At 38.3% G+C, this 250,000-nt stretch overlaps 2 protein-coding genes and 3 long non-coding RNA genes across 7 annotated transcripts in view; all 5 read right to left on the bottom strand.

The window, feature by feature from the left end:
- Positions 1-22,579: 22,579 nt before the first annotated feature.
- LOC139125701 (somatostatin receptor type 5-like) lies at positions 22,580-23,035 on the bottom strand. Its single transcript, XM_070691803.1, has one exon. It carries the CDS (start codon positions 23,033-23,035, stop codon positions 22,580-22,582), a length of 456 nt encoding a protein of 151 aa, XP_070547904.1.
- Positions 23,036-23,570: 535 nt separating this feature from the next.
- On the bottom strand, positions 23,571-141,869 carry LOC139126024 (uncharacterized). Its single transcript, XR_011550436.1, has 4 exons — positions 141,648-141,869; positions 140,804-141,033; positions 62,952-63,014; positions 23,571-23,766 (listed from the first exon to the last, which is right to left on the bottom strand). It is a non-coding gene; the product is annotated as an uncharacterized lncRNA (long non-coding RNA).
- Positions 141,870-212,184: 70,315 nt separating this feature from the next.
- Positions 212,185-231,108, bottom strand: LOC139125829 (protein white-like). 3 transcript variants are annotated; one of them, XR_011550369.1, is made up of 19 exons: positions 230,631-231,108; positions 229,194-229,242; positions 226,574-226,760; positions 225,599-225,670; positions 224,533-224,634; positions 223,744-223,910; positions 222,911-223,085; positions 220,356-220,460; positions 219,995-220,023; positions 219,562-219,667; positions 218,791-218,922; positions 218,161-218,253; positions 217,718-217,775; positions 216,497-216,574; positions 215,651-215,756; positions 215,167-215,267; positions 214,691-214,767; positions 212,566-213,563; positions 212,188-212,352 (listed from the first exon to the last, which is right to left on the bottom strand). XR_011550369.1 is itself a non-coding variant. In XM_070691930.1 (18 exons), exons 1-18 carry the CDS (start codon positions 231,010-231,012, stop codon positions 213,465-213,467), a joined length of 2,118 nt encoding a protein of 705 aa, XP_070548031.1. In that variant the 5' UTR covers positions 231,013-231,108; the 3' UTR covers positions 212,185-213,464. The 3 variants fall into 3 exon arrangements, 1 of the variants encoding a protein (XP_070548031.1); XR_011550370.1 differs by having other exon boundaries at positions 212,189-212,352; positions 212,579-213,563; XM_070691930.1 differs by having other exon boundaries at positions 212,185-213,563.
- Positions 231,109-240,820: 9,712 nt separating this feature from the next.
- LOC139125992 (uncharacterized) lies at positions 240,821-244,305 on the bottom strand. Its single transcript, XR_011550424.1, has 3 exons — positions 243,906-244,305; positions 242,924-243,006; positions 240,821-241,882 (listed from the first exon to the last, which is right to left on the bottom strand). It is a non-coding gene; the product is annotated as an uncharacterized lncRNA (long non-coding RNA).
- Positions 244,306-245,968: 1,663 nt separating this feature from the next.
- Positions 245,969-250,000, bottom strand: part of LOC139125995 (uncharacterized) — a 6,001-nt gene continuing 1,969 nt past the window's right edge. The window contains exons 2-4 of the long non-coding RNA XR_011550426.1: positions 247,278-247,370; positions 246,630-246,687; positions 245,969-246,048 (exon numbers count right to left, since the gene is read on the bottom strand). This is a non-coding gene — a long non-coding RNA (uncharacterized lncRNA). The remainder of the gene's footprint in view (positions 246,049-246,629; positions 246,688-247,277; positions 247,371-250,000) is intronic.

Genomic DNA, 250,000 nt, shown 5'->3' on the forward strand with positions numbered 1-250,000 from the left:
GTCTCACTCAGTCTCACCGCAGCTCGGGTCGCGCAGTCAACGCGACAGACTCAGCAATAAACCCCCTTCCTTGATAACTCCTCCAAAAATTCAATTACGTCAGTTAAATCCTTTGGCGAAGATTAAAATTCAAACAGTTGCTTGGCAGCATTATTTGTGGATTTTAGTATATTCGATTCTTACGGTTCTATGATAAATTCGTCAATTTCGGCAGGTGACTCTGCGATTTACGGCTCGGTTGACGAGCGGGCACTTGACGACAGTGAAGGCCATGGTTTTTAACAGATTGAAAAACAGGGAAACTACCACGACCATCGTTGTCAAAATAAGCGATTGTCATCATATGCTTATTTTATGCTTATCAGATTTTGCGAGTATTTTTCAGAAACTATTCAACCTAATTATTTTCATCTCCGCGACAAAACCATGTAACCCACCGTTAGAAAAAAGTGCCGACCGTACTACGTCTGACGTTATGAGTAGGGAATACGGAAACCGTGTAAAATCGTATTACCATTGTGTCACACTTGGGAAACAACATAGTCTGTGTGTGCCATCAGTATATATACTATTTCCGCAACTGTAAGGGCTACATTTGAGCATATACCCTGAGAAAGTTTCCTCAAGCGTCTATGTTTCGAGGTACAATGCCCCTTTTTGCAACTTTTTGTTACTTATTCTTCAATTGTCTAATTATCTAAACAAATTGACAAACCAAACTGAACAATCAGCTAAATTACTATCTAGATATGATGCATGAGTAGATAAACAACTAAAAAAACAATAGACATTATCAAACTCATCGTAAGTAACCTAAATTTAGCTATAGTCAGCACTAATGTCATTAGTAAATCATTTGGTATATAGTAGAAATTCAAAGATAAGCAAGTGAAACAGAGAAGAATCTCAAGGTTTTCTCTTTCTACAGTAAGATACTAAAATCACGAGAATTTAGATGACAATGCACGATAGAGAAGAACAGAATAAATGCATGAAGACCCACAGTTTGCTAGTATTTAAATCCAGCTGTATGCATAATTAAATCGTTGTAGCCATGATGGGGTTGTCAGGAGCCCCGATTTCCCTTTCCCATTATATATAGAGTTCCTTTTCTGTTGCCTTTCTGTACACAGTGTCAGCTCCATGAAAACAGCTCTTCTGAAAAGAGATGAAAAGCGGAGGCATTCACGCCTACAGATACCCTGCATATTGTAAAAGTGTAGTGTACAATTTTGCTCTACAGAACTACGTTAAAGGGCCAGTACAATGCAAACTTTTGATGATTTTCCACTGGTTAGCTCACGTGTGTAAACACGTGGGCTAATGTCATAGCGATGTCTGTCTGTCTGTCCGTGTGTGTGTGTGTGTGTGTGTGTGTGTGTGTGTGTGTCTGTCTGTCTGTCTGTCTGTCTGTTTACACGATAACTCAAAAACGCCTGAACGGATTCAAGTCAGATTTGGTACACAGGTACCATATGCTACTTGCAAGAACTGATTAGATTTTGGTTAGTGTGGCTTTCATATTAATGAAGTTATGCAATATCGTTTTTTTCCGTATAATGGTTTCCCTATGGAGACGGTAATGACAGTGTGGACATATATCAAGAAATACTGCACAAAATTTCATGAAACTTTTCACAGATGACAATCTAAGAACATTATGATGATACTGTGAGTGTCATGTCAATTATCTTCTCATTTGCATATTTAATGAACTTTTGTTATTAGTGTCATAACTCTGAAATTCCTGCACCAAAATTGATGATACTTGCAACAAATATTGATCTGATATATATCTTATTGTACTTAGAAGCATTAGGTAGTGTCAAGTTTATATATAGCTCATTCGCATATTTTATGAAGGTTTGTAATTAGGTACATAACTCCAAAATAACTGCACCAAATGTGATGAAATCTGCTGCAGATACTGATCCGACAGATATCTAATCGTGCTGTACAGCATTTAGTAGTGTGAAATTAACTAAGGGTTCATTTGCATATTTAATGAACTTTGTAATTAGGTATATAACTCTAAAATTACAGCACCCAAGTTAGTGAAATTAGGTACAGATATTGTTTTGATAAATATCTAATTGTACTGAGAAGAAATTGGCAGTGTCAAGTTAACAAATAGCTCATTTGCATATTTTATTAAGTTTAATAATTAGTGATATAACTCCAAAATAACTGCACCAAATGTGATGAAATCTGCTGCAGATACTGATCCGACAGTTATCTAATTGTGGTGTAGAGCATTTAGTTGTGTGAAGTTAATTAAGGGTTCATTTGCATATTTAATGAACTTTGTAATTAGTGATATTACTCCAAAATTACAGCGTTAAATTTGATGAAACTTGCTACAGATGTTGATCTGATAAATATCCAATTGTACTGAGAAGCATTGAGCAGTGTCAAGTTAATAATTAGCTCATTTGCATATTTCATGAAGTCTTATAATTAGTCATATAACTCCAAAATAACTGCATCAAATGTGACGAAAACTGCTGCACATACTGATACGACAGATATCTAACTGTGTTGTAAAGCATTTAGTAGTGTAAAGTTAATTAAGGGTTCATTTGCATATTTAATAAACTTTGTAATTAGGCATATAACTCTGAAATTTCGGCACCAAAATTTTGTGAAACGTGCTACAGATATTGATTTGATAAATATTTAATTGTGGTATGAATCATTGAACAATGTCAAGTTAATTTAGGGTTTATTTGCATATTTAATGAACTTTGTAATTAGTGACATTACTCTAAAATTACAACATTAAATTAAATAGAACGGGCTACAAATGCTGATCTGATGGATATCTAATTGTCCCATAAAGCATTGAGCAGTGTCAAGTTAATTAACAGCTAATTTACATATTATATAAAGTTTTGTAATTAGTGATTAAACTCTGAGAGTACTGTGCCAAGTTAAAAAAAAAACTGCTACATATAGTGATGACATATATCTCATTGTTCTGTGAAGCGTTCTACTATTAATGAACCTGTTGTAAAACACGTGAGCATATTCAGTTCATATCTGGTTTTTTAGTTTACTGTCAATCATAATGTATTGTTCTACTCGCCAAAGCATGTTGATATACACAGTATTCAGCTCGTCAACTCAGCCTATTCATGTGGAAACTGCATTGTTATTGTTGACAAATGAATTCTGGTCTGGACTAGAATTCAAACGTAAACAATAACAGTTAGTGCATTTTACACTGACTAACATTATGTTGAGAACCCGGCTAAATAGTGCGTGTCTCAACATTCTTTTGGGAGTAGAATAAGAATTTGCAATCGATATACAAAATAAAAAACAATGAAAATATCATCAAAAGTGAGAATTACTTGCCCTTTAACATTCATAGAATTGTGTTTATTTTGCTATTAAGGATGGCTTTGGCGATGCGCAACGGTTCTTTTGGTGGGTAGGCCGAAATGGTGCTTTAAACGGAAAAGTGTTATTTTTACTCTCTATGGCAGCTGTATTCCAGATTTCGTGCAAATATGTCTCAAAGGTATTTTTACAGAGAAACTTACTTTCCTTTCCAAGTTTACCGAAGCGTTGGTAAAAATTATTTATATGAAGTATTCGCAACAAAAGGGTACATTAATTCAGTGTGGAATTCTTGGAAAAGTTTGGGAGGCCTTTATATGTGGGAAAACATAATCTTTGTATCCACCAGCACTTTCTTTTCTGGTGACTTGGCATCAGATGAGATGACTTCAGCTCTTATGCAGCAATTCAACGACATCATTTCTCTTGAAATGAATGATAAATTCTCCGTAGCTATTACCATAACAACCGTAATTGTCACAGTTGAATGCGCCTTCAAGTGTATCTTATTGTTACAGGTCACCGCCAATGTATGATTTACCAATAAATAGCACTACATTAAAACTGAGCACAGTCGGACTGGAACAGTCTGACATGATTCACCGTAACCATGGTAACGATGCATCGGTGACGTCATTTTAAATGAAAAAAACCCAAACCATACATTATATGTTATTGTGGCAACATTTTGCCTTAAAACCTATATAAGACTTAATGCATTTTTTGCTATTTTGAAGCGAACTGAAAAAGCTAGGGCATGTAGGGTTTTTTTATCTCCATGCGTGTTTTTGAGTACGTAACGCCAAACTCTACAAAGAGGAAGATGTATGATGAAATATCGACCGCCATGAACACGGTAACTTTGGAAACAAAAGTAACGCGCAGTTTGCTCTTTTTTCTCTGACAATTGAAAATTGAAAATTGAAATTCAGTGGATGATGTGAAGTTAGATGAGCTTAATAAATGACCATTCATCTGACAATGTCCTACCTCCTAATCCTTCCTAATATTTAAGCTTCCATTTCCTTATTGAGATGCTCGATTATATCCCCAAGATTTGATTGCATGGTAGCTACAGTAATGACATTTCTAAAAGTAACCAGCAACGTTGATCACAATATATCTTCAAAAATTATATCGGGGATCCATTAAGATCGAGACACTACAGCAAAACCATAAACAATTTCTAATTTGAATAAAGTGAAAACGCTAACTGCAAGAAGAGACAAATGTCTCTATATGGCATTTGATTACGACCACAAACCCAATATATACTCTAGATTATTGTGTCATCCATCGGTTCTTGATCGCGCTAAATGTTGACAACTTAACAGAAAAAATTAATTAAAAAACTAAAAAGTTGCATATTTAAATATACAAAGTTGAGTCAATTTCGAGTTTCGTCGTTAAATTCTCTACTTTATAGAAGAACAACATTAACCAGGCCTAAACAAAAACATTCAGCAGGAAGTAAGCAACTCTTAGCAGAGAAATTTGAGTGCCCGTTTTGTATTTCATAAACAGATTTGAAGCTTGATTGGAAAACAATTGCTTTTGCACCGCGTTATATTGAAAATAAAACAACGCGAACTCGAGCCTTGTTCAAGTCCAATTACGATTATTACGTAGATGTTGACACTAATAATCAGACAGTTGCTAAATATAACTGAGGACAGGTTTTTACATTAACGTAACCCTTCAGTCCCGTAAAAATATAACTCCTCATCGTCACTTACAATTTTTATCTTGTTCTCTGTGCATGAAGATAACTCATGTTGACCTTTACAAACACCATGCGCTAACTGTATACTGTATTTGCCCAGTATACAATGTAGCAGACTACGTGTTTCAGCCGAAACGTCTGCCTCGTGTAACAGATGTGTAACAGTCCTGTAGTTTATGCGGTCGCGCAACTCAGTCATCGGCCTATCTTGTTTTTTAATTGCTTTTTTCTTAATTGTTACTTAATTGCATCACTTGATGAACTGCATGTCCTGGTTTTTCATTTGCCTTCATTGGCGTGCTCGGATCCCTGAAACCTTATATTTTCACAGTGGGTTTCCCAAACACAAAACCAACACTTAATGAAAAAAATGATTTACGTTATCGTCAAATAAAAAATTGATTTTCCATGCATCTCCGTGGCCTTGCCTCAATTTCATATCCCTCGATGCGTATGTATGTATTTATGTATGCATGTATGTATGTATGTATGTATGTATGTATGTATGTATGTATGTATGTATGTATGTATGTATGTATGTATGTATGTATGTATGTATGTATGTATGTATGTATGTATGTATGTATGTATGTATGTATGTATGTATGTATGTATGTATGTATGTATGTATGTATGTATGTATCTATCTATCTATCTATCTATCTATCTATCTATCTGTGTATCTATATATCTATGTGGGTATAAAATGTTTGCAATGTGTACATCTCTCTATGCATGCCAACTTATACGTTTATAATACGTCGTGTATGCTGGTTGTAAGATTACGTACGATGCAATATTTATGACTTGACTAAACCTCTAAGCCAGTATTCTTGCAAAACTGTGATCATTAAATGTTCTCAATTCAGCGGATACAACTGGAATAATTGGTTGAGTATTCGAGGACGGTCCGATCACCTTATTATCATGTTATTACACAAAGTACTGAATTGGCCATCGCTAGATTTTAAGTTTAGTTGATACTGATTAAAGATTGATCCATCATGATGCAAAAGTAAAATAACCAGACCTACTCTCTATCTATTTTACTCCTTACCCTGAACTTTCCAACAGAGCGAGCGAATTTTCAATTTCTTATTTTCTGGCAGTAACATTGGGCGAAATGAATGGAAACACAGATGAAAAGAAATGCTGTGTTTATAACGACAAGTGTTCAAATTTGTTGCCTTAAATCATAAGGACTCTGCGATCGAGAAAATCAAGATCGACATAGCTTTCCCTTAAGATTACACAATCCATTCTCTCGACGATGTCATTAGCTTGGAAGGCTACGCAAGAACCAGGCTCTCGTAGTCCTCGAACAACTGTTTTTCGGAAACTCTATAAAATGGACAACTCCGTGATGAATCGCTGATTGGGCGGGGTGATGTCTCAAGAAGAGACGATTATGACGTTGACGTGATCATATATCCCTCCGCCGCGATGAAATAGATACCATGCTCTGGTTCGATAATAGAGAGGTACAGTCACACGTATTTTCGCTTACGTCTGACCGCAGCATACGGGGGTGGCGTACGCGTATCCGTGCTACCGTGTGGATTTTCGGTTTGATATTGCGTTCCTATACTTTTTCTCGGAAACGTGCGAAAAACGTGCGTGTAATTTGTACGAAGAAGTACCTTTTTTACCTTGTGACTATTCTTAAACCTGATATCACCCTTGAATTAAATTGCACATTTTTTCTTTTTATACACCTACGACATGAAGTTTCTAGAAAAGGTCGTTGTGAAGGTGTCAGATAAAAAGTACGATGAGACTACAACATTTTGTTGAACTTCATGACGGCCCATCCTGCCGAGTACTTCTTGTACCCGTGCAAGGGTTACAAAATATCCGAACATCAAAGACGTTTGCTAAATTACAATTACACTTTACGAGATTGCGTGCATGAAATATCGGAAAACGTCAGGAAAATCCAAACAAACTATTACATGTAATTATGACTACGCAAGAAATGTCGCTTGCCGTTCCAAACATCTTTGCCACACGTAAGCGACGTCCGGTTATCACGTGACAAAGACGTTACGCGTACTGATGGAATGTAATTACCTGTAACTAAACCTCCAAGGTTTTTACTTCATCCCATGAAGCTAAAAAACCAACAGAGTCAATGACCATTTGAGAACTTGACATCAAAACTGGTCCTGTTATTAACCAGATCCCAGAAACGAACAGAAAATGACAACAACAACAGGGTCGTCGTGACTCAGAACCACTGCCTAGTGGTTGTATATGTAAGTTTGCAGCGAGCGTGTATTGCCTGTATTGTCCTCCTCAGAAAAGAATACTTCCTCGGGTTGTTTAATAATTTAAGCTCAATGGGAACACGCGGGATAACTCGTATGATAAACCATCCACTACACCATGTGCAGCGTTGTGTGACTTTGGAAACCGACCTCTGACTTCATAATGTAAAGGTCAGTGCTTTAGAGCTTGCAAGATGCGAAATGCCACAGTCCATCACTTGTTCGATATTTTGCAATTGTCCGTGGCAAGACAGTCTGGCATTTAAAGTATGAGAATGTCTCACAACGTAACACGCTCCGTCTATTTCATCCATGAACTATTTCGTTCCCTCTACCTTCACGAGGAATTAAAACACGAACATGTTTCATAAATTTCCACGCTGAAGTGAAGATGCCACTCTTAATGAAAACACTGAGAGTGTGAAATCCTTAAGATTTTCGAATTATTTGTTTCACCACAGTCGGTATTGATTTAGCATAGAAACTGATGTAGACTGCTCGCATGATGGTTCGGCAAGTCGTATGAAGTTAACAGCATTACATGAACATCCATCTGTAATAAAAAAAACTCATTCGTCAAAAGTCGATAAGGTGTTATTTTATGGATCTGATCTTTGGAAGTCTTACAGTTTTACAACCAACAATGTCAATAGTGTCGATTGAAGCCGTGTACAGGATAGAATTTGGACGTCCTTTCAGATCAATGTGTTGCCATTCATGTTATATAAAAGAGTAACCATACTTGCTAGAGATTTGTAGAAAAAGAATCGTGGACAATTTCAAATGATTTTGAGTTATATAATGTAAAGTAAATCTTATATTATATTATATCGTACTACCATGCGCCATTCTGATTTGACGAGAGTTTATTCCACCGACTCTAAAATAAAGTTTTAGGGGTGTTGAAATGGGCCCCAAACCAGTATAAAAAGTTCAAACGGAAACCAATATGGGGCAAATTTAGCTTGAAGGGAAATTTTGGGGGTAATAAATAAACAAAATAAATAAATAAATGGTTAATTTAATGATTAGTATTTTGCAAATACAGGTGTAGACTTTATCATTTTCGTTTCAGCAATGTCTCACTGTACTTTTTGGCACTTTGCCATACTTGCACCGTCACTTTTTGTCGTCTGCTTCACTGGACATCAACATTGGCCGAATACAAAAAATTGTTACTTTTTTTTTGCTTTGAACTCTGGATCCATTTTCTGTGTCTGAAGCTGGTGGTTTTTAACAAGTTAGTGTTCGCGTTGAAATGGGAATGAAATGCAATGTTAGTGAACATAATGCGTGCCTTGTCGTTGGATACTGTGTGCGTGTGTTGTCACCATAATCCAAACCTATAAAAATGCTCAGTCTAGAGATTGCTAGAATGAAAATCGTACACAATTTCGCATGATTTCCGACATACGATCTCTCAGACGTCCGCTTTCTGCATTTGGGGGATCCCTTAAAGTGACGAGAATACCCCAATAAGACGACAGAGTCAGAAAAGTGGATGTAATATTGGCTTGTGCTCTATGTCGCAAAGTGCGCAAAAATCCCATGTATACCCGCCTGCTGCGGGGGTTATTGCTTAAGTACAGTACAAGTTAGTCACTGTAAATTCCTAAACGCAAATGAGGGATATTACAACAATTACAAAAATAGGCAAAGAGGGCACACCATAAGATTAACGGTCTTCATCCTTACATCTGCGGGCATATAGTGTTATAATTTACGTATAAATTGCAATTTCACTTTCTCTGGATATCACATCAGTCCGATAAACAATTACATGACTGTTCAGTAATGCAATAATATTGTTATAATTCATTCATGCATGTTTCACTCTTTCGAAAAAGAGGAGATGACATTTCTAGATGCAGACGACAGGGAGTCGCAACCTGTATGGTCGTAAAAGATTTCACCTAAAACAGCAAATGGAAGGTTTTGTAACCTCTATTTTCAATGTGGATTACGCGATTTTTGCCATTCCCTCGTTTAATATAAATTGTAGTTTTTTTATTACACAACCTTAAATGAAGACTTAAGGGAAGCTTCCTGATACATGCAATTTTCACTGTAATACAACGATGTAGTATTCCAGGCCTTGATGGTAAGTTGTCAACGTTTAATGCATCCCGTGTGTAATCCATGCAGCAGTATTTCTGATGTTTTATGTGATTGAGTTATATGTGCCAAACGTGTGTTGTATCCCAGCCTTGTACAGTGCTCATGACAAATCGCAAATTCACATTTAGTCACTGTGCCACCCATCTTTTAAAAGATTTGGATTTGGCTGGTTGGTTTCGTACAGTGTTTCATTTAGCAAACGATAAATGCTGAAGGTTTGGGCTTAATAATTTACGACCAATTTTCAAAAAGACTCGGCAGATTTAATCTAAAAAGACTCTTATGACTTTAACATTCTCTCTCTCTCTCTCTCTCTCTCTCTCTCTCTTCTCTCTCTCTCTCTCTCTCTCTCTCTCTCTCTCTCTCTCTCTCTCTCTCTGCATCTTCTTTTCATTCTGGCATGATAATGAACTATCAAACCTTCTATTTATCATGCTGACAATAAATAATGCAAAAATCTTAAATTATAAAATATCTTTATCCCATATTTTCAGTTTCATGGCAAAGGCTTATCTGTACCCTGAATAATAGAGCACGCGGAGATGAGGAAAAATGCGAAGCCATCATTGTTGTTGATGAAACGGAAACGGTTGTTGAGTTCAATTACCTGCACAAAAACCGTTTATCGCTCACTGAATATCTGTCCGTTGCCCAAACAATACGACAATACACCATATTAATGTTTTGAAGGATAGAAAGTATCTATGAATGTGTCCCATGAAAGGTCAGTTTTTAAGTGTTAAAGTATTAAACGAAATCAGCAAAGCTTGTCACTCTCCATGTACGTTCACATTCAATTTGCTTCTTTTTATTGCCTTTAGGTAATACATTTATGTATTAGATATCACATTGTACAGACGATTGCACTAAGATAGTTTTATTTGGAATTCTTTGAGCAGTATTTGAAGATTTAGGTGAAGGACAGTCATGGGTGTGGTCTGTACTTGAGATCGAGAGATTCCTCTTTCAAGTAATATATATATATATATATATATATATATATATATATATATATATATATATATATATATATATATATATATATATATATATATATATATATATATAACAGAATACTTCAAGTAATGAAATCTATTACTTAAGTTTCATGCATCTTGCAATCCTCAGATATCGGATCGCGTGTATGCGTGAAACTCGAGTAATAGGTACCAAACATACTTGATGTGTCCTCATATTTATTGTGATATTGCTCTGCATCCCTGCATCGAGCGCTTTACCCCTCTGAGAAGATACAAACAATGTTTGGTATATATATATATATATATATATATATATATATATATATATATATATATATATATATATATATATATATATATATATATATATATATATATATATATATATATATATATATATATATATATATATATATATATATATATATATATATATATCCGCATAAAACATCGAACGACCTTTTAAGGTATCTTGTGACGACAATCAGAGAATATATAAGCTGAATCTTCATCCCTTAGCTTCCAAACGCACCGACTCGTGATTGACGTCTTCGTCGACAAAGACAGGAGACGCTGCGATTGCATCTGAAGAAGGATTCTGATTTACGAGATGTATTGTTGAAGGGGACTAGAAAGTGCTCGAAAGTCTTATCTCATATCTTCTGTAAATATTTTAGAGGTAACTTTGAATTATTAATAAGGAAAAAGCAGAGGTGATCTCCCTAGTTTTCATTCACATAAGGATATTTCATTCATAAATAATTACTCAAAATTGCTTCCTGTGAAGACAAAAAAGTATCAACACCGTAGTCCATGCGTAAAAAACAACCTAAATTACTTTTTACAACGTTTAAACAAAGCATAGTCAGCAAATGTCTCGGTCCCTCATGAAACATCACTTGCAAGACAGATGCACACCTTGTTATCCTGAAGTAAGCACACACACGTAGGGATATGAATTATAGGTAATGTAGGGATTTAAACATATTTGTTTGTCGGCAAATAATTACTCCCATAGTAGAGTAGAGAAATAGTGTAACCATGCGCTGTCCCCAAATAGGCCGTTTGCTTCTCATTTATTTATTCTATACGAAGGTACGTCGATTGAAGAATGAAATGGTTAGATTCTACTCTGACACTATGGGCAGTCTGGCTAACGACTGAGCTGAGTAACTCGCCCGATGTAAAAGTCGGAGACTGTGACGCATGCTGGAATAACAATAGACGTTTGGCTGGAAATGGGGAAACAGGAATGCTCTAATGCAATGTAAATGCATCAAAAGATGGTTCTGTCATTGGATTTGCGTTCGGTCGCAGAATAAGAACTTCTGCCCAACAATTACACTTGTTTTCTTCAGCAGGTTTTATTAAAGGTCGAATCTTCAGGTGATGAACAACAGCGAAATAATTTTTCCTTCCTCGACCTTCAGACCCATATAATTTAAAATATTACCTCTTAGGCACGCATTCGTTTTAAAGATTACTTTTTTCTTAGAGCATAAGTAAAGAAGCCCCATCAGTTTTATCTTTATATGCTTTTGTTTTCGATGAGGATTGTTTTAATACAAATGCCACTTATGTAGAAATGCTCACTAAAGAGTGACCACAGAATGTTGGTGACATCGGTGACATCGGTTCTAAACGCACCACTTAGATTTTGACCACTAAATAATTTCGAGTTGCAGCTCAAATATGGCCGCTGTAACTATTATCAGTGTAAGCGCCTGAATTTAATCGACCAATCCATCGCCGAGGACTGATATAATGACATTTTCAAAGACAATATGGCTTAATAAAAGAAATCCAAACTATCTCTCCGAAGATTTGATGGTATTGGTTAGGCAAGTAAAATGAAAAAAAGATACAGCTAACGGGCCTTTAAAGAAGACAGAAATCCCCTCCGCAATCGATTACTGAATTCACATTTTCACCCTGCCTAGTAATACGTTCTCGGTGCGAAATTAAATAATCAGTAGTTTGCTGAAAGGGATTCCGTGTTTATTCAACAAGAACTGTCAGTTGAGAGGAATTCGTTTTTCAGACCTGCGATATTTGTTACACTTTCCGATGAAATAAGCACATTTCCACTTCTTTGTCATCCATCGGTTTTATAAGGCGATCCTTACAATGTCTTGGTTGACTGTCCTCATTACGATAAAACTACTTCCCCTCTTCGTACAGTTTCGTACTTTCATCTCTCCCTATCCCACGCACGAAGTTAATTCAAAGTTTAAGTGACACAATCAGGTAATAAATTTAAAGTTCATGAAAATACACAGAATCAATGTAAGTCTTGTGCAATTTGCAATTCTTCTTGCTTTCTTGCCGAATTCTGACTAGATGTGTCGAAACTAATGACAATTTCCATAGACAAGTAACCTATAAGGCCTGGAATAGCTGAACACGAACCACGAAATTTTCAGTCATTTACGACATCCATATTCCTAGAACGATATATTATCTTGTACATTTTTTATTATTGATTTATGATTAACGATTTACGTATCAATTCTTTATGTTGTTGCCTAGGAAACTAAGGTAATGCAGACATAAAATGTAAATAATGACAGGTTCGTTCAAATTCATTGACGAATTAAACGTTTGCTACGTTTGCTTTTAGATGTTTTATCGATTGAAGTTTATTACCATGTCCAAAATCGTTTCTCTTCATGAAATATGCCGGTCACGAGAATTTTCCTTGACAAACAGAACACCATCGTGTGTCCATGCCGACAATACGTTAACTTGTTGAGATTATTGATGGCCACTTCAAGAATTGATTTCAAATCATGAATCTCGACTTTTGGACATAACTCACCAAACCTCGTATAATTCAGACATATCATTGATAAAGTCTAGAATGTTGGTATCACTTGTAAAAACATCATATCGGTAACAGAGTTTCTTGCGCCTCAAGCACAGCGACATATTCTGTTTTCCATTTTTAATAACAAGCTTTTTGAAACACTTCGGGTCTGCCTTATCGATGTTATCGTTTACTTGCTGATTGTCTAAATGATGATGATGATGACGATGACGATGATGATGATGATGATGATGATGATGATGATGATGATGACGATGACGATGATGATGATGATGATGATGATGATGATGATGATGATGATGATGATAAGTGATGCTGGCGACGATGTTGGAGTTGATGACGATTATTTCTAAACGATGTAAATGAGCACAAATGGAAACACTTAAATTAAATTTAGAAGTTTGCGAGGTCGAGTCTTGTAGGTGGTTTTAATATGACATGTTTTAACATTATCGTATTCTTTCCTTCTTTCTTTCTTTCAGAGTGCAAAATTGCGAAAGTATGATGCAAGCAGATGGAGCAGTTGGATGGACACCTCACTTCAAGCCACACACCTGTCTATCCAATCCATCTATAATGCACCAAAGCAATCAAACCAGTTCGAACAGCTGGAAATGCAACACAATGATAGTGACGTGTAACAAAAGGGCGCTTTGCATTGAAATACACGTGTAGATCATAAACGTTTAATTTGCTCACATAAATATAGGAACTCTACAAATATCGTACACGACTATTGATGTCAGGTCAGCATGTACATACTTAGCCAGCACATTCGTTTTTCAAGATGAGAATTTACAACCGAACAATAATTCATCAGGACAAATTATGTCTCCGTATTTGCCTCCTATCTGTCCGTGCTCAATTATTTAGGTTACAGATAAGCCTTTGCCTAGACACTGAACATGGTATAAAGATATTTCATAATTTATGAATTCGCTATAATTAATTGTCGACATACTGAGTGGCAGGACAACACATATATATTGACAGTTAAATATATATCAAGTAACAGAATGAAAAGAAGGGAGAGACACACAGAGGGACAGAGACAGAGACAGAGACAGACAGACAAATACACAGACTAACTGACAAAGATAGAGGCACAGTCAGACTGACAGATAGACAAAGACAGAGGCAAAGACACTGACGGACAGACTGACAGAGACAGATAGAGAGACAGAGAGGGGGGAAATGCATAGCACACTTTAAAACAAAACCGCCTACTTAATGTAGACAGGGTTTACGTCAAGTATACAAACCCTTATGTTACTGCTCGATTTTTAGGGATTGACAATCAAGTTTTGCTACGATGTACCGAGTTAGAGAAAGAAAGTTCAATCCCTCTTGTGTGCAACCTTTATTTGTCTTATCAGAATAATAAAGCTATCCTCGAAGGAAGAACTTCACGACATTGTGAAGAGGCACTGCCCAAGGTTAACAATTTGTTGAATACTTTATACATTTTTTATAAGGCAAAGGTCACTATATCTAAGACATTTATGAGCACTGAATACATCTTGCTGCAAATTTAATATGACCGAATGGGTGGCAACCAAACTGTTGAGCGTGCATCCTATCTTGCGGCACTGAAAGTGCGAGTCGCCTATCCCTAAAAAAATTCAAACCTTGGAAAATTTGTTATGTTTCGTGATACAAGGAAACGTCGTGCAAACGGAGATTGTGTAACGGGGGACAGCTATGGTTTAAACTCCACTAGAAGGAATAATTACGCATATCGCGTATATTATAAGATGTGGCAACCTGGCTTATTCTTTTCTCACCGCCAATTGCTGCTATGTATTTGCTCTGTGTGATTCTGGTATTGATTCAGAATATCTTTTAGAGAGGAAAGTCTTCAAAGAGGAAATATCTAGGTCGATTTTAGGGCAGAGCAACGTTTGTCTCTCTCGATGATTTATTACTGCCAAGCCTGACATATAACTTAAAACATTAGAAATGAGCGATGTACCGGATTGCATTAGCGTCAACATGAATCTGCAATGTTGATGGCCCGACTGAGTTTCACGACGATGCAACCTAACACCGTGTGTCTATGTCGGGGTCATTCGCTCGGTGGGTGGCACAAATTAGAAACGGAAGACGTTACAGCATGTCATTCGAAGACCTCACTTCAACCTCGTTGGAGCAAATTAACAAGTTTGTTTAATGGCTGACTTCGGTGGATCTGACTTGGCTACAGCCACCGGTGTAATTGATTACTCGACCTCTATCTGTGTGAAGTATTCATATTTAATGTTTATTTCATCGAAGCCGTCATTTAGGATGATAAATGGCGCACTCTTGCCCACTGTGTCGTACGATGCCAACCGTTCCATCACAACCAGGAGCATTACTTGCTAATTACCCCAGACTCTGACAATGACAGACAGAAAACGTTGGTTTGTTTTGTTGGTAATATTCCCCTTTCGATAAAATTCTATGCTTCAGTTATTTTTCGGCAATGGCAGCAAGTGTCTGTCTTTCTGGAGAACCTATCAACAGATCGGTCGTATCAGGTATTTGATTATTTTGACCAGTGTTTGATGCATAGTCAGCCTCGCTGATGTATACTGTAAACTGTTACTGCAGAAAACTTGAATTATTTGAGAACAAAACCACATGAATGCCAATTTGCTGGTGAAGATTAACATAAATCACCACAGAGCGTTTCATTTTTGCAAGTTGTTTCTCAAGTCGCTGATTTTTTGACTCTGTGCGCTCGGTTTGCAAGCGAAGGTGTGGGCTGCGATTCATCCATCGTCGACCGTCTATTCTCCGTTCCATTCTTATAGGCTGATATTTAATGACCGTATTAAACACGATTGGAACTAACTCGGGAGAATAAGATCTTTTAATTATTCAAAATCATTAAAAGTGTTGGTTATCCTATTGCTGAAAGTTGCAATATTACAAATAAACAATAAAAACAAGTCAGTTGCAAAAAAAGAAAAATAGAATGATTAGCCTAAATTTGCTGATTAATAAACAAACATTTTACACCATCTTATTCTCCAAAATTAGTTCCAGTCATGTAAAATTTTTGAAATCAATACCTCACTGTGAACAAAAAGCTGTCCGTTTGCCCGGAAACTTGTGCGGTTTATATCCCATGGCTTCTCCAATCAACGGCAAGATAAAGACGTTGCTATAGCTCTCATCCATAAAAAAGACTTATCACCATAGCGACAGATTGGGAGAGACTGGAACACCTGTGGATTTTCAGAAATGTCATGTAACGTGTTGAAACGAGAACTAAATTGCACTTGATGCATTCAACTCGATAAACAACAAGTGATTTGTGTCACGATTATAATTATGCTGCTAAATTGAATTCAAGTGAGTTGTGAACATGGTAGACAAAACTGGCCTTCGTATCACAGCGTCGAACAAAAAAACCCGATGCTATAAATATCCCCTCATTCGCAAAATGTAGTTATTTTCCACTAATGGCTGAAAACGCAAGATGGGGGTACTTTTTATTCAGCGCTGATCGGCGTTAAATTACGCCAGAGGTTTTGTAACCATTACAGGACGGTTGTTAACGAGAAACACGGCACAGGGAAATAGGCTTATATTCATCGGGCTAATGATGGCTTGCATCATTTTCCGAGGAACGTTGTGAAATTCTCTTTTCGCGCCCCCAGGCAGCCTTTATGCACCTCTTTAAGTTACACTGTAAAGTTTTAAAACAATATTTGTACATAAGCGACCACGAGGGCTCAGCTTTAGCGCCGCACGTGAACACGCTCAGGGCCCAGACATGCCGCTTTTTTTAACTTCTCATATTTTCTATGGAATTGATGGTTTTTGTATGCATTACGTTTCACCGACACTAGAAGCAATCATTCTTCAATTCTTCGAGTCTAAGAAGACATCTACTCTGACAGTCACAGAAAGCTTTCATTTTTTTCGGTATATAGTGGGTTATTCAGTTCTACTACCCGGCAAAGAATGTGTCTTTGATAGTCTTTGGCGTCTAAATGCTGTGAACACACACGAATCGCAATAACCTCATACGGTCCAATCACATTTACACAAATACTTTTGGACGTAATGTTAGAAATACGTTGCTGCAGGCAAAATAGAAGTCCGGGTGTCCAAGCAAAAGGTCATGCAACCTTTCAACGTAACATGTTCACGGGAACGCAGAGATTACACGTTTTGATTCGTATGGAAGAAGTTAATCCATCGTTCAATGTTCATCTTTTCCTCCATTTCCTTTCTTGCTTGCCTTTACGCATGCGCACTAAATCGTCTTGAAAATTGGCGGTGACGAAAAGAAATTAAACTACAATTGCGATAATAGCACAAAACTTGTCGCAGTTTACCTATTAGACGGCTGGGACGTTTTAAAATGTTCTTGAAATTGATGAGAGTTTAACATTGTGATAATAGTTAAGTGACGTCCAGCTTATCTGAGGCTGGCACAGCCTGTTAGAACAACCGTCACAGCATGCGCTTACACGCACTGTACATCAATGATGGCCTACATCTGTTACCGTACATTTCGAACGTGCGCCAGATCTGATCTCTTTATGCGCATGTGCAAGTGTGTGTACAATTGATTAAAAAAACGCAATTTAGAGAATTTTTGTGACGGCTTCCACTTCGTACAAGTTCGAGTCCCTTTAACCAGACGTACTGTTGCAATTTACAGAATTTGAGTTTTCAGCGATTTGAGGTAAATGTCCATGCCATCTAAGTTGTGTGCTGTTTGACAGTCTTCCAGTCGAATCAACCTATCGTTAAATGGCATATTTTTGGAATCCGGTGACTCATTTAAAGTTCAGACTTTGAATAATGCAACTCCTTCGTGACATTGAGTCTACAAATTTGAATAGCTGCTCGAATCGCTTCGGTGTGAACTAACATTTCCGATGTAAAAATTGCAAGGTAGGTAGGTAGGTAGATAGATAGATAGATAGAAAGAAAGATATATATATATATATATATATATATATATATATATATATATATATATATATAATAATATATATATATAGGTAGAGATAGATAGATAGATAGATAGATAGATAGAGAGAGAGAGATAGATAGATAGATAGATAGATAGATAGATAGATAGATAGATAGATAGATGAGATAGATAGATAGATAGATAGATAGATAGATAGATAGATAGATAGATAGATAGATAGATAGATAGATAGATGGAGAGATAGATAGATAGATAGATAGAGAGAGAGAAAGAGATAGATAGATAGATAGATAGATAGATAGATAGATAGATAGATAGATAGATAGATAGAGAGAGAGATAGATAGATAGATAGATGGAGAGAGAGATAGAGAGAGAGAGAGAGAGAGAGAGAGAGAGAGAGAGAGAGAGAGAGAGAGAGAGAGAGAGAGAGAGAGAGAGAGAGAGAGAGAGAATCGAGCAGCCACCGTCAAATCTCTTACACTTATTCTCAATACCAGCGTTCTCCACCTGGCGTCAGGTAAACACAAGTACTATCAACATTCAATATCATACAAGAGTACCTAAGAAAGAACATTACATATGCTCATTCACATGTCGATGTCTTGTCGACTCTATAAACAGGAAGTATGGTTAGTGGTTAAGAGGCAAAATCAATCAGACTAAAGTTGTAAACGTGATCTGACTCAGAGAGACAGAGATAGAGAGAGGACTGTGGGAGCTAGTAAATTAACTTCTGTAGTAGGAAACATCAACATTTATACCTAGATACTCTTCAGTGATAAATCGAGCCCTGAGTCGAGTAAAACACTTAAAATCCTTTTTATTGAAACATTAATACACGTCAGCGAAGGGGCCACATTTCACTATTCCACATGGATGAGCAAAGTTGGCGAAGTAATTCCAGGCCAGGCATTTTCTCTAATGAACGTCTTCCTGGACTTGACGTGTTGGACGTGGAATGAAGCTCGCTTCAGCGGCATGGCGCATAAATCACAGTGTACAGCTCCATCAACCTGGCGTTCGCGATTGATAAAGCCCGCGGGTGACAGCTTCATCTGGTGTAGGGTCGAGCGTTCGAAAAATATCTGCGGGGCATAGCGAAGGTCCCGGTAAGACCTCCCTTTACCACAAGAGAGGGAGCGACGAGTGGTATGACGTAATCACTGACATTTTAGTCGGCGTGCACACACAGTCGTACAAAAAAGAATCTATAACGACGGCTTGGTGAAAGTTGGCAATTGTTTGGCTCGGTTCTATTCTGACACTTGTCATAACCAGAAATGTTAAATTGTTTGGAGTTCAAATATCAGAGTGCATTATCAAGGTGTTCAGTACATGCAGTTAAGAATACAATAAGCTTAAGAACTCCGTTGAATTTTAACGAAACAAAAGCTGCTCATGTTTGGATGTGTGTTTGAACGTTTACATCGAGATTGCGCTTTTGTTACAAGACTACTTAGTGAACGGTATTAAAAAAACGTAGCAATGAGCCAAGTTCAAATAGGACTACCACATAAGCCGACCAGCATCATCTTGAAAGCTGCAAGTTGACGCAGTGAACTTCGCCTTGCATTGTGAGGCATATCACCTTCATGGATAGCATGGTCATAGATTTACATATATAAGCGCAATGTTAATCCGTAATGTGAAAAAAGAGTTCAGTGTGACCAATGTATTTATATGTACGAACGTCAATAACAATAATAGCTACAAGCGTAAAATGATTAAAAACTTGATCATTGTGTTCCCAATTAATTATCAGTATTTTCGATTGACGCCCGGTTTAATTTCACAGCGTATTCACACTTTATATATATATATATATATATATATATATATATATATATATATATATATATATATATATATATATATATATATATATATATATATATATATATATATAGAAGTATACAGATGTCCTCGAGGGATATATATATATATATATATATATATATATATATATATCGTATACATACTACATTCATGTATATTATGTGCATATATACATATACATTATAGCGCGTGTATATGTATATTATGTATATATATATTATATATATATATATATATATATATTATAATATATATATATATATATATATATATATATATATAAACCAATTCCTTCCCATTATACGAAAGAAGAATGTCGCAGACAAATACTTATACTACTCACAACAGCGAGGCAAGAGCTATCAAAAGTCACAGAGCATTACAGATTACTGGACGTCGGGCATTTTGGTATCCTAAATGTCATCACATTACGTATATACAGCTGATAACACAGTGAAAGAAGCAGATACACTGTAAAAACTCTCTTAAGTTATTATCGTTAAAGCTTTAACCAAATTGTACTCTAGGTTGGCCAGAGGAGGAAAGTAACCCGTGTATTTTAAACACGGTTCTGTTTTTTTTTCACACAAAAACTTTCTCTTCAAGAAAAAACGACTGTCAGAAAAATATATATCCTTGGTGTGTTAAAAATACTATACACTTGGTATGTCAGCTACGTCAGACTTTATAAAGTGGAAAACAAATTACTATGAAGATATCTTCTCATCATGTGAATTATGTACAAGATTGTGCATTGTAACGACCTTGTTCATTGGTTGGCATGTAACGACCTTGTTCATTGGTTGGCAACGATGAAAAATGTATAAAATCTACGTTAGTTTATTTCTAAAAAGTTTAGCCTCGCAGAACCTTTGACATGTTACTGCTACAGGCATGCGCATAAGCAATGACTGTGCCTCTATATTGCAGTGGTATTTCACAAACACAGAATGTGCGCCAAATGTGACATAAAGGTGTTAGTTTCTTCTCATTCGGATCGTTTCCCCTAATTCTTTTTCGACCAAATGATTTCGCATTCTGTGACTTTGCTTATTTGAGAATGAACTTCAAGACTTTGTGGTTTCGAACATGCTCTGGTGAGACCTATGCTGCATCTTAAGCTACAAACGTGCAAAGAATATTTACATTTGTGACCCAAATACTTTACAAGTTCAATTTTCGCATTTATGAAATATTAATGAAGCTATTTGAATCGCAATCATGAAGAAGTATAAGCACCTCTCAATAAATAAATGTGAACAGCATATATATATATATATATATATATAATTTGAAAAAAATTATATAATATATATTATATACATAATTTGAAAAAAATTACACAACTACATCTCATTGTCTATACACTGCAATTGGTGGGCCGACTCGCATTGATTTCGAAGCTGTTATCCAATTGGGTGGCTGAATCTTACCAATATGATGAAAACAATACAAATAGACTTCCTAAGTGGCTGTGAATAGTGACAATCGACCAATCAGATATAACCTTGCAAACACGCTGCGAGTCAGCCGCAATTCGTTGGGGCTTGAAATAATAACCTTAATAGGATTCGAACCCGCGTCCCATAATATATATATATATATATATATAAATATATATATATATATATATATATATATATATATATATATATATATATATATATATATATATATATATATATATTAACAATACTTAGTTCAACAACCAAACATCAATACTCAAGTCAGCCTAATGTGGCGGGAAATGTGGTCGATGCGGGCGTCCTGCTTGTCATAGTATCACATCGTCACGGGGTCCGGCTTGGATTTCCTTGAAAGAGTTGTAACTTAAAGGTTCTTGCGTAGTTTCACGGTAAACATTATGTCTGCACCGCCCGCCTGACGTCGTCTTGGTCACTCCTGCATTCCTTGATTGACGTCTTGCCTGCACGCCGGGATGTTCGTACAACGCAGAGTTAATTAATAAAGGTAATATCCGTGCGTGGCAGGCCACGGCGCGCTTTCGTGCTCCAAGCGAACATTATATGGGCGTCTTGAACAGAGGCCCAATCTGATTCTTGTAGACTTTTAGGTCCTAGGGAGCAAAGGGCGTCCTTCATCAATTGAAGACTGCAAGAAAGCACGCCTTGTTACTGTAAAACTGTGTATAGTCATAGAAAAAAGAGCTGATACTGGCTATCGTAGAATCTATTTGAAACTTCATTAAAAAGGTATAGTCTAAGCGGTTACAGCGTCTATATTTTATTGATTTTATGACATGACACAAGTTTGTCAACGTCTTCCGCACAGGTCGTCCGTACTACAGGTATCAGTTTGATATTTGCCAGAATTTTAGTCTTTATTTTCTGTTCTCCTGTCAAGCCGATAAATTCTGCCCACCGATTTTTGTTGCGTTGATATTCACAAAACTACACACGGCCGGAAAATACTGCGACATGGTGATAATGTGATCGAGTTGGTGTGTGTTTTTTTCGTCTGCTAGTTTGCGTGAAAGTTACATTCTCTGTCTCCGCTCTTTGGTTTTTCCATTCCTCGCCGAACATTATGCATCCGCTTTCTTGCACCGGCTTATTCGGCGAGTGGACAGCGTCGTCATGGTGACCCCGTTGACGTCGTTCGTATTGTGATCGGCTGGGTTGTAGAGTCTCTTCGGAAGACAGGCGAGCAGGGTGTCTTTGAACGCCTGCCGGTACCTGTCGCACAGCGCCGTGTATATGATGGGGTTAGCCGCTGAGTTGATGTACGTCAGAGTCCGAGAAATGTTCAACAGGTAGTACTGCACGCCGCGCGAGATTCTAACCTTGTAGAATATACAGAACGCTAGAATCCTGTAAGGGGCGATGCAGACGATGAACACGGCCGTGGTCGCCACCAGCATTCGGATTAGCTGTTTCTTGGCCCGGTAAGACGCCTTGGCCGTCAGGGTCTTACTCGAGCGCTCGGTCTTTAATAGCCTCATCAGTATGCAAAGATAGATGCAAAGCAGAGCGGGAATCATTCCGAGAAAGAAACCTGTCCGACCGGATAGTAAATCGTGTAAAACTTCGAGTCTTCGACTTCTGCGCTACACACCATAAAGGACGGCGGCATTGCCGTAAGGTTCGTGTAAGACTCCGGCCAGGGTAGGGCCACCTCGTACGTGAACATAAATATGGTATCCGGTATCATATAGATCAGACAAAACAGCCACACCACCACACACACTATTAAAACATTTGTCGTCGTTCGATAGACTCGGAATTTCACGTACCAACGGATGGCGAGGTACTTCTCCACGGCGAGAATGAGTATTGTCACGCAAGAGACAGCGACCGTAACGCCTGAAAGGTAGGTCAACCCCTTGCAGCCCACCTCTCCGAGCAGTATGTAATCGTTGACCAAGGGCACCGGGACGCTGATATAACTGTAGAACTTGGGCGCCACGGACACAAGGAGAAAGAGTATGTCGGCAATCGCCAGGTTGACCAGAAGCATATTGGTGACGCTTTGCATCCCCCGTCCACGGATGAACACGTATGGTGAGTGAGTGCCCAGAACGCCAATGATGAACACTATGGGCATCAAAACGCAGATGAGCATCGTTTCCGTGCTGGAGTACAACAGCCCGGCGATATCAGCCGCAGTCAGAATGAAAGTGTCGTTGTACGTTACGTCGTCCACATCCACCTGTCCAGTATCGGCCACCGCGCTGGGAGACACCAGCGTGTAGTCCGTCGTCACCATGGCCACCTGTGTGTGGGAGAGAAGGCAAAGCCGGTGTTAGATCGAATGCATCTAGATTGAGAGCATACTTAGGGGTTGGCGCATCTTTGTCGTCGGTATCCAGGCTATTGGCGGTAAAACCGCCGCAGCTGGACCTATAAATCCTACGTGCGCAGACCGGAGGAGAGAAACAATCAACGAACAAACCCGGCGCGAACGTATATCAGAAAAATGAGTGGCCGAGTTTTCGCGTGCGAGTGAATTCGATGAATTTCCAAATAAGGGAACGGAATATCTTATGCAAAACCTTGTACATTTCCCAGGAAACCCTTCGCTTTGTAACCTACATTATATTACACATTAAATTATGTAAACTTCGAAAACAGTCCCGTACTCCGCAGCTCTAGGCCTACTTTTATCTTCTGTCCTACCTCAACTGCCAATGTCTTCAAAACATGAACCCGATGGTCTTTTTGTAAACACAAATCTACATATCAGCAATATATATGACAAGTTCAGTAATAATAATACTCAAATTCGAAACTTAATTTTACATACCAAACAATATCGGAAGGCGGGCGAGAATTAGGTGAGGAGATAGGTAAGTAGGCATATAAACAGAACGACAGACATTCAGTACAACCTCGTATGTACATATAGACAGAGATAGCTAGCTAGGGAGATAGACAGAAAGAGACATTGATAGAACGATACTTTAGACAGATAGATAGATAGATCAATACACGCATACCTTCATAGATATCCCTAACCTCTTGCCTATGATGTATTGCACACTTATACGTTCATAGGTATATTGTGTTACATTTTTTATATTATATTATAGTATCATATCATATCATATCATATCATATCATAGTATATCATATCATATCATGTTTATTGTTTATCTAATGCATTCATAATTTCATTTTGTGACGAAAATATTTTTACGTTTCGTCACCTGAAAAGTAGACATACGAGATCTTCAGTGTCATCTTGTACTTTCCATTAAATTTTTACTTGGGTACCCCGCAACGCATGGGTCGTTTCTTATAAAGGGAGACAATGTAAGAAAAACTAGAACCGTGGATGTCCAAGGGCTTATTATGAACATTAGTGGCACGTTTGTATTATGCATAACGGATTGTGGGCGTTGTTTTGTTAAAGTTTTCATTGAAAATAGGCCAAGAAAAAGGAACGAAAACTGTGGCTAAAGAGAGCAAAATCCCTACATATCTCTCAGCTCTCATGATAGTGTAAATAGATCTCTAAAGTAAATTTGGTTAAATTTCACTTTTTAAAGACAGACATGAAAATACTCAGACAAAAGCAGGCACTATAGCGACAGAAAAGACAAGGTCATCATCATACCACTTAAAAAACTTAAAAATAACAGAATATGTGTCAGGTGCAGTGTTTAATGTAAGGAACAATCTATAGCAAAGTCTCGACATAGTGCCTTTTCTTTCAGAAATTGTCAATTTTGACTTTTGTATACATTTAATATCAGTCTATCTTTAAAAGCTGAGTGCTAGGACGTTCTTTCTTAGGTTTACACTTATATCTGTATTTCCTTAACACTATGATTTAACAGTATTGACCATTCTCTGTCTCCAAGAATTATTTCTTTGTGAGAGTATTAATTTTCGAGACAGGTTAGAACTTTGTTTCAGAACTTACGCAGTTCATTCCGTATGTTTTTGGAAATATGCCCCAATGAACAAAACGATGGGTATGGGCGTTGTTCAGAATGGCAGTACATGTCCATTTACGACTGGCATTGCAAAATGCAAATATTCCCGTTGGCAGAAGCTGGTACCCGCCACGTTCAGTTATAAATACTTAATATGCCTTAGGTGGCAAGCTGTCCTATATCACAGGAAACATATCAAGAACGATATCATGTTTAAATCAATATTCATGCCGATGATAAATGTCAGATATCGAAGGAATGTTTCTGTATATATATATATATATATATATATATATATATATATATATATATATATATATATACATAACACAAATTACTTCAAGTACAAAGTAATAATTTTTGTTAAGTTAAGTTTCATGCATGCTGTAACAGATATGTTTACTTTGTACTCGGAGTTTTTTGTGTTATAAGTTATAACGCTCTGCTTTCCGCATCAAGCACTAATTTCCCACGATGAAATCTGTATACAGCGATATATATATATATATATATATATATATATATATATATATATATATATATATATATATATATATATATATATTACAGATGTCTCAACAGCTAATGAACATTTGCACATCTGCTATAGATAGGTCTCTCAGATTGACAAGTTGCATAAGGGTACTAAATCTCATTACTGCTATGTCTGTTTTAGGATTTCACGACTATACGACCAGTGCATAGAAGGGGGTCTTACAGGAGCACCTTTGAGCTGTTACCAAGGACTTTTGTCTGCCGTTCTTCGATCATCTGAAATGAATCTCTCAGCCTACACATTGAGGTTATTAAGTTATTTCTAAGCCTCGCTTTATCTCCGTGTTTAAAAACGCCCCCCCCCCCGGACGTGTATGATAAATCTTCGATGTTACGTTAACACACACGAGGTTTTTAAAATTTGAAAAAACTTATGTTGGCACTGACACCAGACAGTAAATCTAGAGTCAATTTGAGGACATGCTTATATCACGCACTGTTTTGTTTGTCTATGTTGATTGCCTTTCCAATCAATCTTTGATATCGTATTTTTCTTGGCTTCCGTTATTGGCACGTCAGAGCTGTGATTGGAATACGTTCGGTTTTCTCTAATGGGGCCATTAGGACAAATAAATCTCAAATTTCGTGTTGTTAGTTCGACGTCGTTCGACATTGTGTAGATATTTGGTAATTGTGCATTTGGATGATTAATGCTCGCTCTTTTTATAGCGTTTCATAAATTGTGTCGATATTATTTGTTATCGTAATATGATTTGGATTGCGCCCGTATCTCGTTTCATGCTACACGCCATCGAAATTTAATTTACCAAGTTGTCCGTATTAAAATCAGCAGCAAAGTTGATGAATGGAAAGGAGAAAACCAGAGGTTTCAAGGGGGAGTGTGATAGCCGGGAATTTTCGTATGAGCATCAGTGTTTTGGCATACCACGGCCATAAAATCTCTTCATTCTGTTCACCTGCCTTGTGCTTTGATGTATTCGTCACATGTCCGAAAGAAGATTGGAGTAATATCATGTACACCAGCGACTCGTCCAAGCTACTCAGAGGTCTGGACAAACTCACATCCAATGCTCTTGGGTGTAGAACAAGAAGCCGTGGCTAAGAATTTGAGTGGATACCTCCCATGAAAAAAGGACATAAATATCGGTTACATCCCAGTGTGACTGGGCAAAACAAATCGTGTCGTATTACTTTTGACTAGACTTTGATCAGATAACAGATTTGCGACCATTTAAGTGTTTCTGGTTGATGTTAACGTTTGACTAGGAGAACTTTGAGTAGACCTCTGGGAAAACGACTCCTTCTCACATTATTTTTTATTGCCTCGGTGGTCTCGACATCGCCGAATCGCGGACTTTTATGGTAACAATAAAACAATCTCGGAGGAGACCCATGGTTTAGTTAGAGAAATTTACAAAACCGGGATTCGTTCTGAGATCAGCAAAACAATGTGTCAAATCGCATTACCTGGGAATGATACAGACCTCGCCGGCTGTGTGACTTTGCTCTAGATCGAGTGTCGACACTTTATTCCCCCCCTCTCTCTCTCTCTCTCTCTCTCTCTCTCTCTCTCTCTCTCTCTCTCTCTCTCTCTCTCTCTCTCTCCCTCTCTCTTAACATACATACATACATATTACATACATACATACATACATACATACATATATATATACATATATATACATACATATATATACATATATATATATATATATATATATATATATATATATATATATATATATATATATATATATATATATATATATATATATATATATATATATATACGTACCAACACACACACACACCCCTTCGTGGGAAAATATTACTTTCATATATCGTTGCTTGTAGCCAGTTTGACGGTCGTTGACTGTCAATGTCCAACTTTAACTTACTTATTGCTTTCGTAATTGTGCTGCGACTCGTATCTCGTTGCAGCTTAAGGTAATTTAATATGAGCTGTGCTTTGACCAGATTAGTATACCAAATGCTTTATTCTGCTCACTGTAACTTTCAGTAGAAATTTATTTAGACTTTAACCTTTTCATTGTTATTTTTGTATAGTTTCTTCCCAAGAAAATTGCTTACCTATATATATATATATATATATATATATATATATATATATATATATATATATATATATATATATATATATATATATATATATATATATATATATATATATATATATATATATATATATATATATATATGTATGTATGTATGTATGTATGTACGTACGTACGTACGTATGTCTTTATGTATCTCTCTGTATGTATGTATGTATGTATGTATGTATGTATGTATGTATGTATGTATGTATGTATGTACGTATGTATGTATATAATATTTATATATATATATATATAGTCATATGTATGTATGTATGTATGTATGTATGTATGTATGTATGTATGTATGTATGTATGTATGTATGTATGTATGTATGTATGTATGTATGTATGTATGTATGTATATATGTATGTATGTATGTATGTATGTATGTATGTATGTATGTATGTATGTATGTATGTTGTATTTGTATGTATTTATGTATGTCTATATATATTTTTGTGTATGTTTGTTTCTTTGTATTTTTCTTTACTTGCAGAAAGCATTACAAGCTTTGATTTGCACATACTATAGCTGATTATTTGTTAAACGTGTTAACTTTAGTGTTTCACTCCTTGTGGCGTTTAAGGGAAAGAAACTTTTGATTTGGAAATAAGCCACTGGAAATTTTGGAATCCTCAAGGTATATTCATAAGATAATTTGTTTAACGTTGACGGACCAGAAAGTGTCTGTCTTTACAGGCTAAGTACAAGTTTAATGACCATAAAGATACTATTTTGACCATTTTTATAGTTCATCGGTGTCTTTTTTATTCTTGATAGTTACCTTAGCGATTGCAAGCTAAGGCTAAGCCTCATAAAATAACACCTAGAAGGGTTCTGGCTTCGAGCTGAGTTCTCATATATGTATTAGATCTCTCCTTGTGTCTTTGTCTGTCTGTCTGTCTGTCTGTCTGTCTGTCTGTAACACGATTGGAACTAATTTGGGAAATTGGATGGGAGTAATTATTAGGGAAATGTAACGAAATCGAAATTTTTACAGCTGAAATTTTACAAAATCATTGAATAGTGTAAAATTTGAAATATTGTTCTCATCGAACAAAACAACGAAAACACAACGATTATTGCATAACTCTTTCATCGGATTCATTTTCATGAAAAAAGTTCATTTTTCTGTAAATGTACTAAAGAACTGAGACAAAATGCGTAAATTTTACTACTTGACGGCTTTTAAGTCAGGGCACTATTGAAATGCCCCTGACTTTTTCCTGAATTTAAGGCTTCATAAACATTAAATTGAGTCAGGGCACATTTTAAATGACCTCGACTGACTTAACTGTAAATCAATCGAAAAGCTTCATTTTGGTCGAGGAAAAGTGACAAACTGAGATTATTACTATTGTTTCAGTAATGAAGAAACTACAGACAAACTCTCATATTTTCATTCAAATATGAATATTGTTCATATGTTTTGAACAATATTGCATTAGATACTATCATGCACTGATTCTTACTCATAACATTTCAACAGCATCGTAAATTTTGATTAAAATCTTAAAGATGGTAAGCAAATATGGTGTAATATTAGACAATTTTCTAAAATTTTTGAGAAATTTTGCCAATCCAATTATCCCAAATTAGTTCCAATCGTGTTCTGTGTATTCTCTTCCTCTCTCACACCGAATGAATCTAGGAAAATCAAGTATCCATGGCCGGCACGATGTCCAGAGAACATTTAGCCATTGGCATTTTCTTATGTACAACTCAACTCCGCTTGGAGCTGCGGCGGCGTTGTCGTAGTGTACAATGTGGTTGAATTAACATTATCGCCGTGGATTTTCATGGGAACACTGCTGGCCAGGGGTCGAAACACAAGGGCTTGTATGGCAACACTGCACACTGTGTTGAAAGACATTGAAGACAGTTTTCTGTCAATTATGTCATTCCAGGCCAGAAGACAAATAAAGGAACGAAACAGGCCTAGAATGTTACTGGTTAAGTCGTCGCCAGAGAATTACAGCAATCGTTCGTATCTGAACACCTGTCTTGATATGACAATCGCTAGGCTCCAGCTCAATGTATCTTTCTTTTCCAGATTTGCCCAGGTGGTTGTAATACGACCACCCATTGTCCTTGAACGACACAGCGCTCGCGCCAACGGTCGAATCTGTCGTGTCTCCACGTGTACAAAAGCTCATTCTGAGGGATTGTGGAGAACAAATAAATAATCACCGTTTGCAACTGTAACGTGGAGATTCGAAGTGCATGTAGACCAGCAGAAAAAAAACCCGCATTTATGATTTTAATTTGATAGCGGATGTTCAGTGTATTCTGCCATACTTCATTGTATGAATTTATGCTGGTTGAGCAATAAGTTAATAAAACGGAGTCGTTAAAAATAGAGCACTGTTTTATTTCGCTCGGAGTTACAAAGAAGAAAAAAGATGGATGAAAAATTAATCATACACACTCCATCGCCTTTTTATAGAGTCCATTCAGTAATCATCAATTTCCAAATTTATCGATGCATGCTACTACAAACATGTAAAGTAGCTGAATTCTGTGACCAGTCTTTTCGACCGTATAATTAAGTTTGTCGGCGTTTGCCGTGGAAATGTATTCTGTATCAGTTGAGCACGATAATGATCTTGATCTCCCGATATACATTGTGGAGGCAAGTCCTCGAAGAAACCACAAACCGTCTACAGTCTTCCAGTGTGCAATTAAAATTGATGGGATGAGACTGAAAACGTTAGAAGAGATTTGCAGAATGTCTCGCTCCGAACCAACGTTTTAATGAAGACATAAATTTTGTATGCTCTCTAATAGCCTTTCTTATCAAGATTTTAATCAAAATGTCAAAACGAGGCATAAATCAAACGCTCGCGAACTTCGGCGCTCTGTTCTTTTATAAACCATTTGACATGCCAATATTGGTGATAAGTAAGTTATATCTGTTCGTCGGTCACCCTGATATCATTTCACGCACGCTGACCAGGAGACAACGAGTCGGTGCTTTTTTGAACGCATCGCGCCGTCGCCTGGCTTTTATAAATGATTGTGGTTGCGTGAACAAGACGAAGCATTCAATATAGGTTTCTAATCCAGTAAGCTGAGAACCTGAGAGAATATACATACGCTCGATTGGACCTTGAAATCATCCAGCAAGGTTCTCGTCATGTGAATAAAGAAAGCTCGCGCGCGCGCGTCATCCGCACAGCATCGGTACTCCCTTTCTTTGAATGGTAGCGCTGAATTTTCCCCTAATTTGCATATTGGGGAACATATATAATCACTGGGCAGAAGTTTGGACGAGAAGTCTAAAATTCTCTCTCCTGGAAGAAACTAAATACCTTGTCACTCCAAACACTTGCGTGTTTGTCGACAAAATTTACATGATCATAAATAATGTCTGGCTTGGAAACAGCATGAGTGGTAGTTTTTAAATATTAAAGTCAGTGAAGTGAATTGTGTAAATCGTCTGCTATACAAAGTACGGCACATGAAGTCCTGGGTAGAAACACTACCTAGAAACAATACGTGATGTAGTGATTTAAAATTGGACCAATAAATTGTACCACAATCTAATTGTACACCCTTGAATAAAACAGTTTTATCGACACATTTTCCTCAGCGACTAAACCCACGAACATTTACACAGGCGCTCTTTAAATTTCTATCCTTCAGCAATAAGAATAAAGATGAGAAACAAGCCCCCCGGGAGAGATTCGTAGACACGTAAATTTGTCAGTCACGTCGGCAATATTTGTTAAAACCGTTTCACTATTTTTCCTAGCGAATTGAATTGATTTAATGTTGGTTTTAATGGTTTCTGTCAGACTGTGCGTTAGAAACCGGTGTCTGGGACGGTGTGACTCATAGTACGGCTCGCTAGGACTTTGCCTTGCTTTCTGTTCCGTGTGTGACTGTTGAAGATGTAGCTACGCCAAATAGGAGCATTATTAATATTCATATGAAAGCATGTGTGATGAACAGGTTGTAGTAGTATACCTGAAACGACGCTGTCTTTTCTCTGTTACATAGATGTTCGTTGTACCTTGCACGGTGCGTCGTTTGTATGTCACAAATAGCACATGTAGCCTAAGAGATTATATATATATATATATATATATATATATATATATATATATATATATATATATATATATATATATATATATATATAATCTCTTAGGCTACATGTGCTATTTGTGACATACAAATACAAATATATATATATATATATATATATATATATATATATATATAATCTCTTAGGCTACATGTGCTATTTGTGACATACAAATACAAATATATATATATATATATATATATATATATATATATATATATACATATATATATATATATATACATAATCTTCATTATCATCACCATCTTCCTCCTTATCCTTCTCTCCATCGTTACACCAATATCATCGCCTTAGGGCCAATTATCGTAAACTGAGATCGCTGTCGTGACAACTTCACATGTCGACATCGCAAACAGCGTCAAAGCTTCGTTTTGTTGAACATTTTTCTTCCAGAAAATCGTCAAAAACATCAAAAAGTGATCGTCTTACTCAGAACAGTGATGGAATTGGAAAATAAAATAACTTCCTTCATTTGCAACCTGATAATTCCTATTTTGGGAACTCTGATGAGAACAGACCCCTATTGATGGATCGTTAGTCGCTCACGATGTTTCCATTACATGCCAGGCAATGAGACCTAATGAACTATGACAAGAGGTCACGGTCAGAATGGAACTAAGAATAATAAGTGAGTAAACTGTTATTGGCATCTTCACCATATTGCTTGCCAGAAACCATCAATCATTTTGTTGCTGCTTATCTCAGCACGCAGTAGTTGGTGAAATAGCTATTTTCGACGCGCAATATTAGCAGACGATATTAAGTCGAAAAAACTGCTCAGCTGTTGTTCATCTCAAGCTATGTACTTTCCCGCCCCAAAATAAGAAAACTATCAGTTCGTCAGAATTAGAAATCTGAATGTAATAAATTCTCAGGACCAATTTACTTGAAAATGATGTTGTTAGGCCTGCGCCACAGGGGAGACGAGCCCGTCCATTGCAGTAAAAGTGCTCACTCACGATAACAAAGGTATCGGTGTACGTACAATGTGGACGACATAAATAGCTTGGATCCATTTGACCTTTCTTTTATCAGTCTACTGAATCTGCTTGTTTTCATTGCCACAAATGATGGGTCTTCATCTGGTTGACATACCTTTTTACCAACTATATCTGTATAGCCACAGACTACTTATTCCACGTGATATTACATGTATAGACCAGACACATAATATACTACCTGCATTGAGGTAATATACCACTCTAGGGTGGATCCCAGTTCAATTGACAGCACTTATTTGGTTGATAAAAAACAAACACTGAATTTTCGATTATAGTCTAACTGGCTCAACTCACTTCCCAGTAAACAAGTCTCCAATTACCTTTGTAACAGTTTGTTTTGGGTAAACCATAGTGGTAGAAGCGTGGAGCATGTTTGATGTCAATATGTATGCTATATAGACATGATGGGAAAATATCGACTGTTTTCAGGTCCTACCAAGAAAAGCCAAACGTGTTATTGAAATGGCTGTTCTTGTAAAAAATCAATAGGACAAGAGTCACCAGCCTTACCTATAATGGATGTTAATGTGATTTGTGTGTTTTGAGGGAAACAAGATTACATTTACGTAGTCTTTGTGTGCTACGTATTCTGCTGTAGTCTGCGTTGAAAACCGTTTGCAATACTGAAACTCGACATACCGTACATATTTCATCACACGCAACCATACTGCGTTTTATTTGGCCTTATTGTAAGATCTTCCAAGGACATCACTTCTCAGACCTGTACAATTCTGTTATCTTATTATGCTCTAAATAAATTTATTGATAATATTACTATTTATGACTCTTACGCCCTTGAAAATGATAAAGCGCCTGGTTTTCGCAAAAGTGCGGGTTTTTCGTTGTTTGAAAATGTAGATGAACTTAATTTTTTAAGACTTTCTCTTTACAATATCCCTGGCCTCATTTTTCTGGATGTACAAATTGTAGTTATTAATAAATAAGCATCACATATCGACGATTGTTATGGCGTTAATTTACATACAATAACTTTTCATCGATTCAAAATGTTTAGGAAATATGATATGTATTTAAGGCCAACACAGCGTATTTTGCTCAAAAATCGCTTTTTTGCAAATATTCATTCAATTTTAATTAATTTGTTAACCGAAGATTAAAATATTGGTTGGGTTCACCTTTTAGCTTGTCAAGCAGTCGTAGGTGCGTGATAAAGAAGTGGTAATTTATGCAAATGTATGCAAATCACCCGATTTCCTGGCTTCTTCTTCCTCCAAATTTGAAAATTTCCACAAAATTTAACTCCACTCTGGCTTGGTCAAATTTTCTAAAATTTTCACATTATCCTCTCTAACTGCTATTAACGACCATTTTGTTTGGCAATAAAGTTCTTACATCTTAAATAAGAGTTATTTAATTTTGCTAATCATGATTTTAATCACTATGACTGTCACTTTTTCAGCCTTTGCCATCTCAGAATGAGTATGGATAATGCAAAATAAATAATAGTCCTTTTTGTACATATACTCTTCTTTCAGGTGAAATATTACATTTCAGAAAAAAGCATCAATTTTTTTACTTAAATTAATTTCTATCATAAATCCCAAAATTGTTTTTTTTTACCCGAAATACACACCGGCTTCATCCTTCGAGTAAACCACTGCTACCATGCTAAACTTTAGCGTCTCTGCTTTTAGAATATATATAATACGAGGGGGTTTACTTGTCATCTTTGATGAGAAATATTGTTTTGAAAAGTCTGTCGTGGCAACATGCAGCTCCACCTTAATTTTTTACGAATGTAAGGCGTTGGCTCTTTCAAATAATACTTCACTCTACAATTGCGATGTTGTCGCTTAAAGTGTTCACGGCGGTCATGGTAAGTGGTATTATTTTGAGTCTTTGACGTTTTCCCGGAATATCTGCAGCAAAGATATGCTGGTTGGGGCAACGTGGAAAGTCAAAATAGTATGTCGTTCGGACGGCCGGCCGACGTACCCTATACATGCCTTTAGATGGACAATAAAAATCCGGTGACATGTTGCGTTTTATTTTTGTCCAAGTTTTAACGCCCGACATTCTGAGAGTAAAATAAGTAGTAAAACGGCCGGCAGATAAAAATTCAGTGTACGATTATCCTCTAGACTACGTCGTTCCATGTGCAATTAGGATAGAACACGTGACTATTGCTATCATCCTGAACGCCCTTGCTAGTCAACAATGTCACCTTGAAGTGCGGTTAGCAATTAAAATCATAACACCTGTTTAGAGATGTGAAAATAGTTCATTAAAGGGTGATCGCTTTCGAAGTACGTAATCATCGATCACCCACCAGATGCAGTCCTTTGAACTGACATATTCTGACGTTTAATGACGTGAATGTTGATGAAAAACGTAATTGACAAGATGTTCGTGATCACATATACGACAAAAATTAAATATTTGTGAAATTGAACGGAGAAAACTGGTCTCAATAAACCGTTATACAAGATAGGAATGTGTCATTGAGTGCCACGCTGTATGTGTATGTATGTATGTATGTATTGTATGTATGTATGTATGTATGTATGTATGTATGTATGTATGTATGTATGTATGTATGTATGTATGTATGTATGTATGTATGTATGTATGTATGTATGTATGTATGTATGTATGTATGTATGATGTATGTATGTATGTATGTGTGTATGTGTGTAAGTATGTATGTATGTATGTATGTATGTATGTATGTATGTATGTATGTATGTATGTATGTATGTATGTATGTATGTATGTATGTATGTATGTATGTATGTATGCATGCATGCATGCATGCATGCATGCATGCATGCATGCATGTATGTATGTATGTATGTATGTATGTATGTATGTATGTATGTATGTATGTGTGTGTGTATGTGTATGTATGCATGCATGCATGCATGCATGCATGCATGCATGCATGCATGCATGCATGTATGTATGTATGTATGTATGTATGTATGTATGTATGTATGTATGTATGTATGTATGTATATATGTATGTATGTATGTATGTATGTATGAAATAATTGGCGGCGCTTGTCTGTTTGAGTATGTTTTGACTCAACAAAGTCTAAAATGTTAAATATTGTTAAATGACCTTGTCCGTTGATATGTAAAATATTTTGAGGTTCATTCGGGATTGGAATGTCCTCTAGTTCAGGCACAGCAATAAACTTTTGCATAATCTACCAATTTTATCATAAGGCTGCATGTTGTCCTCCATTGGAAGCACAGAAAACGGGTCCTCAAATTTAGTAAACATATTCTATATTTTGATAAAGAGACCAGCGGGGAAAAAACCCTGATGTGAGTGATTACTAGAAATTATCTCTGTGCATTGCATTGCACCAAGGGCAGACGGTGAGCAGGGAAGATAAGTAAAATTGTAGTGTATTTCGATAAAGAGACAATTGGGGAAAGCACAAGAAATTTTCTCCATGGACGGTCAATCCGATACACCGCTGGCGACACGTTTTCCCGGGTGGGGATTAGGGTACAATCCGCTTTTTTCATCGCCATGTTTGACAATCACCAATCAAGCATACAATGATATCGATCAGTTGTCATTCCTTACCGAACCGCCGACCTCAGTCAACACAACAAATACGTACCACTTTTACCTTCAACACAGTGTCCTCTACATAAACTTCTGACTCTGAGAACCGAACGAATGCGTGCCGGGAAAAATCAGGATGGCAGAGATTGTACACATTTGATTGGAGAAAACAGCACAGTCACGGTCCTGTGTTTGTTGTATACCGGGAGCCCCTTTCGGCGAAAATAAATATTTTACTCTCAAGAGGTACAGTCCTTTAAATCATTTATGAAGGGGTTTATACAGCTCTCATCAAGCATCCGTATTAGCGGTCATTAAAATGTAAAGGGATTATACCATGATTATAATCCATCTGGATTAATGAGTAGACAGAATCCGTATCAATACGTGACTGCGCGTGGGAGGTTTTGGCGGAATAGGTATTCCGGAAACACCTGAATAGCCTTGAAGTTTGCATAAAATGCGCAGAGCGAAAGTTTTGTCAGTAAGTGGTTGGTTGAACTCGATCTGCAAGGGTCAGATCGAGGAAAAATTTGAGAAAAGTTAAATTATGGGTTGCATTGCTAATACCTCACAACGCTTGGTGGCAATACGTATTTACGTAGTACGAATTCATCTCGTGTACATACACAGTTACATATTTACGTACGTACATGCATACATGTACGTATATCCGATACATATATACATGTATATACTCAATCGCAGAGCACGAACTTTAAACTTACATGAGTACATTTATTGCCCATGTAGACAAGCAGTCCGTACTCAGACAGGTCGACGTCGGAGCGACAAGCACTTTGCCAAGACAGCACTGTCTTGAAAACATTGCTGTTTGCCTCATTAGTTCAATACCCAGCCGATTTTTCAACTTCAGCAAATGACATTCAAAGTAATATATGGGCAAAACTACATTGATTTTTTTTTTAGTTTTCTTTTTTACGGCTAGAGTCTTGCTTGGCTTCACATGCCTGCACATCAACAGACAAGAGCCCATGAGGCGCCCAGGTACTACGGGAGTCGACGCTGAATGTGTCCGATGTATTGTATGTACGAGCGAAAATGCACTGGCAAGAGTGACCCCACGTGACAAACAGACTGCAATACCTTCATGATGGTCACTCTGAAAGTCCCTACAATGAAATTACTGTGTGTATGTTCTCTGAGGATGATAAGAATGTCTTAAGGTCCGGAAAACGAATCGCAACCATTGTCCCTGGAACATCGCTTATCGCCATCTCAACGTCTTTGGAAAGAAAATGTCAGTTTACGCATGGACCGTAAAAATGTGTAGGATTTGCCTTTTACGCAAACCTCGGCACCCGATAATAATCATCCGGCGACTGAGTATATCATGTCCATTGTCCGGGCTGCTCGCAAAAAATGTGATACGCAAAATCGAAATGAAAAAGCTAGGAATAGCGTGAGAGAGGTCGCAATTTAAAGTCCAACTGTATGCACTGTATAACGTTATTTTAATCATTGCTTGTTATTATGGCCGGATATACAAACGTGAAATAAATATTTTGAGCAAACGTGAATAAAAAACCCTGTTTGTTAAGTTTACGTCATTAAAAATACCGCAATGATACGGTGTCGCTCACATTTGATCAGAATTGGTACATACCAGTATGGGTACCAAAGATCAACAATAAATGTTGTGTCTATCTGTTCAGTGCAGGAAAATTCTCGTTCATGTTACAACAATGATTTCTGCACAGTACAACCAGGAAAACAACAAGAAATAATTTAAACCGGAAAACAAGAATGACAAAAGTAAATAAGGTCTGAAACTTTAGGTACTGGAGGTCAACTTCAGATACATGCATAGCAGAAACAGTTATTACCTCTTAGTTTGCGCAGGTCTGTTAATATGTAACAGTTCATAAACAATGACAGGAAATGACTCAAGGTCAGTGGAGTAGCCTGTTTTAGTCATTGGCATGCCACCACTCCTGCACATTTGCAGGATTTCCCTTTTTCTTACCCCATTTACGCATTTTTGACACTGACATGTTCATTTGAACATCTCAACCCCTGCATCTACCTGTACACCAAATACTGAGATGGTAGCTTTGGCGGTATGGGAGCTTTTGCGTGTGACTGACAGACATCCGCACATACATACATACATACATACATACATACATACATACATACATACATACATACATACATACATACATACATACATACATACATACATACATACATACATACATACATACATACATACATACATACATACATACATACATACATACATACATACATACAGACGCCACCGACTCACCATATAAGCTCTTTTGGTATTTATATACACACCAAACATGAGCTAAAATCTAGGTAATCGCTGTTAGTTAAAGGCAAATACTTTCTGAAGTTTTAAGGGAACACTTGACATCTTCGTTCGGTTCATCAAACATGGAAAAGATTCTGTTGATTTCGTGTTCGTTTCACACATCTGCCTTTCACTTATTGCTCCTGATATCTCATTTCTAGCAACTCGGATGAGCCCGGATTATACTGTCCAGCGGATTAGCAGAGATCAAAGTTGTATCATTTACATAGTTCCGAGATTTTGACTTCACTCCGTATGCGATTAAAAGTGATCACGGATAGACGTTAGACGATTGGATCAAATTTCGAGAGCAGTAAATAACTATATTTGCCGTTCAATTTAATTGAATACCTTGTGGCATCAAGCCAGGTTATTTTATGTGTTACGGTGGAGAATGTCTGGCGTTTGAACAATGCATGCAATATACATAGATTGTACACTTGATTTGATATTTGAACATAAAACTGACGTGCAAAAAAAAAAGTGATCGTAAAAATCTTAACAGCGACTGTGTTGAGAAAACTCAATACCAGGCGTTTCAGCATTTCAGTAGAGCTTTAAGAGGGAAAAATGAAGTTAACCCCTAAAAGAAAAGGTCTAACGCTCGTTCAAACATCTGCGAAAACCATTCAGCATTGTCAATATCATCGCCTCCACTATTACGTTGGTTACTCGTCTCACGCAAAGGTTGATGCATCTGGAGGTTGTTGACACCGATATTATTAATCGAAAAACATCAGGATCGCAATGATATGTCTATTTGCATACAGTGCAGACATACGCCTAATTAGCGGCCATATCAAAAACGACCAAACTTCGTTAACTTAAAATGCGCCTCGTGATGAGATAATGAGATTCGCCAATTCTTTACAATTCTTTCTGGTCTGCCGATTGTCAGGGATTATTTTGAATCTATTTAAGTCAATAAAGTCTTCACCGTCCGTAGTTAAAAAAAATTAAAAATTAGATTTTTTCTTAGAAAGTTACCGCAGGAAAGGCGCCATTTTGAATTTAAAATATCGGTCAATATTTGGTGATTTGTTTCTCAAGAGCCAACATTTAGACAGTGAAACCTGATTTGTATTCTTGATTTGTTAAGAGAATGGTCAAAATTTGAAAGCTAATTCCCAAATGTAAAAAGTGTTCCAATTTCGAAGCGCATACTACCTTAATTGCGATGTTTTATGAGCTTCTTTGATCTGTATCTTAATGGCGGTGCCATGCCTAATTGTGATATATAAAGTTTAGGTCACATGACTATATTGAGTCATATGATTGGATGAACACTCTTATCTATAACTCATATCTATTGTATGAATAAAACCACACCATTATAATAACTTTGAAACCCGTGTTTCGACCATACGAATCAGTACGGTCGGCGATCACGGGTTATTCCACGGCACATCTAGACATGGGAAAAGCGGTATCTTTAGCGATGATATCTATCAAGCTTGTCCACCCAGAAATATCAAGTCTGTATATTTGAAATGCACGTAACACATTCGTAGAGACAATACTAAGATTGGATGAGATCCCGAGTACCTTTCAAAGAGCAAAATGATAAAACCTCCTTCGGAAAAAGCAAAGGTTCAAACTCCTTTACACGCGTACGGGATCTTCAGTGTAACAAGAAGTAGAGAGGGGTCTTCATTGAACCATTCTGATCATCACCGTCATTGTCGTCATTTCCATCATCATCAGCATCACTACATCAACGTCATGGTCACTCCTTGTATCCAACCTTCGATACATGATTTTTTTCAACAAAACAATTTTCAGCTCAGAAGCAGCGCACAGCATCAAAGTCAGACGGCTACAATTCATTCAAGTGTGTTTTATTTTGTTTCATATGATGAGAATTAATTTGTTTTTAAAACTTATTGCAAGGACTCAATAAGACATGGACATACACTATTAGTTCTTATTCTTGCTAAATATTATTTTGACCAGAAACATGTCATATCTTACACATAAAAAATGTAGGAAATCTAATGAGTATTAATTTTTGTAAAATAATGTAATATAGTAACTCTGTCCTTATAATTTAATAAAGTTCTTTGAAAACAAAACCTAAACAACTCCCAAACAAAAACAATTAAAAATACAAAACAAACTATCACCGGTAATGAATTTATATTATCCAAAGGAACAACTTCAACTCGAAATACTTATTGAAGTTTTTTTCATTGGATGTCAAAGTAATATACTTTCATTACTTCAAGAACACAGTAATAATCTCAGTTACTTAAGTTCCGTATATCTTGCAATCATCAGACTACTTTACTCTTTGGATGTTGGGCTTTTATAGGGTTCGAAGGTACCATTGTATCATAGCTCTGGGTGGTGTTGAAATTCAGTAAATAATAATAATAATAATATATATATATATATATATATATATATATATATAATATATATATATATATATATTATATATATATATATATATACCTATCTAAATATTGAAGATACTGTTTCAGTATTACAATTTACATTTATGGTTGCAGCGCGACCCAATACATTGACTTTGACCGATTGAAGTATGGTATCGACCAACTCACGGGTGCATTTGCACCTGCGTAGTTTCGATAGATAGGTGAAGTACAATACCGCCCCCTCGCGACCCCTCTTCTTCACTCTTCGGAAGTTTGCCTGTAGGCGCACCCATTCATGTTCACGTAACGTCAATAATTTTTTGAAGTAATTTGATTATATCATTTTTGAATGTGATCGATATCAGGCCGGCGATATGTTCTCATTGGCGTTTATACTGTCAGAATTAACAGTGCCTTGCTGACAGTTGTTGGCGGAGACTGTGTGTAAATAATGTTTATAGACATCATGAAATTGGTATTGCGTTATCGCCAAGAGCGATTGCTTCGTTTGCTGATAAAAACCATGCCAGTAAAACTTTATGTGCTCAAAATAAAGCAATTCTGTCACAATTCAACTCCTTTACAGCTTAAGAAAGCCTCGTTTACAGAGCATATGAAAATGTTAAAAAACCAGCCTACCAGACCTGTCCAACAACAACTTCAGTTGTATAAAGTTCGTTGACATGGCAATCGAAAACTGTTCGAAATTAGTCTGCACAACGTTTTACCGCTGTTCAACTCGTTTAAAGGTCGTGAAAGCATCGTTGGCATGGCGCGAGAAAACGTTACAAAATTAGTCCTAATTCTTTTCCCAAAGTGTAAGGTGTCGTTACTAATAAGCAGGTAAAGTACGCTGTACGTGCTTCGATTTCAACAGTGTGTGGATAAAAAAACTAGTGCAGTTTCACTTCTTTATAGTAGGGTACAAAATTTGAAACAATGCCCGAAGACTATAATCGTAGTTTGACGGTGCTGCATATACGCAGCAAGCATACTGTTGGTACAGATTTCTGTAAAAGCTAGCTATTAGAGTAGCGATTTTTGTTTATCCCGTTTCGAATCACGATTCCGACCTGTAACTTTTATATAGCGCACGCATTTCTCCTATCGCCAAGAGATGCGGCTCATCACCATACCTGTCGTTAATTTAACATCATGCGATTGCGAGGTAAACTGAGGTTACCGTCGTACCTTTACGGCCAGAGCACTGTGCCACTCAAATGTGAACATAAATCCGCTTTGTGCTTGCTCTGAAAACAAACACACACGTACTATTCAGTGAGCACCAGTGAGCGTGTGTCAGTCAATACAGTGAAAGATGAATTGCCAATCACACCGATGCCTATACTGAAACCACCGCCATATATTGAGTTCATTATACGAACGATGTTGTCAGAGAAATGCACGGAGGAAATACACCTTCAATCTGTCCCTGACATGTACACCTCGAGAGGACACACCTCAGCGTCAATCACGGTGAATGGAAGATCTTTCATGCGCCCGGCGTCTATAAAAAATCGTCTAAGTTACAAAGAATGGCAAGGCGAAGCCATCAATGTGGATCGCAAACTATCACAGATGCACTCCCCCCGCCCTTTTGACCTAACTACAATCGAAACGGATCGAATATTGCATTTGAAAATCTAGAAGACTATATGATACACGTTGAATGAATTGACAGACTGAAATAAAAGATCAAAAGGTTGGCTCCAAAAGTGGAACATTGCAGCTCAGGTTTGAATTAAGTAGACACGTTATATCGGTTCATGCTTTTCTCATTTTCCGCTTTTCAGATTTCCGAAAACTAACAAGCGGGCATTTTTTGATTGATTTCACGGCATTCAATTGCCTTGGGGCGCTACTGTGTATGACCTCCATGCGGTCAAGTTCATGCACGACATTGTAAGAGCTAGACCTAACGGAATTCACATGATGTCAAAACTAAGTGACTAATTAAAATTTCAAGGAGGGGTCATGACACTTGGAAGGGGAGGGGGTCACAAACTGTGACGTCATAACTAACATTTTATTCGTAGGAAACATTACAGTACAAGCAATCATCGGTTCATATCGCGGCGGCGCTTTGCAAACTCGAGCTCGCGGCGTACGCAGTGTGCTTACATTTTACGGCATAGCGAAAACTGCTCATGGTGACATGTCAAGTACTGCCAACGATTCTAGCAAAATTACCAAGAACATTCCCCTGATGAGTAGACGTGCGCGGCGTCATCAAAACTGGAGACTCTGAGTTGCAATTCCCGGCACGTTAAAAAAATTAACTTCTCATCGAGTCGCTTTTCTATCATTGCCAATCGCAAAGATTGCATGTGTCGCCATCCACGATCGTCTTGGTAATATAAAACAAGTTTAATAATCCTCCTGTATTATTAGGTCAGACAACGACTCAATCGGCAGCCTAGCGGGTCGTGCACGACGCTGAATGTTAATAAAGCGGACGCTTGTTGAAAGAATCACTTTCCCCGGTTGCTATTGCGACTTCATTTCGTCTGTTGACGCTGGCGCAGACTACTGATTATTCTGCGTACGTTCTCGTTCTCCAGATACGGAGATAGAGATTGTTTTCAATTGGACGAATACGTGATTAGTTTTAAAGCTCGGCGAGTTCATTTGCACAATCAAGGCAGTCTGTGCATAGGGTGAGGGGATAGAGGGAAAACTGAAGGATACACAGAACGGTGTGACGTCACGTTGGCGCGAAACGTCTCCGTGACGATGCCATTGTACAGTAGAGCCTAAGTTGTACGAGGGCGGGCTGGTGAATCATTGCTAACTGTCTGACACGGAAACCAGCGCCCGAGTAAAAAGAACTGCGAGGAGACGCCTGAACTGCGTATAGCTTACATTTCGGAAAATCAACCTGCAGTTTTCGACGAACGTTAATTCGTGTGATCAAATCAGACAATTTCGTTACAGTGCAACGGAAATGATATCATCAGAAAGATTCGAATGACAAAACGCCCGGATGTCGACGACAAACGACATTACGTTGAGTTGCCGCGCTGTTCTGCTCGTAATTTCAGTCGACAAGATTAATGTGATATGCAACAGCGAACAATTCATACATAATATTTGCGAAAACTTAACTACATCACGTCGATTTTTACCAAAATTTTGAATGATAGATGGCGAAGAACGCCTGGACATTGTTTTAAATGGAATGGCACAGATGCGCCAATTCCATGACGTTGCTATGTCACCGCCCCTTGTCTTTTCTGGCTCTGCTGTGAGCATGAGGCTCATACAGATACATTGACGCTTATTAAGGTTGTACGCGCGTCGAAAGTGAAAGACTTAACTTTTGCTCAAACTTTCCTCAAGGAAATTTAAATCATTCTTTTACTAAATTAAGAATACAAATTAGATGTTACCCTACAAAAGTTGGTCCTGGAGAAACAAAAATTACCTGACATTTACCGATATTTGACGATCAAAGTGGCCGCCATCCTTAACTCTATGGGGAAAAAATAAATTTTCGATTTTCGAAGAAGTACGATGATGAAAATGTTTCAAACTCGAATGACTTTAAGTGAGCCCCACAAATGGTAGATCAGAGAGCTGTAAACATTTTAGAGTCCTGACGTGCATCCTACCTTCAAACGAGAAATATTCCAGACTTTGCACGGACCTAAGGTTTCCTCGTAGATTTTGTGCATTTTCTTCGCCGTAGTTCCGATGCATTTCTTTTTTTAGATTGATTAACTTTCAGCCATCACATCGTTCGAGACTAAAAATACTAAACCAATCAATAATGCAAAATACACAACGACGACAGGGCAAACCCATTTGTGAAGCAGGTGTGGCAATATGAAAATTATCTTCCTATGGAAATTTTTGTCCACGCTTGAGAGCACTTTGTACAACAGACACATCCATACAGAATCGATAAGACGTTTTTTTTTTTCGGAAAATATTTTCCAAAACTGCCGCAGTGTCTGTCTGTCGCCAGCGATGTAAAAATGTGATGTCAAATAGTGGTCAAAAGGCTGACATTGGCGACGGTTGCGCTTATAACACTTTTATACGTGGGTTTTGCGGGCTTTGTTATAGATTAATACAGGTTTTCCTGCGAAACGGAGTATTGGAGAGATAATGCTTCAAGCACATGGCGCCAAATCAAACACAGATATTAGGGCCGATATTCTGAACGAAATGCTTTGTGCCTTCCTTGTCGGGCTTCATGCATTAAAATTGAGCCATTTACTCTCTAATCATTCTTTAGCCTACCGTCCCTGGATCCATTGTGTCGTTTATATGACGGTTTTCCCTCGAGTCCCCGTGCTCGATTCAAAGCATCGGCAGAACTGTTAAAAAACCAGCAGAGCATATTCATCGAGAGCTCACAGAGGCATGTATCTCGGACAAATGTTCCTGCAAATTAAGGCCACACTAATTTCACTTCTTTCCGGTGTGATTTAACCACAGTCGTCCAGCATAATTATATCGCATACATCCGATAGACAGCGATGCCTCGAGTTCCCGCACTGGTGGTGTATTTTTATCAGGGTCACAGTTTTTTTAAACGACTTTCAGGCGCAGTGTCTGTGCGAAGGAACTGTCATGTTGAATAACCTTATTATGAACGATAGTAATGACAAGAACATAACAAACGAACAAACAAACGTGATTCGAAATGTCCTTGAAGCGAAAGCTTGTCAAAGATCTAACGTTCATGAATGTCACCTTTTATATCATCTTTAAAGGGACATAAGCTGTAACTTGTGGCAAGTTTTTCAGTATTCTGCTTCTGTATATCAACTACCGTGTCTGACCCTAATCCGTTTGTCATGCTGAAATTTCGAGTATTCTTTTTGTCAACATAGCTTGTATGTGTGTAGTGATCATTGTTTATTGTTTACAAATGAATTCTAGTCCGGACTTGAATACAATTTTCAACAATAACAATGTAGATTATACTCATATAGGTTGTGTTGATATGCTAAATACTTGGCATTAAATTACAGTTTAGGGATTCAATGCAGAAAGTGCAGGGAAACCACAAAACAAAAGTTCTGAAAAAATAGCCAAAAGATACAGCTTATGGAACTTCAAGATGTGTTACATGGTTACCAACGACCAATGTTTAATCAATAGACCACACCCAGCGACTGTATACCACGATATTTTGACCAATTCCCGACATATGTGCACAAGCGATAGCGAGCGGATATATATTAAGTTAACTGGTAAAAATAGAGTAATATATCCGTTGCTGAGTTGTCTTATTGGCATTATATCATAATATTAAATTGAAATTGTGGCCGGATATTTTGCGAATATAGCACTTTTATGTTCACGTCTCGACCAATGGATATTGACGTCATTAATATACTAGTATGATACAATTGACATTTTCAATTAAGCGCATAACGCGCTATATCGATGAAAACCTACGCTATGCATTTTCTGAAAAGTTCGCAATTCGGAGGCTGAAAGATTTCCCACTTCCACAGCTGGTACCTTAGCAATTGGCTCCTGTGCACAAGTGATTTAAATATCATCGCGCTCGAAAGGAGGTGAGCGATGAATGATAGACAGGGATTGTAGGGATTTTTTTGGTATTGACATACTCTTTATCTAAACTTCCAGAAGGTAACTTCAGTCCAATATAATGAAACTTGTCATCCATTCACTGCAAAGTCGTATCGGGAAAAAAATGTACGTAGTATGTGAGCTGTACACTGTCTTTCAAAAACGACAGTCTATCATTTCTTTCAAACGTTGATTGTCTGGGTCACGACCCTGATGCAGACTTTGCATTTTCGTGTATGCTCGGTGATCTTGCATATTTATTGCCAGAGCGATACAATCTCACAGTGTTCAAATACCTTGCCATTTCATCGATGAGCGAGCTGTAAGTATACAATCGGTACAATTTAAGAGTAATGACTCTCATTCTATGGATTCGCTACCTGTCAATTATCTCGAGTACACAAATTGACACATATTATGTTCAATTCTGCTATTCAGAAAATGTGTTATCTAGCTATGTCTTTACAAGAAGCGTGACATGTAACGATTCATGAGAAGAAACATGTCACGTGCCCATTTTTGCAATTCTGTAATTATGAAAACTTCGTCCATGGTTGTTTGGTTGGTTCAAATTTCAAAAGCCTGAGCGAAAACATTTTGCTTAGCTCCAGAAAAGCTCCTTCAATACCCTCTATTAGTTGTTGAAGACATCTATTTTCTGTTCACGTATCTCCAGTACCATAAATTCGTCACATGAAGGTTAGCTATGGCGTGTGAATCCCCACTTCTCTTGCCAGGATATCTTGTCGAATGAATCAACACCAAACACGCATTACTTACACGCGGGTTAATCCGACACCCTAATATTTCAGTCAACGGCGTTGCCGCCGTGTTGCGCACTGATTGACGCCGTTGCTGTTTTGCGTCATTTGCTTATTAGACGCCTTTGCCCGCAATGCCTTAGGGTTAGTCATCGCTTGGGTGCCCACTTTGGTTCGCCACATCACGCTGATCAGGTGTTAGCGAAGTGACTGTACAGAACCGATGCCTATACCCAGAAAACGAAGGGGGGGGGGGGGATCATGCTCCATGTAAAATACAAAGGGCCCATCAAGCTGACTTAAATGCCCCAAGAATTATACAGCAAACCAGAAGTAACATAAAATATACATAGCATGGCGTCCAACTTAAAATGCTGCAAGTCATAAACGCCAAAACATAAGAAAACCAGAAACACCCTCCACAACGCGTACTCTGATTCACTTACTTGCCCCTTGTATTCCCGTGTTTCCGTGTCAAAGGTCACGAAAGCTTTGAACAAGGTTCCGGTAAATGAAGAGATCACGAGAGAGCAAGTATATCGATTAAGAAAGGGAAAGATTCGTTTATGACATTCGCGCCCTGCAATTGATTAGTTACAGTGTATCACTGAGATACACAGGAGAGATATTGCAATTATTCAAAAGAGAAAGACCGTGAATGATTGATCATTGGTTTCAAATTACCGCGCAGTTGAAGTTGATCAATCTTCTGGCGTTGTTTCCATGGCAGCGCCTGGGATGTTTTTTTTCCTGATGTCAAGACGCTCGCCTGTTCTACCGCAGCTTTGATTTTTATCAATTGCAGAAACAGACAGCCAGACCCAATGATGTTTGAAAGCGTGCGTGCATCAGGATCGTGGATTGTTCTAAGGCGATTGAATTGTAATCCCAAAGTGCAATCTTGTCGGGGAATAGTGAGTCAACCTCACGGCAAATCATACGAACATTCACGCTGCAGTTCTCGAGAAAATATATGCAGATTTTTGTGCTTGAAAATGACTCCACTAGGGAGCTCGGGTGCCTGTAGTGCAGTTGGGCTTTAGATCTACCTCGCCAATTTTTGCAGTGTTGCTAGAAACTCCGTCCTCAATTGCTTGTTATCTTATTAGTTCTTGTCGGCGCTGACTGATTGAACTGTGACATTCTTCTATTTTTCTTTTTAGTGTACCATGAAGTCGATCAATATGTTTTGTGAAATTTGATCAATTCGTTTTGACATAAAGCTAATAAACAACCTACGCCTTTTTGTATTCGCAGGAAACGTGTTATCCCGCCGACTCTTTTCCAAAAATTCCGTAAGCTAGAGGGACTGGATTCCCTGGGTGAGTAGTTTGTATTGTTTCGGCCTCTACCAACGACTTATCTTTGATTTTCACAGTGTTATAACCAATAGTAGCTGATACCTAATTCCCAATTTTTCAACTGATTGATCGAAAGTGCTCGATGAGCGAATGTTCACCTTGTTAGGAAGGTATTTGCGTCAGAATTGCGCTGCAGGGTGTCGTCTTCGCCGATGCAAATTGTGGCCACATCGACAGTTTGAGACACGCCTTTCGTGGATTAGCGCGCCAAGGATGTGTTATGACACCAATTAGAGCCTTTGAGATGTGTCGGTAGAGCCAACAAGGTAGAAATGATAGCGAGGCGAAGTCATAAAGAGAGTTCTACCCAAGACCAAAAGCTATTGCAAATGTTGCTTGGCGACGGTTGCGCCCACTCATGTTAGGTTCAGGAATCTTCCTGTCTGTCCAATGTTAAAATGCTTTATGCTTGAATCATAACAAATTTAAACGACAGGTAAGTAACCCGACACATACATGAACAAAATAACAAACAAATAAACATACAAGTAAACGCACAGCTAATTAAATTAATAAATAAATTATCAAATAATAGTTGAAAAATGAATAAATTAATATATCGTTTTATATATAAAATAAAACAAAACAAATAATTAACACACAAAACAAACAAAAATTAATAAATGTCTGGGGGGAGAGATAATTAATCAGTAATACATATATAAATAAAAACAAAATTATATATATATACATATAAATATATGTATATATAAATATATATATATATATATATATATATATATATAATATATATATATATATATATATATATATATATATGTATGTATCCAAAGAAAAGAAAAATAATTCAATTTTATTATTGAAACATGGGTGAGCTTTTCTCTTCTCAGATTAGACCAGTCATCACGCAGATTGGAAAGATTCAATTATTAAATCGTATTAGCTAGAGTGTACTTTCCCGTTTTACATTTTCAGCTTTTCAGAAATTTGCTCTCTCATAATCTTTACAGTGAAATCATTTTCGCGCAGATTAAATATTGAAAATTATCCGCTTCCCCGGAGGATAAAACAGCTGCTTGCATCTTTGTTACCCAGACTACAGCGCTCTTTTGTAAAGTTCAGATGGTTAAAGTTAAGATTGTTCCCCAGCAGGGCATTTTAGCCTCATGGGTTTTCAATATATTCTGGGCAGAACGAAACTTTGTATGGCATATAACGAAAATTAAGTTTTCCCAGCATGCATTAACAGACAGGCGAAAATCAATACATTACATAGCGTGCGCTAGACACAACTGCAGCGACGTGGCAGGATACCATCTTGAGGATTTGAATCCAGTCGTCTATTCATTTGTTTGTTTGTTCAGTGCAAGTGGTACATTTTGTGCCAATAAAATTCACTATGAACGACCAGTCTAATCAACCTTGTTTAAGGTACATTCTGCTGACACTATCTGCCTATCTATCTGTATGTCTAATTGTCTAATTGTCTATCTATCTATCTATCTATCTATCTATCTATCTATCTATCTATCTATCTATCTATCTATCTATCTATCTATCTATCTATCTATCTATTTTAACGTATGTATGACTGTATGTATGACTGTATGTATGACTGTATGTTTGACTGTATGTTTGACTGTATGTATGTATGTATGTATGTATGTATGTATGTATGTATGTATGTATGTATGTATGTATGTATGTATGTATGTATGTATGTACATACGTACGTATGTATGTATGTATGTATGTATGTATGTATGTATGTATGTATGTATGTATGTATGTATGTATGTATGTATGTATGTATGTATACGTACGTACGTACGTACGTACGTACGTACGTATGTATGTATGTATGTATGTATGTATGTATGTATGTATGTATGTATGTATGTATGTATGTATGTATGTATGTATGTATGTATGTATGTATGTATGTATGTATGTATGTATGTATGTATCTATGTATCTATGTATGTATGTATGTAATGTATCTATCTATCTATCTATCTATCTATCTATCTATCTATCTATCTATCTGTCTATCTATCTATCTATCTATATCTGTCTATCTATCTATCTACTTATCTATTTATCTATGTATCTATTATAAGTAATATACAGTATTATGTTTAACGGGCCAGTGGCTATAACTTCTGATGATTTGACTATTTTTAAATGTCAATCACATTTTCTTGTCCTTCTCCCGAAAACATTGTATGGCATATAATGTTGTCCTTGTCAAGTCAGCATTTACATAAGAATACTGCATTATTATTGTTGACAAGTGGATTCTTGTCCGGACCAAAAATCACATGTAATCAGCACAGTGTATTTGACACGTATAGACGCTGTGTTGACAGGCTTGGTGTTTCAACACGCTTTCGTAAATAGAACGAAAATATGCTATTGACGACACACAGAACAAAATACAAAAAAGATATATAAAAAAAATATCATTCGTGTATATATATATATATATATATATATATATATATATATATATATATATATATATATTCCGATATATACAAATACAGATATATACAGTATACAGATGTCCTCATGGGAAATTACAGTGCTCGATGCGGAAAGCAGAGGGTGATAAAGAAATAACAAATAAAAAGATACGTAAGTAAATAAATAAATAATATAAGTTATATTATTTTATAATATATATATATATATATATATATATATATATATATATATATATATATATATATATATATATATATATATTTACGAGAACATCCCAAATATATTTAGTACTTATTGCACGCGTTTCATGGATTCACGCGATAATGAGAAAGGTCGATTTCATAGAATCCACGCATCTGACGATCCCGTGAATGCTGCGAAACTGGAGTTAACGATGTTAACTACGTCCATGTCATTCAATGACGACTGTTTTGTTCAAAATGATGAAAGGGTGATATTTCCAACATACAATCATAAGTCTCCCTCGGGGCGAAGGCGTTCAATGCCACGTAGGTTAAATAAAGCTGTCAAGTTAAATTTGTAAAACGCCTCAAGATATTTCTGAGCATGATACAATTTGAAAACACGTAGGGAAAAGGGGGTGGGGAGAAAAACCTGACAGCGTGTACCAATACTTTAACGAACTGACAGACTGTGTAATTATCAAACAGATTAACGGTTTTAGATTGATGTCAACTTGGCCGATACGGTGTATGGAAGGGGAGACACTGAGGAAATACGATACAACCACTCTGTAGCTTTACGTCTTCAGAGCGATTCGTGCAATATGCATCCTGTCACACACTGTATTTTGAACTAACGATGACCTCGTTGGCTATTAAATGATGCGGCAGACAGTCGAGTTATCATAGCGTCAAGTGTCAGACCAGATGAACGATTCTGCACTGCACTTCACAAAAGCGATCCCAATCTCAAATTTGAACGATTTATATATCAGCAAAGATCCCCCGAGTAGAAGCCGACAAAAGCCCCGCCACCGCCTAACATCATTTCGTGATACAGAAGAAGGCCCCTTGTACATTACATTGAGATAAGGGGAACAATATTAATCTTCCTCAGATTTTCAATGACATTTGGGATTCAGTGTCCTTTGTGTGTATTATAAAAGCGCGTTGAAGATGACACTTTGAGATCGATGAACAATGTCTCGTTTGAGTTACACTCCCAAAACACAGAAGACTTTCTGTCAGCTTTCTTAAAGGTCACACCAAAAAGCGGAAATAATTGTGCCTTCATCGGATATTTGACTACGTATCTGCTACGCTGATCAGCCAACGAAAGCCGAGAGCATGGTGCGCTTTGTCTTGAACAAGATTTTCACTGTTATGCTGTAAATACGTTCTCTAACGTTTATTGACTTCTGGCGAACTAAACTATCTATCAATAGACAATAACTCGCCCTCTAACATCCGTAATTTCATTTCCTCCACCAATTTGCTGGCATTCAATAGGAGAAAGAAATGGCTCAGCCAGTAATTGCCGGTCACCCTTTTCTCTGTGAATACAATAATTTACGGCATTTTCCACAAATGGTAGTTGGAATTCTGTGAATATTTGATGACGCTCCTCCAACGCTGCTTCTTTTCACAAAGTCAATTTCTGGGCAATATACAGAGCAACATTGCATATCAGCGCTCGTTACCTGTTAGAAGATTATTAGCGCGATCTGCTGTTTGATTACTGTCATTTGGCATCTTTGCCATATCTAGCTCAAAAGTACACCTTACCAATTACAGGGAAGTTTCCTATTGTAAAACTTACAGCAATCCTTCCGATTTTTGGCTTCAACATTTTTTCGAGGTGGACATATTCATGAAGGAATGCTTTAGTTCTTGTCTAAACATGACAAACAAACATATATATACGCACTACGTATTCATGCATACATAAATACATACATACATACACACACACACACACACACACACACACACACACATACATCATACATACATACATACATACATACATACATACATACATACACATACATACATACATACATACATACATACATACATACATACATACATGTACATACATACATACATACATACATACATACATACATACATACATACATACATACATACATACATACATACATACATATATACATGAGCTGCTGTATCTCTTCAGTCAGCCTTCGTCCTGCCTTTGACTCTGTTGAATCGTTGATCGTCACAAGGTATATCACATTTAAAAGGTCAGAGGTTGATATTTAATGATGTACCATTGTCTTTACTGGCAAACTCCTTAAGGACGCACCAGTAGATCACGATAGTGTCCGCTTGCTTTTAAGTATTCTTTGGTGCGCTCGTGAATTCTAAATTGCTGTAGAAAAGTGATACTTGTCAGAGGTTAAGAGAAAATGCCCCCTCGGGAGAACAAGTAACCTTTTAGTGAAGTAGGCATCATTCTTGTAAAATCATTACAGTTACACGCGCAGCTGTATGAAGGAAACACAATCACTCGGCTAGAACTCTTGAAAGAAGTTTTGCCGATAGTCGCATAATACAGGTTTACGTAAGTTTCTTTCTCAAAGCGAGCGTGAGCATTTGTAACAGTAAATTTGATACTCGAAGTTTCAAAATCGCAAACATTTAGACGGTTTTCTCCCGGACCGGTAATGTCTCGGTATCCGTTGCCTAGGTCAATTTTTTCTAGTTTTTACGATTAATTGTACCAACTTAAGAGGGTTTTTACCACATCGACCATATTACTCCACATCTGCCGCGTTGTAGTAGCTACATTAGTCGAAAGCAAGTTTTTTGTGCGAAATGATATCTCGTACTACCGGGAATATCATACTTTATGGCTTTGAAAAACTTCCACGGCTCTCCTGTTCGGGAGAAATATGCACTATACTTCGCATATTGATTGGAAATTAGTTTTTCTGGATTCAATCGTGTTCCCGTGAGAGACAATCATTGTTGTCCGTCGTTTGTAGTGCCTCTCAGCTTAATGTGGTTCCTCCATTATCTTTCCTTCTGCGGTTTTCGCCGCAAGCCAAAACTACATTGAGATTTACTGCTCATTGAGGTAATGCAAGCTCACAGCAATGCAAGAACGAGGACCTTGCATTGATTCTGCTTTCAAATATTGAGGTTTTGTTTTCTGTATTTTATTACGAGAGTCGAGGAAAATGCAGAGAGCGCGAACTGAGCAAGATAAAACCATATACGTTACAGGGAGCGGGTAAAATGTACGGATTCTCCACCATTTCAGTAATTGCCAAAAACAAAATGCAAGGACTTCGTTGATATTTCTAGAAGTAATTTCCAGTCGAACCTCCCAGTTGACTTATTCAAAACTGTACAGTTTAAATTTTCTCTCTTCTCGCCGCAAAAACTTAAATGAATGTCATGTGACCTTTATGAAAGCAAGATTTTGCGGCAATCATATTTGCTCCAAAGTCTTCGCACAGAAATGACGTCATGGAACCGCGCCTTTTTTCGCTTTCCTGCGCATCACTGTGACTCGTGAATTGAAATATTTCATCGTGATGTAAGGTTTGATTCAGGTACTAAAAATCTTTAAAGAGCCGACCTGCCAAGACTCGTTTTAAAAAGCTGAATCGAAACAAAAATAATCATATCCCTGAATAAATGCTCGTGTTTGTGCAAGGCATAAAAGCTTTATGCTTTACTGTACTTCTTACGTACAACACAATGGTCTCTCTCGCAAGCAATAACTTTATATGTACGCTGTCGAGTTTGTTTTCTTCACGCCCAGTCCCGAGCGTGAATCTGACAATGCTCAACCTAATTGAAAAGAATGGAAATGAAAATATTTATTATGCGCTCACAACGGATAGCGCCAGCTGGGTATGTCGCCTCAAAGATCCACAAGCTCTCTCCGAATTGGCAAAATCTGGTTAGATTTTTGTATCATTAAAAATAATTGTCTGTTATTCCGCGCTGTGTATACGAAACCATAGTATTTCAAAGAGTTGCACTCCACAACTTCCATGTCGAAAGGTACTTTTTGTTGATAATTTTTCCAGTAAGGAAAACAAGAAACTTCCATTATTGCGTGAAAACACCAATATTCGCCGTACTCTCTTTGTAAAAAAGTCGAAGACGAGAGGTTTTACCATGAGCTGCCATGTTCATTTCTGCTAGCTGTGCTACTCAGTTTGTTGCTTCCATTTTTTAGATTAGGAAGTTGATAGGACAATGCACACTCTTTTTCTGACATTAGACATGCCGATGGGTAATAAGAAAATGCCATGAATTTATTACACCGCTTCAATCGAAATACATCAAGTTTGCTATTAATGAAGCTAGATAGCATAGAAAAGAAACGAAACAAACTTTAAAAACAGACTTAAGTCATATGTTTCTTGGTACTTTAGTTGTCAGGACACTGTGAAGGGTCTTTTTGCGTTTATCCATGAACTAAAGAATTATTTGAATAATCAATGCAAAATACGGCGTAACTGTTACAGTACTTCGTGCAAGGTTTACAGCGTCTTGTAATACAAGTACCAATCCGGCAAAAGTTATTATTAGGGTTATGGTTCTATTATACTACAAAATTTTCTTCCTTGCGATCTTTCATCAGACGAAGACTGAGAGAAATTAATTATAAGAAGGGGATAATGGTTTCTGGAAATCGTTGAGGTAAGCACGTCAATGGGGGGGGGGCATCGAAGAGGGTTGGTTTCAAACAGCAACGATCACTCTGAACGTAACATATTAGCTTATCGCACACATGTTGAAAGTGCACAATTAGGGTTCGGCACGTCTATCGCTGACTGTATAACATGAACATCTGTCAGACAAAATGACAAGTCGCCAGGTAATCCGGTGTCGGTTACAAGGTGTGGCAGTAGCATTGTCACGAAATAGGCAATTCCATCAGGAAAAGAGTCACTTCCTTCAAGCTATGAAAATCATGTTAGACAGATGGAGGTATCCCGCGAGCTTTGCTATTTGCGTCAAAACAACAGTTTTACCTTTTGTATTTCCTGGAAAGTCTCTTATCAAAGTCTTTATCATGATTGTCGTATTTCCTGTCTCCCCGATCACAAAAATGCTTAATCTCGTCTGAGTTTACGAATGTCCGCCTTACATAAATCCGCTCTACAGGTTACACAATGTTTGCACTTTTAAATATAAAAATGACCTTTGTTGTTGTTCAAACCTCTAAAGCGGTTGACATTGTCGTATGGTCAAAGTATACAAAATGTTTACATGCCCTGCTGTAAACACATAGCAAACCCACATTTATTTAAGATTAAAACTCTCAAAGGACCACTGCATGAAAACCCAATAATTCAGATAAATTCACATTAATGAGTTGCCTGTATTATAGTATAATACACGTGAATTCACATGAATCCACGTGAATACAGGCTTGCTGAATACAAAAAAATGGATTCTTGACTGTATTCATCTGTATATGCACTCTTCAGCTAAAATACAGGCAATAATCCATGTTAATACAGTAAGTATTATAGGGTTTTCATGCAGTGGACGTCATCACGCCAAAAAGGTTCTATTGCATTCCGCCGAAAGTGATTGGAAAACCACACGCTGTTATTCTCATTGACACACGTGAGATATTTCGTTGCTGTTCAAACATTGCTTTCATAAAGGTTCATACGATTCCAAATAAACTGCGTATCTTTTTTCTCTCACCCTTTAATCGACGAAAGTCTAAAATGCAACAGCATCGAAAACGATCACTCGTAGTTAATTGGCCATTACTTGCAAAGCATGAATGTGGTGAAGTGGAGTCACATTGTGTAGGCTCATCCATTTGCCCTGTCACTTTTACAAACTGCTACTTTCCCTCAGAGGTAACCACCGTCATCCTTGTGTTTTCATTTTAGGAGAACCACTCATGTCATGTGGCGTCCGCATACAGTTGATTGCTCTCATTTGCGTTTGAACAACGTTTACAGGGCCCCATGTTTTGATGATTGTGTGACTGTCTTTGTATGTGTGTAGCAGATGGACACAAACGCTGGATATGCCTGTCCAAGAATTCTGCTGATTAGTTTTTTATGACATGCCGGGCACCACATGCCCTATTAATGGATGTCACAGATTTCAGTTTTACATACACTAACGGTAAATCGGTCAAGCAGCCATGAGAAACACGGGCAGTAATATTTTACCGGTTTGTGCTAGAGGTAAAAGACATTTGTTGTGCAGGGCTTCTCGGAGGCAATACAGTTGGTTACGGAAACCCCGTATCAAGTTGTTCGTGGGTCTGCATAATTGCATGTTAAGGTATCTTTGACTACACAATTTTATGTACTAGACCGGCCAGGGCCTGTCAACCACTTTGGAATGGCATGACGTCGCCCAAAGAGTTACATTAGATGAACTCCATACCCAATTTGTGTGGGCAAAAGTCTATGTCTGTCTGTCCCACAAGCGGACGCTGAGAGGGTGAATTATAAGGACGAGCATAGGAATTATATTCAATGTTTTACACGATGAAACGAAAGAAGAGTAACCTGAGTTTTAGAAAAGTTAAAAGATAATATCACAGACCACAGAGAGTAACCCCTGTATCGTTTTGGCGAATCAGTAGAAACATTTGATTTTTGTGCACGATTTCCTGTCAACTGGTGCCCAGGGGGTTCATTTACTGTGGCCAGATTGAAGATAGTGGATATAAGATATTTTCTTTGAATTGTTAGTAACATAGGGAGTCCACTCATACCATCACTAATTATTTAAACCCCTAAGATAATCCGTTGTAGTTCGCAGCAAATGGCGTGTTCACCAGTCTTCCCCTCTTTTCAAACCTAGACACAAATGGTGTGTGGCTATTTCCGTAAGTTAAATGGTTTTGAAAAAATGAAAAGAAAATTAAAGCATTCGCACAGGAGTTGAATGCTAGAACCAGGTCGAGGGTGACGTCACTCTAAAACGGACATAAAACGGGGACAATAATGACTATTGCAGCGGCAACAATAAACTCTACTATAGGGACATTTTGGTTTAGGGAACATGCTTCGTCATAAGTGCATACTAAATGGGAACATTAAATTCACCAAGTAAAATAATCCTCGAATTACTATCATCGAGAGACTTGTTATATTGTAATAAAACGAGAACGTGCTTACAAGGGAAATGACTGTGTGCGTCCTTGCCCATTTATGAGTACGGGTGGACGATCAGGACATTCGTTACTTCAGCTTGGGGACAAAGGATGAAACATGCTTTTTGGTTCGGTTTACTGGAGAAAAGGAGGGTCAAATGTCATGTGTTCATGGCTGTCAATATAACCTCTGTACGCCAATCGAAGAGTAATTTGGATCTACACTGGAACATATCCTAAGTAAGATTAATCGAGGATTATGGATGACGATGCAAGCGCGAGAAAATTCCAACCAAGATTACTAAAATACTAGTTTTGGTATGGAACTATGCATGGCTGCGGTAGCGTCTCAAGCTCGCGCGAAAAAAATTCGAAATTTGTGACACCACAAAAGATTTTTAAAAGGGATGCGCAAAGAGGACAGGAAGACCCTGACCGCAAACGTCACTCAAACTATCTTGTTAAATTTTGATTACAGCATTATTTGTTCGGATACGAACATATCAACATAATGCAAAATAAGAACTTATAAGGATAATCTATGTGTACCATATATATTCCGTTGTCTTCTTCTGCAAAGTTTGCCTGTTTCTGTTCAGATAGCTACGAATTTCAAAGTAGTGCACTCTCCAAATGCAGTGTCACAAATTGTAGTCAGGTTTTACACTGGAACAAATTGGTGCTAGGCTTAAGATCTTAAGCTTTGTATAATCATAAAAGTTTATAAGAAAGATAATATTTATATTCATATTTATTGTAATATTGCTCTGCATCCCTGCATCGAGCACATTACCCCTATGAGAAGATACAAACAATTTTGGTATATATATATATATATATATATATATATATATATATATATATATATATATATATATATATATATATATATATATATATATATATATATATATATATAGTACAGATATCCCATTGTCTTATCGATATTAGGTATTACTTGTGTAACGCCAAACTTCCTACCGTGTTGTATGGAATGTTCTAGTAAGCGGTGTATACAAAACGAGGAGTTCAAGTGTCAGAAAGTTCAAATTTTACAGATTCGTTTATTACAACCAATCGGCGAAAGGCTCCTGCGGGGTCTTAAATGTTTTGAAATACAATCAGATGCACTTTTCAATATTTATAAAACAAATTTCCAACAGTGTTTTGTTAGTCGTATTGTGACATTTACAGCGAATTCCAGCGGTTATCTTCCAATCAGAGAGTTTGTAAACTCCTGAACCCTGAATATAATGTGCACGACTCAGTAGACCAGTTTTATCGCATTTTTTGCAACATATCCTCTAAAAAAATAACAAGCGCTGTTCCTTTTATCGGGGCCTCACTTAATTGGACAGTATTTGGTGCACCAAAATGTGCAGTTTTGTATGGTCTAACACAGAGTTGTGGCGCAGGCGGTTATAATAACACGGCCTACAGAATGATGCCTCTTTTTGATATTAGCCATTGTGAATTTCAAATAGTTGGACTGCGTGCGCTGTATGATTTTCTAATCAACGAGACTAGTCGTCACCTCTCCCCTCGATAGTTGACAATTTATCACAGTGTATTTTAATCAAGTAGGCATTAATAAAACAGTTCGAAAAAATTGAGATATCAGCCTGCCCAAATTTAATCAACAACGATTTAATTATTACACTTCACGGTATGATCTACTCTGTAACTCGACTGCATGTCAAAAAATAATGGAAATGATGCATCAAAGTTTTTTCGTCCCACTGTTTCAATAAATCAAAACCAAGTTTGTTTGATATGATAAATACACTTGGAGTAACTGAAGCATGGAAAGGCTCGCTCATAAATAGATGTATTCAGAGTTGAGTTTTCTATGCCAGTATTTAACTCTCCGTAGTTAGTAGTTAAACGTTAACACCTGTTGCACGATCTTTTTTGTTCAAAACAAAGGGGAAGCTAAAACAGCATTTTTACTGTCGCAGTGTCGAAAAACAAACTGGAACCGACATGTCAAGAATAAAATCCGGGCGCCATGCATATATCTGATGCGTCGCGTTTGCGTGGGTGCTCAGCGATGAAACATAAGAGCAGTCTTTAAGGGAGTATGACATTGGACAAAAGTTCTGCAGGGCGAAAGATTGTTAAACATTAGTTTCAGTCATGCAAAATTTTGAAAAATAAAGTATTTACGTGAACGTCGACCCATTAAAAAGTGAAGGTCATGATAAAAATAATATGCATGCTACAGAAATGAAATTTTGAATTCAAAGAAATAAAATTTTAGAATCAGACCATCTCCTCCCTTGATAAAACGGTCCATCACAAACGGGCACCTAGTCGTATAAGAAGCGGCATTTTAGCTTCTGACGGCGGCCACCCTGGAAGGTTTGACTGTATATGGAACTCTAAGCTTCTATAGACATGCCGTTTGTAGCAGAGCCCGGGAGTTATCAGATCTTGTCGGGATGATTAAACATTCTCACTAAACGGATCGTGGCAGTCCTATCAGGGTTCTAGACTTTGTGGAGTATAGTCATGAAATTCTATACACTTATACACTTGTCCGTCCATGCTTCTGCCTTTATGAATATATACATGTCTCATGTCTGCCTATCTCCCGGAGCTTTTTCTACTTATACTTTCTACGTCTTTACTGTCTGTCTGTTTGTCTGTTCGTCTGATCCTCCCTTGTGCTACCTTTTGTTCTGTCCCTCTTTCTCTACACCCCTTCACCCCCTCTTAAAATAACTAGCAAGCATTACATGGTTCGTATGAACGAACAGCTTTTAGCCCACTCTGAGCAGATTATTGCCGACTCACTAAATTATGTATTCCATGGGATATACACGAAGAGCTTAGTGTGCGTGCTGAGATCGTGGCAGGCTTTTGGTCATAAAGTTTTCATTATGTGGAATATCACGTGACCATATTTTCAAAATATGGATAGGCCGTTTTGGAGCTCAGCATTACCCAGCGCCGGGTTTGTGGACAGAGGGTCTCTGTGTTCCACCTTTTCAAACCTGAAATTCGCTGCACCAAACGGAAACAGCAAACTTGGTTTGCATTCTCTGTGTGTGTGATTCAGACAGTCGGGGTAAACACTAACCAAATCTATTTATATGGTATACCTTATTGAAGCGTACCGGTGAGCCCTCAAGTAACTCAACCCAACCATGAATAGGTCAGGTGGTGAATAGGCCGCCACAAACCGCCATAAAGAGTAATCAATGGCCGCGAAAGATCGACATAACTTGTATTTGACTCACAGCACAACCGCCATCCGGTCGGTCGCTCCATTTCAGTGAACAGCCTAAGGAGAAATACGCACTCAAATTGTCTCTTTGCACTCGATCAATAACATCAGTTATAAAAGTGAAAACTCTATTATAAATATCGGGGGTGGCTTGTTGCCAAGATTGATATGCATACTCTCCTGTCTATCAATAAAAACGCACAGTTAGGGCGAATGTAAAATACGCAGTACAATCGCAAGCCTTGTTGTCCCTGCTCCCAAAGGACCGCTCTCTCAAAACGGAAAACCAGTTACATGGATGAATTAATAATCAGACCTTTTAAGGTCAGTTGCTAATCAAATAAGTCTGGCAAAGTTCAATCTGTAGCAAATGTGTAATTAGTGGAAACTAGATCGCTGTTCAAATTTGATTAGGACCCCATTTACCCATTTAAATGTCAATAGGAGGGCAGCAATGCATAGGCACTTGCCAATAATGAATGTTGTAAGTCAAATAGCGTTAAATAGTAACTGGCATCGTCCCCACTCAAACCTTTTAGAAAACTCAATGAATATGTTGTAGGTTGAAACCATCACAATGGTTTTGTAGATGCAGATTGATATTGCAAATGGGTGCTTTGTGACTACAGCGAAATGTGAGCTTCAATGGTATGCTACTTTTAAAAGCTAATATATGAGAGAGAGAGAGAGAGAGAGAGAGAGAGAGAGAGAGAGAGAGAGAGAGAGAGAGAGAGAGAGAGAGAGAGAGAGAGAGGACACACGACAGACAAAGAAAGTTAGAGAAACGGAAGCAGAGATATGCACGGATAGGTAAACAGACACGAACATACAGACACCAGGCATGTAGACATAGCAGCAGAATGAAAATCGATCAAATTGTAATATTAGGGACTATGATATCTTGAAGTAGCTTCAATCTTCTTCAATCTTGTCCCGATAAAAAATGTCAAACGCGCGCACAGGTCGCGTGTTAAGCGAACTCGCAATGCAGAAGACGTCTACTAGGAAGGGTTCACGCAAAATGAAATCACCGAACAATTGATGATAGCCATCGACTAGAAGAAAGAAGCGAGCTCACCTCTCAACGGACCGCCTTCCTAAGGTACAGCCAGCGAAGCCTCAGTGCGCCTGTCCGGAAATTCTGCAAGGAAAGATAGACATCAATTTTACGATTAGAAGCACGCTTGAGACACAATCGGGAAATGAAGGGAAACGAAACAAAATGAATAGAGGTGAGGAAAACGCACCAATTTGACAGACCTCTCAGGTTGCCGTACTTTTTGCAGCGAGTCGATCTGCCCGCCTATACAGTCATCCAATCAGAGTACAGAAAACTATATTTCAGGAACACTGAGATCAACCCGGAAAATTTTGATCAAAAGTGGTACCCAAATCGGTTTCGTCGTCAAAGCCTCACTCGGACACACAAAAAAACTTTGAGACTTTCAAGGAAAAAGTGGTCGGTTTGTCCGGAAAACGATTATGACAGAATGCCGTCACATGCCACGTAGCATTTGTTCCTACGTGTGATATACTCTACTTGCATCAGAGTAATTTCCAAATTACAAACATTTTTACGGTTTCTACTGGAACACGATAATGTCGCGCGTCGGCATAGCACTAATGCAGGGAGTTTAGAATTTCGTGTGGCCTACGATGATTGGAATCGAAGAATGACAATGTTGACGCAGGAAGACAAACGTGACAAATTTATCTGCCTAGGTGGTGCTTTGCTCTTAAGTTATTCGATATAGTTTTCAGAAATTAGAGAGAAAGAAAAAGAGCGCATTCTTGTCGATTCAGCCTTTCAAAAATATGAAATAAGAGATGGAAAAAAATGAGAGTCGCCTTGCAAATGCAGAAAGCTGTCATGGTGACATTTATATTAAAACAGTACCGTGACACAAAAGTATGAAGTTTGTTCGCTTGTATTATGACTGTAAATTACGGTTTCCACTGGAACACGATAATGTCGCGCGTCTAAGGTAATATACGCCTCGAAGGTGAAAGATTTAAACTTTTGCTCAAACTTTCCTCAATGAAACTTTCGACCATTCTCTTACCAAAGCAAGAATAAAACTCAGGTGTCACCGTGCAAACTTTGATACGAGAGAAACAAATTACTTGAAATTTCATGATATTTGAAATTCAAAATGGCCGCCATCCCTATGTTTACTCTATGGGGAAAAATATAATTTTCGATTTTCGAAAAACTAAGAAGGTGAAAACTTTTTCTTTCACCAAGATTTTTAAAACCGGCCCCAACAAGTAGTAGATCAGAAGAGAATTGATAAAATTTGAAAGCCCAGATTTCTGTCCCCGAGGCGTGTTCTACCTTAACAAACAAACAGACACTGTCAGACTAAAGCGAGGGGACCAAAAGGAATTGAGATGACAAAGCGGTTGATTCTTCGGAATTGGAAACCGCTGGAAAGAACATAAGATTACAGAATCACAATAAGACAGATGCCATTGCAAAAACAAGTATATCTGGGATTGCCTTAGAGTCACAAAAATGACAACGCGAAACACCTGCCGGTGAACGACAGAAGAAATTGAGAGCAATTTATCATCACTCTTGCGAGGCGTTCCAAAGCGCCAAAGACGATGTATGATGAAATTTGACAACGATTGTTGGCAGAAGCAGCGAATGTTTTGTAAATGTTTCAGAATTTCCTCCCACACATGAAGGAAGTGGCTTTCGAGAATAATCTACTCGGTGTCTCATCCTAGGTTGATAAGCGGATTTTTAGTAGTTTGTGGAATTGGAGGCACAGTTTTACGACATGGAACTTCCAGTTATCTGTCACTTTCAGGTCATAGGTACACACCTAGCGTTATTAAATTTCTGTTTCCATGATGTACTGCCTGTCTAACTGACCAAGCAATATATGGGGGAAGAAACGCGGTGGGGAAGGAAAAGGAAAAGTTGAAAAAGCATGTCATGTTATACGACAGGATGACACGACGAAACGCACCGACACATGTTTAGGTAGAATATAAAAGTCACAGCTTACAAGAGAACATATTAACGTGATGTTTAGGGAAGGGAAAAATACACCGAAAACTTGAGTATCCTTGGCGGGATGGCCAGGCATACTGGTATCGCTAGACTATTGTCTTTATCTTTGCTAGCTATAGCGAGGTCGGTGTCGTGTGGTAACATGACTAGATAGCTAGCACAGGTAAGTTGGACCTCATGCGTTATAACTGAACCCCGCTTGGCAGAAATTGGATGGTTGGCCAGATAAATGGATGGAAAGTTGAACTGACAAGTGGATCGATTCGACGGACGAACAGATGCGATAAGAGCGACAGGTACCAGGTACGTTCGACAACCGTCCTCCTTGGCTTTAGCTCAAACTTTCATTCGCGCATATAAGCAAATACAAGCAAGCCCTTGCGCTGAATTCGATGGGCCGTTTGTTTGATTGAGAGGTTCGCATGAATGACAGTTAGAGGCGTTGAAACAGGCTTATTTTCAAAGCACTTTTCGGCTACTACGATACTTACTTGCCGATAGTGTGACTCAAGGCGTTGATATCAGTTCATATTCCACATTGCCATCTGTTATGGATCGGTATCGAATATGCGGTTAGCGGCGAACAGTGTTTTTCGTACACCGATAAAAAGCTGTCAACGATTTTAACGATTAGCCTCACGCTGTACATGACGTCAAGGGTGGTGCCCAGCATCCATCCTGTCAATCAAATCCGGGTGAATAGTAATTGTCTTGTTAATATGCATCGCGTCTGCGCACGTAGGGCCAGAAGCAGCGAGACTCACGCCCTTGCCACAATGTTTAATTTTCATTTCGTACATTTTTGTAACATTTTCGTTCATACTGGATCCGTCTAACAAAGGCTGCCTGTAATATTTTCAGGTAGCATATTAAATCATAGAAATAGGTAACTCTCAATCGATGAACATCGTACATGGCTATTTGTTGGCTTCTGAATGCTAAGAACGCCTGTTCTAACGCTCGTATTTTGCTTGTTTTCTTCACGAACTCGGTGTGCGGGAGGAAGTAGAATTCTTGACGAAATTGCATCTGCTATGAGATTTGTTAATTTACAATGTAAACACCGTACTTGATTGTGCTATTCGTTTGTTGATGGCGTCTATCTGTTGTTGACCCGCCCCTAGTTGCTCTATTGGGGGAAGAGGGGTTATAAATTTCTCTCTGACGTAAAAACTCCAAGCATTAGATATGTAAGGATTAGGAGCGAGTTCAATGTCTTTACACTGTCTCAAAGGTTTCTCTCCTTGTTCTTTTAAAATATTCAAAAACATAAAAGGAAAAGAAAGGAGCAATTACTTATCTGCTGACTACATAGCTGAATGACAAAAACATCAAGTACGCGCGTATCGTCCGCGACTATTTAGCCTCTCTGGCGTTCGACAGCGCCGATAAACAAAATACAATTGACAAGTCGGGGGTGAAAAAGCGTCAAAGCTAATCGAAGGATTATCTGTGAACGTCTGCACAGATCAGAGCTTGTCGGCGGTGAAGTTAAGAGACCACGTTCCAACAGGATACATGGAATTTGAAAGACATTCCTGTTCAAAATAAGAAATCAGGCACTACACAACCGTTCAACCCGACCGCTTTATTATCAGGATTGGCACAATACGAACGATATTTCTAACGTTCTTCGGTAAAAAAAATTGATTGCCTAGTTTTCGAAGAGTCAGTTTGAATTGGCCATTTTCTATAAAGGAACGAGTGAAAACAGAGATGGTATTACCCGTTACATTGTCAACTTGACAATTACCGTCGCAGTCACCGGCGTTTTAACATTATTAACCCCGGTCGCTATGGCGATGTCTAAACAGTCGAGGCGTAATCGACGGGGGCTTTCATCCAGATACATGCGGGTTCAATAAAGGCTAGTTTGTGGACGTTACACTGAAGTATATTGTGGAGTTTGTTGAGAGAATATGACATTTACATTTCTGAAATATTTGACTACGTGCGCACACAATCCAACTTCAATAATTCATTACGTTGGAAGGGTCGTTGGGGAAGCTGAATGATAATTGACGTTATGCAGTAATAAAATGCTTTTCACTATTTGTTCAAAATCTGAGCACAAAAAAAATATGTCAGACGCATGCGTAACAAATTAAACGGCGGCAGCATCTTTCGTATCTGACGCTATCGGAACCGGGAGAACACCACGTTGAGACGCTCCTCAGGCAGGCTGAAACAACTGATGTCAAACAACTCATTGTTGTCTTCATACCCGTCAAATATGAGACACTTTAGTCATTGCTCGAACAAGTCCTGACCAATTGATATCATCCTAGTCAGTACCCCAACAAACGCTTGGCCAATCGAGGTCAAGTTTTGTCATTCCTCATAAATAATTGAAAATTAATTTCAATAACGTTACGCAATAGCTATTGGAATATTAGCTTATCTTAGCTTTGCCTTTGTTATTATAAAAGGGCGGCATCAGACATGCAAGCAATCTCAATTCCTACGTCTAGAGTCATTATTAAGACACGCTAGAATCATAAAAAGAAAGAAGTGACGCACTAAATAATTGACGAACGATGGACCAGCACACTTCACGGTAGGTAGACTACACTGAATTATTACAATTTCATGTCGACGCTTTATCGAAGACGGAAGTTATTTTTATCACAATGGGCCGTTTCCTTTACTTCTTCGTCTTTGATTTCGCATGATTGCATTTTTTCAGATTTTTTCTTCCTTCCCCATGCCTTCCAAGGATTATTAAACGTTAAAGTCTGCTACTTTCGATACCAACGATCGTAAAACTTGTATAATCATAGAACACGAGACTCGGAACATTAAACTTTATGCCAAGAGTAAATCCGTCTGCAGACGGACAAAACGGGAGATATTTCACTCCTCTACCATGGGAAGCCTTTTATTAAAAATCGTTTTCTCCGCCATAAACGATAGAGAGCGTCGGTACTACGGTGACCCCAGACAAAAATCGGCCGATTTCTTTACGCAAGGGACCAAGAGACGTTCGTGGTTGAAATAGCGTTGTCTTCCTCAATTGAAGATGACAGCAAATTTCCTGAATGCCCGGGATCAATTTTCTGTATGATCGGCATTTAATTGGAAATGTCTGGATCGAGGAACGAATTGCTATCATCCAAACAGCAGTCAGTTGCAAGAGAAAAATGAAGGACGGCCTGTCAAAAACCGTCCGACTCACATTGTTTTAAAGAGCTGCGAAATATTAAAATATGCGCGATTACTATTGAGACTCAAAGAGGGGACGACAGACAACAACTCACTGCAGTAATTCACTCTAATTGAACAAATATTCGACATTACATCAATATATCTGTCACTTGTAATGTATGTATGTATTACATGAAACTTACATAACAGATATTATTACTTCATACTTGAAATATATATATATATATATATATATATATATATATATATATATATATATATATATATATATACTACAAAGTGTCTGAAAAATAAATTACAGTATGTGAAATCAAAATTGAAAGGATGAAAGTGTCAAAGCAGTGATTTGTACAAGACTCTCGAGTACAAAACTGAGCAAAAAAAACGGACAAGCATTGAATAAATTGTCTCTGAGCCGCTCTATATGCTGAACACAGTGAGCCGACGACCAAAGCAGAGAATGCACGAAATGGCCCCGTGGGAGCTGTTAGGTTTTCAGATTAAGATTACAAAGCCCTAGGTTGTAAACCTGTAAGGAAGTGAGTGATGGATGTCATCACCTGACACGTAAAGAAAAGTTAAAATAAGATGAGCTCTTAAGTTCGCTTTTCCTGATGCTGAATGCACAGCCTGGCCTGTGCAAGAACATCCTAGGGTTTACAAACAGCTAATTGCTATTGGTCCTTGAGGTCGGTTTTAGGAATGCCAATACAAAGCAAAGACGCATATCGCTCGAGGCTCTGTGATTAGAATCGATACAACTTCCTATATTGGGGTCACTGCACTCACGGCGTACGTGTACCTATCATGTGAAACAGACACAAGTGTGTCACAGACGAAACAACTTCTAATTCGTCGGCGGCAAATATCGAGTGCATCAACTAAGTAATCACTACAAGGGTAGTCCTGAATTGTTGGCTGTGTATGAAGAAGCAGATTGTCTCCTCTTGTGTACATTCGGTTTTCATTATCATTGTGATTGTCATCGGCATCATAAATCATCTTCTTCATCATCATCATCATCATCATCATCAATATCATCATCATGATCATGATCATCATCATCATTATCAACAACAACAACAACAACAACAACAACAACAAAAATAACAACAAACAGTAGCAACACATACTACTACTTCTAATTATTATTATTAGTAGTGGTAGTTATTATTAGTATTAGTATTAGTATTATTGTTGCTACTGTTTGTTGTTTATTGTTGTTGTTGTTGTTGTTGTTGTTGTTGTTGTTGTTGTTGTTTGCGACTCGCCCTTTATTTCTTCTCTCAAAAATCTATCACCCCACAACTACGGCGAACAAGCTCGATACACTCTAGTACAAAGCACGGGTGAATATAAAGGAGTTTGAGTTTTATCAGAGCAGGAATATTAAAATTCAGTTCCCTAGTGTGAAAGAATCACGACGACGCGACGATGACGATGTCAAAATGTCTCAACAAGGCAAGGCGTCTCATTACCCGGTGTGTATTGACTGTAGCCCACCAACAAAACAAAACAAAACGCTCTCACTTATCAAATGTGTCGATGATTTTCGCTGAAGTCGAAGTTCGTCATTGTACATAAGATACAAGCAGTTCAGAGACGATTTTTTTGTGCTTGTATTCTCCTGAGCGTACATGAAGTGAAGACGTTTGACAGGTAAGTTCTACCGAGGCGCGTGCGATTTTAAATGGATTACTGGGAGCTTAGTGGTCCTGACAAGCTATTACGGTACACGCTTTAGAAGGTGATAATAAGGAGATTCGGTTAACGTGGAATGGGCTGCCAATATATTGTGGTGAAACATTCTGTATCGCTAAAGAGTTAACTTTTATGAGCGCACATACCTCGCGGTTTGTTGCATCGCTGCGGGTTTAGGGTAAGGAGCTTGCATTTTTAAGAGGTGTATCGAAGCATTTATTGCCTGAAGTGGCTTATCAGAATGCTAGTATTTCTGACGCCGAACGTCACACTGCACCCCTATAATTGAATTTTACAGGCGTAATGTGTCAATGTATACATCATGTGGCGAGATATACGATGACTACAAATATATGAGACAGACAGACAGACAGACAGACAGACAGACAGACAGGGAGAGAGAGAATGTTGCTGTAAAGGAATGATCAATTGAAGTGACGTCATAGACTCTGCAGCTGCCGCCACTTCAACACCAAAATCATTTTATGATCGTCGTAATTCGAGTTAATTTACAGAGCAGCGTGCGCCATTCATTTCCGCGTTACTTAATCTTTGATGTGTAACCGTGATACCGTCCCCTTGCCCCCCACCCCCACCCTCCACATATTCAAAAAGTAGGTGGTTGCCATGAAGACATGGAAGCAAATATTTTGTGGCAGTACCCACAGAGACATCGCCACATTCAAACCTACTGTGTACATACCTTTTGATAGATAACGGGGGGGGGAAAGCGAGAATATCCAAATAGCAACAACCAGGTAGCACTGCCACGTGTTACTGAACAACATACGATTCTCTGTTTGTTTTGATCTCGCTTTAACATATGCCTCGTGATAAAACTATGAATTGGCATGAGTTTTTTTGTGTTCGTTAACGGATTATTATAGAAGCAGCGTCCATATGGCGCCTCGTCCTTTGTTGTCAACCAAATAAAATTGCAAAAGTCAAGCTTTCAGAGGCTTGGGACAGAAAATACTCCTTGCTCAGATGTTTAAGCACTCAATCGGATAATATGTCGGTTAGATTTCCCTTCCCTATCAAAGACATCACTAGCTGGAGGCTAGGTGAACGTGTCTGCCAGCAAGATGCATGGTTCTCTGCCCGAGCAAAGTTTTATCTTCAAGGTAAGAAAGAATGCTTCACCTTCAGTCAGGTACATATAGTCACGCTCGCGGTTTGCTTTAAGTCACAAAGTCGGTGACACACCCTTTGCAAGTTTGCAATGGTGTGACTGAGAGAGCAGATGTTTAAAACCACTTTAAATAAAAGAACATAAAAAGTGCAAGGCGCATGTCTGCAGTGTCTGAGCCATTTCTCAACTAAATGTGACGAATCATTCTTTTCCTGGTCAGACGAAATTACCACATTCAGTTCTATCGTCCCAAATATCATCCGCATTTATTCTCACATATTACGCGAAGTGTCTCTTTTGACGTCTCTTACACGGTGCTTTGTGCCGATGTCAGTAGGAATTAGTTCGTGAAGTTTCGCCATCACATGATGCGTATTAGCGAATCATGATTAAGAGAAACTCACAACCCATGGTACCCATCCACTGAGGAAAGACGACAATGGAAATCACTCGGCATCACTCCCGTCTACTGGTAAAGGTGACCTAAGGTAGAATTCACCCTTAGGGACAGATATTCAGACTCTCAAATTGTTTCAACGATGTTCTGGAATACCACTTATGGACGCTCATTTTGAAGCTCTAAGACAAAAACTTTAAAGTCACTCAGTTTTTGCGAAAATCGACAAAATTTATTCATACCCATGGAGTCAACATAGAGGTAGCGGCCATTTTGAATTTCAAATAAATGTTAGGTAATTCATTCCTCTAGTACCAAATTGTATTTGTTTACCACTGATTTCTGTTTTTGATTTGGTAAGAGAATTGTTGAAGGTTTCATTGAGGAAAGTATAAGAAAAAGTATAAATCTTTCACTTGCGAGGCCTGTACTACATTGAGTTGAATTTTTGAAATCTCGGCGACCCCTCAATACAGCTGGAACGATGCGCCTAAAATTGTTATGATCAAATTGCGGAAGAAAAACCTATTTTTACAAATTAGGATACATAAATGCCAGTAATTCTTGACCCATTTAGTTGACGTGCAGCTGGAGGGGGCTACATTCACAATGTTAAAATGTTGACATCAAATATGTATGATATTGAGTGACCCACGTGTCCTCTTTTAGCAAATCGGCAAACAGTTTCCCGCCAGAATGTAAACCTGTTTAGTTAGCTGTGACACTAATGTCCCATGATAAATGTACCTATGACACGTTTAGTCGGGTTCTTAAAACGATTAATTGGTCGAGAGGCTTTAAGTCAAGCGAATCCGATTTTTAAACTGAACAGACACCCGCGTTCTATACTTAGATTATAACAGTTTTCAAATTTAGATTGCACTTTCTGCATACCACCAGAAGCCCTTTGTCGAGAACCGGCTAAACATAGTACACCGGACAGCTAGTATAGTCGTGTAATTTATTTCCTCGTGCCCCACGGGGCGACTGGTTATTCTTATCCTAAACTTGCGCCCATACACCGCATACATTGGACAGGGCTGCGCTATGTCAATAGCTGAGCTCAATGAGTTATTAATATCTCTCTTGAAAGCAATCGCGACCGAACTTTCCAGCTAAATATTTCATGATAGCTGTATCTTTGAAGTTGTTTTTCCCATCGCTAGACAGTGCAGATGGAATCTGTGCACCCGTTCGATGATCTTATTAGCAGCGCTAGTGGTTCAATTTAAGAGCTAAAGTGATAATTTTGGTATGAGCTGGTCATGTGTAATGACAAAAAGCCTCTTCGCCAACCATTATCGTAACATCAGTGTATACTCACACGCTGAAAAGCTGAACTTCTCCCACACTTCACACGTCTCTCTCGGTCATATACGTGGCAGCCAGACGCTTGGCTTGCACTCGATCAAATTGACGGAGGAATATGCGCACTCACCTACTTGCACTGTAAATAGTGAGCGGACGAGCAAACTGCCGACTGTGGATCTATTCGCCACATGACGCAAAACACACGACGATGTGCACGCTTCACAAAAACGGATTTACTCCAACGGCAGTGGTACGCCAATGCCGCGTGCGGTTGTACAATATTTTAATCGGGTGTAGAGTATGTCACACCAACGTGCAGCAGCGCAAGTTCGATGATTCACTCCAATCATGCACACACACAATATTGGACATAGGACGCAGCTTTGCCTGTTTATCACGTTCACCACTCTATTGTTCACCTTTAATCAATACGCATGAGGAGATGGGAGTGCCTTTGGAGTACACGTGGGTTGTCTAGATAGGTGATATATTTTGAAGGTGATTTCCGTTCGATGTGGCATTACTACACCAGCAAAACAAAATTCATATTAACCTTGCGAATTATCGATCCCCAAACGCCAAAAGATTCCGAATTTCTATATTTAAAGGGAATCAGCAAGCGTATATTGAAATTTCCGCTTCATTTGATGTTTTATGATTGAAGAGACTCACGTAATATGAAAACGACACGAACTATGTGTACTTTGTGGTTAATATTGGCCGACGGCACGTACTGGGCGTCTGTTCGATTTCATCCATGGCGGCTCAACTGTGTTTACACAGACATGCAGTGAACACAACTGTTATAAATTTCTACAGATTGTTGAAAGCTAAGATAAATCAATAACAAAATCAATTTGAAAAGATTATGACCACCCACCGTTCTTTTCATAAACCTGTCTTATGGGCTGTAAATGTCACGATAATAGGTAATTACAGAGCCCTGTACACACACGTTTAACACACACACATAGATACATAGATACATACATAGATACATACATAGATACATACATACATAGATACATAGATACATACATACATAGATACATACATACATACATACATACATACATACATACATACATACATACATACATACATACATACATACATACATACATACATACATACATACATACATACATACATACATACATACAGACAGACAGACAGACAGACAGACAGACAGACAGACAGACAGACAGACAGACAGACAGACAGACAGACAGACAGACAGACAGACAGACAGACAGACAGACAGACAGACAGTCAGTCAGTCAGGCAGGCAGGCAGACAGACTGGTACATACAAAGTCACATTGACGTTTTCACTCACAAACTGAAGACGTCACATCCGCCAATCAAACCATAGAATACCTGTATAACGTTAACAATAACTACTCCATAAATATTCACTAACGTTTGACGTCATAACTTTGTGGTCGTGCCAGTAATTGAAGATTGCGTAATACTAGCCTCCGGGGTCTTTGTATGGCAAATATGGTAAAAGTCTGACACAGGGTGGCATTTCAAACCAAACGCAGGGGTGGGTTAGGGATGCGCATGCAGGAGGGGGACCTCCTGTTCCAGAACATGTACGCGATAGACATGCTCTCTCGTGCAATTTAACGAGGATGAAGCTACGCTGTTGTTCCATCGTCGTACCACTGCACACATAACTTCTTCTTCGCTACGCTAATCGAGCTGTTCAAGTTTGAAATAGATTATTATATCCGAGGCTGTGAGTGCACTCGTTGAGCTCTAGGAATTTCGAATTAGAGTTTACAGACGACAACGTTTATCATGCAACGCCTAATCATTCGAAGAGATTTACAGATTTTGTTGTTAATTAACCTTAAGGTAGAACGCGAGAGACATACATTCGGACTCTCAATTTTCTACAATGCCTTTCTGATCTACCACTTGTGGGGGCTTGTTTAAAGCTCTTGGAGAAAGGAAAACTTTCACCGTCTTAGTTTTTCGAAAATCGAAAATTTCATTTTTCTTCATAGAGTTAATACAGTGATGGCGGCTATTTTGAATTTCAAATATCGCAAAATGTTGCTTCATTTGTTTCGCTAGTTCCAAACTGTGCACGGTGACCCCCAGTTTTTATTGTTGATTTGGTAAAAGAATGGTTGAAAGTTTCATTCAGGAAAGTTTGAGCAAAAGTTTGAGTCTTTCACTTTCGAGGCGCATACTACCCTTGGGGTCCGAGTCTTCTATTTAGAATTTAATCCCTGACTTTAGCAAATAAAGATGGCTGGGTTCGTACAATAATCACCCGATGCAATCTCTGGATTTACCAGTATTATGTTTTGATGATGATCTTAGGTCGACCGGAAAGCGACCCAATTCTCCGTGATTAAATATATAACCCTAACTACGTGCATCGCTTTTTGGCAACGCGACCTATACAAGGGATATCATATCTCTTGTATAGGTCGCGTTGCCAAAAAGCGATGCACGTAGTAAGGGTTATATATTTAATCACGGAGAATTGGGTCGCTTTCCCGGTATTTTGGAAGATATACACTGCTCCCTGTGGTTACACAGGTGCACATTTGGTTTTGAAAATTGCTTTCTCGTCATATGATATACAGTTTACGGTGGAGTGGAAGATCAAATATATACACAAAGCGGACGTTTTTGAAACATAATATTGACAGAGTCTGTACTGTTACAAAGATAGAATAACTAATTCGCCGTCTGTTTTAATAAAATGGGAAAACGATATAGAAAACAAGAGAGAGACAAGCGGACAAACAGACAAACAGAGAGAGAAATAGGGTATCAACAGACATGAGCAAAATCCATACTCAAAATTTTGCAAGATTTTAGCTGTTGTTGATTGTAGCTGCTGGGCAGGTAGATAGTCTTTAACATACTACGCCGTGTTATTTTCCTTATTTTGCTGACAATTTCGAAATGGCTTCCCGCGCACCCAAAACGCTTCTAAAATTTCTTCCATCCAAAGGCAAACGTAATGCCACAAAATAACAGATATACATTCTACGTAAAGTTAACTCAGTGCCAGGGATACGGTCCAGGAAATTGGGGAATATAATCCTGCACTTAAGGAAATTGCATGACGGGGGTTTCCGATCAGCTTTCCGTACAGAGAGACAGCACTTACGCAGATATGAATTGCAATGTCTCCCGGTACAGTGCAGCATGTCCTGAAAACCACTGCACACTCAATCCAACCAAGAAGGAAACATTTCAACCGTTGCCAGTCGCTTTGCGTTCGGTGACTGATCTAGTACGGTTCACATCAGATGTTCATTATTCATCTTACTGCACAATACTTGTATTGCCCCCTGCATTCCAATTATTTTCACTTTGAACTTCATAACTGTAATGGGCTCGGGTTTTTTTCTTCCACTCCCTCATTGCGACGGAATTTCTCGTTTTATGAGCGTTTTGTCATGACCTCAATATCACTGTGGAATGCATAAGATGAGATCAAAGAGTTGTCATTAAAAGCGATTTCAACTGTTTTTCGTCCCCATGTTCTCTCTTCCATTGTTAAATTCTGGTATTGGTATGTTAACAATTATTTGTATCTCGATATAACTATTTCCATGACATCTACTTGAAGGGTTTTGCAAAGTCGCTGCTTATTGGTTATCGTGTGCCATAAAAGATCGTAAAATCTATTATGAAGTGGACAGTGTCGGATAAACATGAAAAGTCACATGTAGACCCTCTTAGTACTTGAAGCCAAGCTTTGCAGTTTCTCAGAGCGAACACCATTTATCAGTATTAGTATCTTTCTGACAGATACTATGTATCTTGGTCTTTCACTCTTGTAGCAGGCTTCGCAATAACCGACTTGAAAGACTAAAGGCACTACCGTTTGTCGCCTTATGTGATATCCCAGAAGACAGTGCTCACGTTTGTCCATTTTCAGCTCGCAAAAGTTTGTTCTAGACGCCGGACTGAAAGTCATTTTAGAAGGAGTGGGCGCATAAACGAATACAATTGACAGCAATCGAGGAAGTGTACTGTGTAATTCGACGTCAATGGAATATTTGTTTGTAGAAGACATGGCGGCTGCAACTTTCGATTATGTTTGTTCACCAAGTTAGCGTGATTCGAGCTGACCCGTTGTTTATAGTCCTACTTGTTGAAACAGGGCGAATTGTTAAAGTGATTGCATGCCCTAATCGGATAAAATGTTGCGAACATAAAGCGCATTCATTTGTCAAAAATGTCAATTCACACACTCGTGGTATTTATGTAGGCTGTCATACTACGATCAACGTTGGACATTTTTTCATCTTAGTGTGGTTTATAGACCGATATAAAACATAAATCAAGCACGATTATCAAATTAATCAGTCTTGACGTCATTTTACATGTATATTTGGAACGGTTCATGCATGCATTTGTCTATTCTCATACGATCATTTCAAACTGGGTCGTTTTAGATTTAACGAGTTATGACTTTACTGCTACAACATGCCATTCAATACTCTTCAGCTTCCCTAAAGTTTAATTTGTCATTTTTTTTATAATTTACCTTGTGGAAGTGTATGAGATTATTACTGTAGACATTTAAGTTATAAAGGATCTGCTAAACTTCTGTCGTTCTTCTGACTCGCTTGTAATACGGGCGACTTGTAAAGCAGGTAACGGCGGGGCGATTGACATTAACATTTGCAACTGGCGACGAAGTTGAATGGCTTTACAATGCCCGGATGTGATTTCACGTATAGCTTGTTCTGGCAGATGCGTTGAACACCATGAGTGGAACAGGGCGATTACGGAAGTGGAAATCAATTTAAACGTTGTGTATTCAACCTGACAGGTATGCCTGAACTTATCTCACGGAAAATGAGCTTTAGGTATTATGCGCCCCCAAAGTGAAAGGCTTAAACTTAGGCTCAAACTTTCCACAATGAAACTTCAACAAATGCCTTTCACCAGATCAAGAATAAATAAATCTGATGTCAACATTCAAAGTTTCGTTTTAGAGAAATTACCTAACATTTACTGATATTTGAAATTCAAAATGGCAGCACGGTGTTTTCTTTATGCGGATAGTTTCGAGCATACAAGTAGGTGGATTTTTTTCTTACTTCGAGAGCTTTAAAGGGAAAACATCGTTGAAACTGCGCCTGTGCGAGTTTCTTGTTTACAAACAATGTATTTCGTGCACGATATCAGGATGCACCTCATCATCATAGCTGCAACATTTAAATTATACGATGTAGATTATGACAGACATGTTTTAACTTTCATCAATCACCATCACACTTTGGATATAGTGTTCACATTGGTCGCATGGGTCCCATACGACCTTTAGGAGAAGTTCCGACGACTGTATCCCTTTAAAATGAGTACCCACAAGTGGTCGGCCACAAAAGTAGTGGGAAATATTGAGAGTCCAAATATCTGTCCCCGAAGCAAATTATACCGCAAGAGGAACTCCTTAAATAAACCTTGCCTCTCGCAAAATGAAGTTTAATAACAACTGCAGGTTTCCTTTCTGTTGGCGGATAATTTGTAATGGCTTTAAAGGCCTGTGCAGGCGTCAGATTTTCTCGCAGGGAAATCTACCTATTAGATTACAATTTCAATGGAAACAAAAGGTTATAACATACTATAATCCACTTATAGACTAAAACAAACTTGATCCCGGCGATCAAGTCCCTGGCCTTTAAAATAGGTTCTTCTAGTCGCAGACATCGTTTGCACAGCGATGGAACGGTGAAAGAATATTTTATCTCACGCTCGTTCTGAGAAATCAATTCCCCTTTTGTGTCTCTCTCAAATGAAGCGTAGTGCAGCTAGAAAAAATGCCACCATCTGATACCAAAATGAATAACGATGTAATTTTACACTGCGCGGACGACTGAAAAGGCCGTACATAACGAGCGGTGTGCTCTCAGTGTTTGGTAATAGAGCTCTCCCCAGAGACATACCTCAGCAATTAACACCCTTATGCTTATCCTGTTTTCCAACAATAAGATCTTCAGAGCGGCTTCTTCGCACAGTTTCCGGCCGACAGCGACACGAGTCGCCACCCTGTTTTGTCGGTAGCCTCATGGGAATCGATCGAGTGTGGAGACAGGGTCGGTTGTGAAATACGGCGTGATGTCTCAACGGGGCAGAGAAGAGTGTTAGTTAAAAAACGAACAGAGGATAATTGACTCCTACATTGCCATTCACAGCAGTTCTAATAATTGTAACAAGTCCCATATCTCCTCATTCACAATCAACATGGCGCAAACCGTTTCAGAAAAAAAAACTCCTCTAAGTTTTCCCTGTAAAAATGAAGTTTTTAACGAAAAACTAGGAAGTAATTTCAAAACAGAAAACCAGACATCAGGTGAAATTGTGCCCAAACGAACGTTTGACATCTCTAAACGCGTCGCGGGATCTCAATAAAAAGGGGTGTGGTGACTACATCTTAGAGAGAGATGCCTTGCACGTCCTCTTATGAAGATGGAAGGAGCGGCAATTTATCTGCAAATCTTTGGTTGCAATATTGCACCTAAATATGCTTCATTTTGTATGTCCAATAATTCATTAAAGGTGTTCTTCCGGAAAAATGAATCAGAAAGTTTGTGGAGAAGAGGAGCCACAACTGGTTTGTCACTACGTTCACAATCTTCACTGATTTGAAGACTTCAAAGAGTCAGGGTTTAAATCTGTACGATTGTTGAGCCGCTTTCTGCATGTTGTGTTTTATTTTCGTTCGTTCGTACCCATTCTTTTGCATTCACCATTGGCAATGAGCTGGTGAAGCACTTTCTGGTAGTCATAGATTTATGACAGTATAGATCAACTTGTAAGGAATACCTAAGGAATACGTTACTATAAACGATATCTTAAACACGCTCTCAATTAACAGCATCAAGATTGGACCCAAGTTCGACCAAACTCTATATGTGCATATTGCAAAGATTGAAGGCTTGCCCTCGCCATTTGCTCACCTGACCCACTGTTTGTACTTGAACATGATCATTGTGTGTAGGCTAAGATATAAGCGCGCCCATAAACGACACACATAAAAAAGCCGGAACCGTTTGCGCAAAAAATAATGTCGGCGACCGAATCTCTGAAGTTTTCTTTTAAAATTTGAGTATCGTAACACGGCATAAAGGCTCCCGTTTGAAAAAAAAAGATCTGCTGAATGAGTTACATGAATTGTTAAAATCACATTGTTGTATCGCAAGGTATTTATACAACTAATCGACTTTAAAATATTTGAACACATATGTTGCCTTTTTCTGGTCGTTTGGGCAATCGACGGAATTAGCGTGATTATTTCTGTGCATTTGATGACATTTTTAAATTCATTATTTTTTCTATAACAAAAGTGTACACGTATAGTATAATCTTATTCTGATAGAAATAGGTTGCATTGAAAACACAAAGGTCTATGTACACCGTCCATTGTGTACAAATGTACTCTGTCTGGACCAAAATGTTGTAAAATTTTCCACTTTTTTTTTATGACGTATCAATCCACACTTAGTATTTACTTTTTCCATTGTTTGATTTTACCTTTTCCAACAGCTGTCACCGGGAAGTGGTAACTCGTCAGTCGCCGAAACGACGGTATTTTATCAATACTGTTTTGAAATTGAGCTCCCTGCTGCAGCCGTTTTTTCTATACAAACAAAAATGCAAACATTCAAATATCGAAAATAATATTTGCCACTGAACACAATCAGATTGTGTGCGCACTTTTGCGCAAGTATTGCGGCTTGAGTCGATGGTAGAACTAAGCACTATGTGTTTTAGTGACTGTGCGAAAATACCGAGAAATACATAAAAGTTACAGTTGACGGGGTTTGAGATTATGTCCAAATGTGATTTAATTTTCAGGGGCGGTGAACTAACAGACATGTGTTCAGTTTTCATTGTGCTCACAAGGGAGATAACATCGATCGGTAATGGTAATTATCTTCGCTAATGTAATCCTGGTATTCGCTCTCTCTCTCTCTCTCTCTCTCTCTCTCTCTCTCTCTCTCTCTCTCTCTCTCTTTGAGAATATGATTTGCCTTAGGGCGGAAGAAAACATGCTAGGCGATCAAATTGACTAACAAGCGTACAGGAAATTGACAGACAATTTGAAAAGACAGTGAACACAATCTTCACCGAGTATATTTGATTTTAATAACCAGCATCGGAGACAACATGACTTTAAACGCTGTCTTCAGTCGCTTCGATTAAAGTGAATCGGCCGATGGCAAAGGGATCGTGTATCTCCTTAAAGCAAGACTAGAACGTTGAAAGCGCGTTTACGAGCTGCAAACACATTTGCGAGCCCTGCGGACTGTGAATATTGTCCATATTAACCAAGATTATAACAAGTACAGTGAAAACTGCACAACATCGCTTGGATGAAGAAATACTATTATTCGTATGCTTTTCCCCCTGGGGTAATAACAAACAGCCCCGTATCTTCCTAATGAAATTTGTTCTCAGTTGGGTCTCGCGTTCTAAGTTTTTTACCTATATCCTAGATTTGTTCTTTATTCCGCTTCGATTAAAGACACCACACTCGCTGTATGGTTTGTGGCGTTGTTCACCACAAGGGGTCGGCATTGGGCTTTCCGTGAGCCTTATTTAGGGCAATTTCCTCTGTGAGGGATGCAAAGTGCGGGCCCGTCGATTTTGACCGGCATGAAAAACACATTTTCGAAGTGAAAGGTTCATTACTTTGCAATTATGAAAATTTTCAAAGCTATTAAAAACCTTAGTGCGGGTGTATCACACCAGCTGTCGTGTCCCCTATGATTATACTGTTATGTAGGTCATTTCCCCCACACTCATCATGACCTGAGTTCAATTAGTCTAGAACATTCCCAAGGTCACTGCCCTTAATGACCTCACAACCTTGAATTCAATTAGTCATGTTTGGAATGTTCTGGAAAGTTGATTAGTTGTGTAAGGAGATAATTTTAGAACAGTAATTAGCATGTCAATAAAAGTTCTAGATTGTTCTTATATGCCTTTATAAAAGGGACGTGCACAGCTTCCAGTCAGACTTTTGGGATCGTGTCTCTTGTGTGTTACTAAACTCCAGCAGTAGTCATTCTCAAGACTTTTCAAGACCTTCACTGTCAACGCTGGATTTATACTGTGGACTTTATGCAGCTTCAAGCCTGCAAGCCAAAGGACTGTTCATTCATCCGACTGACTGTTACAACTCTGAGACTGGAGCTTTGCCGTCCCAGCTGAGATAAGTAGTCTGTACACTTTTAAAGCTTGTACTCTATCCCTGACTTAGCAATTAGTTTTTTTTCGTAATAAATTTTGTTTAAACGTTAACTGCTGAGTTCACCCTTTTGTTCGTTTTCTCTGCACGTAACAAAATTGGGGGCTCGTCCGGGAGACGAATATTTTGAGCCGTTTGACAACATTTTGCCTGCTTTTTCAAAACTACTGTATACTGTGAACTCAGCGAAATTCAATCATGGCGGAATTCAAGCCAGACGAATTTATGGATGACCTTGATCAGGACACATTTAATTCCCTCAGAAAAGACAACCTCATAGCACTGGCAAATTTCCTTAAAGTAGATGTCAAAAGATCTATGCGCAAGCGAGAAATTCAGTTCAAGATTGCAAAACATTTAGTTAATTCTGGCCATTTTGAAGAGTCTGCCTTAAAAGATTATGACCCTGAGTCTTCCTTCGAACTCAAAAAATTAGAATTAGAAATTCAGGCAGATTTGGAGCTTAAGAAATTGGAATTAGAAAAGGAAAAATGCAAATGGAAGAAAGGGAAAGGCAGGAAAAATTACAAATGAAAGACAAAGAATTACAAATGGAAGAAAGACAGAGAGAAAAGGAGAGAGAATTGGAAGAACATCGACTACAGTTAGAAATGAGACGTTTAGAGCTTGGACAGTCAGGAAAATTCTTCCCTTCAGACAAGTTTGACATCACTAAGCATTTCAGGTTAGTTCCCCCTTTCCAAGAAAAGGATGTTGATAAATATTTCCTTCATTTTGAGAAATTGCTCAGAGTCTGAATTGGCCTAAGGAGTCCTGGTCTATGCTTTTGCAGAGTGCTTTGGTGGGTAAAGCCAGAGAAATTTACATTCAGTTGTCAGTAGAGCAGGCTTCAGATTATGATTCTGTGAAGGAATTAATTCTCAAGGGCTATGAGTTGGTGCCTGAAGCTTACCGTCAGAAATTTAGGGATTGTGAGAAGGTGAAGGATCAAACTTATGTTGAATTTGCTCGAACAAAAGAACAACTGTTTGATCGTTGGTGTTCTTCTGAAAAGGTCAGTCAGAATTATGACAAATTACGACAACTTGTTTTGATTGAGGAATTTAAAAGGTGCATTCGGAGTGACATCAAGACGTTTATCAATGAACAAAAGGCAGATACATTGGAGGTTGCTGCACGTTTGGCCGATGATTATTCATTGACCCACAAATCTTCATTTCTCAGCAAACCATCCCAGTCCTTTTCATACAGAAACAATGCAGGTAAATTTAACTCGTCCTTTCATCCAAGAATTTCTCAAAGGACAGTAGAAAATCAAATGACAACAGTTCACAAAATTCAAGTAACACTCCCACATCATCAGATCCCAAGTCTCAATCTCCTTCTGACAAACAGTTCGGTACACTTTCTTGTAATTATTGCAAGAAAGACGGCCATTTAATGTCAGAGTGTTTCAAATTGAAAAGAAAACGTGAAGGTCAAAGTGGATCTAAGCCCACCGGCTTTATTTCTTCATCAACTCGATTAGAGTCTAATAATGTGTGCAACACATTTTCTGAGGTTAAATCCCTCTCATCCCCAATTAATGAGGTCAAGGTCAATTCTTCTCAAGATAGCATTATGGGTATTTTCGAACCATTTATTCACGATGGTTTTATATCACTTTCTAGTGATTTGTCTTCCGCTACCCCTGTCAAAAGTTTTTAGAGATATCGGGGCGTCTCAGTCTCTTTTGTTGGCAGATACCCTGCCGTTTTCTGAAAAGTCATTTTCAGGTTCTAAAGTTCTTATTAAGGGGTAGAATGTAATGACTACATTCCTGTTCCTCTCCATAATGTCTATTTGTCTTCGGACTTTGTTTCTGGACCTGTGACTTTAGGTATTAGGCCTTTTTTGCCTTTTGAAGGGATTCACCTTCTTCTTGGAAACGACCTTGCTGGGGACAAGGTCATTACTAATCCACTTGTGACTGATAATCCTAGTTTAGATCAGGATCCAGAGCCAATTGAACAAGAGATACCTGATTTATTTCCTTCATGTGCCATTACTCGAGCCATGTCAAAGAAAACTTCCGAGAATCAAAATATTCTCAAAAATAATGTCACAGATGTTGACTTAAATGACACCTTTCTTAGTCAGGTGTTTGACACGGATCATTCCGTTATCCCTCGTGGATTTGAAACTTCCAGTAAAACTTCTGCTGACCAAAGTCAGACATTTTCTAGATCAAATCTCATTGCAGAACAACACAAAGACCCAGATATTTTGTCTTTGTTTGACAGGGTAGATGATGAAGGTAAAACTTCAGATAGCTCTGTTTCCTATTATACAAAATCTGGTATTCTCATGCGTAAATGGAGACCTCCAGACGTTTTGGTTGATGACGATTGGGCTATAAAACATCAAATTGTGGTTCCAAAGCCCTACCGTGCTGAAATATTGCGCCTGGCCCATGAAACGCCCTGGCTGGTCACTTAGGAGTCAGGAAAACTTATCATAAAATTCTCAGTCACTTTTATTGGCCTAATCTCAGGCAGGATGTAGCACATTTCTGTAAAACTTGTCACACATGTCAAATGGTAGGAAAGCCAAATCAGACTATTCCAAAGGCCCCTTTACAGCCAATTCCTGCATTTCAAGAACCATTTAGTAGGATACTAATAGACTGTGTTGGGCCCCTACCAAAAACAAGATCAGGAAATGTGTACATGTTGACAATTATGTGTACATCAACTCGGTTCCCCGAAGCCATACCACTGAGAAATATAAAGACAAAGACTATAGTGAGAGCTTTAGTCAAATTTTTCACTTTATTTGGCCTCCCTAAATGTGTCCAGTCCGATCAAGGCTCCAACTTTATGTCTGGAATTTTTCAACAAGTAATGGATCAGCTAGGCATTAAACAGTATAGGTCATCCGCCTATCATCCAGAAAGTCAGGGTGCTCTTGAGCGATTTCATCAAACTTTGAAAAACATGATTAGGACCTACTGTTTTGACACAGAGAAGCAGTGGGATGAAGGAATTCATTTTCTGCTCTTTGCTGTTAGAGAGTCAATTCAGGAGTCTCTTGGTTTTAGCCCATTTGAGCTTGTATTTGGACATACAGTCCGTGGCCCACTTAAGCTCGTTAAAGAGAAATTCCTATCAGACGATGATGATTGTCTGAATATTTTGCAATATGTGTCAGATTTTCGTACGAAACTCTCTAAAGCATGTGAATTAGCCAGAGAAAATCTTGAGTCATCTCAGCAGTCAATGAAAACCAAATATGATAAAAGCACCTCAAAACGGAAGTTTGAACCAGGTCAAAAAGTTCTTGTTCTACTTCCAATTCCTGCAAACCACTCCATGCTCGTTACTTTGGGCCATACCTAATTGATAAGAAATTGAGTGATTTAAATTACATCATAATAACACCTGACAGGCGAAAACAAAAACAGCTATGTCACATAAATATGCTTAAGCCATATTTGGATAGGGATAATCCTACTATAACTCAGCCTGTCAGTGCAGTCAGTTCAAACCATTATGAAGATAGTGATACTGAAACTGACTTGAGTGAAAATACTCTAAACTCAAAGCTGGGCTCGGTCAAGCTTCAGAACTCAGAAATCCTGGAGAAGCTGGAGTCTACAAAGTTGGCACACCTCCAGCCAGAACAACAACAACAGCTGAAAGAACCAATCCATGAACATTTGTTCAAAGATGTTCCAACGAGGACAAACATCATCTACCACAACGAAGATGTCTGCGACAGTAATCCAGTGGAACAACATCCAGACGGACTGAATCCTGCGAAAGCGGAATATCTCCAGAGGAAGCCAAGTATTTGCCGAACAATGACTTTATCGAACTCAGTAAAAATAACCGGACTTTGCCGTGCATACTTTATGCCAAATTCAGTGCCATTTCAAGTTTTCCAACAACAAATTGCAGGAAGATAGTCATGGGACATCCTGTTTGCTACTTTTCACACAAATTTAACAAATCCCAGAGAAACTACTCTACAATTGAAAAAGAGTGTTTATCTTTGATATTAGCTTTACAGCATTTTGAAGTTTATGTTACTTCTTCAAATCAGCCAATAGTGGTTTATATTGATCACAACCCTCTTGTTTTTTCTGCAGAAATTTAAAGGCAAAAATCAGAGATTGCTAAGATGGAGTTTAATGTTACAGGAGTTTAATCTTGACATTAGACATATCAAAGGCAGAGACAATTTAATTGCAGACTGTCTCTCTCGTATTTAGAGTTTATTGTTGTTCACTTTCAAGAAGTTTTACTTTAGAGTAAGAAAAAAAATTGAGTACTTAAATCTTTTTCAAGATTACATTTGCAAAAGAAAGATTTTTCTTTGAAAAATTTTCTTTTTTTTTGAAGAGGGGGTGTGTTATGTAGGTCATTTCCCCCACACTCATCATGACCTGAGTTCAATTAGTCTAGAACATTCCCAAGGTCACTGCCCTTAATGACCTCACAACCTTGAATTCAATTAGTCATGTTTGGAATGTTCTGGAAAGTTGATTAGTTGTGTAAGAGAGATAATTTTAGAACAGTAATTAGCATGTCAATAAAAGTTCTAGATTGTTCTTATATGCCTTTATAAAAGGGACGTGCACAGCTTCCAGTCAGACTTTTGGGATCGTGTCTCTTGTGTGTTACTAAACTCCAGCAGTAGTCATTCTCAAGACTTTTCAAGACCTTCACTGTCAACGCTGGATTTATACTGTGGACTTTATGCAGCTTCAAGCCTGCAAGCCAAAGGACTGTTCATTCATCCGACTGACTGTTACAACTCTGAGACTGGAGCTTTGCCGTCCCAGCTGAGATAAGTAGTCTGTACACTTTTAAAGCTTGTACTCTATCCCTGACTTAGCAATTAGTTTTTTTTCGTAATAAATTTTGTTTAAACGTTAACTGCTGAGTTCACCCTTTTGTTCGTTTTCTCTGCACGTAACAATACCTACACAACAAATATCTGGTATTGTGGGGTTAAATCCTATTACCTCCAGCCCTGTCAAAATCTACGGGCAGTTTTTCCCATTGATATCGCTGGGGAGTAGATTTATGGCAGGAAAGCGGACTGCGCATGCCTAGATGTATTCAATAGCTTGATATTGCCTTTAATTACAGATAAATATGGTACAGAGGTGAAACAGTTTCAGAGACAATAGCCGTAATTAGTATCTATCCAACACGCAAGACCCTGCCAGGGTGGGTCTGTTTAATGTATTGTTATACACACCAATGTGTTATCGACGTTTTCTGAACACAAAATCCTTTATAACGTGTTGAGAAACTGGAATCATGTCAAAAGGCACAAACGCGCCTACGAATCACGGCAAGTTGTCAAATTTGACTCGTTTCGGGATGAGGGTGGGGCACTGGCCAGTAATCATCAAAGTTCGCGATCGGTCAGCGTTTACTAGCGCTGTATCGCGAGAGTTAATATCACGATGGAAAAAAAATCGAACGAAAGATGAAACGTCGATCAGGTGTAGGGTAAACTATAGAAAGCTTTGAAACATGTGAATTGTCCTAGGGCAATACTTTATGAAAAACCACCAAACAAATTCGCGGATAAATATAAAATTTCTGTTTGGCTTTTGCAGTTTTTATAAAGTACTTATCATTTCAAAGAGGGCGAGTGCTTTGACTGCCCCCATTCCATTCTCGGAGGAAAGGGATGGGTGAGGGTGTGATATCTTCTTTAAGAGCCCACGAATTTCAGGTTGTGGTTAATTCTGATATTTATCGTCATGGGACCATTGCCAATGTTCTGTGAATCATCAATGTATTATATACACTACCATCTAAGCGTGTACGCCTTACAGTCGATTGATGATTATTCGTATAAAAGTTTTTAAAAAATCGCAAATTCCATGTATTAATATTACCATCACTTCCCCCTTGCAACCGATACTTACCGATTGGAATCTTTCAGCGCCATAAACAAAGATCTGACGTGCCGCCGCATCTAAACCGTGCAAATGGCATATCTTATTATATATATTAATTATAATGCTAAACTGAAATGTTGGAAAGGGGAAATGTTTTCGCGATGTCATGAGAAACACAGACGGTAACATCAAAACGTTTGTGTGTGTGTGTGTGTGTGTGTGTGTGTGTGTGTGTGTGTGTGTGTGTGGTGATTATCTCAATAGGCAAGACAGCTGGTTGGAGAATACCCTAATTAAGGTGTTAATAAGTCTGCATGATGGCAGGCAAATAACCCTCCACTACAACGGTTAGATTCAGCTAACCAATTAGATAACAGCTTCTGAGACGGTGCACATTAGCCACCATAAAGTTTTTACATAATGGGTCGACAAAAATCTGGTGACGCCTGGTTGCAGATGCGATCGCGCAATCACATATAAGTATTTATTTACCAATATAACGGCTGGCAATAATGATTTCGAATGGCGATTCCTGTTAATGCCTTGCAACTGATAATTCGGGAATCAAAAGGTAATGCGATACACCATAAAAATGCGTAAAATAGAAAAGCACCAGCATGTAATGGATGGCACCTAACAACTAATGTTGTATTAGAACTTAACATGCTATTCCATGGGTATAACATTACATGGGCGATACCAAAAACTGCTATATAGTGTTACATTGAACGTGTATAAACTAGAAGGGGTTTAACATTACATGATATGGGCGATATAAAAAACGTAGCCTCATCACTGGAATTGTTTTGATGGCCGTGATACTTCGTCTTTGGTAAGAGTTAGTCTGTTTTAGTCAAATAAAGTATTCATATGAATTTCAGATAATTGCACTATCTATCTAAAGGCCTTGTAAGTTTATGTGTCATTGCCACCTACATAGCATATTTGGCTTTAAAAACAAAACAAAAAAGGAACATAACACATATAGTGTTATCAAGATACACATTTCGTGTTCAATCAGTGTATCAACATCGATGGCCCATACATTTTACGCGGTCTTTCAAACAAATAGTATTGCGCGTGGTAGACATTCCTTTCAAGCCTGCGCATTGTGTGGCCCTTCCGCAACACCGACATAACGGTTAGGTTAATTCGGGCCACCGACAGATAATTAAATTACGCGTCTTAATTCACGCAGGGCGTTCCTCGCAAACATACTGAGGAAGTAATAAAATCCCGCGGGGAGCTTTTTCAAACAAGGGCACCGGGATACCAACCATGGTTTCGCAAAATTTACAAATGATATCGCTTGTCAAAGGCAGAGAACAGACTGCATGGTGACATGTGGATTTGATCTACGAGACTGTTGGTCATACATTACTAAGATAGGCGCAGAATCATATGAATATAATCAGTGAATGAACATATGTTCGGCTTCCGTCGCCATAAATACTCGATGACAGCTACACCAGGTTTCCCGGTTTTCGCTCATAACAGCCGCTGATCGCGGACACATGGGAAAAAAAGTTATCAGGTCGGTTGTGAATTCGGCGGCATGGACACGATAATCACTGGGCGTGGAGCGGAAGACACCTCGTGTGTGTCAGGCAAAACGTTCTCTATACACGATGTGGCAACCAGCGGCGCCACATTGGATACGGCTGTTAACGAAATCAGCCTCAAACCGCTTGAAAGTGTTTTTTATGGAGCCGTTGGATACTGAATAGAAACCAGATGCTAGCATTAACGCTTGGAGTAAATCATCAGCTGCTGTGTTGTTAATTACTGTAACAATTTAACATGGATAACTGATGTCCGTGCAATACTTCGCTCAGTACGACTTCAAAAAACACGCATTCCCCTTCGTGTTATTCGAATCATAAATAACGTTGCTATTTCTGCACCGATTATATTCCCCCGCTTTCCCTTTGTCTTCTAAAACAGAGTAAGAGTTGTATATTTAATCTCTAAAGAGCTTGGTATGTGAAACGACTCTTGTTTTGTTGTTATCTGAGTTCAGGGCACGTAGGGGAGGCAAAGGGGATCGCCTAATATACATCTGGAATGACATTTCTGTCGCAAACTCTCCTTAAGCTTGGCTTTTTTGAACCCTATATCCCATCTAAACTCCTTACAGTATAGCATACACGTCTATTATTGTACAACCTAAATTCCCAATCATGTTGCGGATTTCACTAAAAAAATTGATGACGCATACATTTTTTTATTCAGAATTCGCCATTCAATAATTCTAAAGCCATACACGCACTAAATGATTGTTGTCTGATGTGAAAACATCTCAAGCATGTGGCCACTTTCGCTACGAGGCCCTGGAAATTCCAAACATAAATCCAAACTATTTCACAGGCTCGTAATTTCTATTTGCACACTCAACGAGTTTTCGTTTTACATCCAGGAAAACCATCGGAGCGTTAAGTGTTAACACTCTCATTTTCTGAGAAAACTATTGAAGCTGTAACCCTACTACATGTAACGTTTCACGGGCGTTCTCTACTCGTTTCCATGACAACAGCATTGAAGATTTTACAATTTTTCTTTTTTTAGCGTGGACAATTCTTAAGTGTGTATTCTTACATGCAGTAGAGTAGTACCTTGTATTTTGATACATCACGGTCTTAAATGTCAATATATTGATGGATGCAGCCGAAGACTTTGCTATCAGAATTTTTTTAAAAGCAAAGCAGTATGGGGAGTTTTATAGTCTCCGGAGAGAAAGTATTCGAACTGTTGTATTTAATAGCGCTACAGCGGACATTAATAAGCTGAACGTGATGACCTAACTGACTCGACACGAAGCCTAAAAATTGTGCAGAAATATCGATTGTCGATTCTGCGTATCGCTTGCAGCTCGACGTAATGCTGCTTCGCTCTCTGTAATGTTGTGTTGTACCAATATGAGTTAACTGTCCTCTTTTATTTGAATTATATTTTTATTGCAAGATGTAGTTTGTGTTTCTTAGCTTATTTTGTTTTGCGCTGTACAGTCTGTCCTTTGCTGTTTTGTTGTTGTAGCAATACGTTTTCCTATCATTGCTGTAGGCACGTGTTATTGACGTAGATTGCCCGCCAGCAGAACTATATTACCGTGCTCAAACTTCTATCCACTGTCATGCTTAAGCTTTCAATCTGTATGAAAACCCGCCAGCACTCTTTATCTTCATGATTTTTTTTAAAGTGATAATTTCAACGGTATTGCAAATAGTCACTTCGGGGAATCCCTTCAGCCCTGCATTACTCTAAAGACAACGGAAGCATTACACATTGCCACTAATGTAGTATTTTACGATAAATGGTTGAACGAATGATGATGATGATGATGATGATGATGATGATGATGATGATGATGATGATGATGATGATGATGATTGTGGTGGTGGTGGGATGTGGTGGTGGGGCTGTTGACGTCGGCGACAGCGGTGTCTGTACTGACGATTGCAAAGTTCTGATCTTTCTATGTCGTAATCTGTACAGAACTGGCAAAGTGAGATATCACAGAACATGTGAAAAAAGGAACCAGAATTGCCAGTGGTCCGAACGAGTACAACAGGGTGAATCCGCTGACGATTGACATCTGAATGAGTGATAACGACGGGTTGTACGTGATCCCTTCTTGCCTATTACGTGATATTGATATCAATGATGTCCCAGTATCATCACGCAGGACCACAAGGGCGTACGCCTGGCCGCTGGTTACAGACGAAGAGACCTACGAATGTCCAAGAAGCATGTGCAACTGATACAGGAAATAGATGTAATGGAATATCTTCTTCTGCAGAAACAACACACTTAGCTGAAGTAATGGTTCCTCTGATAATATATACCGAACTTATTGTAAAGGGAAATACAGCAGGGAATTCCTCTCGCTAACCTGATCAATCAGTCCTCGTGTAAGCTACGTTATCGGAACCGTATTTAAAATTTACCCGGTTAATACAATACCGTGTTTCCACATCAATCATATTGGACAGTGCACACCTGCATTGGCGAAACCCATTTCTTTCTGATTTGCGATGGTGATAGGAGTTGTAAGTGCGATGATGAATGTTATCAATTTTTAATTCGCCCCGGCGACAGACCTGTCGGCTGAGGTGGCCACATTAGCAAGGAATAAGGAGCAGCCCATTGACTATTCACCTGCTAATTGCCATAGCCCAAGTTGCAAATAGGGTGTCAGACGGAAATCTCTCAGCTACGGATCTGTCCCTCTTCGACAGGTAATATTGATTAGAAGGCCAAGGGTTACTGTTGGACACACTGTTACTTAACAACCGGGCATATAATCAATGGTTACCGGGCGATAACGCGTAAAGCAGCTGCTTTTATAACTACACAAGTGCAAAGTATGTCGGTGTATGTATTTTTGTTCGAAACACAAGCAACGAAATGACAGATAAGCACCATCCGGTCTCTATCAAAGCGTATTAAATACCGCATTGAAATACACCCTATTCAATATCAAACCACTTCATCAGCTTTATGGATACTTTGAAATACGATCATAAGATTTCCAATGTATTGGATAGCTTTATTTATTTGTCTACCCCTAGGTTGACGTGATAAAATGCTCTCTCGTTGCATAGTACCCGAAGGCCAAGCGAAATAAGATAAGTGTATCTTCCGTACACTGCGACTCCACAGGTATCTACAAAGTGACGATCCCTACAGAAATTATACTTCAATATTCTAGAAAAGTTCAATAGCGGTTACCCTGGATATATACATGTTTACCTTATGCTGATAATGTTATCATCACAAAAACTGCAATTCCGATTTTATAGCCTCGAAACGAATGTATATCTCTATAATTCGTCATGATTTTCCCTCCATTTTTGTAGTAATATCAACTTCAAAAGAACGGTGATCATTCCACGTACAGTATTACTGAGTTATGATATTGTTCAAAACTTTGTACCCTCTGCTTGTTCATATCTGATACAAGTGCAACAATCGTTTATCACACATAACGATGACGACAATAAATCATACCACAACTACTTTGAACAGTTGGAACTGCAAACCTTGAGCGAACATGAGTTGCAGTGGTTCTTCAAATATTATTCGAGTGCGATTGGCATTAGTCCGATAGATTCGAGAGAGTATTCATGTCCAGAAGGTACGCATCAACTTTGAGACATATTGAATAGGGTGATAAATGATACCAGAATCAAAGAGTGAAAACCAGTAGCTGCCAACTTTGTCTTATAGAGAGCTAATTTGTATCAAAGAGTAGCAAGCTAATGAAATTACAATAACACTAACAAAGGAATACACTGTCTTAAACTTTGTTTATGGGCCATTACCGCGGTGAGAAGGAATGTTCGATTACTTCCCATACAGTAAGAGAGTGATTTAGCAATTGATTTATTTCCCCCGACCCTTGCAGTAGCCATTTGCCTTCCCTAGAGTACAGCATTGTTTGTGTAGCTGCATATGTCATTAGAGATGACTGGAGATTGAGCACTGGCAGCCATTAGCGGAGACGAAAGCTCCTGCCAATCCTGATAGTCTTTTAACAATATTTACTTGTGAAACAGCATCCACTAATTTTTATAATTCATCTTTCAAACCATAACATAGAGCAGATTTGGACACGATATAAGCAAACTCTATAGTAGTGGGAAAAGACAGGGACCGAAACCACTGGTGTTCTCTTGGGCGCAATTTATAGACGGAAATGCAACTGTTGTCATGTAAAGCCAACCCTGGTTGAAATCAAACAGATTACTTCTTGGTATACAACTGACTTGTTCACGATAATCTAAACATTAGTATTATAGATATGTCCGTATGAAGTACATACATACATACATACATACATACATACATACATACATACATACATACATACATACATACATACATACATACATACATACATACATACATACATACATACATACATGCATGCATGCATGCTTGCATGCATGCATGCATGCATGCTTGCATGCACGCGTCCATCCATCCATCCATCCATCCATCCATCCATCCATCCGTACATACATACATACATACATACATACATACATACATACATACATACACACACACACACACACACACACACATACATACATATATACATACATACATACATACATACATACACAACACACACACACACACACACATACATACATACATACATACATACATACATACATACATACATACATACATACATACATACATACATACATACAGACAGACAGACAGACAGACAGACAGACAGACAGACAGACAGACAGACAGACAGACAGACAGACATACATACATACATACATACATACATACACTAATGAAACTGAATTGCAATGAGTAGCATTTCAAAGCCAACTGCAGGACGATCGATGCTGTTGCAAAACCTTTTAACGAAATGGACAGCAATTACAATGGACCTTGGAAGATGATTTACACAAAAGAGTTCCTTACAACCTCTTTCAAAATGTCAACCGGAGATGCTTACTTTGTTGATAGGATCAAGTTATTATGAATACACAATAACCCTGCCAGCTATTATCCCAGCAGCTACAGGGGAATTTAAACTATATGAGCGTACCAGTGAATAGACTTAGCGAAATCTTTCGAAAAGAAAAACGTTTCCGCTAGACTTTCCAAACTGACATGATCTTCAAGCTTCGTATCAAGGAGTATTGCGATCCTCTTGTACCGTTCATGCTTTTGAATGTGTCTGATTACCAGACCTCAAGGGACGTAATTCATTTATCGTATCTTTCTTATGTAAAAAAAAACATATCCGGATTTCCAGTGTTCTAGACTGGTAGCTAGTTACGACGCGCACAGATGTGATGCATAATTCATGTCACGGATTTTTATCATGGGGGAGAATCCGGATACAGCGCATTATTAGCAAAGCCTTAAGTAAAACAGATTTACTACCTGGTTTACCCGATATTTAATTAGTCCATCGACGCAAAGCAATATATCTCTATTGTGTTTCAGTTCTTTCCATTAATATTAATACAGACTGAACAGTAATTTCAGGAAGGTTGATTAGGCTTTTCATAATTATCCGTTGATAGAAATCTAATAATCGCTGTATAAACGGTATTTACATGGCTTGTCGCAGGGTTCACGATTACGAGTGGCCTATACGTAAATACCTGCCACTCACAGGTTCCGAGAAGATTTCAAATAATGTTTGCGGGCCTAAGAAAATTAGTCACGAATCGGTCCGTTTTTCCCTTTGCAAAGAAATCCCCTGTATGGAGGAATGGATCGAGTATACCCATGATGTTTCGCCCTAGAAGCAATTATGAGGTCCAGGCGGTGATGTGCTGTACTCTCAGTTGACAAAGATTTGACTATGCATTAGTCTGAAGTAAGCGTACTTTGCTGACTCTCTGCACACAGACGGTTAACAGTGATGTTTAAGAAACCAAAAATAAAGTAAAGTGATACCCGTGCCATTGGGTAACTCAATTGACCCACATGGTTTTTGCCTTGTCTGCGAATTACTCACTGTGCACCTGTGCAGACTCGACACACGCAGTTTTGCCGCCGGCTGCATCAGCCCGGTTTTAATGAAAAGTCTACATCGATTATGGTTCAGTAGAAAGCCACAGGGTATTGCATTTGTTTAATACCAATGGATGATCACCCAGTAGACTACTTCAACAACATGCTTCGTCTGCTCTTCTTGAAAAGGAGAGAAACATAGTGTCTACTCTACGTTTTCATAAGAGTAAACCTTGTTCAGTGCACGTTTTCTAACATCATTTGTTCGGATGCCGGCTAAAACAAATATTGAAAGTGCGTACAGCGGATCTTTCCTCTGCTGAGAATGACACATTGCTTTCGTACGAGTACGGCTTACCTTATCTTAGCAAAAGCGACGTCGTAATGTTTCCATTCTCATTCTTCGTTCTCGTATGCGACGAACACGCTGAACTGCGAGGCTTTCGATTGAACGTGCTTTTGCATATTCATAAGATGCCACCTATAGCGCGACCTGATTGGCTATTGCGGTCCACAACATTTATAACTGAGTAAATCTTAGCCGCATAAACATCAAAGACATGACCATGGCATCAATACCTAGATCAAATTGCCTTAAATAAAGCTGACAGTTCAATGTTTCCTTCTTAATTTGTGTCGCACGAAATTTTTTGTCTATTTTGAATGTCTAAATATTGGTCCATTTAATTTTATTATGGCCATAATATATTGAGTTCGCTTTATTTCGTTTAATGATGTATAACCGAATAGCGTACTTAACAGCTGTGGGTCGTTTTAGATGTTTGAAAAGTATATCACGTTTTCAGCTTAATCACGATAATCCTGTCCTAAATTTGTCGTCGAACTGGGCAACGTAAAGTCCAGGGTTTCACCGGCTAAGATGCAAAGAGTATCGTCAGTTCTGTCAGGCTTGGAGGGAATGTCACATACGATGATCAGCATTCACATCAGTGATAGTATGTACCCTATTGTAGTTACATTGCATGTAAGCTATCCTTTCATAGCAATATGTTTCGGGGCGGGAAACCATGGAGATTCAGCGATCTCTAGGGAAACCGGCGCGCGATCATTAAAACAGGCACGACGTCCATGTATGTCCTACAATGGCTTGTAGAGGTCTAAATACATGGCTCTGTTTTCATGTTTCCATTTTCATATCGCACGGACTGTTGCAAGAAGAGATGGATATTTCATGAATTTATATAAACGTTACACTATGTTACACCAGATGAAGGATTGTCAGTTTGAAGATTGTTTGCAATATAAATCGCTTATTGTACCTTAGACTCAGTCTAATAAACTTGGTCGTGCCGGTTTTGAAACCATCGTGCCAATGCCACTTCTTATTAACACCGGCAATGAGTGGAATTTTTCGAGCATGGTGGGGCGGAGATGTACGGAAGATGTTATCATAACAGGAACAAACGGGCGAAAGGTTGAAGTTTGCTAGGCCGGCATGACTTTAAGTAGTGTTTGGGAGGGCCGGCATGACTTTAAGTAGTGTTTGGGAGACCCAAGCTTATCGTTTGCAACGCTTTTCCTCAGATGGGAGACCGCTAATGAGCCTTAAAGTGGCAAATGACCGAAGGCCTTGGGCTAACGGCTTCCGACACCTGCGTTCAGATGTCCCGTCATCCTTTGCAAAGCTAAAGAACGGAATAACATTCCTGGCTTCAATCCTTTCATTAACCATTATATTTCCGTTGTAGCCCCAATAGCTGCGAATTTCATCAATTATTTTCATGATTTTATTTTCAACCCAAAGTTGTCTGGTGTAAATGTGCTATCTGAAGGAGTGTATAGAATACGATGGTTTCAACCGGCTCGAACCCACAACGCACGGCACCCAAAAGAAGAAGTATCATTGCTTTTGGACCATGCCTACATGTTTTGACAGGCTGAATAGTAAACGGATGGCGCACTCATAAAATGGCACCCCATGGAAAATTACAAAAAACACAGTATTTCCTGCACATACACAGTGTGATCATACCAGAAACAAGCATGATACTATTTACTTGCATGCACAACACACGATAGCCAATATGTTGTTGTTGTAATCTTTATTTTCTCTGTCGTATGATTTGGTTTTGAAGTGGCGGGAAATCTAAAATGATGTTAAAACGTTTGAATTTACATGCCACTTCCGAAACTTATGACAGTGTTATACATTTTTCTTCAGTCTTTATTGGGTCCTATTCAAAGAAACTCTTGGAAAACGGGGTATAGTTTGAGATCGGTTGATTACACATTCGCAGCTGTCGGGGCTTAAATCATGAAAACACTTTAAAGGGGCGGGTCGTTTATCAGCTTTATCTAAAAGCAAATTGACTGACTTGATAAAAAATTTCAATGGAAAACAAAGGGCTAACATCATGTATGTACTCAATGTCGACAAGAACTAATCCCAAAACCAGAGATTGAGAATTGCCCCTTTAAGGGTTCCAAAGAAAAATCGGATATTCTATACATCCATTGGTTTAGCCCTATAGAAGCATTCATAAATGTATCGGTTGTGCACACATATGAGTGTGTGTAGGCAGCTAGGTATGTATGTCGGTAGGTTTGTAGGTAGCTGGTAGGTAGGTAGGTAGGTAGGTAGGTCTGACGGTAGGTCTCTTAGTCGGTCACTATATATGTATGTATGTATGTATGTATGTATGTATGTATGTATGGATGGATGGATGGATGGATGGATGGATGTATGTATGTATGTATGTATGTATGTATGTATGTATGTATGTATGTATGTATGTATGTATGTATGTATGTATGTATGTATGTATGTATGTATGTATGTATGTATGTATGTATGTATGTATGTATGTATGTATGTATGTATGTATGTATGTATGTATGTATGTATGTATGTATGTATGTATGTATGTATGTATGTGTGTGTGTCTGTGTGTGTGTGTGTCTGTGTGTGTGTTTGTATGTATGTATGTATGTATGTATGTATGTATGTATGTATGTATGTATGTATGTATGTATGTATGTATGTATGTATGTATGTATGTATGTATGTATGTATGTATGTATGTATGTATGTATGTATGTATGTGTTTGCGTACATGAGTATCTGCCATGCATGCGTGCATGCAGACATGCATAGAAGATATTATGTGAAGTACAAAATAATGTTTTTCATTAGATCTAGTAAAAAAACCATATATGTTCAAGTGAATATTCTTAAATCATCATTGAACAAGTCATTTTAATGATACAGTTCCCGCCTGTAATTTAGGTGATTTGATCGTGTAATTTGTTAACCAAGGTTAAACTGTGGGTAGGGTTCACCTTATAGCTTATAAAGCTGGGTTATAAAGAAATGTACATTTATGTAAATTTTTATGCAAATTATCAAATATCCCGGTTTCTCTTTTCTCCCTATTTCATGATTTCCGAAGAATTGAATTTTTCCATTGTGAATTATTCCAATCTTATCTTCAAATTACCACTAGTTATGCCGTCCACACCAACCACATCAATCAGATGCAGTTCGTACTATGATATGCATGACATTCTGACCGACAGCTTTCAAGTTATGACTGACATTTGTAAAATCCTACGAAATAAGTGCCTCGCAGCCATATTAGATTGGATGACAAAATAAATTAATGTGCATATGTATGCTATGGTGTGCTGACCTCATTCCCACTTGGAGACAAATCGGTCCGGTCTGTAAGGGAGAAAGCTCCGGACGGACGCACACAAATGAGAACGGACGGGCCGAACCCAATCTATAAGCCCCCTTGCGGACTTCGTCCTGCTGGGACTAATAACCACAACAGTGTGCCACTAATAATCATATAACAGTTGTACTTTCGGGAAGCAAGTTATGACAAAAGGAAGGGGTCATTCTAGAAGAAAAGTTTCTTTTGTCATTTCCGATGGGAAAAAACAATTTAGTTTTGTTCCATAAAACAGGTACAACTAGTCTCCTTACTTTCCATCACATTATTCACTATGGCTGTGGACGAAATCAGTGGAACATTTCACAAAGATGCTCTCTCCTCTCTCAAGATCAAGCACAATTTCACAAATCATTTAATTGGAAATTTAGAAGAATGGCGTAGTTAAAAGTACGTTCTCAGAATTTTCAAATCTAGTCTAGGAATTGGCCTGCACATGGGGGACACGGTAGACTTCCCTGAATAATCTCCGAGGATACAAATCATAATGAGTCACGGGATACCTCCAGTACTGTGTTTCCGACAGTTGATAAACTTTAACTGATCACATTGAGTTTTGTTAGCCGCTTGTGCAAACATCCATGATGTCTGGATCGGTGGAAGGTTTATCGAGATAATCCGCCCGATGGACTGTTTCTCATCTCTTGTTTCTTTGAGAAATTTACCGTGGATGTTTTTCAGAGCAAAGCAAGAAATCGTAGGCGCAGAGAATTGAGATAATACAGGCACGTCTGGTACATATCGGACTTTCATTGTGATTAATTGCTAGTAGCACTTGGTGGCATGTAAATTCTAGCTAGAAAATTCCTTTCGATGTCTTTTTTTATGCGAAGACCAACAAGTCAGCAGAGAATAATATCGTATATATTTATGAGATGATCATGAAATATATGCTATCTCTTGTGTTAAAGACATTTGAATAAATATCCAAAAGAATGGATCATTACACCCAGAAATGCGACAACGCTATTTTTCGACATTTGTATTTGTAACCTTTGGTGTTGTTAACGATCCTTAACTGCGCCGCATGCCAGCCATGGGAGGCACTTTGCTTTGCAAGTTATAATTCATACCAAAGGTCTTGAAGTGAGTGATGATAATCAAGAAAGATAGCTAAGCCTTGAAAGGCCAAAACTTATGAAATTCCTCGATACAAAGGATTTAAGTCTGCCTTCCCTACCAAAACAAATATTTGACAGTGTTGCGTCTAGAGCTACTGATAACTATCATAACTATCAGTCAGTTTACTACAGCTTGGTGATAAACAATGTTAATTACTGCAAATGCAGTCTTTAAAACAAAAAATAAACAACTAAACCTTAAAGGAACAAAGTGCGATTTGTTGGTCTTCATGTTTATGCCAGTATGTATTCATTTGGGGGAAAACATACGCAGATTTAACGATTGCCTCCCGTTGATCTGGATTCGGACGAATCAATGCCGGCAAATAGTGGTTATGAAAAAGCAAACATACACGTGTGCGATCACTCTCTGGCAAAGCTGGTTGCCAAAAACTTTTTCCTTATTTATGAACGGAAGTTGAAAATGTTTGGAACAGGGGCAGGGCCTGTGGTTCTGTTAATGACAATTAATACTTTTAGGAGGACTTTCGAAAATTAAATTAAGGAGAGAGTATTCGTAGAGCGATGTATGTATGTATGTATGTATGTATGTATGGATGGATGGATGATGATGGATGGATGGATCTATGGATACCTGTAGATACATAAATACAAACACCTGTGAGGTCGTGACACCTCTTTGACGAAACGGTTTTCTGCCGCCGGTCTTTGTCAAGTAACTCTTTGCCTGCAACTCTGCCTAGTTTGTATTCGATGTGCGTCGTGAAGAAAATGACCGTCCCTCGCAGCTGTTAGATTGCTTGCAAGTTTGATGGTTATCATAAGGAAGCCGACATTTACATAAAACCTGAAGCTGCTGCCGACGTGCATGCCTCGTGCGATGTACTTCTCGGAGAGCAATGGCCCCGTGTGATCACGCCATGACGGTGAACACCGCTTTGTTACAAAGACCTTTGTACGCGTCGGTGCGTCACACATACTATGCAGCATGGTTCCCATGGGAACGATTAACACGTCTCCCAGTTAAGCGTTCTCCGTTAGAGGATTTCAAAGACGCGAAGTGAAACCTAAAGCTTCAAAATTGCAAAGATTTTCTTCCAGGTGATCCGCATTGAATGTGGAATTTGTCTGCATGGTTTGTTCCATGTAAACAGGAACTTTCCAGGCCAATGTCTTGATACCTAACTTATTCTCAAGCTGGGACTGTTTGTCAGAATGCAAAATTCTACCCTATACACCCTTCTTCATTTGATCGGTGTTTTGCTACATTCTTTCATGTTATGCTGTCGTACCGGCAATACAGGAAAATTACACAATTCACAAAATCAGTGTGTACAGCAGAAGATTAAGGTAGAAGAAAATGATTTTTAGGAATTATTGAGAGCAGATGAGAGATGTGGTACACGAAATACAGATGGAGAAATATATGGGACGGAATAGAGGCAGAAACCCAAGAACTGTACAAACGACAATGACCCCTAACATAATATAATGAACGCGGGAGATAGGCTCAAGGAGATATGAAACTACATCTCTCTCTCTCTCTCTCTCTCTCTCTCTCTCTCTCTCTCTCTCTCTCTCTCTCTCTCTCTCTCTCTCTCTCTCTCTCTCTCTCTCTCTCATATACACGTCCTCGTGAGCACTAACAAAAAGGCCGCTTGATAAATGCGCTATTTGGGAAGGTATTTCCAACGAAAAATACGACAATTCGTCCTATAAATACCCGACAACACCGGAGTTCTTTTCGGAGGCAGCTGACAATTGACAGCATGTTTCAAATAGGCAATAAGTAGTTTCACACCAGCGTATTTAGTCAACAGAAAGATATTCAGAAAACAATTCATCATGTCTTTCTGCAAAATTCGCAAAATCGCATAATTGCCATGCCAAACATAAGACACAGAAATTATGCTTTACCGCCTACGTGTAGCACATCAATACCGGGCTTCATGATTCAACGGTTATTAAATACCAGAATAAAGAGCATGAAAAAAATACCAACGTTTCATTATCATTGCATGAAAGCCGATGCCAATGGCTCGTAGCTCAGGGTTGATAGAAATACAGATGTGCTATGGTGATCCATTTTTATGTGGAATAATTCACTGGATGGCTGTTGATCACAAACTGGCATATAACGTTCACAATTATATTTTTTTACCGGAGGATAACAACCCAGCTCCCTTAATTTTCCGCACGTCAAGATTGTATCACCGAATGGTACATAAAACGCTGGAACAAAATACTTGAAAGATCAGAGCGTATGTAATATAACTTACAATAAGACTAATAGAGTCGACCAGATTATATTATATCACAAAATTTCTTCAGGTGTGTTTCAAAATTACTCTGTATTGATATACAAGTACGTTTCTCTGTAAAAGTACGCTCTTCCACACTGTAAGACTTAAAACTTTTGTCAAACGTTCTCTTAAAAAAACTTTTGATTTTCATAAAACTAGGACGGAAATCTTTGATTGTACCGAGAGCTTAAGAATGAGCACCCATTAGCGGTAGACCAGAAAAAAGAATTGTAAAACTTTGAGAGTTCAAATAGCTGTACCCTCGGCGCATTCTACCCAGGTAACTTGGGGCCTAAGTAAGATCATATCAGCTCTTCCATTTATCTTCTCGCGATTCGCACTCATGATATCCGCCGGATATCGCCCGAGGAAAATCACTTACAAACAGAAAGAAGGCAACGAATAAGTTGCGTCGGCATTAACAATTATTGCATGAAAAGAGTGGTCCGCATGATTTAAAATGTAATACTTTGTAAAATTCACTGATAAAAGTTCACAAATTAAGAAGTCGTAAAAACCAGATAAGTTACCCTAGTGGGTATCAAAATAAAGTAGGTACCGTTAAAATAATTCGCACTTGGAGTGAACAAGCCCTTAAGTAAGGAATAAGTATTACTTGCATCGGTTATGCTATTATAGACGGTCCCTGAAAATATTGATGGACCAGGTATTCTGTCAACAGTCTAAATCGAACTACAGGGAATACGTATTTGCATGTGCCGTATTGAGTTCTCGAGGAGGCACGACCGGAGGAAGCCCCCTCGTTGGAAGCCGTCATAAATGAATGAACCATGACATCGACTGGGAATCATATATAGTCTTTGTGTCCTCTGAAAACGTCTTGTGTGAATGGTTTTGCCACCCCTTGATGGGTCTCGATCAATGAACAACGATTTACTGCTGTCAGTTGAAAGGTTAGTTATTGAGCGAAATCGGCGTGCTTAGAGGGTTGTAAATGGGCACATCCGTCTACTATATATATAAGCTAAGCCTATTTCGATTCGGCCAAGACCACTTCAAACTGAGGTCAAAGATCAGTCCAATTTAAATTTTTCTATTCCAATGAGAAAGACAGACGACAAATGAAGTCATTGTTATTGCGATGCACACGTCGTTTATTGACGTCGACTCTTAACTTTATCTAGCTTCCGTGTTTCTTTATTTTTGCGTCGGATGATTCATTGCTATTGCCAGGGGTTGGGTTAAATGGCGGACATTATCGGAAGTTCTTTCGCTTTCTCTCGGCCCGCACTCGTCGCCTCGCGATGCAGGTTTGAAAATATATATGTGAGCAGTCAGAGATTGCTAAAAGTAAAGAAACTTCGTCTTCTCATACAGTATTGAATTTCATCAGTCTTTTACCGAGTCGGCTTTCGAGCGTGCGTAGACTTTTGATAAGTTGTTAAGCTAAGTTGCGTTTTACCCATGATTCAAATACTGACAGGGCCAATTATGGGCCCAGTTTGTATATATCGGTTCAAGAATTGGATCGAATCGATTTTTAGTTGAAGTTTGGCAATATCGTATAAAATATGATACCGTGATGGAAAACTTGCTTTCACACAATGTTACGTGCAGAGAAAACGAACAAAAGGGTGAACTCAGCAGTTTCCGTTTAAAACAAAATTTATTACGAAAACAAAACTAATTGCTAAGTTAGGGACAGAGTACAAGCTTTAAAAGTGTACAGACTACTTATCTCAGCTGGGACGGCAAAGCTCCAGTCTCAGAGTTGTAACAGTCAGTCGGATGAATGAACAGTCCTTTGGCTTGCAGGCTTGAAGCTGCACAAAGACCACAGTATAAATCCAGCGTTGACAGTGAAGGTCTTGAAAAGTCTTGAGAATGACTACTGCTGGAGTTTAGTAACACACAAGAGACACGATCCCAAAAGTCTGACTGGAAGCTGTGCACGTCCCTTTTATAAAGGCATGTAAGAACAATCTAGAACTTTTTATTGACATGCTAATTACTGTTCTAAAATTATCTCCCTTACACAACTAATCAACTTTCCAGAACATTCCAAACATGACTAATTGAATTCAAGGTTGTGAGGTCATCAAGGGCAGTGACCTTGAGAATGTTCTAGACTAATTGAACTCAGGTCATGATGAGTGTGGGGGAAATGACCTACATAACACACCCCCTCTTCAAAAAAAGAAAATTTTTCAAAGAAAAATCTTTCTTTTACAAATGTAATCTTGAAAAGGATTTAAGTACTCAAATTTTGTTTTACTCTAAAGTAAAATTTCTTGAAAGTGAACAACAATAAAATTTCTTGAAAGTGAACAACAATAATTTCTAAATACGAGAGAGACAGTCTGCAATTAAATTGTCTCTGCCTTTGATATGTCTAATGTCAAGATTAAACTCCTGTAACATTAAACTCCATCTTAGCAATCTCTGATTTTTGCCTTTAAATTTCTGCAGAAAAACAAGAGGGTTGTGATCAATATAAACCACTATTGGCTGATTTGAAGAAGTAACATAAACTTCAAAATGCTGTAAAGCTAATATCAAAGATAACACTCTTTTTCAATTGTAGAGTAGTTTCTCTGGGATTTGCTAAATTTGCAAAATTTGTTAAAAATAGCAAACAAGATGATCTGTCCCATGACTATCCTCTTGCAATTTGGTATTGGAAAACTCGAAATGGCACTGAACTTGGCATAAAGTATGCATGGCAAAGTCCGGTTATTTTTATTGAGTTCGATAAAGTCATTGTTCGGCAAATACTTGGCTTCCTCCTGGAGATATTCCGCTTTCGCAGGATTCAGTCCGTCTGGATGTTGTTTTACAGGCTTACTGTCCCCAACATCAACGTCGTGATAGATGACGTTTGTCCTTGTTGGAACATCTTGAAACAGGTGTTTATATTCGTGGAGCAGTTCTTTCACCTGTTGTTGTTGTTCTGGCTGGAGGTGTGCCAACTTTGTAGACTCCAGCTTCTCCAGGATTTCTGAGTTTTGAAGCTTGACCGAGCCCAGCTTTGAGTTTAGAGTATTTTCACTCAAGTCAGTTTCAGTATCACTATCTTCATAATGGTTTGAACTGACTGCACTGACAGGCTTTGTTTTAGTAGGATTATCCCTATCCAAATATGGCTTAAGCATATTTATGTGACATAGCTGTTTTTGTTTTCGCCTGTCAGGTGTTATTATGATGTAATTTAAATCACTCAATTTCTTATCAATTAGATATGGCCCAAAGTAACGAGCATGGAGTGGTTTGCCAGGAATTGGAAGTAGAACAAGAACCTTTTGACCGGGTTCAAACTTCCGTTTTGAGGTGCTTTTATCATATTTGGTTTTCATTGACTGCTGAGATGACTCAAGATTTTCTCTGGCTAATTCACATGCTTTAGAGAGTTTTGTACGAAAATCTGACACATATTGCAAAATATTCAGACAATCATCATCGTCTGATAGAATTTCTCTTTAACGAGCTTAAGTGGGCCACGGACTGTATGTCCAAATACAAGCTCAAATGGGCTAAAACCAAGAGACTCCTGAATTGACTCTCTAACAGCAAAGAGCAAAAATGAATTCCTTCATCCACTGCTTCTCTGTGTCAAAACAGTAGGTCCTAATCATGTTTTTCAAAGTTTGATGAAATCGCTCAAGAGCACCCTGACTTTCTGGATGATAGGCGGATGACCTATACTGTTTAATGCCTAGCTGATCCATTACTTGTTGAAAAATACCAGACATAAAGTTGGAGCCTTGATCGGACTGGACACATTTAGGGAGGCCGAATAAAGTGAAAAATTTGACTAAAGCTCTCACTATAGTCTTTGCCTTTATATTTCTCAGTGGTATGGCTTCCGGGAACCGAGTAGATGTACACATAATTGTCAACATGTACTCATTTCCTGATCTTGTTTTTGGTAGGGCCCAACACAGTCTATTAGTATCCTACTAAAGGGTTCTTGGAATGCAGGAATTGGCTGTAAAGGGGCCTTTGGAATGGTCTGATTTGGCTTTCCTACCATTTGACATGTGTGACAAGTTTACAGAAATGTGCTACATCCTGCCTGAGATTAGGCCAATAAAAGTGACTGAGATTTTATGATAAGTTTTCCTGACTCCTAAGTGACCAGCCCAGGGGGTTTCATGGGCCAGCGCAATATTTCAGCACGATAGGGCTTTGGAACCACAATTTGATGTTTTATAGCCCAATCGTCATCAACCAAACATCTGGAGGTCTCCATTTACGCATGAGAATACCAGATTTTGTATAATAGGAAACAGAGCTATCTCAAGTTTTACCTTCATCATCTACCCTGTCAAACAAAGACAAAATATCTGGGTCTTTGTGTTGTTCTGCAATGAGATTTGATCTAGAAAATGTCTGACTTTGGTCAGCAGAAGTTTTACTGGAAGTTTCAAATCCACGAGGGATAACGGAATGCTCCGTGTCAAACACCTGACTGAGAAAGGTGTCATTTAAGTCAACATCTGTGACATTATTTTTGAGAGTATTTTGATTCTCAGAAGTTTTCTTTGACATGGCTCGAGTAATGGCACATGATGGGAAAAGGCCGGGAATGTCTTCCTCTATTGGCTCTGGATTTTGATCTAAACTAGGATTATCAGTCACAAGTGGATTAGTAATGACCTTGTCCCCAGCAAGGTCGTTTCCAAGAAGAAGGTGAATCCCTTCAAAAGGCAAAAAAGGCCTAATACCTAAAGTCACAGGTCCAGAAACAAAGTCCGAAGACAAATAGACATTATGGAGAGGAACAGGAATGTAGTCATTACAATCTACCCCCTTAATAAGAACTTTAGAACCTGAAAATGACTTTTCAGAAAACGGCAGGGTATCTGCCAACAAAAGAGACTGGGAAGCCCCGGTATCTCTTAAATTTTGACAGGGGTAGCGGAAGAGAAATCACTAGAAAGTGATATAAAACCATTATGAATAAATGGCTCGAAAATACCCATAATGCTATCTTGAGAAGAATTGACCTTGACCTCATTAATTGGGGATAAGAGGGGTTTAACCTCAGAAAATGTGTTACACACATTATTAGACTCTAATTGAGTTGATGAAGAAATAAAGCCGGTTGGCTTAGATCCACTTTGACCACTTTGACCTTCACGTTTTCTTTTCAATTTGAAACACTCTGACATTAAATGGCCGTCTTTCTTACAATAATTACAAGAAAGTGTACCGAACTGTTTGTCAGAAGGAGATTGAGACTTGGGATCTGATGATGTGGGAATGTTACTTGAACTCTGTGAACTGTTGTCATTTGATTTCCTACTGTCCTTTGAAAAATTCTTGGATGAAAAGGAGGAGTTAAATTTACCTGCATTGTTCCTGTAGGAAAAGGACTGGGATGGTTTGCTGAGAAAGGAAGATTTGTGGGTCAATGAATAATCATCGGCCAAACGTGCAGCAACCTCCAATGTATCTGCCTTTTGTTCATTGATAAACGTCTTGATGTCACTCCGAATACACCTCTTAAATTCCTCAATCAAAACAAGTTGTCGTAATTTGTCATAATTCTGACTGACCTTTTCCGAAGAACACCAACGATCAAACAGTTGTTCTTTTGTTCGAGCAAATTCAACATAAGTTTGATCCTTCACCTTCTCACAATCCCTAAATTTCTGACGGTAAGCTTCAGGCACCAACTCATAGCCCTTGAGAATTAATTCCTTCACAGAATCATAATTTGAAGCCTGCTTTACTGACAACTGAATGTAAATTTCTCTGGCTTTAACCCACCAAAGCACTCTGCAAAAGCATAGACCAGGACTCCTTAGGCCAATTCAGACTCTGAGCAATTTTCTCAAAATGAAGGAAATATTTATCAACATCCTTTTCTTGGAAAGGGGGAACTAACCTGAAATGCTTAGTGATGTCAAACTTGTCTGAAGGGAAGAATTTTCCTGACTGTCCAAGCTCTAAACGTTTTATTTCTACCTGTAATCGCTGTTCTTCCAATCGCAATTCTTTTTCTCTCTGTCTTTCTTCCATTTGTAATTTTTCCTGCCTTTCCCTTTCTTCCATTTGTAATTTTTCCTTTTCTAATTCCAATTTCTTAAGCTCCAAATCTGCCTGTCTCTCTTTTTCCATTTGTAATTCTTTCTCTCTCATTTGTAATTCTAGTTTCTTGATCTCCAAATTTGTCTGCATTTCTAATTCTAATTTTCTGAGTTCAGAGGTAGACTCGGGCTCATAATCTTTCAGGGTGGATTCCTCAAATTGGCCTAAATCAACTAGATGTTTGGCAATACGGTACTGTATTTCTCTCTTGCGCATAGATCTTTTGACTTCTACTTTAAGGAAATTGGCCAGTGTTATGAGGTTGTCTTTTCTGAGGGAATTAAATGTGTCCTGATCAAGGTCATCCATAAATTCGTCTGGTTAAATTCCGCCATGATTAAATTTCGCTGAGTTCACAGTATACAGTAGTTTTGAAAGGCTGTCAAAATGTTGTCAAACGGCTCAAAATATTCGTCTCCCGGACGAGCCCCAATTTGTTACGTGCAGAGAAAACGAACAAAAGGGTGAACTCAGCAGTTTCCGTTTAAACAAAATTTATTACGAAAACAAAACTAATTGCTAAGTTAGGGACAGAGTACAAGCTTAAAAGTGTACAGACTACTTATCTCAGCTGGGACGGCAAAGCTCCAGTCTCAGAGTTGTAACAGTCAGTCGGATGAATGAACAGTCCTTTGGCTTGCAGGCTTGAAGCTGCCCAAAGACCACAGTATAAATCCAGCGTTGACAGTGAAGGTCTTGAAAGTCTTGAGAATGACTACTGCTGGAGTTTAGTAACACACAAGAGACACGATCCCAAAAGTCTGACTGGAAGCTGTGCACGTCCCTTTTATAAAGGCATGTAAGAACAATCTAGAACTTTTATTGACATGCTAATTACTGTTCTAAAATTATCTCCCTTACACAACTAATCAACTTTCCAGAACATTCCAAACATGACTAATTGAATTCAAGGTTGTGAGGTCATCAAGGGCAGTGACCTTGGGAATGTTCTAGACTAATTGAACTCAGGTCATGATGAGTGGGGGGAAATGACCTACATAACAACAATATCAAATGTTTCCAATCAAAATGCATCGACTATATGAACTTTTGTTTACCAAGTCATGGAGAAGTGTTTGAAAGCACATTCTACGCCCCTCTATGTCCTAGTTATTCTCCTGGGCAGGAACAATCAAGTGGATCTCCAACACGCTCCATTATGAGTCAAAACAGCAAGCTGCATGCATGCATGCAACATCGTGCTTTCTGAAGGCAACAACCCGGTTTAAATTTTTAATCGCTTAGTGTTACGCACTTACAATCTTGCAATACTTACTTGTAAGATGAATGCTTCATAGGAAGCATTCCAATGGGTAAGAGCCATTTTATGTGATTAAATCCTGTCAACTTAAATACCCCGTAAGCTATATCGGTACGCTGTAGTTCCCCTTAATACTTTAGATAAAAGGAAGGCCGACGACTTCGCTGATTTGGCGAAGTGAAATATATATTTTTGTCTATCAAGCCAGCAGTAGACCGAAATTGCGCAATAACAAGAAAGGCGATAAGACAATCGCAGCGTATTACAGAACCGCAGAAAATACACAAACGTCGATTAGATATTCTTCTGACATATCCGTAATGCCTTTCGCATACAATGATGGTTTGTAGATAGCTGGACGCCCTAGCTGTTTGCATCGCTCGGCGATGAATGTCTCTCGCTCACGGAGATGGGTGATAGATAGGTGGCTACTCCAGCTGTTTGCATTGCTCGGCAGTGAGCGAACGGCGTCTCTATGTCACCCGCGTGTACAAATCACAAAGATAAGGGTAACATAGTTAGTTTATTATACTCTGTTATCACCGTGCAGTGAATTTAATTCCCTAATACAAAGCAGCCAGGGCCCTGGCTTATGTTTCTGAGCACTGTGCTGCCTTGCGCACGTTGCCGTCTTTTCGTCGTCGATTTAGCTTCGCTCGCTAATCGATGAGATCACAAAGGCCATAGACCAATGGGTCAGGTTCGACCAAAACATCCTTAGGAATTCCTAATTCAGTTTCTAATCATGTATGCGTTGTGTCGCTCAATATGGGCAAGAGGAAAGGTTGCAAGACATCGTGGTACGGTTTAAGGTAGTATGCGCCTCGAAAATGAAAAACTTAAACTTTTGCTCAAACTTTCCTCAAGGAATATTTCAATCGTTCTCTTTCAAAATCAAGAATAAAAATCGGGGATCACCTTGAAAATTTTGGAACTAGAGAAACTCAAGACTTACCGATATTTGAAATTCAAAATGGCCGCCAACCCCTGTGTTAACTCTGTGGAGATAAAACAAAATTGTCGATTTTTGAAAAACTAAGCCGGTAAAACGTTTTCTTACACCATGAGCTTTAAAACGAACCCTCACAAGTGGTAGATCAGAAAAGAATTGAAAAAGTTTGCTAGTCCGAATATCCCCGAGGCGCGATCTACCTTAAGGCCCACAAAAAAACAAAACAAATCCATTATGTGTGGCATTTTGACCGATAGACTAGTATGATGCCTGGTCCCTGGGCGTACCGAGCAAAGTTGAATCGGGAGATTAGGTAAAATTACATAATCAGAATCAGTAATGGAGATATCCTACGGTCGTTAGTTTAACTTGAGCTTTGCCAGTCAAAAGTCATTATGTCGATAATCAGCAAGCTAGAGACATAAATCGCAAATTTATTTTAACTTCACTGCACAGAACAAACACTGAGCCCTCGCGATGTTCCATTGACTGATTCACGAACAGTTATGATTGACAGCCGCCATGATTTGATAGACACTTATTTAAAGACTGCAAACTTTTCGACCGACATCCTTCTCCATTAACTTCTAACGGAACGACGACGGTACACATTAAGCGTATTCTCTGCCATAAGTGGGCATGGATTAAAGTATCATTTGGCTACAGTGGTTTACTGATCTGCACTATATATATATATATATATATATATATATATATATATATATATATATATATATATATATATATATATATATATATATATATATATATATATATATTATATATATATCCATTATTTGCACATCATTAGTCACGAACCTTGGATATGGGAAGTACATTGACTCATACATTATTGACTCGACCTGAATTGTGGGTAGACATGCAGACAGACACAGAAACAATTAGACAGTGGTATAAAGAGTCAAACCACACCCACAGCACGTTTTGCTTGAACAGTATATCGATACATGAAAGGTGGATTGACCACGAAATAAAAAAAGCTTAACATTACCAGATATGAGTGTATTTGAAAAAGTAAGTGCCGCGAGATGTATGGCTGGAAGAACGACACTATTTAATGCTAAGGGTAATGAATTCAGGAGAGTATTTTCATAAAATGCGCGTGGGGCATAATACATTTCTTGTCACAAATGTTACTTCAGAAACTCTGCAGATTGCTGCCTGGTATGGATGCTAACCACTGTGTACGAATATTTGAAGTGAGGTAAAACGAGGAATGATGGTAAATCTTTTGGCTCAATCTAAAACTCAAACTACAGACAACACTGTCATCAGAACTGTGAGGATAAAGAGTGGCATCACAGATCAGAGGACGATTCACCCTTTGTTCGTTTTGGAACGCGTATCAACAAGAATTTGCAAGACAAGACATCTTAGTGTATTTAGGATCAATGCAAGATGTCAGATACGCCAAATGTTGATGGATAAGGCAGGCTGATGTAAAATCATTTGAAACTCTTTGCACTCTTTCCAATTGAACGCATCAGTTTCCCCTCAAAACGTCGAAAATTAATGTGTTACATCGACCCCCCCCTCCTCCCCTGAAACACATCTAGTATTCTATGATTCTATTTGCGGTAATTCCTGTAACTCAGAGCGATTTTGCTATTGAAATCAAACTTTGAGCACAACGGCCAGCCCTCAATAGGGATGAAGGGATGGAAATTCCAGCAGTTTACAATGCCCTCCTGCGGTCAGTAGACCGGTTACGTCACCGTACTATTCACAATGACACAACAGCTGATGAAGGCTGAGTGATTCAGTCGAAAAATTCTGCCGAAGCAAAATCGCTCTCAGTTACAGGAATTACCGCGAATAGAATATGATTCCAGAGCAATGAAACAATATTTTTAGTAGTATTCTATGAATTCATGGAGGCGCTGTCAACAAACTTGCAATTTTCCATATCGTCAAATTTTTGGCGTCACTTTTTTGGCCCCCATGTTTCCAATGTCGACAGGGGCCCGATATTACCACTCCATCCGTGTGTCACTGTGGCCATTCGTCCATCCGTTCGCAAGAGACTAAATGTTGTGAGTTTGAGTAAAAAAAGATGGGTAATTGTCCAGAATTGAATGAAATGACTTGCATCATTACGATACACTTGTAGAATACAATTTTACATAAATTTCGAAAAATTAATGCCTACTTTACTGTGATATTATTGCTGCAAATATTTGTTGAGATTATCCCATTCCCATTTGTTCACACTTGCCAAAAATTTTAAAATTTATATTATTTGACATTTCCTTGTGTCAGTTTTGGTCAGCTTTCTCACATTTGTCAAATCATCATATTAACTTGTAACACTAGTTATATAATTATAAAATTTAGTTCTGAGATTCCTAGGGTATATTATTCTATACTTGTAAATTTTAGGGCCTGCATCTTAATTTTATTACAAGAATCAACACAACACATGTTTCGCTTATTTGCATATTTAGTCTATGTCCCAGGTACTGATTTAATTCCAGATGGCGTAACTAATTTAACTAGGTTTCTCTGATAAATATTGACTGGATTCTATTCTTGTTTTGGTCGTCTCAGCCACACCAATAGGGTACCTTAGTTAAAATCTTTCTTTGAGTTATTCACGGCATTTGGACGTGCTCCTTACATCCGCGAGAGCGCGTTTTTTATCCAAGAATGACGTAGTCACACGTATGACATTTTCATCCTCACTTTGAAGACGCACAAAGACTTGTCTAACCGTTGTATCATTTCTTTGGTAACTTCACGCGGACAGGCGGATTTTAATCAGCTATTTAGCACGTTGCGCATTCACGCAGCCCAAATGAAACCAGCGATCAACAAAAGATGGGCCCTGTTGTCGAACTGAGGAGCGTGAAACCTAATAAGTAGAGTGTGCAATGCAGGAATCCTCGCCCATTTGAGAAATATTATTTCTTTCACCTCAAAGCTAGTTACTGCCGTGAAATAATGATCTATTAACATTTCAGATTTGTTAAGAAAACTGTCTTGCCCTCAAAAAATCATCTATTTTTACACCGTAACTGGACAAAAACCGCTATGGTCTCCCAAACCACTCACAAACATCTAGTTATGTATTCTGCAACAGTTGCGGGCGAAAAAGCAATCTGTTCGCTTCTCTTTTTTTCCTTTTTCCAGGGATATTACCTCATATGTATGGGTCTATTGATTTCTCAGAGAGTAGCTATGGCGCGAAACCAACAACACAAGAAGCTGCATGCACTTTCATAAGAACCTTGCCATAATTTGGTGCGTTGAGTCGAGTATTTGAAAAAAAAGGAAAACCTAATATACTACCCAAGTGTACAGCCATCATCGGTACAGCCTTTGTTTGTCTTTGATGGCGGAAAGAAAAAAAAAGTTCATGATTTCTGTCTTCCATTTAACTGCACAAGCGTCGACGACGTCTATTATACTACAAATGAAAATACGAACGACCTGCAGTATCGTTCTCTCTGGTCGCCATGGAAACGGTTAGCGCGAGTACAGTTGATTCGGGAAGACATCATGGATGCAGCGATGATCATAAACTAATCCAAATAAGTAATTACAAAGTTCCTAGAGGCTAGCACGGCACACTAGTATGCTTGCAATCTAATGGGTTTTCTCCATGGAAACCACAGTATCCCGATCTGGAATCGACCCAGATTCTTGCACCCATAGCAGCAGTACCTCCGCGGAAATAATCCATCCTACCTTTCCCCGTAGGTCTAGTCAAACATTTCCATATGAGACCTCCCTCTCCGCCTCCCGAAGTCGGATGGCTTTCTTTATAAATTTATGTCTCGATTTCGGGTCCAAGAAATCGACATCTACGATCGTCTCGAGTTCGTGTCAAGTTGGTAGAGTGATAAAGTGGGATGACCTAAGATGGTCAAGGCAGAAGGGATATTTCAGATCATGTAGTATTGTAGCGACGGCTGTTATTGCAGACTCGATTATGTTATGAAAATACCTAGCATATATAAGAGTGGTTTGTAAAGAAAAATCGCAGTCCAGGACAGCGTGAGAAAGTCAAGTATGTTCACCATGGCAAGAACCGAAATTATGAACGAAATCAATATTACAGAAAACATAAACACCGTGTCTCTCATCATATGTAGTTGAGCAAAGCCTATATGATCGATTGGTTGTTTTCTTTGATAAAGCTGCGGGGAGATTCATACTGTGGAAAATAAGATGAGTCCGTTGTGACGACACGACCCTCTGACGTCACGCTACAGTCTGCATCGATGGCTGTTGCCTTGTGCGGAAGAATAGGTCAGGTAGCGTACCTTGATAATGCTAAACAAACGAATGATGAAAAATTGGCATTAAACAGAAAAAAAATGACTCGATGAAAAATCCAATGATTATTTTTGAAATGAGGTAGCCGTCGCATACCGAATTGAATAGCAGGCCAGTCTGTCAAATATGTTTCATTATCTCAATGGTATGTCAGATAGATATTGCTTTTTAAAATCATTTCTTTGCGAAGTATGCCGGCACTGTTGGACTGTCTGACACCCGCCGGGAATATCAAGAACGTATCCTCCGGCATATACCTTGAAAAACACATCTGCTAATGGATGCCCCGGCCACCATGTATTTCATCAGATGTTTCGTCTATCGATGAAGTAGGAAGCTTTGGACCAACATCCAGAAGCTCCGGTTGAGTTGTATATTTACAAAATATCAGGATAAAACGAAGCCTCCATGATAATGACGTCATCTTTGTTTTCGGCGTCATTTTAGAATTAAAAATTGCCATTTTTTCAGCCAAGGAACACAAACATTGACTTCAGCTAACCGATGGCTGCATCGATACGTAAAATGCATCGATCGCTTGAAGGGCGATAGAGCAACTTGCCATTGAAGTATTTCTGTTTTCTCGGGTACTGCATGTACCGACAGCTAGATACATGCCCCGCGCATCCACGTCCTCTGTGGGGTATGACGTGTGCACGCGCAACGAAAATGACCGAACGTGTTTCGGTGAGTATTCAGTGACGTTGTCGTCATTTTCGGTAAACTTTCATTTCCAAGATGTGCCCCTGGCCACCGATGTTTATGTGATATTGCTGAAACTTTTGTATCTGCGTCGAAACATAAAGTGTTAAAGGGCAATAAGTTTTAGCCGGCTATTGAACCACTTTTTATGGGAGTGGAAATTTAGCCGAGCGGTTCTCTCTGTAGCCTCTCCGGTAGGCCACTGATGCCGTATGTTGTGGGTTCGAACCCGATTGAAAACTAGCCGTATTTCATATGATTGGATTGGACAGGCACGTATCGAATTTTGAAAGGTTATTGTAATTTTCACATAGTAGATAGAGATGGCACCTTTTAGGGATGTAAAAGCTACACTAATGAAAGACATCCGTTTCTTAAGTTTCATGCATCCTGCAATCTTATATATATATATATATATATATATATATATATATATATATATATATATATATATATATATATATATATATATATATACACACAAGTGTATACAATGTGCCCTCCCGGTTATCACCATAATGGCTTTATGGCAACCTCTGAACTTGGGCACAGAATGTACGGTTATATATACAAATGATAAATAAATGATAAATAAATGATAAATGAGTATATATATATATATATATATATATATATATATATATATATATATATATATATATATATATATATATATATATACATATTATGTGACCGAACGGTTGGCCATTGTTGTCAACTTACACTATTTTATATAAAGTGAAGGCTGTTTTAGAGTGTGGTAACAACGACTGCATCAACTCGGAAATTGATTGATACCATGGAAACGCTTGTGAAAACACTATTTCTCTTCATATTATTTTTTGCCGACAGATTTCACCACATCATTTTTCACAGAGTCTGTTCAGTCTGTTTTATGCCTACATCATTGCAAAGTCACTGACCATCGTTCAAACCCTTCGCATACTATAGGTATCAGTAAACGTACTGGAGTTAAGAGTCCCGTGACTCGTCTGTAATGAACCTCTGTAGTGTAAATTGAAACTGAACTGTAATCGGTCTAAGATTTGTGTTTGGACAGACACACAAAACTTAGGATAATTCTATTCCAGCTCGATAAAATGTTTAGCTATAATTCCACACAAAGCTTAGAAATTATGGCCGAAACATTTATCGGGGCTAAATTAGGATTATCCTCACCAACTTTGTAACTGCAACATTTTCTTTGAGTGTCTCTCAGGAAACAAATTTTAATAGCTACAAGATGACATTTGTAGGAGCAAGCTGCTGCAGTATCATCTCAGTAAATGCTCTTTAATTCGATTCTTTTTAGTTTATTACTCCTCTGCAAAATAACGTTTTAAGTAGCTGACTATAAATCTATAGTGGAAAAAGTTGGTTTTTCGACGTCATCAAAACGTAATAGCCTTAGTTATATCTTTATAGAAATCACATCGGATGGATTAGACGTTCCCAAATCTCTCGCCTGAAAACTTTTTAACCTCTAAGGTGCAGCAGCTTTGATTTTGAAGTTTTGAATTATGTTCCATATGAATCACCGTCCTCTTTGTCGTATCCTGCACACTATATATCACTCCCGTTTTCTTGAATATAATTATTTTACTGTATGTATGCCCTGTTTTTCACAATGGTCCAGTGTTACAAGTTTGCTGAATGATGACACCTGTGAAAATAACATGTTCCCTCACAATGACGAAAAAGCAGACGATGTCGCTAACAAACCTATCACTCGGCAAGATGTTTGGTATACTTTCAGTATAATTACTTTGATGGACATATATGGAGCAAATTAATGGTAAAGGTTATGTATATCTTTGTACACGGAACATATCAACACGCTTATATACACAGCGTATATCTATGCAGAACACGAGTATACGTCAATGCAGATCTTTGTACATCAAGTGTACACTGTACTTGTACATTTTTGTATACTTTACAGTATGCTTAACGTATTTTACAAATTTACAGATTCAGTATATTTGTGTATACAGTATTATCCTATATCAGGCATTTGCCCTGTGCATAGCACAATGAAGCAACAGACCGTAATCATGGCAACGTACATTGATATCTGGTGTATTCTATCAAAGGAAACGGACAAATCCTGACTCGTGCGCTACATCCCCCACACGAAGAGCAGGATGTTTAACTACACATTCGGTATGTATACGTTTTTACACGTGTGTGCTCAAAAATTATGTATAAAGATGACTAAGCAGAAACGAACTTTACAAAGTGAGCCGCCCATGACCTTCAGGCTGGTGGACACAGACTTATAATGCATTCGTGCGTACGTGCAGTACTGCAAATCGCGAAAGTTTTTATCCAAACCTAATTAATTGGGCAAATAGCCTTCTGGAGGATGAGCACCATGCAGATAGCTTTTATATTTACATCCTGTTTGCAAAAACCGAACTGACATTTTTGAAGTACCTCAAGTTAATGGACGCCGATGAAATTTACAGCAGATAATATTCATCGGCGGAGAGTTTATGTCACAATAACTCCCTTCTTCTTTGTCGGCCGTCTCTGATATTATTACTTTATTCTTGGTTATTGATGAATCAATTATTTCTTTTGCAATAACCATATATCATGACGGTGTCTGTTAATTCTAGCTGTGAGGTGAGTGGGGGTGGTGTCTGTAGACTCGGACCTGATCAGTTTTTGTACGGTTGTGAATCTATATACCTACTCTAAAAACCATCGCTCTCAGTTAATTAAATATCATAGCGGCAAGTGAAACATTTTGCAAACTTTTTAGCCACACTCAGCTGGTATCTATAGGTGCTGTGGACGTCCATTGGACGAAGCAAAGGCAATTACGGCGTTAGCGATTCCACACATGGTATGTTGACACAAATTTGAATTTAATTTCACGAAATGAAAACAGTGACGTCATGGCTGCCTGTTCCAATGACTTGTGCGGTGTGCCTTCGGTGAGCAAAGCAAATACAATTTCAAACTGAGGCGGCGATGTCGTTCACAGTTTGCGGACAGGAGCTAACAGGCGAAGTGCCTGCCAGACATTTTTGAAATCAAAACAACAACGACTAAGCCAATCAAACACATCAACAGAAAGCAGCGAAGACTCGAAATTTGAACTTTTCTAGAGTGCACCTCCTTCCATCTATGAAAGAATTATGCGCCAAATATCATGTCGTGTTTTGATTTACTTCGAAAATATCATTTACTCGACTATTATTCAGACCCAGTCGCTAATTTAATATTCACAGCGATGTTGAGGAGGGCTGTTTTACTTATCATCCAGAAAATTTGGGTCAGAAGAAAATAATTGTGTATTCCTGAAGGTTGTAGACCACGGATTTCAATCAGGAGTCAGGGTCAGAGGTCACCCCATTGAGCTTTGATGAATACTCTATCTAGTCATCCGTAAATCGAGTAAGACACGGAGTGTGCGTAGAATCGTCCCGACCACCATAGTGACGTCACGGCTGTAAAGCACTTTCGTCATAACCATTAAACTCGAATCAAGGGCACCTTTGTTAAGGTCGATATATAAATTTGCCATTGCGGAGATGATCTTGAAGAATTGCACGAAAAATTGGAAAAAAGTACACAGACTTTTTTTTTTTTTTGATTTCCCGCGTCAGGGGTTCGTCGTTTCAATTTCCTTGCTCAGCCAGCAGACACTGGGAGGCGCATAACAGACCGGATCTATAGTCTTAGCGCGCTTTGCCAACTGTCGCTTGTTTCTTGTTAAAGCCGTCTGCATGAGTGGTAATTCATGACATTACGGCAAGTTTGTAGTGGCTATCATCAAATGCCCGAGGATAACCGATACACATCTGAAAAGAACCCTTCGGCTGACTATCTGTACTCCGAGATTCCTTGAAGACTCCCAGAATTCTCAGAGGTCCAAATAACATCATTACTGCCGGTCCGATAATCCTCTGAGGATTGTAAAAAACACTGTGTGACGCTCTCTTCTAATGTAACTGAATCCTCAAATGTTGGACTTGTTTAATCAACTTACTCGCCTGGAGTGTGTGTCGTGTTTGCATACCAACTTGTGAATAATAGATTCGTTAAAACAGCGCCCCTAACTACGTATTTAAAAATGCCTGTTCAATCAGAAAGCTATCTCAATTTATAGCACATTAAATCTATTACAGATCAAATTTGACACGTCAAAGGAAAATATTAAGATACAGCTCATTAAAAAACACTTTCTGAGAATCACGTTTGACATTGTAAACACTACCCGTTTGAGAAGAGGCTATGAAAAAGGGAAAAATACCGTCAAGGACAGTGTGCTCACATTCGGTTTGAATTGGTCCATTCAAGAAATATTTGAACCAGAAAAACAAGAATGACAAAAGCAAATAATGTCTTCTGGAGGTCATCTTTAGGAACATGCATATCAACTTCTATAGCAATAGGACAAGCAGATCCTACATACATAAGCAAATGTCAACAAAAAATTAGCCAGAGAAGGCTTGACAAAAAGAAAAGGTTGGAAGAGTGGAGAAAAAATAAAGAGTGGGAAAAAATGTACAAGGAATCTGGTAAAAAGTAATGCTACCTCATTAATCTTCTAGACCCTACCCCCTCCTGAATATCAAATGTTCCATCCCATTGTTGATCATGTTTATATAATGCCAAATGGCATGAAATATTTACAACCTTTAGGGAATTTTTAATAATGCTATAAGTGCTATCATTCGAATGTAAACAGCATTTAAGTTAGTTACAGATAGTGAAATACTTTCCACTGTGGGTGGTTGATTACGGCATCTGGAATTATCCTGGATCCAAACTTCTCATCAGTTCTATGTTGCACAAATTGATCCGCAATTTACCTCAGCTTTGTTTTCTGGATCAAATTTTACTACAAATCGATACCAAATATGACAAATTATGTTCACAGCTTTCGAAACTGTCTCATAACATATCCTTGGTTGGTGTAGGTCATTTAAGGTCACAAACTGAGAAAATTACCTAAAATATAAAAATTTTGGGGCTTCCCAACACTTTGAGCAGAAGATTTATCTAATAACTTCCCCTGAGACTTTTGTACCAAATTACAAAGCTATCAGACAAGTAGTTTTGAGAACAAGTTTCCTTGACCGAATATGACAAAATTGTCTTAAAAATACAAATTTTTATATTTCAGGACAACTTCCACATATCTAACAATTGTCATCCCATGATATCTGTACACCAAATATAAAAGATGTCTGTCCAGGGGCTTTAAAAAGAAAATATTTTTACGATATTTTGACTAAAAATTACAAAAATTGCCCCAAAACAGTAATTTTTCCAATTTTGTTGTAATTTCAACAAATTAGAAAGGGTAACACTCTTACAAACATCCAATCCAAATTTAAGAGAAGCTGGGCTGGCGGTTTCAGAGAAGAATAATTTTTACTTAAAATGAGGAAAATAACCAAAAAATTCAGCAAAAATACAAAATTCAAGATATCTTCATGATATACATAAAACTGTATAAGGTCCACCTAAGGTACTTGCATACTAATTTTCAAAGCAATCAAACCAGCGGTTCTTGAGTTATTGATTTTTGACCATTTTCACATTTTTTAAGCTCATTTGCATAATTTGGGCACTGCAAACTTCATTTGAACAAAATCCCATCTACAGCCCAGGATGCATCCACAGACCAAATACTGCGCTAAAAAGAGCAGCGGTTCGTGAGTTTTTGAAGTTGATGGACATACTGTACATACATACATACATACATACATACATACATACATACATACATACATACATACATACATACATACATACATACATACATACATACATACATACATACATACATACAGACATACAGACAGACAGACAGACAGACAGACAGCCAGCCAGACAGACAGACAGACAGACAGACAGACAGACAGACAGACAGACAGACAGACATACAGACGCCACCGACTTCAGTTTATATGATAATCTCACATTGGTAAAACAAATGTGAACTAAAAATTGAGACAGTCTTATTGGCTCTGGTTGATTACGTCACCGTGTAAGTTGCCCTTTCACAGGCGTACTAAGCAGAGAACGAAAAAATATGTGAATTCCGTAGCGGCAAACTAACCAATCTATCAAACGATCATCAGGCATCCAAAAACCTCAAACAAATCTATTATTCAGGTGATCATTCATTTATGAATCAGACTTTGGTTCGCGAAGGTGTTTTCAACCAGCAGCAAACAGACAAATTTACGGTTCAAAGTACTTACACCCCGAAATGATCGAGTGAAGTATGACCGAGCAATTACGGAATGTTTGCATTTTATCATAAAACAACCATTTTTCCTGCGCTGAGTTATTATTCCGGTTTGCTCAGTCCGGCAGACGCTCATTAGCAAAGTTCAACGGAGAGTTATTCTGTTGTTGATTTGATTAGCTTGGTAGAGAGTCCACAATGATCGAGCGGAACCATTCTGAGGCCGTGAGCAGAATCTCCGTAGATTGGAAATCCACTTGTCGCTAATGACTTACTGCTGAGGTACACAGAACTTAATAGAACATCGACGCGCGCAGGGCTTCGCATAAAGCCAACAATCTAACTACAACCTAAGCTGTTTGCGCTCTTAAGCACGAACGTCGATCACTCGAAAATAACTCAGTCGAAGTACACAAATTATTTATCTCTGTTATTTCCTTTATTAACTCTGTGTTCACTATTTCAAACTTTTTACGGCGTGCTTTTTCACACTTGCGTCATTTAGCCCACGACACTGAATCAGCAAGGGTTTATAATCAAATCATTTAAGCTACTTCGAATTTCATTTAAAGCGAAAAAAAATTGGACACGCAAATATGGAGAAATCAGACTCCAGTTAGTAAAGCGAGGTTAACTCAGGTCTGCCGCGCCCTAGATTAAGCCAATCATGAACTGTTGTGGTGGATTTGATATTAAAAGAAAGTTTCTCGGTCACCATTAATGCGATTTATTCAACAACTGGCAATATGAAGCTGGCTTGGTTTTTGCGCATAGAATAGCATACCACGACCAGTAAATGAGGCGCCTTGTCGAGCAGTAGCTTAATAAAGACGAAAAAGGCCTGTGGGCACTGAAGAGGTGCTCTGTGCTTTAAATCCTATCAGAGCGCAGGCAAAACTCAATAAATGCCCAACACTTAAGATTCCTTTCCGTTCAGTTCGGTTTAGGATTAATAAGAAATTCAATTTGAGATTTTTATGTAAACAGACAGCGTAAACACATGCGCGTTGAAACTGGGCCATATGTCGCGCGAGTCTTTATCGATGCCAGGCCAAGAGTGGCGAAATGATTTCTTTCTGTTTTTCTCGTTTTTTCATTTCCCGCAGGTCACGACATTGTACGTGATCGAAGTCATATCAATGGTAGTTTTCGTGGAAGCAACGTGTTTTGCACAGGAACCTTAGACTGCTCTCAGTGCGTTGCGCCTCAGGACAAATCGATGACGTAAGCCCACCGTGATTTAAACGTCAACTCTTTATGACATCAAATCACAACGCATTATGATAAATATTCTCAGCCTTTTTTTCACGTACATGTAGCTTGAAATAGCTATTTAATTTAGCATTACTGCAACTAGAAATATCAAAGCTTAATTGGATGATATTGTTTCTCTCTTTACAGTAATACGCTCCTGGAAAATCAGTTTTGGGTCTACGTTTCACAGAGGAACTTTTAACTACTATCTTTCACAATCAAGGATAAAATTATGGCTTCACCGCGCATAATTTTTGATGAGAAAGGACAACTACCTAATATCTAATGATATCTAACATTTCAAAATAGCCACTATAACCAGTATTAACTTTACGGAATACAGGGAGTTTACACTTTTTAATATAAGGAGACGTCAAAACTCCACATATCCCCACAGCTTTCAGAATGAGCCCACAAAAAGCAGTAGATCTGAATGGTAGTGGCACCGTTTGAGTGTCAACAGTGCGAAAATCTGCCCTCGAGGCGCATCCATACATCATTCATACGTCTAATTGAATGCCGGTTGCAATGAATCACGTAACTTAATCACGGTCACTCTGCAACCCAGTAGAAGAGTGTCATTTTTCTCAGTAGCTTGTCCACTCCAACTTATGCATCTTTATCGCTAATCAAAGTAAAATATTCTGGTAAAATATGGCGTGGAAGAACGAAACAATTTGTTGAAAAAAATATGATACATGAACATATTTCGCAATTTCAAAAATCTGAAAGCTAGCGCTGAAAGGAAAAGCAGCTATACTAACACAAGGACAGGCAGAGAAGGCGATACTTAAATTATACGGAGTTAATAAGCTTTAAATGATTCAAAACCAGTAGTTTACATTACTAATGTATTTCAAGGGATAGTAAGATGCACTTTGCAAAGGATTGCACATCAACAGATCAATGTATGTATCTATCTATGTATGTATGTATGTATCTATGTATGTATGTATGTATGTATGTATGTATGTATGTATGTATGTATGTATGTATGTATGTATGTAGGTAGGTAGGTAGGTAGGTAGGTAGGTAGGTAGGTAGGTATGTATGGTATGTATGTATGTATGTATGTATGTATGTATGTATGGCATGTATGTATGTATGTATGTGTGTGTATGTATGTATGTATGTATGTATGTATGTGTCTATAAATATGTCGTGGGAAATCAAAACAGATAGTTGTATAATATATATATATATATATATATATATAATATATATATATATATATATTTCATTTCAATTCAATATCATGTTTCTAGTTATATATATATATATATATATATATATATATATATATAATATATATATATATATATATATATATATATATATATATATATATATATATCGAAGTACACAAATGTCCTCCTGGGGAATTACAGTGCTCACTGCGGAAAGCAGAGGAACACTAATAAGTTCAAGTACAAAGTAGTGATCTGTTTCTTAAGTTTAACAGATATTGTTACTTTGTCCTTGAAGAAATTTGGGTTTTATATATATATATATATATATATATATATATATATATATATAATATATATATATATATATATAATATATATATATTATATATATAATATATATTATATATATATAAAGATCAGGTACTATTTTCATGTTTGTGGGTGACAGTATGCAAGTACATGCAAGCATGTTAGTTGAAGTTACGGAGATATTACACTTTCGGTCAGAAAGAATGCCGTACCATCCCCATATGAAAAGTGAAATGACCTTGATTTACAAAATTCTGCGCAACGTATATGTCGTACGATATGCTAAGCACAACCATCGTGGATTTTTGTCTCTCTTAAGACAGAAACAGGATATATATATATATATATATATATATATATATATATATATATATATATATATATATATATATATATATATATATATATATATATATATATATATATATATAAACACATATGTGTTTGCATGCTGCTATCTCATGTGTTTTCATCGTTGCAGCAATGTAGGTTTAGAATGGCTACGCATTGCAATAACTGTCTGAGTGCCTTGCCTCCCGCGGGGAATTTTATTTCCGGATACAAATTAGAGTAAAAAGCATTTCCGGTCGGGCACTGAAATGGAGCAACAGGTAGGATTAATTGACGGTCGAGAAAATGCAGAGAAAGTGAAAAGTTCACGGTGGCTACTCAGGAAAGTGGTTTACATCGCTGCGAGACCGATTTTCGGAGTCGATGAAAAGGTGTCTCATTTCGTCGAAATGAAGATCGTGAGATATTCAAGTCAGTCAGCGCCATGCTTGGTGGATTCGCGCCGAATACAAATGAAAGCCACTCGCTGTGTGATCGTTAACGACTCGTTTTCGCCGTATGCGTAATGAGACTAAACGCAAACTAGTCAGGATTTTCGTTTTTCTGAAGTGATACACATCAAATCTGAACATCTGTCTTGCGACTTAAGCGTCGCGAAACCCTTGAACAGGAGTTTAATCGAGGCGGAAGACGTCGGTATGGAAATGCTGTCAGTTTCTTCAAAGGATCCGCCCCCCTGGAAAATCACTAAGCTCCACTCTTCACTCTAAAGAAGTGAGAAGGCGTCTCCGCTGTGTCGTCAAGCAGCGTTTTTCTGTCAAACTGTTCAGGAACTACAAAGCTAGATAATACGGAATCAACAGAATGAGGCAAGTACCCTTGTGGCAGAATGAGATTTCCGTTTTTCCTTGCCGCGAACTGTCTCACGGCCGCTGCCAAATATTAAGGTGCCAATCGGACAATGACCTCTTGGAGAAAGCGCCGGGGATTTCTTGATTGTAATTTAAAACTCCTTTTCAGAAAAAAGGGACAAAAACAGTGGATCAAAAGAGTGAGTTTCTATTGCCGAACATTGCGTCATAGATACAGCTGAACCACTATCCTCATTTGCATAATTGGGATCAGAGTACGATTTCATGTACGGAAATACCGCGGGCAAGCCAAGAGTGATATTATCACCTTTTGAAGGTTATTTGACGCAGTCTCATTTGAATAATTTAGAACTCGGTGCGATTTCAAGTACGGAAATACCGCGGGCCATCCCAGAGTGATAGTGTCATATTTTGAAATTTTTTTCTTGTTTTACCACGCACGTTAATGGACGGCTCAGTAAAAATGTGTAAGGTATGGAATGTTAATATCTTGTTCAAAATGTCACAATAAATGATTTATTATTTCACCCACGTCTTTTGAAGAAATTTAAACCATGCGAGATAGCCACACTTTCACAGCAAAACCAGGATCAGCTCTAAAGCTGCAGAGGATTGCAAAAAACAAATCGATGGCAGAAAAGTAAACTTGACAGAATTTACGTATGGCATTAAAACTGATAAATCGATGACTTCTTCGCACTTCAGCTTACCGCAGAATTTACACAACTGGAGAGAATATATGACCTGCAATTTGTCATTCGATTTGTTTTGGGCACTTTTAGAACCTTTAGCAGTCAGGGGATCTGGGTTATGCCAATGCCTGTGCAAATGTGGTAAGAATTATTGCCTGACATAAACCCTTCATGCAAACATAAAGTGATTAAGTGCCTACTTTTACGAATGGAACACAAGACAGAAAGAGGAAAACAAATAGAAACTTAACGCTGACGTGCAGGGACTAAGCGATGAATGCAGTAATCCTACACGATGGTGGTATATCTCCAAATCATAAAACATGTTTCACAACTCTATTAAGGTAGTTATAGCTTCGAAAGTAAAAGACAAACTTTCGCTCGAATTTTCCTTAAGGAATCTTTCAACCATTCACTTTCAAATCAAGAATAAAAAATCGGGAGTCAACGTGCAAATTTTGGTACTACTGAAACAAAGTTCCCCAAGATTTACCGATATTTGAAATTCAAAATGGCCGCCATCCCTGTGTTAACTCTATGGAGAAAAAAATGAAATTTTTGATTTTCAAAAAACTAAGATGGTAAAAGTATTTCTTGCTAAAAGAGCTTCAAAATGAACCCCTTAGGTGGTAGATCAGAAAAGAATTTAAAAGGTTTGAGAGTCCAAATTTCTGTCACAGAGTCGCGTTCTACCTTAAGTTACTGAGTAGCAGGGTGTACGATAATGACGTGATACGGCATCAATGTACGAGCAGAGACAGACTCAGAAAACGTAAACAGTAAGGAAAGAAAGGTAGGTTCCAGTGCAGCAAAGTGTAAAATATCGGGAGTCTTCAATTTCTGATGACTCCCGATGATTACTTCTACTTTCAGGCGCTTCGATATCTAACTGAGAAAAACTGGACAAGGTTGGAGTCAAAAACTTAACGGTTGTTTACTGATAATGCAAAAGTGCTTTCAACGAGCCAGGCGAATCATTAGCGGGTATTTGAATTTCCTCAAAGGTCGCGAAACGGGCGCAATCACCCCTCGACATGAAATCAAATTTCAGAACAACCACAGGTATTAATTGATTGGCGAGTGCTAGAGACCGGAATACACTCAATAGTTCCCAGATTGCTAGGGGGTTGTTGTTTCGATATTTTCCTTTGTCGGTTCGATGGACAAAACGCTTCTGCGTTTCTTTTTATCTTCATTTTCGTCGAAGAAGTGAATGTCTCGTATCAAGTGTTCTCTGAAGCATTAGACCCCCCTTCATCGTGTATGTCATTAAAGACAACAGGATCTCAACGCCAATTTATCATGAATGTTAAGAAGAATAAAGGGCGCCAAAGGAATTGAATTTATGCTAAAAGGCATCTTTGAAGCGGACTGATCTCTTTCTTTCTGTGGGCGGATTCGTTTAATTTAAGGGTTGTTTTTTGTAAAAAATTGTTTTTGATCTGACGATGTATTTCCAGGCTCGAAATTTGATGAATGTTAATCAAGTCAACTACACGTTCATGGCGGAAAGAGTCACTCTTTGATTTGCTGGAGAAAAAATCTCAATGTATGGTGTCCGCATTTAATAATAAATTAATTATTTTACTTGTTGTATAATCAGTACAAGTCACACAAAGGAAACTGAAAAATTAATACGCAGGGCGTTCGATTATAGTCTGACTTCGTTGGTCAAAATCCTGCCTGCCATTTTAATGAAAGGATGTAAGGATACATGGATTAGATTATCTTGCATAATTATTTTTCAATGTACATAGTAACAGAAGTTTTCTATTGTAATTAGATTTCATGAGTTATGAACTCTGTGACACACACACACACACATAGGTGGAGTTAATTCTCTGGAATCACGAACAAGCCTTTTCTTGTAAAAAGAAATAAGGCATAAGCTTGCGTTTGTCTATTAATAATTTATCATGCTTTTAGCGATATCTTGTAATGGTAGATGAATCCTCTTTTCAAAGATGTTGTCTAAAAGTTAGTGAACAATGGCTTAATTTATGGCATTAAGACTACAGACACATTAAGATCGTGAGGATAATTGAAATTTGAAGTATTTTGGCAACGCCGTGAAATCACCAAAGTACGAATAGCTGATATTTTATTATTCAGCACTCTCTTTCTTCTCCCTGTAAAATATGTTGAAACACATCGGGTTGGTCATCAGTGTTGCAAAAATAAAATATATTGTGTAGTGCAATTTTATCGTTCATGTGTGAACTTTGACCTTCACTACAATTCAACATTGCCATTAAAGACAATAATTTTTGGAGTTATAACAAATATTTTAGAAATTGGTCATCTGAACTTTCGGTTTCGCATTTTAATATTCATACTATAACAATCTGTAAACTAGCGGTATCTGTGTGAACTCATTCATACTACAGAAGCGCAGAAAGGGCACGGAAGCTTCAGATCGTCAAGTAAGTCACCTAATTGCTTTTATATAAGCACAATCGGAAGACTAAACAATTATAGGGGTTTCTGTCAAATATCTAGTGTACAAGCCAAAAGCTGTATCGCCTTGACAGGAGGCCCCAATTTGTACGGTAACAGAATATCTCGGTATTGGCGTTGCGATATTGGACCCGTGTATCCTAGAGTGTCACATCTGGAGACCGCTTGCCCTCTTATCGTCTTGCAAATCGTCACAATACCTGGAGCAGAAACTACCCGTATGAGAGCAGCATCCAATTATTCATCGATTACAGAGGACACTCGAAGCAAGCGAAACCAGAGTTTGAAGTTGATCTGCCCTAGGAATAAGACAGAGGGACTGTGATTGAGCAAACGTTCTTGTGATCAGAAACCTTTTTTTTTAATAAATACCTTTATTTGCTTCTGGAATGGCAATAATCTCACTTGTGTGTCTTCACAAACTACTCTCATCACGGGCAGGGCTAGTTTGTTAACCCAGTGCCTGCTATCGAACGACATTTTCTTCTGAATCAGCGCGCCTATACCAGTCAGTGTACAAATCGTAAAATCTCAACATTTCCTTCATCAGACAGAACGTTCTGGTTCGTGTAGAGTGTGAGAATATTTAACCTGATGGACAAACTACTTTTCCTCTTAATTTGACACAAGCGTATTTTTAACGGGCGCACACAAAAATTGTCCGTATTGTCATATAATATGACTGCCATCCTCATATTAAGGAACAAACTAAAATACTTTTTATACCGCTATCTTCGAATCTCGGGCATTCTCCGTAGTAACCATGGGAGTACAGGACATGACGTATCTTACCAATCAGTCAAGCTGAGAAGAACGCTATATAACCACGGACGGATGTAAGAATGAAAAACATAAATAAGGAAGTGTAAAAATAAACAAAAATAATCAGTACATAAATAACAGATAATGAACAAATGAATAAAGATCAAATACATGATGTAAACATTGGCGCCTAAAATCGTAGGACAATATGTCTAGTTTTTAGGCCAAAACAGATAACAGGTTTGTTTCTGGTCATTGACATGTGGCAAAAATGATGCGGCGACGCAATTGGTTTTTTCAATATTTTATTTGTGGAATTTGATACATTTTCCCTTTTTTTCCATAGGGGAAAATGAAAAATAGGAAAAAAGAGTTGACGCGTACACTTTGAAGTGATGCGGGCGGTGACCAGAAACAAATTAATATTTTGGCCTTAAAATATCGAACTATCGTGTCTTAAGTATTGTATGTTATATAGATTGCCCACTGTTTAGAAAGCTCCGTCTTTCATGCTAGGCGTGTAAAAGCGGAAGATATCATTTTATAAAATTAATCAGAATGCCTACCGATGTTCAATACGGAAATCTAAACGGCCGGAGTATTGTCGAGTGAAATATTATAGCATTGTATGCGAAAGAAAATAACTGGAATATTTGAGCACGCGGCATCGACATCCAAAGACTCGACATGGAGACAATGTACCTTTTGTCGCTTTCTCGCTTGGCAAAATATATCAGCCCGGGATTAAGTCGTATGAGTGCTAGGGGTAAAGGCGATTTTCATTAGCAGAGTGTGAGAATAAGACGGATTCAACAGCCGCCTTTCCGCTGATCGGTGATTATGTAGAGACTAACAAGATATTTCACCAGTGGCAATGTAGAGTCGAATTCATGGGGTACCGTCTTGGATTTCACTTAAAGGTCGTTTTGTAAAGTAATGCTGCAAAGGGACTCCGATTGGACTGGGAGCGGAAAACGTTGGGAAAAAAACTGCAATCGTTATCCAATCCGCCATCGTCAGGGGACAGGGGTCCCAAAAGGGACAAATTCTCGTGGGGGAGGGTACTTATCGACTAATCGGGACAGAATTTTTTTTAAGGATTCGACAGAGCTGCGCAATGAGCTAGCAGGCTCGAGGAGATGATAAGTTTGAAGTGGGTAAAACTATCCCCGATGTCTACTTGTTGTAAATTAGTATTCCTACGCCTGTAAGCTTCTCCCATTAAACGAGCGACAGATAACGGCCTGAGACAGTGTGCGCCAATCTTGACGAAGTCTAGTTTTCGCGACCAGGGAATACCACACTGCAAGATCGTGACCATGCAAACTAACAACCTAGGTCCTTGAACTGCTCACCTAACATATAGGATAGACCATAACACCTGAAGAAAGGTGTTAAAACTAAAGCTATCTATATGCCCTTTCGTTTTCAAGCCTTGATAAATACTATTATACGTTTACCATCGAAAACAATAGAATTTTACATGCACCGAAAAAATGCTTTACGAAGCGCTTGTTCGGCAACACTAACAGTTTCCAGACTCCCAAAACACAGTACTTAGGTTCGGGCATTTATGAAGCGCATTAACGTTTGTCAGTTTCAAGGGACCCATTGGACTATTGCTGAGATTTGTCCCTCGCTCAGGATAAGGGTACAGTTCCACAGGATATCAGAAGTGCGTCCGAGATTGCGCTTTATGCTGGGTATTAGAAAATGGACGAAAAATTGTGGTGCAATTCCGTGAATATGGTCAGTCGTCGGCACATTTCAAGACCCAGTCACGAAAATAAGATGTATAATTAAGTCATAATATACCACAAGGTATGCAATGTTGGCACATTAGAGCTGCGCGTCGCCCTCCACTGACTTTGCGTCAAACGATGCGCTCCGCCAATATCCTCACAGTCTGACTGCACCATTTCCTTAATTAATTCATGCTAGCGAGTAGGTTGAACACGGACGCTTCATTTTTAAACTTCAACAAATTTCTCACTTCGGGTTTGACTATTTTTAGATCTGTAAAGCAGCTCTGAACTGTTCTCAACTAGAGCTCTGTTAATTTTTGTACAATCTAGATCGGTGCTCACAGCTTCTGAAAGTTGAATCGCATGCAACCTTCAAGTCGACTTTTCAGTCAAGGGGACACAAGGGGGTTATTTGTCTTTCTCTATGACATCATGAGCAGTATCACTGTCATGTTACAAGTCCATCTGAAACCCGCCTTGCACAAGCCTGCTGTGATTCGTTGAAGAACTAACTTGATGACAGGGCGCCGCCGCCGGGTTTTTTTCCCTGGAATAATGAATTCAATATCAGTGTGATCTAGAACAGCTTAAATTATTGTCACGAAAAAAGACAAACAAATCGGGTTGCAGTTTGATGTCAGTATTTGAACAAAATGTGACCACTTTTCATGGAGTTATGAAGAGACTAACCATCACAAAAGGCGCGGCTTTTCCATTGAATGATCAAAGCAACCTGCCATTATTATTCAAGTGGTGACGCATTGTCCACCGAAACATTTTTTTTTCAAAGGCAAGGAAAAATCGTGGTTCTCGCATCTTGTAACGTCTTTTGAAACATCGCCGTCATGTCAACAACAATACACGTAAAAGCATCAAACATGACGACAATGGGCCCGCGTCGGCTTCCTTGAAAAGGAGACACTCTGATAACAGAACGCAGACTGACATGTACCTATAATAATGCGCATGTCCCCGCTTTGAACTTTGACCCGTCACGCGGCGGCCTCGCAACCGTAACGATTTGATGAAACAAATATCACGAATCCTTCAATTTCACCTTCTATTGTGGTTTGAATGACGGAAGAGAAGAAAATGCGTCTGAACTTGATCATATTTTGCGATTAATGAAGTCTCCCAATATGTAAAGCGTATGGCGCGCAAAGGACGACAGTCACAGCAGACGATAGGGTTGGGAAACGTTAGATATGTGCATGGTTCAGAAAGTAAAACAGCAATTGGATCCATGGTATCATGCAAAGCCGATGAGAACAGTTCTGATACTTTGTAGCTATTTACATAAAAAGCTGAAAGTACGTTGGAGATATCGACTACGCATAAATCATAACTCGTTCGAGCACACTCGATTGCGAGGTGGGGGCAGGATGTTACTAATATCAATTCTATCAACTAAGTATAGTAGTTACAAATGAATATAATCAGTAAAAGGTACGGTCAAAAAAGTTTATATCAATCGTTAACAGTTTCTTTTAACAACGAAAACTAAGATAAGCATTAGCGTTGTTGTATGGCGGTTTTTCCAAGATTAACGTAAACGGCTAGAACCTAGTGTGTTAACATGATTAGGCAACACGATGACTGCTGCTTCGATATATCTATGCGCTCGCATTTGCAATGCGTCTACCGACTGCAATGCCTCTAGTGGTCCTTGAGTTAAAAAAATAACATCTGTGCGCGTTTATTCCCTACTTCACTGGACCTGAGTGATGCAACTTAAAACGCTCGATGCTTTTAAGTAAATATCATGCCCATATATTTCAATGACTGTTGGTTTTCCTTTACAAGTATACGCTTTATATTACTATTGCTTCTTATTTGTCTGTGTACTTGGACAGGTGGCAAGAAATGATTCTCAAACAGCTCTTACATAATGTTTCAGTTTATTCCTTTTTTGCATCCATTCTTTGTATTCGTGTATGGCAAGGCAAAACCACGTGACATGGCATTGTGAGGTGAGGTGAAGTGACAAAGTATTCGGTATTGTTAGGTAAGGTATTGTAACGCAAGGTAAGGTAAGGAAATTAAGGTAATATTATATAATACAGTAAGCTAGGGTAAGGGAAGACAACATACGATAATAAGGTATTAGGTAACAAAATATAGCATGGTATGATTAGGACATGTTGGGTAAGATGAGGTGAGGTGAGGTAAGGTGCAGTATGATGAGGAAGGATAGGGTAAAGTGCGGTAAGCTATGGTAAGGTAGGATAATATAAGATTACAAGGTAAGCTGACGATATGTAAGGTAAGGTAATATGGTATGGTATGGTATGGTATGGTATGGTATGGTATGGTATGGTATGGTATGGTATGGTATGGTATGGTATGGTATGGTATGGTACGGTACGGTACGGTACGGTATGGTATGGTATGGTGCGGTATGGTAAGGTGCGGTATGGTGGGGTATGGTGTGGTATGGTAAGGTTTGGTATGCTATGCTTTGCTATGCCAAGATATGATATGATATGATATGACATGCTATGCCATACTATGATGTGCTATGCTATGATATGATATGGTGAAGTTAACATTCATATCGGATGGCATCATGAGGTAAGGGACATCAAGGTAAGTATGACATAGTATGGCACTGTATGATGTTGTATAGTTCTGAATTGTGCTGCAATATAAGCTTACAGTACTGTTAATTACTCTGAATTATATTGTGACGATATGTAAATTAAGACTATATATATATATATATATATATATATATATATATATATAATATATATATGGCATTTTATTCTGTGTTCTTTCTCTCTTTTCATAAGATACTATTTTCTGATATTTTTCTGTTACGCTGCCACTCATCGCGAGCAATGGTTGTGTGTTTTATTTGTTCTCATGAAATTTTATGCAATGTTTTCGGTCTTTGTGTACTCTACGGCTTTAGTCTTGTCGGCCTTTATCACATCGGTTTACTATCGGCAGTCATCTGCGGCCCCAGTCATTTTTAATTGTCGGGCAGATTATAGTAATCTCGTATATTCCAAAGTATTAATTTTATCTCTTCCCTGCATTGCTGTTGTTATTGTTGTAGGATTATGGCATCGCCATAGTTACAGGATGCCGATGTCTAACAACATAGTTGTGTGTCTAACAAACTCTACCACCTATATTCACCGTCCACGTTATTGTAACTATTGGACGGCAGCATAAAATACCCCCCCCCCCCCGCGGTTTAAGAATTTCGATAACATGGCACGGTGATAAAATATCGTGTAGGCGGCTTTTGTCCGTCGGCACTAATGAAATCTAGGATTTTTTGAATCCCGTTAATCGCCATTATGATTTGTATTTACTCCCTGCAGCAAAAAAAATTAAATGTGCAAATAACTGCAATATCGAAAGATCGCTGCTTTTATAACGGTCAACGCAAACGAAGCGCACAGCCGATCAACATGTGCCTGCAAATTTGGTCCCAGGGCTTTTCGTACAGTGACGGTCACAAGGAAACTCATCCGTGAACATCAACTACGGTTACACGTCATGATACGTGCGTAAGATCATTTTTCCCGATTTGTTTGTCATGGCAAATAAACAAGGCGAAAACAGAAACCACTCAACAGTAAAAGGGCAAAAACCGGAGCAGATTGACACACCCGCCAATGACATTCTGTGTGACTTTAGCCGTTCGACGTTTGTTAAGATGCTGAGAACGCATCTTATCCCGTCAAAATGGCGCTTATATCCACAATTACAAAAGTTCAGAATCCGAGGCACAATTTAGAAAGCTAAATATTGATATGGGAAAAGGCCGAAGCTCATATTGGAATACACAAAACAAAGACTGTGTTTCTTGACATATTCTGTAAATTGTCATTTATAAATGAGTTCATGTTTCTAATAACTTTTGCTCGCTTGAATAATCATGCATATCATTTGCCGCCTCGTCTGCTTGATTACGTTTCGTTTCGCATGTCATTTTTCTCTTTGAAGTTTTCCTTAATCAATATATCGCCCAGTTTAGCGTAACAAAACCATAGTTCTTAATATAATAACTCTGCAGCATGAGCTTTTTTTTAATGTTTTCCGTCTAAAATGTGACATCGACAACATGCTGTCAGCGAGATCTTGAGAAAACTGATGTCCGTTTCCAAAGGGTTCATCCTGGTTTTTAAGACTGTAACAGTGCATTTGGAGGGGTGTAGGGTCGCACGGACAGTGTTTTCGTAGGGTGATCCAAAATGAAGGACTGCTTGCTAATTTTCTGGATCAAAGTTTAAAAAAGACGATGCCAACCGTCTGCCGCACTCAATCCGATTAAGTTAACGCGAGTAATATTTAACAAATATGATACGGTCGTTAAATCGGTACGCTTTTGACGAACCGATTGCTGCGTCTATAGTTGAAATAGAGGCTTCTGTATTCGCTACATTGGCACATATTAAATTAAGGGACGGTACAGTTAAGTGTGTGTAACGACAAACAAATTCTGACGTGAATCTTTCGAGTGTTACCGTCGGCACTGAAAATTTCCTTACACTGAAATACAATTTCCGTTCCTATTCAAGGCGGCCTTAAGAAGAAAACTTCAAGTCACTCGGTTTTTTCTTCCATGCATCATAGATTTAGCTCAGTTCTTAAGAACCGTGCTTCTTCCTTGAAGGAAGAAACAGAGATAACACAGCGATGGGCGGCGTTGTTCACACTTTGCTTCATTCATTACATGAACCAAACTAGGCATATGATACACCGTATGACGTTGCACCGTGATGTGGTTACGTCGCTTGTTTGAATTGACACTTGTGCTGTGTTACCAATGATGTCCTTGCGTAAACAACCTTATCCCGGCGATCAAAAAATAGAAAACCGCGTCTAATCCGAACTGGTCGTTATTTTTGAAATATCGGACATAACGCTGTTGATAAATGGAACAAGATGCTTGGAGATACAGAGGCAAAAAAGTCAGTGTTCAAGATCATGAGATACACAAACACATCTACTGTCACGCGAGAGTCACTGAACGATGTCCGAGAAAATATACCTGAAAACAGCCCTAGCAAAACGTAAAGTGCCCCCACAACGCTGGGACCTCAATTATTGCTATGGACGTCAGCGCGTGATCACGAGAGATCTCTGTGGGATTACGGATGAGACAATCTTAGGGATTGATACTTCGTTCTCGGAGGCACCATATCGTTGATGGAATCTTACACTGCTGAAAGAGAGAAACGGAGAGTAAGGGACACCATTATAGTGTCCATCGGCGATCTCTGTCCTCCGTGAAGCTGTATCTGACGTGGAAGTAGTAGTGGGGGGAGCTAGTACAGAGAGTCAACGCTGCGCAAATGCTTTGTCCAACGAACCTCAAGCGCACTGGAGGTGTTGATAATTTGTAATTCATACATGTTAAACCATTCCGACTCCAGATTTTCTGTCTTTAAATTCATTTTTGATGGGTGCTTTATGGAAATATCTGTTTTCAAAGACAAAAATATTCTGCGATCCCTCTGTTAAAATACATGTAGTAGCCATGACAGGCTATTGCTTCTCTTGTCATGACCCCCTACAGAGCTGTCCCTGACTGTCTGTCTATTGGTCTGTCTGTTTGTCTGTACCCTTCCCTCATTGTTCTATACGTTCTATATGTTGCAAGACGCACTGCAAGTAATATGGGGTCACCACCAATCTGAGATATTACGATAAATCTAAGAAAAAGACGTTGGAGATCTGATAAATAAAGTCACTGATGTCACCGCGTCACCGAACAGACGCATATCGAGTTAAATGTTAGGCTAATATTGATATTGACATATCCAATTCAGCTGCAGATTTATTACCAAAGGAGGAAAACAGTGGCCGGAAAGAGCGAGGACTGCGCAGAGCCGATTATATTTATATTTAATCTCCTCGGTGCCTTTAATCATTTCTGATCATTAACCATAATAACCGGTTAATAGAACCTCGCAAAACGTGAGGCATTACCAGTTATGTCAAGTGCTTGTAGGTATTTATGTATATATATAGACCATGGGAGGGCTGTATTCCTGTATGACCGCTTTGACGCGACAGAGTAAAGTGTTCGTAATTAACGTTGCATGTTTGATGTGTCAAATGTAACGACCGTAAAATGCTTCCGTTAATGCTGTTTGACGGCCGTCAGCGAGACGAATGGTCTCAAAGTTAAACCTTATGACTCTCTGACTCTTGTCGTTGACAAAAAGGATGTCACACGTAGGACGCCTGGCATATGTCTCAAACTGATGAGCACTTTACATTACCCCGGAGATTAGAGAAACATATCTTTGTCTCCTGAAGTCAAAAGAGGCTATAACCAACATTTCAAAATTGAAAATGGCGTCCATTTTCTCTGATAATAGTAGGTACGTTTTCATATCAACAGAACGAGATACGTTCCTTTAGCCCTGCTGTTATCGCGGGCCTCGGTTCGTTCACTTTGTAGGTGCGTTTTATCTCAGATAGATTTTGCGCCGCTTTGGATACATCGGAAAAGCAGCCCGCTGTGCAAGCAATGGCATTGCATTGATACAGCCGCTTCTTGCCCGATGAAGGCACTACTTCACATCAGATGGACGGCGGAAAACCGAACTTTTTCTTTGGGCCTGCGCTAATATTCTAGATAGTGAACCCAATTTAGGTTCAATGAACTTGTAGGTCCTGGAGAAAAAGAAACGCACACCCATGCATTATAAATGAACACACTATTCAATTTATAATCCCGAAGGCATGTTAATTTAAACTAACCCAGATATATGGAATTGAGTAGTTTTTTTCAACCGGCGACCACCACGTGTCAACTACTTGCCGTCGTTAAAAGGAATTCTGTCAGTTGGGTTTTTCAAGAAATGGAAAATTCCTGCCCTCTATACGTACATACGAGTCTTCCCTTTTTAACATTGATTTACGGCTATTGGGTGAATATAAAAAGACCGCGCGCTTTGTGCTCTGCATTGGAGAAACCCCTGCTTTACTCTGACAAGTTTGTGTTCCACGCACTTTGATATACGGCAGTTAGCAACATGCTCGGACGTGAGCGGATCAAAAATAGGCTGTTAAGTGCAACATTACATCGACGTTTGCACATTTCAGGAATTTTGGACACGATTAAGAGTCTATAATTATCACCGGTCAATATGGATATGCTCAGACGACAAGAACGGTATAATAACTTTCCTTGCTGACATATGCTAAATAGCAAACGATGGCGATGTTTGAAACAGACCCTGAGCCGTCACGTACAGTAGAATACAAAGTACATTATTTACTAAAAACTTCAAAAGGGATGATGTTAAATTTGGTCTGACGTGTCTTGAGTTTGTCATACTCAATTAACCAGCCGGAAAATGCATTTATTGTAAGCGTGCTTGTACTATCGTATGTGTAATTACTGAGAACTCGCAAACAGTAGACTAAGTATGCCTCAGTACGCCACGCAGAAACCACTCGACTCGTATGGTACTGTAGTTCGTCATTTGGAAATCTGTCGCTAGATTTCCTGCGAATGGCGCCACAGGTTAAACATTAATATTACGATGCTAGGTGCCTGGGCTGTTTTGCAGTTCCGGGTGGAAAGGCGTCTTTTTGGAAGAGATCCTGATCTATGTCAACAAGCTTGAAATATTTGCTTAATAATGAACACTTCGCTTCTTATCCGGTCGGACAAAACCTAGCAGCAAGTCTGAGTCGCATATTCCCTTCTTCAGCCTTACCACTTTACTTTTCAACTGACATGATTACGGTTGTCTAGCAACTCCACCGAAAGTGCCAGATGGCTGTAACCTTGAACGTCGACGCCACAGGTGCACAACAATTTGCGCAAACGTTCGAGGTGCATCTTCGCGGTTCAATGGGAAACTAATTAACTGCGTTCGAATTCAGCCTGTACGAACGCCAAATGCAGTTCATCAAATTCTTCAATATGGTTTGGAAAATACACACGGCTCCAAGGTTTGACATACAAAACCTGCCATGCTATGTATATACACTATGTTGCAGTTGTATTTGTATAGAAAGGTCATATTCTACATGTGTCCACCGTGACTTCAATTTGTTTCTCTTCAAACGGAAAATGCTGACAAATGGTGGAAATGCTGAAGCCAAATGAGCTCCTAAAATAGTACAGGGACGCTAAGTGGACATTAAATTTTACACAGTGCGTTTTACTAGCGGTAATGACGAACAGACGACATAGTTCATTACGCAGAAGAAGTAGTCATGATCGTCGCACACGATATAGGTAACATTAAAAAGTGACAAAGACGACTCACATGCGGCCGTATAGGCAATTTGCATAATTTGCGAAAAACAAAGATGTCGTAGAGGCGTACCACGTTGTCAACTTTCAGCAAGAAAACAAGGCCACGACACAGAGAGAGAGAGTAATATATTAAAAGCGCAAGTGAGAGAACAGCTCAGAACGTTAACGAACGAGAGTAAATTTAGGTGATTGAACTTTTGCTGTCGTCTGCCTACACTCAGTAAAACGGAGTATGAATCTAAATTATTGCAAATCGAGATATTTTTTTCTGTCATTTTGATTCATCGCGAATTTTCAATAAACTGCGAATGATTTTGATTATGGTGGAAATGAGGAAGTTATGAGAAATTATAGCTTGGCTCGTGGCACAGATTGGAGCTGATGTTTCCAGAAACATTTCGAAAGGCGGCCTTTCAGTGAAGTGGTTTATTAATTTTCACGTGGCTGTTTGCTCATCGAATTACTAAATGTTTGTTTAGTCGCGTTCGCGATTCACACAAATTACACATATCGTTTAAACATCCTGTCTCCACAAACACAAACAAAGATTCCCACGCAAGCGGCCGGCCGCGTTACTCAAATGAACCGGGGTGGCTTGGGGTAATTTAAAACTGTATATTCGAAACAGCTGTGCGTATGCTAGACTGACAGTATGTCTGCTGGCAGTGGCTTGCTGTAACATCAAACGACAATGGAGAGATACATAGCACGACATAATATAAAAACGGACCAATTGTAACTTAATAGGTAATCAATTAATAAAATCATATCAATCATGTAAGCAATCAGTAGATCAATCAATCATTCATTCAATCAATCAATAAGTAAAGATAGTGATAAAAAGCAAAGACGACAATAAACTATATATATATATATATATATATATATATATATATATATATATATATATATATATGGCAGTTATTATAATATATATATATATATATATATATATATATATATATATATATATATATATATATATATATATATTAATTATTGAGTTCAACTACTGCCCTAGACATAAGTTATTTATGTTCGTAATTATTAATGCGATGATAGGAATCGGGTTTCGACTGATTGCTACAAATTTGGCAAAGTTTTCGAGTGACCGTAAATACAGTACCACATTATTTATCTCTGCCTCACTCGTCGCATCACCCATCTTGCTCTGCTAATAACAGTAATACTAGGAAAAACAGGAAATATTTTTGTCATTGACTTACCTGGATGAGCATTCGCAGTCCCTATGCGGGCGCTTTTTTTGTCTCGGGGCAATATTTCGCCTGCTGGACCTGACCGAGTCCGGCTTATCTGCTGTCTCTCCCTTTATTGTAAAATTTAACTACCAACGCACTTTCTGAATCTGGATGCGTTCAAATCTGTCTTTATTCTTCTTTTTTTTCACCGCGAGCCTTCAAGATTGGCCAGTAACACGTCCGAATGGCATTATGATCTGTAAGTTAACACAGATTTCTGTCAATCGTATATGAAAACGCGTACATTCAGGGTTGCTTCGCATTCAATTAAACCGGTCTGCGTAAAGCTAGCGTTGGAAATTTGAAAGCGTATACGCTATTACTATTTGCCTCAGCCAATATGAAGATTGAGTGCGGCCACGTGAACAGCCGCAGATATTTCCAAATTACCGAAGTGAAAAGAGTGTGTGCCACAGAAATTTATCGTCAATCCCCAATAAAACGAAAGTGCTCTACCGCTTCCTTCTTCGCAGTATGAGTGTTGGTAAGTGACGGGAAAAGTTCTCTCGTCAAATCTTACAACATAAATCCAATACGCTGGCCGTTTTAAAGTTGCTTGTAACTTGTGATGCAGAATGAATTGAGTTTAATCGGTAAAAAAAAAAAACAACAACAACAACCATGACAAGAAACGAAACAACAACAAAAACAAAAAACTGCTTGTGCCGTTTCTCAGTTAGTCGAATAAAACACATCAATTAGATGGATTAAATATCGCAGCCAGCGACAGCTGAGAAATGTCACATCAACAATATCCACAATCGACGATCTGTAAATTTTATGCTGCCGAAATATTAACAAAGCAACCTACCTTCTGATGACTAGATAGCGCGTAACAAGCGACGCAGGATCAATTCCGATGTCGAGAGCTGCTGTCTACACGCGAGGATGATAAAAACTCGGCGCGGAGTGGAAAACTCGAGTCAGTCTCTGACGATAGGCGCTCCTCAACTGTGGACGGCGCACGGGGGAACAACCGCCTCGCCCAAGCTGGTCTGCAGCCTTAGATTTATCCCGTTGCCATGGTGACCGTGCTACGTGTTCAACTCACCCGGATGTTGGATTGTTCCAGCGAAGACGACACAGAGGATGGAGCATCCGAATACTTGATGCGGTGCGAGGGAAATAGTGAATGCCAAGGTGTTAAATTAACTCTTTGGCACAGATGTCGTACTCTGCTGCGATCAATGGCGGAAGCGTTGGACTCATTAGCTTGTCGGAAGCTCCATTCCATTGTGTTTATTCGTATCTATGCAACAAAACACACTCAAGGACTGCGCGCTATTTCGCAAATCCCCAATTTGATCCGGGCAAGCGAGACATATGGCTCCAAATACCGAAATTAATGACTGGAAAAAATTTACACGTTGACCTCCGACTCCGCGCCCGGCGATACTGTATAGAAAAGACGCCCTTGTCTAAGTGAGTATCTTGGCGTTTGAGGGGATCTGCACCATCGGCGGTGTTGATTTGTAACGCACACGGCAAGATGAATTACATGGTTTACATCCATAGCGTATGTTGACGTTGAGTGTAGTGACAGGACGCAACGGCGTGTGCATTGCCTCAAGGAGGACATGACGGAACATCATCAACGCACTAACAGTTACTACAAGACCGTGATGATAATGACGATGATGATGGTGTGATGATGATGACAGTTTTGTTGTCAATTTCTTGTTTGTAAAACATAATCGATACACAATGCACGTCTTGAGTATCTGGGCTATTTGTATTTAATAAAATATATTAAGTCTGTCTGATAAATCAATTTTAGTTAATTTACTCGTTCATTTATATTGTTTTACTTCACATAAATCAACAACCCTTTATCCATCAATAAAGGCACAGAAAACATATACACAACATAGATACAAAGTGACATAGATACATACATACATAGTTACATGCATGCATGCATACAGACAGACGGACAGACGGACATACATACATACATACATACATACATACATACATACATACATACATACATACATACATACATACATACATACATACATACATACATACATACATACATACATACATACATACATACATACATACATACATACATACATACATACATACATACATACATACATACATACATACATACATACATACATGCATGCATACATATTCTCCTTCGAATATCTCAATTAATCATGTTGTTTGTGTGTCACTTTATCGTCGATAACAGATCCTTTTAAGAGCCACTTAGCTGCATTAGTGGATATTACATCTGATATTTTCATGTTTCGTGCCTGAACCGTGATTTTCATTTTCCAGTTTGCTGGAGTTTTTTTTTCTCATTGCATTCCCTCGGATACAGCGAAGATGGGAAATTGAGGTCACCACACTTATCAGTTGTTGACGGCGTATTCATTCGCCGTGGAAAGGGAAATGGTTATGTTTAATCAGTGTCACTGTATCGAACAGATTTACAGCCTATAATATTTTCTTCACATGCTAGCCTCTCTGAATAACGTACGAGGCCATTAATGACAAAGGAAAACGCCATCATGTAAACAAATATCTGACATGTTATTTTTCTGTTATAGTTGTCCGCTTAGCTTTGTTCCGTATCTGTAGATTAACATTCAATAACGAAAATGTATCAAATATATGAACCTTATCCGAGATAACACGGTTTGCCATATATGTGACCAAGACACTTTCGGGAAAAAATAGCATAAAATAACATTTCATATCAATATTATGAAGTCATATCTAACGTACCTGGTTTCCTGTTGTTGTTTTTTTTGTGTGTGTGTTTTTTTTTTGTCAGTACATAGTTCCTGAACACCATAAAGTCGTGTTTACGCAAATTTGAGTATCGTGTCATTTGGCAATTGTTTAAGTGTTCCATCGATTCGCCATTATTAGAAGATTGCGTAGGGAGTTAAGCATACTCATGCAAACGTGAAAGGCTGGTTGTGAATTGCATGGCTTCATTTAAGCGCCACAATTGTACTCCAAAACACAAACAAAATCAACGTCAATTCGTCGCGACGCACTTGACGCCAACACGGGAAGGTCGCACCATCAGTAATGGTATACTCGACGCCAATCAACACATTTTTTTCACACTTGGCAGCAAAAGTCTGACTTGAGATCCTTACGAAAGGAAGATCTTAAACACCAAGGGTGTCATTTTCATGTCCACGCACGAAAAGCAAAGTATGGTTTCTAGATTTTTATATCTCCGACTGAACGTATGAGTGAAGCAAATTATGTGCAAGGGTGTAAATTGTTACGTTTTTTACTCAAACACGGTACACCCACTCTTACTTTGTAATTCTTGGCGCATTATAAATTTAAGCTTATTGTCAACGATTTACAAACTATCTGATTAAGGTAGTATGCGCCTCGAAAGTGAACTTTTGCTCAAACTTTCCTTAAGGAATCTTTCAACCATTTTCCTAGAAAATCAAGAATAAAAATCGAGGTCACCGTGCAAATTTCGGTACTAGAGAAACAATAACCCAAGGTTTACCGATATTTAAAATTCAAAATGGCCGCCATCCCTGTGTTAACTCAATGGAGAAAAAATAAAATTTTCGATTTTTGAAAAACCAGGCCGGTGAAAAGTTTTCCTACACCAAGAGCTTTAAAATGAACCCTCACAAGTGGTATATCAGAAGAGAATTGTAAAAGTTTGAGAGTCCGAATATCTGTTCCCGAGGTACGTTCTCCAAGTGCGAGCTCTGTCCTTATAATTCGTGAGTAAAACAAGAGGGATTTCACATTGAAGTTCATCTTTGGTACGTTTCCAGCTCTACACAACAAGTTTGGTCCATGTTTCGCGCAGATCAAATTCCCAGTTTGTTCCTCATCAAGACGGCTATCCATAGTCGACAAAATGGTATTTGCTAAAGCTTTGCGCATATTAATAACCTACAATTCGCGCGCCATTTTCACCGCGCCATTTTGCGAATTCATGGTCGTCAATATGTTGTTTGCTTGTAATTATTAACTCTTTGATATCGATGACGGTTTTTAAGTCAACTCAAAAATTGAAAACGTCAACAACCCTTTATTCTCTCTCTGCGGCTGTTGTTCACTTTTAGAGTCATTGTGACGGAACGACGGCTTAGAAAGACGGCGTTAAGTAATTTGTCACATCACCTATACGCACCTAAGGAGCATTAACACAGCCACCGTTCCTTATGACTTTATAGAACATAACCCATCGGCGCCGAGCATGATTGATTAAATATTTCAAAGGCTTCCGTCCGGTTTTGGATTGATGCTCAATTCTTAAATTTCTGAGGATATTACGTTAAACCGTCAATAAATGCGAAAGACAACATTGCGTGTCAGCGTTTTTTTTTCTTCTTAAAAATAAACTCTTGCTGCCGATAGCGAGTCCCGAATACTCATCTAAGATTCAATATATCTACTTACGCGTGGGATGGAAATTAGCGTCATTAATCGAAATTCACATCAATATTGATAAACATCGTCACTTTGCGTCGAAAACATAAGTTTTGAGTTACGTACCTTTCCGTCGCGCTTTATCTTCCGCTATCAATCACCACAACGTTCACACAATGGCGCGTGATTATTTTTCGACGGCTTCGGTTTGACAATCGCTCCCAATTCACCTCATAAAATTTCCATGTCGCGCCATCATGAAAGGTTGATTGTTCGTTGAAAGAGATATAAAACGGCGAAGTTTAACAGGGTTTCAACTGTTTGTCTGACACAGGTCGTCGTAAATATCCAGTGTACGATGCCATGCACCATAAAAACGTGTTGAAAGCACTTTTGAATGACTTATTACTGACTTTTTTATTTGAGAAAAGCTGTGAAAGCTTATTCGCAGTAGCTTTGGGTGAAAAAGCCTATCTCAGCGGTATAAAAATTTACACATTTACTGTATTGGAGGAAGATAAGCAAAGCGAGGGGCGAAATCTTCCAGAATTTACAGTGTGAGAGAGCAAGCAAACAAACAATCAATCAACCAAATAGACGTTGAAAAATTGCTCTGCAATTGTGTTGCCATTTAGTATCAATGCATCAAATGATGCGTTTTGATTCTTGGGACTACTTTCTAAGAAAATTGTTGGGAAAGGTCAAACTATGATGTTGATATTAGACACTAACAGAATACATACCATGAATATTATGTCAAAAGACATATAATGTCTATGTAAATGTTGACATAATTGTTATCGTTGCATTGTTTATTGACATATTTTGTTGAACATTTATCTCAAAAACTATGATTCGGGGTGTTTAGGGTGAAGGTCAAAGGTGAATCGTGCATATCAGGCATATTTCAGAGACTTGACAGATCTGCTTCAAAACCTGAGTATTCAACCATTCTAGGAAACAGCAAAAGCTCATCTTGCAAAGATAAATGCACACCACAAACCTGCCTACTGTCTACAAGCATTATGACATATGTTCGTATCGGCTCTGCCACACAATTTTCAGTATTTTACAAGGAATTTTTAATTGAAGATCTTATATGTAAGGAATGAAACGTTTACTACCTGACACACTTTCAGGTCATTCCTGTTATTTCACCTTCATTTCCCATGGCATTTTCTGGAACCTTCAGAACATCTAGGAAGTGCCGGTCGAGACAGTTTATGTGGAACGTACCCCCGCCGGTTTTCGCCAGTCTTGGAGTGAGCAGTTAAGTCGTTATAGGAATTTCTAGCGTTCATTTCGTGAGTGTAGCTTGTGCTTCTCAAGTTTGTATACGGAACATCTAGACATTCGTTCCGGAAAAAAGTGTATGTCATTCGAAGAGCCTTGAACTCACCCATACATCACATCACCTTATATTTTAAGGATAGACAACACTTATTGTAGTACAGAAGCGTCTATAAGACAAGCATCATTTTTGAAAATATCCACAATAGACTGTATCCGAGGAAGACATCTTGTAACATTTTGCTTCGAGTGCATTCTTTTCCAAGCCCATATGGAAGCCACGGAATGCATCAACGCAGAAAGTTTGCTGCTGTAATGCAGAAAGTTTGCTGTGAAAGTAGTTAACTCGGTAGAACTTTGCTGTCTCTCGCTACTTTGCATATGTGATATCAACTCGTTATTATTCAGCTCGACCATCTGACCACAATATGTTGTAATTTCGCTGTCTCTGTCTTTATCAATTCAATCACCCTGCCTCGCCACACCTTTCCGTAATATCAGAGATGTCTGCGATAAATCGAAGCTAAATGTCCGCCAAGGGAAGCAAGACGTGCGTGTTGACCGGTCACAGGTGTTTCTCGCTACCGTCCATTAATAGGTAATAACTGTTTGATCACGCATTCTAAATGAGAAAGAGACAACAATTACGAAAGTTCCGCTGATATCAGCAGTGAAAACTCAAAGGCGGTAAACCATCTGCGATGATTTTTGTTAGATTTGTGTCACCTTTTTCACTATTGAAGTCCTGCATGTATAGATGGATGGATGGATGGATGGATGGATGGTACGTAATGTGTGTTCTGCATGTAGGGGTTTACGAGTTTCAAGTTCTGCTCCTTGGCAATATATAACATCTCTGGTTTACAGTTTGTCACTACATCCACAAGAATAGTGATTTAATCGATAAAAGTCCACAAATTGTTTCCAATTAGATGTCCATGATTTTTCACGAGAGTATCATAATACCAGTGAAAGCTTAATCACTGAGTAAAAGGTTTTGATCGATAGTTGGGGGCGTTTATTTGATCGCTTGGATAATAACCAGCCAGAATAACAATATAAGCGGGCTTTTACTTGTCTATTAATATGATGTGTAGTGCCGAACAGCTGTGTGATATGTTTCTTTATTTCGAATGCAAGCTGTGTCTTGACATACATTTAAGGTTACCAAACGTCTGGAAGCGATCTATTGTTGTTCCTGTTGCAAAGACTAAACTTTCTTACCCGGTAGGCCTAGTCATGAAATTATATGTAAAGGTAATTAAGACACCTATGCTGGACAAAACTGAACAGACGTCAGCTCTTCCAGACTTTGGTTAAATGACCTGTGCATGGTGAAAGTGGGTCATTGTCTGCCCTGTGAAGTACTTTTTACAAACACCTGGACACACGTTAAAAGCACACGTTCTGCTATTTGTAGAGCTTTACCATCCGATGCAACCATCCGTGTCTTGGTTCCAGATCGGGGTCGATCTGTCGCCGAAATCACAAGTCATTGACAACCCTGGAATTGAATTCGTCACGACTTACGCTGACCTTGGCGCTGCACTGGAAAGAAGACTTGAAGAAATGTAGCAACGTCACCATGTGTTCGCATCTTCTCTGTGAATATTGAGTCAATGCTCGTTATCATCAGTCCCCTGCTATCATATTTTACGATTCTTTTATTTAAAGTATTCGAACGTTCTGTTTTCCTGGCTGGCACTGGACTCCGTATGTGAAGAGCAAGATTAGAATCAATAAGATCTGGTAACATCTGTTTTTGGGTTTGAAATTGTGACTCACCTCACTATACGAATTTTATTCATTTTGTAATAAATGAAATGAAAAGTGAACATCTGTTGCAGAATTGTAAATGAACATCGGACACACCTTTCTTTCATGTAGTAGAAGTAGTGAAGTTTATTGCACTTCAAGGTCGTCTCCGGCCAATTTGCAAAGGAGTTACACGTTGAAGAATCTACATAATAATTTTGCAAAACTTACTGTAATGAGGGCGAATTCAATATCGATATTTAACCGTAACACAAAGACAGATATACAGACAGACAGACAGACAGACAGACACATATATATATATATATATATATATATATATATATATATATATATATATATATATATATATACTACACACACACACACACATATATATATATATATATATATATATATATATATATATATATATATATACTACATTTGTATATACTGTATATCACCACTTTGGCATCGAACATTGCCATTTCGAATATTATATATATATATATATATATATATATATATATTATATATATATATATATATATATATATATAATATATATATAATTAAGTAATAAACTAGCCTGGATCGCTGCCTGTGAAACATAGAACAAGACGGATAATACAAATCCGAATTACCTTTTACGTCATCAAAGCCGGACTTTTTTCCAACACTAGTACCAATGATATTTGCACGCTGCTTTGATGCTGCTTTTAACGCCACGTGGAGTTCATTCACCTGAATACTTGTATACCTATGGATACTTTAACTACTAGAAAATTGAGACACAAGCTAAGTGAGCCAGCATGATGGACTCGAAATTAATAATTGACAGTCAAGTTTATTCAACCCATTTTAAATCGATGTACATAAATTGCATATATTTCAACTGTCTTGCACTAATTGAAAGTTTTTGACGTTGTCATTCCTGGAAGAGGCAGCGCTTCCTTTAATAGTGAATTGAACGCACCTCGGGGACAGACATTCGGACTCTCAAACTTTTACAGTTCTCTTCTGATATACCACATATGGGGGTTCATTTTAAAGCTCTTGGTGAAAGAAAACTTTTTACCGGCTTAGTTTTCGAAATTCGAATTTTTTTTATTTTTCTCTATAGAGTTAACACAGGGATGGCGGCCATTTTGAATTTCTAATATCAGTAAATCTTGGTTGATTTGTATCTCTAGTACCAAAATTTGCACGGTGACCCCCTAGTTTTATTCTTGATTTTGAAAGAGAATGATTGAAAGATTCCTTGTGAAAAGTTAGAGCAAAAGTTTAAGTCTTTCACTTTTGAGGTGCATACTACCTTAATTGGAAAATCCTCTGAAACATTTACCTATTCAAAGATCTGCATCAAATGGTTTTGAAATAACTCTTACACTTTTTACTGCAAACGTATTGACAGGTTTTGTATGTTTCTATCCAAGAGTGATGCGACCACGCGCACTGTGTCTTTCTTCATTTATAATGCTCTATACGGATGACCTACAGGAAGTAGCCGTCAGCTTGAATATGATCCCTGCTCAGCTGGGAGATTAAAGCTCAAAAGGAAATTAAAACATGAAAGATGTATAGAGCTTAACACTTGAGGAAGTATTAAGAAATACAACCTGGGAATTGCACGTGTAAACTATAGCATGGTCAAGAGCAGCGCCTTAGAACGAACGTACCTACGTAATTGCAAAGAAAACAAACTCGGACGTATATTTTTACAGAGTGTGTAGAAAATATACCGAAATAGACACATGTCCGCCATATTGGATCGCATTATAGAACAAAAGTAATGCATGCATATGACATGCATGCATAGGTCATTATAAAGGCACTTGTCAACATATATCACAGAAAAGACTCTGGAAGCACGAACGGACAGAGACATTACAACGGACCGGCGGATGGATAGACGGATGCATAGTGGCTAGGAGCCCAATCTGTGAGACTCCAAAGGACGTACGAAGACAAACTATTATACATCAGCATATAGTCTTCAATTTATCGATGTATTTTAATATTTTTATACTCTTTCTTGTGAAGATAGATGTGAGTTAATGATGAAACACTTGAATTATATGATAAATAAATAATCTCAATGAATGTCTTTCTTACGAAATATCCAAAACATTCAATTCAAACATGTAATTCACGCAGCTCTAACATATCCAGTCATGAGACTCTGCGATCTTCCAATCATGATAGAGCAAGTCTTGTACTGTCATTCCGTATTCCCATCGTTACATGGTTACTAGCCACACCACTTCATTCAGTCAATATCACTAATTTAACACATTGACTCGAAGAGAGCGCACGTATGTAATATCTACGAAAACATAGATAGATATACTTTGAACAATCCACACAGACAAACATCAGGCCGACAGGCAGACACACACCAACCTACCTACCTACCTGTGTGCGTGCGTGCGTGCGTGCATAAGTAGTGCGTACATACACATACATACATACATACATACATACATACATACATACATACATACATACATACATACATACATACATACATACATACATACATACATACATACTTGGAATGAATACACCGCATTACAAGAAAAGTACTATATGACCTCTGCCACTTAATGCATTGGTCGTTTTTCATCGGCTTACCAGCCCCAAATGAATCCGCTTTCCTCGGTAGAATTAATCCTGCAGCATGCTGTTATCGGTAACTTTTGAAGGTTATCATATGGTCATTGACACTGTTTGTGTGTCACTGTAAGTACAAAGTAAAACTTAACACAAAATCATAGCTTAGTCATTCGCTATACTTGGTTCATTATTTCGAAGTGTTGTTACAATCTAGTACGGGAAATCGTTTTTCACCATCCTCGAAATAAGTTTTAGCTAACCTTTTCTACAGGGAAACATTCGCTCGAGATCGACCGTAGCCAAAATAACCCATGCAGTTATAGTGTACGTTTTCCGGTAGTTTCATAATTCACATGTGCTTACCTCTGAAACTCGATGAAACACGTGAGACACGAGAAGACACAAACTAGAAGCGAAATGCATCGCGCTCTCCGAATAGAGAACAATTCAATGACATATATAATGAACAGAAGAGGACTTGCAAGGAGGAGGGGGAGGGGTGGACAGCCTCTACTTTCTGATTGCAATACAACATTCATAAATTCTGTTATCAAGTGCCAGACATCTCTCTTGAACGACACTGATCTAGTATGTTTGTGACACGCGTACGATCGCAAATATTCGTTGTAATTTTTCTTAGACCATACATTTATCTATCTATCTATCTATCTATCTATCTATCTATCTATCTATCTATCTATCTATCTATCTATCTATCTATCTATCTATCTATCTATCTATCTATCTATCTATCTATCTATCTATCTATCTATCTATCTATCTATCTATCTGTCTATCTATCTATCTATCTATCTATCTATCTATCTATCTATCAGTGCATCTAACAATAAATCAATCATAGATAGATAGATAGATAGATAGATAGATAGATAGATAGATAGATAGATAGATAGATAGAAGATAGATAGATAGATAGATAGATAGATAGATAGATAGATAGATAGATAGATAGATAGATAGATAGTAGATAGATAGATACATAGATAGATAGATAGATAGATAGATAGATAGATAGATAATAGATAGTCTGACATAGATAGACAATAGATAGACTGACTTATTAATTGATTGGTTGATTGGTAGGTACATAGATAAATGGCAATCACATGATGTGCATGTATGTAGCCATCCATTCGTGCATTTATCTGTAGATTCACTTTAAATGTGTTTTCAGAGAAAAACAAACATAACAGCATATTCTCCTCGGAGTGTTTTGTCTAATATATTATGATTAACTCTGATGACAAATACAGTTGTACGGCTCACCTACGTACAACGATGAATACATATTAGGTATATTTCATTTCACCGTGCATCAAAACAATTATCTCGTAGATTCACACATGTTTGCACCCGCCTAAGTTTGCTAGAAAGTTGTCATTACTCGTGTATCCCACGTACGCTCGCTGTACAGGCTACTGGACACGCAATAGACCATAAGGAGTTAGGTGTGAGAGAAACTGGAAACTCCGTAAAGATTCCAAGGTGCAAGGGAACGGATACCCACTTATCGATTTTAAAACTGACAATGAAGGACGATTAAAATTGATTAAAAAAGCACCATGGCCATACAATTATCTCTCCACCGGTGTTCATCTGCTCTCCTGCAAATGAAAACTCATTCGAAACGGGGGATTTTGATCTTGTTTCACTAAATCAAGCCATTCCCTTTCCGCGCCAGATGTTGATAACCACCCCGTCCTTGCCTATGAAATATACATACACGTAAAGTTCTGCCGAGTTGTCTATTATCTGTCCTATCCTGCGTGTGATTAATTTTTTAAAGCTCTTAAACCGCGGCATATCGCAGCTGCTCTGTCCTCCTGATATATTAGTTTTGATCGTGGCACATTATTTTCAGAGCTCTCTGCTCAGCGTGTACCACACACGTGGTATTTATGATCATACATTGCATTATATCTTAACGTCTCGTCCATCCTCTTTAACTTGTTTCCTTGCACATCTTAAATAGCCTTTTCTCAATTACTGAAATGACCGCTGGGCGTGATAATCGGCGCTGCTGATCGCTAGACACTCGGATACGAGGCTTTTGTGTTGAACGAGGAAACAAAATCCGCAGAGGATGTTCCCATGTATCAAAAAAGAGGAAATCTGGTTTCGTTTACAAGATCACCGCTAAGCCCTCTTCACTGTGAAAATGCGAAGTGGTATTGGAGCCGAGCGAAAGGACAGGAAGAAAAATTATTCTGTCTAAGACGCGACGGACGTGATCGCGATTTCTCAGCACGATCGCACGTCTGTTCAGTAAGATGCGGTGTCGGTAAGATTCACACGGAACCAGTCAATCACTGCGTTGTCATGGAAACCCATGAATGTTGATCAACAGCACTGTGACCAATTGTGGTTGCTCAATAAAGCTGATCACAAGATCAGTCATGTTGTTGTGATCGAAATGTCGGCAAAAACAAAACCCGCCGAAGCTATCGGAGTCAGAGCAAAATAGAAGTCATACAATGCGGCAATGAATATATAATCTCTCCTCTGCTAATTGTCCTGATAATCTTCATCGAGATGTACTCAGAGACAAGTGTATCTTGTCCAATACAAGTTCACAAATTGAATCAAATGGGTGAGAAAAATGAAAAAAATCCGATGTGTGATTTCGCGAATTCAGCGACGCTTTACGAATAAAATTTGCATTCGGTACACCCTAAGATGTCACTTCGCAAAGCTATGCAATAAACCGAACACATCGCTCCTTGTTGCGCAATGTAAAGTTGCTGAGATGTTGATCGCGTGAGCGTTACCATGGAGATGATTCGCCATAATCGCCAAATCCGCCAACAAAGCCTCGCTATCGGTAAGCCGATCTGAAACGTTAACGATGTAAATCCTATTTTGGGGGAAAGAATGGTTATTATCTTTAAAACTTTCATGTGAATCAAGGACGATGAAACTGCAAAATGATGATACATCTTCGACGAAGGATTGGTGTTTTTTTTTAGATTTCATGTGTGCAAAGTAATATTTAGGTAAAGACCAACATTCGCTTTTGTCGAGAACACATTTTGGAAATGTTCAGCATCTCACTTGATGATGTTGATTTTGGTGATAATGACATTGAGACTGACGATATGAAAATCAATGTTGACTTGAGTTACACTCCGCTCATACCTTACTTCCGGAGCCACCCAGCCGCTATAGTCGTCGCCGTCATAATCGACATCGTCATTGCCATCATCATATAGCTGTCGTCGTCGTCGTCGTCATCATCATCACCGCCGTCATCATATTGTCGTCGTCGTCGTCATCATCATAATCATCATCATCATTATCATCATCATCTCTTGTTCTAATTCTTTGCAAATTTCATTCGCTCTTTTCTTGATTCGGAAGTTTGTTTTGCTTTCTCCTATTCAGTGGAGATTTTTCATGCACCTCGCATCTTGCCTTCTGTCAATGACAAAATTGTGCTTTTTTTTCAGATTTAATTGGTATCTTTCCCCATGTTGCTGTAATAAAGCTACCTGTTTTGCTTCTTACCAGTTCTCTCCGTCTCGCTTCAGCTTCAGTGTCATAGCCATTTTGCGGTTTTTGTCGTTTTTTATAGTGCCCAAGTTTCCTTAGTTTTTTTCAGTGATTGGCTATCATTTGCTATAACGGATTTGTCAGATTTCATTGATGCTGTTCGTCTCAAAATTTGAATTGATTTGATATGTGCTTTTCTGTACAGGAGTTTAATTTTAGTAATAAACGTTCATTTGAACAAACAAAATCTTCTTCTTCTTCTTCTTCATCATCATCATCATCATCATCATCATCATCATTTTTATCGTAGCCGTCGTCGTTGTCGTCGTCGCTGTCTCTGTCATTACTATCAATACTTTATCCGCATCCCCCACCCAGCATGATCATCATCATGATCCCCCCTTATCAAAATCATCAAGGTCATTGTCATTACTGTCACCCTAAGTCACTAGACGATCATGATTTCGTCTTATCCATCATCCACATCTGGTCTTACAAAATTGCCTGCATGTCCTGTACACTAAAATGACTAAAACACTGAGGCTACCATCTTTAGTCTATCCAAAAGCTAAAAGTCAGCCACGGCAACTCGTTCGAGACACCAGTCACATGTCGATATTGTGTCGTTGATTGAAAATACCTAACGCACAGTTGCTAAGTACCAGGCATTTACATATGTCATACTAGGCATATCTGTCGGAGACGGCAGCTCAACTGTTACTAATAACGCATTAGAAAAACTCACTCCAGCCCATATATTCTACCAATACAACATACTGCAAATTTTTGAACACCGACTGACCCCATTAACAGGACACAAACATTCGACCTTGCTGTCGTTTAATGATCGGAATTTCCGCAAGCAGGTCTTCTTCACCTCGGAAAAGTACAACCGCTCGTTCAGTCCGGGGTTCTCGCTCCGCCTCAAAGACCGCGGGATTTCGCTGAGCAATGAGTTAATTTTGTTGCTGGCAATTCCTCGCTCTGTGCATGATATTCATGTAAACCGGAGATCCATATCAGCTCGCTGAAGATGGTCAGTATCAGATTGCGAACGGCAAAAGTACAAGTGTCACGCTGTGAAAGAAAATGACAGAATAGCACTCGTGGACATTAATATTTGTCGAAAATTTTATCAGGTCGCCTTGTCATTTGATCCTAAAATGTACAAGTCGCACCGTTTGATATCCCTGTTATTGTTCCGCACAATGTATCATTCGCATTTGCTGATTTAACATGACCTCTTGAATGTAAAACAGCATATGCCTGTACCTTGTGCACAGCTATCGATAATGGCTTGACAGTTAAGTTCGCGCCTGAAACCATTATGGCGCCGTATTGCCAAGAAATACTAGTGTCATCTACAGGGCTGTCATGCTAAGCTGAAACAAGATGAAGTTAACCATATTCAACCACCGGAAAACGATGCAAATGATAACTGCAATTGTCATAACAATATAGAAAGAGATCATGGCATTTTTTTGCTGTCCACCGTAAATATTTTAAGGTAGTATGCGCCTCGAAAGTGAAAGACTCAAACTTTCCTCAAGGAATCTTTCATCCATTCTCTTTCAAAATCGAGAATAAAAATCCGGGGTCACCGTGCAAATTTTTGTACTAGAGAAACAAATAACCCAAGATTCACCGGGATTTAAAATTCAAAATGGTCACCTTCCATGTGTTAACTCTACGGAGAAAATACAATTTTCGAATTTCGAAAAACTAAATCGGTGAAAAGTTTTGGGGTTTTTTTGAACCCGCGCAATTGGCATATCAGAAAAGAATTGTAAAGTTTGAGAGTCTGAATATCTGTGCCCGAGGCGAATTGTACCTTAACCCTTTTAGCGCCAAAGTCAATTTTTGTCGCCTTTATAAAATAAACCTCAGTCACGTTTTCTTTAAATTTTTTTACCAAAATTTTGATAAAAAATTAAAGCCAGTGAAATGTGATGTCCATTTGATCCAAAATTATCAAAAACATTACAGAAAAATTCATAAAAATTGGTAAAATGTTGCACTGAAATTTTGGTAGGAAACATTACAGCACTCAAAGGGTTAAGTAAGTTTGCCGACCTGAAACAATTGTTCGGTTTCAACTTGTGTATGTGTAGGACGTGTATGTGGTGACGTGCCATAGTGAGGAGAGACCTTTGGTGGTGGACGATTAGCCAGTCAACGGCTGTAGAATTTTGTTCACAATTTTCTTGGTCGCTAATCGAAGGACCGACGACATTAATGCAATCGCCAGTGACTGAGGATTGGGCTTATGGTAATTACAAGAATCAATGCGTGGGCTGGCGATAGATTTCCACCTCTTCTGGGCTATAATTGCACACAGCATACAGGTCGAAGATTCTGAAGTATGTTAAAGCTTTTATTAACCGCTTACGCGTTCCAATGATCCGATATTGCTTCGCGTGTGCATCCGTAAGCAGTTTCTTTATGGAATTCTCATTTGTCAAACCAACAAACAAAAATTATCGTAAGATCCGATTGACGCCACTATGGCTTTATTGGAAATACGTTTATCAGGGTTCAACGAATGCCAACGGCACTTTAGATATATTAATATCGACCTTTGGCATTTCAGCGTATTTCTCTTTTCACATATTGTAATTATAGTGAAATACGACGGCATCAGTGATCACCATCGCTACCAGCCACTGCTACCAATGTCGCCATGATGATGATGATGATGATGATGATGATCATCATCATCATCATCATCATCATCATCATCGTGTCTTCACATCAAGCCGAGAAAGACGTTCGTGAATTCACCCATTTGGCAATGCCAAATGCAAATCTCTACCATACCGCAAAGTTTGTCAAAATTAATTTTACCGACTGTTTGCCCACTCAGGTTTGCGTCCCTTAAGGACGGAACGACGAGACAATAGCAAGTGAACGACAAAGCCTTCCAGATTTTGTCTGTATTTTTTACACCTTGGGAATCACTTCACTTACAGGAAACGACGAGGCGAGAATCAAGTACTTTGTCCACGTTGGTTGGCAAATGGACAAGGATTATGATGACCGGTAACTATGTATTCTTGACATTTTGTTCTATCAATTTGAAAATAACAGCGGTTCACTAGTCCTCGGAGTACCAAGATGTATTTTCTCTCAGTCTCTTCTTTCTATTGGTATATTTGTCCATCTGAATGTGAGTATCAGTCTGTCTGTCTGTCTTTTTGTTTGTCTGTCTATATGCCTGTCTGTAAAAGAATGTCATTTTCTCTTCTCCCCCTTACATGCATTGAATCCCCCTTCGCGTTTTTACAAAATGACGTTCGTTGCTTTCGCTTTAGATGGCAAAGATTTCGAAACATATTAAAATCGCAATGTTCAAACAGTTGATAGCAATCAGTACCAAGACAGCAAATTCAAATTTAGTTTTAAAAAAGGCGGGAAAAATCAGATAAAATGAAAAGAATGATCAATGATAGAATGATCAAAATATACTATCTCACTGTTGGTGTCTTAACGTGACTGCATATATAATGCGGCTGGTGGTTATTGGGTTCGTTCTGTGCCATAAAACATACAACAGAGAGTGCGTAAATTAAGAAACCAATTACATCATCTTCCGTTTTAGCTTCCTTTCGATGATGAGGAGCTTATCACTGTGTAAAACAGTAGACTCGTTTATTTTTAATGACAAGATGAATTGTCAAAGACGCAGAGAATCCATATCAACGAGTCTGCGTTATCTCTGTCATTGGGCTTGTATGTTCCATATTTCCTTGTTCGTCCAGACATGACGGCAGACAATTGCTGTTAATCGACTCGAGGCCGTCTCGGAAGATCCTCCTGCAAACTCATTGTTCCTCTTTAATCACATGCATTCAGTTTCGTTTTCACGAGCAGCCGGGGTCTTCAAGTCTGATGCAGCACCGTAGGTATGCCAACAAGTACGCCCGGGTAACGGGTTAATCATACTCTGCAGCGAGTAAACTCGGCTATGTCGAAGTATGGATTTGATTTGTCGTGGTCCAACCTGAACGATATCTGCACATGGTTGTGTGACATAATATTGTCGTGACGATCACGTTAATGTGATTACTGTGCGGAATTCATTAATTACCTGTGAGTTCTCAACCAAATTGTATGTATATATATATATATATATATATATATATATATATATATATATATATATATATATATATATATATATATATATATATATATATATATATATATATTTATATATAATCCCATGGTATTTTTCTCTGTTTGACGTCATCGTATACGAGTGTTTTTCGCGGAGCCGTACAACTTCGAGCCGAAGGCGAGAAGTTGTGCAGCTCCGCGAAAAACACGAGTATACGATGACGTCAAACAGAGAAAAATTCCATGGGATTATATATTTATCACATGAACAGTCTTCTTATTTTTCTTTGATGTGGATGGATCAAAATTATTGTAACAAATTGCATGATTTTTATCGCGATTTTGTGTTTTATTTACGCGGATTACTTACATTTAATGAGTAAAGCGGTCCGTCACCCAGGAGATGTGCAAATGTTTACAGGTATACTTTCATTCATAAATCCCATTAAGCTAAAAATTTGATACATGGAATGGTATCTCCACCAATCAGACATACGGATTCGGTCACGTGCGCGTGTCAATCATGCATTGTCTCGCGCTGGAGCGATGCCAAGGCAAGTCTGCCATCGGCGGACATAGCTTTCACCGCGCTGGCGACGGATAACGATAGTATTTTGAGTTATTTAGAATATTTACAATTATATTATAAAGCAAATGCAACGGCACGATCGAAACAGTAGTGATCATTCTTAGAGCTGCTGTGGCTTTTAAAATATCACAAGTTTATGGCCTTGGCGAGCCCGAAAGTTTCAGATCGATGACACAGTACACACACAGTGTACGCTTGTAGGCCTACAGTGGGCACTGCGCGTCACCGCCTCCGCCGGTGGCCATCTCAGTCGTCAATGTTTTCGTCATACGTACGGACTTTGATATTTGCTTTGCTGCGAAAACGAGCCCTGCCACTCCTTGACGTGTTCTGCTGGGAGTGGTCCAATGACCAACCTACCCGAGTGGCAGAGGCTACGGATTCGCAGCAAATATTTGCTGTGACACATATATCCCCCGTAGGTACTTCCCAATTTTGTTACTTGACGGGAACTCTGTTCTGTTGTGAGTGTTGTCCTAGTCAACTTTCGAAATGCATCGGATTCTACAGCGCTGCACTGCAGAGTTTACGCTACAGGTCGACAGCTCAGGTTTGATTCCGATCGAGAAACAACGGAATAATTTGTGTGATGTAGGAAATTTATCGTTGTTCGTCGATATTTGTGCCTTCTATGTCGCTTTCCCGAAGTTTATACGGAATTCATTATTAAGTTGAACTTTCGTTGAGGTGTGTCTTTCGAGTTTATCGCCAACCGGGATCGCCAGGTACGACTTCGCTTGGCGATCGCCAGGTAGGCTATAGTACGACGCGACGACGTCCACGTCCACATTGAGCCTTGCGACTGGAGCCGTGACGTTACTGAGCCAAACGATCGACGGTATCCTCATTCGATTCTTTGGGATAGCTAAAGCTTTAGCGACTCGAAATTTCGTTGGGCATGCCTTCTATGTTTCCGTATCTGGATTTGTCGGGTCACCTTTTGTCAAAATGTCATGAGAGCACGGTATCGATCACGACAAATCGGTCTGTGTCGCGACGTGCACGTACGAACGGTACCATTGCAGGAAAAAAGTTCCGGTTGATGACGTACAACAGCAGTAATATGGATTTCTTATCCGTGCTGGTGTACGTCACACAGGTGAGATACGGGCCAGTTCATGTGATATATATATATATGAATTCAAATTTAATTGTATCTCATCTCTATCTTCAGTTTCCATGTATTTATATGTCAATTATCTAATGATATCGTTATATTCTACGCCATCAGCAGTTTTAACTGTGTCGTCGTTGGCGTTCTGTACTCATCTATTAAATATAATTCAGTCTATTCCAGGGATTAAAATGATATACATTGTACACCAATCAAACTGAGGTAGATTACTCCCGTGTCATTGGTTGCGTTCGAGCAAAACCTGTGCCGACTATTGATAAATATAGTGGTCTGTTTGCATAAAACTATGCTATATGAATAAAACGGTCTGGCTCCCCATCAAATGCGACCATTTAATCCTCAATTTGAAATGATGAATATGTCTGGGCTGCAACTCCTTTTTTGATTTATTAGGAACACGCTTGTAAAAGCAAAGTTGAAAGGTGCTGGAAAAACAAAATAGCTGTTATCATTCCTCGCAGTAACATTAAATACTGGCAATTGGTTGCGCAAAATTATAAAACGAAATGTAACAGTGATATTATACTGAACTACTTGCTTAAGGTCCTTTTAAGTTATATTATACATACATACATACATACATACATACATACATACATACATACATACATACATACATACATACAGACAGACAGACAGACAGACAGACAGACAGACAGACATACATACATACATACATACATACATACATACATACATACATACATACATACATACATACATACATACATACATACATACATACATACATACATACATACATACATACATACGGTAAGGTATATAGACAGACTGATGTATCACCAGAAAGGGACAGGGAAACCCGTCGAGCCTTTCCAAAGATGACGCACAGGCACAGTGACAGTCCTCGAGAGATGAGTCGGAAAAAATAACACTGTGAGGAACAGACAGAGAAAAGAATAATATGTCGCCATTTACACCGGGTGAGACAGTCGAAAAGGATGCCATCTGTTGTATGTAATATCAATAAAATAAATAAGACAGCTGTAACGATTTTGCCGTCGGCTACAAAAAAATTGACACAGCCATTAAATGTCAAAATGGATGGTATTAAAATCGAATGCGGCGTAAAACTCAACGTGCACATACGACATCTCCGTTGGCGATGCACAGGTATGCTATTTGGGGTGCGAGTAAAGCTTACTTCGATCTATCCAATCCATACACTCGGTTTGATAGTTATTATAATTGCCTTTTAAGATCGAGGAGCATAATCCGGAATCTCCTTCGCTGAATTCAAGTATAATGCCGGCGTTCTTAATGATTGGGGTGATGAAAATGAAAGCGACAGGGGAACATTAGACAACATGATGGAGACTTGCTCTGACAGAACATGGCGGTTCCAGGTTTCCAGTGTCATCAATATGACATGATACTAAAGAGCAATGCACCGAGAGAAGATTTGACAGCTTTCTCCAATGTGAAATCTAGTCGTCCGTTGTCATGGTAAAATGTCTTGAAACTACCTCCCACACCTAGGGGCCAACGGGAGGGATGAAACCGTACAATTAGGATTTGGGTACCACAAAGCTAAGAATCATTACAAGGTTTAACAAGGAGACAGATTCGCCGATAGATTGGGTATAGCTAAGCCCCATGTTACCGCTGAAATGCAAAACATTCCAACCAAGTTAACACAACAATTGAGTTTACGTACAAACTTACTAACGTATGTACATGTAATTATATAACCTTAACCCAACCCTTTTTTAATGTTTTTGCCATCTAAATTTCTTATCTTGTATTTTGCTGATATTTTATCGATTTCAACGTGTAAAGCGCACTGAGACGTTTGCGTCGTGCGTTTTGAAAGAAAATATATTATTATAGTATGTATGTATGTATGTATGTATGTATGTATGTATGTATGTATGTATGTATGTATGTATGTATGTATGTATGTATGTATGTATGTATGTATGTATGTATGTATGTATGTATGTATGTATGTATGTATGTATGTATGTATGTATGTGTGTATGTGTATGTGTGTATGTATGTATGTATGTGTGTATATGTGTGTATGTGTGTGTATGTGTATGTGTGTATATATGTATGTATGTATGTATGTATGTATGTATGTATGTATGTATGTATGTATGTATGTATGTATGTATGTATGTATGTATGTATGTATGTATGTATGTATGTATGTATGTATGTATGTGTGTGTGTGTATGTATGTATGTATGTATGTATGTATGTATGTATGTATGTATGTATGTATGTATGTATGTATGTATGTATGTATGTATGTACCTCTCTCTCTCTCCCTCTCTCTCCACCCCCCCCCCCTTATCTGTCACTATCGCTAGGAACATTTCTATATTTATAAACCCCTCGGACTTATACATACACTTCTCTTCTTGCTACTGTGAACCTCACTCCCTCAGCCTATCCTTTCTGCTCCCCCCCCCCCGCGCTCCTCGTTTTCAGCACTCCATGTCGTATGATTTGAATATCACTTCAGGTATTTCGAATGATTTCGTTTGAATTTCCTATTAGGAGGATTTTAATGTTCAGAGTAATATGCCACAAATCAGTATCCTTGGTGAACCGATCGCAAGTGTCTCCATGTGAGATTGCCGTTTATGTATTAATAATCCCTGCAAATAATTGCGCGAATTGCAAACTCAAATTTAGATTCTCACCTAAGTTCTACAAATCGTCTTAACGACAGAATGTGCATTCACTGTGCTAGCTGTAAATTAGTTTTCCCCCGGATTATCAAAGGGACGCCACAAAAAAACAAATCGCCTTGGAATTATCAGCATCAAGATAGACCACAATCAACTCTGACTCGTCGACGTGCCGCTGTTCTCATCACGTTCTATGGCTTCCTAGCGGTAAGCCGACAGCAAAATCTAATATCAAATTTTGATTTGAAAACACTTAACGCAGCGCGTAGGCACAACTTTTCCATGTAGAGGAGACAATTATCATGCTTTGATCAAAACGGTATGCCTGGACTGGGTGTCAATTAACAGATTCTAATCTTCTTCGAGTTTTGTTTTCTCGATTTGTGACGGTGTTTCGGGAGGTGTCGTTTACATACAGCGCGTTGATTAGTTCGCAGCGAGGAAAAAACAGCCCACTCGTTCATTAGACAATGTTTCCCTCCCGTCGTTTGATAGGCATCCAACAGCAACTTGTTCATAAATGGTGCAGCAGTCATTGGCCGACAAAGCAAGCCCCTTACACAGCAGAATGTGAACTGAATTTTAAAGAAAGAAAAAAAAATTCCTGCGATATCATATGACATATATTTTATGCAACTGCACGGCACAAATGTTCAAGTTCATCGCCACTTTTCCCAAAATCCATATTCTGCCATGGGCAGCAAAGGCATGAGGTATATTATCGACGGAAATGTCAATAATTTAAAAGGCTTCTTTTAAAAGGCCACTTTCGGTCAAGTCGTCCAAATGTCTTCTACGGCAAAGGTGCTCTCTTAAGAAACTGAAGTGTAGAGTGACGGGATATTGCTCACAAAATCAGTAGCCTTCTCAATTGAGTCAGCAACGTTCCGCAGTGAGTAATAATGCCCGGATGACGGCTTTATAATATTGCAAAAAACACTCTGGGTTTTTAATAATCAACGACTCTTTCCAAGAGTTGTAATCTATATGTCTCAGATACGTGCGCTGACCATGCCTAAGACTGTAAATCAAATTTTATGGACAACCATGATACAATAAAAACAAGTCGGTGCCGGTCGCTTTGATGATGCAATTTGAAACAAGGATCTCGAATAATGAGCCGGGACAATTTTTGAATCAGTCAGCAATGCCTGGTACAGTCTGGGATGCTTTCTGCTCGTTAAGCTATTGGAAATTGGATTGGCAAAAACAAGCGACGGAGTGTATGTTAAAATAGTCGACGATGATTTGAAATAAATAAAAGAGGTATATAATGATACTGAATTGGTAAAAGACACCGCACAGTGTGCTGCGCATTGATTGATAAAATTTTATGCCTTGATCGTCAGTGAAGTCCGTTGCACAACTGGTAACGCAATTGTTAGTACAAAGCAAACCTTATCATACTGTTAAGACCGCTTTGAGGAAAGGCAATGTCATGATCCCATTAATGAGAGATGTACCTAGCCAATCATGACTGTGACATACAGACTTCAGGTCGAAACGATTGTTCAATTGTACGCCTGTAACATTTCTATATTGAGTTGACAAACATCGATACAAGCTCCCACACATACCATACAAGCACAAATTTACAATACTTCATCAAACTGTAGTCAGCCTCAGACTCATCGTCAAAAAAACATTCACATGTACGAAAGCATGCAGTCATAACACTGATAAAGTAGTAAGCTAGCCTAAAAACTATGTATGTATGTATGTATGTATGTATGTATGTATGTATGTATGTATGTATGTATGTATGTATGTATGTATGTATGTATGTATCTATCTATCTATGTATCTATCTATCTATCTATCTATCTATCTATCTATCTATCTATCTATCTATCTATCTATCTATCTATCTATCTATCTATCTATCTATCTATCTATCTATCTATCTATCTATCTATCTCTATCTATCTATCTATCTATCTATCTATCTATCTATCTATCTATCTATCTATCTATCTATCTATCTATCTATCTATCTATCACTTTCTCTATCTATCTATCTATCTATCTATCTATCTATCTATCTATCTATCTTTCTATCTATCTATCTATCTATCTATCTATCTATCTATCTATCTATCTATCTATCTATCTATCTATCTATCTATCTATCTATCTATCTATCTATCTATCTATCCATCTGTCTGTCTGTCTGTCTGTCTGTCTATCTATCTATCTGTCTATCTATCTATCTATCTATCTATCTATCTATCTATCTATCTATCTATCTATCTATCTATCTATCTATCTATCTATCTATCTGTATATCTATCTATCTTTCTATCTATCTATCTATCTATCTATCTATCTATCTATCTATCTATCTATCTATCTATCTATCTATCTATCTCTCTCTCTCTCTCTATATCTCTATCTCTATCTCTCTATCTATCTATCTATCTATCTATCTATCTATCTATCTATCTATCTATCTATCTATCTATCTATCTATCTATCTATCTATCTATCTGTCTGTCTGTCTGTCTGTCTGTCTGTCTATCTATCTATCTAATTATCTATCTCTCTCTCTATCTATCTATCTATCTATATCTATCTATCTATCCTTGTATGCATGCATGCATGCATGTTGTCTGTCTGTCTTTCTATCTATCTATCTATCTATCTATCTATCTATCTATCTATCTATCTATCTATCTATCTATCTATCTATCTATCTTTCTATCTATCTATCTATCTATCTATCTATCTATCTATCTATCTATCTATCTATCTATCTATCTATCTATCTATTTATCTATCTATCTATCTATCTATCTTCTATGCTTGTATGCATGCATGCATGCATGCATGCACATATGTACGCATCTATACATCTATGTAGGTATGCTATTTGCATCTTTTTACTAAAGTGTGATAGTATATTTTATTTCCATACTGCTCCAGTGAACATATAATTTTTGTACCGTATTTCTATCGTCTAAGTATGTATCAATACACAACAACACGAGATTAGTCTGTCAAGTGATGTAGCATTCTAGCTATTAACGATAAAAAGATTGTTTATACTAAATGTTTTTCGAAAAGGAACAGGGAATTGTTAATTGATAGAAAGTGGAAGTTGAGTAAAAAGACAGGATTTAGTATGATGGGAATGAGGCCGTCAAAATCAACTTAGAAACGTCTCGTGGAATATACTGATGTTGTAAAGAAAATAAAATATTGATCAGGGGGAATATTGTCTGGATAAATTGACGTCTTTATTGATCCGTTGTGGACGGAACTGTACCCAGCAGTCGATAAAGATATTTATGGTTTATTCCATGGCTCTGTGCGCTCAGTGTGTTTACTGGAGGGAAACCGTTCTGCGAATTGAGGTTTTGCAAGTAGCATGTCGTCTGTCTCGACATGTCGATTACCTGACCCTTTACACACTACGGTGTTCTATCAGACTTGAAAGATCACTTTGCCAGACTGCCCGACATGGAACGGAGATAATTGAAAAACTCGGTTAGATGTTCTAGAAGACAGAAAATGTATTACTGGCTAATACTCTCGTCTAAGATATTTGTCATGGTTTGTTTTTCGGACATGTTTCCCGAACACGTGGTATGCATTGACGTTCATACTATGTTGATACAACAGCGGGCCTGCCTGTGACATTGATTGTGACATTGCTTGTGACACTCGTCACTTAGAAGTTCAAACTTGAAGGGTCATAACTAAACAAACAGTTACTGCATAGCTTCTTTTTATTGTTGGTCTACCTTTTTTGTCCACTTAAATTGTAATTTATAAAACATCAACATTTTTAAAAACGTGACAAAACTGGCAGAGACAGTAAACAACGCAACTGTATCACTCCCTTTTATCTGTCTAAAGATATGCTTTGTGGACTTATATTAAAGTAAATATCCATGTTATGATCCACGTAACTGAATCCCGAATATCTAAAATTTGGCAAAGTAATTCTAAAGATTGACTATATATATATATATATATATATATATATATATATATATATATATATATATATATATATATATATATATATATATATATATATATACATGATTGCTGGACTCTGACGGAATGGTATCGTGTGGGACGAGAAATAGCGAGACTACGAACCAACAACATAGGAGACAGAAGATTTGGATGGCATTGCCCGCTAGCAGTGAAGTCGAGACATGCAAAACTTTGTCCAAACTCACGCAATTTCTAAGGTTTACTGTGAAATTATTTGCAAGATTACGCATACATGAGAGCCTTTCAGTCACATGGGTGTAAAGAATTGTGTATAGGTGGGAAACGACCGCAGTGAGAAAATCTGGTGTTGATTGGTTTCAGGCTATGCGCTCAGTTTGAGAACTACATCAAAACGATCTCGACAGACTCAGAAGTGCCCCGCCGTCAGTCACGACGTTTAAACATGCTTCAACGTCAACCGGCACGATCTTACGTATTATATGATGGGTTACTTTGAAAGGTGGGCCATCAGACAACAAAGATCGTGAATGCTCTGACGTAATTGGCGATACAAAGGTTCCGATGATAGAGTCGAAAATATCCACAGGGTCTTCAATAAGCATATTCATTTACAATAGACCTGCCCAGCCGCGAGAACAATATCAGTTTTACACGATTTTTAAACAGCTGCCTCGAACTCTGAAGCTCTTTGGGATCATCGTGACTAGTGCATGGAAAATTGGATGTAAATTTTGCCATTAAATCACAAATAACATGTAATGTTCGATTCTTTTTGTTGTTACCTCTTGGAATTTCATTTCCAAATAATCGATAAAAACGAACAGCAACAGTTAAAACCTCAACATAGATGCAAGTATGTGCATTTTATATAGGAATATATTTAAATCCGATGTTTTCGGTTTCAGAGTTAAGTGCTTGATATCGCTTCGCAAGACACGATCTACTAATTTATCAAACAATATTGAAGTAGTGTAGTGTAGTGTAGTCTAGTCTAGTGTAGTGTAGTGTAATAAGTATAGTTTAGTGTACTTAGTGTTGTGTAGCATAGTGCAATTTGTGTAATGTAGTGTAAGTTTTATGTAGCGTAATGTAGTGCGGAATAGTGTAGTGTATTTTACTTAGTGTAGTAAATTAAAGCATTGTGTAGTGTAGTGTAGTGTAGTGTAGTGTAGTGTAGTGTAATGTAGTGTAGTGTAGTATAGTGAAGTATAGTGTAGCGTAGCGTAGTGTAGCGTAGCATAGTGTAGTGTTGTGTAGTGAAGTGTAGTGTAGTGTAGTGTAGGTTTACAATAGTTTAGTGTACTTAGTGTTATGTAGTATAGTGCAATTTGGTGTAATGTAGTGCAGAGTAGTGTAGTGTATTTTACGTTAGTGTAGTAAATTATAGCATTGTGTAATGTAGTGCGGTGCAACGTAGCAAAGTGAAGTGTAGTGTAGTGTAGTGTAGTGTAGTGTAGTGTAGTGTAGTGTAGTGTTGTGTAGTGTAGTGTAGTGTAGTGCAGTGCAGTGCAGTGTAGTTTAGTGAAGTGTAGTGTAATGTGGTGTAATGTAGTGTAGTGTAGTGTAGTGTAGTGTAGTGTAGTGTAGTGTAGTGTAGTGTAGTGTAGTGTAGTGTAGTGTAGTGTAGTGTAGTGTATAGTTTGCTATACTGTAATGAAGTGTGGCATAGTGTAATGTAGTGCGGTGTAGTGTAGTGCAATGTAGTAGTGATGTGAACCTGATAGTAGTATATCGAGTGTAGTGCAGTGTAGTGTAGTGCAGTGTAGTAGTGATGTGAAGCTGATAGTAGGGTATGGGGTGCCGTGTCATGTAGAGTATTTAAGTTTTGTCTAAGTAGTGTACTCAAGTGATGTCAAGTTTAATGTAGAATAGTGTTGTCACGATGCCATGTCGTGTCGTGCATTACGGTGTAGTGCTGTGTAGTATAAAGTAGTATAGTATAGTGCGGTGTAGTGAATTGCAATATAGAGTAATGCAGTCCAGTGCTATGCAATGTGGTGTAGTGTGGTGGGGTGTAGTGTGATGAAATGTAGCGTGCTGTTGTAAGGTGTGATGTGGTGAAGTGAAGTTTAAGTTTGTGTAGTTATGTAGATACTGTAGTGTAGTTAAGTGTTGTGTAGCATGGTTTAGTATACAAGCTATAGGCATGTGATAATATTGTGGTGTATTGTAATATTGATTTGCAACACACAATAAAATGCCACACATAATTATAATTATATGCTAGAAAAGAATACATTTTTGCTAATTCACCAACGCTAGGTCAACTTGACATTGCATATTCCGTTTCTCTCAAGAGTGATTACACTGCAGCGTGCTAGACTACATTGATAGACTTATCTCATCCGTTGAAAAGGGCAATTTCACTAAATCACGGGGTCCGATCACAGCAACCTCGTGACGTCGATTGGCCTCTTATGAAAATCTAATCTATTTTTATGTGCGGCAATCAGGTGAAAGTGTCTTTATCTCGTCCTGTAAAAACGAAAGGAACCTGGAGAGATTGTTATCAGAAACCCCTCCAGAATCGGTGTTTCTAACGACGACTAGACAGCTCCCCTTCAGAGGCTCGTAGTTGGGAATATCTTGCCAAATAGTGACATACAACATGACTTATCTGGTCCCCCTTTTGAATTCCGAGGTTCGTAAATTTCTTGGGTGCATTCATGTAGATAGCTAAGGTTTCCCAAGACAGCAAGCTACCTATCAAACATCACTGCCGAAATGCCAACTGTACCTTGCTACACGTGCGTTTGCCGTTATTCATATGTGCATCCAGGCAAAGCTTCCCTTACGGCGGGTCGGTTTTGAGATGTTGCCGAGGGGCAATGATTACGCACGTCGTAGACGTCAGCGAGGGGTCATGCAGATGGCGGTATAGCGGAGTCAACGACATTGACTGCGCGTATCGGAGTCGATTGAAGTCATTAGCACTTGCAAGGTAATTGCTTCACGCTCTCATTTCGACTGTTGCTAAACAACTAACGGCAGTAATGGATGACAATGACATACGCCTTGGAGACCGGGGGAACATGTCCTTTGTATTTGCCAGCGACACGAGATGGCACACTGGCGTAAGTATTGGTGGTCGAAGGGTGTTAGGACAACTTGGGTGAAAAGTAATAGTCGCGTCAGCGGCTTAATGACTACGCATGCGCATATTCATAATATACTATGCGAGTAACCGGAAGTGTACCCTACTTTCATGGGCGCCGCCATGTTTTTTTTGAGTACTCGTAAATAAACAAATACGAAACGTGCAAATTATTATCTTATAACATGCCATTTATAAAATATATCTCTGGTACAAAAAATCACGTAAAAAATAGAAAAAGGGAGAAAACTGTCGTGCATATGAACGGAGGGGGGGGGCGCATACGCAAAGAATGCTGGGATTGAAGTTTAGAAAAGTGCCCACTGTTGATAACTAGATTCAAAAATTGTCAGTTTTTAGATGGAACGCTATAGTTTTCAGCTTGCAAGTGGAAGGTGGGCTGTGAGGTTACCATCGCAATGATAATGATGGCAAAATACGTCCCTTGTTTAACACAATAGGCTGTTATCATGGTAAAAATTGCCAATTTTTGTCCAACATTTTTACACAAAACAGAAAATCTATACCTGCACTGCTGCAGGGTTTGATGTCGTGTACGTACGTGAACTGCTTTCATCGGAGGGAAACTGGGCATAGTTGTCATACAAACGTGTATAGCAAGTAACAATTAATTCTATTTTATCATGAATCAATTGCCAATCCTAACCCCTGGCGCGACACCAAGGGCTCAGCCCTATATAATATTATTTGGAATGTGTAGAGGCGAGTATCAAGGTTGGACTTTGAGTTGAAGGAAGCAGTCACAAGTAAATAGTCACCTGCATGCTAACCACTTAGCATTTGTGTGGAGAGTGTTAGTCTTGTGAAAAGATAATTAGGAGACTGATCACCCAGTCTATGTAACTCAATTCTTTCATTGAGAACATTGCCAGTACCATAGTTACATAGCTTTTGAGAAAAAAGTATATTTTGACCTATATCTTTCCTTGCCGACGGTTCTATTTTTGTGAAGAAAACCGAATTAAATATAGTAAAAGCTGTACGTTGTTCGACATGAAAGTTTTGAAATTATGCTCCAACTTTCCTCAAGGAAGCTTACTATTTTTTTCACAACAAGAATAAAATTAAGTAGTCACCGTGCGAACGTTTAGAACAAGAGAAATGAATGACGTCAAAATGAAGGTAGTATGTACGGTGGCTAAATGAGGCCATAGGTGTTATTTTTTAATTCATACCCGTAATTTTTTCATGCCTGTGATTGCCTCGAAAGTGAAAGACTTAAAGTTTGCTCAGATTTTCCTCAATGTAACTTTCAACCATTCTCTTTCCAAATAAAAAATGAAAATAAGGGGTCACCGTGCATATATTTGTACTAGACAAACAAATTACCTGACATTTACCGATATTTGGTATTCAAAATGGCCGCCATTCCCGTGTTAACTATATGGGAAAAAATAATTTTTTCGATTGTTGAAAAACTAACACGGTGAAAATGTTTCTCACTCCGCAGAGCTTTAAAATGAGCCCCACAAGTGATAGAGCAGAAAAGAATTGTAAAATTTTGGGAGTGCAAATATCTGTCCCCAAGGCGCGTTCTACCTTAAAACAACCGATATTTGAAATCCAAAATGGCGGCTATCTTTGTGCCAACTTTATTCTAACAAAGTTAAGATTTCGGTTTTCACACATGAAGTGACGCAGAAGTATTCCTCTACATTCTTCACGTGGCGGTACATTAGCACAGGCAGTGGAGCTAAAAAGTACTTTTAAAATTTGAGCGTTCTTAAAACTCCACAGGGCGCATTTTACCTTAGGGCACGAAGGCACAATATCGACGGATTGGCGGACCCACCGTGTCTGCGCCGCGGAACGTCTTTTTACCGGCCATCATCGCAAATCTCTACCTGTAGCTCTCCGCTCTGCCCATAACAATGTAGTCACTCTAATTTTTACGCAAAGTAGCTATGCTGCTTTTTTTTTAAATTTGTTGATCGTCTTCCGTATACACATTTCTGAAAGTCCATTGGGTGTATGCAGTTTTGATGATGTCTATACATTTGCTGATCGTTCAGTGGGGCGACAGACGATCACTCTGGTTATACTTTGCTGACGGTTCAGCTCAGACCTTCACTCAAGACGGTCTCATCAGCTGTACCAGTAAGAACACCCTATCGTACACCCTGTGTGTGAGTGCTGGGCTTTTCTGTTGGCAAGTTTAACGGCTTTGATTGGTATTTTCAAGACGAAATGTCTTGTTCTTGTCCCCGCAGGCTAGAGAAAATCCGACGTTTTGTTAGAAAAAATTACACGCGCGCTAAAATACAGATGTCTCATCGGGACGGATAAACGCTCGATATACAAAGAGAGTGCACGTGCGATATGAACGTGTTTTCAAATAACAATTTTGGAAAAGACTACATTATTTCGTGTTTTATATTGCCATCTTCCAACTACTTTATGACTATTTGTTCGAAAGCAAGTCTCCCACGTAAACAGATGCGCATGGTGTCCTGTCCAGTATCGTTTCTATAGCAACGAAGACTATCAATTTTACATGTTAACTGACCCCGGTTCTTATGAAAGCCCTCGCCAGGACAACAAGAAGACACCTAGATTATTTTCAGGTACAGTATTGTCGCTTAGGACCACTGCACTGCTGTTACTCTCGTCCATTCCTTTCATCTCAACGTCCTTTGGGTAGCTACGACGCTGTGCCAGCCTCAAAGGTAACCTATCCGAGTGAAAACCCTCGTCTAATTAACGATTACTCTGAATAGAGACATACAGACAATGGCGTCTTTTATAACTTAGAATATTGACGCGAGATTTGCTGATTACATCACGTGGGAAAGCGATCAATTTTGTCACTGTCTGTTTGTGAGACCCCCGTCCGTCTTATAAACGGGAGATGACAAGTACCGGAAAGTACAACAAAGGTCATAGCTGACGGAGATATTTATTCCTGAATATCTATTGAAATGAAAAAAAAATGAGAATGTTCGAATGACAAATTTGTCATTGCGACACGCCAAAACGAGGTTCTAGCCAGGGTCCATTCCAGTATCTTATTGTGAATAGGTGATAAACGCGTTCAAGACATGCTTCAATAATCACATGCAATCATTTTGCAGCAAAAAGAAAGAAAACAGCACTGCATTGTTAAAGCAAATTTGGTCTCTTAAAAGGTAGAATTCGCCTCGATGACAAACATTCAAGATTTCAAATTTCAAATACTGTCTTTAGGGCACATTTGAAAGCTCTTGAGGTAAGAAAAAATTTCACCTTCTTGGTAAATTGATAATTTCATTTTACACGAGGACGGCGGTCATTTTGAATTTGAATTTCAAAATATTGGCAAATGATGAGTAAGTTGTTTCTCTAGGACAAACGTCGCACGGTGACCCCTTATTTTCACTTTTTATTTTTAAGAGAATGGTTGAGAGTGGAAAGTTTGAGCAAAAGTTTAAGTTGTTCAATTTCGAGGCGCATACTGCCTTAAGCAAGACTGAATGGTTACTATCGAACATCAAATGAGTCCTCTACAGTTAAATCAAATTGTCTAAAGTAATTCTTAAAATATTGCCAATTACACACATTAATTTATTATGCAAATGACCGCTAATTATGCAGGCCACACCCACCCAAATCTAATCTGATCTAAATCTTTCTGTGATAATGCAATGTACCATGAAATTTTGTCCAACGGCTTTCAAGTTATGACCAGCATGTGTAAATTATAGGTCGTCGCACAAATGGCATCCATATTGGATTGGATGAAAAAATAAATCGACATGCGTGTACCATAATGCGTTGCCTTTATACAAAGTTTCAGAAAAATCAATTTAGACATCTCCAAGAAACAACTCAGCACGGACGGACTGACTGACTGACGGATAAACCCAATCCATGAGTCCCCGCTCTGACAAGGACCAGGAATCTGATGATGTCGCAGTCGATTATTACCAGAGCGTCTAGTCATTCTAACATAAGCAAAAGATGCAACATTCACCTGTCAGAAAAATTGCAAATAATCGACACTAATAAATCTACCCTGTTAACAATGTGTTCTGAGTTGGTTACAAAATGTCACCACCGAAACATATATCATTTTCTCCAACTTCAAAATCACCAAAGATCATAATATAATAGTAGTTCCAAGCCATGTACACCAAGGAGTAAGAGAATAGACATCAGAAAAATAGAGCTAGAGCTGCCTGAAGATCGAGATGTATGAAATATAAGGAACAGATATCATTACATTGTTACAGAACTTGAAGTAATTTGTGTTATCATTGTAGTGCTCTCCTTTTTACATCGAGCACTGTAATTTCCCACCAGGATATTTGTATACTTTTACATATAAATATATATATATATATATATATATATATATATATATATATATATATATATATATATATATATATATATATATATTATATTACGCGTGATTTAGTCTCTGTGTAATTTGGATTGTGGAGGGTAAGAGGAACCCACTGTAATGTTGATGTTGAATGAATCACGACAATTGTGTCCACAGCGGTTACGTAGATCATAATTACTCAGAAGCGAATTGCACATGTAAGGGACTGGCGAATCATGTTATCACAATTGCCCGATTAGTTTTGTGACCTACTTTTGTCGACTGGAAATAATGAGGCAGACGCTCAAAAGCAAGGTCTCGGAGATCATGACATGCCTGGCTTGATTGTTTTAATGACCTATTTATTATAACTGGTTAGGAAGGAAGATAAGAGGCTGGACTTCTATCGTTTGAATATGTCACTCTGCGTCGCATTTGATGTCAAAGTTACGGGCTAATTAGCGGTTACAGGCGATCCATGGCTACAGCAAAATTCACAATCACTATTTCAAGGGGGATGCCATGAGGTATGGGGGTAAACCATGCTAGTTCTAGGGCCACGTCCTTCACTCTAAATAACGTGATAGTTTAAGCCATCCAAAAGCAAAGACTTATTCAAATATGAAGCTTCCGAGGGCAACACGAGCTTACAGACTCTTCCATATCGAATTCTTCCAGTCGAGACTTAGATGTAAACCGTGTCGTCAGCCAATCACGTCGCAGAACTCAGACAGCGAATGTTGCGTTACAAAAATAATGATACGGTACCTGCAATTACGTCTATCTGAGAAGACGTCGATAAGCATTACAATTAACAATCCCCATGAAATTTGATGGACTGGATGAATAGCAATGTCATTACTATCGGGGCAGCAAAACGCACAATAGAATCCCTTAGGCTGAGACATAACTGTGTAGTATAGAGTGTGTTCATTGAACTGTGTTTCGTATATTTACGATTAGGGTAGTCCAAGTGTGCCTCGAAAGTGAAAGACTTTAAACTTGTGCTGAAACTTTCCTCAATGAAAGATTTAACCATTCTCTTACAAACCGAAAATTAAAATCAAGGATCAACTCGCGAAGTTTGGCACTAGAGAAAGAAACTGCCCAACATTTACCGATATTTGCCGTACGAACTAGCGGCCATCTCATCACCGTGATAAATATAAAATAACATAACATTTTTGATTTTCGAAAAACTAAGACGGTTACATTTTTGTCTGACTCAAAGATCTTTGAAAGGAGCCCTAATAAGTGGTAGATCAGAAAATAATCGTAAATATTTGAGTGTGCGAATATCCGTCCTCGCGGCGCATTCTATTACCTAAATACTGGATATCCTAGCATTTATAACGTCTGTTACATTATTGGAGATTGAGACGTTGAACCATTAACTGACTGCCCGGCCTGCATGTACCGTTGCAGCGAAGGTATTCGTCTACTCGACGTAAATGCTAGTAGTTTTATTAGTTTCTCAGAGTTATGAGGAAAACAATGTCTCGACGCGAAATAGCAGTTACTAATAAGGGTCAGTGGCAGTAAATTTTGATGATTTTTTCACTATTTTGTCTTTAATGCCAACTGCAGATCATTGATCTACCCCCTAAGGATATTGATATACGCAATACTCAGCTTGTCAACTTGTCCTGTTCATATGTAAACTACATCATTGCGTTGATTGATGAGTTCGTGTCAGGACTAGGAATCCAATGTACACAACGTTACGTTTTACACATTGAGACACTGTATTTACAATCTGAATAATACGTGTTAAACAGTTTAAAGTTCCATAAGCTGCATCTTTTGGCTATTTTTCAGAACTTTTGTTTTGTGGTTTCCCTACACTTTCTGCATTGAATCCCTAAACTGTAATTTAATGCCAAGTATTTAGCATATCAACACAACCTATATGAGTATAATCTCCATTGTTATTGTTGAAAATTGTATTCAAGTCCGGACCAGAATTCATTTGTAAACAATAAACAATGATCACTTCACACATACGTACAAGCTGTGTTGACAAAAAGAATACTCGAAATGTCAGCATGACAAACGGATAAGGGTCAGACACGGTAGTTGATATACAGAAGCAGAATACTGAAAAACTTGCCACAAGTTACAGCTTACAGTAAACATGCTTTGGGAAGTAGAACAAGACCTTGCGATCGACATAAAATAATGGTGAAAATATTGTCAGACGTTACGGCTACTGTCCCGTTAAGCAGACAGCAGAAATGAAACCTACTTGAAATAAGACTGAAGTGAAGTCTGTTATTCGCAGTACAAGCTGTTCAAGCTCTCTACGATTAAAATTTTTCGAAAGTGTAGCTCACCCGCGCTCCCATCACATGTTGGGCTTTTTTCCTGTGTGTCAGATTTCTGGATGGAGCTTTATTTCACTCTTTGCTGTCATATAGTTCGGCATTCAACATGAGAGATTCAACGTATGCGGGCGGATTAACATTGATCCGAAGTCGTATTTCAGCCAAAACTCGAAAATAGCTCCTTTAGGCTTACAGGCGAACTCGACTGTAAAATATAAAGTCAGTTTCCCTGTCTTCCAAGCCATACGGCAGTCACGTGGTATCTTAAAGATAGCCATTCGTACCGCCTGCTAAAGAGGCGATTAGCTTCAAGGAGCTGGAAAATACGCCACGCAATACGTTGGGATCAATCCGCTCAGTGTTGGAGGGTGGGGTAATTAACCGGACCACGTATGCAGTACGAACCGTAATTACCGAACTGCATAATCCTTAGTAATGGGGATCAGCGGCTCTTCGGGGAGTACGCTTGGACACGCACACAGACTGGGCTTTGCTCCAATTTGCTGTAAGCGGCCCAGTTGTGTTTTGAATGCCAACATAGCGTGCATGACATGCATACACCCATGCTGCGAATGGCCATCCAAGATGGCCAGTCACCGTGCGCTTGACAATTCTCCGGCTATGCGGGTGATGGAGCCACGTTGCCGGATTCTACCAGGCTCATACCGGCCACTTCGCTTCTGGGGGACAATACAACTCAGCTGTCTTCCCTGATGTACAAATGAATTCAATTATCTCGCCATGACCAAAAAAACTATACGAGTCACGCAAGCTAATACTACATCACCCATGTCACCCACGCTGTTACTGGGAGACTCTTTCGTGTTCATTGCAAAGCTCACATTTTGCGGTGGTAAAGTATAAAGACATACAGGGTACATCGCTTGCCGATGTGACTGTGTAACAGTTTACTACCCAATGACGCTCATTAACATAATGACCGATCACATTGTGAAGAACGTTTGTCGTAGAGCTGTAAGAACATTTTTATGATCCTTCCTAGCAACAAATCAATGAGAATACCTTAACTGGTCTGGTAATCATGGGTATGGCAGTGTGTCGGCTCTGACTGAAGGCTGGTATTATACTACAAAAGTGGCTTAGCCCGATTCCCCATGTCCGAATGCTATATCATTTCCACAGCTTCGTCCACAAGTCTTCTGTAAACGAGAAACCCCTTAAAACCGCCTTTTGAAAAATTTAACTTCCCGCCCCCGAACCGTGTAGTAAAACTCACCGCTTCCCCATTTCCAGCCGCGTAAAAACTGAAGTATAGTGGTGCAAATTTTAAATTTCTGATTTCGATTTGTTGTAACATTGCACGACTGAGTTGACTTGTTGTCATTAAAGTCTTTATGGTTACAGAGGAATACAAACAGTTTTAATCCGATACAAAGGTTATTGAACCTAGCGGTCATCGATACCAGTGAAATCACTAATTGAAATAACAAGATCTCAATTACATAAGTCGCTATGAAAACAAACCATATTTGCGGCAAATGCACAAAAACGCTAATTCCTTCTCAAGAGGGTATTAATTAAGTTTTTGACGCAACACATGTTTGAATGATATTAAAGTGATGAAAATAGTCAACACTTAATTAAGGACATGGGAATTTCACCGTATGGGTTTACAACGTATCACAATGACTTTCAAATCTGATTTCTAAATTTAAGATCAAGATCTCAGATGTTTATGATTGGATGTATCATTTTATCTTTAATTAATGACTAGTGTATGACAATACGAGAGAAATACAACGAAAAAAGAACTCAACAGATAACCAACGAATAACCGAATACACTAAGACCATGGGAGAAGCGTATCTTGGGCGATGGCAGCTGTCAAGCTTGTCTACCGAGAAATGAAGTCTATGTAGTATCAGCGAACTGTGAACGTCTCGTGTAGTCAATACTTTGAAGACTCCCTGTACCTCTCAGCATGCCAAGACGAGTCAACCATCTAAAACAACCCCTCTAAAAACGGAGAGTAACACAACAACTTAACGAGTGTGTCGCATTTTACCTTCTTCGTAATCCCTTCTATTTATCGGTTAAAAATTAGATTGGCCGATAAAGTGCACCTCGTAATTAAAAAACAGTCTAAAGAAAGCACATCAAAGATTGAAATTGAGTCCAATTTCAATGTTAATGGTCATGTGAACTCACCGAATAATGACATCTGTCTACATTTCCACCGACATTCCTTGAGTTTCACACGAACAAAAAGGGATGACCGAATAATGTCAAGGATTTGACTACAAATCTTCCTCAAAACCAAGATGAATGCAAAGTCCTTCTATAAGCTCGATGTATTCAATCTCGAAAACAAATTTGGGATTTTCTTTCGACTTGTTCGTCTGTTCAAGGTCTGTCCGCCATTGAATATTCTGACACGGTTTGGGTTGTCCATTTTAAGAAACATCGATTTTGTTAGGGGGTCAAAGTTGTAAAAAAAAACTGATGTATTCATGAAAGAAATAGAAATAAAGGTAAACACGAGAATATATGAACGGTTTACCATGGTTTTCAAGTTTCTGACTCTACTGTGATGAGAAAGAAACTGTTTTTTGTAAACCTCAAGTAACCCAATAAAATGTTAAATACAAAAAAAAGAAACTGTTTTACTATGTACACCTAACTCTTTGGCGCCATAATGCTACGGTAGTACGCCTCGCATCGCTATAGCTAAACGTCTCCAGCATGACATATTTATTTTTGTCTCAAAGCACTCCTTTTATTCCGTTTAAATTCGGAACGGCATGGTCACGTACTTTTGAGGACTACTACAAAAAAGATAAAATTTCTCCTTCATAAAAGCTTCATTATCGCTAATTTTGATGTATTTTGAAATATTTTGTTCTCTAAATGCAGATTCCTGGCTCACTGTTTTTCATGTCGGACAGTCTAATATTGATTTTTACAACAGGGGCAATATATTTGTAATGTCAAATGTTTTCACCTACAACTGAAATTTTGGCCAAGCCTATAATTCACTTTCCCACAATAACGTACTGCACACAGTTGCAGTGTTAGTTCGTTGTATAGAAAGATCAGGGTTTAAGAATTAAATAATGCATTTGCTAAAACGAAAAGAGACAGTGAACATACATCCAAATGCTTTGTGTATTAGGCACTCTTCATTTTAGTGCAATGTGCGAGATAACGATGGATGGATTCTTTGGACAGGAATCGTTCCTGGCGTCTGTTGTCGGTAGTGAGATGAAAGACCATATTTGCGGGTCAACGTTCGTGCCATAAACCTGTGGCATGTACAAACACTGGTTGTTATCATTCTATCATCGCTCCATGCAGACTTGATGACATTTTGCAAATCGAAAATCTGCCTTTCATTATTAATGTTTGATGAGAAGCGCGGCCCGCTCCGGTTCCGCTGATTCGATCCCAAAGGAAGCTGAAGGGGAAAGAAAATGACGTTAAATTGGTGGGCTGAGTGATCGCTCAGCCCTTACTCACTAGACATCTTGCTGATAGTGATAATTTGAACCAAAATACCACTCGAGTGGATTTTTCATTGCTCAATTTGTTGTCTAGATAAATCTTTTGGGGGTACATATTGAAGCAAATTGCCCTCGGGTAGGAATGATCACGACAAGCCGTAACTACACCACGTGGATTGCGCTCTCTCTCAAGGTATTGAGAATGGCCACCGCAATCTGCGAGCAGAGAACTCTCTTATGAAAAATCGTATCGCATCAACGACAAACCAGTCTTCCACTTTCACGATGTTTTTTGGCAGCTGTGCTGGCACAAGAATTTATGAAAGACTTAACGAGGCCTTTCATGCTTTGGAGTACAAACCGTTACGATAATTTGACCCATTGTAAGAACAGTCTAAATCTTTTATGATGCCATCAACTTCAATACGTGCTAAAAGTACTCTAAGGAACGTATGGTTGTCTATGGGGGTATATGGCTAAGAAAGCGTGTATTTTTATTTATTCATTTGGTCTTTTCCTGAGAGACTAAATTACTTAGGGTATTCTTAAGGGAGAGCAGGAATTACTGGAAATGTCAACACATATCTATATATATTCATAAGGAAAAGTGGAGAAAAAGTGAAACAAATGACACATTGCCGTTCATAAATCTCTCGCTGACACGACATGATGTCTAGAAAATGGCTCACTTTACTCAACGGACATAAAAGTTGATGGGAGCAGTTACCGTGTGAGAACGCAACCATCAAAGATTTCAACTATTGATATTTAGCGCCAAACGGTCCAACGAGGATGCCACCACGGACCGCAAAATACATAGTAGAATGCAAACAGCAAGGCGACAAAGATGTATCATAATTTTGAGCGTTTACACTCACTGGTACGAGACACTTTGCGCGCTGCCTTGATATGATCTCCGGCCTTCGATGCAGTATTTTTTGTCGTTTTTAAGTCAATTGGATCACTTATGATCGGGTATTTAATTTCACCATTATTTTCATTGCAGAACCAAGCTGTATTGCTTCATTTGTAAAGGCACGAGCTAGTATATGATTACTTTGCCAAGTAGTTTAAATTTTCCATCAAAATTTTCGCTAACTTCATATCAGCAACAAATGGCTGATCAAAGGTTGGTAACAAGCTGAGGTTACTAAAGATCCAATGTATTGCAGCCTCTCTGAAATACACTAGAAAGTGTTGTGTCATAGTTGACGACAGGGAGCTACAAAACATCCGTCAACAGTAGGAGATTATTGCCACATGCTACATTTACTCATGATCGGACATGAACGTTTGTCTAACAATCAGTATCATTCACGGTAAATAAGTAATTTGCCAGGTTCAAGGAGAAACAGAAAATAACAAATAACAATAGGGTCATCTTAAAGCACTATTTAGTGGTGGTACAAGGTGCTCCCACTCTGTTTGCATGTCACATCCGTCGAAATTGAGCCGAAGTGACACAGTTCGTGTTATTCGGCAAAGCCATCAAATAACCTCTCGCAAACGCTGTTACACGGCATTTGAGAGACAGATGTGTCATAGTTCGATACAACCTCAGCAATGGAGGTTACAGGGGTTTTAAAGGCAATAACCAGCCACCAATCAACCGTCCCTCTGTTTCCAACATCGCCTGCCTCCAATAACCGAAGGTCAATTGAAATAATTGGTGTTTATTGACAAATATATCAGAGCGTATTGGTCGGCGGTAAATGAAATCATGTCACCAAATTGAACACTCTGGTTTTTTGCTGCCCTCGTTTCTTTTCTTCCCGATTCAAAAATCAAGAACGCTCATAATTTTATTTGAACGATATGAAACAAAACCCGATAAAGGATAATGGATAATGTCAACATATAACGCACAGTTGCCTACAATACCCTTGTCTGTACGACATATTAAAATGTGAAAACGCCTTTACTCGACAATATTCAGACATCATAGTCAGGGGTTTCTTGCTTCGCCATCAAGATGGGAAGGCTTGTCAATGATCACCAGTGTATTCGCTTTGCATTATTACAGTTTTATGCGATGTACAGGTCGGTCTACGTGCGTACACACAATGCACACATGCGGGGAAATGGTTTTGTCATTGGTACTTGTCAAATGACGGAGGGGTGAATCACCTCTCGCTGAGTAATCGTACTTTAAATGAACGACTGTCATCATCATCACCTACTTGTAACCTTCAAGGCGCTGCCAAAACGCTGTCAGTTTTCCTGTGATGGAGAATGTATTGCCAAAGGTAAATGGGAGAGAATTACTTCGATTTGCGAAAGCGACTCGGCACATGAGGAGTTAGATAACACTAGAACATATCTTGCTACTTGAGTTCATGACACGTGACGACGACTGGGTGTACAGTGCAGCATTTCAAGTGATGTAAATATAACAGCAATGTTTCTGGCAAAACAAAACGAGAAAACGAGACGCATCCAGACAAAGATACAGCGAAGGTAGTTTCAGCATCACATTTTGTTCCGTTGCAGGGAAAAAACGCTATATTCGGTTCGTTACAAGTTGTGTTCTTGCATTTTGCTGGGTAGTATGGCCTTTCAACAAAATTAAAAGATGAGAAAGGGGTCGCCGATCGAGTAGCGATTATGATACCGCGTGAATGTTATCATAAATTCTATTATATTACCATGCCCTGTCCGTTGCATTTTAATTGGTCGACCTGTACCATGTGACTAACCACAAATATGCAATAATGGTTCGTTTATGAGCCCGTGAATATGAATGATATCGTAAACATCGTAACTTTTCAGCTAAAACGTAAATTGTAATTTGTACAAAGATCATGATCAAACACAAAATAAAATGGAACACTTGTGGGCCAAGTTTATACACTTTAGACACTTTTTTGAAAAAAAATCTCCGGATTTGCAAAATTTTTACAGCGCGCACTACTCACTGACAAGTTCTGGGGCCCCGTTGTCATTCGCGTGGGAAATTTTCTGGATTTTGACGGTTTTCTTGGGTTCGTTGATAAAATAGTGGAAATAACAGATTACGCCCTGACCATTAACGTTTATTCATGGGTGCGGGCTCGAGGAAAGCCAAAATTAACGGGCTCGGCAAGCCTCGCCCGTTAATTTTTGGCTTTCCTCTCGCCGTTGCCCATACATAAACGTTAATGGTCAGCGCATCGCCTATTATTTCTACAATAACTTGACAATCACAACGACGATGAAGACAATAATAACGAAGATGAGGATAACAACGACAGCAGCAGCAGCAGCAACAACAACAACAAAAACAACAACAACAACAATAATGTTCTCTTATCCACAGTTCAGATTTAATTAGACCGTCATATCTTTATTTTTATTGCATTTTAATTGCACATATCTCGTCAAATTTCACTAGACTCTAATGCACTTCGAGTCTTTACAGCATGACGCATTACGAAGATTTTCGTCACGTCCGTACATCCGTGCATCCGTCCATCCACGCAAATATCTCGGGCATGGGGCATGCGATAGCCAATCCTTTCAAACTTGGTACAAGGATAAAGGACGTGTGGGGAGTGTTGAAGCAGGTTCTTTGATGGCAGTCACGAGTCTTGGACACCAGCAGTAGAAGTAAAGCATAATAAAACATTTGAGGTTTTATTGCGTAAGAAAAAACGACAAACAGAACACTGGTACTCTGAGCTCCCCAAAGTTGAGACTGGATTCTCTAAACTACAGTGCCCATTAGGCGGGAAAATTGTAGCCAAAACAACATGAGAAAATTGCTACAGAGATTACAGCTTCGCTCTGATTGGTCCTAAAGTGACTACGTAATGTAAGCTGATTGGTCCATTTAACTCTACTATGATTAGTCCGCTCCAGGATTCGCGTTTTGCATCGAGCTCGACACGTATTTACAATGTACAAGCTGCATAGAAATATATGGAATCCACTCAGTCACGATAAGACATAACCCTGCGTCATTCATACTAATGTCTACTTGTTTACAGGACAATCAAAAATATAAGTCACAGACAGGTCTTTGGTACTCTATTTCTTTTTTCATGTGCATCATATTGACTTCAATTTAGCTACTGCCACTGACAAATTCACAATTACGAGCGGGGACTATGTCATTGTCAATGACTTGTTCCTCAAATCTTTGACACAGCAGTATAGCTTTCGATGCTACATTCTTCAGAGTTTTTACAACAAGAAGCAAGACATAGACAGGATTACGGCGTCCTTGATGGAGATTATTTCGGATTTCCCGACATAATCATATCTCAATGATCCGACTGTACATGTTATGGTAATTATAATACCGCTGTAAGTCGCGCTTTTGTGGATTACGATAAGACCAATTCCACTGCAAGGTTGTTGGATGTCTTTGCTTACACTTGATCTCCAGGATATTTTCCATATTGCTGCAGTGGATTTCACGCCTTCCGCCTTTAAGATGATTAAAACCTAGACTCGAGCTTTGGTGTCTTTTCAAATGAGAAAAAATGATCTGAAACTCCCAGCTATACTTTGTGATGAGCACGCTAACAAGCATACAAAAACTTGACGAAGAGGAGCGAAATGTCAATTCCACTAATTTATTTCGGTTATTTAAAGGTAGGGTAAAATGAAATTTAGGGTATGCCCGATAACGCAGTCAATCATGAGTTTTATACTTTTAAGTAGGTTGGGTTTTACTGCTTTTACTGCTTTCCATGAGTTTCTAAATTCTAAAATCTTTGCTCCCGAGGTTGTCATCTGAAGGACACGTGGATTGATTTTTCCATTGATACCTCAACCAATCGTTTTTAAGATCGCCATAATTGTAGAGCCCCCAGCAGCATCGCTTCTCGATCCATAGAAATACAAATCTTACTTCACTGCACGCTTTGCCCTGTCGACCTTGCATTTGAACATAAAAGTACGCTTTGGTCACCGAGAGTGCATGGCAGTGGTGTTAGCAACACATCTTCCGTTACATTTCACTACATAAATCTATTAATGGACGCAAAGCCTTGCTATTGAAAATCCAGCTTCTAATCGGTGTACCGCAAATGCCGCAATTATCGTGCATAAAAAAAGAAGTTTAGAAAATTGGAGATTGCAGATAATTGATCATGTATACGTTTTACCAAGTTTTAAATTAATAGCTGTCTGCTCTCTATTTAGGAAGTTTGGCCGTCGCGGTTGACAGTGAACCAAAAAACAGAAAATTGTACATGTACAACCCCCTCCCCCTTCTGGCACTTTAACCTCTAGGTGGCTACTTCTGAAGGGGTTTGCAGAAGAGCTTTCGGCGTAGTTTGAAAATCACAATGAATGCTATCTGACTCACACTAGCAAGGTTCGGCGATAGAAATAGTCTTTGAACTTAATTATAGTATCGGAGTGACGATATCAGCTGCAGCATGATTCTTTAATTGTTTACCGACCTTGCAAGACACTTAAAGATTCCAGTCCTCTAGGCTGCCTTCACAAATACTAGTGGAGGAGCTGGAGAAATTCAGGGGCGGGATTTGAAACTTCTGGGGGTAGTAGAGGGGGTACTTAAAAGGTTTTGTATCGGGTTTAAGAGCGGATGTCTGAAACTTTTGGTTCGTCATTTTTTCGACATTTTGGAATTCTGTGGTTTGGTACATATTTCAATAAAAAATCATAACATTTTGATGTCATCCAGCAGTTTTAATTTTAGTATTTATTATACAAATTAAACATCCTGAAACACACATCATTCAGCTTGTCAATTAATCATACGCGTGAAAACATTATTGTTGATAATTAAAGTAGAGTTCAGACTGAAATTCATCTGTCAATGATAAAAATGTGTAGAACACATAAACAGGGTGTGTTGGCAAACTGAATACTGAACAGTCCAACATGCTGTAGGGAGTAGGACACGAACCTAGTTGATAAACTGAACAAAAATGTTGCCAAAAATTATCAAAGTTTATACAGCTACTACCCTACTACTGTCAACATGTACGAGCAGAGTCACTGTCACTATATACTGGAATGGGCAGTGACAGATACAGCGACAGAGTCAGCTCTGGTGTGGTTAAAAAGAGTTTGTCACGTGACCGGTGTCGTGTACACAAGATCAGGCCAGGGAGCAACGAGATTGAAGATAGGGAGACTTGGCAGTTATCAATAAACAGCGGCCAAAGGGGCAATATGTTACCAGTGTTCACAGCATAGTGTTGAACATGCAAGGAGTTGAACTCATTTATTTGTATTGTAGTCCACACTTTTGACTTTAGTACACATAAACGAGCGCATCCCCTTGTATGTTTTACACTGTTTTCTTCTATTCCCATATGACTGTATGTCATTTTGCAATAGTATATTGTCCAAAGAAAGTAATAATAATAATAATGTTTATTTCGTACTTTGGCCTCCAGCCTATGGTACAGTAATAAATAAAGAATACGTATACATCACCACAGGAACACAGAGGATAAATAAATCTACAATACAAAATCTTGATACACGAACAAGATAACACTATTAACCTATTCATTTGTTACAAATCTTTCTCTTCGTTTGTTTGCGAAAAACACTACTTTGCAAAATAAATAACCCGTCTATTTTCCAGTTGCATAAGTTGAAGAAATTTCTCATAGGTATGGTTTGTATAAAAATAAACAGGAATGTATTTCTGGCGCAGATCATCATAAAAAGGGCAAACTAAACAAAAATGATATTCGTCTTCGATGACATTTAACTTAAAAAATAAACATATTCGCTCGTTTCTTGCAACACCATACTTGCGATCAGTCTCAATTCTCAACTGATGCGAAGAAGTTCTAAGTCTTCAAAGTGCAATTCTTAACTTATTATCCTCTAAAGTTGACAAATATGATTCACAGTTAAAATTAATCTTGAATTCACAGTACTTATCTAGTTTGGAATAACTAACCATGTCAGACCTCCATAACTGAATATAAACATCAGTAAATCTTTGTTTTAAAGTATTAATAAAGCTAATTCGTCTTCAACACCTTGATTAAGCCAGACAAAACCAAAACCATGAGAAAATAAAAGCTGTTTCACTTGTAAAGCCCAACAGTTACGTCCCAGCTCTGCTTGTGCATGTTCATACATATAACATTTGTAAACAAGACGATTTATATCCATTTTTAAAATCTTTAACCAATATTTTACAATACGAACATATCTTCCATAAATTAAAGGAATCCTACCCAATTCACCGTATATGGTTGAATTTGATGAGTTTTTACATAATACCAGTACATACCTGCAAAATTTACGGTGTACTCTGTCCACGTTTTCTGCTTTGTGAAAACCCCAAATTTCACTACCGTACATAAGTATCGGTAAATTTTACAATCAAAGATTTTCATAGAAATTACAGTATCAACAGAAATATATTTAGACAGAACTCTTTTTAAAGAAAAGATGGCTTTACAAGCTTGTTCGGCAATTGTCTTTTGAGCAATGCCCCATTGGCCACTACTTGAAAACTTAATACCTAGATAACTAAAATTTGATGCCAATGAAAGTTTCTACCATTATAAAACCATTTTTCATAGCGTCTCAGACGGCCTGCTTTTCTGAACACCATATTAAAGGTGAAATAATCTCAAGATTCCAACATGAATTCCTACAAATCTTTGTTCTAAATGCTGTTCTATATCATCTATGAACAATGCGAAAAGTAGGGGTGATAAAATTGAACCTTGTTGTACTCCACACAAACATTGAATGTTTGTGTAATACCATACGGTGTTCTGACTTTTGCTTTTATATTTTGATACATAGAATGTAATATTCTGTATAAATTACCATGTAAACCCTTTGTTAACAATTTATAATACAACATATAATGGTTAATGCTATCAATATGTTACCAGTGTTCACAGCATAGTGTTGAACATGCAAGGAGTTGAACTCATTTATTTGTATTGTAGTCAACACTTTTGACTTTAGTAGACATAAACGAGCGCATCCCCTTGTATGTTTTTCACTGTTTTCTTCTATTCCCATATGACTGTATGTCATTTTGCAATAGTATATTGTCCAAAGAAAGTGACCAAGATATGAACAATCAGAAGGTATATCAAACTTGATAATCTTCTTAACATTTCATTGTATATTTACATGTTTGAAGTAAGTTTTATATGATCAAGTTGACATACTGAAAGCTTCCTGAAAACAGTCTTAGTGTGAATATGGCGCCACATTATTTTATATCGATATTTCCATCGATAGCTTGACTGAAAGACAGCTGCCACCAATGTACGTGTACATAACACATAATGCGGTCTGTGTTGATAAGCTGAATACTGTATATTTCAACACAGTAAGGTATACAGATGATACTGGAGTTGATAGCAAGAGCAAAGATACTGAAAACAATTATTAAACTCTTAGAGTAATATTGTTGACCTTGGGATGTAAATTATTTTGAATTTGGCTTTTTTATTCCAGTAATATTAGATTAATTGATAATTAAAGAGATAGAGTCACCGTGTTTGCTGTTCTAGAAACCGTCAATCGAAAGTTGCTTTTTTGACAAAATTCCTCCAACCAACCATGCATTGAATGATTTGTTCACATTTTATATTCCCAAAAATATCAATTATGCATATGATGATCGCTGCTAGACATAATATTTGGCGGCAATATCACTTGCCTGGCTATTCAACCTCATTTACTGTGAGAATACTAAATCCCGCATTTAAATGATATTGACTGTATGGGAATCTAGCTTATGAATACATTTAGCAATACACATTTGTCTTCGTCACCATATACCGCAGTAAAGACATCTTTATGATCAGCAAATGCTTGTCTTGTCTGTGTTATATTGACTCACGACAATTCCACATGTATGTCTTTATGTGTGTTTCTCAAAGATCACTGTTTCAGTTATTTTCATCATAATACGGAATCTCCGGGAAATTAAAAAATGCCTTCTTCAATTTCTGCATCAGATGGACATCCCTATGATGTCTTGCTCGAGATCTCGCGAGAGCTTCTGCCACGGAAGAAACACGTTCCGCATGACCTTTATAATGCTAGCATCTCGCACTAAGAATAATACACCTGGCAGTCGTTGATCCCATATTTCAGAACATCAGATACGACATTGAAAATCAAAAACACAATCGGTCAATTAGGCGTTAATTGGGAACATTTACGAAAACGATAGATTTATATTACATAATACATATAAGGAGTGTACTCTACACTTACTGAACGCACATGAGGACGTCACGTGATGTTTTATCACGTGTCAAGTATGAGTGACAAATTGTGACATTTAAATTGTAGATTGCATAATCACTTCAACAGCTGTATTGATATATCTCATTTCATATCTGTAGTATGGTTTAAAGTTGTCATTTACAAGCCCACGCTTTGACATTCTCGTCATTTCTCCCGCTGTCTCGCCACCCGATAATAAGACCACTTTGCACTCAGAAACTTCTAGACACTGAAGAAGTAGTTTCTTTGACGACGACTATAGTGGCCATGTCTCTTCTAGGGAATCTACCCAACACAGCAGCAGCAGAATTTGATATCTCCTTGTGAGTCTCTACCGAGTGAGATTCTCGGTTTCTCTGGCCTCATTGTCGGGCTGAATACTCCAAGACTATTATGAAACTTGATGAGGACGATTTTCTCACACCTGAACAACGACTGGTTTATGTCCTTGTGGTATGAATCAGTACTTGCCTGACTGTGCCCTTTCGTGTACACTGAACTCAAACAACCCCTAGGATCGTGTTAATTTGCATTAAAGCATATCATGGACTTAATGTTCGCCAATCTCGCTAGCCCTCTTTCTGTAGACGAAAGAATTGTCTATATCCAATACAATGAGAAGATAATCAATTTCCTTGCCATGTGCTGATTAACTTTAGTCTAACTGAAAGTAATGTATTCCCTTTGATGTCAAGATCATTTCCGCAAACTCAAGCGAGTCTTAATATTTGGAGCCCATTTTTACCGTGAAAGCTTCTTAGATTCCGCGGAAAATATCATTAGAAGCTTCATAATAGAAACCTTTTCTTTTATTTCCAAACGTTGCAATACTGTTGTTTCATTGTGACATTCATGCAATCTGAATACAAGCTGTGCGGGAAAAGCGAGTGTCAAATTTCTACATTTTATCGCATACAGACACGCGAAATTCGACTGAAATATTCAAAAATGTAATGTATCTTGGGGCAGCGCACGACACAGCTTACTCAGAGATGAAAGCTAAGCAAAGATGTACACTTGACCTTGAAAGAGAAGTCAGGTGGTAATGTGAGTTCATTAAGACGAAAATCGATCAAGGTCACGTGGTATGGTGGGTCGTTTCAGTGTACTTCTATTTCAATTACAGTTTGATCAATGTATGAAGGTCTTGTATTGATAAAAGAACATTAAGCCCAGGGCTGCACGGTAAGCGTACGCACCTCGTCCCACATGCTGCTTCGCTCGAGGTCATCGCTTGACAACATTCATCGCTTGAGAAACACTCGCCATGAACATGATCAGTCTTTGTTAAGGGAAATTTTCCAGTCGAGATCTGGTCTTTACCGCGTCCTATCACTGTATTTTTGTATGCCGAAAATATTGCATGGAAAAAATTGTTAACAGACGCCCTATCGGCTGCACACGCGATGACCTGTCATTGAACCAGGGAATAAAGTGAGTATGAAATTGAAGAGAGGCGGGGATGATTTTCGTCAAGAAATATAGAAATCAAATGCACAATTTATTGATGGCTCAGATGAGCGGCAAATTACTTGGTCAGCCCACTTCACTTTGTGAGTATTTCGTGTTTGAATAAAATGGGGCATGGTACGATCAAATATTTTACGACTTGGCAATTAGACGATAGGAAATAGTTCGCTGAAAATTATTTGACATTTTCCTCATACGTTACTCAGATGTCTTCTCCCGGTGAGTTTAACACTGACAATTTCACTTGGACACATATTCTGCATTGTGTACGTCCATACAGGTCCGTCAAAGCAGTCTGAAAGTTTTGAGTAATTGTTAATTAAGCGAGACTGACGGGGCCAAAACGAAATAAAAGGGTCATATAAATTATGAAATTGCAAATACCATGAGCCCAGCAACGAGGGTGATCTGATCTGAGAACGGTAGCAAGGGAGCTAGGGGAATAAACCAGCATGATAGACTTTTAAATCCCGTATCGAATGTCTAGATACATATTAGGTAGCCCACATGTCGTAATTCCGGCAGGGACGATTGTACAAATTGAAAGAGATTTCTCATCAATGCACTGGATTCGGTCGTTACATGCTGGAGTCTTATTCAATAGGTATATCGCTGTCTCCCTCTCTCCAACTCTTTTTTCTCTTTTCCTGTCCTGCCTGCCTGCCTGTCGGCATCTCTGTATGTGCATCCGTCTGATTAACAGTCTTTCTCTTTCGCTGTCTCTATTTCCATGTCTGTCTGTCTGTCTGTCTCTCTCTCTCTCTCTCTCTCTCTCTCTCTCTCTCTCTCTCTCTCTCTCTCTCTCTCTCTCTCTCTCTCTCTCTCTCTCTCTCTCTCTCTGCCTCCGCATCGATGTGACTGATTACCTTCTCCATAACTGACATCTTGTTTGTCAGGATAGTCAAATTTTTTGTTGGATGCTGTGTATACAAGGTGCCTGGGGGACAGATATTCGGACTCGGACTTGATCTAAAACTTATTGGGGTATATTTGAAGCTCGTGGGGCATATGAAATTTGTGCCGGCTGATTTTTTTGAAAATAGAAAAAAATGAAATTTCGCATAGAGTTAACTCCCTATGGCGGGCATTGTTGATTTCAAGTTTAAGGTATATATTTTGAAATTTATTTTCTCTAGCACCAAATTTTGCACTGTGATCCCTGAATCGTAAGTTCTTGACTTTGAAAGTGAATGGTTAAAAGTTCTCCCAATGGATATTTGAATAAAAGATTAAGCCTTCGAGTGCTGTAATTTTCTCCCACCAAAATTTTAGTACAACATTTTACAAATTTTACAGATTTTTCTGTAATTGCATGATGATTTTGGATCGAATGGACATAACTATTCATTGCCAACAGTTTTTTGTCAAAATTTAGGCAAAAATCTTCAAAAAAATTAACTGGGGTACATTTTATAAAGGCGACAAAAATTGACTTTGGCGCTCAAAGGGTTAAGCCTTTCAATTTCAAGACGCAAACTACCTCACAACATTTAAGTTGATAAAAATCATCGCTTGGATTTCTCTTTGATTGAAATATCGCAGTCTACAAATGGAAAACAGCTGATATCGCATACACGAAAGACAGGTTGCGTAAACACTCAACTTTGATCGATCGGAGCCTTATATCTTTCACGGTAATGAGCAAGTGACACAATCAGCAGGGAAAACAGACGCAAGCGGACAAAAGTCACAGAATGATATAAGATTGGCGTTGTGTTCAGCATTCAGTTGATCCGTACGCTCTTATACATTCCCGCCTTATCGGGCTAAATGTCAATGTGATATAAAGGCATGTGTCCAGGAATAATAGAGTATTCACCGAGCAGAAAAAATATCCATCGTTCATGAATGGTACCTTACTGAGAAGTTACTCTGATAATGCCGAGACGTAATGTGGTATAATTGTACAAAGTTTCGGTAGAGTTTCTCTACCTTCGTATGTATGTATGTATGTATGTATGTATGTATGTATGTATGTATGTATGTATGTATGTATGTATGTATGTATGTACGTATGTACGTATGTACGTATGTTCGTACGTATGTACGTACGTACGTACATACATATATATACGTACGTACGGACGGATGGATGGATGGATGGATGGATGGATGGATGGATGGATGGATGGATGTACGTACGTACGTATGTATGTATGTATGTATGTATGTATGTATGTATGTATGTATGTATGTATGTATGTATGTATGTATGTATGTATGTATGTATGTATGTATGTATGTATGTACACTGTAAAAATAGCGGACGCCAGACGCGTCTTTACGCGTTCAAAATGTAGATGTCAGTGTTCAAATTTGAACAGCTAGTGTTCATATTGTTAACACTAGTGTTCATATTATTAACAGTGATGTTCTAAACCTGAACACTTAGTGTTAATAACCATCTCCTTCAAGTGTTCAAAAACTCTGCATGACAGAAATTTTGCAATACTGTAAAAAAATTAACAATCTTCAGTGTTTTTCACCTTACTATGGCCATATTAAATTTACTACTGCATCGCTGTTAGGCAAACGTACACGGATTTTGATGTAACGATTTCCCACTAAGTGAAAAATATCTCCGGTCTAAAATTACTGAAAGCATGTTCTTTCTAAAAAAGGAAGTATACAAAATAATTTTACACGTTTATTACGGGTTGAAAGTTTGAAATTTGGAAAAGAAATCAGATAACCACCATGGACGTTTTAGTTTTAACGTCGGCGTGCAAGAGGCGTTCTACTCCTTAACACTTGGTGTTCAAGTTTGGTGCCTCTTCTTATCCCGTCATGCATCAAAACGGAAGTTGCGACATTTTCATGTGAACGCACGCTGAAGTCGTGATCGTGCGGAAGAAAGACAGAAAGGGTAAGTTTTCTCTCCAAAATAGTAAAAGGTGTTCAATTTTGAAGCATCTGTATTATTATCCTTTGAAATTATTTGTATAGTACTTTGGAATAGCTAAAATACGTGAAGAAACCTTTTTTTACTTTCAGTGGCTTGTATACCATACACTAGCTGTAAATACGCAGCGGTGTTTTGGGCCATAGCGTATCGATAGTCTGGTTCCCTGACCCATTTCCCCGGTAGAGGGCGTGGGGAAATATAGGGTCAGGTACCGGGTAGCCATCTTGAACAGAATTTTGTTCAAGATGGCGGAGGTTAGTCACCTGACAGAACATGCTACAATAAATATGGCTGCTACCATGAAAACGCCGGTCAAAATTCGACTGGATCAGAATTATGTTCGAACACCGGTATCCGAACCAAAAACATTGGCACACGAGACGGGAAACATAAACTGAAAGGATTAATCCAGAAGTACGGGGAAATAGAGGTGATTGAAGGCTGGCTGTGATATCGCAGCAGTACTTGTGGCATGTATCGAACGCGCTAGGGTCATTGAGGTCATCGCCGACTGTGGCGTGGCCCCAATGACCAGAGCACGTTCGATACACGCCACAAGTACTGCTGCGATATCACAGCTAATTGAAAGCAAACTTTGTTGGAACTGTGAACGACGATTGATTTCGATGGATAGAAGGGTGTCCGAATTTCGTGAAAAATGCCAGGCATCATGTGGACGTTCTAAAAGTATCAAGAGGTGTGCTAAATCACAGTGGCTAAATCATGGAGGTAAAAAGTCTTTCTTTCTACCTCCACGGCTTTGTGGTACAAACAAGAAGTTGGTGTCAAGTGAGCCTGAGAGTGCGAAACCCAAGAAACACGAGAAAAAGTTACAAGTGTTACTTTCATCCAATCACAGCTTGTTTTATTTTAACCCAATAGCGTCCATGTTTACATTAGCCGGTACCTGACCCTATATTTCCCCACGCCCTCTACCGGGGAAATGGGTCAGGGAACCAGACTAGGCGTATCGATCGATCGATCGGGTCAAGGGTCATCACCGCAAAACTGTGGCGATGACTCTTGACCCGAGCGTGATCGATATGCCACACACCGCTGCGTAATCACAGCTAACACGTCTCTTAGTTATCACGATCGCATATAAAACATTAGTTAAACATCGCAGAGTGTACACTCTATTGTTTCAGCATATGAGAGTTGGCCTTTCTTTTACTTTTCATCAGTTGATGACAAGAAGAAGCCAATATTTTGTAACAGTATCGCAAAGAGGCACTGTATACCAAAGTCACCCCTTAACTTAATAAGGCCACCTGTCTTTCATTTAAAGTCTCATGTCGCCATAATACCTATTGTTGCATTATTTTCAGGATGTGAAAAGTTGGATTTACCTGGTAATCGAAGTTATTATTGAAACTGATGGTGCAGAAATTGAAGAAGATGAGTGTAGAGGTAGCTTTCTGGAAACAAGCTTGAGAACCTCAGTTCATCTCTAATGTAGATTTAAACTTCCGAGGGTCAGTAACTGAATTTTGATAAGTTTCTGTACTTTTGTTCTGAATTTATCTAAGCTTTGATAGAACGCTATAATCAACTACATGTTACTGGAGAATAAGTTTTCAAATACGTGTAGTCTCCCTTATCAGATGCAAGGGTGGAATGAACATTTTTTAAAGCAGAATGCGACAGAAAATTCAGAGTGAAAAATGTACACTCTGAATTTCTGAATTTTCTGAAATTTTCACTCTGAATTTTCTGTTGCTTTCTGCTTCAATTCTTCATTGCACCTTGCATCTGATGAAGAAGACGTCACGTCTTTGAAGGCTTAAGCTCCAGTAACATTTAATTGATCATAGCTTGCAACCAAATCTTAGATTATTTGTATTGTAGTTCAACACGTCTTTTGTTCTCGATTTGTTACTGTTTTTAGCTTTGCTTTTAGCGACGCAGAGCTTATCTAATAGGTGAATGTGAGGCATCGTCCTCAAATTTTTACATCCCAAGCTTTTTCTTCAAAACGGCCAGCACGATTCCTTAATATTTGAGTACAGGTTCCCAGAGATTACCCTAATGATATGTTCAAGTTATGGTGAAATACGCAAATTTGTATTTTTGAGGCGAATTTTGCTATTTTTTGGCAAAAATCTTCTTCTCTCTTACTGGTGGTTCGACGTCTTCAATATTTAGTAAACATGTCCCTAAGAATGACCTTCGTAAAATTTGTGCTAGTTGTGATGAAATGTTCAAATCTAATTTTTTCATGGCAATTTTTTTCGTTTTTGGTCAAAAATCTTTAAAATCTTCTTCAAAACTACTTATGAATAGCTTTGATATTTTTGACATGAGTCTCTGCGGATAGTTTTTTCAGATTGTTCAAATTTATGCAGAAATATGCAAATTTGTATTAAAAGACATTTCAGACATTTTTAAGACATAGGGAATTATCAGAATGTGATATATTCAAGTTATGATGAAATCTGCAAGTTTTTATTTTGGGGTCAATTTTTACCATTTTTGGTCAAAAAATTTGTATCTTAAAAATTACCTGTCTGATAGCTTTGATATTTGCTACACATGTTTTTTGGGATGATCTCAATTTGATATGTCCAAATCATGGTGAAATCTTCAATTGTGTATTTTTTGCAGCTTTTTTCCCATTTTTGGTGAGGCCATCCCGAAGTGAGCTGTCAGAGATCCTTTACATAACACTGCGAGCTCTTTCGACGTCTAAGTCGCTTGTTGTATTGCTATATTGGAGTTGAAATGGCTAGCATTTAGGTTGTTGCCATTGGTTTTAGACTGCAGTTTCCTTTTACAAGTGAACTTTAGTAAGGACTGAAATTTCCAGGTTCAACAGCACATGCTTATTGACATACAGAAAAAACTTATGAAACGAAGTCAAAATTAGTTGATGTGTTTTTAATTTCTCAGAAGTAGAGTTTTGAAATGTCACTGATTTATTTCAGAGTTTATTTAAAGGTATTACAAAGCAACAAATCTTTTCGTTCATGAAGGACTTTGTTGGACAAGGAAATGGGTTTTACACCTCCAAGGACCCCTTTACCCACTTTCTGCATGTTATGTGTTACTGTGAAACTTTGTGACAACTTGACATGCTGTGCATTATGTTGTGTTTACTTTAGTGTGGACAACTATGTACCATGTGCATCAGAGAAGCCGTGACTAACCTTTTTCAAGTTTGCAATTGTCTATACAAGAGGAAATGTCTCAAGCTATCTTACAAAACGGAGTAAACATTTCATACGAACACTGTTTTCAACACAATAAGTAAGACAAATTTTGAGCTTTTTCAAAAAAGATATTTTTGTACGTTTTCACAAGTATGAACATATAACGTAATCTACAATATTGAAGTTAAACCTGTTTTGTCATCACTTTGTTCATATTTTTGAAAACGATCGACAGTGTTTATAAAGATTTTCTTTTGTTTATGTTTTGATAGGAAGGTGTTTACACCGTTGGTGTTTTCCTCTGACAAACTTTACAAAGTGGCCATGTTTATTTTCCCATTTTACACTAAATAATTGTATTTTACTCAACTAATTTTTGTGTATTTTTAGAATAAAATAATTTTACTGAATATCAGTGGTCCGTTATGTTATTTCCAGGCTTGAACACCCCCTGAACGCCAAAAGTTCATGTGTTCAACAAGTGCATATTATGTGTTCAATACTTTAACACACTTATCGTTGAACGGCGTCCATGCGTTCAAAAAGTGTTACAGCCCTTTGAACGCGTAAATGCGTTCAAATTTTTGAACACATTTCATGTGCAACGTGTGTTCAGATATGGAACACCATGTGTTCAATATAATGTCTGATGAACACATAGTGTTCAAAATCGGCACACGTGTGTTCAAAAATTGAACCTTGGTTGAACACGTAGCGTTAAATTTCTGAACATCTATAGACGCGTTCAAAAAGTGTTACAAAAAGGCGTTTAATTGGTGTTCTATCCTTGAACACTTAACTTTACAGTGTATGTATGTATGTATGTTAATTAGATTATATTAAAATGCATTTGTTTGTTTACGCTTTAGTGCACGCTACATACAATATACATATATCATTTGATAGGATCCATATATCGATACCAACGCGTTGCAGTCACACACTACGGAAAGTTTAACATTCATAAAGCTTTAGCAGATATGCAACGAATGATAACTATAGAGAGATTGCCAACTCCACAATAGTATGCTCTATTCAGGAAGTTGTTGTACTGCGGAGGAATTTCGCTGCGTTACATTTACAAGACAGCGAGAGTTGTTTTGACAAAGCGACGAGCTAGTCTTAAACGAAGCGTATTTGCAAAAAATTGAACAAACGAGCACAAATCACAAACTGGGAACTGAAAAAAGGTCGAATTCTGTGCCGTTGCAGGAAGTAATTATCGCTCGCACTTTACCATTTTGTTGGCTTTTGTATGGGCAAAGTAATTTGCTTTCCTAGTCTAAATCCGAATTGGCGTTCTTTGCTAATTTCTGTTGCATGTGTAAAAGAAGTAAACAGGGTAAAATTGAAGTAGAAAATAGCAGAATATTTTTTGAGATGATTACGACATTAAGTACTGAGCCGATTAAAAAAAGCGTGAGCAAAATGAGACAATATATCTTACTAATTTCCCGTAAATCTTACGTGCTTGAAATAGTCGATGGCGAGTGAGCATGTGAATAAATCATTTGTGTCAATGGCAATACTTATGTTATTCAGCGTCATTTGCAGGGAATGTCGAAGTGTTTAGCACTTTTTACGTGTGTCGAATATCAGATAAGTCTGTGGCGTCAGTTGCTATCTTGGCCATCGGTAACTGACTGCAGCGTTCAGATGTTATGTATGGACAACCATAGACAATATAAAGAAACTGTGATGGAACTCGGCCAAGTAAGTCTTCCCAATGTCAAAATTAGTGAACCGAAAAATATAATAATAAATAAAAAAGTGATGATCCCCTTAGCAGATGAGAAAAAATGTCATTGTATTACGCTCCCAACCCAGTCTGCCACAGCCTGTTAAGAATCCGCTATCTCCATTTTGCTTGGATAATATATACAAAACATATCTATAGACTTGCCAAAGCATTATGTTAATAGGAAAGACCGTACCAGTATGAAGGCTAAACGGTACCATTAATTACCCACAATTCTGTTTGATTTGTACCAGTGCACATTGCTTTCCTTATAACTCTTGTCAGTTCTGCAAAACGCAAACATGAGAAGCATCTGAATATTTGTTTATTTATGTTTGGTAAATCAACGAAGATACGTTTCAGTAAAAATCCCCAAATTACGATTGAATAGAAATAAATGTCACTTTTTGCAGGCACTACAAATGCCATACATTTTGGAAGCAAGTTATGACAAGCTGAAGGGATCATTGTCTGAGAAAAGTTAGCATGTAGATTTATTTTGTCATTTCCATTTGGAAAATATCCTTTTCTTTCATAAAACAGGCGCAACTAGTCCACCTAATGTCCATCACATTATTCATTATTCTGGAGAATTTTACAAAACTGCCATCTCCTAGTTCAATCAAGTATTATTTTCAAAACCATTTAAAGGGAATGAATTGAGAAGAATGGTGTGCTTAAAACTACATTTTCAGAATTTTAAAAAACTATTCTATGAATTAGTCTACACATCGGAGAAATGGTTGACTACTTTTTTGAATCTCCGAAGGTGTAAATCAAAGTGAATCATGGGAAACTTCCAGTACAGTCCTGACGACGTCTTCAGAATTGAATCCTTCACAGATTTTTGCCCAACTAAGACAGACAGATGTTTAGACAGATGTAAGGACTCTCAGCCTCATTTGTTCGAAAATTGATTATTCTCCCTTTCCCCATTGAATTAACACAAGGGTGGCGGCTATTTTGAATTTCAAATCTCAGCTAATCTTAATTAATTTGTTTCTCTAGTTCCAAACTTCCCACGGTGACCCCTGATTTTTATTCTCGATTTGTTCAGAGAATGGTTGAAAGTTTCAGTGTGTCAAGTCAAAGCTGAAATTGAAGTCTTTTACCTTTGGGCATAACCTAAAGCAGACTGAGTTATTTTCATAAATTAAGTGAGTCCTCTACAGTTTTGCGATGTGAAAAAAAGAACATGACCTCGTGGCAGTTTGAAAATCCCAGATGAATTCCTCTTCGTTTGCCTGCAGTGTCCCTGACACCTGGGACTATACAGATGAACGAACACATAGTAAAAGTAAGCTCATCGGTGTCAGTGTGAGAGAGAGAGATAGAGAGAGAGAGAGAGAGAGAGAGAGAGAGAGAGAGAGAGAGAGAGAGAGAGAGAGAGAGAGAGAGAGAGAGAGACAGACAGACAGACAGACAGACAGACAGACAGACAGACAGACAGAGACAGACAGACAGACAGAGACAGAGGGACAGACAAAGATAGAGACAGACAGACAGACAGACAGGCAGGCAGACAGAGAGAAGACAGTCTGAGACAGAGAGACAGACGGACATAGATGGACAGGCAGAGAGGAGGGGAGAAAGACAGAGATAGAGAGGCAGACAGACAGAGAGTCTGAGACAGAGAGACAGACGGACACAGATAGACAGACAGACAGAAAGAGACGAAGGTAGGTAGAAGCTGAGACACAGATAAAGTACCAACAGTATCATGGGGAACTATTAAACCAGTCATTAAATATTGTTGATTTAAATAAGTGGCAGTTGATTACATTCTTCAATCTTGGATTAGATGGCGATGGTATTGACACTAACCACATGAGAGCAAACTTTGCAGCAGAAGTTGTCGCGACGGAACAAACCTGTCAATGAATGGTCTTTCCTGTTAAATAGCTAATAAAGCCATTCTGATGTGTTTATCTTGTGTAATGGATGTTTGGAAAGTTGATAGTAAGGTTTACAGTCGCTCCGATAAAAACAGCTCTCACTGTCTATCAAACTCCCTTGCCTTGACATCTTTCAATGGGTTAAGTGACAGGAAAGATTTTTTGCTTTCATTTGATTTCTGTTAAACTTAACAAAAGACCGGATCTTCCCTGAACCAGAATATCCGGCATAGAAGATCGCTAGCCTAACAGACATGTTGACTGTATGTCTGCTGTGTTGTCTGCCGAACATCCCAACACATTCCATGTTAACTTTGGATACTAAAATGGGCGGAGAGAAACTAACGCATGCCTTTTTATCAACGCTCCTCAGAGCGCAAAGCACTCCTGAGGTTGTTCTCAGTATCCTTATGTTTCAGAAAAATGTATTCAACGATCAGTTTCTGTTTGTTTACTGCATATGTGGATGTTGCACGCATATATCCAGAGGGAGAGGGTTGTTGCTGACATACATTACCCGAAGGTGGCTGTGCCAGCCAGTGGGTATACTATTCTCCGAAGCCGAAGCCGAAGAGAGACAGCAGGTAAATTTCGGTAGTGACTCGCGCAACGATAAAAAGGCCAGCGGAAAAAAAACTGGCAATATTTGTTCCTTAGAAATGTCGGTACTGCTGTGATCTTTCTGTTAAAGCTTAGCCTGACTCCACTGAATTCAACCATGATAGAAAATCCATCAAAATGTACAGAGATTATGCTGTGCTTTATCCGCTGCATCAGTCAATGTTGTGAATTTGCATTAAAATGAAGAAGGAACGAATCCATTTTTTCATGAAGAAGCTCATCCTTGGGCTTACTTGAATTTATATATACATGTATTTATTAGACACCTACTGCCGTAACCTATGGGAGTTTGACCGTCCAATAACTTTTCGCATTTTGTATAGTACGCGGAGTCCCGAATACGGGAGACGCGCGACGCGTCTTGTAGGGTTTGTAGCAATTTTATTTCAACAATCGCGCGCGTTCCACTCATATCGCCCGTGCCGCATCCCTCAAAATTTACCATAGAATTAGTTTATACGGACGATTAATGGAGGGAGGTGTATAATAATAGGGTAATACACAAAATACGGCCCTGTATGGACGAGGGCTCAGTGAGTGACGTATTGGACTCGCCTTCGTCCAATCTGTCACTCAGTGAGCCCTCGTCCATACAGGGCCGTGTGTTGTGAATAACCTTATATTAAAGAGAGAGAGAGAGAGAGAGAGAGAGAGAGAGAGAGAGAGAGAGAGAGAGAGAAGAGAGAGAGAGAGAGAGAGAGAGAGAGAAAGAGAGAGAGAGAGATTACATTTGTATATCAACCACTTTGGCATCGAGCATTGCCATTTCCCCTGAAGGCACTGTGTACTTGAGTGTGTGTGTATATATATATATATATATATATATATATATATATATATATATATATATATATATATATATATATATATATATATATATATATATATATATATATATATATATATATATAAGTGCCAGTGTAAAGGGTAAAGGTTATGAAAACCTGCAATAACATTTCATTCTTATGACAGAGGCAGTTAACACAGGCCATGGAAGGGCTGACATGATATGGCAATAAGCTATAAACATTAAATTACATACATTGATGCACTGTGTTATTTCCGCGAAAGGATGTGCAATGTTTTGTTACGTGAAGGATGGCACCGCATGGTATCAGTTTCGGAGAAAGGATACCTCTAGGGGTTGTGTGCAAGTAAATGTAGCGTAAAAACCCGGAGTGACAATTTCACGATGTATTTTCACCGTTGATTTACATCGAACGGTATTGCTTTGCGCTGTAGGCGCGAGATGATATAACTGACGGCCGGCGTGGATCGGCCAGCAGCGTTAGCTTGTAACGATGTCACTGAACGCCCGTTTTGCCGCTGACGAGGGAATTCAGACGATTGGTTGGCGCATGCGTGGTCTGAAAAAAAAGTGTGACACGCGTGAAATTATTTTTTTTTTCTTTTTCTTTAAAGCGTGGCCTGTGGTCACGTTAACGAAGGACATTGATTTCTATCCCAAATAGCATAATTATTCCAATTAGCGTTTATCTATACTCCCGCAAAATTACGCAAAATGTCAACCTCAATGATTTTGTAAGCCTTTTCATATTTCAATCACCAGCATAAATAACCCGCAGGAAGATACATAAAAGAAGCCAAACCATGACATCAAAAGCAATATTCGAACCCTAAGTATTACCCCACTGGAATATTCCGGCTTGAATTAATGGAACACGTGTTTGCTTTGATCTGACGTTGTCACTCTTCCGTGTGTGCAGTACGAGAAGACAGACACAATCTTCACAAGCCTTGAATTCGGATCAGCGACAGCAAATCTCGTTCAGCTTTGTGGGATTTGCCGAGGTTTTTTTTCACATCAGAACGATTTCTACTCTTCGGCCTCGTTATCAAACGGTATTTTCCGCTCGCCTTCCCCGCAATCTATTGAAAATTTGGTGATGACATTTCAAGTCGGTATGCTTGTTGTTATTCGACGCCTAATCAGGAATTTAGCTCTTATCGGCTCACGGAATACTCAACACTACAGCCGTCTTGCCGAAGGAAACTCGTGCCACACGTAAACAAGGGTCACTGACCTCTTTCGACTCGTCAAAGTTAGTGATTTTATGAATTGATTTTAACAACGCTACGTCGACAAATATGTAATGAAATACTATTTGTGATAATAGTTTCCCTGATATATATATATATATTCTATATATATATATATATTATATATATATATATATATATATATATAACACCACCTACAAATAGAATGGTACGTCCCAAAGATGCCAAAGGAAGAGTGGGGCTAAGGATCCTTTCACTTCACCTGTCTGATGATTGCATGATGCATGAAACTTAGGGAGCGTTCAGTTATTACGGCCGGGGGTGGGCCGGCAAAATCCGGGGGAGTTCACCTTAAATTTGAAAACTGCAAAGGGGGTGGGGGGTCATGTATTTTTTAAACAGCTCAGAGAGGGGTCACTTAATTTTCATAAGTATCCGTTCTGTCAAAAAGCAGTTTAAGTCTTCAGAAATATTCTGGGAGATAAAAGTATTTCGCAGCATGATTCCATTCTCTGAACCCATTTAACTGTAAATCTGAACAAAAGTATAATTATCTGTCACATGAACATCTTGACTAGGCAACTCTGAGGCTTGTCTTATTGTAAATCGAGCTCACTGACGGCAATGAACAATTCCTATTACTTACATATTAGAGATATAGCAAGTTTTATCAGGGAAATTATTTAACAGTTACCTGTAGACTACTAGTACCATGAAACTGGTGAAATTATACTTTAAGGTGAAATTCCAATATCATAATTGTTGTCAACATCTGAACTTTCAAATACCCTATTTGAATCAACTACATTTGTATCAATTATCAAACACCTATAAAAGCACAAATTAATTTAGTCTAGCATTGTAAAAGAAATTATTCATAGTTTTCTCATGGACTCCAATGTATAGTGAATCAACATTTTGGTGAAATTCCAAAATCCAATTTCTTGCACACATATCCATTTGTAACCACCCTAGTCTAATCAAGTACATTAATATTAATGATCGAGAGTACATAAATACACAGATTTACCTATTTTTGTATTTGAAAAAAATCATTCATAGTTTCCTCATAGACTCCCATGTATAGTGGATGGACATTTTCAGTGAAATTCCATAATCAGATTTCTTGTACACATAATATACACCTTTAACCATCATATTCTAATCAAGTACAATTATGTTAATTATTCAACGTCTGTATATGTACAAGTATAGCAAGTTTTTCATTGAAAAAAATTATTCACAATTTTATCATAGACTCCCATGTATAGTGGATGAACATTTTTGGTGAAATTCTAAAGTCAAATTTTTTGGTCCACATATCAGTTGTAACAATCCTATTCCAATTAAGTACTTTTTATGTCAATTATCAAATATCTATTAATGTATAGACATAGTTTTATATTGAAAAAGTATTACATAGTTTTCTCATAGACTACCATGTTTAGTGAATCAACATTATCAACAGCTGAATATCAACTTCCAAATATTAACATGTTGTACACACACGCTTGCGCAACAATATTGCACTTCACCAGTAATTTCTGTCCAATCCCTTTGAGGGGTCATTTCAAAATTATAGCAAGTCAGAAGGGGAGATTAGGAACATGAACACCTTGTGAGTTTGTAAGGAGGGTCATTTGAAAAAATCTGAGAAGTTTTTTTATATTCTATCGCCCCCTAGAGAGGTATATATGAGTGCAGCTTTACTCGAGCAATGTGGGGGGGGGGGGGTCATGAATTTTTTGTCATCTTAAAAGGGGGGTCATCAAATTTTTGGTAGAATGGGTAGGGGGTTCACTTATTTTGACTGATGCGCAGGAAGACTTTGCCGGCCCACCCCTGGCCGTAATAACTGAACGCTCCCTTAAGTAACAGATATAATATTTGAACTAGAAGTAATATGTATTATATATATATATATATATATATATATATATATATATATATATATATATATATATATATATATATATATATATGTATGTATGTATATATCTATGTATGCAGCTAGAGTTAGGCTCTATATAATATGCAACTAGCTAAATTCACATAAATCCAGTGCATTTAATTTGCAAGCAATAAATAAACTTCTAACAACAAGATTTAGTGCTAATTATTTGTTGCCGCGAAAAAATTGTGTTAGCATTCTTACGAGATATGTGTAAACCCGAACCGATTTATAGCGCCCATTCACCGGGTTTGTAAATTTCTTTCGCAGAGCTGGCAGTCCTCATTAGCAACAAAACCTGACCTATTGTGCGCGTTACGTGATTCTTTGACGCTCATTAATCAATATGGCTCGAGCATATTTGCAACAATATGATATTCTGCGTCTCCCTATGTGCGTTGTTGACCCAACTCGCCATTCATGCGGAGTATAGACGTGCTCAGTCAAAGGTTAACGGCTGTTTTCTACTAAATCCATCACTGAACGCCTACACTGGTCCCGATGAAAAACATTTGTGAGGTTATTTTGATAACCCTTTTTCATGGCGTCGTACAAACGATACATAATAATAGCAACCTAGCATCACTTTCAGTATAGACGCAAATTAAATTCCAAAATGTTATATTTTTCTTGTACTGAACAAAATGCCATGTCAACTGAAATAACATTTTCATCACAACTGGTGCATAATACAAAGGATCACTACCAGCATCATAATCATAATCAGGATCACCCAACAACAGCAAGATCAACATCATCACAGTCGTCACCATCGTCATCGCTGTACTCTCCGTACTGCCCGTCTCCGTCATCGTCAAAGTCGCGATCACCGCCGCCGCCACCAGTGCAACCATCATCGTGATCATCATCATCGTCGTCATCGCAACCACTACGAAATTCAAAGCAACAACCGTACCGTTTGTTTCCACCGTCATCTTCGACTGAAGCAACAAACTACTGTCTTCAAGAATATCCGGAATACTTTATGTGATTGCCAACTGGTAATCGACACAAAGAAAATAATTCCACTTGGAAATATGTTTTTACTCAATGGTTCACGTCGAGGTCTCTCGATGCGTGATCAGAATTGATAACCACTCAAAATATACCCAACGCGCGCAAGCCGACTCGGTTATCTGTTTAAGCTTTCAACAGCAGCGTTGAAGTCGCTAGCAAGTAGACTTGTAAATTCGACTCGAAATTTTAGGTATTTCGGACTTGCTCTTGAGCTCATCTTTCATGAGATCATTAATAGCCTTGCTGAGTAGGCTTGCTAACCAGTTAAGATAAATGGGGCTCCGTATTCGGCTCGCAAACTCGATCCGCTGATAAAACATTAATTAATTCCCAGCATGAAAGCTGGCAGTCTCCGAGTCCTAAATAATAAAAGACCTTTACGGAGTTTAATTCAATTACTGGCTGACAGCGATGAGTTTTGAGTGGGTTTTACGTGTGGCAATGGGTCCGCAGAACAGTGTTGCGATAAGGTGTACGGCGAAGAAATCCTTGAAGCCGATTGACTAGTCCCCGTTGGCTGAAAAACCCCCATCGAGATTGGTTTCCTATTTAGAAGGGCACGACGCATGCTTTGTTAGGTGGGCGAAATATGTGGATAGGTGAGCTGTAAAAGGCATTACCGCAAATATTTGGTTTTTTTGTCTGCCCCTTGGGGCGGGAGGGTCGCGTCAGCGGCATTGCTTTTATCAGAATAGATAAAATAGCAAAAAAATATATAGGGCGTGGTAGCTGTAGCGTTTTTAGAAGGTGTTGGCGGTATGCCATAAACTCGAGAGAGGGCGCCGTCAAAGAAAAGTTAGACGATCTGTTGGTTACTCGGTTTGAAAGACAAACGCACGGTGGCTAAATTCGATTAAAATCTCATTTTGCACCAAAATCTGTCAACAAACAAGGATAGCAATTATACTCCAGGTAGTTGAATACGTTGACTCTTGCACCATTTGTCCTTGATCTCAGTAAAATTTGTCTTGACTTCACATGCGTAACATAAAAATGAAAAGCAGGAACCCTAAAACTGCGACTACACATTGCATGCTTGGCATAAGTCTTCAAACACTGTCATTTTCTGACAATCTCTGTAGAATGGTCAATGAATAAACCTATGGAGGAAAGACGAACAAAGTAACATAAATGTATGTATACATAGATACATATTATGCACTCATCCATACATACATACATACATACATACATACATACATACATACATACATACATACATACATACATACATACATACATACATACATACTTGCATGTATGCATGCATACATACATACATACAACATACATACATACATACATACATACATACATACATACATAATACATACATACATACATACATACATACATACATACATACATACATACATACATACATACATACATACATACATACATACATACATACATACATACATACATACATACATACATACATACATACATACATACATACATACGTACATACATACATAGACAAAAAAATATACAGTCAGGCAGATTTATAGGTAGAAAGTGATTCTAGGTACATAGGTAGGTAAAACCTATTTATTTCCAGGGATGTACATCCAGTTGTAGCAATGATTGCTTAGATTACTGACAAGAGGGTAGCAAATCATATTTAACCAGCAAAGCAAGGACGTATACGCTTGAAAGACGTAGATATGCTTCTCGCTTTTACTGTAAATTGTGGTGATTTGGCATCGACGCCCTTGCCGGGGTGTTTAGTGCCTTTCATTGGACACGGTATTCGCAATACCCGCAGGGCTAGATTAGATTATTTCAACGCGTCAGACGGTGCGCTCCGCCCCTATGCTCTTTCAGCAGAACTATAATGAACAATATGAAAAATTTGCGGTCTCTAACAGTCGCACCGGATAGGATTGGAATTTTGTCATGTACAAGGGATAAAACAGCTTGCATCAAGATGCAAATCTAATTAGATTAATGTCTATCTTTATTTCGAAGTCTGAAACCACGGACGGATTATATTTTAATGTTTTATGACTTCAAATCCATCAAAGGAAAGATGGATGTGTACATACATACATACATACATACATACATACATACATACATACATGCATGCATGCATGCATGCATGCATGCATGCATGCATGCATGCATACATACATACATACATACATACATACATACATACATACATACATACATACATACATACATACATACATACATACATACAGATAGACATACATACATACATAGACAGGCAGACATACAGACGGACAGACAGACAGGCAGACAGACAGACAGACAGACAGACAGGAAGGCAAGCAGACACAAAGGTAGTAGGTAGGAAGACAGACAGAGACAGACAGACAGACAGATAGACAACAGGCAGACAGACACACACAGACCATGCATACTACCATACAAACAAACAAACATACAGATAGATATGCACACATACAGAGGTGTACTTTTTGTGGAGAGAGAGGGGAGAGGGGAGGGAGGGAGGGAGGAAGGCAAATCTAAGCTGAACGATACAACTTCCCTTTGTTACGCCTTGTTTTCAAAGCATCAACACATGCAGACCATTAGAATGTACTTTTGTAACGGTCGAAAAGTGTAACCCAATTAATGGAATTCCCAAACCGTGAAACGCTTTAAAACTGACCTTCATTTCGCGTGCCCCGGGGGATATTTTACAGGGATCTTAATCTCCCGTGAAATACACAAGCTGCGACGGTCAACGTATAAATGGAAGGGCGAATCGATTATGACATCGTTAGGGAATACGACACAACTGAATGGTTTGATTGATGTAGCAGATGCCATTGCTGTGCCCTCAAAACGATTACTATTTTTTATTTGTCGATGATAGAAGAATAAACCAGAAAGTTACACATTTCCTGTCACATACACCAGAATTGTAATTGGCGGGAAATCCTATCCACATACGGTAAATGCTGACAACGATTCCGGCAGGGACTACTTTTCTTACCGATACAACAGTGAAAGCGGTTTTGATGACATGCACTGTATATACCTTCATTTGTTTCACCTTAGATATTTCTACGTCCGTAATTCAATTGCGTTTATCAGCGTCTGTCACCATCCGCCCATCCATCAATCTACAAAGCCATCGGTGTACATGCGATGTATTTAACAAACACAGATGTACAAACATCGGCATTGATTGATTAAGTTGGAAGCAGCGGTGTGCTTTCATTTAATTACGATTACCCTGTCTGTTATATATTGTTTTGAGTTAAGGGTTTCCGACTTAACCCGCAAGTCTCCCACGTTTATTCAGAATATAACTGATATTGAAATCGGAAGATCGCCTTTAATCATACCTGCCCGAGTGGCTCGACGCATTTCCGTTGTCTTTACGTCGCTGGTTCGCACAAACAACGTGCTATGTCAAAGGATCCGTCTCGTGTCGGCGCGGTTCATGCTGATCCCGTCCCGTTGAGTCTGTCGGAACCTTTGGTATTTTCTTTATTTTTATTATCCATCATGACAAATTACATTGAGGAATACAAATGGCAAAGCCAATTTAAAAAAGAGCCATTAATCTCTCAAAATCACCACAGAAAAAAATAAAACACGCAATGCGAATTGAATGAGAACGACCACAGATGTTGGGGAGTGACCGGCAAGAAGTGATACGCGACAGTCAGTCTTTCTACATACTTCTACCAGTCTGTTAGTCTGTCTGTCTGTACGTCTGTATGAGTATGTATGTATGTATGTATGTATGTATGTATGTATGTATGTATGTATGTATGTATGTATGTATGTATGTATGTATGAATGTATGTATGCATGTATCTATATATGTATGTATGTATGTCTGTCTGTACGTATGTATGTATGTATGTATGTATGTATGTATGTATGTATGTATGTATGTATGTATGTATACAAACACACGCCCGACAGAATTTATTACCGTCCATTTAACATTTTACCGACTGACGTCAATGAGGGCGCCCTATCAAAGCGTACCTGCTTGAATTGGCATGTAGCCTACATCCGCATGCAAGATATAGTGAAAAAGAAAGCCCAATTGCACCAAGAAGAAAGAAACATTTTGTGAAGAAGGATGATAATTTAAAATCGCATTCATAGAAAACGTTGTTGTTTAAATTCAAAAGCACGTGAATTGCAGAGGTATGTGTTCAAAAATGTAAAATACATGACATCGATAATTTTGCGTCTTCGTGTTTTGGTTTTATTACATAAAATGTGATTCATGACGACATGTAGTGAAATGAACATCAGTGTTAGTGAATATCCGTGTCAGTGGTGACAGCATGTGAAATGATTGTTGTAGAAAGTATTGTTGTTGCAATAGTCATGTATACCTACAGTTCATCCATTGGTTAGATCGAAGCTGGGAATCGTTTTCTGTGGATGAAAAACCTGTACAAGGCTCTGCTGAAACGACATCTTAATAAACATGTCAGGTTTCATTGGAGAAGTTAAGCACAGGCAACGATGAACGGTAATTCATAACATCTTTTCTCTTCAGACTGAAATGGTTTTGTTTGTCAGGGTCAGACACATAACAGTGGAAGTAGAGGTGACTATGTGTATTTTATGTTGTACGTCAGGGGAAATGAAATCCGGGTTTTTTGATTAGTATTTATAGATGGGGCATAGATGGCGCCCTTGGGGCTTTGAATCTTTCATTTTGAAAATGTTGTTATCACAAATATACATTCTGAGAGATGCCTACTGTGTGTTGTTTTATAATAAGCGGTGCGTCAGAGTGTTATATATTGTGCTTCAAAACAGCCTGTTTTCACCTGTTCACCCAACTTTCAAGTAAATACGTCCACGGGTATGGGCCAAACCATGTTGGTGAAAGGGTTTGTTTTGGTACATCGCTAGTGCATATTGTATCGATTAGAAACTGCTATACAGCAAGTATAACAACAGGAAAATATCAAGCCGTTCTCCATTATTATTTTTAAAATGAGCAGTTTTGACTTTTTCGGACAAGACCAGCGAATACTTTGACAATACCAAGCGGAAGTACAAGTCAACATCATTTTAGGGGGTGTGTGTATACATTCACTGTGAATCACGATTTCTACAGTGACGCCATTTAAAGAAAATTCTTTGTTTGCCGTCCTAGGACTTTCGCGAAACCTGCCAACCAGCCAGGTAAGAGGAAAAACGCAGACAAAAAACACAAGTATATTGACATAAGCTCATTTTATTTGGTTTCTTTTGGAAAAACAATATTTTTGTCTGTAATAGTGCCAACATCGTGTTTGTTTGTTTTTTAATTTTGGAAAAACAATATTTTTGTTTGTAATAGTGTTAACATCGTGTTTGTTTTCTTAATTTTCTCTGAAAACCTACAAACACGCGGACGGCAAACAAAGAATTTCATTTACAGTGCCTGATAGGGTAAGGCCCAGAGTTCTTCAGATGTGCTAAATGTCGTCGCGCCCAGCAAGAGTCAATCTATTCATAATCCGAAAAACCGTAAAAGTCACGAGTACTTAACTTTTGCTGAGTGTCGGCTGAAAGTGTACGCTGCACTGGACTATAGCGCGTTTCCAGTCCTGAAGAAGAGACCGATAGATTATGAAACAGAATTCACTTCTCTTGATTACTCACGCGGAGGGCGCGATAGGTGGATATTCTTCACTTGGCAGAGTGCCAGATGAAGGGGATCTACTCGCATCAAAGTTTTCTCTGAAATCGCAGGGCGTTTTTCCAATCTAATATGCAGGTCTCGCTGTTTGATGGTTAGTACCTAAATTTACTGAATTTACAAGATGATTGCACAGAGCGGTCAGCTGGGAGGGTTCTTTATGTACAGGTCACGCTTCATGTCAGATCGCCATGTTATATACATGTCACGGTTTCCTACTTGCGTTGGCTAATTCCTCGTTACAGTCTGTCCGTGCCTGCCGTCGATAATGAGTCAGCGAGTTCTTCTTCTTGAGACAGAAAAAACATCCTTCAATCCGATGGAAAACGGAGAAAGTCTCTCTTTCAAAGTAATTGCGGTCAAACAAAACAAAATAGAAGAAATTCCAAATTTAGGAAAATGGAACAACGAACCTCTCATGTGACTAATTTTTACTCACTTCCACACACTCAGGCTTATCTCACCCGGCCCGAGGAAACGGGAAACACAGATGTAAATCAAAGTTGGTACGACGGTTCAGACGTATTAGATCAGATTGAACTTATTATGCTAACTGGAAACTGAAATGAGCAAGGCAATAATTGTTTATTCGATACTTAAATATAACGAATACAATATATGTAAAATCAATGTACATTTGTGATTTTGTTTAAATAAAGAATTTAAATATTCAGTATATAACACGATTGGAACTAATTTGGGATAATTGGATGGTGAAGTAATGTCGGTTTCGTCTGCAAATGTAAGCTATCTGCTTTCCTTTTTAAGTTACACACTTGTTTTTATGAGTAATTTGTAATATTGCAACATTCAGCTATAGGGCACCTAACACTTTTGAGAAATTTGAAAAATGTGAACATCCAATTATCCCAAATTAGTTCCAATCGTGTTATATCTAAAATTGCATGGCAAGTGAACGTGGGTGGGAATTTGGCAAGACTGTAATTCTTTTTTTCACTTCGAGGGATTTCCGAAAAGCAGTGAAAAGTAATTTCACAATAATCTTTACTGTGTACTCTATGATTTCTGAAATGCCCGAAATTTTGTAAATATCAGAATAATAAAGAAAGGGCGCCAGCTACGGCCAACAGTTGAATACTTCACAGCACACGAATTAGCTCTCATACAATTACCAACACTTTCAGGTTTTGGTATGTTCCTCCCGCCAAATTAGTGGCGGCAAATTAATCGCGGTAAAATGCCTAAAAAACCCCACTTGTTATTTGCAAATGAAACTGGCCGTGGAAAACAACGGAAACGGTGGAAATCGCATTTGTGCCATATAAAAGATAAATCGATAAATTTTCAAAGAACGGAAAAAATGCATGACGATCCGTTTTAAAGTGAGAGGCGCTACAGTCGTCTACTGATACATTGCACGCAAGTAACCAACGAAGCTTAAAAACATTCCTAGTTGGGAAAGAGAGCACACCAATTGGCTCACTTTGCCTCATGTCATATATATCTGTATCGAATTTACATCTTGAACAGACAACGTGAAGTGAACACGTTACATTTCACTGCAGCACGTACAATGTTTTTGTCAGATAAGCTGACGATAAGCTGCCAAAAACTCTACTTCGAAATACCCGAGATCTGTGCAGATGTAATCTGATTATCAAGATTTCTTATCGATTAGTTTGATTAAGTACATCGTTAATGACAAATATCCCCAATATCCCGTAATATGAGCCTCACGCCCAGTCTTTAACACGCTGGCCTGTTCGCTGACCGAACTCCAACCGGTGTCAGCTCGGTGCTCAGGTGATCTGATGTCTCTTGACGATTAAGCGTCCACACCAACTTATTTGCTGCCTTTGCGTATCAGCATGACGACTAGCGAGAGTAACTGAAATCCAACGCAGAGTCCAATCAGCGCCACGAAATCGGTAATTAGGTTTTCCTGGCAGCAAAAAGGAAAATAAACACGACAGATAGAAAATAAGTTTACTGGGTGTATCTTTTTTGCACATTAATATTTAAGGTAGTATGTGCCTCGAAAGTGAAAGACTGAAAATTTTGCTTAAACTTTTCTCACTGTCTTTCAAAATCAAGAATAAAAATCGGGGGGTCACCGAGCAAATTTTGGTACCAGAGATACACATTACCTAAGATTTACCAATAGGTGAATTTCAAAAAGGCCGCCATCCCTGTGTTAACTCTATGGAGAAAAATAAAATTTTCCATTTTCGGAGCTTTAAAATGAACCCCCAAAAAAGTGGTAAATCAGAAAATAATTGAAAAAGTTTGAGAGTCCAAATATCTGTCCCCGAGGCGCAGTCTACCTTAGGGTATACAGTCACCTGTAATCTAAATATGCCCATATATGGTCAAAGGGGTGTTCCTTGGTGTTCAAAATGCCCATCCGCTTAAAATCTGTGATTGGTTAGATTTTCTCTTTCCATGGTAACTGTGGCAAAATTGGAACAGATGACAGTATACCTTTATGGTGACTGTCAAGCCAGAAATGTCATTTTCAATGCCAAAATATCAACGAGAGTCAACAAGGAGAAGTTTAACATCGGCCTCACTGATAACACTGATAAGTTATACACATGCAATCGTTCCGTAACAAAAGAGACTGAACTATCAAAATTTATTTCGTCTATGAAAAACAAAAGCCAGGTCTTTGACGTATCATGGTCAATTGTTGACAAAGCATCGAGTTACTCTAACATAAGCAAGTGATGCAATCTTGTATATCAGAAAAGTTACACATAATCAACGCTGATGAATCTAGGCTGTTAGACAAACGCTATGAGTTGCTTTCAAAATGTCGTCACCAAAACAAATACTATTTGTCAAATTTCAACACCGCCTGAAAACATGGTATAATGATACGTCCCAAGCATATACATGAGAGCAAAGACAAAACGAGAATTTAGTTTTCTGTCTGAAGATTGCAAAATGCATGAAACTTAAGTAACTGATATATATCTAATATATATTATATATATTATATATATATATATATATATATATATATATATATATAATATGAATACTGACAAGTCCATTCTAAAACCTTACCTTATTAAGATGATATTGGTCGAATAGTTGTTCACTTGTTTCGACGCACGGTAGGCGGGTATGATTTCTGCAATCGCCTGTTAAATTGAAATTGTCCAAAAATTATGTGCTAGTCTGAATATCGAGCAGTTATAATATGAATAGTATAGATTGTAGATAATATATCCATGTCTTAACATATGTTAACGGATTACATAATAAATCTCTGTCTAAGTGTCTTTCTATCTATCTATCTATCTATCTATCTATCTATCTATCTATCTATCTATCTATCTATCTATCTATCTATCTTGCCAGCAGGGTGCATGACTTTATAGATCTACTCTAAACCTTTGAGTCGAGTGCCCGTTATTTATCCAGGTTTGTTGTCGTCGTCACGGAAGTCACTGAACCATGAATTCTTGTAACAAAACGTGTAATTTTATCGAAAAGTAGTGAATATAAAAAAAAATAATAAAAAATCTTTTTTGTCCTACCAATCTTTCCTACGTCTTTCCATTGGTTTACATTCAGTGCCTCGAACGCATACTTAAACCAGGAGAGGTGCTCTAGCCATCGTAGGTACACTGGTATTGATCTATGAAAACCAATCAATCAATCAATCAATCAATTAATCAAGCAAGCAAGCAAGCAAGCAAGCAAGAAAGCAAGAAAGCGAAGTAGCAGGCAAGCCATTTGCTTCTCAAACTGAGTTGACATGAAATTATAATTGATGATTTCCCTACCATCTGTGTTTGTTTATTTCATCTGCCTAGCTTAGCCATTTGCGTCAATCAGACAGTATTTGGAAATGGATTTCAAAAGTGCGTACATTGCAGTATATACGGTCTTTTCCCAGTAAACATACGGCACTTCATTTTCCATCGCGTTGCCTCTTAGACGGCATTTTGATGTTAGTGAGATATAGGATGAAGCCGAGGTTACAGAAGCGTGGCGATTACAGCAAACACCATGACGTACCTTATATTGATGAGGAATCCACCAAGCGTGAGGACCGGCAACACAAAGACCGCCAAGGTGATTGCTTTAGCCGTTTGGTTCGGCGTGAGTACCGATAGAAAGAGACCTGGATAGGGATGCACGGCAGTTAAACACATTGGCCATCTTGCGGGCTTTCGGCGATTACACTGTCATCATTCACGTTAAATTGGATGAGGTTGCGGGTGCAATGGTCTGTTTGTTTTGCGTCAGAAAATGCGCAAAAACTTGGTCGGATGCGTGTCCATATGTCTGATTGATCAGTCAGTCGGCAAATGTGGAGGTTTTTGTAGCGTTTTATACGTCGGGCTTGGCTATATAAACGTATGTATGCGATTAGAGTACAGTCAAGCTGTCGATGTCACATGTCAGTTATGTCAATCGGAGGAAAGCCATTTCTCGCTCTACAGGTCAGCTGTTGATGAAGTTTCCTTGTCGTAAAGATGTCCTGCGACGTGAAAGTATGCCTCACAACGACTTCGGCGATTTCCCATGTTGCCCGGTCAATTACGCTTTGGACAGAACTCTATATACAAAGGTCAGGCAGTTGTATTATGATTGAAACTGTGAGGCGCCAAAGAACTCAAGTGAAATGGAAGTCATTAAAATGTCATTGAGCTTAATTAGATGCAATTCATTTTTTATTTTTGTTTTTTGATGGGCACTTTGTGAATGACTTTTCTCTGCATATCATAAGATTAGTATGGACGATTCAAGGAACTTCAAGTTTGATTTGACACTGGGGTCCAATAGCCTGGCGCTGTAAAGCGTTAAACGGTAGGTGAAGATTCACTTTGACATCGCTGTACGCCCCTAAAACGTACTCACCGAAAGAGCTTCCTGCATTAGCAACCAAGATGACTACGCCGATAAATATTAGAAATTTCAGCCCTCCCGGATCGAGTCCTGTGGAGTTAAACAGATCACCATTAAAATTAAATAGACCCGTGGAACGTTCGTTGTGTAAAACTGCCTGCCTTCCAATTTAACGAGAGATTTGTCAGCATAAGCTGCTTTTTCGCTCGTTGTCACAGCTCAGCTTGAGCATTTGTAATCATGTATTACACCATTTTTGCTCACATTATCTTTTACACCTTGAAATCAAGCAATTGACTTGCCGACTGTTAGAGAGAATTCAACGCGCGCCCGGTTGCTGTTCTTGAAAAGATACAGCGTTCGCGATCGTATGCGCACACGTCTCCGGTATTATCCATTCACGCAGATGTTTGGTACTCTGTAAGTTCTGTTGTGTTCATGTGTTTTTGGGAGATAACAATAAAATTACCTATTTCTACTCCATCAGTGTAAATTTTACCTAAATGTAGGAGACAATTATAACACAAAGGCTTGAATTCCTTTTTAAGAACATCTTAGAGAAATGTAAAGCTAACCTCCAGCGACAAAATCAGCAAGTTCAAGTTCATCAACCATGCGACAGAAATGCGTGTATAAAAAGATGGAGGTATCAAGGCATCAGCAATAATACGTTAGGCACTCTCGTGATAAAAATTAAAAACTTTCGCTCATTCTTTCCTGGAAGATCGGGAAAATTTCACCTATTCTTTTCATATTATGGGATAAAAATGGTACCTAACATTTAAAAAAGGTTTTAATTTTGAACGGCAAAGTTATCGAATTTTAAAGCCAAAATGACCGGCATTAGCGCAGAAAGATATCGTTTATTGTATTTACTATACAGTTTTGAAACTACCCTATACAAGCCAAAGACGAGCAAAGAATTGTAAGATTTTAGCAGAGTTCTAAAAGTCCGATCACAAGATGCATTCTACCTGGAGCTAGTTTGATGACGCAATGCTTACGACCGTTTCCTCGAAGCACCTGTCAGTTCCAATTGAATGAAAACACAGAGTTTACTCGACAACGACTTAACAGCGTACGTCCTCCGGTGCGGATGTGTCCAGGCCTGATCGAACGCGAAAGCAATCAGGTTGTGTTTATTTTTTCGAGATTGACCAAGTTTGATGGCATTCACTGTCTCATGAAATGAAGCCACGAGTAAGAGAGTACGCCTAATATGATTAGACTCACCGGCCATCCAATATACAATAGAACCACTCAATATCGGATACACGATCGATCCGGGCACCTATAAGAAGACGGTTAGAATGTCTTAAGGGGTGTGCATACGGAAACGGATCAATACTGAGAGGGAACATTAAAAGGGCCTGTACTGGATCGACCTGTTTTCTGCCGCCACAGATGAATGAACAGTTTCCCGGCGACAAATGTCTTCTTCGTTGTACAAACATTGTCAAGTTGAAAAACGGAATGGGTGTCTCAGCTGACGTGACAAGAATTTGGTCAACATGTCTTGACAACGAAGACAGAAACTTACAAGAGTCAATTCCAGCATTTCTAGGCAATTGGTACATTTCACAGATGTATAATGAGTTTGGCATGATAGGTGAATGACGTCATAGGTACAGAGTGGTGGATTAGAATCCAGTGTCCACGTTGGTTAAATGTCTTACCTCAATGAGATACCTGGCTATAAGATAGGTATCTTCGTTGTACAGCCCAATCTTGCGTTCATGTCTGACGAGCGGCAACTCGTACTGCAGATGCTGGATGTGAAAAAAAGGACAAAAAGTGGACTGATATTCGGCTGATTGCAAAGTATAACCGAGACAAATAGAAAACAAGACTAAAGTTATTAAATTTGTACGCTATACAGAATCAGGCTGCTGTTAGAAGAATGCGTTCCATATCACGGTCTGTATAGACCTTATTGTGACACCATTATCGAATCAGTGGTTCTATTGTTACTAGGGCTATCTGTCAACAGTAAGACTTGTATTAATCAATTTGAAGGTAAAACATTATTTTGACTAAGTTTATAGCCGTGAACCTATCTTGTCAATTTTTTCACGAGTGGGAGAAATGGCACTCAAATCGCAACTGCAAAACGCGAGTGTGCAGTGTGACTTAAGAGTACTGGATCTCAATACCTTGAGATTGATGCACACGTACAAAAAACATTATATATTTCCTGAAAAAAACATGCATTTCTTCTGACTTATAGGTTGTACCACGATGAAACAACAATATGAACAATTATCGTTTAGCTAGACTGGCTAATAGTGTATGATAGAGGAAATTACCACGATAGATGAAAATAGAGTGTCGCAGCTCTGCAGGACGATGACGACGAAGAACAGCGCCACCACACCCTGGATGCCAGTCTGCGTATGAGCTATCTTGAAGTAGGCCGCTCCAACCAACAGTGAAATGACCTGCGCATGACAGCGGTACAGCGGGAGAAATGAATTTTTACACCCTAGGGCAATTTTTAATCAAATATTATGCGGTGGAAAATCCCATTAGTTCTTTAGTAGGATTAATTAGCCCTGGTAATCATGTTTACTCATGGGAGAGGTGAAGTTTGTTTTCTACAATAAAAGGACCGTCATCACGATGAGATATGGGGTTTCAATACAGTATTAATATTTATTACTAATTTCATTGAGGGTGAACGTTGTGTCATGAACTCCCGCAGCGTAAACGGTCGATTCTTCGGGGGAATAAACGACGATAATTGCACGTTCCGGTTCAGAAAAAAAAAGTTGGGCTAATATTAGAAAGCCTTTGTGTCAGCAAATGACCAAGCATGCGAGTATTCTTATTCGTGGCCAAGAGATTGCGCATGAGCACGTGCAAAACGCTTGGTACGCATGTCAAGTCGTCAAAATTACGGCAACTAAATCCCTCGACATTTCCAATCGTTTTGCTGAGAGAAGATAGATGCAGAGAGAGAGAGAGAGAGAGAGAGAGAGAGAGAGAGAGAGAGAGAGAGAGAGAGAGAGAGAGAGAGAGAGAGAGAGAGAGAGGGGGGGGGGGAGGGGTCTGTAGTTTGAGGAAATAAGTCAAAATACCATAACATGAAGAAACTGCAGCTGGAACAACCTTAGTCGTCTGCGAAGGATGATAAAATGTCGCCACAGCAAAGTTGTCAACTGAGTGCACCAATCTGTATTGTACCTGCATGAACGTAGAGGGCGATATCAGTTTAGATGCGAAGAGAGCCGAACTGCACGAGTCATTGCGCACACTCAAAAAAAACTTTTCTCCGGAGTATTTACACTATTATAGACTAGTATATCTTAATAGATTATGAACACTGTTACGCACTCTTTGCGTCAAGCAAAACTAAGAGGAAAGCAACTCAAATAACACTTAATAGAAAGTTTTTTCATTGGCATAATTATAAATTAATTTATATTATGGGTTACTGGTACATTGCTCTCTGATTCTGTTCGCTAAGCTGTCAGACTGCACAAATCTAGCCTGTAGGAAACTGGCACTTACATTTTCTTTTTGCAATTACCGATTCTTTCCTGAAAAAATCAAACAATACATGGTGAATTATGATAATATAATGAGTGGTAAAATTGAGATAACTTCTGAAGCATTCGATGTGGATTGTACACTGCATTTAGGCAGAGCTATACACCCTTATACACTAAAAGTATGTCATTTTTCATTTAGTCTACTGTGGTTGACAGTGTGTGTGTGTGCGTGTTTGTATTCTCTCCGGCGTCTCCAGTCCATGACATTTTTAACACGACCGAAATTTAGCACTCACTGGCGGGTTTAGTGCAACTCGTCTGCTATGAACGTTTCTCTCCCCTCGCGTGGGGCATACCACAACACTGGGGACCAGCCTCACCTTAACACTTGAGCTTCGCCTGACCCGTGCCTTGAATGTTTCGTCTTGCCTCTGTTCGTAGGCCCTCCATCCGAAGTGCGAATTGTCAAAGCTATTGCATAAACCCTGCCAGAAAGAATACGATGGACAACATTTTTTATCAAAATGATCACGGGATTTATGAAATATGTTAAAACCTAAGCTTTGAGGTATTTTCAGGAAATACTATTTTGTTGAAGAATTGAAAGAATGAATGATGCTTTATCACGTTTTGAACGTTAAAAATTTGAACAAATACAATGCACTTAAAATAGACTTTTTATAGACTTTTGATATGAATTATTCTTGAAGGGACAGAGACCAAAGCAACGGACACCACGCAAACAGTAATTGCCTCACCACGATATATAAGCTCCTCTACTGTCTATTATTCTAATATAACTTTGACCTTCATATTTGATGTGATCACGAGAATAATCTTATTATACCATACAATATCAAATGCGCTTAGTAGACTACCTAATGATCACCAAAAATGCCCCATGACCGATTCATTTGGGAATGATATGAATGCTTTTCAGTGAAATGTTTGCCATTAAAACATTATCTGCAAGAGAAGGCGCGATGATGATGAACCCAGGGTTGCCTGACCTCGTCTGCTCCATCTAAAGACGTCGGCATAGGTTGAGGAGTTGGGGGAGGGGGGTCCTAACACTATTGTACCAAATTTCCTCCATTCTGCAACATACATGTTATTATATTTTTTTTCTGCGGGAGGATATCTGGTTAAAGATGTTTTAAATATGTGGTCAACATAGTTAGTACATACCAGCAACTATCTGAATCTGAATACGTTGAAGGACCAGATAACTGGTATGTCATCAACGGGAGAATGAGGGCGCACTTTAACTTAATCGCGTTGAAGAGCAGCTTTAAAAGCAGCACTTGAATCAACGTTAACAATGCTATCATCAAGTTAGTTCAAATCAGTTATGTATGGTTCGTGGGAAAAAGAAGTATCTGTAATTTTCTGTGTTACAATGAATGAACTAGAAACAGCGGGAATTGTTTGTTACAAATCTTTCAACAATATTGGAACTAGAGTAATCTTTGAATGACCTCGGTTTGACAGCTCTTTTTGGTCTTTGGGGAAGAAGATGTGGGACACCTGGCACGAGTATGGTCACCTAAAGTAACTAAACAAAGATCTTTCCTTCTATCCTGTAGTACCGAAATGCCGTTAGTTTTGAGAATGTTGGATATTCTACCAGGTTCTTTAGATTTATAATCATTGGCAATAAATCTAGCAGCTCTCCTTTGAATTCGTTCTAATTTGTCTATGTTCAGTTGAAGAAAGGGATCCCGAATGGTACTCCCATATTCCAGGGTAGATCTCACGAGCAATATGTAAGCGTTTTTCCGGCAAGGTAAACTGCAGTGTTTTGGATTTAGCCCGAGAAAACCTAAGGTCGCACCGGCTTTCGTGGATATATTTGCTATATGAATATTCTATTTTAGGTCATCAGATAGCAAAAGACCAAGATATGGATGATTTGGAACCTGTTTCAATATATGACCACTTAGGCTATAAAAAAGTCAACTCTTACACCGAGAGCTAAGAATATAGCACTTCTCTGCATTAAATCGCATACCCCAAGACTTTGCCCATTTATCCAGTTCACAAAGGTCAGTTTGCAGTATATGGTGATCTTTTGTGATTTAATTGATCGATATGGTAAACAGTCATCAGCGAAAAGGCGAACTTGTGATTCGACGCTCATGGGTAGGTCATTGATATGGCAAAGTAAAAGGAGTGGACCTAACACTGATGGCATAATCAGATAAAATCATGGATCGTATAACACTTAACAGTAAAATGATTAATACAACGAAAGACATATATACTACATGAATAAAACTGTTTATAGGCTGACTCAATCGTGGGCATGATGTTCATCAAATTATTGTTCTTCGCGCTATACGAGCCAATATTTCGCGTGACGTACAAAGAGAAAAAAAACGATTATTCATTTCCGACTTGCCTCTCACTGTTTACTCATAAAAACTAGGGATCAATGCTCAGTGTTGAATGTCAGAGACACTTAGGTTTTAGGTGTGAGTTCAACGTTTGCAAAAATTTACATTTGGCGGCACGATCGTACCTCGCACAAATTTACAATTGACATCCGATTATATTTTAAGTGCAAATATAAAATATTTTCACGAAGAACAAGAGATGAGGCTTTAACCTAAATGAGTGGATTACTTCAATCAGTAATCCAAAGTTATTGCGATTATCCAAGCATAGAATCGTGTTCAGTACGGCAGATTCATGTACAGTTAAAACGCTTACAATACTCGGTGACTTGCGACTCTGCGTGCTGCCCTCGAGAATCAGTCTATAAAAATTTAACGATTTCCCGTCTGTACTTTGGTACCACCCCAGCGCTTTAAACACTGCAGACGTGACAAGTATTACACAAAGTGCTGGGCTCAGTCAATCAGTTTTTGTGTGAAAAGGTACGCCAGAGGGCGCTATGTATCGGGCATGAAGAGAAGCCAAGAATGGACTATACCTCTATACGTTGTCTACACTGATTCTCCATCCCCGGCAAGAGTTGCAGTATGTGACGGAAATAGTCGGCTGGGCAGTAATACGCTGGGCAAGTGTGACCATGTAAGGAGAAGAAATCGACGGCAGACTGCCTTAACCCAAAATAGACGCAGCGTCCCTCTGCTAAAAGCATAACACTTTGGGAAAGGTCAGAATAATAAATTGATGTAAAATAAGATATTCACATGTCTGTATGTAAATATATCCATGACATTATAAAACACTTCCCCTAAAAGTAGTCGTCACATACATAGGTAATTTTAATACACTAAGTTGTATTTTGCACAACTTAATATTCAATGCAATGTAGATACATGCATACATACATACATACATACATACATACATACATACATACATACATACATACATACATACATACATACATACATACATACATACATACATACATACATACATACATACATACATACATACATACATACATACATACATACATACCTACCTACCTACCTACCTACCTACCTACCTACCTACCTACCTACCTACCTACCTACCTACCTACCTACATACATACCTACATACATACATACATACATACATACATACATACATACATACATACATACATACATACATACATACATACATACATACATACATACATACATACATACATACATACATACATACATACATACATTATTATCGACCAGGTATTGACTAATCAGACAACACATCAATAAAACAACTGAACAAAATATGCTACAGTAATTTCTTTGTCTTTTGTATGAAGTCCCCGATATAAATAAAAGAACAGACAGAAGTTCTAACCTGTCGAACAGTTCATAGAGCTGGGACGACGCCCTTTCAAAGGAGCAGACCACGGTGTGACCTATACTGGCAAGGTCTTTCAGCTCCTGAAGTACATTCAGTGCCATTGCAGTTTCCAAGCCCTTCGTTGGCTCGTCATGAAATAATACTGGTGGGTTGGTAAGTAGCTGTAATGTAGTATGTTTACCATAAGACAGGTTATTGTATGTTATACAGTGGTTTGCTTTGAAGCATTGGCATTACGCGAAGTAGACATATTGTCTAAATTGAGGTGTTGCCAACACTGTCAGGTGTAATTATCAGCTGAGCAGTAATTCCAGTCGACCACAGAGAAATCAATTCTGCCAAAGTTGAAACATTGTCTTGCAGCAGGTCAGATGTAGTCAAAACAAGTACACCTGAAAGCAAGTGATAAGACTTGGACAGTGCTTGGACATATGTGGTGGTGTTGTTTAGACTACCCGTCTGCTACATGAAGACAACATTTCAACTTTTGTAGAGTTGATTGCTTTATGATTGACTCATGTTACCGCTTAGCTGTTAATTGCACCCGACAGTGTTGGCAACACCTCGATTTAGACAATATGTCTAGTTCGTCTAATGCCAATGCTTCAAAGCAAACCACTGTAAATGCATATACGCAATTATGAAATGCCACTGGGCAATGAATGAGGAACAATTAAGATTTGATATCAAACACATGGCAGTTTGTGGTTGTCCAGGAAACCCTTCCTCTGAATACATACAGCAGTGAATTAAGGTCGTTAAATGTTTGGTCCTGCGCCTCACCTCTGTTGCTATGGACAACCTTTTCCTATTTTCCAATGAGATTCCATGACCCGTGCGTTCTAAGTCTCCAACCAGGGAGTTTGCACACTCCATGAGTTCACTCTGAAAAAGAGAAACATTATTGAATGTCAACTAAGTTGTGATAACTGGATTAATCCCTAGTATTAAAGCTATACTAGCCCTAACAGTTATTCAATATGTATAAAAACATGCATCTTCACAGCAAAGATTATCCATAGCGAAGCAGGGACGATGCAAATCAGGTTTGACTATCACAAAAACAACATTATATTACCATGCCCTGCCTATCGCATTTTGATTGGTCGAGCTGAACCACATGACTGACCACAAATACACAGTAATGGTTTGTTTACATGCCCGTGAATATAAATAATAACATTAATAACTTAAAGTATCGTAACTTTACAGCTAAAACGTAAATTATAATCAATCACAAAATAAAATGGAGCACTTGTGGGCCAAGTTGAGATACTCTTTTTCTGAAAACATCGCCGGATTTGCCAATTTTTTCTGATTTTCACAGCGCGTGACAGTGCGTCGCGTATTGCTCAGTTCCGGGGCCAAGTTGTCGTTCGCTTGGGAAATTTTCGCAAATTTTGACGGTTTTCTTGGGTTTGTTGATAATATAATGGAAATAACAGACTCCGCCCTGACCATTAACGTTTGTTTATGGGCGCGGGCCCAGCGCGTCGCCCATTATTTCTATATTATAACATATACGCAGCTCATTTTATTGCCTCGAGAGATCGCGCATGTGCTGAAAGACAACAATGGCCGGTGTTTATAACAGCATTAGTATCAGTCTATACGATTTCAAGTTTTCATTAACATGTGACAACATCAGAGATTTAGAATAGCCACGTTGATGGCTATCTTGTCAAATCGGTGAAAGGTATTAAGCCATAGCCTTATTTAGACATATAACTCGATAATTATATGATAAACGTGACCTAAAAAAATCAGAACCCCAAATACACATAATCAAAATAAGCCAGATCTTGATACGAAAAGCAGAATCCTTGTTTGCTTGTTTGTTTAATCTTACCTCTTCTAACATATCTTCAACTTTCTTGGACCTGTCTTTATCTAGTGTGTTGTTCGTCATCCGAAGCAATGCCTTCAAAATAAAGTGGTGGGGAAACGTAACAATATTAAATCAGGTATCTATGGCAAAAACCTTACGGTATTGGTAACATATTTCGCTATATTGTTGGAATGTTATCATAAACACCATTAGTATTTTACACTCGTGTACACTTCGATGAAATGAATGTGCGCCTCTCTAGGTATGATGCGTAAACTATTGTGATCTGTGGACAATGTGCCTTCATCACATTGCGCTAAGAATCCCAAGTACTGATCAAAACACAGGGATTGGAGGAACAGAATTACACCGTAAAACTTAGATATCGTGATGAGAAGAAATTTACATTTTCAAAGGTATTATATCAATGTAGGAAATCGGTTAAAAAAAGCAACCATACATCTAAGCAGGTAATTCAGAAACGTTGCCTTCAAAGCAAAATTGCATTTGCCGTGATAATTGTGGCTAACATACTGCTGTGTACCCGATATACCTCGCATCATATGTTGCCAGCAAACCAAAATCCGTCACGGTCACAAATTTCCACCTGCTCATCGGACAGATCATTGTCCAATGCCACCCAACCTGCAAAAATGTACCAGCCCTAAACAGGCAATTATTTTAATCTCTATAAATTACATAATTTACGAACGAGCAGAAAGCTGAGAGCCGGTCATGGGCTAAGATATTCCGAAGGCCCATAAAATGGGAGATGCTTTGACTTGCCGTTTCCGCAAAACTAAGAATTTCTAGACTTTAATTCTTTCGGAGTCTTCAAGAGCACCGATCTCCTATTTACTGAATCACAGTGGACAAACTTTCCCTCAAATTGCAGAAATGCATCTGATCTCCTGCATCCTTGTCTAGCGGATACATGTCATCATTTTCACGCAAACCTTCCCAAAACAGCTTGACAGTTTCCCCTATATGTAGTACCTGGATTTGTAAATGCTCCCTCACTGTCAGGGACGGAAGAAATAAATCATCCTCTTGAATATATGCCATCAGACTTGCCATGGACGAGTCAGCTGTTTCCCCGTTGGCCATCACCGTGCCTTCGATAACGATGCCGTCAGATCTTCGGAAGCTCAGGGTCTGCAGCAGCGTTGATTTGCCGCTTCCTCTGTGGAAAACGCGGGAAAAAATTATCTTGCAATGCTTGTCGTCTGCCAGTTTAATAAATCAATATGGCTATTCCCCGCGACGTTGAAAACAGTTTAAGTCGTTTAAGTCAAAATAGTTACAGTCTTGGTCATTCAATATTAAAGCTCTAGGACTTATAGTAATGGTGACTAAACATGAACACAACTTTTCAAGTTGCATTCCTACAGTTACTATGGTAACTACAAGTTAACCTTTAGAATGTCTTCCTTTAAGGCAGAGTACGCTTCGCTGACAGACATTCTGACTGCCAATTTTTTGAAGAAAAAAACTACCTCTCGTGGGATTCATTCCAAAGCTCTAGGAGTAAGTAAAAAATTGCCAGCTTAGCTTCCGAAAATCGAAATTTTCCTTTACCCCTACAGACAGGGATTAACGAAGGGATGGCGGCCATTTTGAATGTCAAATATCGGTAAATGTCAGCCTTAGGTAATCTGTTTCTCTAGTACCAAACTTTGCTGGATAACCCTTGATTTTTATCATTGATTTGGTAAGAGTATGGTTGAAAGTTTCATTGAGGAAAGTTTGACCAGAAATTTAACCCTTTCGCAAGGCGCATAATACTCTAAGGGCCAGTAGCTGCTTGATGATTTTTCAAGACTATCTTTGTTTTTAACGTCGATGGCAGTTCCTTGATCTATTCCCAAGAACATGATGAGAACCTACTATTTAGCTTACAAAAATTTCCTTTTTACGTGATAAATGCACAGTTACTATTTACATTTGAACTCTTGTCCCGACCAGGATTCACTTGTGTCAACAATAACGATGCAATCTACACACGTACAGGCTGACAAGCTGAATATTTTGTAAATCAAACATGTTGTGCGGAGCAGCATCAACAAATTGTAGTGATATTAGAAGCAAATATAGTGGAAAAACCTTAAAAGATTATCGGGCCTTTAAATATATATATGACCTTTGAACTATTGCAACTATACACCGTTCTATTGGATATGCATCTGGTCATAAATATGGCTCGCTTTATCGGTGGGAAGAACAATGCAGTTGAAAGAGTTTCAGTCGCCGTCCTGCTGAGAGCTAGCAAAGGTCAAGTGATGATCTCCCTAGTACGCGATTTGACAGCACAAAACCCCGCCGGCTGCGGATGGCGCTGCGTTAAATATCTACTGAATGTGTAAGTGTCGACGTGTTGAAAGCTGAGTGCATTTACTGCTGAACTGTACGAGATGCGGGTATGCAGGTTGCTTGAAATCAATGTCCCTGACTAACCCGAGTCAAAAATATTAATTTTTGTCAAATCGTCGTTAGGCGTTACTTTGACGCGGTGAATTTGTTGACCAGGGAAGACTTTTCGGACACATAAATCGTACCACGAGTGCTACAGGACTTTGTTGACGGCAAGTTGGGGTCATTCACTTTCAGCTCTGGAGTGTCAATTTCGTGTAACCTCCTACTTGTAGTGGCATGTTATTCATGTGAATTAATAAGCCTCGTTACTATTTTTACGACACCCTACTCATGCAGACAGACACATAAATCAAGAGGTAGACGAAGTGACCGGAATTTAAATCGTTCGGCACTTGGTTACAGGCTTGATAAATGGTACCCAAGGCACGTGTACATACCCCCGTAAATAACGCCAAAAATCGAGAATCTATCAAAATGTTCTCTTTGCGTGCTGCGTACACTACTTATATTCGCTTCCCTATCCAAACCTTAACACTGTACGTTTTTCTTATCTGATGATTGGACCATACCAAACGTCTTTGTACCACAAATTCACGTCGCCGTCACTTCGAATCCATCAATTCACTATGGTAAACAGCTATGATTATGAATATGACCGGTTTATAGGTCACGGCAGTCTGGCTGAGTTGATTAGTTTCGCCATCGTATGTTTGATCAATCTTAGCTTGACTCGTCTTGTTCTTATCGAGACATAGTGATAACAACCTATACATCACGTGTAAGTTCACGTATCATGCTTTTCTTCCCGTCAAATGGCGGTGACCTCTGTTAAGGAGAGATACGCCTCGGGGACGAATGTTTGGACTCATTTTTTTCAGTATGTTTCCGCTCTACCGTTTGTGGGGCCCATTTCAAGGTCTTGGAATAAGAAACCTTTCGCCGTCTTTTGTTTTTGAAAATCGGAAAATTGTATTTTTTCCATAATTATCATATAGTAAGCTTATAGAGTTAACACGAGAGTGCCAGCCACATTGAATTTCAAATATCAGTAATTGTTAGGTAATTTGTGATTGTTACTCTAGTACCAAACTTATACGGTGACTCCTAGCTTGACTTTTGATTTGGTAAGAGAATGGTTGAAGGTTTCATTGAGGGATGATGGAGCAAAAGTTAAAGTCTTTCATTTTCGAGGCGCATACTACCTTAAAAAAATCAGGTGGCTCCATGATTTCATTACACTTACCTGGCACCAATTATTGCTAGTAAATTCCCTGGTTTAGCACAGCCATTCACTGTAAGTGGTTAGATAGAAATAAAGGAATATTGGGTCAGAAAAAAAATCATTTTTTCACAGAGATACACCAGAACGGTTACCGTTTTATTTTAAAATTACATGCATCCTCAAAGACATACACTCTTATTTTGAACATATATCCATTCATCTCTTAAAGTGTGTTTGTGTATGTGTATATATATATATATATATATATATATATATTATATATATATATATATCTAAATATAAACTTATAAATATATATATTTATATATAAATGTGTATATATTAAACACAAATTACTTCAAGAACAAAGTAATAATATCTGTTTTAAGTTTTATGCATCCTACAATCTTCATCAGAAGTGCAGGCAATGCATAAAACTTAAGTAGCAGATATCATTACTTTGTACCTGACGTAATTTGTGTTATTATTTATAACGCTCGGCTTTCCGCATCGAGCACTGTAATTTCCCACGAGGACATCTGTATATTTCGATATATATATATATATATATATATATATATATATATATATATATATATATATATATATATATATATATATATATATGTATGTATGTATGTATGTATGCATGTATGTATAACAGAAAAGACATGTTTTCATATATTTTTGTTGTCTTCTAAGGGCCTGAAAGGCAGAAACAGAAAAGACTTTCAGGCCGAAAGAAGACAACACAAATATTTTTCAAATCATAATCGCATGTAAAGGCGATTTTTTATATATATCAGGAATGGACACGATGTAACGTTGGTGTACATCACAGATAAATCACTTAGTCACGGTGAGACAGCAGTATTAAAAAAAAAATATCGCGTAACGTAGCTGTGCTCTGTTTGCTCAGTGACCATGACGGAAATTTACTTGCAGCTCCAGACTGTATATTCGGCGAAGACTTACAATTCATGAACAAGCAACCGAGTCGAAAGTGCTTTTGTTCTGTTTCCTATCGAAAAGAGAGACACAGTATGCAAGGACGATCAGCGTGGCGGAGAACTGGGTCAATGCCCTTCAGTCCCGTATATCTTTGCTGCTATCCTTGCCGCTAGTCACAGTATGAAGTCTAACGCATTCTAATTTATAAAATGCTTTCAATCTCGAATTGGAGAAAACGGAAAGCCGAAATACCAGCGAATGTACGAATATAGTATTGCGTCGATCACCTCGACCTCACAGTTCACTGTGTCAGTGTATTGAAAAGGTGAACTTGAGGTCATCTGAGAAAGGAATCTCGGCGTTGTGCACGTACGCGTTTATGCGTTGAAATAAAGCATAATAGATGTCAAGCGACTGATAATCAGGGTCTGTTTTTCGTGTTTTAGGTAGATACACGTGAATAACATTCGTGCCCCTATAATAATGGTTAAAGGCGTGTTTACATACCTCCGTACAGCAACTGTCTCTCTTTGACGGGTTTTGATCGGCAACACCTCGGCAGGAAAGACTCGTAGAGCGTTCGCGATGTGACGCGTACGTTCGTCCACGTCAGCGACACCGTTCTGTCGCTGTACACCGTCGACGGGCTTGGCGACCTGAAGCGGAAGCAGTCGCCGTTCGTGAAGGCCGTCTCCGACTCCGTGAATCTGTAGTTCTCAGAGGCGTCGGCATGGCTGCCGATGTCTTCGCTGGTACCGCTGTCCTCCAAGGCACAGCGAAATCGGCTGTCGACGATGCATACTTGGTAGGGGCTCCGGTTGTGTGATTGCAACGACCGCTGCAGTGGCAGGGGACTGTCTCTGTCAGGCTCAAGGTCATACAATTCCATGCTTTATCGAATGGATACCACCTTACCTTCCCCTGCGACGCGCCATTTACGAGATGGAAACACAACAATAGGTCTAAAAGATACTCATTCAGTAAGCTTATAGGCCTACACGCAAGCGAGAATACGTGATCCCTGAGCTATGTGGGGAGACGAGAATAAATTTTAGTTTCTCCTTGATCAGGCGAGACGTGATATTTCATATTTCTTCTTCGAGGACACGATTACAACTGCTGAAATTTTAAGCGCGAATCTGATGTTCTGTAGGCAGGTTTGAATTGATGACTTATCTCTGTTAAAATATCTTTCTTCTACTGTTAATTTCGTTATTCACATATTTTTGGCGCCAAATTTTTTCAGTTCGCAGGACTGCTAATTTCTGTAGGCTCATCTTGAAGCCTGTTGAGAAGGTTTGGCTTTTTGTCGTTTATATGGAAATTTAAACTTTGAATTCCCCGCCCACAGGAGATAATAATGGGGTAGAGACCATTTTCAGTTTAAAATATTGGTATTTTTTAGAAAATTTACTTATCTAGTCTCAAAGCTTGTACTGAGGCCTGTCTTTCTTCTTTAATATGACAGACAGTGTTTACAGTTTCCTTGACGAAATATTGAGAAGAAGTTTAACCTCTCCAGGCTTATTAATCACGCTCAGTGAGTACTTTTTTGGGAACTTGTGAAATTTTTGAACCGTTATATAATCGACGTTTCAATAACTTTAATTTCTGTAGTGTACTGTATCATTTTAAAAAACGTTCAAATGAGAAGTTTTTATACCAATGCTAACTCTTTGATTCGAGTTTTGTATAACCGTTTTTGTTCAGTTAAAATATGCCTTTTTAAGGCATATTGTTCTGCTCTGTACTGTTCCAATCTTTGGAGTACATACACCGAGAAATGTATCGATGATGTCAGAGTTTCACACAATAACGCTTTTAGAATATTGTTTGGTATTAGACACTTATTGAGTATATCAGAAACCTTTGTCGGTCATTGATCATGACATTCTAAAGTACGGATGTCCCGTTCAAAATTTTATTTTCGTCTGATGGAAAGTTACCCCTGATTGAAGCAGTTTCATCCTTTGCTGTAATTCGACAGAGCAACTTTGTTACTTGTGTTCTATTGTGTAAAGTAAGTGCAGTTTTTTTCGTTTTTTATAGAATATGTTTTGTGGGATTTTGGTCAAGCACGTTCTCTAAACAAAAAGTAAACATAAAATATATTTGAAGGCAGTTCCGCGGTAAAAACAGTGGACGAACAACTCGCTGACTTTTTACATTTTAATCAAGTGTCTCAAACGTGGCACACATATAGAAGAGATATTTCATCTGACAGCACAAAGCTCAAAGTTCAGACAAAATCAAATTTATGATAATAAGTTGGGAAACAACATTTATTTCCGGTGTGTCGTCAACCAAGCCACAGACTGAGCTACCCCGGCGCAATGACCTGGTGTCCTATGAATGACTTTCTCCCGTGTGTCCATGTTGAACAACCCGGACATAGTGAAATTGTAAACATCAAGCCGATTGTCTAAAGTGTGTGTTACGTTATAATTTAAGCAAGAGGCGTTATTGAAAGAGCACAAACGACATTTAATGCAGCATCGTTATCCACAACCGTGTTTTGAAGGCTTCAATTCAGTTTTACATTTCCTAAACTTAAATTTCCTCCCAGTTCCAACTGCCACTGGGCAAAATTAAGTAATATAGGGCGCAAACTAGGCTATAGTACAATAACTCATATCACTCGGTCGAGGTTATGATGTATTCATTCACAAATAAGGCCAACCTCACCAAGGACCTCTTACTATTATGACCCAGTGATTCTTAAGGAACCCTGTACCTGCCAAGGCTTTGCTGATCACCCTCGTATGACGCACGTTTCGTTACCGAGCCGTGGCTTATATGTCGCATAGTTCCATGACTCAAGTCTCTTCGCTTCCCATCCTGACGAGAAATATCACAACTGCGCACACCGTATAGCTGTTACCATAACTACAGTATCTTAACAACGAACCTCCTGTAGTTGCACTGCCATTATTAGTACGCATTTGATGGAATTGCTTGCGTGATTGGATTTATGTTCGCGAGCTATTCCGTGCTATCGATGAAAATTGAGCTGCTCACAAATTGCATGGTGACGCGACCGTTCGGCCGTTGAACGTACGCGGTCAAATGTACGGCAAAATGCCAGCATTTGAATTTGCATATGGTTCCAGAGTCATTTGTATTTTTACCATTATCACTGCCTTCGCATTTGAGTTACAATTTGCGGCACACTTTGTCCTAATATTGGCAATCTTGTGTAGTATTTATATACTTACATTGTGTTACTGCCCGCGTTGCTAATTAGTCCATGAGCCAGATAGGTTATTGGTACCATTGGGTGGGCAAATTCCACCATACATTTTCTGACACTGCATGAAAACGCAATAATACAGATTAATCCACATTAATGAGTTGCCTGTATTATAGAATAATACACGTGAATACACATGAATCCACGTGAATATAGGCTTGCTGGATACAAACAATGTATTCTTGACTGTATTCATCTGTATATGCACTCTTCAGCTAAAATACAGGCCATAATCCATGCTAATACATAAGTATTATAGTGTTTTTATGCAGTGTGAAAGCCCGAAATCTGAACTTTCTGAAAATCTTTGGTGGACAGGTCATAGAAGTAGCTTTCTGTCTCAAAAGTCGTTGTCATGGCAACAATACTTACATCTTACAAGCTAAGAATTTAGATAAAACTGATTTTCTAGGGAACGGTAAAAGATATTTACGTGATTTCAAGACAGACACTGGTACCTCACATCATGGCCTTTCAATTGACCCCATGACCTTGAACATTCTGGGTCAAGGTCAATAGGTCATGCCCATAACATCTCAGAATTTCGATAAAATAGAGCATTTTTCATAAATACTTTTCTGCTACATTAACATAAAATATGATAGAAACTCAAAACTTGTTCAGACATAGCCACAGATATGTGCTCTTTGAAAATTAGTATGTTATGTATCAGGGATGTTGTTGGTAGTGAGTAATTACCAAGGCAACCATCAGTGTGTTTTCAGTTATACATGTACTCTATGAGCCAGGCCCCAATTATGGTCAATTGGTACTATTTGGGGCAAGCAGAGGGCAATCTCACACTTTATATATTTCTGAAAGTTGAAACTCTGAATTTTCTGAAAAGTTTTGGTAGCTTAGTAATGGGTGAAAACCGTTGCCATAGAAACAAACATCTGAATTATTTAGAAAGTACAATTGTATACAAAAGTGAATATCCTGCCTTATGAAAATGTTCATACCAAAATTGATACATAAATAGGATATGTTACACATTCTAACTTTCACTCAAGATGTGACAAGGTCAAGCGTACATGACCAAATGAGGTCAAAGTTCAAAACATGAAAGTTACATTTCATGTGGCTATGCACAGAAATAGTGTCTCTTTCGTTGTGCACTTTTTGACATTTTCAAGCAAGGTGCACTCTTGTCAGCAAAGATGCACTCTTGTCTTTTATAAACGATGCATGTGGCTTCTACCGGTATTAAATTTGACCACATTGTCTGATGCTCTTTTCAAACCAAGGTCAAGGTCAATGAAAGAACAAGGTTAAACATAGAATAAAATGGTGATTTCTATGGTGTTACATATATGTTTTTACACGGAAAGAGTATTTTATGGTACCAGTTTGTATTAAACATCATAATTATCAATGATAAGCAATATCAACAAGCTTATATTTAGCTAACAGCCTACAGCTATTAGCTATAGCTATACGTATTGGCCAATAATGTATTTCTTCAGAATTTTCATACTACTGTAAACAAACATGTGTCATTTTAATGTTTTTTCGAACGTTTACGTAAATGCAAAATCATTAGTGACATGACATCTGAACTTTAACGTGATAATTTGAACAACGTACTGAGCCTCAGTACTTATACCTTTATATGCGTGGCCCGCACCTGATCTAACAAAGAAATAGACCAGTCAGAAATAAGTTTTTAATGCTGCTGGACATCAGCCGTAAATATATCAACGATAGATAACAAAATGAAATGTGTCTGATAGAGCTAATAATAAAACTACTGTTTAAAACGGCTTGATCAAAAGTAAATAGCACTAAATAAAACAAATATATTAACGTTCATCGTTAATTTACTAATTACAAATGACCAACGACCAATGTTATGTTGACTTTCTGTGATCCACTACGTTTTCCCTGGCATGGGTTTTATCAAAATACAGTACCAGTAATTCTTACGTACATTAGTCAACCACCACTAACACACTGTAAAGCATTTCATAAGAAAGTAGTAATATCTAGGTAACAATCTTTACATTGATCCTCATTATTATTTTCTTCTCCATCATCATCATCATCATCATCATCATCATCATCATCATCATCAGTAACCTAGCTGTTCTTCAAAGTCAACAGTATTTCCATATGTCAGGAGATTATATATACCGGAGTATACCTTATTCCGTTTACCAGACATTGACATGGCGGAAATTTGCACTATTTTGAACATTTACATGCCTCAAACTCCAACAACCCTGGTATGCCCCTTATCGATTTGATTGACAAACGACGGTCTTCAATAACCCAACCATGCCCTTCATGAAAATTTAGTATATATGGATGACAAGCAAGGCTTCCTTTCCAGACAGCAGTCTGATAGTTTGCACGCAAAGCATGCATGATAAAGGCAATCCTCACAAGGTGGTAGTATATGACGTACTGATTTATGTACAAAAGGTGAAAATTGCCCAAAATCACATTTTTCATGCCACACCACCTTAAAGAGGTCATCAGACGTCTAAACGGTATTCTGGTGCTGTGAGGTAACAGCAGCAGAATACCGTATAGGCGTCGGCGTACCCTACATCTGATTTTAATCAGATTCATCAGACAACCCGTTGCTGCCCCAGTTGCGCCAGTGGTTTTCGGATCGACGTATTTCCTATAATTACATGTATAGGGCTCCTCGGGTACTTAACGCGGATTACTAAAAATGGACGCTCATCATGAAAATCGACGCCGAACAAGTAAGACAAAGGAATGCTTCTGAAAATGTATCAAGAGAAAATTATTAAATTTAAGCGATCTAGATCTGCGTGTGTATGCTACTCAGCTGTAGAAAGTCTTAATTTTGAAATTGGCGAAGGTTTAGACATTTAATATCTAATTTTACGGAACCAGCGGACAATGTAACCAGGGCAGCCTGTTGCTGACTGCATATCAACGCATTATATCATCGATATCAAGACATCAACTGTCAACCAAGCGCTTGAACAAACTAACTGCGCATCGACGTAATGCTTATCAGATATTTATCAAATTTCCGGTAACGTTGTATTAGATTTGTCGCTTTGGGTCAATTTTGACGGGGGCAGCTAGCTGGCAAGGTACGCGTACCCATTCCGGACAAGTGGTACCAAAAGTATTTCGTGGTTCAAGATTACCCCATTGCTTTTGTCATTTTTTGATATATCCCTTGGACCTGGTAAATTTCTCAGTTACCTTGAATGATAATGATTATTGGACCTGTTTTGATGTCTGTTGTTTAGTAAATTTAAAAATAAACTTTCAGAACCACTTGCATGGCTTCATCTCCTAACGGAAGCCTGAGTGGACAGGCTACACAATTTTTTCTGTTACCTAAAATGTGGCCAGATGTCACGCCCTGCTGTCAAAAGTCAGTGGAAAACCCTGAACAATAATAGTTCTGTTATTCAGATTCTGGAAAAAAATCCTAGCGTTAGTAATGTGCCCAAAAATAAAGACAGCTAGGGTGGGTTTTTTTAACTATTGTCCTGGGACATATACTATTTTGAGATGAGAAATAATGCCTGTCCATACAATTTAAAGAACAAAAAAGAAAACTTCGGCGTACTTTTTAAAAGAAAACTTGGCAGAAACGTTAAACGACATATATCGCGAAGGAAGGAAATATTTTCTTCTTGGGCGAATCTTCGTCGGAACATATTCGACGGGTTTGGAAATGACGTGAATGGCTCCAGCGGAATCAGATTCACTGACAGCTGAACGATAACGACCTAACGTCGTGTGGACGGCAATGAACGACTCTGGACATTTACGACCATACAATCGAATTCCATTTTCCAAATATTTTGTTGCACGGTATCGGCTCTTTCCTTGACCAATATTCTTTCCTTGACCAATTTTCATTTATGTGGGGAAAAATTACTGAACTCTACAAGTATCTCCATCACAGCGCTGTATCTGAACTGAACTCCATCTTGTCACTTGTTTACGCCCCTGGCTGTCCTTCAGTCTTACAAGATGTGTTCATATTAGCCATTATATCGAATATTTGTCGAATATTATAACAACGAAGCATAAGCTACAACAAATTTTCCAGCTACTGTCGCCAATCACGACAAGGTAATGTTGGTAAAGGAATACCAGCTATCAAACACAAGCTCAGACTGTGCATTCTGTAAAATCAAGGGTTTTTGTAGCAGACCCAGGCAAGCCTATGTCAGCCTGAGCTGGCTTGGGGCAAGCCTGTGGCCTGCCCGAGGCTTGCCTTTTGTTGCGTTAGTTCTGTCGGGTACTGTATAGCAGCTGCGTGGCAGTGTGCTTCTGCTGCTACAATACCCCTCGACGTTATAGCCATCATCCTTTCTACAGCATTTTCCCAAAGACTTATGTTTGGCCTCAAGTCTACTGCTTGATGTAGGGGTTCTCGTGTTTAGCCCCTGTATTATATATTTTGTTCTTTCACAAATTATACATCTTTTCTGATAGACTCCAGTATTTGCATTTGTAGCATCCCTTGTGACACCCTAGACTCAGATTGCAGTTAATAGTAGATTGAACTAAATTTTCACATTCAAGTCTACTAAGTGTTTTCTTGTGGGAACACTTTTTCTCCGCGGTCTAGATTATACAATATGTAATACAGTTTCAAATTTGCGAATTTTGGTTGCTTTGAACAAACCTTTCCAAAAATTGAGTTCCCCGAGCTTATTAAGATGTGAGTCATAGCTAGCACCTTAAATGATACGTGGACGTAATATTTGCACATTTTTCGCCCGCTTGTTTTGATTAACATCCTCTGAAACATCCATTACGTTAGATTTAACAAAATTTTTCACAAACTCAATCAAGACAATGATATTGCGTGAAAAAAGAAATGCCACTTAATCTTTTTACTTTATTGAAATATATATTAAATTAAAGATTATTTAGGAGGTGACTAATTGTATTTTAATCACCAAAGGTTAAGTGAATTTCCATGTCTGAAAAAATAAGTGAGTATATGACCACAAAACAAATAGGATGTACAACAAATGAATAGTACTCCCTTGGAGTACTAGTGAAGTTTAATTTCAAGATTTTGATTTTATTACTTACACAACTCACTTTTCCAGTTTTATGAGAAATATCGCATGAAGCTGAATTATTTTATATGTTGATGATTTCTTTGTTACTTAATTACTCGGATATTATATGCGCATGATATGTGTATTGTACATGCCTAGACAAAATTCAAAACTTTCAACAAAAGGCGAATAGATAGATTCAAAAAAAAAGCGAACTGAAGTTGCAATTCTACTTGCTGTAGCAACATGTGTAACATTGAAACCGACAGTCATTAAATCAGCGCAACTAACTGGACCAAGATATTCACGACACAGCGATCATTTTTCAGGAATGGTGGTTTCAGGTGGTTACGCAGTTTTTACCTTCGCTGTCAGTGTGACGTGGAGCATATCAGATAGGTGGATTGTCCGTCGTCATCCGTCATCTATCAACAATTGTTTTATTCTCTGAAACTGCTGGTCTAATTGCTTTCAATACTGGTATGCAACTCATTTGGCTGAGTTTAGTTAGATTTGTTCAAATCATGGTGAAATTTACATATTTGTATTTTCGGGCATTTCTTCCTTTTTATCAACTTTGAAATGTGTTATGTGGGTTCCTAGGGACAACCTGAGTGAGGTTTATTCAAGTTGAGAAGAAAAGTTTCCTACTTGAAATTTTTTGGCCTTTTTCATTTTTGTTTGAAAAACACAATTTTCTCACAACTACCTTTAAACGTTCCTAGGTATTACTTCAGTTTCTTCAAATTTTGCTAATACTTGAATTGCATATTTATGGTAGAGATGAAAAACAAGAGCCCATTATTATATAATAGTAATACATGCATTTGCAAGGATGTCCTTGTTCAGTGTTCCTAAAATCAACATAAGCAGATGTATCAGTATTACAAAGTTTATTTACAAACAAAACCTGACCTTTTTTATTTTTAAGCAATACATAACAGCAGAAGTCTATCGGCTGCTAGGCCTCTTGTTAAAGCTTTTCCCATGTGACCTAAGCTCCGCCCCAATGGAAAATAACAACCAAAAGCATTTATCTGGAGATACAGGGTAGCTCAACATGAAATCCGGAAAAAAGTTATAGTATATCGGTATCTCTTGAGATCAGACTACTTGTCTACTCGTTGACAAGTTTATAACCATCTCCCACTAACTACGTTGGTCCGACACAGATACTCATTTTTGATAAGTGAACATGTTACTTCAATCATGAAAACAAAAACATAAAACTTTGCCAAATTTTGTTTAAAAGGCGGCTTTGTTCCCCACTTGAGTCAAATGGAAGCAAATTGACAAAATTTGGGGTCTGGCTCATAGGCTACATGCATAACTGAAAACACACATATGGTTGTCTTGGTAATTACTCACTAACGACATCATCCCTGATACAAACATACTAATTTCAAAGAGCACACATCTGTGGCTATTGTTGAGCAAGTTTTTGAGTTTCTATTATATGTTATGTACACGTAGCATAAAAGTATTTGTGAAAATGCTTGATTTTACAGAATTTCTGAGATGTTATGGGCATGACCTATTGACCTTGACCCAGAATGTTCAAGGTCATTGGGTCAACTGAAAGGCCATAATGTGAAGTACCAGTATGTGTCATGAAATCATGTAAATATCTTTTGCTGTTCACTAAATAGTCAGTTTTGTATAGTATTCTTAACTTTTAAGATTTTTAGTATGGTTGCCATAACAACAACTTTTGAGACAGAAAGCTACTTCTGAGACATGTCCACCAAAGATTTTCAGAAAGTTCAGATTTCGGGCTTTCAGAAAATGTATGGGGGAATTTGCCCACCCAAATGGTACCAATCGACCAATTTTGGGGGTCTGGCTCATGGACTAAATAGAATTTTCCATTCATAAACAAGGCCAGAGCGGTTCGGGCCCTTCCGCCGCACGACCGCGAAGTGCGCAAAACCTGTATCAGGTCCCTAAAGATATATTATTAGATGTCAATAGATGTCATGTGACTCTTTCATACAATATCGTCGCTTTCAGTGGTGGTTGCTGGTCAACGTTTGGTTACATTAAGTAATTGAATACAAGAGGTATTTAATAACTACCTTCATTTTGTTGCGACCCGCGTTACTGATCGAATGTTCCCCTTATAAACAAGGCCAACGCCCGATTCGGACCATTCAGCCTTACGACCTAAGACCGCAATACCCGTATCAGGGCCGTAACATTGTTATACACTGCATACATCTCTTCTATACATGTTATATCAAGACACATTTTATGCAAAGTGCAAAAATATGCGTTTGATGTTGACAGAATCATTCGACAAAGTTGAATTACAAAGCCAGGGTTTTTTGTTTTATTTTTTGTGACAATCATATTTTATTAATTAAACTGATAGGGGACTTCTAGATATCCCTTCTTCACAATGTAAAGCTAAAAACAAAATCATTGGCTCAACAATTCAAGAGGCTTGTCTGTATTATGTGGATATCCGAGTCAAAATGGCGGTTTTTTATATGGCGCATTCCTATACCTAGGCCTTAAGCGTGGAGGCGTTATTAAAAGGAACTTATGTGAATACTTACTAAAATGACTGCATACTGACATTCGCAGATTTCAGTATGTGTCCGAACCGATCAAGAGTACAGAGAACCAAGGTATTCAACATAAACTTGAGATATATGTGCCTTCAAAAAGTCAAAAACGTCAAAAGTAAACTTTAATAACATACATACCTTAAAGTAATCTTGAAAGAAATAATACAAGGATAAATAAACTCCCATTGAGGCAGTATGCGCCTCGAAAGTGAAAGACATAAACTTTTGCTCAAACTTTCCTCAATGAAACTTCCAACCATTCTCTTACCAAATCATGAGTAAAAATTAGGAGTCATCGTGCGAAGTCTGACACTGGAGAAACAAATTTCCTAATATTTATCGATAACTGAAATCCAAAATGGCTGCCATCTCTTCGCAAATTTACGATTTTCAAAAAACTAAGACGGTGAAGTTTTCTTGCACCAAGGGCTTTAAAATGATCCCCCACAAGTGGTATATCAGAAAAGGATTATAAAAATTTGAGAGTCCGAACGTCTTTCCAAGAGGCTCATTCTACCTTAAGAAAAACCTACGACAAGTTCTACTCTTTACAATGTTAATGTTATGTAAAAATTATTCATAAGATTAATCGTTTCACATCGTAAATTTGCACCATATTTTTAAATGATGAGACTAATATCTCGACATGTTGTCTTTCCTTGTCTATACGCTCTATTGGCTAAAATTTACAGACTATCTATCTATTTGCATTGCAGACTATAGTAACTTCTTACACTTCACAGTTAATTCCTGTGTCATACTTTCGTCTATTGCATCGAAAGCGGGAACTGTCACTCTTTTTTACGCGCCCGCACGTTGACCTACTTTCAGATACGTTCTAGCAAGCAACAGCAAAAACGCCGTCAGCTGATATACGATGGCTAGTATCACCAACATTGTCACATCCATGGAAAAGTGTTCCTGCAACATGGAAATAATTAATGCAACTAAATGTACAGTTTATCACGAAGGGTTTCCAGTGGCTACATAAAATGTTGTTACCATTAAACTAAGTTTGGTCCTTCCTAAAGCACATGCATGTCGATAGAAACACAGACACGAACACGCACAGACACACAAAAATTAATTATATATAGAAAGATAAGGGCGTGTAAATATATAGAGAGAGAGAGAGAGAGAGAGAGAGAGAGAGAGAGAGAGAGAGAGAGAGAGAGAGAGAGAGAGAGAGAGAGAAATGTTACCATTACAACTTTGTTTCATAGAGTTTCCGAACACTAGTAGGCTGGTTGTAATCGAATGTCGACGATTGCAGAGTCAAAATTAGATAAAAGAATAGATAGATAGATAGATAGATAGATAGATAGATAGATAGATAGATAGATAGATAGAGACATACATACATACATACATACATACATACATACATACATACATACATACATACATACATACATACATACATACATACATACACACACACAGATACATACATACATACATACATACATACATACATACATACATACATACATACATACATACATACATACATACATACATACATACATACATACATACATACATACATACATACATACATACATACATACATACATACATACATACATACATACATACATACATACATACATACATACATACATACACAGATACATACATACATACATACATACATACATACATACATACATACATACATACATACATACATACATACATACATACATACATACATACATACATACATACATACATACATACATACATACATACATACATACATACATACGTAGGTAGGTAGGTAAGTAGGTAGGTAGGTAGGTAGATAGGTAGACAGACAGACAGACAGACAGACAGACAGACAGACAGACAGACAGACAGATAGATAGATAGATAGATAGATAGATAGATAGATAGATAGATAGATAGATAGATAGATAGATAGATAGACACAAAATCTCAAACTCTTGAGATACTCACTGGATAAAAACTGTACATTTCCAAAATAGCATCACCGTCCGGCAGGCAAATATTCTGAGTTTTATTTGAATCCAAGTCACAGACTAGGAAGAAAAAAAAATAAGATTAAAATGTAGCCTTAACTTTCTGTAATTTTTTTGCAGTTTTTTCTCAGTACATTAACTTGAAGTTCTTGTTCCACTCTCAAAAAACGTTGAAACATATATGTGCCTCGTTTGCACAGCGTCTGAAGGTGTAGAATGCACTGTTATTGTTCATACTTAAATCTAAATCCGGACCAGAACTCGATAATAAACTCGCTTCTCTCGGTGATTATTTTCTGCCAAATATGCTAATTTTTATCCCAGAGCTCTCAGATCCGCAACCAAATACCCTCGCTTGCCGTTTATAACCTCAAATTATATTTCGCTCGCGCGACAATACAGACTTTGAGAACAAACCGATCCCATACTGGTGCTCTCACACTCCCAGTGTACTGGGTAAGTAGGGAAAAATCGACGCATTACTCCAGGTATTAAACAAATTAAATCTATGAATTGAGTTTATTTGTGTATTTTTCTAAAAGTATAACCGATTTACTCCAACTTTTGATTGGTAGCATAGTGGTTTGAGAATCTATCTCGTAATACTTCATAAATATATTCAACCCCGCTTACCACTATAGCAGACGAACTTCACCATTTAAACAATAGTGTTGGGCCAAACCATGACGATGAAAAATGGGATGAGTGGCGTGAATCTCTGTACGACAATTGTATCTCGCACGAATATTTTGCTACAGTTTTAAGGCATTCAATATAAGAAAAAAAACAGATCGACTTACTGAAAAGTTTTTAATCAACGTTTGGCTAGGGCACATTATACCGTGAATCCTAAACTTCCCCAATTATCCAACTGACTGTTGATGGCTCATTATATTATTATAATTCTCGTTTACAAAATTGTTGCCTTCCAAACATCAATGTAACAGATGTAGTCTTACCAAGCTTTCCGTATCCATGCCACTGATTGATAGATATAGCCTCGTAACCATATCTTGGGTATGATAAGAACTCAAACCAACGCAGATACACAGGGATTGTACTGTATTTGAGATAAATGTTTGGTCATAATCACACCATGGAAAGATGTCACGATATGATTTAATGCAGAAAAATACCAGTGCGCCAAAGAAACCATCCAGTGAGTATAGTATAGGTGAAATAGATTCTTTTGTTAAATGTATGCATATTGATATAATTCTGTCTTAATCTTTGTACATGGTATGAAAAAGTGTTAGAATGATGTGTAATAGCGTGTGTGTGTCTGAGTCTGTGTCTGTCTGTGTGTGTCTGTGTGTGCAAGAGCAGTGTGTGGAGGGGTCGCAGTCAGAAGAATTGCGACGACTTAACTAGGTTATTGAACCACTCTTGTTTTAGGGGTGGGTATTTGGCTGAGCGGTTTTGACCGTGATGTCTTTGCTAGGTGACTGGGTGCTGTACGTTGTGAGTTCGAATCCAATCCGCGGAAATTTGCTTTTGACTAGGAAGACGACAAAAGTGTATGGCAAACCCCCAACGCAATTGAACACAAATGGTGCTTTGATATTTAGAAAAAAATGAACGTATCGGGATGAACGACAATTTAATTATTTTGACGTCCGAAGTAGCAGACGTAGGGTAATAGGCTTGAAACTCTTTCCTCCTGGTGATTCTGTTGGCGCTGTCATGTACGTGAATTTGGATTGGATTCTGAAGAATTTTGTGGACACACCGTGTTCGATCTTACAGTATACCATAGTATGAGCATGGCTTTCTACAACAAGGTGTAGACAAATCTCGGGTCGTTTTTTGACATTATATCGCTTGTACTTCACAGAAAATGGTGTATCTGACAGAGAAAGAGTGGCTGACGTCTTACATGGAGCGCGCACATGTACGTGACCTGGATAGGCTGACACAATAAAAAGGTTAAAATTAGATGGTACGGGAAAATCAAATTTTTAATTCATATAAAATAAAGTAGGTCTGTGTATGCGATCGCCAAGTATTTCCCTTTCGTGTGACGTCATCGGTGATTCGCCTACTGGCTCGGAATGATACTACCGCTGTGTTTGTGTTTGATGTCATACGTTCGGAATACTGGGCATATATATATATATTATATATATATATATATATATATATATAACTACTTTATGACACGTGTCACATGGTATACATACGCTACGTTTATATAAAATCCTTCGAATATATTTAGTGGCATAAAAATGCACATAGCAACGACCATAGCGACGCCATACGATGTACAAGCCGTGGCTATTGCAAAACCTGCAATTCAAAGACAGTAATGAAGATAATGTAAGGCTAAGTGTAAGGCACAAAGTCTAGATATTTAGCGATTGAGTAAAATGTAAATGTTCAGAGAATTGATATTGAATTAAAAAACGGACGGACGCCAAGAATAGAATAATGTAAACAATATCGAAGAGTGATTGAAAACATCGGTTCAAGGTAGAACGCGCCTCGGGGACAGATATTCGGCCTCTCAATTTTTTTTATTTCTTTTCTGATCTACCAAATATGGGGGTTCATTTCGAAACCCTTTGCGCAAGAAAAATTTTCACCGTCTTAGTTGTTTGAAAATGGAAAGTTTATTTTTTTTCCATAGAGGTAGCACAGGGCCATTTTGAATTTCAAGTTTAGGCATATCTTGGAATTTTTGTTTCCGCATTCCCAAAGTTGCACCGTGACCCTTGATTTTTATTCTTGATTTTTTAAAGATAATGGTTAAAAGATTCCTTGAGAAAAATTTGAGCGAAACTTCAATTGTTTTTCTACTTTCGAGGCGCATATTACTTTAAAGGTTTATGGTTCGAAAATCAATCATGGTTCGAAAGTCAACCACATTCAAACAATTTTTAAGGTCAAATTGACGATGCATTTACTGACACTGTGAATTCAAATGAACCAAACACTTTACTAAAACCCTACACTGATATGTGTATGGGCCGATTGCAAGTCTTGAATTACAGAAATCTGACAGGTGTATTCACGGGATGATCTTACCGAGTGCAGAGCCGGCAAGTGCGACAATGAACAGCAACAACAGGTATGTAAAGAATCTTTCAATCTCGGGATTTAAACCTTGGAGAAGATGAAGCATAAAGATAAACGCGTGTAAATATCAATGAATCAGTTTAAGAAATTTGCATACTATCTTGAAGAGTACACCGACAAGTTAGACGCTTAAATTTTCACATCTTTAAGCATTACCGAAATAATGCAGCGTTACTTTGTATTTCTGATTACTGAAGGAAAGCTTCAGATGTGGCTCCCTTGCCGAGTAACAAAAATTGCTACAAAGTCTATTCACTGAGGATAACCACAATGAGAGGATTTATAAATAATTTTCGGAACTACACCGAAAGTTATTTATCTGAACAGGGAGTACAGTGCTTCGGTCTAGCTGGGAAGAGAGAGAGAGAGAGAGAGAGACAGACAGACAGAGAGAGACAGACAGACAGAGACCAGAACCAGAAATTTGTATGATCGTGTGCATAGATTTACATAGTGACTGTCACTCTTCCTCTCTACCTGTCTATCTGTCTGTCTGTCTCTTTGCCCGTCTATGTCTGTCTGCCTGTCCGTCTCTCTATCTGTCTAACCCCCTCTCGTGATCGCCATGGCATTCATTAAAGAGGTTATGTATATGTTTCACACTTTACCTGCCATCCAATATGAGACTGATCCGGCCAAAACAACTACTGTAAAGGATACTGGAATCTGCAACAACGAAATGCAAATGATTTTTTTATCCAGATGAGCATAAAACTAGTGTGAGATATTTGTCAGTTGTTGCTGTTGGGTTTAGTTGTTGTGTGCGATGACTTGGTCAAATACTCTACTTTTTGAAAGTACGAGTACAATGCGTCGGCTATGAAAGCCCGTAAAGGACATTTTGTAAAGCAAATAAATGTAATTTATCTCGTGCGCACGGAATGACGAGATAAAGTTGTTGTTTTGTTTTTTTTTGCTTTACATAATGTCCCTTACGGGCTTTCATAGTCAGCAGTCAATGCTCGGAGACAAAGATTTACACATTGTAATTCACAAAATACGGCCGAGGAGGGAGGGGGGAGGAGATATCCATGCATTAAGTGTATTCCGACTAGCAGAAACATTGCCGCATGGAACCCTCGTCCTTATTTGACTATATTAAGTGCATAATCTAATACAGTTTCCTGTAGTTCAGAAAACGATAAAATCATCAGCCGACAAAATTGCGCGAAAACATAACTGGTGGTATGCCGTCATGAACATTCAATGATTATAATTGTGAAATTATACACTAACGCTCTCATTCACCCTCTTACCTCAATTAGACATTTCGCCATAATATAAGCATCTGTTCCGTACATCCCATTAAAATGTTCACGAAAGAATAGGATTGCTTCTGGTTGTACACTCTGTAATCAAGATATGAATTACTGTTCATTTTAAGTGTTGTGTCCAATATATTTCCTGATATGCCGTACAGCGCAATTAATAAGCAGGAAGAGACTGCTCAATTTAACGGAGAATAATGGTAAAATTGTTACAATTTACAGGATAGGGTATCATTTATACAAAGAAAGTCAGGGAAATGTATAAAGATACGCTACAGACTAAAATCCATTAACTCTGGCAAGCGTTGTTACAACCAATAATGTAGTATCTAACCGATAACGTATGAAACCCGATAACGTTGTAAAAAATTATCGATAACGTAGCAAATCAACCGATAACGTAGTAACGAACCGATAACATGGTAATTTTTTCTAATCGATAACGTAGTAAATATTTACCGATAACGTAGTAAGTTTTCCTAACCGATAACGTATCTACAAATTTACCAATAACGTATCAGTGAACAAATAACGGATTAAATCAACTTATAACGTAGAAAATTCAACAAAAACAACCAATGATGTATCAATGAACTGATAATATCTGATTAAGCGATTCATTGGGAGCGAAAGATCGATCGATTTATAGATAGATAGATAGGTATTAGATGGATAGATAGATAGATAGATAGATAGGTAGGTAGATAGATAGGTCGATCAATAAATCGATCATTCAACCGATCACTCAATCGATAGATCGATCTATCTATCTATCTATCAATCAATTTTGATAGATGGTCGGACGGTCGATAAATAGATGGGCAGGTCGATCGATAGAACGAAGGATCTATCAATTTGATAGAAAGATAGATCAATTAATCGATAGATCGATCAATCGATTCGATAAATTGGTCAATAGATATATAGATAGATAGATTTATAGATCGATTTGTTATCACATTTTCTCGTACTCAATTTTCTTTTCTTCTATTAATGCAGCAAATCAATCGTGTTTCGACTCATGGTAGTACGAACGACTGAGTTGATCTAAATGTTGTTAAATTACTGGAATAGGTTTGGGAAGTTGTTTCTAGTCTTGTTTATAGTAGCTATACAGTTAAATTCCAGTTGGGTAAAATTCAAAGAGATAGTATAAGTACTGATGAAACAAAGGCAGGGGAATGAGCGGCTGTTGGTTTACACAGAGAACCCTACCGAGAAAGAAAACTATTATGTGTATGTATCGGCTACAAATCAGACAGTATGGTTGTAATAGCAAGATTAGAAACAACTTTCCAAACCCATTCTAGTAGTGTGGCAACATTTATATCAAGTTAGTCGTTCGTGCTGTAACAAAAGTTATACAGGCAAGTCGTGGGGATATTTTGCTTCGCTTATAAATATGATTATCACAAAACATTTTTTTAACAAATTAATTGGACCAGCTACAAAACGGAAGACTTTTTTTCCTTCGGGACTTTTTTTGGCTCTCGCAGATTAATTGCAATATCGCAATCACCGACAGCCAACATCGCAAATTTCGCACATATATTGGATAAGTCACCGATAGAAGTAACTGCGTATTAGTGATTAACAGAAGAATATAATTATTTACCCGTACAATTGACGTTTTTTCATGTTATTGAAAATCTCCATCGGGTGTATTTGAAAAAGGTAAGTATATCAGTGAACCTAATATAAATGTATGAATGAAATCTAGTAAGGCCAAGAAAAATAAAAAGTTTGTTTCTCATGCGAGACATATTGCAAAAATGATGTGGTGATGCGGGTTTTTTTCTTCTATTTTTTTATTATTCAACCTACAAGAACGCGCAAATAACATGAAAACGACAAAGGAATGCACGAAGAGATAAATGCACAGCATTTTTGCTTCAGTGTTTTTGTATAGCAACAGTTCTGCGGTTTGACTTTTACTGCAGCAATGCAGTTCTGTCAGCTTAATGAAACAGTGACATGTGTATACAGTTCTGAATTGAATGTTAGTGTCACTTATTTTGTTTACAGTTCTGTTTTATACAACACTGTGTTATGCACTATCCTCGCGTGTTTTTGGTGTTTTTTTTTTCATTTTATCGCGGTGGCTCTCAATTGATGCGCGCGAGGATGAGAAACAAACTGTTTTATTTTCTTGGCCTAAGCGGTTTTTTTTATCAGTACTGTATTCTGTACGACTACTCAAAAATTTTGCGATGTCTTCGTAATCCTACTTCAAATAAGATGTGACGACGTGAATCACGACAGAAAGGATAAAAAGGAAAGAAAAAGTAATATGTTGTCTACAAAATCTGTTGCTTAATTAATGAATTTTGATTATAGGGAATTGAGCAATGAGTCCAGAGTTACCTGTAATTCAGTCCCAGAATAAGAGTTAGATTGTAAAGACTAATTGCCATTTTGATATGCTGACGTTTTAAGTGACGAAATTTTATAATGGGTCATGTTGAAAACTTTTTTCCAAGTCCTGTCAACTTAGAAAGTGTGTCGATAAATACACTCACATGTGTGTTGTATCTTTAATTCATCTTGCAGGAATACTTATTTATTAGTTCGCATTTCCCATTGATGAAATTCGATTCGTGATGTCTGAGTAATATCACGAAAACAGTATACTCAAAGTATATGTAACTCTGAAGGTGTGGCCGATTGATTTTGAGAAAAAACGAAAGATAAAACACTCATTAATATTCAGT

The sequence above is a fragment of the Ptychodera flava genome (genome assembly GCF_041260155.1).
Source record: "Ptychodera flava strain L36383 chromosome 3 unlocalized genomic scaffold, AS_Pfla_20210202 Scaffold_26__1_contigs__length_13983176_pilon, whole genome shotgun sequence".
NCBI classification, from domain to species: domain Eukaryota; kingdom Metazoa; phylum Hemichordata; class Enteropneusta; family Ptychoderidae; genus Ptychodera; species Ptychodera flava.

What these genes read in the sequence shown, in the direction of transcription:
- LOC139125701 (XM_070691803.1), bottom strand. Translation starts at nt 23,035, where the DNA reads ATGATTCCCGCTCTGCTTTGCATCTATCTTTGCATACTGATGAGGCTA.
- LOC139125829 (XM_070691930.1), bottom strand. Translation starts at nt 231,012, where the DNA reads ATGGAATTGTATGACCTTGAGCCTGACAGAGACAGTCCCCTGCCACTG. An exon ending in CTAGCAATAATTGGTGCCAG is followed by an intron (nt 226,761 to 229,193) that starts GTAAGTGTAATG and finishes CGTTTTCCACAG; the next exon opens with AGGAAGCGGCAAATCAACGC. An exon ending in GGTTGTCCATAGCAACAGAG is followed by an intron (nt 223,911 to 224,532) that starts GTGAGGCGCAGG and finishes ACTACATTACAG; the next exon opens with CTACTTACCAACCCACCAGT.